The sequence below is a fragment of the Argiope bruennichi genome, chromosome 7, assembly GCF_947563725.1.
Source record: "Argiope bruennichi chromosome 7, qqArgBrue1.1, whole genome shotgun sequence".
Taxonomy (NCBI): domain Eukaryota; kingdom Metazoa; phylum Arthropoda; class Arachnida; order Araneae; family Araneidae; genus Argiope; species Argiope bruennichi.
In genome coordinates, this window is record NC_079157.1 from 46,000,346 (window position 1) to 46,288,703 (window position 288,358).

General features: G+C 30.2%; 4 protein-coding genes across 5 annotated transcripts; 2 read left to right on the forward strand and 2 right to left on the reverse strand.

Moving 5' to 3' along the window:
• The first annotated feature begins 15,809 nt into the window (after nt 1–15,809).
• Nucleotides 15,810–175,642, forward strand: LOC129975925 (soluble guanylate cyclase 88E-like). The gene is made up of 13 exons (XM_056089215.1): nt 15,810–15,920; nt 29,490–30,585; nt 144,861–145,139; nt 149,666–150,004; nt 153,133–153,250; nt 155,476–155,560; nt 161,042–161,171; nt 163,357–163,503; nt 165,459–165,605; nt 167,980–168,136; nt 170,658–170,767; nt 172,105–172,194; nt 173,388–175,642. The coding sequence occupies exons 2-13, from the start codon at nt 30,418–30,420 to the stop codon at nt 173,967–173,969; spliced, it is 2,352 nt and encodes a 783-aa protein (XP_055945190.1). The 5' UTR covers nt 15,810–15,920; nt 29,490–30,417; the 3' UTR covers nt 173,970–175,642.
• A 4,040-nt stretch (nt 175,643–179,682) lies between these two features.
• LOC129976192 (monocarboxylate transporter 9-like) lies at nt 179,683–232,154 on the reverse strand. The gene is made up of 7 exons (XM_056089640.1): nt 231,828–232,154; nt 207,635–207,778; nt 199,597–199,866; nt 192,067–192,371; nt 188,881–189,220; nt 186,782–187,069; nt 179,683–185,144 (listed from the first exon to the last, which is right to left on the reverse strand). The coding sequence occupies exons 1-7, from the start codon at nt 232,021–232,023 to the stop codon at nt 184,993–184,995; spliced, it is 1,695 nt and encodes a 564-aa protein (XP_055945615.1). The 5' UTR covers nt 232,024–232,154; the 3' UTR covers nt 179,683–184,992.
• Nucleotides 232,155–243,977: 11,823 nt separating this feature from the next.
• Nucleotides 243,978–253,366, reverse strand: LOC129975710 (uncharacterized). Of its 2 annotated transcripts, none has more exons than XM_056088868.1 (2): nt 253,039–253,366; nt 243,978–244,388 (listed from the first exon to the last, which is right to left on the reverse strand). In XM_056088868.1, the coding sequence occupies exons 1-2, from the start codon at nt 253,048–253,050 to the stop codon at nt 244,038–244,040; spliced, it is 363 nt and encodes a 120-aa protein (XP_055944843.1). In that variant the 5' UTR covers nt 253,051–253,366; the 3' UTR covers nt 243,978–244,037. The 2 variants fall into 2 exon arrangements, with proteins under 2 accessions (XP_055944843.1, XP_055944844.1); XM_056088869.1 differs by lacking the exon at nt 253,039–253,366 and adding an exon at nt 252,449–252,587.
• Nucleotides 253,367–253,380: 14 nt separating this feature from the next.
• LOC129975709 (NFX1-type zinc finger-containing protein 1-like) lies at nt 253,381–274,690 on the forward strand. The gene is made up of 3 exons (XM_056088867.1): nt 253,381–253,514; nt 256,000–256,053; nt 268,738–274,690. Exons 2-3 carry the CDS (start codon nt 256,028–256,030, stop codon nt 274,520–274,522), a joined length of 5,811 nt encoding a protein of 1,936 aa, XP_055944842.1. The 5' UTR covers nt 253,381–253,514; nt 256,000–256,027; the 3' UTR covers nt 274,523–274,690.
• The last annotated feature ends 13,668 nt before the right edge of the window (nt 274,691–288,358 follow it).

Sequence of the window (288,358 nt, forward strand, 5' to 3'; positions counted from 1 at the left end):
TCAGTAAAAATGCTAAATTCACATCAAAGTTTAATATTTCGTAAATATTGTACGCCAATATATGCAAAGCGTTCTCTGGATGCCATCTTTATTGCAAGAAAGTTTCTTGGAGTCCTCTCCTTGTGGTTTAAATGAATATTGATGATGAAAATGATGATATCCTTCAGAGAAACTTGAACCAAATTCTATGCTAGTCAATTTATATGTATTAAAACACATTGCTTATTTCTGAATTTAAGTTTAAACCAGTGGAATTGTCTCCTTGAAACTTTCTGGCAAGTTCTGAAATCTGGGCCTTATCCTCCTTCCTCACATAAAATTATTATCTTGTATAAAACCGCTAATGCCTTGAGTGGCATTAACAGACGATGGTAACGAAATATTGATTTTTTAGTGTGAATCTATCATTTTCACTGAATATATCGAGCGAATGCAATTTCGAGAGGCTTTTTTTCCCGACTAATTGAAACCAAAATTACAGTTGCAGTCACAAGATCACATTCCGAATTTTATTTCTTAACTCATTACATGTATGAGTCATTGTTATTACATGCACGCTAACGTACAGGACGACAAATTGTCAATTTTTTGACAGATTTGGTTCGAAATTCGATAAAAGTCTATATTTCAGATGCTAAACCTGTATACCAAGTATCTATCTAGATCTTTCTCTATTTTTTTAGCTATCGAATTCACCTTTCTTCGAACAGTTAGCCATAGAACCTGAAAATAGATTTCATTCAAAATGTAATAGAAATTTACAAATTTGATCTTAAGTCCATATACCAAATATCATCCGTCTAGCTCAAAGCGTTTTAAATTCATCGTATTCACAAATATATGGACATAATAACAAAAATGCGTTTTCTGAACTCGGATATGCCTGAAATATAGAGATTCTTTAACATCAAAAGTTCACATTTTTTGACAATTACAATATTTTTTCTATACTTCTTGCATACGAGAAAGTAAAAAACCATATACATTGTACAGAATAACGAATCTGCCGGCAATCGACCTTGAGAATACGACCGTGCATCACTAGTTGCAACTAATTATCAATCAATGTAAAACAGAACACTATCAATCAATCAATGTGACACCGAGGAAATCAACTAATCAATCTGTCTAAACTTACATTACAATACAAGATTTGAATTAGAGATAAGCAAGGACTTTTAATAAATGAGCATTCAGCCTGAAAAAATGATAAATTGGATATTTAATCCGAAGATATTGTAATAATGACCGGTAGCTAGTGGAATAAATGAGGACTGCCAAAGATATATAATTATGAGGCAAAAATTGGGATTAAAAAAATTCAAATTAATCCAATGCAACCAGTTTGTTTGATCAAAGATTCAGTGGTCGTAAAAATCTTATTAATACCTGTTGTGGTTTCCCGCATTGAGGTTGATGAAATGCATCAGAATGAGTACAAGGTATTTATTTATAAGTATATGTATTCATTCATTGCAAGTTACTGATTGTATCTCATTAGCTTGCCCTCTATGAACTCTTTTGATATAATAATACAGGGTGTTCATTAATTATTGTCGGGGTTTCCGTACCTCATAACTTTCGTATAAAAAATATTACGCAAAAACCGATTACGTATTCGTAAATTACAACTCAAAGAATTTTATTAATGATATTAAAGTGTACAGCTTGCACAATTTGCACTTTGTAGGCATTCAGCTGAAGGCGATTATGTATTCGTAAATTCGCTGAACAAATTTTGACTCGAATTGAGGATGATGAAAATTACCTTCGGAAATGGTTCTTCAGTGACGAATCCACTTTTCATGTGTCAGAAAAAGTGAATAAACATAACTGTAGAATATGGGGCTCGGAGAACCCGCGCGATTATCAAAAGTCAAAATTTGTTCAGCGAATTTACGAATACATAATCGCCTTCAGCTGAATGCCTACAAAGTGCAAATTGTGCAAGCTGTACACTTTAATATCATTAATAAAATTCTTTGAGTTGTAATTTACGAATACGTAATCGGTTTTTGCGTAATATTTTTTATTCGAAAGTTATGAGGTACGAAAACCCCGACAATAATTAATGAACACCCTATATTATTCGCGGTTTCAAAACGAGTCCAAACTGAAGAACCTTTCTCTTTTAAAGATATATAAATTTTGATTTATGTTATGCACAAATATATTTTTGTCAAGCTAAGGTGGTTAGATTTTTTCAATTCATATTTGGAACGTTTGCCATAAGGAGAAATAGAAACTGTAGAATTGAAATAAAACTACTGTTTCTCGAAATATATAAGGCAAAACTAATGTAAAATTAAGGTGTACGTACACAATAGAAGATTTTTTTTAAAAATTTTAACTTAAAAACTCCAGTTTTTTCACAGTAAGCCATTAATATATGTTTAAACTCATTTCAGTGAGAAAAAAAACTATATTACACTAATTATTAATTAATTAAATAATATTTAATGAGCTAATTAGCATTTTTTTGAAACATGATATCTTAAATTCTAATTTGTACAGACACACAATTCTAGTTGGAAATGATGCCTAATATTAGTCTTTATGTTGTCTGTCACAATCAAGTTATATATATATATATATATATATATATATATATATTAACAATTTTTTCATCAACGATAAATAGAAAAAGCGAGATTTTTTCTGTATTTTTAACTTTTAAATAGCTATTAAAAATTTATTTCCATAAATATAACTTTGATTGAGGCACAAAACATCCGCTATTTCATACAGATTATTTTGATATATAAATAATTGTGTTTGGTTCATTTCTTATTGAGTTATGATTGTTTGAATGAAGCAACAGAGTGGACAAATATCATTCTTCATAAAATGAGTTTTAAAAAAACCGTAACTAGAGTTTTTAATGAAAGCACCTCAAGAAAAATAATTATAACTCGAGAAATATTTCGAATAATGCCAACATTTTGGTATCGTTTGAAAGCTAAAGGATCAAAGAATATTATTAAGCAATAAAAAAAATATTCGATATTTTGAACGATTTTCGAAGTTTCAAGTGTGTACATACACCTTAAACAGAAAAAGTAAATTGAAATGAAGAAATATTTTTTTAAAATCATTATCGGAGATTCCAACTTTTGGTTCGAAACATTTTAACATGATGATGTGTCATGTTTGATTTTTCTGATTTAATGTTATTTTGTGAAAATTCCAATTGTAGTACGATAAAGAACACAAAAAATATAGTCGTGTGTATAAATGCGGAATAATAAGATAATAATAACAGTTCGATATAAATGCTGAATAATCCATATATGTGAGTATGTATAAGCAAAGTAAAACTGAAAAATAGTGATGTAAAATATATTGTTACGAATCTGCGATGCGGCTTTCCAGCATAGTTGGTTCCATGGCAGGTCCCAAAGCTTGGCGACAAACTTGGCGATCATTTGGCGACTTGGCGAAGAATTTGGCGATTTTGCCGCCAAAATAGATTATACCCGAAACATCGAGAATTTTCCCGATCCGTCCAGTAGGAACGGAGATACGCCTCGAACGTTCCTGATTGGTTGAGAGGCTCCTAGTCCCGCCTCCTGAGACCTATAAAAGGAAGCACCTGCAGCTGCCGGCCAGTGGTGAATTGGAGTCGCGAACCAGTGGAATCGAAGAGTAGTCGGAAGCGAAGGAGTAATAGTCGTCGTGAACCGACGGTGAATTAAGTCGTGGACCGGTGGAGTCGAACAGTAGTCGGAAGCGACGGTGAAGAACTCGTCTTCCAGAGACTAGCGAAGCAGCGACGGAGTAGAGCTGCTGTGTATACTGTTGTATGCTGCTATGTATACTGTTGTATGCTGCTATGTATACTGTTGTATGCTGCACATCTCGGCTGAAGATAATCATCTTCTGTGCTGTATATAGTTGTCGTCTTTGTGCTGTCCTGTGTGTCTTCGTGTAAATAAACGTCGTTGTTTATTTTCTACTGCCGCCTGGTGATTGAGTGTTCTTCACACCATATAACTCCCACTATCCAAACGAACCCCGGAAACTTCGTAACAATATTTGTAACTAGTCAGCTCAGACGATTAGCTGGTTCACCGTGAATTTTGATCATATTGATTTTCGATAAATCGCTTAGATATAAATTTATGTCCATGATTTTTTCAAATTGCCTGATATTAATGCAGAATTAAATTGATGTCATACATCAGCTTTATTTATTGTATATACAAACCTTTCTAATGGAGACAGTCCAATAATATCATAACGCTAATAAAAATTTAAATATCGGGTTCATTTATTTTCTAATTTATTTTTCATGATACTGTAAACTGATACTGGTATTTGTCTTGTGAACTACAAAATATTAAACAGAAACGTTTTGTTTTAGATTTTAGGAATGGAAAAAATCAACTGATTAAAGATTTCATAAAATGAAGTAAACAGCTTGAACTGCTGGGCAATAGTGTAATCTATTGTTAGAAATTAGAGAAAAAAATATTTTTAAAGCACTACAAATAATCAGAAAAAAAAACTGCACGATTGTTAAATTAGTAGCATTAAAAAGATAATTTTTTAAAATTTTGAAATGACATACAATTTATTTTCACCAATAATATTTTCTGAAATTATCGCGAAAAACATCCAAATTTCGCTTATTTTTTAATTAATTAAAGTTTTAATTAAAACTCAAAAACAATTAGAGGTGCACATTCCTACCCTTCCAAGTATATATGTGCGAAGTTCAATTGCCAGCTCAAACAGTCTGGCTTGCAGAGCGCCAACGCGCGCGCATACGCACACACTTGCATCATTATTATTATTAAATAATTTAAAATCATCCTTAATTCATAACTTTTGTTACTGTTTAAAAATATTTTTAATAAAATTAATTAAAAATAGAGAACAAAATACGGTAATAAAATTTATATCGCTTAAGATAGTCCATGCGAATTGTACTTGGAAAAATATATACCACCAATTTTGTTGGTTTAAATTCCAGAGCAGGCTATCCAAAATAGGTCTTTAAGTTAACATTCGGATATGTTATCGGAAAAGTGGAAAGGGAGGAGAAGAGTTGAAATACCAGTTTTTCAACTTAAAATTAAAACTTAAACGAACTTAAATTAAATTCGAGAAGAAAAATTAAGGTTAGCAAGCTGTGGCTATTAAGAAGACATACAAAAGAAGCTCTCGATATCGACAAGATATCGAATATCATGATGTCATATTGATTCAAAAAGTGCAAATTTTAAAAAATAAATTTGTTTTTTATTTGAGAACTTTTTTTAGAATTCCACTCGACTGCTTATTAGAGGAAATATCATAAAAATTTCCGCATAAATATTTTCCTAATTTTTTCAAAAAAAAAAAAAAAAAAAAAAATCGACTTTTTTTTTTTTTTTTGAAAATAGCTTATAAGTACTTTCTATCTATCAATTAGAATCCGTGAACTAAGCTAAAAGTGTTTTACTACGAATTCAGATAGTATCACAATACTCTATTTTCTTTTAAAAAGTGGCGAAATTAAAATCATGAAAAATCTTATTTTGTAATGGCTGTTCCACCCCCCCCCCAAAAAAAAACACAACAACAACTGAAAAATAATGTTGGCTAACGTAACAGTCATTGGGAAATGAATTCACACTTTATAATTAAAACAAAATATTTCAAAATCCATTTTTAATACTTTTTTCCCCCTCAAAACAACCATTAAGATACTATCTGAAGATGAAGGACAACTCTTTCACTTCAGGAATTCTTCCTATTCGCGAATTAGGACAGATAAAAGAAAAGTGTTTACAAACATTTTTCGACGAAGCTAAATTTTCCAAAAATGAAACAGATAGCGATCTAAAATTTTTACTGGTCATTTGTTTCCGTCTATGTAATACGTATTTAAATTTAAAAAATTAATTCTTAAAAAGAAATTTAAAAAATATTTTTCTCAATTAACTTTAAAAAAAAATTTTACTCATAATCTAATTAAGACGCTCAAGAGACTCATTTCATATATCTTTTAACACTTATTAATTTTTAATTCCAAATCTTTTTTGAGTAACAGCTTTTATTAATTACGTAAAACACCATATCCGTTGACGTATCGATACAAACCCAAAGGCTTGTTTTGATTAATCAACTAAAACCGATAAAATGTGTGCGTGCTTTTACTCTCTATAAAACAGACCATTTAATCTAGACTTATCGAATTTGCAGCAGATATACTTTAGAACATAATAATAAACAGTATTTATATTTTTGAAAATTCTATTTTAATTTTTACATTCTTGCATATGAAGTACAGAGAAAGCATTGCAATCTTCCAAAAATTCCAACTCAAGAATTTGATAAATCTGAAAAGATTTAGAAGTTCCCGAGTTCGAAAAACATGCATTCGATATTATGTCTGTCTGTCCATTTGTCTATCTATGACCAAACGGATGAAATTAGGTATATGGTTTCTGCACCAAATTTTTAGATTTTTACCAATTTTCGAACGAAATCTGTTCTGAAAAAATCCGTCCTGCTGCTTGAATATTAATTAAAGCGATAAATACAAACTGAAAGAAGCTGGATGGATAAAATTTGTTACTCAGATTTATCCTCAAAAGTGAAGATACCTGTTAAATTTGGAACCAAATCCATCAAGTCGTACTTTCTTCTGATCTGTATTTTCACAAGTATGTAAATGTGATCCCAGAAAACTCAATGACATAACCCTTTCACTACTGATGCGGCCCAACCGGCCGAGCAAATTCTATACTAGCGAGGCGGTTTCTTTTTCAAATGAGAGGTGCGGTATATAAAATGAGCTGTCATCAGGATGACCTAACTTTACATCCTGTAACCATCGTTCGAAACAGAAACTGGCAAGCCACTACAGAATTTGCATTGCCGGTTGGGCCGGAGAAGTAATGAAGCGGTTAAATATACCAAATTTTGTATACGATTTTACACTAATATTGCAGTTCTTAATGTCAATAGGTTAAAAAAACGAGTCTAAAATAGAAATTTGATTTTAGGCTACTATTAACCTTTCTTAGACCGGGATTAATCGCCAAGAATAACATGACAAGTTTTAGTAAAGATGCTAAATTTTCACCTAAGATCAAGATTTGTATTTATTGTTCATCAATGCTATACAAAGAATTCGAAGTCTCACCCAAGGTCCAGTTTGTATGAGGGATGAGGCGATTAATGCTTTTATTTGATAATATGCGGGATAAGGCGAATAACGCTTTTATTTGATAATATGCGAGAAAGTGTTGGACAGAACATTCTCGCTGGTTATTAATTAAAAAGTAAGTGAAATTTTGGAATTTTTCCTCAGAAACCTTCGAAAATAACAATAAATTACAATTATTTTTAAATCACCTTAAAATTAAAAAATCTATTCAATGGTAACAACTCATTATTACCTCCTAAAATAACGAGGCATTTTTTATTCAATAATACCAATTTATCAAAACCGTCGAAAATAACAATGCATAGCAATAATTTCAATTCAATTTACAATTTAAAAAATATATATTCAATGATACCAATTTATTATAACCTTCGAAATAACAAAGTATTTCAATGATTTTAAGTTATCTTGCAATTGGAAAAAATATGTTTATTGATACCAATTTATTATTTCCTCCGAAAATAACAATGCATTGCAATAATTTTTAAGTTAACGCAAAATGATTACAAAATTTCTATTCAATGATACCAATTTTATTCAGGTGTAACTAAACTCTTTCAGAATTTTGGAAATCTTAAAAGTTTTTTAGCATAATTTTTCAATAATATATTTCGATATTAAAGTAAAACTCAAATCACTTTCATTGTAACTTTTAATATTTCACCTCGGCCTTTCCCCACCTACGAAGATCAAGATATTTTCCGTGTTATACACAGGTTTATAATAATATTTTTGCATGTTTTTTTTAAATATAATTGTAATTGCAATTGTGATTTGACTTCAGAAGTAAGGGTTGGTGAAAAATTTCTTAACGCTGCTGTTTCTCTGTTTCTCGCTATATAATCCGATGTCATTAAATTAATGCTATTAATATGGAGGGGTGAAGGTCTCAATTTATATTTATTATAACCCGTTCAATAAATGTTTACATAATTTAAAATTTGGTTTGTTTGTTTTTACTTGATCTATACAAAAACCTTAATACTGTTCGTTTCAGTATTCTGAGACGACCACTTTTCGACGATTCTATGTCGTTAAGGGGAGAGACGCGGAAAGATGAGCGCATTTCCGGAATTCTTAGTCATTCTTTGACCTTGATTGCCGTCCCATTACATACTTTTTCGTCCAATTTTTTTTCACGTGTATTTGAGTATCGTGTCGTTTTTGCCCTTATTATTTTAATTCAGTCTGTGAGTAATCCGAGTTTATTTTATTGTTAAACGTAAACATCTCCTCCTTTCATCTTTCCTCTCACCCCTATTGTGATAAATTAAACCCATCCTAACGCATGCGCAAAAGCGCGAAAGTTTTAGAATCCGTGGGCAAACAATATGCTTGTATTTTGACAATATTTGTATTTAAATAATATTTATTTTGTATTTTGAGTATTATTCCAGTGTATCTTGTTGTTTTTGTATTACACTTAGGGATTGCAATACCGGTATACTGGAATACCGAATACCGGTATTTGAAGCCATTTGTACAATTTTGTAATACCGGTATTCACAAGTTTAAATACCGGTTTTTCGGTATTTACTAGAAATTTTTTAAATTGTCTCCACTCCATGTTCAGGGATCGCGAACATGGCAAAATAGTATAGGTTTTTTTATGTCTCCCTAACGGGCGAAATTAATTAGCTAATGAATGGCCTAATTAATTGCTTAAATCTAAATTAGTGAAACATGGATTATAACTGAAAGATATTGTATCCATAACGACTGATAACAGTTATGAAAAAAAGTTGAAAAGTTGATTGGTGCAAATCAGCAATTGTGCTATGCACATGGAATTCAATTAGGAGTAATAGATGTATTATACCAAAAAATAAAGAACAGAAGAATCCAAATACTGTGAATATAGAAACTTCGGATTCCAACTTTGAAGAGAGTAAGAGTGATATTGACAATGAAGATAATGACATAGTAATTGTTGAAGATATTGCTAATGAGGATGAAATATTAACACATCAGTATCACATCATCCTATAATTTATAAAGTTCGAGAAATCGTTAAGATATTTAAACGTTCCCCTATAAAAAATGACCTATTAATAAAATATATACTAACTGAAAATAAAACAGAATATATGTTAATATTAAATTCTAAAACACGTTGGAACAGTTTACTCCTTATGATGGAACTATTTTTGAAACTGAGAAATCCAATCTAAAAAGCAATAATCGACTTCAACCTGTAAATGAATTTTTCAGATAGGGAATTCGACTTAATATCCGGAACTGTATCAGCTCTACTTCCAACTGGCTGTTGAGGCATTATGTCGGAGAGATTTTAATTTATTAACAGCTAATGCAACAATACATTTCATGTTGCAGTCACCGAAAGAACAGCACACATCACTATCTGAAGAATTATATATTACATTGAAAAATCGCACAGAAGAAAGACATACCGAAATAGAAAATGTCTTATGGTATTTACAAAATTATAATTATTTTAAAAATGAAAAGGAAAAGGAAAAAAAAAATAACCAATTCAAATCTGATTAAGTTTAGATAAATTTTCTTAAAATTTTTTACCCATAAACCTATCCATATTCAGAAGAATTCGGTTCAGTTATCGAAGATTATGATGACACTAATGTCAATAGTGAAAAGCAATTGTTTCTTGAACAAAAATTAGAATTAGCGATAAATAAAAAAATTTCAGCGAATCAAAATACAATACAGAAATCAGCTATATCCAAAACCATCCACGAGAAATCGATTTATTTGAAGATGAGGGATTTAGAGGTATATACTTGGAAAAAGTATTTATAATTTATAAGTTACAAATTGTTTTTTGTGATATTTACACTCTAATAAAACTGGCAAATAAAACAAAGAAACCTGTGTTTTCTTTCTTTTTCTAAAATTTCTAATGCCGGTATTAAAACCGGTATCCCGGTATTAAGATGTAAAAAATACCGAATACCAGTATTGAAATTTTGGTCCGATATTGCAATCCCTAATTACCCTATTATATCTGGCAACCAATTTCATTTTTAAAATCATTATAATTATGTAAATACCGTAAGACATTATTATCTGTACTGTTTATCTGTAATGTTACTTATTATCTGTAATGTTTACGTCTCATAAAACCGCGAGTCTTCATTGTTGAATGTAAATATCTCCTCCTTTCATCTTTCCTCTCACCCATATTGTGACGAATTAAACCCATCCTAACGCATGCGCAAAAGCTCGTAGGGTTTTAGAATCCGTTGTGAAACAATACAAAATATGGTTTAATACAAAAAGACTTGTTGAAAGTTTACATGGGGCGCCTTCGAATCATTCTAATCTTCTCAAGGGTATCATCCACAACCGCAAGTTCCGGGTATATCTACAATATTCTATGCAAAAAAAAAAAAAAAAAAAAAAAAAAAAAATGAAGATTAAGTGAAGATTTTTTTATCTTCCACATTGAAGGAATAATTATATAATGCTAAATAAGAATTAAATACAGTACACTCCCGATTATCCGCGGAATTGTGTGGCGCGGCCGCCGCGGATAACAAAAATCGCGGATAATCCGAAAAAAGCTAAAAACGGGTATAGCAAAAGAGAAAACAGTCATTCCAACTTTGAAAAATCGTTTTATGTACAATAAAACGTAAAATAAACAGCAGGAACTGTTTAACTAACGCTAATATTTTAGTATATCACTCAAAACTATACCTAAAATGCATTTTGTTAATGAAAACAGAAAAGTGCTTTGTATTTACGAGAGGCGTCAAGGATACACAGAAAAATTAATACATATGTACTGTTTTAATACTGTAATGTATTATGTAATTACAAAAGCATAACTGTAAAACTGCACTTTTTTGAAAAAATCAGTCAAAAAAAAAAAAAAAAAAAAAACTTTGTGCAGCAGGCGCGGATAACCCGCCCGCGGATAATCGGGAGTCTACTGTACCTAAAAAACCAAGCTTCGGTCGGCAGATTTTTTTTTTTTTTTTTGTGAAATCGGGTTTATTGTAGAAAATATTTAGATACGAATCACATACTGATTACATATGAATATTTTTCAATCATACCTACATATTTTTGCGAAATTTCCGGGGGTTCGTTTGGATAGTGGATGTTATATGGCGTGAAGAAAGCTCAATCAGCAGGCGGCAGTAGAAAAGAAAACAACGACGTTTATTTACACGAAGACACACAGGACAGCACAAAGCCGACAACTATATACAGCACAGAAAACGATTATCTTCAGCCGAGACGTGCAGCATACAACAGTATACACAGCAGCTCTACTCCGTCGCTGCTCCACTAGTCCCTGGAAGACGCTTCTGACTACTCTTCGACTCCACTGGTCCACGACTCAATTCACCGTGACGACTCTGGTTCACTATACTCTGCTCTGCCCTGTCGCTTCCGACTTCTCCTCAATTCACCGCTGCCCGGCAGCTGCGGGTGCTTCCTTTTATAGGTCTCAGGAGGCGGGGCTAGAAGCTTCTCAGCCAATCAGGAACGTTCGAGGCGTAACTCCGTTCCTTCTGGACGGATCGGGAAAATTCTCTATGTTTCGGGTATAATCTATTTTGGCGCCAAAGTCACCAAATTCGTCGCCAAGTCGCCAAGTTTGTCGCCAAGCTCTGGGATCTCCTATCCCCTATGCTGGGAAGCCGCATCAAGGATTCGTAACAATTTGAACTGGTAGTTAAAATAAGAAAAATTATGAATGGGCTTAGTTTATCATGTTATTCGAAGTAATCTGCTACATTACAGATTCATTTTACAGTTTATCTATCATTACTTATATTATACTCAGTTTTACCAGGGTGAAATCGGGTTCGAGATGGCATTGTGTTAATGTGAGCAGATAGAGAAGTGCTCTAACAGTTAGTTATAATTTTTTTTTTGTGCAAAATCTCATCTTTTCAGGAAAGACACCTACATAGATAAACTTAAAAACCAAAACCTTATCTAAATATAAAATTTATTCGAAATCGTTAGAGCCATTTCCGAGATACACGAAATAAATTTATATATATACATGAATTGCTCGCTTAAATTTATAAGCTAGTTAATAATTAATATGACAATTAATAATTAATAATAATAGCTCATAATTTTATTGAAGGAATAATTACAAAATTTTCCAAATTATACATATTTTAATGAATTCTTTTAAAAGAACCATAGGCATGAAATTTTTCTTACTATTGCATCACAAAAGCAGTTTCTTTGGATCAGAAACTGACTTGTTTTTAATTCGTACGGTAATTAGCAGCGAAATTACAGCTGTTCAAATGTCATTTCCGGTTATTTGAGGACGCCGGAAGTGGCATCATCCGCTGTGTTTATTGAAAACTCATTTTTCGCTACTTTTTAACGAGAGAAAGCCAATAAATCTCGAGACAAAGAAAAAGATCCCACTGAAATTTTAAGCTGGCAGTGGTTGCATTTTGGCGAGCACTTTTAAAAGAAATTTGACTTCATTTTATGATGTAATTTCGTTTAAAATGATGAAATACTAATAATAAGAAGAAAAAGAAATGCATGGTTCCATGAATATTGGATTTTATTTTGCTTTTTTTGCATACGAATACAAAAAGAAAGTATTGTAATCGTTTAAAAACTCGACCTCAAGATTTTATTGAATCTCCACATTTTAAGTTTCCCAGAATTCCCTCTCCCTTTCCCTGAAAAAAACCCCCATTCTTATGTTGGTTTGTCTGCGTGTGAAATAAATCAAAAATGTAAAAAACTGGAGTAAATGAAATGTGTTATATGGTATTTGAAACAAAATTATACACATTAAGCAAATTTGAACGAAATACGTCTGTATGTCCACCTGTGAGCATGCAAATATATTAATACAAAAAGGCAGAATGTTGAATCCATGAATTTTGTAGGTTTTTGGTCAGTAAATAAATCTCTTAATTCGAATCCACTGGTTTTATTATTGTAGAATACAGTTTTAAACGATTCAAAAGGCATTTCGCAGAATATTGTTTTGATGCAGAAATATGGGGTAGTTAATTCATGATCACGTGATATACGTCAAATGTGCCACACCAATTTAAAACTGGATTCCATTATGCGGAATAAGATGTATTTAGGTAACATGCGCCGTCACTTTTATCACCTACTGTGACCGTAACGTGAATTTAAATTACTACACATTAATAGCTTATTAAAAATAAAAGCATAGGGCATAAAACCGCATACTTACTGAAAACACAGTTTTTGCGGAATATTTTAATCTCTTCATTCGCTTTTGGATTTTTTCAGGATTATTTATTGCGGAGCTAGGGTAGCGTTTAGCGCAAGGAACGGGTTAATTAATTTAGAATAAAGCGCAATTTTTCATGATATTTGTAAATTATAACTATTATTAATTCGGAATAGGCATGAAATAGATAATTTTTGATTAATAAAGGCAATATAAACTATTAATTGTGCTGTTTCCTCTAAAAGTTATTACATTATTTGGAAACGAAAAATATAATCTGTGATATTTCGGATTACGCAAAATTATAATCCGAAAAATATAATTAAATAAATATAATCTGTAAAAATGTAATAAAAACAAATTCCATTTTGTTTCTGTTTCCTATAGAAAAAAAATTAAATTAGTTAATTTTTAACTAATTTAATAATATTAAGGATGTTAATTTACCAAATAATAATTATTTAGTTAGGAGATAACTAATTTAATAATTAGTTAATTAAAGGCTTTTTTTTCCTTTTAGTTTGCGTGGTATTGCGCTTGTCAGGATTTTTTTAATAAATGGAATCTAAAATCTCTACAACATGGAAAAGGCAGATATTAAGTAGGATTTTTACTTTGCTAATATTGAAAAAAGTTTCTAGAATTGTTTTTTGAGGTTTCCTATTACTTAAAAATTGATCCAAAATTGAACTATTTACTTTCAACAGTCGATAGAGATTAAAATTCACTGTTGAAAATACTTGCTTTAATATTCCATGCTGTATATATATTTTTTACTTGTCATTCACAATAGTTAACTATATTACGTATCCAAATCAACAATAACTAATAGAAACAAAGAATTTCTGTGGATTTAAAAAAATCATTTGGGATAATCTAATATTTTATAGAAGTTACAAGATTTTAAGATTCATTTGTTCAACTAAACAGTCCGGTTTTAACTAAAAATAAAGTTGCAGACGATACTGAAACTGCTGACCGAATTCCACCAAGTGCTAGTTTTTATATCTATTTTAACGTTTATATTTATTTCTTTTTATTTCATCGTTTGAAATTCTGAATATAGCAAATAATGCGTCATATAGTGGAATTAGTTTAATTTTAGAATTTAATGCGTATCTTGAAGGAAGGAAAAGGTAATGACGTCACAACACATTGTAAGACAGCGAGCAATTAGATGTTAGAAGACCTGCACAACTTTTCTATCTGTATTGCAGATATGACGTCAGGGAAATTGACTCTATTTTGTTCAACATAAACAAACAATGTCCTTTTTTTTTAACAAAACAAGTCATCTGAGTATTGATAGATTACCTTGAAATCATATTACTTTATTTCTTGTGACTTCATAATTAAATCTATAAAAAAATAAGCACAAAAATAAAACAAGAATAATGCGTGAAATAAGAATAGAACATAATTTTAAGTAAATACATCGAAATAATACGAATGCGATTTTTCTAAAAAAATTCAAAATCAATCTACCACTTCGAAATTGTCGAGATCCAAATCTCGCATCACTTCCTCACAAGTTTGCTTAAACAAAACGTTCTAATCAAATTCGTCGACATTGTCAATAAGGAAAGCTGGACTAAAGCCAGACGTTCGTCCGATTGATAGACATCGTAGTTATTTTAATTACAGGCGGGATGTCAACGCTATTATTTTGGCTCGGTGCAAGCTACATACGGGTAAGGGTAGCGATAAAGTAAACGGATATTCGCTATCAGCAGACAGCAGCACTGGATGTTCGCGCTTCAATTCAAGCATTCCGCTACTGCGAACAGGGCTTGTGTCTTTCCTAGCGTGGAACAAATTTTTTTCAAAATTGAAGATCCAAAGTTACGGTGGCATTAATCCATTTTAAGTGCATTCATTGTCTGGAATTTCATTATTCTTTTCAAGAATTTAAGCTACAGTTTCGAAGCTAACATTTTCGTCTGCAAATTGAACAAATCAAGTGAATTGAAGAATCATATCAAGAATTCTGAAACGAATAGTATCGTTTGTTCCTTTTTTTGTTAAATTAAAAAAAATGAGTGGAATTTAGAAATATTTATTATCTTAAAATTTTATTTACTGAAAATTCAAAAGAATTCTGAAAGAATAAAATGAAACAAAAATTAGATGGAGTGTAAACTGATAAAATGTTGCAATAGTATTAGAAGTTATATTCAAGAATTGATGCAAGGTTTCTATTTTTTCCATTGCGTTTTCTTTTTTTATATGTTATTTTTAAAAAATGTATTTATTTTTGTAGAAATTCTGATTATATACATAATTTAAGCTATCCTGACTGAAAATTACTCCAATGAATTTTATTATATATGATATAAAAAAATTTAAATTATTATTCCGTCATTAGATTTTATGTAATTTTCAGTTTAATTTTCGCTTTTATTGGAAGAGAAAGAAATCGAGTGAACTGAGTTAATAAATATTTTCAAGAACAAATCTGAAAATTTATAAACTTGTGAATTCGACATATTTGCACACAATAAAATTATTTTGGAAAAAGAATATTTGAGACTCATTTGAACTGAATGTACAATTTTGAAATCATCTGACAGATGTTTTGTAAGTAGAATTTAATTTTTTAGTAGATATTTCAATATTTATATTATATTTTAATTAAACTGAATTATATTCTTTTTTATGTTATATTCCTTGTTAATAACCTCGGCTATAATAAATTTACTTCGTTGTTTGAAATTCATATTATATATTTTTCCAACATTAAAATGTTATACAATTAATTAAATAATGATATTATAAGCTATTATAGCAAATAATGAAAAATTTATTTCTCTTGATTTTATTTAATTTCTACTTTCAATTTTCAGATGTTTTTAACTAAATATTTTTTAACTGAAAGCATTGTTTTCTCAACTTATATTCGTGATTTAAATGGTATTGAAATATTTAGTTCATATATTCATTCATTTTTCCAAAATTTCTTAAGTATTTATGTAAAGCAAATGAATAATCTTTAAGCAATTTTCGGAACACTATTTAAGATAGAAAATGATATTTTTTAAGGATAAAATATCATTTAAATATTTTTAATTATCCTTTAGGTGAATCTAGATACTTGACAAAATATTTTCTTCACAAAATAATGACATCTAAAACAGTGTGTGTAATCAGTTGGAACTATTACTGCAGATGTTTCTGTTTCATAATAAAGATTATTCTTAACAGGGTTTTTTTTTTTTTACTTAAAAATTAATTCTTTGAAACACGCTTTTCACACTAAATGTCAATATTTAAAATTATATTAGAGAAATTAATTACCTTTTAATTAACCCAGATAAATTGCCAGCATGCTTATAACTGAACAATAATGACGTGGATGGAATTATTATAGCAGCACCAGGAAGTTTCAGACGATTCCGACGTAATTATACGGATATAAAACTTGATCACCAGGAAATGTTTATAAATAAGAATTTTTGAATTTATAAAATGTATTTTTTGCACGCAATAAAAATCTAAACTTTTCAATAGATTTTCTTTAATTTTGCTCTCGAAGATTAAGGATAAGGAAAGTTTATTATAATTTTTTATTCATTAAATTATGTTTCTTCATATAGAATTCTTTATTCTTAAATATTGCCATTCCTATTAAATGAAAACATTATACTATATGCTTTAAATCATTTTGTTTATTTGCCTAAAATGATGCTGCAGATAATATAGTTTTAATATTTAATACAACAGTATTTTTATATTACATTTTTTCAAAACCTATTAAATGATCCAAAAAGACGTAGACGATTTTAAAATACGATAATTCGTAAATATTCCGTAGTTATACAATTGAGTCTTTGAGCTACTCTACTTTTTTATATTTCTGTTTTATTTTTAAAAATATTTTTGTCAATTATATTATATTTTTTATTACCTTTGAAAGATAATTTGTAACTATTTTTTGTTGTTTAAGAACAAGAATACAATAAGAAAAAAAAAACTTTTGCCAGATACCTGGGACAAAATTTTTGAAAGAACATTGAAGAAACGTTTGAAACCAAACAATTAGCAATTTATATGGGAAATAATTACAGAAAAAAAATTAGTTATTGGCGATTTTTAAAAATCGTCTGCTTTAATTGATGTTTTTATTTTAGTTAAAAAAATGTTTCAAACGATAAAATAATTTTATGTGTTATAATATCTTATACTAAAGTCGTTTTCAAGTTAAAAATATTAAACGTGTGATAATTTAATGAATGTCGGTACATAAATCAGTAATGCATGTAATATCATTCCACATAGAAGGCAATCTGTATCTTGATCAATAAAGTCCCTGTTGTTTCATAGTAGTAGAATTTAAAAACACTTGGATATGCGCACTCATTTATAAACGCATTGCCAATTTTGCATTTTTTTAAAAAAAATTTCTATGAATTTATAATTTTAAAGTAGGTCACATATTAAATTTTCGAGTTTTTGTTTTCTGCTTTTTAATTATTCCGGCATATTATTCGGAAACTCCGTCATGTTCGAAAAGAAACTCCTTCAAAACTCCTTCTATCTATAGTGCAGACAGTTAGACCAAAAGCTGTCAATTTTGTATATACTCCTTGCGCAGTAGACGCTTACTAAGAAAAAAGTTGTTTAAAATTTGAATTGATTAATTAATTTTAAATTTTTCAGAATACAATTTTTTTTATTTTTCACGCGACATTGAGTGCATCATTTTTATACATTTTATTGATGCTATATAAATAAACATAAATTTTAAATATAGAAAGAAGATAGGTGCATCTAGCTTAAAATAATTATCTATGTTTCAAACTAGATGTTGGAATCTTCTTTAAATTTTCTTTTCTTCTCATAGTATACTAAAATATCAAAATTCATTAAAATTTATAGAAAGAATTTTTCTGATGATTAAAATACATTGCTTTTATATATTTTCAAATATGATATAAAAAATATCAGCAATCTTCCTGCTCCGAAATTCTTTTCTTCCTATACCCGAAGATACTTTAGAGCCAAACTGATGCAAGAAATCAAATTTTATTTAGAATATTTCAATGAATAATAATTTTCTATCTTTCAAACTTCACTTTTTAATAGATATTTTAAAAGATTTCAAAAAAAAATCCATAAATTCATCTAATGTAATTTTTATATGGTATATTCATAAATATATATCCATTCATGAATTTTTTTTTTTATCAAAATGCAACTTTTACCTGAGAGAATTCCTTAATAATTGCCATTATCCTTACATTTTTCTAATAAATTGTTTGTTATAAGTTAGAATTTAAGTATTAAAGTTGCCTTTATTATTTGATTTGAAAATTAAACCTTTTTCCAAAATTGTTTTTTTTTATTTACTGGACATATAAAATAAGAAAAATTTTGCTTGATCTAAGTATTATGAATTTGTATGTACAGTGGCTCAAAAAATTGTGAGTACACCTTACTTTTACTTGATAAATCCAACTTTTAATATAAATAACAGATTACCGGGAAGTGCAAATATGCTTTTATTTTTACACATAACAAATGGTTTAATTTGGAGTAAAAATAAAGAAAAATCAACGAAAAACTTCTAAATAGAAAAGTTTCAGAAGCATTTTAAATAAACATACGCAGAATTTTGCCTCAAAAAAATTGAGAATACACCAATGAAATTTTTGCAATATCACGCATAGAAACAAAGTGTCACTATTAAGTTGCATGTTTTTTGGCTCTTATAATGGCCTCTAAACGTCATGGTACCGATTCAACCCATTTTTGGTGGTATCTGAAGATATTTTACCCCATCCTCCTTGCGACATTTATTTTAAATGGGTTTTGTTTCTCATTTTGTCTTTTTGAACCACTTTTTCGAATATGCCCCACGAATATTCAATGGCATTTATGTCGGGGTACTGTGGTGGTGTGTTTTGTTTACAATGAAACTGCTTTCATTGTAAACTGCTGTTTACAATGAAAAAGACACCATATTTTGACGTTACGTGCATTCTGTTTGAGGTCTTTGTCCTGCTGGAAAATGGGATTTCCATCTAAACCCAAATTTTTAACACTTTCCTTGAGATTGCTGCGACCATATGGTTCATCCAACTTGCAGCAGAATCTTTTCAAATCGTAGGTAGAAGTCAAGTGCTGAAACTGTGCGAAGTGCCATTAGACAAGCTGTATATAAAAGTCGATTGTTAGAGAGAAACCGTTCATCAGCTGCAAATTCAGAAAAACATTTGAAGTTTGCAATAACTCATCAATTTAAGACCAATAACCTTTGGAAGAAAGCTATATTTAGTAACGAAAGAAACCTCAACATTTTTGGCAGTGACAGCCGTCGTACTATATGGAGAAAGCCTAATACTGCTTTGGATCCAAAAAAATTTACGTTCTAGAGTTAAACATGATGGTGACTTCGTCATGATTTGAGGTTGCATGACTTCATCCGGGGTAGGAAATTTAATTTTTATAGATGGTATAATAAACGACATGGTTTATTTGGATATACTTCGCAGCAATCTAAAAGAAAGGGCTACAGATTTGGGTTTAGATAGAAATTTCATTTTCCAGTAGGACAACGTTCCTAAACAGAATGAACATAACGTCAAAATATGGTGTCTTTTTCATTGTAAACAGCAGTTAAACACATCACTACAGTACCCCGACATGAATGCCATTGAATATTCGTGGGGCATATTCGAAAAAGTGGTTCAAAAACACAAAATGCGAAACAAAACCCATTTAAAATAAATGTCGCAAGGAGGATGGGGTAAAATATCTTCAGATACCACCAAAAATTAATCGAATCGGTACCATAATATTTAGAGGCTATTATAAGAGCCAAAATACATACGACTAATAATGACACTTTGTTTCTATGTTACAAACATAGTTAGATATTACAAACATTTCATTGGTGTATTCTCAATTTTTTGAGGCAAAATTCTGCGTATGTTTATTTAAAATGCTTCTGAAAATTTTCAATTGAGAAATTTTTCGTCGATTTTTCTTTATTTTTACTCTAAATTAAACCATTTGTTATGTGTATAAATAAAAACATGTTTGCACTTCCCGGTAATGTGTTATTTACATTGAAAGTCGCATTTATCAAGTAAAAGTAAGGTGTACTCTCAATATTTTGAGCCACTATATATGAAATTTCGTATGATTTGGATATAGAGTTTATTTTAAAGCGTCGCCAGTAACGGAAAATTTTAATTAGCCTTACGAAGAAAAAAATATTTTTTTTTAGTAAATGCATTTATTGTTCATAAACATTACATTTATTGATCACAAACAAAATACAAATATTCTGACGAAACTATTAATCTCTGTATTAAGAATTACCGATTCTTGTTAAAAGCAGTTATTAGGATACATATCGTATGAAACTATCACTTATAGTAAAGTGTGAGAAAATATCACTTGAAATTCAAAGAAATGTAAGAAGGATAAAACACAATTTTTCTTTAAAAAAATCCTTCTTAACAAAGTGAAAAAAGTTAAAAAAAACAAATTTTATTATTAAAGGAAATAAATGCCCGTTTGTCACAAGTTTCAAAAATTACGACAACGTCTTAAACTCTATTGTGTTTTATTAAATTCGTAAAAAAACTATAACACGTTGTAATGTATGACTTTGCCAAATTTCAAGTAATATAAATCTTCCTTTCAATTACTTTTTACAAGAATTTTCAGTTACAGTGTGGCCAATATTTATTTAAATTATTTCTACCCAAAATCAGTTCTTTTTTTAAATTCTGAAAAAATTATTTTCATTTCCGTTGTTCTATTTTTTCTAAATATTTTAGAATTTACAATAAATTTAAACGCTGGAATTTTTGTTATCGATTTTCCACATAATTGTTATATGTAAGAAAAATTAGCTTCAATTTATTTTAAACTAGCCACTTTTCACGACCAATTGGTTCGCCAGGAATAGTGATAATGTTTAAATTCAATAAAATGTTTAATACGCTGCTTATTCATGAATTTTCAATAAAATATATTAAAAACAGCTATAAACATAAACCATGTTGCTTAAGAGGTTTCAAATTTTCGAATTAAATCTTTCTAAAAGCAAAGAGTAACATTTCGGGGGAAAAATCTTACTTTTTTATTTCAGAGTTTCTTGAGTAAAAAGTTAGAGCTTAGTATTTTAACTAAATTTGATTTTTAAAATTATTACAAATACTGCTTATTTTTGAGAAAAGATATAAAATGTTTCGTTTCAGGAATTTAATCTTGCACCAAACGATTTCTTTTATGAAAAATCAAGGTAAATGTATCAATGGATTATAATAAAAAATGTTTCAACGGTAATTTTGAGCTGAAGCTTTTATTTAAGTCAATTAATTAAAAACAGTAAGTAATTTAATTAAGATTTTCCCATTAAATACGTATAAAATCAAAAGTCTCTTTATAAAAATTCTACTTTGGAAGCTCCAAGAAATGTGTTTCATAAATCTCAAAAAATTTCATTCAAGTTTTAGAGATCAAAAAATAATTGACTCTATTTTATTTTGAAAAGAAATTTGTAAATCAGAGCTATTTAAATTAAAAAAAGAAAATATTTAAAGAATTCCAAATATCCTTTGTATTCTTTTTCTTCCATACATAGAAAATATTATTGAAATTAATTTTTAGAAAAAATTTTATTTAGAAATTCTATGAATAAATTAATTAAATACTGCTTAGAGAATATTTTTTTGAAGAAATTATTCATACGCTTTTAAAATACGCAGATTTATTTGAATTTCACTTCTTTTCTTTATATTCTCTGAAGTAAGAATTTATTGTAGATTAATATTATGAATTAATTTACATCTAAATAGTAAAGCCATTCATTTCTTAAGTTATCAGTATAGTCTAGGCAATGAGGGCAAAATATTGCTATTTAATAAAATTGTGTAGAAATTATAATGAAATTGTGGATACATTTTTAAATATCCTTCTATATTATCTTGACTTCCAACTCATTAATTGCAGTTTTCATGATATGACGTTTAATTCACGCAAGTTATTTTTAATAACCAATGGTTATATGAGAATATTGATTAAATTATCTTATTTTAAATATAAATACGTTGATGGCACTTATTTATTATTAAATTTCATTGCGATAAAAAAATTATTGTTGAATGATGTGCTTTGAATATTGATTAAAAGCATAGACTAAGAAAAAGGAATCCACAGCTTTTTGAACTCCGATTCAAGTAAAGAAAAATTTTAATAATTAAGAAATAAATTTCTTTTTTAGTAAAATTAAACATTGAATGTTTTGTCAATATGTCAAATATATATGGAAATGAGGAAGAAAATGAAAACTCATAAGATATCATGATGAGCCCATAACTCATGATAATACATAAGCAATGCCGAAAAATATTTTTAAATTACAAAAAAAAAAAAAATGATTAAAGCAAAGCGCTTTTTAATTTTATTCCTGAGAACTGATTAACATTTGTTGCACATGGATTTTATTTTCCAAATTGTTCTTAAACTGTTTATTAAGATAAATCGTATTGAATACGGTGTGGACACGATTTGTTATTACATGGACTATTTTTCCGACAAAATTCTACAAGTTTTTAACAAAATTGGCGAATAATTTTCATTTTTGAAATCAAAATGAAAGCACTTTATTGTACCATTTTAGAAACTAATACTCTGAAAAAAATATCCAAACAAAAGGAAAATCATAAAAAAATCTTGATAAATGAGATGAAAGATAACAAAATAATGTGATTTGTGTTGCAAAGCAATGTGAGATATTTAGCTGCATGCAGTTACTCAGTTAATGCACGTGCTTTCCTTTAGAGAAATTTTTTTTGAAATATTTAAAATTTTTATTATATATATATATATATATATATATATATATATATATATATATATATATATATATATATATATATATATATATATATATATATATATATATATATATATATATATATATATATATATATATATATATATATATATATATATCTTTGGCGACCAGCCAGTTCGCCAGAATTGATATTCGTTAAAATTTTCTGTTAAATATTTTATGTAACGTCCTTTAATCGGTTTTTCATCAAAATACTTTAAGCTTCAAATTTTGATAGTCATATAATTCACTTACTTTTACAAAGTCCTTAAGCCATAATGTACTATGTATCTCTCTAATTTTCTGTCAGTTCCCGTAAAATTTCAACTTTAAATTAAAGTGGAATTGGTTAAATTGCGATTATTTTTAAAAAAAACGTTTTTTATGAAACCAAGCATTTTTTTAAAAAATTATGAGTATTGAAAACAGAGTTGTGCAGCATTTAAATCTTATGTACACTTCAGAATATCTTCCATATTTTATGTAACCAGATTTATTATGACGTTAATTATAATATTTTGTTTTGTTTTGGTCTATAAATATACTTCAAAAAATTATGAAGTCTAAATTTTATACCCTCCTTTGTCCTAAGGAATTATATTCTGCGAAATATTCTTGACACTTAACTTTTTAACAAATAAATGAACGTTTTTATCTTCTGATGAAATGAAACGTTTGAACGTTTTTATCTTGATATCAAATCTGATTTTTGAAGTTTTGAATAGAATAATTTAGAATAAACAGCATTTTCATAATGTTATGCCAAACAGTCTTGAGAAACTCTGGACGCATGCTAATTGGGGTATCATCTTTCAGACGGTCAATGAAGTGTTCTAAAATCACACGTTTTTATTGAATAGTGATATTCAAATATTCATAAATCAGTCAGTTTTAGAGATTGATTTAGTTGATTGAAGTGCAACTCTTTTTATTTAAAATATTAGCGTCTCGAGAATATTTTGTTAAATATGATTCACAGAGTAGAGGATCTTGATAAAAGCTAAACATTCATAATTTATTAGAGAATTTATAGACTCAATATAATTATTTACTTCATTTAGACCCTTTTTAATATATTTATTTGAATTATTAAAGGTTTACAAATTAGCCCTTGGGCCTTGAATTGAAAGGATATTAAACCATGTTTACCTTAAATAAAGCTGATTTATTGAATTAATAATATAGATATTGTAAAAAATTATAGAAAAAATTTGCATTTACTTTTTATAAAATGTCATATTTCATATTTATTTCATTTCATACAGACTGGTGCTGAAAATTACATTTTTATATGCTTAATTTGCAATAACTGTTGATTTATTTTTTAATTTGAGCTTTTGTCAATATGGTGGCAACACGTTGATAAAAACCAATTTTTGTCATTGAAGCTCGTGCAAGTTAAATTTTATTTTTATTTTGAGCAAACTAAATTGTTGAAAAATGTGATCAAATATTTTTTTAAAAAATTCATTAAAGAAAGAAATTTAATTTGTTGGCTAAAATATTAGTATCATTACAAAATGATTTTTTGATCCTCAATATGATATAAAAATCAATTATGTGCTGTAATATTTTCGCAAGTTATAGTGGAAAAACTTCGAAGTGTTTTAAAATTTTTAATCAATTAAAATTCTAATTAAAAATTCGAAAAAATCGCTCTGAGCTGCCCGACCTCCCGTTGTATTCCCGACCTCCAAGTTGTACATGTGCCGAATTTGGTAGCTGTAGGTCAAACGGTCTGGCCTGTAGAGAGCCAACATAAACATATCGAACTTTATTATAAGTATATATATATATTTATTACATATATATATATTCTGAAAGGATGTTTACTGCTAAGAAAAATAACAAAAAAGTCAATTTTCCAGAAAACGCATTTAAAGATGTTATACAATAATAATAACAACAAAAATATGCTATCATTTTAGAATGATGTTTTTCAGCTCAAATGCTCTTTTTTTTAATTTTAAACTCTTTTTTTTCTTTTAGTTTCTAACATTAATTTCGTATTCTATTGTAGTAAATCCACTCTTTGTGAATTCTCATGTACTTTTTAAGCATCAGTGGATCGATCACAATTTCTAAGTACTTCAGAATAAATTGGTTATACATCCTTACATCATTAATTAAATAATAACGCTGCAATATGTGCCTGTTTCTATTTTTCTTCCAACTGAACAAAAGCTTCTTTGAGCGAAATAATCCATTAGAGGATGTTCAAATTTTCGTTATTGTTCTGTAAGACCATGCAATCGTTCCTGAGAAAATTTTTATTACAGAGTGCTGAGCAAGTTGATTTTATTTGCTTTTATAGTTAAATCAGAAAGGTGCTATGAAATTTTTTGAAAATTGTTTTTTATTATATTACACTACTTACGCTAGATGTATTACCCTGGTTTATGGAATTTGATTGCAACAGTAACAAAGAAAAATTACATGCATAGTAAATTGCATGTTTTCTAGACTTATCGAAGATTTTTACAGATAATAATTTTGCAACTTATCTATAAATTTATTGTGAATTTTGACTTTTCCTTTAACTATTCGCTATAGGATTGTTGCTTTCTTGCAAATATCTTTCAGTATCATAAATGTTTTAGAGATAATTTCCTTAATATGCTCTTCATTGCATTTCTCAGTCCAACCGTGATTTTTCAAAAATTGTAAATGCTCAAAGGTTTTTGTATTTTCTAACAGCTATTTGTAGCTTGTCGACATAGGTTTACCTATTAGCTTCACATATTTATTGTATTCCTCATTGCTTTTTAATCTAAAATGTTCTATTAATGGAAATAACTAGGATACATCCATTTAATGACACGTGGTTTTTCTATTTCTACTCTAACATAAATTTTAAAATTTCCCAGAAAAAAAAACAATAACAAATAAATAAAGGAAATGCAAACTATTTTTTTAAATAATATATTGCTTGAAAATAAGAAAACGGTTTTTCGAACTTGCTGTTTGCAATTTTATAGTTCTTTACGCACCTACTTCTGGTTTCAAAAGCTTTCATTTCCGGTTCTATATGCATACTAAAACTTTATTTCTAACAACCTTAGAAATAAAATTAAAGCATTTTTGGATTCCAAAATGTAAGACTTGCATAGGGGACAAATGAAAAAAAGAAAATTCAAACATTTTCAGCCAGTAATTTAAAGTAAATACATAGCTTAACTGAAATTTGCTGAATTGTTTTTAATTATAATTTAATAGCAATATTTTTTAATACAAATATCTTCAATTTAGGTTGTTATTTTTCTATTTTTCACTTGAGAATATCAAAATTAAACAATTTATATTTTCGTTAAAAACAACATTTTCTTTAATCTGTGAATCCGAAACTGAAAATCAAACAACTTTCAAACTATGTGAGGAAGTGTTATTATCTTTAACCAATAGAATCAAAATTAAAAATTGAGAATTTTTTCAAAACACGTCAGATAAACGATATTGTTTTTAAACTTGTAAAATCGAAAAGTGAATGGCTTTCAATATGCATCAGATAAGCGATATCTTCTTTTATTTGAAAAAAAAAAAAATGTGAAATTTTTTAAAAAGGTGCCAGAAATTTTAAGACCAAATCTTTATATCTTGGTTCAATGCTTTAATTGCTACAGATGATTCAATTCTCAAATTCTTTTCAAATTTTTTTTCTAGTTGTATTAGATCTTCAGTTCCAGTTTTTTTCTATGTTTTCATGATTATGGTCATTCAGATTAACTCAGATCTCAAGCCACGGTGGAATGATTTCTTAATAATAAGAAATTTTTCTGAAATTATAAACTTAATAACATATAAAAATGATAATGTAATTTCTTTTAAAATAGTTTAATAAAATTCCTTCAGACCATTATACTATATGCGTCTACAAAAATAATGTATCGCATTTTGAACAAAGACTCGACTTTACATTAATAATTGTAACAATATTAAAAAGGTTTCACTACATAAAAGGTTACTCTTATTTTAAATATTAATTATAAATGAACACAACACATTATGTTATCTCCGAATATGAATATAAATAATATTGATAGCCAATCCCGCTTTTTAGACTTGGTCGTTGTTTAAGGTTGATGAGCTAAGAAGTAGATTAAAATATAACAATAGTAGGAGTAGAGAGATTAAAAAAAATTCTGTTGTTGTTTCTAATGGCACTTGTCATAGACAACCCCATCAGTGATTTTAAGCCAAGAGTCCGTCTCTTGTTTTTTCAGTAGCGCCATGTAGGGCCAAGAGTGCGACTTAGCTACACACACGTCACCTTTTTACGAAGCGACTTCATTCATGCATTTCATTGACTCATCCAGAGATCGTAATTTAGACATGAAGCAGAGAACGATCATCCCTGATACAGGACCCCAGTGGTACTACTCTCGACATGAAGGATTTTGTGATACGTGCGCCAGCCACCACACACACGGAGAGTCTTCGGCTGGCAGGGTTCTAATTCGCAACCCAAGGGACGCGAATCCAAAGCCCTACCAACCAGGCTATCCTGGTCGCAAAAATTTCTATCAGCCTAATTTCCAAGTAAATAAATTTGAATTTCTATGAATTATAAAATATTAGGATGATATTTACACTTTATCAAGTAGTCATACCCCTATTTGCTTTATTTTGTATACTCTGTTACCATATTTATAAACACCAAATATTTGTTTACATGAAATAACATGCAAATTCGGATGCAGCGCAATCCTGAATTATAATCTCTACTAATAACAAAGATGAATGTGTGTGTATGTCCCCGTGTATTTGTGCTCAAAGGTCGGACCGTTTGATCTGAGTTACCAAATTTGGCAAAAGTGAGATCTTTGGGAGTGAGAATGTGCACAACAGAGATATTTTTTAAAAATTTAAATATTAAGCTGAATTTTGGCATCTGTACGCGATAACTTTCAAAAACATTTTTGCATATAAATAAATATTGCGCAAATTAAAGTTCCAATTTTTTTTCTTGCAAAATGTTTCTTTTTTTAATATCAAATTAATAGTCTTGAAAACTTTTCTTAAAATTATTTTCCCCGATTTTCAATAATAGATGATATTTTGACCCTGAAATCCAAACCATTTTCCTTTTCCATCAAATATACAATCATTTAAACGTTTCAAGTTAAGGAAGAAAGACTCCGTTTACTATCTGCATAATTTACAAGACGAACAAAAAAGTGAAGCTGCAATATTGAGAAAGATGATATATGAACCCGGAAATTTACATTTTTAACAGCGCTATGATATTATGGGAATATATAAATCTATAAATTCATGAATACTATAAACTTATGTAAGACAATTAAAATAACAGGACTGACTTTAATATTTGACAATTTGGTGGCATTTTGTTAATATTTGGCAAATCAAGGATAGGAAGTTATATCTTAATGATTTATCTGAAATTAAATGCAACCAATATTTCTGGCGTATCTGTTTCCCGCCATTTGAATATTGTTTATATTTAATTTATTAATAATTAATATTATTAAATTATTAATTTTTAATTTATTAATGATTTAGTAGTAAATTAAAACTAATTAATAAAAATAGTTAATGAAAATAAAAAATAGTCTAAAATAGTAGCTCATAACATGTTAATTAAATTAAAAATGTGTATAGGGGCCTTAATAACGTGGATAAAGTAGGGCAACAAAATGTCTAAATCAGCCACTATTTAAATAAGAAAATTAAGTAATGCGATATAAACTGATAAAACAAAAATTTAAAAATGTAATTAATTATCTAGTTAGATACCAGCAGTGCAATCATGCATAGTGATAAAATCACAAATTACGTCAGGAATAAGAAATCTATAATTCTTCGAGTGAAATTTTTGCTTGCGGAGAATGAAATCGTGCGGACTTGTGGAAGACGTTCGAGTGTTCCCACGGTATATCAACCCACCGCCGTGAGTTTCTAGGAAACAGAACCACAGAGAAAATTGTCTCCGTCTAGCAGAAATCGTAGGTTTATTTCCGATATATTTTTCAAAACTTTTTTTGATCAACAGGCTTCTTTTACTACAGCCCAGGCATTTGTTCAGACCACTGTAGTGATAAGGCGACAGCGGAAACACACGGCGGAATTTCCTGTTACGACTTCGCGAAGAAAAAAAAAATCATAATTGAAAAATAAGAAATAAAAAAATATCCCTTTCTCTCAAATGTTTTTATTTTCTCCCCGCTTCTCTCTTGATGTTCTTTATTTTGTATTTTTTTTCTCCCTGTATTTTTATTTTCGAACTCAATGGATCATCTTCTGCTGCTACTGTTAATATTTTCATACTTGTGTTGTAGGCAGACGACGTCACAGAGTGCTCGCTCCTGTCATTGGCCAGCGGGTCGATGACGTCATGGTGAAGGATGCTACCCAATCGGACGAAGACACTTCTGCGTCTCGGCTCATCCTCTCCTGTTGCACTCCGCTCGATAGCAGACGATTTCTTGCGGTGGCGGGAATTAGAAGAATTGGTTTCTCTTTCTTTGGTGAAGTGAACTGGAAAGAGTGATTCGGCTTTTGCAAGAAATTCGGCGATGTGAAATTTGTTTTGAAATTTAATTTATAAATTTTATTGCCTTCGTTTCGAAAGACAAAATATTAATTTATACTGCAAAAGAATCTTGAAATTGAAATTGTGTTTCACCATTGATCATTTATTTACTTTTAGAATTGGAAAACGAAAGTCAAAAACGATTTCTGAGACTAACCCTTATTTTGGATAAGATTTTTATCAACTCGAATTCTTATAAGGAATATTATTTATTTTATATGCTGTGCGTTTTAGAAAAATATCATAGTATTTTAACAGTATTTCTCCAAAACGGCATTGATGCAATATTAATTAGAGCCATATAGATGAAAACTGGCTTTAAAACTAAAAATATTTATAATAGAAGCATATGATTTGAAGGTAATCGTTTTTCATGTTCTCCTGAAATCAACTAAGTTTTAAATTTTACCAGGATCGATTTAGTTACATCATCAGAGATTCTACGCATCAAGCAAAGGGTTCTCGAATCATCAGCAAACGATTATTTCTCTCCTCCAAACGACATTCCCTGCAGGGCTATCCTTGGAGTGCAAGTCAAGAAACTCATTAACCCATTAAGGACGATGGGTCTCTGAAGAATTCAATATTTGCGCCGGACCACAACAATAAAAGGGGAGAAGAGACAACAGCGCGGTGTGTTGACGCAAAGGGAGCGGTCACCTGTTTGTGGAACGATGTACGGTCTGATCTTAGAGAACCTGAGTCAATACGTGATTAAAATGTGGGGGGAGGACAAGTGGGAGGAGATACGGAAAACAGCTAACGTCCAGCAGTGTACCTTCACCCGACAGCAAGTCTACGAGGACGCCCTCATTCCCAGATTGACAGCTAGTGCTTGCGAGGTAAATACTCATTGTTCCATCATTTTTTTATTTACATCATTTTAAATACATATAAAAATATTTAAAAAATAATATGAAATGTTAACTTATAATTATTATCAGTGAAAATTAACAACCATGTGTCAAATCATATCAGATAAGTAATTAACGCATGCATTGTTATGACTGAAACTGTTTTGTATAAAAAAAATTATATAAAATGTGCATTTTTTTAAAAATTGGAATTATTATTTTGATATTATTTTTCAGTTATTCAATTAAGCTATTGTATGCATGCTTTGTTGTGGAAGTAGTAATTTGAAAATATATATTTTTTAAAATGGTTTTTGGGTTTCTCCAAAAGGCTCAAAGACTTAGATACGATAAGACTTCAAACGATATATTAATAAGTAATATGCTATATATTATATTTTTTATACAAAAAACATAATTGGATTGATAAAAATTTGTAAAATATTTACCTTAATTTTATATAATTTACCCATCATTAATAATGCAAATAATTTTTTTAGGGGATGATAAAATATAGTTTCTGTTATTTCTAAATAAATTGATAATATCAGCTTAATTAACTCTTTAAGTTTGAAGTTTATTTCTTATTATCATTTCATTTCACTTAGTTTGAAATAATTTTAATTAATTAGTTTTTATTGAACGAAGAATATATAAATCGTATGTTGTTGTTTTTTTGAAAAAAAAAAATTGAAAAATTATTATTATTATTATTTGCCTTTCCCACATGCCGATTTCATTCATTTACTGAAAGTATTTTCAAATTATTTATAATTAAATTTAATCAAATTCTACCAAAAATATTGTATATCTTTAAATACACCTATCAATCAATTTTTTAAAAAATCAACCAAACGCATTTTTGCAAAAGATGTTAATAATATTTTTTACATTCTCCCGAGTATAATTTTCTTTTGATTTATTTAAGATATGATATTCATTTAAGAAATCGGAATTAAATTTTTTCCGCATACCTTAGTATGGAATCATTTTTTTTGTCTGTAAAATGGATTATACCATTTAATAAATCACAAATTTTTCATCATATTTGAACATAAAAACATTTTTCCACAATTTTTCATTTCCGTTTTCATGAAAATGTTTTTCCATTGATATTTTAGATAAAATTTGGATTGCGACTAGTTTAAAAAAACTTAATAATATTATTTTTGCAATATATATATAATAATAATATCATTTTTGCAAGGATAAATTTAAAAAAATTTAACATCGTATTTCAAAAACAAGAAAAATAATATTAATAAAATAATATTTTTTTTGTCAAATAAAAAAATGTATAATTTTATATAAAAAAATATTTTTTGAAAATATATTAGTAATAAAATAATAATTACTTTTTATTTTATTAAAAACATTTTTATAAAAAATATTATTAATACAGTAATAAAATAAAAAAGTTATTAAAATAAGAATAAATAATAATAATTAATAAAATAAAAATCTACACAAATAATATAAATTCTTAAGAAATTGAAAAAAAGGGAATTAATTCATTTTAATTATATTTTTAGCCACTGAATTAGCATTCAAAAATATTCAGAAAGTTTTATTGGGGAGCCACAAATTCAGCAAATTAGAATCCAAAATTTCTTTAAAATAAATATTTTATTAGTAATATCAGATTATTTTGAAGAAAAAAAATCATTGGTTTTCAGAGCCTAAATTAAATAATTTATTCTAAGAATATAATTATGTAACATTAAGAAGTTACTTAATATGCAATATAATTCTATTTTATTTAGTAATGATTTAACAAAATTTAACTATTTCAATGTCAACGGTTATTTTGATTTCACGTAACTATTTTTATGGGACCGCATTCATTTATTTTATATAAGATATAATGTATGATTTTATGCCTGATTTATGTAAGATTGTCATCTTTATATCAGTAATGCTGATTTGATATCTCTAACACGTCTTATTAAATGCAAATAACTCATTTTATAATAAATAATACTCGAGTGCTTGATTTAACTTTCAAATAAGGCGGAAAATGATTAGTTTCCATTTAAATCTGTCCTATGAAACAGATCGATTGCTACTGCAATGCATTTCTGATCTGGTGGAAATAGGTAGTTATTAAAGGGATATTATTTCTTTTTTTATTTTCATATGTTACTGGCGGGAATGGCATGGTGTTATTATCTTCATAATGAAACGAGTTCTAAAGCTGAAATGAATGCAAGCTAACACGGAACAAATAAATCATCTCACATTTAACGTTGTGTCACATTGTTCGAATCGTGTTAAACAGACATGATAAATTTAGTGACACCGAATACAATTTTTTAACACTTTTTTTAGACAAAGAAAATAAAATCTTTTATTCTTGAATCGTTATCGGCCAAATTTATGGTGAATAAATATGTGTGTAAAAATAGGAACTTTAGTAGAGGGTTCAATTTGTAGAAATATGGATCAATAAACTAAGAGACTTGAGTGTTAAGAGGAAAAAATTGTATATATTTCGAATGTAAAACTAATTCTATGTACTGGCTGATTTCGACAGTGTAGAGTCATAAATGTAAAATTGTTTGGAAGCCCCTTCCCTATCAAATATTAATTATTAATTTAGTACTGCGATGTGCATCGCGTATGTTTTTAAAAATTTCATGTATGAAATGTAAGCATGTATGAAAAACAGTATCATGAGTTTTATAAAATTGATTTTTTTAGTATCATAATAAATTTTAAAAAGCTGCACAAATAAATTTTTAGTTCGTGCTAATAAATAACAATCCTGAAAGTTTTTGAAAATATAGATTTTTCGAAGTAAATGGGATGGAAATATAACTTAAGTTTTAACTTAAGTCAATAGCAGCTTGACTAATTGAGACTGCGAGAATAGTTATTCATCGAATCATAAGGTACAATTTAATAGTGCATAATACTAATGCATCTTAAGAAATTCATTTATTTGATTGATTCTTAAATTATAGTAATTTTATATGTTACTAGCCGCCTTTGGGGACCAGTTGCTTTATCTGGAATAATTGGTGCTGTAAATTTCAATTGTTTCTTCAACAAAGTAATTTTAAATTTTAAGTTGTAATAGATATGAAACTTACATTTTTTTCAAAAGCCTTATATCGCTCTGTTTATTGCGCTTGGCATGCTGGCGTCCTTGCATAGGGGTAGCGTATCTTTCCCGTGCTCTGGGCGTCCCGGGTTCGAATCCCGGTTCGGGCATGGTTGTTCTTCATCTGTGTTTTATCAGTGATGTGTGTGAATGTCCCCCCCCCCTCTATGTAAAAAGGGGTTGTGTAAAATGTGTAAGTTTCGTCTTCATATGAGCTAGAAGTCAGACTTCTGCCCTCGGGTGCTCAGGGGTCTTTGCCCTCAGAAGCTACTGCACCCCCTTTCCGTGGTAACGCGTATACGACATCATCATTATTGCGCGTTGCATTTCTTCGACTTTCTGTCCACATCTTTTGACACCTAAATATATAGCAGGAAAAAGCAACAGTAATTTAAAATGGAAGCACTTTAAAAATTTTTTTACCATTCCTAGATTCTAGTCTTAAATCTTGATTTTAAACACCACGTCAAAAACCTAGCATGTGTGGAACTCGTTTGCTCTCTCAGATTGACATTTTAGGTTGTTAAACACAGCATGTGGAACGAGTTATTCTTTAGAAAAATTTCACCTTCTATTTTGATTCAACTCAAAAATGTGAATTTATTTGAAGTAATATATTTTTAAATTATAATGAGTGTAAATTAAAAAGAATACTTACAACAAAATAAAAGTCGATATAAAATTCCAATTTCAGAGTTAATGTATTAACTGAGCAATTTTTTAAAAATCTTAATTTTAACAACGGCCCACATTTGAATGTTTTAATGATTGAGTTTGAATTTCAGTATAACATCAAAAGCATTTTTAAGGTTGTGTATTAAATTTAAATTAAAGATTTTATTAAAAAAATAAAAAAAACACAAAAATGAAATTGTTTTTTAAATTTTAAAATGCTGTTAAAATTATTTTTCTACTGTAATATTTTTGAATCACGAAAAAGCGATAAAATTTTGCTTAATTTTTTAATTAATTAAAAATGAAATCGCACCGAAGTGCACATTTCCACTTTCTAAGATATATATAGTAGCAATATATACTTGGATGATATATATATATATATATATATATATATATATATATATATACACAAAGTTATCAAAAATATAAATATATATACAAAGTTATCAAATTTGATAGTTGTAGGCCAAACAATCTGGTCTGTAGAGCGGCACGCGCGTGTGTGCACGCTTGTATGCTTTTATTTTTACTATTAGTAGAAATAAAGATTTAAAAGGAATCTACGTTGAAAGAAAAATCATGGAACTTGCATTACTTCATCGGTTTCTTTCTTTATCTCAGAGCCATAAATTACGTCATTCACCAGATGGCCGATTACATACTAACAGCTTGTCATGATTATAGAGTTTAAAAAATAACTGATGAACATAAGGTAAGCTTTTATAAATTTCCTTTTAGACTGACATCTTGAAGATTTTCTTTTTCTTAGTAAACGTTGTTACTTCGCATGTTTCATTTTCGTAAGGATTATATTTTTTAAAATCATTTTTTTCCATTCATTTTCTAATATACTAGAGTCTTAAAAGTTTGTAAAGTTACTGGTTTCTGATGAAACTAATATACTTTAATAATTAAAGAGTTTTTAATTATCAAATATTGTATTAATTTTTCTAAAAAAAGGGCTTTATGAAGATTGTGTAATCTAAAATTAATTTGAAAAATATTAAATTTCAGATTCTATAATATTTGTGACTGTGAATTATAAAAGATTATAATGATTAAAGAGTGAAATATAATAAAATGGAATCACAATTTTAAATATTCTTGTATTATTGTAGTCAAAAGTAAAAAATGATACTTTCGATCATAAATCAAAATGTTGGAATAATATATAAAAAATAAGACCCACTGAAATCATAAGAAAAAATACTTAAAATATATTATTAATATGATAAAAATTTCAATTTCCTTTGAATATTTATAAAAAAAATATCAGATTTTTTTTGATGTCCATATTTTTGATAAAGAAAATTATTTGAAATAAGTAATTAAAATATTATAAAAAATAAATATTAAAAGAATATTCCCAGAATGCGAATAGTATAATTAATAATTATTAATGGAAATTCGAAAATTTATTACTTTAGCAGAATATTAAATACATACATTATGTACAAATTAGATTCTTTCTTTTTAGAAAACTAGAATATTAATAGAACTCAATTTTCTTCACAGTCAAATTTTATAGAATAAAATTGTACAAAAAAAAAAAGAATGTAAAAGAAAATATGCCAATTTGTTATAATGCTTTGCATTCTATTAGCGCCAGAGATTCTCGGAACATACTTAGATGTGTACGCCATTTTTTAAAAAACCATAATGCATAATATCACAAGGAATAAAAACTAAAATGGTGAAAGTTATCGACGAATATAATAATTAAAAAAACCACTATTAACAATTCTTTGAAAGGGACATATATTTTTTAATTAAATTCGTGGGGATCGAAACAAAAATCGTAATAATTAAAATATATTACGAATGGGATTACGATTCCAATTTATTTAAAGATTTTGTATCTGCACTTCATATTTTACGATTTTTGTTTGATCTCCAGAATATGCGCGAAGTGTACGATAATTTCGTTAACACCATATATGTATGTGTAAAAGAAGTGGAAACTCATGAAAACCCAGTATGTATCGAAAAGAAATGAGATAATACCTAATTTAATGAAAAAAAATTTGCTAATTCAAAGTTTTAAAAATGGATACTACCTATGCTTGGTGATTTTATTGAGATAATCATGCTAAAAAAAAAAGGGAACTTGAATGCGATACAATTTAAAATTGAGTACAACAATAGAAAAAAATACAAACTTTAATACATTTACAAAGAAAATATTTTTATGAGAAAGCGGAAATGGGTAGTTTTTTAAAAAAATCGAAATTAAGGGGAGCAAATTTCATACCACCATATTCCAACATAAATTTTGATAAATAAGCAGTTAGTTTATGAATTTGGATACCAAAAATTTCCTTCTGTAACCGTTTTAAAAATGTCCCACGCCATAACGTCAAGTCTCTGTCTCAAGTCTATCAATGATCCGAGAACCAAAATGAAAGCGTTAAATATTGAGCAGTCAGTCCTATGTCGAAACAGTAAATGCGTGGAAGCCCATTTTAGGATGGGCTGTTTTATAATATTTTCAACTATGTTGCCGATGAGATATAGTATCATGAGCAATTTTGAGACGGAAGAATGATTTTATTTATTGGACTGCGCTTTTCCTCGTATTTAGTTTATAAAATATTATAAAATTAAATAGGGTGGTTTATTGAATTCTCTGAAATTGTCGTAGATTCAATGGAATCGCTTTGTTTTTTTATACTTAAAGAAATTGTTCTTATTATAACAAGGAGTGATATCTCCATCATCACCTAAAATTTGTGACCTTGGGAGTGGTCATGAAAAGTGCTCAAGTTTTTATTTTCAGAGTTTCGCAAATGAGCGCTTTATGCTTTATAATATACTGAAGAAAACCGAGCATGCTTTTATTTTTATAAACCGAATGAAAACAAAATTTGACCCGGAACCACAATTTTAGTGCCAAATTACATATCAAAAGCATTAATCGAAGTTGTTGCATTTTAAATTATCACATTAAGAAGCAAGCGAATGCATAAAAATTTGTCAATTTTTGAAACGATATTGTTCAAAATTTTATCTTTCTAACCTTCTAAATTTTGTCCATAGCATGTTCACTTTGTCCGTACAGTGAGATGAACTTTCCATGAATGGATTTCTTTTAAAATTCGATAGCTGAATTCTTATTAAACCGTGTGAGAAAATTCTAACTTTAGTGCACCATTTTGTAAAATTAGTACACTAAAATTGTGTACCAATTCAATAAATTTAGTTTAAAATCTTTATACTAAATTTTATCTTTCTACCCAAAATGTTGTGGAGTTTTCGAGCTCACTGACAAAAAGACATTATTCCAAAAACATGTTTCTACTCTCAGAAAGATCTAAAAACTGGAAATTTGAAGAAATTTCTTGTTTGAAATTTTGTTGATCGTAATTGAAAAAGTAAAAAAAAAAAAAAAAAAAAAAAAAAAAAAAAAAATCGAATGTTGGAAGACATTTTTAAAAAAAGTATGAAGCATTAGCAAACTAATATCTAGAAGAAGGAGAAAAAAGAAAAAGGAGAAAAAAAAAGTTTCAACCTGAAATGAACTTGAGTAAAACTCTACTTTTTTCAAAATACATAAAATCAATCAGTTACGTAATTACTGCAAGCTCCGTTGCTTCTCAAGAATAATAAAATGGAAAAAGCAATTTACGGATGGCGATTTTGTAAATGATTGCTATATTAAAATGTCTAAAAAGTTTTTTCGCGGCTTTTAAATAAAAAGGAAATAATTGCTAAAATAAAGATATTCAATTGCCCGTATATGATTACCAGACAGACTATTCGCTTGGCCACAGATGTAACTAGCTAACAGCTTGAGGATATAAATTCTGTAAAAGGAATTTCTTTCTTAAATTCTATAAAATATATTTGCGAGATATTTTATTACAGATTTTCAACAAACCAAATACTCATTGTAACAAGAAATATACAGCTAAAGTTTTTAATATCATAAGTATTATTAGTATATATATAATAAAGCTTGTTACTATTTTTCAGTTAACTAAGTATTATTTAAGCAAATATAATTTAAAACCAATGTATTCTCCAATATTTTCTAGCACACTCTCTAGCAATTGTGCTTTTGTATTAACAACATGCTATTATGTGAGCAATAATTGCGAAAGAGTTTACTAGAGTGTGATCTTCGGAGGGTTTCTTTTTGTGATTAATTGATGAGACATGCTTAATACACGAGTACCAGAAAAACGAATGGGCATTTTGAATGCATTTTTTCGACAAATTGAAGGTAAACTTTGACACAGAACTGTAAATGTAGCCACAAAATTACATATCAAATTGCATATATTTTAAGTCATTGCATTTTTTGAGTTACTACGTTTTTATGTTTGTGAGCATTCAAACCGACAGACAGACAATTCCTTAAGGATTTTGGTTGCAATGTTGATACATATCTACATTCTAGATGTTAAATCTATATACAAAATCTTATACATCTGGATCTCTTCATTTTTAGTTTTCGTGTAAACTTATATTCGAATACCTTGATAAGACGTACTTCCTCTAAACGGATTTCATTTGTTAGAAATCTACAAATTTGGTCTAAAGACCACTTACGTGCTAAATTTCACTTTTCTAACTCAAGACATTTTTCAATTTTCGTGTTCACACACAGAAATAAATCCAAAAATGTGTTTCTCAGTCTGCGGGAAAATCTCGATTTTGAATTTTTTTAATGGTTGTAATACTTCCTCGTTATATATATACTTCGTGCGCGATGGTTTCTTAAGAAAAGTTTTTCCGGTTTTATAGAAGATCAAGTGGAATCAGAATCAACATTTATATATAGTATTAATCTATAATATGTTTATTTAAAGTAATGATCACCTGTATACGATGTTTTGATTTTTTTTTTCTTCAGTTTGTTCTGATGGTTGTGGCGGTCTCATAGCAAAATGTCGCTGCATTATAAAGGACAGATTATTACTTTAAATCTGGATTTCACTCAAAATCCCACACAGTATGTGGACTTGACACATATTAAATCTTGAAGTAAATGAATACATAATAACTCAGATGTATAAATGCTTAATTTCATATAGTGTATTTTATAATAATAACAACGATGCAAAACCTTTTTACAACGAAAAATTACAATTTTATTTGATTAAAAATTAAGATTTGCTGTTTCTTTTCTCTGTAATTTTCAAGAATATTATAGAAGAAAATAATTTTTATATCATTTTAAAATTAAAGCATTACTTTTTAATATTATCAGTTAAAAAACTGATAACTGATTTATTTCTTAAATTTCGACAATTTTTTTTTTAAATTTGGGAATAATTTTTACTAACAGTTATCACTGTTAGAATGAAATTCAAACAATCGTAATTGTTTCATCAAATATTTAATCGCTTGGCTTTCTTCAATTGTTGGTAGCTAAATAAGAAAGATTCTATTTGTTTCCTGTTCTAATTATATGAAGAATAAGAAAGTGAAGTTACGTTATCACAGAATACAATGTACAATTCGAAGATTTATTGTGTTTTTTTTATATCAGTTAACATTTTAAATGTAATTATTGATTATGCTAAGAATATTAATGTATACAATGAACAGAACATGTGTAAGGCTACTGAAACATTATCATTTAAATTTTTGTCACAACTTCGCGAGGAGAATCATGAATATCAAACTATGTTTAGGTATTTAATAGATAGAGAGCTTTAATATTACATGAGAATACGCAAAATCAATATTCCCGGAGTACTAGCTGGTCGCCAAAGGCGGCTAGTAAATAAATAAAACAAACTTCTATAGCAAAAAGCAAATAATTTGCATCGATATCAAATTCTTTTTTTTAAATACGGTGTTTGTTCTTTTGATTTAATACTAGAAATCTCCTTAATTTTTATTTAACTCTATTAAATCAAGTTACAAAAATGTATAGTTTAAGATGTCATCTTGCTCTAATTGGTTAATAAATATGGTTATTCGAGAGCTATGTTAAACAGCTTTATTTCAAAACTGATTGTTAAATACTAGTTTTATTTAACTTCCGATTTGATAAGTCATAAATTAATTGAAGACCTGCTTCATAATTCATAATGCTTAAATTAATTACGAATCTAAATTAATCATTTCTGTTTAAACTCGTTCATTAATGGTGTTTATTCTTGCCTCTTTGAAGTAATGAATTCGTATTCACATAGCATCCTCTAAATGTATTTTCTTGAAAATAAATTGATTAGTTTATTACAACATTTTAACTATATAAAAGCAAATGCTAATACAAAACTAGATTAAAATATTGAATTAAACTTCAGCATATAATATACAATTAATTGCACATCTAGATGTTTAATTTGCATAAAAGCTATCTGTTGGTAGATTAATACTTAAATCATTATTCTGCTTCTTGTATGATATTTCGAATTGTATGATAACTTAATAGTAAGGTACACTGATAACAATTCATGCATAATCTTTAGCCTAATGATAAAGTATACCAAAGGCTGAGAAACATATATCGGAAAAAGACAATTATGGATTTTAACCTCTCACAGGCAAAGCCTTTCTCCGTTTTTAATCAACATTATTTGAAAAACTCAAGAAAAAATATGAGCTTTAACAAAGAATAATTAACTAAACCGGCTGCTTGTGTTTTTCTCCATAGGAAATGAAACACAAATGCATACCAGTTTCTTCTAAAACTTTTTCAGGAAATATAGCCAACCTTCATCCGTATGACAGAGCTAAAATATTCTTTTAGTTTAGGATTTACCCAGATCGTTTTGATCGACAGAAGGCTTCATATTTCTATTTATGAATTTGATTAGATATTCTACGTTATACATGATTAAAATTATAATTTAAATATGGTATTATACGAAAACATGCTTTTTCAAAAAAAAAATAATAATTATCTATATATTTTGTTTTAATTTTCTCCGGTTTCTGCTAATAGTCGTAGTAATCTGATAGTAAAACGCCTCAGTTTTGCGAACGTTTGTTCTAATATAGGTTTTGCCCGAACTGTAGAAAATCTACGTGTTCCTGATTAACGCTAAATTTGAGAGAACGATTTTTGTATTTGAGAACTGAGATGCTTACACAGATTTTAACATTAATTTTATCTTCACAGGAAATCTTGACTACTCAGATTAGTGACAAAGTTTGGTTAATAGTGCTTGAAAATAATGAGAGACAGGTTCGCTCTTGAATCTATAATAGAATAAGTCAGGGTCATGTAATGTTGGGTTGAGTTAAAAATATCCTGGACCTTTTTATTTATATCATTATTGGATGCATAAATCTCAGTTTCTCTTTTGTCCGAAACAACCAAGAGTGTTTTTTTTATGTTAAAAATGGCCGATTTATCGATATATGAATAAAATTGGGCATTGCAATTTTTTTTATTAGTGGGTCACTATTTGGTCCAATTCGCTTTATATATTTAATTTTGAATTGAATGTTCGTGAAACGTTTTAATTCATATAATTCTAGATCCAGATAATGTTATAATATCTTTACATTAAAAGTGTTCTATAATTTATGGTTTTTGTTTGTTTGTTTCTATTGCCAATGTGCATGAGATTTTCTACAACAATTTCCGTTAGCTAATCTGTGGCAACAAATCGTTATTGATAGGATGACAGCCTATCTAGACTAATTTATCATCTAGAGAGTAAATATTAGTTTCTATCGATCTCAGGAATATAAAGGAAATTTTAACAGATTTTGTTCTATATTCAAAAGTCTTTGCTCATATAGAACATCAATTATAGTAATATAAACTTAATTCTACTTAAACATATTAAATTCTTCTCTATAATGAGTGCCTCTAATCCCACATGGTTCAGAGGATTTAGTTGTCCTTTAGTCAAGAGAAAGTGCGGCATTTTGTTTTGATATCTCCATGAAGGGGGAACACTGATAACACTCAAGGTCGAAGCCCTGTTCCGACGGCCTGTTGCCTTTACAGATATGGTCGTAAATCTGCTATTTGACCCATTGTAGCACCACCCCCGCATGTAGATGTCGATCGGGAGCTTCCCGCAAATTGTCGGTAAAATAAACAGACATAAAAAGAAAAAAAACCGGAAAATGAAATGAGAGAGGAAAGAGAGCAAAATGTGCCTGTCTCAAGGCGAGCACGGGCCGTCGGAACAGTTCTTTAGTTCTTACATATACTATTAATTGCTCTTTTCGACTGCTTTAAACGGGAAGTGATCCATATTTGTGTTTTGTTCTAAACAGTCAGAATGGATACAGATAATAATTGGTTAAAAAATGCATCTGTTTCCCACTACTGGAATAATATTAGTTAAGAGAAGTATTAGTAGACCAATAACTTTCTTCCTAGGATTCATGTTTCTCAGTTATGTCTCAACTATGTAAATAATTACATATTTATAAATACATAAGGATCATATGAGGATCTTTTAACCGCTCATAATGCTGCGTTACTTAATTTCTTCCGTGTTATTAACTTGGAATTCAAAACTTGTAATAAATATATATACCTTGTAACAAATGTATGTATGATTCTTTAAAAAAATAGATCGTTTGAATTTCAAATTTCGTCAGAATTATCAAATACATAGGGAATAGGTATCTAGGTGTGAGTTTTTAAAACTATTATTAATGAAAAACTTTAGGAGATTTTGATTTTTTCCGAGGCAACTCTCAAACTGTTATTGCACATAATCTACTTTTGTAATATTTTAAAACTTAGAAAATGTTTATTTAATTATCAGGTACATTGTTTCGATTTAAAAAAAATAATATTCTTAAAATATTTTTAACATAATTTTCAACAACAGATTTTATTATCACTATGAAATTCAAATCGTTTTCCTTTGCTTCATACGAAAGACAGATCCTGTTGACTATCTGCGCAATTTAAATGAGGGATCAGAAAGTGAAATAGCATTTCCGCAAAATACAATATGCAATTTGAAATGGATTCCTCCAGGCAATTAAGTTTTTAACAGCGCATAATGCCACAGGAATCAACTCAATTAGGTAAATGCCATCTTTGCTGAAAGAATTCTGAAAACCGAAAGATTTTTGGGAAGAAAAAAAAAGCATGCATAATTTAAATCGAACTGGAGCCATAAACCAGCTGGTTGCCACAAGAGACTAATGAAAAATAAAAACGATTTAAATGTCATAGATGATGTAACAAAAAATTCAATTTTCGATTTCTGCAAATATTGGATTGACTCATTAAAAAGAAAGTTTAATATAAGGAACAGACGATTTTATTTTTTTCCCTGTTGTCAAATATTTCTTTTACATAAATAATACGGAGATTATTTTTTTTTTTGTTTTGTTTATTTGCGATTTTTTTCTTTTTTGTTTTCTTATTTTAAATCCGTCAATTAGAACTCTAGATCAGTTTTGCTTTTTAACAATTTTTTTCTTTGTAATTGTTTCTGTTGTATTATTCATTTAAAAGATATAACATATATAAATTAGCATTTCAAATCAGTTTATTCTGTTTCTCATTATATTCCAATTTATTTAGATTTCGCTATGATAAAAATTATAATCATAATATTAATTAAAAATCATTATATTCAAACTATGAAAATTTTTATAATAGAAATCTTATTAGTTACTGTATAGACTAAATGATACACAGAGTTTGAACATGCTACTGAAAATGAATTCCATCAATCAAACAAATAAATGTCTTATTTGCGTAATTCCTTAAGAAGGTTGGATTTGTGTTAAGTTTTATCGCATAGTCGTCAAGAATGAAATATATAATTTAGATTTCTTTCTATTGACAGACCCGAAATGAGACACGGAATTATAGTTTTGTTGTAGAGATCATATCTTGGGAAATATTTCCTTTCACTTATTTCGTATTTTAGCTATCACTTTCTTATACGCAAAGACAAACATACCGACAACATACCTTTCAATCTTTTGACGGATTCAATACAAAATCAGACACGGGTCTTTATTTCTTTTGAGAAAATGATATACCGAGTTTCAACCATTCATTTTTAATGGATATCACACACTTGAATCTTGTTCACATAAACAAGAATCTTGTTGCATAAATAAGAATTACAATTCGCGGATGGATTTTGTAAAAATTATGCGCATAGATTACATACTAAATGCAATCATACAATTGTTTCTGCATCTTTGTCGTCGTGTTCAAAGACAGATAACCCGACACAGAAAAAGACAGTGCCGTTCAGATTCAAAGAGCTCGCTAATGGATAAATTTATCAGAATCTTGAGATCGAATATTTAGACAACACTTTTTCTTTCTAAAGCAACGATTACGAGAAAATAAAAAAGAATACTGAAATCCTCGAGACAAAAGTGATTTAAATTGCTTTATGCCACTTTTTGTGAATGTTCTTTGCCGAAATGATTTATTCGAGGAAAAAACGAGATTAATAAATCCCATTGAGCATTTGAGAAAACTACAAAAAAAAGTAAGATTAAAATCGGAATAACAAATAAATAAATAATAGCCAGTGACATTTTATATTTTTTTATGTTCTTTTCCATAATGATCATGATTCACTTATTCTAAAACAATTCAAGCATAACAAGCAAAGAACAAAACGGCATTCATGCGTCCTACACAAAACACGCAAAAAAAAAAAAAAAAAAAAAAAATGGATTGAATAAAATATGTTTTAACTGTAAGATAAGCATCATGGTATTTGAATTTTCTTTACTCTTACACTTATATTTAATTTATTTCTACGAAAATTTTATTTAGTTGTTTCATCTTATGCTTCTTTTATGAAAGATTAAACTCTTTAAAACGTGACAGGAATTGCCAAACGATACATGAACAATTTTCTTTCTTTTCATATTGAAAATCTGCTTTCAACAGACTAATTTTTTAATTTTTTTTCTGTATATCCTGAAAAAACAAAAATGACACTTCAGAATAAATTATTTAAAAAACTTGAAATTCGAGTCGTTAAACTTTCCCACGATCATTGCTCTCACAGTTTTTTTTTTCCTTTTCTGATAAAAATTAATCAATGCTATAATTTTATCATGTATTGCCATTATTATTTTTTTTGCATTCAAGATATGTTACAAAATCAATTACTTAACCGTTTTTACATCCCAATTCATGCATTGTTTTTATATATTTTGTTTGGATCTTCTTGATTAATGTAATTTCCAATAAAAAGGACAATGTTTTCTTTTGAGTAATTAAGGTTAATGAACTTTTTTCTAATACTTTTATCATACACCAACATGATATTATTTCAGTAGAATGTTGGATTTTCATGTCTATAAAGATGTGTGGGTAGTAAATATTGAACTTAATTATCTTCAAATAATCGGCGCGTTCGAATATATGTAAAGCGGATACTTGGAAACAAGGTGATAACAGTTTTTTTATTTTAAATTGGTTTAATTTTATATTTTATTTTCATTATAATAAAAATAACAATAATAATAAGTATTAGCCTAAAATAATAGAGAAAAATGCTAACATTGCAATTGTCACTTTCGAAAACCAGCTTCGATTAAATGAGTTCGGTTATATTCATATATACCTCATAAAACAATTAGAAAATCATGTAGAACTAACTATTCATCGTTTTTTATATTGATTGTCAGATGATAATTAGCAGAAAAAAATTCTAAAAAGCGATGTTCACTAGTCAATTATAAGTTAATTTATATAATTTTAACAAGATAATTCATTTCATAGAGTGAAATAATTTGAATGCCTTAAAATTTGAGTTACCATATGAACATTTCGATTATTATTCCAACCAATATCAATTTAATCTTACTTTAATATACATTAAAGTCATTGTTGCTTGTTTCTTCCTAAAAGCTATGTCGAGTTTGTGGCGAATTGGTATGAGCGAGGATAGAACCTGGGACTTTGTGGTTCGCAGCCCAGTAACATGACCACGATACAAAAGCAATTGCTCGGGTAGCGTAGCTGTTAACTGGCTTATAAGCTTTCACCACAGACTCTCCCTCCAGTGAGACGAACGATATGGCTGTTGAGTGATGATGTATTAGCTGTTGATTCTAACGCGCCTGTACCCATTTGAGTAGCGCCAAGTGTTATGGCGAGCGTGTGTGGGTGATTGGTTGCTGTTGCTGCGTCAAGTGAGTCTGACGACTTTGTGTTGCTGCGTCAAGTGAATCTGACGACTTGGTATGAGCGGATTGGTATGAGCGACGATAGAACGTGGGATCTTGTGGTTCGCAGTCCAGTAACATGACCACGATACAAAAGCAATTGCTCGGGCAGCGTAGGTGTTAATTGGCTTATAAGCTTTCACCACAAGTTCACCGGACTTTTGAACATTTATTGTTTAACAGAAGAGAAAAAATATTGGCAACTTTTCCAAGTGCAAAAAATAATTAAATATTTAATTAATTAGAAGTTAACCGAATTTTTTTCTATTTTTCGCAGTAACTTTTAGCAATCTCATTAGAAATATTTTTATATCTGAATCCGATATATCTTATGTGATCTGCATATCTGAATATATCTGATCTGAAATATCTTATATCTGATTGAAAGAGTTATTTTTTCAATAATATCTATTTTATTTCCATATAATTTTTCTTAAATTTTTGTTAGGTTTTGAAAATTTAATAAATAGTTAAATAGATGCAAACAATCTTGAAATAAAAAAAAAAATTTGATGTTCCATTGCTAGACAACGATGAGACTTTGGACGACTCAGACTTATTTTTTTTAATAATTCTGTTTTATTTCTAAAAATATCTTTAGCAACATATTTTATTGGTTTCTAAGGAATTCTGGGTTTATAAAAGATTAAAGAATTATTACCGTTAAAATCTTCACTCGTTTTACTTAATTTTTCTATGAAGTATTAGTGTATAACTTTGTTAAAAATAAAGAACATTGAGTAGCGAAAAATTATGCATTAATTATGCAAAAATTATGCAGTTTTTGCCCATTTTCAATTTCGCACGTATAGTTTGAGAAACAAAAGATAGATCATTGTCAACTTTTCGATACACAAAATTAAAATTTTTATTAATTAAAAATTAGTAAGATTTTATTATTTTTCCGCGATATCTTCCGAAAACATACCAAAAAAATAATTGTGCTTCCTAATAAAATTTAAAAAGTTGCCTTTATTGAAGTTATACGAATTTCAATTCCGTACAATTAGTTTATCTCATTTTAAACACGGATTTACTGCAATGAATTGAATATACTTAATAAAAAAAGGCAGTTGACATAAAAATTCTTTAATAATAGTAAATAAAAAATTTTGCAACTAGTATTATTTATTAATTAAAATATTATGAAATTTTTCATTAATTTTATCTTAATTCATCTTCTTTATCTTTCTTCAATTTTAATATTCTTAATTTCAAATTCAAAAAAAAGTTATTGTTAAAAATGCTATTTTTCAAAACCAAAAATGTTATTTTTAATAAAGCTTCAAATGTTTCATCTAATTAACTTTTATATTAAAAAAATATTCTCAAATAAGTAATCTACAAAATAATTTTAATATATTGGCAACCGTTTTTTCTTAAAATATCTGTAAAAATATAGCTTGCAACTCATTTTCAGAAATAAAGTATATAATTTATAAACTTATTTTCTTTACATTATTTTTCTTTTTTTTCCGTCCTTTAATTTAAATTTTATTAAAAACATTAAGCCTTATTCATATATTTTTATTACTAGTTTCAGGCAAAAGTGTTGAAACAGGAGGAAAAAAAAAAAAAGCTTGTGTTGAAGAAACTTCACTGCATTTTTTAAAGCGCTATGAAACTGTTTATGTTTCTTCTCGATATTTTATGCCGTAAAAAAACTTTCGCACTTTATTTATTTTTTAATATTTACTCTACGTTGAATATTTTCCCCCTTTTCCTCAACTTCTTAGGTTTTTATGACTTTCAGTCAACTGCTTTTTACATAATTTAAATACGCCATCTCTTTTGCGTTAAAAAAAAGTTCTCAGACGGTGTCATTTTAAATTTTTTAGCATTTCACTTCCGAAATTTCTGAAGCAAAAACATTTTGACTTTTATTTTACTTCCAGTTTCCAAGGTTTTGCTAACGTTTTATATTTTTTATATTTTTGGATAAAAAGATAAAAGTACTAAAATATTAATTTTCAATTTTAATCATTGAGAAATAGGTACTATTATAACAATAGGATTAAAAGCAGAATCATAGATAGAATGAATTCAGCTCACGTGACGTCACAGTTCCGGTATCCGTCCCTGGCTATCCGGCTTCGGGTTAAGTAGTCCGGCACGTAAAGTTGCAAACGTGACTGTGCAAGCCGGATAACATCTAATTGCACTATTATGTGGAATAATATGTTTATTCCATCTGCAAAATGGGCAATAAATTCCACAATTAATTTGATGCTATGTATTTAAATATATCATTGACCATAAACTGTATCTTTTTATATCTGTTATGAACAAATCTCGATTAAATACAAAAGTTTTCATGTTTATTTCTGCGAATTTTTTTCATTGTTTCATTTTTATTCATTTATATAAATAACAGAGGATATGTGCGTTTGTACGTCTTTTGGTGTTCTACAGTTCAGACTGCTGAATCTGGAACTACTACTTTTGGCAGAAATATACTTTGGAGGATGAGAATATGCGTCTCTCAGCGCATTTTTACTGAAAGTGTAATTACAAATTTATTTTTAAAAAAACTATTTTTACTGGAAGTTAGATTTTGGTGTTTTTCTGTGATAACTTTGCATTTTTTTATTTCTGTTATAATATGTAAAAACAATACTACACCCATTTTAAAAATATTACAAAACACTTTATAATTCGAGACAATTGTTCGCTGACTCCAATTTAGTTATCGCATTTTTATGAATTTAGACTTTTTTTTAAAAAAATATTTTAATTGTTGCATTGAAATGCAAAGCATTTTTATCGTTCACCAAATATTTAGTCGCGTAATTTTCTTCCATTGTTGAAAACTAAGAAAGAAAGATAATATTATCTGCAAATTTCATGAAAGAAAGTGAAGTAGTAATACCACGAATGATAGCTTCCAATTACTTGGATAGTTGGCTTTTTTATGGTCTGTGATGTCACTGGATTCGACACCATGCTCATGCATACAATAATTAGAATAGATGTAGTTGAAATAATGCGACTTAAAAGCTTATAGCAATTTGATGTTTTATAAAATAGATTATTGAAAAAATGCTTTGTTGGTGAGTCATGATTATCAAATTATGGGAAAGAGATATAACTGAAATTTCACGTGACCAGTATTTCCGATAGAAACAGACGGTTTGTCAAAGATTAATACCACAAAACCAATGGCTACCAAAGTTTCAAATGTGATCATGTCTTATTACGAGTGCCAAGTTCTTCGCTTTCAGTCTGGACGAAAATTTAATATAATATACTTTTCAAGCAGTTTTCTAATATATACTTTTCGAGCAACAAACTCAAATTTCTCTTCGTAAGAATATTTTTCAGTAAATATACATTATTAAGTTCTAAATTTCGAGCAGCAATAAAATGTACATTAAAACAATATTTCATTTTAACTTTGTGAATCATAGTTTCAGAACTTTGTTTACAGTAATAATTTCGTTCCTTTCTTATAAAACAGAGTAGCAAAACTATAAAAAAAGGCATTATAAACAAGAGTAACACAAAAGCTTTTATCAAAAAATTAAATGCTTTTAAAATTTTAATCTATTTGTAATTATTTCCATCTGTACCTCATATTTTTGGCTCTTATTTTCATCTGCGGAATTTTTAAGAGTAAATTTCCCAATTTTTATTTCAAGATTCTTATTTTCACGAAATATAGTAAATAAATAGTAATAAAAGTGATAATAGTAATAAATAGTAATAATAGTAATAAAATTATTCCTGAAATTCCAAATTTTTTGTTTATTTTTTCGTATTTGTAATATATGAAAAAAAAAAGCATTCACAAAAAATAAAAAAATTCGAATTTAAGATTATCAAGAATCTTCACATTTCTGATCTCCCTCGGTTCTAAAAACGCAATTTTCTAATTAATTTTTTTACTGTCTGTCCGTCCGATTGTTTATCTGTCTGTGCACACGATAACTCAAAATCGTTTTGGTGTAGGCTGATGAAATTTTATATGGTTTCTACTTTAAATTTGTAAATTTCTTTCAAGTTTTCAACGAAATCCCTTCAGAGGAAGTCTGATTGTCCAGCTTTTCGAATATAAATTAACATGATAACAACAAAACGAAAAGAGGAATATAGATGAAAATTGGTATGCATATTTAACATCTAAAGTTTAAATATCTATTAAATTTGGTGCCAGATCCGTCAAGGGATTGATCGCCTATTGGTCTGTGCTTTCACAAGCATGTAAATGCTGAAATTCAAAAATACAGTGATTTAAATATATCAAATTTGGTCACCGATTTTATAAACTCATAATTATAGTTCTATGTGAAATTTTGATTTTAATCGGTCAGAAAAAAAGGCATCCTAAATATTCATTCAGATTTCAAACAGCATTCCAGCAATTAATCGCCCGAAAAATCGCCAGAGTTCGCCACTTTATTTGGATCTTCCATACTTAATTTTCACAAATGTCATATTATTAATAATATAATACATAAGCATATTTATTCAAAAGGATGTGCGAAAGTTTCCGGAAGGCCACTCCCGTTGGTTTTCTCAATAAAATAGAAACCTGTTGAAATGTAACGCAATGCCATCCTGAATCAATCTACAAATCCTTGCCAGCGTGAAAAATGAAGCAAATGCTTTTACTTTCATTTTGTCCGTTTAAAATGAATTGTCTTGCGTCATCGCGACGAAGTGACATTTCCCGTTTGTTCTAATCTTCATCCACGTTACATAATGACTCGTATCAGGTTTAGCCTAGATCTGGTCGTATTCGAGTTTAAATATGATTTTTCCTTTTTTTTGCTGAAAATTATTTTAAATTTGCGAGTTACAATTTTTTAATACCATTTTTCAGATTTACAAAATAAGTAATATTAATATGATTTTCCGATTGCATTTATTTTGAAAATCATTTGAATTCCTACATTCAGTTAATTCATTGCGATAACACGTGGCATATCTAGCTTATTTATTATCTTGTACTTTGTTGCTTTAGAATGCCATTTTATTTATAAAACGCAAAATACTTTAAAAATTAAATAAGTATATCATTTTTACGAGTATCATGTATGCGTAAAATGAAGAAATGCGGTTTATTAAATAGATTAACTACGATGAACAAAAAAGGATTTAATAGTAATAAAAGTTTTAATTTATATCAAAATTTATTTATTGATATGTTATATTGTTCTCAGAAAGTTATTTAAAGACTTGAAGATGTCAAAAATGAAAGCTTCTTAACATAAGGAAATATTCTGAAATAATTTTTTAGAATCAATTATTATTCAATAAACAGCCATATAATAACAAAATAAATTCTTTTTTATTTACAGTTTTCTCGTCAGATCGATACAAATTATAAATATTCATTAAATTATAAAACCAAAATAACTCGAAAGAGAAATAAAAAAAAAAGTATTTCTAACAGGCAGACGATAAATTTTCCATAAACGCAATACAATTAATTCTCTGCCTTAATAAAAAAAAAGTGAATATGTGTTTTTCTGTTCTATAAAATAGATCATTTGAGTTAAAATTATCAAATTTGGAATATATATTTTGGATAGCAGGAATGTGGACTTCTGAACAATGTTTTATTTTTTGAAACTTTAACTATAATTTTATTAATTAAAAATTCAGCCATTTCTGTTTTTTTTTATCACAATATCAGAAACTCCTATTACATAAATCTAATTTTTGCACCATTTTAAAATTAAAAAAAATATATAATTTTAATAATATCGATTTATATATTGCGTAATTTTTTTGGAATTTTGATAATTTTTAAAAACAACTTTTTTTGAACAATAGAAAATATAATGAAATGTAGATCAAAACCGTTTTTATTCTTTTTTCAAATACTTAATCACCTGATTTTCCAACATTGCGAAAAGCTGTGAAACAGCCTGCTTATTATCTAGGCCATTTACAAGAGGAATCAGAAAGGGGATTTACATTATTTCAAAAGTCGTGCAATTTAAGATAGATTTTAAAGGCACTATGATGGCCCTATTCATTAGAGAGATTCATGTATATAATAAACAGAACTTGTGTAAGGCCCTTAAAATAACGCTGTTTTAATATTAATCAAAATTTGATGCTTAATTATTTTACTGAATTACTTTAATCCATTCATTGAATAAAATTCAAAATTATTTTATTGAAAAAATCAAGAGCATCAAGTTAAATATTAAAAATTTAACTGAAATTTGTCATAACCAATATTCCCGTAGAACTAACTAGAGTCCAAAAGTAGCCAGTTGTAATAAAATTATATAAATATTTAAAAAAAATTATCTACTTCTACTTTCTTATATAGGAAGCACGTGTATTGAAATTGTTGCAATATTACTTCATAGCTTTTTTTTTCTGAATTTCAAAGTTTTAAATCCCCTTGAACCCGAAAAAAATATTTGTAATAACTGACTGTCTATGGGTATATGAGTTCGATAACTTTAAAACATGACGAGCTAGATTGTTGAAATTTGCATGCGCGCTTTTTATGAAAATTGTTGATCTATGTCAAATTTTGGATCAAATTGATCAAAGCAAAGCAATAATCTTTATTTATTTATTTTTTTGAAAAAATTTATACAATTCTCCAATATGAGAATAAACTTTACTGAGCTCATATACAGAGTTTTTGATACATGCACTCGTCTACATTCAATAAAAATATTATATAAATTTTTAATTATTATATTTACTTACTTTTGCAATACCATTCGTTTTCATGAAAAATATCACATATACTTTTAGTTATTTCGCCTAACCATGATCGTTAAACATAATCGTGACGCCAGCTGTTTCTGCGCTCGGCACGTTTTTCGAAACTGTCTTCCGACGCATCATTTATTCGGGACTGTTAACTTAATGAAAATAAAGTTGTTTTCCTATTTTTGTCCATAACTAATCATATTTTGTTGGTCGTTGTCGTCTTTCTTGCGATTTAATACCAATTTAGAATATTAGATCGTGGAAAAAGGATTTTCACTCATAAGTTAACTAGAACTATAATAAATACTTAAGTCATTTTCGTTTCGCGACTGAGAATTTTTAATGTTTTACCATGACAATCGTGTAATGGTTTTTTGCTTGTCAATTTATGCATTTCGTTTCCAACTGTTTGGCCATCTTTATATCAAAATGCGCGCATATTATAAAGTGTATACTACGGAATAAATGGGGAAGTGAAAATCCTACATTCTAACTAACATCCAAAGGGCAAAAAACATCTTCATTTTACCATTGGATAAAACAGCGACTGAATAATTTGATGGACGATTAAAAATGCATTGATTTTGCCGCAATAAAAATATGGTTAAAGATGTTATATTAAATAACTTGTTAAAAATTTAATTATCTGGAAATGAAATTAAGATAATTAAAAAGGTAGTTTTTTAGGATAATGTAAAAAAAACTTTTTTTGTGAATTAATATATATATATATATATATAATTTTTTTAAAGGCAGTTTCGTGGCCGAAGACAGAGAGGACACTTTCGAATTTAAACTCCGTTTTATTCCATCCCGTGAGGTATGATTTATGTACAAGTACAAGAGACGAGCACAGCAACATGCAACGACTCAAGAGCGAAAATGAGGAAAAGCTCAAACAAGGAGAAATTTTTTCCCCTGTGTTTATATACTGTGAGATTCTGATAGGGATTTCTTTACACGTGTCGATTTCGGTAGGGTAATCTAGGTATCTTTTAGAAGAATTTGTTTAAGTTAGCAATTTTTTTATCCTTTCACTCAGAACGTGGGAACCGCTGACTAAAGCATTTTTACAGAGCTTTTTGTTGTATTAATTAAATAGAAAAAGTGGAAAGGGATCAGGAAATAAGAGAATATTTTTAAATGTTAATATGGGCTAAATTAAAACAAAATTTTGGAAATTAATTAGAATTGAAATTAGATTTTAAAATATCATTAGATATGTGTGTGTGTAATGATAACGATATTTCTTAATTATTAATTTCCTATTATATTAAATTTGCCCACCATGTTACTTTATTCTAAAATTTTCTCTTATTTCTTGATCCAAATTCCACTTTTTTATTTAAATATTTAAAAACTCGTGCTCTAAAGATTTGATGACGCTTTAGTTTCTCACGCTCCGAGCAAATAGATAAAAATCATCTAATACTCATGGATTCCCTAAAATTCTCTTTATAAGGGAAGATAATTTTATTTATTAATACTAAATCGCCATTATCAAAGAAATCCTTAAAAGAATTTCTGAGAAGAAACACTAAAGAAAAAATTGCTAACACTTCTTTCCTGTGTCGCGGTTATAAAAACACGTTTCATTTATGTATGAATTGTCATCTTAATCGGGCACACATCTGCAAAACTGTATGTGTGTGGTTGTATGTGTAAACATATTTTAACAGTGAGTGACCGAAAAGACGGAAGGAACCTTTGGAATTTTAACTTCGATTTATTCCACCATGGGTATCATTATTTGTAACAAGAGCGAAGCGAAGATCAAATTGACGTTCGTTTACATCGCGATCTAAGAGCAAAAGGGCTGACATTTTCCAATTCAGTAATTTTACTATACGATTCTGATAAGGATTTCTTTTCCACGTGCAGTCTTAGGAATCTTTAAAATAATGTTGTTGTTGTTTTTATCCTTTCTCTTGTAGCTTGAGAAGATGCTAAAGTCACTAGTTTTTTAAAGTGCCCCTTAAAAACAATTAAATAAAAAATGGGAATTGGATCATGAAATATGAGAAATTTCAGAATGAAGCTGACATGGGCTAAATTAAGATAAAAAAAGTAGGAAATTAATTATTATTTAAAATGGAATATATATATATATACATATACACGTGTGTATATGTGTATGCGTGTTTAGAGAGAAAGAGATGACAATTTAGTAGGGCTATGTCTTTAACATTATTAATTTCCGCTCACTAAAGATTCGCACTCTTAAAAAAGGTGTTGATAAAGTGATCAAATGCCTGAAATCATTCGAAATTTCTGTTTTTCTATTTTTTTTCTCGTAAATTATCCTCAACCCTGTAATATTTAATGTCCAAGACTTGAGTTAAAAGAATGCAACTGCTTTGTGCATGTTGTTTTCGGCGCTTCGATCCAACTCCAGTGCGCAACAACTTGCAGAAGTCACCCGAAGTGATGCGGACGTCCATTGCCCTTCCCCAAATGTCTTGAATGTCCCCTTTTTCCTATCAATCGCGGGAATCGGAAGAAGCGGAAGTGTGTTAGACTGCTCTTTATTTTTCCATCAAAACGTGGTGAATGCCTCCAAACAGGGGACGAGCGCAAGGCCTCACAGAGCGGCCGCTTCCGGTTTGCGTCGCTGCGATCCAATTATCGAATCCTCTAATTGCGGGCGCATCTCACATCCTCTCTCCTCTGGCCGACCCATTTGTCCAATTTCCCGAACGCAACCTTAACCCTTTTCGGAAACCGGAAGGCCCTGCCTCAGAACAGCACAGCTGAGATTTGGACTCCCTTTCTTAATGCACAATGAGTTGTGTTTTTTTCACAAGCCCGTTAACGCTAAGTGCTCGGCTTGACGAATCACGCAGTCAAATTGGACGGAAGGTTCAAGAGGAAAATTATTGCGCAATGAAAAACGAACACGTGTTTTTGAATTATTATCCTTTTGGTCTTGGCAAAATCTCGTATAATAGATGTAAATATTACGAAAAAAAAATACTTACGGGAATGGTTTCCACGAAATTTTCTTGCATAGTCTTCAATAAAGATTTTACCTCCCCCCCCCCCTGCAAAAAATTGCGGCCTTTGGGGAAAGCCGCGAATGCCTTGCATGGGGTTGGCGAATAACACAGGATGTTCATTAATTATTGTCGGGGTTTCGGTACCTTACAACTTTCGAATAAAAAATATTACGCAAAAACGGATTACGTATTCGTAAATTACAACTCAAAAAATTTTATTAATGATATTAAAGTGTAAAGCAAATGTGGTAAGATCGCTCTGTTGCCAAGTAAAATTCTTTGAGTTGTAATTTACGAATACATAATCGCCTTCAGCTGAATGCCTACAAAGTGCAAATTGTGCACGCTTTACACTTTAATATCATTAATAAAATTCTTTGAGTTGTAATTTACGAATACGTAATCGGTTTTTGCGTAATATTTTTTATTCGAAAGTTATGAGGTACGGAAACCCCGACAATAATTAATGAACATCCTGTATTTACGAAATACAGATCTGACCAGGATCTAGCATTTTTACTGGATTTATGTGCGAATATATATTTTGGTCACCTTTTTGCTGACTGATTGATACTGAAATTTGACACATACCTACAGTTGTAATCTGAAGGTAATGTACCACATTTCATAAATTTAAGTCACTGCGTTTACATGCAAGCAGAAATAGACTGGTAGGTGGTCAACCCTTTGATTCAAAGTTTAATAAGAATATATATTTTGGATGCTAAACCTGAGTACAAAATTTTAGTTCTTTCTCTAGCTCATTCTGTTTTTAAAAAATGTTAATTAGAATTTCAATTAATTAAAAAATAAGCCAAAGTTTGATACTTTTTCGCGGTAACTTCCGAAAATATCCCCACACAAAAATAATTTATATATTTTTTTAAAAGTCAAAAAATTGTCTTTTCATTGATGCCAATTCATTTGCTGTAAAATTCTTTAGTATGTATTTAATCAACTATTTTTTGCATATTTTTAAGTATATTTTGTAACATTATTTCGTTGTTGTGAATGAAATCGAAATCGTTTTCATATTTCATCAAATATTTGGTCTCGTTATTTTCTTCTGTTGTTGGAAGAACATGATCCTATTTAAGGATCTTCTTTTTAAAGTCTCCTATTTAAAAAAGGATCCAATTTAATCCTACAAACTACATAGTAGTTTACAGGACAAATAAAGCAGTGAATTTACGTTACAGCTAACTTTAGAGATGAACCGGATATAAAAACGGTATGATGTCATGGAACTGACTTCCATTATAGAAGTTCATACGTTCAATAAACATGATTTGTTGTTGTTGTTGTTTCTAATGGCACTTGCCATAGACAAGCCCACTGACTTTAGAAGTCAGTGATTTTAAGCCAAGAGTGCGTCTCTTGTTTTTCAGTAGCGCCATCTAGACCCAAGAGTATGACTGAGCTACACACACGTAACAACCTTTTTTACTGGGCGGATTTCATTCATGCATTTTATTCATTCATCCACAGATCGTAATTTAAACCTGAATGCGAGAAACATCACTCCTGATACATTACCGCCAGTGATAATACTCTCGACATGGAGGACTTTGTGACCACAACAGATTTATACGTGCGCAAGTCACCGCATACACGGAGACTCTTCGGCTGGCGTGATTCGAACTCGCAACCTAAGGGACGCGAATCCAACGACCTACCAATAAGATCATTAAAAAAGCACGGCTTCAATGCCTGAGAATTTGATGAAATCATGGATATGAAGGTCTATCTAAGCAATTTAACTGAAATTAAATATAATTAATACTTTCAGTGAACCAGCTGGTCACCAACCAATATCTATTAGTACTAAAAATCGATGTATATGTGGTGGAATTCTACATGGCAAAACATTTGATTTACAGCTGCCAAATTTGATACATATATACCTCAAAAAGTAGAAATGTATAGTTTGCAGCGATTTTTTTTAAAATTTAATAAATTCCAAATTAAGCTGAATTTTGGCAATTTCTGCGATAACTGAAAGCACAAATATTTTTACACAAAAATGATATACCTTTACAAAGTTTAAAAAAAATATTTTTAATGATACCGGTTTGATAGTATTACGAATTTTGCTTCATTTTAATTATTTTTTTAAAAAATTTAATCTAATTTTGGACAATATTTTCCCGGAAATTCAAACCGTTTCATTGTTTCATCAAATATGTAATCTCAAGATTTTCTTCCATTGTTGAAAGCTAAGGAAGAAAGAGTCTCTTGATATTTGTATAGTAACAAAACAAATAAAAAAGTGGAATTACAACATCGCGAAATTTAATAGATAGTTGAACCAGATATTTACGTTTTTAACAGCGGTATAATATTATAGGACTATCCCCATTAGAAAGGTTCATATACAAAATAAACAGAATTAAAGTGAGATAATTATGGTAATCTTTTTCTCCTAGCTTTCAGCTATGGAGGGCAATTTCGCGATTAAACATTTGATGAAACAATGAAAATGGCTTGAATTTTTACTTCAGCAATGAAGTATTTCGTTATAAAAAGTGGTTAAAATATTTCAAAAATTATCTAAAAAAATTATAAAAATATTGTACGTTAAAAAATGCAATATCATTGAAATGATAATTGTTTGAATTGGAAGATGTTGTAAATATAGTTTTTCTTTGTAATTTTTAGAAATTATCACGAAAACGCCTTAAAGTTCAACTTAATTTTTAATTAATGAAATTTTAAAACATATCACTTTAGATGTGCTTTCTCACCTTTTTAGGTGTATATATGCCAAGTTTGATAGATCTAGGTAAATGACCTGATCTATAGAACAAACACACATTAATACGCATACGCACAGAGAGAGAGTTTTGTTTCCTTATTAATTAATCTACTTAATTAATCTTAGATTTTGAAAAGTTATTAATGACCCATCTGTTGTCATGAAAAGTACATTTACCAAATTTTATGAAGATCCTGCAAAAATTGTAGTTTTATACAAAATAAACATTCATCTGCACTTGCACAGATATTCGTACTGACGTCATAGAATTCGAGTTACACGAGTAAGTGACACGCCTTCTAAAAAAAGGCCACAGTCATATGATATTGCCGTTTGTTTGACCACACATGTTCAACAACGTGGCTCTTGCGCTAGAAAAATCCAAACGAATTTAATAGCATGTAATTTCTTGGAAAACGTGCATTGGTATAAATACGTGAGCTATTATTACATAAGCTGTGAGAGATACCACAATGAAACTAAAGGAACTAAATCTAAAACTGCAAGGAAAGAGCAACCCTCCTATGCCTTGCTTAAAGAAATAGTTTGTTTTGAAAAAATATTGCATCTTTTTGTTGAAGACATGGAGCGCGGTAAATTATTTCATTTTAAAAATCTGAATCAATATCGCGATGAGACACGAATTACTTCAGCATAATTTTAAAAAAACATGAAGAATCGATTCGCTGAGAGATTCGAGCAATTCAAAACAAACAAAAATACTCTCGCGTTCATAGTAAATTCTCTCAACACAAATGCAAATGAGATCAACATTGAGCCAATTGGAATTGATGCTGGACCGCTTCAAATGCAATTGCTGGATTTGAAAACCAAAGACTTGTGGAGTGGAAAGTTCACAGAACTCAAGAGCAAGTTGGAGGTTCAGAAATGCATGCATATAGCGTAGAACTAACTAGAGTGGACAGCTCCAGAAGAAATTTCGCGAGTTGAGGCCCTCATATTCGACACATGGGATAGTCTACCAGAATGCTACAGTGAGGTGAAGAAATTGGCATATAGAGATCTGACGATCTTCGGATTGACATATTCGTGTGAGCACGCTTTTTCTTGCATGAATATAATAAAAAGTAAATTTAGAAGTACACTAACAAATAAAAATCTAGAGTTGTGTTTGAAACTTAAAACAACAAGCTATAATCCAGATAGATATGCAAAATAAACATTCATCTGCACTTGCACAGATATTCGTACTGACGTCATAGAATTCGAGTTACACGAGTAAGTGACACGCCTTCTTAAAAAAGGCCACATTCATATGATATTTCCGTTTGTTTGATCACACATGTTCAACAACGTGGCTCTTGCGCTAGAAAAATCCAAAAAAAATTTAATAGCATGTAATTTCTTGGAAAACGTGCGTTGATATAAATACGTGAGCTATATTACATAAGATATATTAGATAATACGTATTATATAAGATGAATTACGAATAGCAAAAACCAACTATAATGATGGATTTTGCCTGGGAAAGAATGATTAAAGATCTGTTATAAAGAATTTACTAATGGTGGTCAGTGAAAAAAACTTTAGGGTCAATTATTCTGCATATCTATTATAAGTGATATCATTCCGTGAAAAAGATGAAAAAAGTCGTCTGGAAAGCAGTCGTGATATGATGATTGCTGGTTTTGGCTTATTGGTTTTGTTTTCGTCTCTATTTTGTTGTAGTTATTTTTTGCTCAAGTTGATCCAAGTCTCTCTTGTCATCTTACAAAGTATTTCACGAAACTGCCAGTTAAAAGGATGAAAAACGGCAGCTTTTATTCATTGTGACCTTTTCGTGTACGGCATATAAGGAAAAAAAGTATTTCAGTCATCAAAAAGTCTTACTTGGATATCTTCAAATCCGAAAAACCATTTAAGAATAATGTCTATCAGTTTTTTTTTCTTTTGTGTCAGCCTGCTTACTTCACTGGAATATTCCAAGAACAAGGCCGGAATATTCCGCTATTACTTCACTGGAATATTCCAAGAACTAGGCCGGAGTATTCCACTATTACTTCACTGGAATATTCCAAGAACTAGGCCGGAGTATTCCACTATTACTTCACTGGAATATTCCAAGAACTAGGCCAGAGTATTCCACTATTACTTCACTGGAATATTCCAAGAACTAGGCCAGAGTATTCCACTATTACTTCACTGGAATATTCCAAGAACTAGGCCGGAGTATCCCACTATTACTTCACTGGAATATTCCAAGAACAAGGCCGGAGTATTCCGCTATTACTTCACTGGAATATTCCAAGAACTAGGCCAGAGTATTCCGCTATTACTTCACTGGAATATTCCAAGAACTAGGCCGGAGTATTCCACTATTACTTCACTGGAATATTCCAAGAACAAGGCCGGAGTATTCCGCTATTACTTCACTGGAATATTCCAAGAACTTGGCCAGAGTATTCCGCTATTACTTCACTGGAATATTCCAAGAACTAGGCCAGAGTATTCCACTATTACTTCACTGGAATATTCCAAGAACTAGTCCGGAGTATTCCACTATTACTTCACTGGAATATTCCAAGAACTAGGCCGGAGTATTCCTCTATTACTTCACTGGAATATTCCAAGAACTAGGCCGGAGTATTCCTCTATTACTTCACTGGAATATTCCAAGAACTAGGCCGGAGTATTCCACTATTACTTTACTGGAATATTCCAAGAACTAGGCCGGAGTATTCCTCTATTACTTCACTGGAATATTCCAAGAACTAGGCCGGAGTATTCCACTATTACTTCACTGGAATATTCCAAGAACTAGGCCAGAGTATTCCGCTATTACTTCACTGGAATATTCCAAGAACTAGGCCGGAGTATTCCACTATTACTTCACTGGAATATTCCAAGAACTAGGCCGGAGTATTCCACTATTACTTCCCTGGAATATTCCAAGAACTAGGCCAGAGTATTCCACTATTACTTCACTGGAATATTCCAAGAACTAGGCCAGAGTATTCCACTATTACTTCACTGGAATATTCCAAGAACTAGGCCGGAGTATCCCACTATTACTTCACTGGAATATTCCAAGAACAAGGCCGGAGTATTCCGCTATTACTTCACTGGAATATTCCAAGAACTAGGCCAGAGTATTCCGCTATTACTTCACTGGAATATTCCAAGAACTAGGCCGGAGTATTCCACTATTACTTCACTGGAATATTCCAAGAACAAGGCCGGAGTATTCCGCTATTACTTCACTGGAATATTCCAAGAACTTGGCCAGAGTATTCCGCTATTACTTCACTGGAATATTCCAAGAACTAGGCCAGAGTATTCCACTATTACTTCACTGGAATATTCCAAGAACTAGTCCGGAGTATTCCACTATTACTTCACTGGAATATTCCAAGAACTAGGCCGGAGTATTCCTCTATTACTTCACTGGAATATTCCAAGAACTAGGCCGGAGTATTCCTCTATTACTTCACTGGAATATTCCAAGAACTAGGCCGGAGTATTCCACTATTACTTTACTGGAATATTCCAAGAACTAGGCCGGAGTATTCCTCTATTACTTCACTGGAATATTCCAAGAACTAGGCCGGAGTATTCCACTATTACTTCACTGGAATATTCCAAGAACTAGGCCAGAGTATTCCGCTATTACTTCACTGGAATATTCCAAGAACTAGGCCGGAGTATTCCACTATTACTTCACTGGAATATTCCAAGAACTAGGCCGGAGTATTCCACTATTACTTCACTGGAATATTCCAAGAACTAGGCCGGAGTATTCCTCTATTACTTCACTGGAATATTCCAAGAACTAGGCCGGAGTATTCCACTATTACTTTACTGGAATATTCCAAGAACTAGGCCGGAGTATTCCTCTATTACTTCACTGGAATATTCCAAGAACTAGGCCGGAGTATTCCACTATTACTTCACTAGAATACTAGAACTATTTGATGCGTCTTTCTTATGCCAAAATATCGATTACTATCAAAATTTTTGGAAGTCCTTCTACGGGATGCTTAGCTATTTTACCGTTCCTAAATATGACAACTAAAAAAATTTAAATATATGAAAGCTGGCATATGGTTTTATTGATGCATTTATAGATTTGAATCAAATCCGTGAACGATTTGACTATTTGTCGACTTATTCATTTATGTACATGTAAGCACAATAATTCAAAAATTCTATAAGTTTGATTTATTTCTTGACACTAAAATAGTAGAACTGTACAAAATGTAGGTCCCATAGAAGGACCAACTATAATTTTCTGCCTTAATTTATTAAAATATTATACCATAGATCTGTTTTTTTAGATAATCTTAAAATTAAAAAAAAATGCCTTTTCAATTATATCAATTCAATGATCGTGCGAATTTTTTCCTGTAGTTTAGCAATGTTTAAAATATATAGACATAACCTATTGTCAACAATAGGTTTCATTGTGACGATGGATTTTAGTTTAGTTATGCCAAACTCACGGTTTAAAGCAATACTAGAATTATTTTGAGAGGCTCTTCATATTTTTGAAAAATGGGTAGATGAAAAGGGTGACACCTGATCTGGTACCAAACTCTCCAAATTTCCGCAATCATACTATTTGACCTCGGTTGATTTAACATGTATCAGGCCCACTTAAAATCGGGACTCGAACTTCGTTCTCACGACTCTCTCGATCCCGTTATCATCAGGCCATCACGGCCCTTTGTTGCAATGAAATTAAAATTGTTTCATGAAATATTTGATCATATGAGGTTCCTTTCTTGTATTTTTGAAACTCAGAGATTAAAGATTTTACTTATTGCATCTGCAATTTTTATGAGCAAATATAAATTGAGATTACATAATCGCAGAAGATAACGTGTAGTTTATTGCAAGATGATGTCAGAGAGATTCGACTCCTTTAGGGAGGTTCATGCATCCAATAAAAAGAACAGGTGTAAGAGCATGGCTTTGATGTCTCTCACATTTTGGATCATAACACTAATTTCTAGAAGGAATCACGAGCCTCAAGTAAGCGCAAGAAAATTAATTATAATTAAACCATCTTTCTCGACGAACTAACTAGAGGCCTATGGTGGCTAGTATAACATATGAATACAAATTCTTAAAATAAACTTCCTCAGGAATAGCGTTATTCATGTTATTATGTATATTTAAAAGTTTTCTAATCAATTTCAGATGAAAGCATAATCAACACGCATTTTTAGAACTATAAATGGTTGAGCTATGACAATACTGAGAAATATGCAAAAATATAGGTAAATGAAAACGGTAAAACTTATGGGTCGATCTTGATATACGAGGTAGATCTTCATTCATAAACTCTCGAAACAGAAAAAAATTGACCCTAATAAATGCGCCTTGCGCTTTACTTTTTCGTCATCTCCGAGCTTCCCACTCATGTGTTGTTGTTTTTTTCACTCTTGTAATTAATCCAGAGCCGTCAACACTTCCGATGTTTCTATTTTTTTCCAGCGCAGGATCTCGAGGAATGCGATTACAGATTAATTAATTTCGTACCAAACGGATCATTCCGGACATGACCTGGACATGCCGGCGTCTAATCGTTACCGTTTCATACTATTTTTGTCGACATAAACGTCCTAGCATACCAGTCATATCATACTAAACATTTATTTTCAATTAATATTATATTATTTTCACTTTCTCGCATCGAAGAATAAAGAAAATATTGTAAACATGAAAAAAAAAAAAAAAAAAAAAAAATTCAAACTCGAGTTATTGACGAATCCCCACGTTTCAGAACCCCCCCCCCCTCGAGTCTGAAAAGCAGAGCTTTGAAATTATATCTGTCTTTCTGTTCGTGAAAATGATAACTCGAAGATGCCTTGAGTTAAATGGATGAAATTCGATATGCAGATTTTAGATCTAATCTGTAGATTTCTATCTAATTTTAAACGAAATCCATTCAGAAAAGTCTAATTGGCTTTTCGTGTGTTACTATTGAACTCGATAACCTCAAAATGTAAACGGCTAGCTGTATAAAATTCCGTTTATAGGTTTATCATCTAAAATGTACATTCTTATTAAATTTTGTACTGGATCTCTTCAAAGGTTGATCGTATGTCAGTCTACATATTAGCAAGCGTGTAAGCGCATTAACTCGTAAATGCAATGATTTGAATGAATGAAATTTGGTATGTGATCTTGTGGTTACAATGGTACTTCCATGTCAAATTTTGGTTAAAATCGGTGGAAAAAAAGGCGTCCAAAATACATATTCACGATAGATTCAGTAAAAAGCTAAATTTTTTATGTAATGTTTCACTAAGTGCGATATTTCAAAATGTAGATTTTTGCAAGGATTCTTAATTACATAACAAGTTCTATGCGAATCAGTAAAGTAATATTCAATATTTTTCATGAATTTTACAAGAAATATTTTTTTATTTTTATTTTAACAGTTTGGATGTACAAATAATTTCCATAATTTTTTTTTAAATAAATGAAGATTTTGTAACGCTTTTCATGAAATAACGTTAAATGGCCTTATGAAATACAAAAAAATGGATGTTGAGTTTACCAATGAAAAAGAAATTTGCCGGAAATTTTGTTCCGGTGAATAATTTTCAATATTAAAAACAGAAAAGGTAGTTAAAAATTTTAATTAAAGAAATTTTTCAAACACATTTTTAGCAGGTTATTAAACTAGCTAATACCTAATATTTCTAATTACTTCGGTTTTAGTTTATAATTTAAAATTTATTAACGTAATAGTACGTTAATCGTGAAATTAATTTTAATCTAATTCGCTAAAAGATGGCATCATTCGTGGGCAATCCAAATTTAATTAAAATAATATTTACTGATATTTAACTTTGAAAATTATTAAAATAATGCTTTGTCATCTATAACACATTTCACATCGATTCATATAAAAAATGCTTTACAAGATTCCTTCTTTGCAAATATGAAATAAATCAAATTAAATAACAGTCTATACTAAAAGGAATATAAAACTTATTTTAAGTGTGAATTATTTTGCAATGCTATTTATAATTATTGCATATGCAAAAAAATTAAATAAACTCTATGTGTTTTCTAAATGAAAAAATATTAAGAATTGATAAATATTAAAAAAATATTTTAATGTTTTTTTTTCAAAGTGAAAGAAAAATTATATGTAAATATAAATTTTTTAAAATTATTTCTTAAGCATTTTATCTTCAATACTCATAATATAACTGCATCAAAAACACTGAAAATTCTTGCAAATGGCACAGAGTTTATTCTTTCTCCATTAAGCTTATTGTTGAAAATTCTTTACAATAACTCTTCTCACTCACCATTCTTTTTGAAACATTGAATTCATATTTTGTTGACTATTATTTCCATTTAAATTTCATGCAAGATAGTTGTTTTCGTAAACATAATCTATTTTCAAAAACAGAATGAAACAGTTTCCTTCAAAAATTACAAATGTTTTCTGAAATTACTCTTTCTAAAAACCTAAATTTCCTCTTCTTTGAAAAGAAAAGAAAATGTTTTCCGCATCAATACAATACTTAAGAAGTTTTTGTACAATCGATTCTTTTATTCCGGAATGGAAAATTATTTTAAGTAAACAAAATAAGGTAAAAAGTACAAAATAAGTATTTCTAACTTATTTTCAACATTTTTTTCCTTTTAAAAAAATAAGGTAAATATTGAGATTTCCTTAATAAGCTAAATATTCAAATCTTTTCTTTTAATGTTTGTTTATTAAATATACAAGACTGATGAGATTTTTTTGAAATAAATAAATATATTTTGCTTTAAACGATTTTTTTTATTTGAAACAAATAGACAACACAAACAAGAGAATTAATAATCAAAAAATAATTGAAAAAAAATAAAAACCGTGTTGAGCACAAATATAATTTTCAAAATATTACGAATTGAAAAGAAATAGTTGAGTTACACTTAAAAAGAAAAAATATTTAATTATATATATATTTAAATATTATATATTTAAAACTGAAAGAATAAATATTTTCTCAGTAAATGTATGGTAAAATACTAAAAAATAAAAATAAAATTCAACACTTTTTGTCAGACTTTTAAATTTTATAAAAGACCTCTTTTTTAATAATATTTTAACAAATGAAGTACAAAGTTAAAATTAACACCCGAAATTATAAATGAGCAATTTGTGTAAAGGTATGAGTCACTAAATCTAATAAATGATTGTAAATAGTATTTTAATTCTTATTTAGGCTACGAATTAATTGTCGAATGTAACAGATATAAAATTATCAAGCAAAAGTATGAGATAATATCGAATCTGCTCCTGATGCTGAAAACCGGTTGTTAAATCAACTTTAATCTTGACGCAAGTGCCAGAACCGATTATTCGCTTTTAATCTGACGAGAAAAGAATCATCTTCTGGCTGCAATAGATACGAAAGTATCAAATTAAAATATTAAGTAGAACCGAGTATTAATATCAACTTATAACTGATAGCTTAACCTAGTCCAATTTAAATGAAGCATTATTTATACTTCTAAAATATTCATATTGTTATTTTGCTTTTGATTTATAGTTGATCGTTTAAAATTAAACCGGTTGAATAAAAAATCAAGAATTGGATCAAATTATTCTGAAGACCTTTCTCAAAATTATTTTTTTACTTTTTCAATTCCTACCATTAGGTCATACTCTCCCTATATATATTTATATATCTTGTTCAAATTTTCAATCGTTAATAAAATACTTTTTATTCATCCACTCAAGTTCAAATACATTTTTTAAAACTTGGAGTGGATGATACTTGATGTTAATACAGTTTTTTCAAATATTAATTCATTAATTAAATTTAATTAATTATTTTTAGTTTTATGTGGGAGAAAAAAAATTTCTCTTATATAAGATATTTAACAGGAGATAAATTTAAGAATAAATACCGTCAGTGGCAAAGTCTGTAGATCGGTGGAAAAAAAATTCTTTTTCAGATTCTATTTTCATTTTGGGTTCTAGTCTGAGTCAAGGAGACATTATTATTATAAATACTCACTGGACTGCTCGAAACTCACTGGAAAGGTTTCTTGCAATCATGAAGCATTACAAGAGATGGTTAGAATGAGAAATTATAGACCACCGTCAGCTTCATAAATTAGAAACGAAAACAAATAGAAAGCAAATAAATAATAACAAACAAAAATAACAGTCCAACACCATATATAGAAAGAAGGACAATTGCAATGAAATTCTCTTTTGTCACTTTATATTGTGATTCTGTCATATGTATATACATATTTATATTAATTGTAATTGATTCTGTCATATGTATATACATATTTGTATTAATTGTAATTATTTAATAAAAAGTAACTAAAATAAAGATTTTCTTTGTTGACCTAAGTAGGAATTACCTTAAAATTTTTTTTATATATATTACTTGTTTTAAATTATTTTAAAACCGCAAAATTTTTACAGAAAAAAATTAACTTACCACTGAATTCTGTTTAGTTTGACTGATTAGTAATTCTATAGATCATTGATAACTATTTTTCTCTAAACACCATAATCTTCTTGGCTTAATGTAGCCTAGTTCCTTGAAATGGTAACGGCGGAGAGATGATTTATAGTTCGCCTTTACAAAGGATTCAGTGATAAATTATGGGGAATAACATTTTAAAAGCATATAACTATATGATAATACATCAGTGTCTCATGAAGATATCCATGATAAACTTTCTTACCAAGCTACTCTTTGTAATAACTCATACCTTTTGGATATTTTTTTTAAATATATTTTTCTAAATCACTTAAAAAAAAGAAAGAAGATGTAATTTTTTTAAAAAGTATTCTTTAATATGGTTTCATGCTATTTTACCAAGATAATCTTTGTAATAACCAGTATCACCTTGAACATATGTCTTTAAATATCTTTTTCTAAATATCCCAAACAGAAAGATTATTTTCTTTATATATTTTCTTTTATGTAGGTAATAACGCCATTTAGGGAAAGATATTATGGAAATAAAATTTACTTTTTTGTAGTACATTTATCTACCATTTCAAAGCTCTACTAAACCACTGAAGACAAATCTTGTTCTTCTGAACCTCTATCAAATAGTATAGATGTTACCTTTAAAGTATGAAATCCGTTATTTTATAGAATACCTAGTTATTCCATGAAATAACTGATCGTGTCCGTTAAAGCGTAAAACTCTCTTGTATTTCATGGTTTAACTAGTTATTTCATAGAATAACGATCTGCAGCCCGTTGAAGTGTAAAATAATCTATATCATATATCTCGCACTACAAATACATTGACCTTCCACCCCTACTGCATTTATGTTTTTGTTTGTTTGTTTTAGAAATAATGTTCTTTGTAATTCCAAGTGTCATTTTAGTAATCCTTGTTGTAACAAATGATTTTATGGTACGTTTCCATAAATACCATTTATAAGCTGCATGAATGAGATAAATTGCTTCTTTTTCATTTTAATTGTCTATCATTAGTTTAATTTCATTTTAGATAAATTGTTTATTTTACACTTTAACTGTATCTCATTAGTTAATTTATCGAATACCTAGTTGTTTCATAGAATAACTAGTTAAAGTGTCAAATTAATAACATATTACACACTTTAACGGACACGATCAGTTATTTCATGGAATAACTAGGTATTCTATGAAATAACTGCATTATATACTTTAACGGTAACATAGACAACAAATGGAGCTTGCGGCGCTCTTTTGAAATGTCCATACCAATCTTACATTGATTCGACTATAACGAATAAAATGTGCAATAAGATAAATACAAGGCAAATCTCTCATATAAACTTGTCTTTATATGTATTAGGGGAGACTGGAGGAGGAGACGGAATCACGCCACTTTACAGAATTTTTTTTTAATTGCATAAATAATAAAAATTTCTATAAGGGATTACTTATAGTTCCTTACATATTGATAAATATCTTAACAAAAGTGGAGCGTTTTGAAAAAGGAATTTTCAAAAAATTTGGCATAGTGGCGTAATTTCGCAGATACGATGGCAATTTCACTGCATTCTCAAGGCCACAATATCATTCTTTTGTAAACCATTAACAATGAACTTATAATAAAATTGTAAGTAATAACTATCAATTAAACAACTTTATTTTCTTGCACAATAGTTTTAATAAATGTAACAAGAAACTATGTATTTATGAAATCTTTAAATATGACACATTTATTTCAAAAATACATTATTTTCTATATTTATCAGTGAAATTAAATTTCCTATCCTAGGTCGCATTTATAATTCTTTGCAGAGGTCAAACACATTACAAACTACATGGTACCATTTGGCCCAAACAGTGCAGCAATTCCGCAATTGTGTCCCATATTCTCCACAAACTATACAAATCGCTGTCTTTTGAAAAAGCTGTTAAATGTAGCATTATCTATCGTAAGTCATTTTCGTATAAATCGTCGCCATCCGTAGAAGATATTTTAAGTGTTAACCGACGGCTAAACTCTAAGTGTGGTCCCTGAATTTTAAACCATAAGGCCATACTTTTATTGACTTTCCATCCACCATTTGCTTTATATCTGCGCTATTTTTTTTCTTTCCATTTCATATAATTAGCAGGGTTTGTTTTTCCTTTTATGGTACATTCTAAAAGGTATTTGATGTAACTTGATTTATTGGTTATTCTTTATTATAAACATTTAACCCTTTCATTACTGATACGGCCCAACTGACCGTTTATACTGGTGGCAGGGTTTCGTTTTCAAATGAAGGGTGCAGAATGTGAAATGAGATATCACCATGGATAACCTCGCTTTACATCCTGAAACAATCGGTTGAAGCAAAAACTGGCCAGCCAATCTAGAATAATCCAGTAAAAGTATAGAATTGTCTGGTTGGGCCGGATCAGCAGAAAGGATTTTATAGCAGCATTATCCGGTAAAACAATCCCCCCGAGAGGCACCTCAAAAATGGGGTGGGGAAGCTTCCTGCATAGTGGTTAGTTCTCACCACCCTGATTATTACAGAAATGGTGTGGGGTTAGCTATACCCTACCAATAACCAAATGTTATCGGTAAAAAAGAGGAATCTTGTAATTTGACAAGACATCAATTAACAATTTGGCAAAAAATTTGAAAAGAAATTACAATTGCAATCATATGATATGATATGATATCATAACGAATTTCATTGATTTAAATCATTGGGTTCAGGAATTTGTTTGTTTGCCGGCATGTGAAATTACGGACCAACTGACAGTCAATCCTTTGAGTTATTTGATTCAAAAGTTGGTAAAACTCTATATTTTAGATGCTAAGCACATAAACTAAATTTCATCAACGTAGCGTTTTAAGTTTTGTGGTTATCGCTTCCATTTGTACTTAGTTGTGCTGATATATTTCCTCTGAATGGATTTGGTTCAAAATTTGATAGAAATGTACAAATTTGGAACAGAGGCCAACATCAAGCTTTATTCATTTAACTCAAATCACGTTCATAATTAGACATAATACCAAAAATGAGTTTTTTTTTCCTTCTTTTTTTTAAACTCAAGGAGGTCTAAATCGAGAATATTTAACAAAATCTCGAGTACGAATTCTTTGATCATTGTAGCGCTTTCAATTTGTATTGTTCGTCTACGAGAAAGTAAAAATATTCAACGAGTCATAAAAAAAATTTCAATGCTTATATAATATCTATGCAACCTATTACCACTCAGACACGAATACTTCAATTGTTAGCCTCTGTGAGCATTAAATGACAGACATTAATGAAATTATTCACAACGGGAGTTGAAACATAGTTTCGAAGGTTGCTACTTTGTTTGAAATTGTTTCACAAATAGTTTTTTTAGATGTGTCAAAGATTGTATATTCTCATCAAGAAGAGAAGGTCATGTTACATTGAATTTGATTTAATCATTTCTGATGGCTTGATTTACATAAATAAGTGCTTAGAATAAATTTTTCTATCACTGTTTTCCTCGTATTTGTTATTCATTTAAGTTCCATTAATTTTTTATTTCGGTTTTTTTTTTTACTTAGCATGAAGCACTTTGTTTGTCTGAAGGGAAAAAAAAGATTAAAACTACTTTATATAATGCATACATCGATTTTTTTTAAAAATAATTATTGCGAAAAAAACATAAAACAGTTTTTTTTGTATAGTTATTAGTAATTAAATTTCCACCAAACACATCCCGAAATAAGAAATTAGATTATCCTGAATAGCTATGCTTTTAAGGTATCCTACTAGGTTCAGAAGGGATTTAAAAAAAAAAAAACGAATATTTTAATGTTTATATTCTGTTTTTTTATTAATATAAAGATAAAATGAAGAATAAATTTGAAATTATTTAAATATAAAGGTAGTTGTTGAAGAAAAAACATATTTTGATGCAAAAGGTAGCATTTATTTACAAAAACTAAAATTGTTCAAAAGAAAAAAAAAATGCTTCAGTTTTTTTCCTTTTTCTTTATGACATGACATACAAGGGGTGTTCAAATGAAAAAGTGCGAAACGACACTGTGAGTATAAATGAAGAATTTATTCAAAGCATACACCATAAGCCTGAGAACATCGATCCTATTGATTAAAGACCTGAAGGATTCCTTGTTCCTAGAATTCCGCCGTCTGAGTTGAAGCGCTTCACTTTCAGATGTTTTTTCAGAGGACCAAAGATATGAAAATTGAAAGGTGACATGTCCGGGCTGTAGGACGGATAGTAGAGTTGCTCCCACTTGAACTTGGCAAGTTCCGCGTGTGTGATCCTGGAAACGTGTGGGAGCGCGTTATCATGGAGCAGAACCACATCCTCCGTAAGTAGCCCTGGTCTTTTGTCCTTGATGGACCTGCGTAGTCTTTGGAATGTCTCATAGTACACATCGGAGTTCGAAATTTGCAATGTGAGTGCCATCCTGTCTTCACATGCACTGACACGTCAATTGGACGGCGCTCTTTATAAAAGCCTCTGCTCTCTCCTGCTCATGCGGGCCCCGCGCATGCTCCGATCTAATCGCATCCCCGACACTCAAATCGCATCCCTAGATGTCTCGCTACGCTCTCCCACAATAGGTAAATAAGTTAACAGTTACGTTGTTAGGACGTTTCGTACCTTTTCATTTGGACACCCCTGGTATATTTTAGAACGTAACTAACTGTTATCTTAAAATTATTCACTTAACATACGAGAATTACTGGGAGAACCTCTCCATCAGTATATTTTTAACTTTTTAAAAGCTATTGGATTTTATCATTTTATATAGATGTTCTTCGATTATAAACTTGTTTTACCAAACTAATCTGTCATGTTTTGATTGTTGCTGTTTTACTGACCTGATTTAATGTACTTTTAAACTTCTCACGTGATATCATCTCAAACCATATTATTGGCGCAGTATAGCCTACCTTCGGCTCTTGCGCCATTAAACCTGAATTAACCAACCAACCAACTTTAGATATTATTATATATTATAGAAAATATTATATAATATCTAGATATATATTAGATATTATATTCAAAAATATTTTGTGTACAATATATGAAATTATGGAATTTTTTCAACAATATTTACATTAAACAATCATAAATCCATGTCTAGAGCCTGCAACATCAAATCCATAGTTTATTACATTCAGCATAACATAATGGGCACGAATTATAAATTTCATTGGGATACCTTGATTATTTTTTGTGATATGGCGATACTCGTACAGTAAAATTATGGAAAATCTCGTTCTTCAGAAAATGCATTTAAATTTTTAAATGCTTATAAATAAGCATCACTTATATGTCAATAGTTTTTTTATAATTTGGCTTTTAATTGGTATAGATACAAAATAAAGGCATTACTGGGGGAAAAAAACGCATCTAATTTTTTTAAAAAAAAGCGAATTTTTATCCAAATTCATGTTTTTAACCTAGTCGGATACCTTAATGGCACTTTGATGTTGTGGAACGATTCCATTAGAGATATTCGTATGTGCGATGAACAAGATCGATGCTAGGTTTTTAAATAACAAGCTCTTTGTCCATTATGATGTGACTCTAAAATTTATTTTATTAAAGGAACAATGAATTGTTCATAAGAAATTCAGGTGAAATTAAATATCATCAATAGTCCTGTCTAACAAATGCTTGTCAAATACTAGTTGTAATACAAGCGAATTTTCGAATCGAATCAAAAATATTATTATTTTTCACTTCCATCTTCGTAGAAAATATTTTTCTACAATTACAAATATGCTTATCATATAAGAAATAAAGACATTATCTGCTATTTAATAATAAACAAAGACATTTAGTCAAATATATTTATTATTTCGGTAACTCAAGGGAAATATTTTAATGACTATATGAATTATTTTGTTTGATAAGATTGATCATGCAATATCAATTTCAAGAAAAACTGCTCATTTTTTTAGTTTAAATTCCATTTTTAAACCTTTAAATATTCCTCAAATACGCAAATGTTTCCAGATAATTATTGACTGCTGCTATCTTGGCCATTTTATCATTTGATTTTATTATTTCCGGATTATAATTTATTTTACAAGCAAACGATTTTATGTCAATCATTTATTTCTGATTTCCGAGTTTATGTAAATACGTTATTCTTTCCTGAAATAGTAGCCTGATTCGGGAAATAAAAGAAGTAATGGGATAGATTTCATATATAATATTGCCATTTGTAGGAAATAGCAAGGATTTCAGTAATAAACATCGATAGTTTGAAATTTTTTCAGAGATTCAACAGATATATAAAGAGATTTTATACATTATATTCTTATTTATTGATCATTCTTTTGTTCGTAATGATGTGTATAATTTCGTTTTTCATTTTAATGCATAATCAAGCTATATTTTTAACATAATCATTTCGACTTTATTTCTAATTTAAAATACTCCTTGAAATAAAGATCAAAAGAAACGTCCCCAGGATAGTAAACTATCCTGTTCAATTTGTTCATTTCTTTTTTTAAAAAAAATATTCATTACATTTCGTTCAATCTTTTTCATATTCTTTTATATTTCGAATTTTATTTATTTTTGTCTTCTGAATTTTTTATTTTACATTATATAAGATTATTGTGATTCTATTCTTATTCTAGTTTGTTAAATTCTATTTGATTTTTTTAATGTTTTATTTTATTCCTTTCATGATTCTGAAGAACTATGTCTCAGATATTTGTATTATTCTTCTGAGGTAATTATTCCATATTGTTCATTGATTATGATTCTGTTTTTACAATAACAAATTCAACAAATACGTTTCTGAAATTCAAAATATTTCCGAATCATCAAATAAGAATTTTTAAATAAACGTACTAAAAACGCTTACAGATAAAATAGAGCTGTTCTTACAAGTTAAAATATACTTTAACATCAATTTTTTAAACTTTTATTTAATCTTTTGCACTTACTAATATTTATATTTTTCCTTGATTTTTAAGAAATATAACTCATATTTTTGGTTTAGTTTATTTTTCTGAGCTTTTGATTCTGCATTATTTGAGCTTATTCTTATTCTATTCTTGTTCGAATTGATCAAAACAGTTTATGAAACTCAAGCGATTTCTAGGCAACTGGTATATGTTAATTTTTCAAATAATTGTTTAAGCACACTTACGAACTTCCCAGACCATATAGAATACATTTTAACGTCATTTCTTTTAATTTTATTTAATCTTTTGAACTTTATTGTATTTATATTCTTACTTTTGAAGAATCGAATTGCATTTTTAATTTTTTATTCTTCAGAATCGTTAATTCAATATTACTTAAGCTAATTCTGATTCTAAATTTTTAAAGCAACAAATAAATTACTAAAAGTAAACTTATGTCTAAGTCAAAAGACAAAAAATATTTGCTTTCAAGTAAATAAATATATTAAGCATGCTTAGGCAGAATTTTCCAGATCAACTAGAATATATTTCAACTTAACGTTGTTTACCCATGGAGCATAATTCCTTGGAGACCCCAACAAGCTACTGCCTAATATTAATCAATGGATTATCGTGGCCTGCTTGCCATATTAGGAGTGATCCCGACTAGAAATCAATTCTCAAAAACAATCAGTCACTGCATTTGTTCAGGAAGTTCAATGCCGGACTAAGTCATTGCAAGTACAGCTCTTCCTTACAGGGTGTTAATCTATGGACATATATATTTTTTAATCATTTTTATATTTTAAGTTATAAAAAATAAATGAATTTTTTGGAAGATCTATTTTGGCTGAATCATTTTGGCCATTTTGGATACATTTTTTTATTAACTATAAATCTTAATAATAAAAATCTCTTACAAAAAGATAAAACTTTACATTTTTTTCTTTTTACTCTTTTATAAAAAATGAGACAAAATCTATTTTGCTTTTATGAAAAGTTAAGAACTTCTCATAAAAAAAGAATAACAGATTTCGGGTAAATGGACAGGGCAGCTTTTAAATTCTATATTATGACTTCTTTTAAATTCTTTTTGTTCTCTATTCTTTCTTTTTTTAAAAAATGTATTCAACTTTAATGTGATGTTGTTATGAGAACAAATTTTTATTGCTTTTCAAAATTTTGAATAATAAAAATCGAATATTTAAAAAAAATTTAGTGATTGTGTTTATTCTATTGTGCGTTTAGCCAGCAAACATTGAAAATATTAAATAAATTTTTTTGCGTGCTCTTGATCGCGGTTATGATTAAAAATGAGTTTAATAACAGTATAGAGTTTTGTTTAGAATTTTCAACCTGAGGCGGTCTGAGACACAATTTAATGAAAGATATTTTCGAACTCATGGCGATTTAAAATGCGAAGATTCATAAAAATCTCAAGATCAATTTTTTTTTCACGACGGAAGTGCTTTTTGTTGTTCATAGAGGAATTGAAAATCAATATGTTTGTAGATTGTTTGTTTTATTTAGTTAATATCAATTTTTTTTATTTTTCATCATTATTTAATGATAGTATATTATTTTAATTGATCAAAAATAAAATTAATGTAATTCTAGCCGCCTTCGTTAATGAGATGTTCACCCTTATATTAATATCTTTAATTTAGCAACATTTGAACTTTGATGAACCTCAAATGAACTTTATTACCTCAAATGAAAGTTACTATTTTGAAGTATACTTGTACTATTATCATGGTTTCATTTCGATTTCCGAAAGTGACGAAATTTATCTAGTTGTTGAGATTGATTACGATGTCAAGGTTATATTTTCCGTTACCTCTAGAAAAGAGGGAGAAGAGGAAGGGAATCTACCATTGCTGATGCGTCTAAATATCATAAATTTCGAAATGAAATATAAATTGCCTTAAAAAGTATCTTAAAAGGGGCTACAGAACTATCTAAGGTATTTATTATTATTATTATTTGAGAGTGCATAAGTAAATAGTGTTTTCGAGATTTTTAGTGATAATGAAATGGGCTCCTTATATAAATAAACTAATGAAATGTATAATATTTCTATATCATGTGTTAATTTTGGCATCACTGCACATCCTATAGATATTGTCAGTGACCTGATCATTTATTTATCCTGTATTCTGAATTATTCTGCGTAAACGTTGGTTATAAAGGTTGTTGAGAGAGCTAATCTGAATATATAATCTACAAATAAAAAGGAAAATTAAAGAACTAGTCCTCCTTCCCCAACCATTGGTCTGATTTCGTCAACTTTTACATCATATAGATATGTCATTAAGGATCCTCTCTCTCCCACCACTCTTTATTTTCAAACGAAATTTCGAAAATATTACATCACTGTATATTCTCTGTGAGGAAGAAAATAAAACAGAGTCTCCCCTGCTCCGAACCCCAATCACTGGTTCGATTTTGCAAATTTTTATTTCATTTGAAAACTTATGATGTCTGAATACATCATACTCGTTGTCTTCTTCTTCATCACCCTATGAGAAACATTGTAAAATAAAAGCCTTGGCATAATCCCAACTTCAATTACTTCACCTATTTTGGCAATTTTATTTGCCAATTAATTTTGAAATTTAAAATGCACAGCTAATCATTCAAAATACTCATTTCTTATTGCACAAGTACAATTTAGAATAGCAGTTTCATTTGATGCAATAAGATGTAATTCATGAAAGTTGGTCGACATTTCTAAATGAATGCTATTAATACGGTGAACGAACCACAGGTCGACAGCTAATTAAGTTTAAATTTAGTCTTCTGCGAATAATCAACAATCCATGAAAAGGAAGTTAGCTTCATACTTTTATCAGTTCGAAAATTCCGGTTAGAACTTTAATTAGTCAGTATCACATTACAGCGGATAACCATGACATAAAACCATGACACATATTTAAGTACATTTTTTATTCCTAAGAAAAAAAAATTTAGAAAACTGAAATACATACTCTTAGGTGAAAGGTGTTTAATGCTTCTGGTGGCAACTTAATGATCTTGAATGTATAAAAATGATATTAAATAGTGTAATTATAGCTCTTGATGTGTAAATGATAGCTGGTTGAAACGTTTGATTTTTACGATTTCGATTATGATTTTATTTTATCAAAAATAAGTCGGCAAGTTTCATAAGATGAAAATAACTATTTTTCTGCTTTGATTGCTATTTTTATTAGCTTTTCTTGTAGGTGATGCAATGATTTTGTAGGTGATGAAATATATTCAGATTTATTGTAAAAACTCCAGATTTGGAATAACTGAGATATTTCCAAACCTTCATATTTATTTAAAATACATTATTTTTTATTCGCATAATGCTATAAAATGTTATTGTTATTTATGGCACTTGCCATGAACAAGCTCGCCCCGTTCGAAGACAGCCGATTTAAGCCTAAGGGGGAGCGCCTCTTTTGTTTTTATCGTAGATCCAACTAGGGCCAAGAATACGACTTGACTACACACACGTCATAACCCTTTTTACGGGGCGGGCTTCATTCTCGTATTTCATTCACAGATCGTAATTTAGACTGAATCAGAGAATGATCACCGCTGATCCAGTATCCCCAGCAGTATTACTCTCGACATGGAGAACTTTGTGACCACGACATATTTATACGCGCGTCAGTCACCAGCACGCGGGGAATCTGCGTCCGGTGGGGTTCGTACTCGCAACCTAAGGGACGCGAATCCAACGCTCTACCAACCAGGCTATCTCTGCCTATACTATAAAATAATACCATAATTAACATTTAAATAAAGCAACTTATTTGGAAATTATATCAATTATAAACCATAAGATTTATTTTCATAATGTTAATATAGTTAAACATTTATCATTATATATTTAATAGGACCATTACTAGTTTGAGGGAAAATACCAAATATGAATACTATCTATTTCAGTGATTCCCATGATAAGATATTGGAATAAATCTTCACTGATCGTGTTCCTGGTCATCCAAATCAAAATCCAAAATCATCCGTGTTTAGAAGTGTATACTTATATATGGGTTCACATGTGAATGCTCCTGTAATAACAAGTGAATAAAATTAAATTAGATTACGGTTACTATTTCAATTATATTTACGGTTAATATTTCGTAACTACGTATGCTAATGTCATGAAAGATGTGCTGTGTCTTACCTACAATTACATCGCGGTGAATTGCAGTATACAATGTTTGCGTTAGATGAGACACTCACACTGTTTATTTATTTGTGCTTGTGTGTGTGTGTGTGTGTGTGTGTATTAACAAGTGACTGGAATAAATTAAATTGAATTCCTACTGGTGCGGGATATGCTACAAAGAAGGTGAAAATCATTGCCGAGTTCGTAAATGAGCCATCCAACTCAAAGAGTAAGAGAAAATGATGAGGAGTTGAAAGCTTGAAGATAAAAAAGATGATTCAAATTAGACAAACTGTCGCCTCATCGTAATGAAAAAATTTTAATCTAATATTTTTGATAGCTGTAAAACTGTAAAAGTTAATCCCGAAAAGGTGATTTTCCACCTCATTTTTAATTAAACTTGTGACACCTGATAGGAAAGCTCTCATCAGCCTCTCTTTCTGTGCCACTCTTATTTTATCCTCATTCCTTTAACTCTTATAAAATTGGAGCAGAAAATGATGGTAGTGGAGAGGTGGTCTTCATTTTTCCATACAAATAGAATTTCAGAACGAAAAATTTGTTTTATAGTCTCAAAATTGTGAGAAAAACAAACATTTTTGCAGCTTTGCTTTTGACATATCTGAAATAAGTAAATCCTATTTAGTAAAGCCAGAAGAATGGGGATCAAATGACGACTTCAATGTCAGGACATATTTACAGTACACAGTGATGACTAAAATGTCACATATTTGTGATTCCTACATAAAAAGATTCCATTTGTGATTCTTTGTGCTACAATTAAAAGTTTTGTTCAGTTAAGTTTCAAAGAAAATACCGTAATAAAAGTTTTCATTAAAAAAATGCGAAATGAAAAATGTGCAAATTACTACCATCTTTGGCAAACAGCTGGATGGGTTTACTTTCAATTAAATTCCTATGCGTAACTTAATGCCTAAAAAACAATTTTTAAAAATCAAATTGTGACAGATGTTAAAGTAGTGTTATTTTAAGACTTACATCTGGTTTGTTCATTGCTTAAAATTATGAACCCCCGCATAAAATTACAAATCTTAAACCTAATGACCCAATGTATGACCGAAAGTATGATCGATTATTAAGTACCGACTTATTAAGTATAAGTTACGAAATATAGATTTTTTTTTTTTTTGCATGAATTTAGCATTTTTACTGAATCTATCGTGCAAATGCAAATTTTTGACAGATTTTTTTTTCTTGACTAATTAAAACCAAAATTTTATTCGGAGCTATAGTTGCAGCCACAAAATAGCATATCGAATTTCTTTCTCTTAAGACATTGCTTTTATGCATCATTGTGTTTACGCGCTTGTAAAAATATTAACCGACTTGAAAGAAACGCCAGCCTTTTGACAGTTTTGATTCAGTTATTTTTTAAAATCGACAATTCATATGCTAAAGTTGTATTTCAAATTTTATTTGTGTATCTCTTTATGCTTTCATGTCATTCAGTTTTTGAATCGAAAAAGAGATAGATTTCTTCTGAACGGATTTTGTTCAAAATGTGATAGAAATCTAGAAATTTGGCTAATTCATGAACCAAATACCCCCTCCTCCCTGCTCTAAGCATTTTGAGTTACCATGCTCACTGACGGACAGACGGACAAAATGCCAAACATGTACTTTTCGAACTGGGAGAAGCCTGTAACCTGTAAATTAATCAAAATCTCGAGTTCGAATTTTTAAATGAATCATAATACTTTCTCTATACTTCGATAAGAAAAAGTAAAAATATGCTTTCTAGATATTAATTTTATTTCCGTACATTTTTTCCCCATCATTTCATTAAATATATAAAAAAAATATTTCTAAGAATATAGTTAAATATTGGAATTAAACTCACGCGCAGTATAACATTATTAAATGCATTCATTTTCTGCTCCTTATCGTTATTACACTATTAAAAATACATTTTAAAAATGAAACAGAGATAGACAATTCAATTATTTTCATTATCATTCTGCGATGTTTCGAATTAGAGATTCGAATCTCTTTTAATGTCCATCCGCCAAATTTTACAAACTCATTTAATAATGCGAAGAAATAAAATGCTATAACCTTATCAACTTTCCCTATGTTTAGACAACGTTGCGAGCGTCTGCGCTCAAGCATACAAATGAGCGCTAATTGAAGCGCTAAGGTGAATGCCGAACAGGCATCTGGTTTTGAATTCCTCGCGTTATCTAATAGATCACACATTTCATCTCTTGTCATGTTGACTCTTTTCTTTATTCCGATGACCCTGAAGTTTCGGCGTTCGCTGGAGGTCTGGTGTTGAAAGGCACAGCTGGATCGTCTGAAACTCGAACCTCAGACGACGCAGCCGATGAAGCGGGCTCCTCTTCTCTTTCTCTCGCACTTGTTGCTTCAGCTGATTAGCGGAATGGCCACATTTTTCTCTTATCTGAAAGCAGAAACGGGAAGAATGGACGTATAATTCGACGTCCTGTTTCGGGAGGAGGGAGTGGTGGCCTTGGGGAATCCGAACTTGGTTGATGAGTCCTTTTCATGAATTAAAGTCTCGGCAGTAGAGTAATTATTTAAAATCCTGTATTGGAAATATCATTCAGGTGATCCTCCAATGAAAACATTGAGTCCATTTGACTTTTGCTCTAAAATGTGTCAGTTTTGGAAGTATTTAGGAACTCAGAAACTAAACAAGAACAATTTACTTACTAAAATATTTTCATTCATTTGATAAAATCGAATAATTATCCATTAGTGCTTAAAATAAATGCATGTTTGTGCGTGTGGTCGTGTCTGTATATGTGTGTGTGAGCATTAGCCTCTACAAGTCAGATTGTTTGACCTATATATATATATATATATATATATATATATATATATATCTTGGTGGATGAAAATGTGCACCTCGGAGCGATTTGCTTTCGAAATTTTAATGAAATAAAAATTAAGTTACATTTTGGCATTTCTCGCGATAACTAATGGTAATACTATTGCACAAAAATAAATATTACACCATTTTTAAAATTGTCTCTTTGTAGATGCAAATTTAATAATTGTGCAGATTTTTTTTTTGAATTTTGGAAGTTTTTTAAATACATAAATTTTTGGGAAATTTTTTAAATACACTAATTTACTTAATTTCTAACAACAGAATACATTCATGTTCATTATTTTGTTAGAATATTTAATCTCGTGATTTTCTATCATTGCTGAAAGCTAAAAAAAAAAAAAAAAAAAAAAAAAAGGAAGGAAGAAAGATTTTGTTTAATATCTGAGCAGTTTAAAAGAAAATTTAGGTGAACAAGACAATTACGTTTTTAATAGCTAGCTATATGATGTCACGGGACTAGTCTCTTTATATTCACACAATGGACAGGATATGAATGAAATGGTTATAACAGCACAGCTTTAATGCCTAACACTTTAATGGAATAATTGGCATGATTTATATCTAAATGATTTACTTAAAATTAAATATAACCCATTCTTTGACGAAACAGTAGTCGCCAAAGGCGATTAGTTAATAGGAATGTGATTGCATTTTTATAGCAGTGTTTCTCAATCTACGGTGCACTTACCCTCAGCGATGAATAAATTGGTCTCAGTGTATACGTGGAAAATACTTGTAATGGTGGAAATTAAGAGGCATTTGGTTTGGTTTAGTTTAGTTATATTAACTGCCCGTTTAAAGCAATATTAGGGCTATTTTGGGACGGACCTCGTAATTTTGAACCTCGGTCAGATGACGAGAACGACACCTGAACAGGCACCCCCTTTCCACATCACACCAACGTGAGGACGTTTGGCCCTGACGGATTTATCGTGCAACAGACCCCCTTACACGGCGGTTCTTCGGTGGAATGGGGTCTCGAACCTGAAACCCTACGATTCATAAGCCGAGACCTTACCACCAGACCACCACGGCCTCATTTAGGGACATATTTAAATGTTAATAAATACATGATGGGAGGGGTTGGGGTGTGAGATATGTGGGTAATAGGTCAAGGGATAGGCAAGTAAAAAAATATTTAAGACTGAGAAAAGTTTTTTTACAAGATAGGTTGCTTGGCCGAGAGCTATCATATTGGGCATAAGGCGAATTTTTTCATATTAGGCATGGGGAGGGCGGGAATATAAATTTTCCTCTAATTTTGACAATTTTAGTTAAAAAAAATGGCATAATTTTTAGCAGTATATTTCATTATTAATTTCAATGTTTCTTTCGTCTTTGAAGCAAAGGAAAATACGATTCTGTTTTATTATTCGCGCAGTTTACATGCGGGGGGAGTTTTCATGCAGTTTACATGCATGAGAAAGGGAAGGTTCAAAACCGCTAAAGGCAGATTGCATTTAAGAAATAGATTGACCAGACGATTAGATCTTTAATGACACTATGAAACCAAGACAATCGATTCCATTAGGAATTTTTAGGCACAAAATAAAAAGAACAGCAGTAATACTATTAAAATAACAAGGCCTTCATCATCATCGTCAATTGACGCTTAAAATTACTTGGTAGTGAATAATGTATATCATATTATGCATAAGAAATTTAATTGAAATTTAATACGCAATATTCACTGCGAAACAGATGGTCGCCGGCGATGGCTAACTATAATATAATTTTTAAAAAATTCTATTAATACATAGTGTATTATTCAGATTCCTCAAAATGGAGGAAAAATTTGTGAAAAAAATCATATGTTAACATTTTTGTTTAATGTCTTTACTATAAAAATTAATTTATTAAGAAACAATTCTGATGGTGATTTTTCAGATGCAGAACGTTTTCTTTCTGTTCAATTTGTCTCCTACGCTGAGTCAACTTAACTCATGGGGTTTGTGAAACAACCTTCTAAATTGTAAGTGGCAGATTTTACACAAATGGTACTTGATTTTCAACTAGTGCAAGGCTTGTAGATAACGAAAGTAGAAGGAGCAACTCAAATGATAAGATGTAGGCTGCGATATCTCCCTCTTTCTACAGAATAAAAACAATGTTTATTTTTTGTGTATTACAAGGGCAGGTTTTTAATTTTCGATTAGTGGATTATCTTTCCCTATTTTGTATAAATTAATTATTCTTTTGGCTAATATCTTGGCTCTTCATCATATATTATTTCGTGATCTTATATGAAACGACTCGTTAATTTACCTGTTTAACAACGAAACAGTTTTATTCACTGTTAAGTAATAAGTTTTTGGTCATTTAAAGAACAGAGTGGGTATTTTCAAATTAGGCAACTATTTGGGAGCCTCAAGACCCTCAGATATTTTTATATTTTTTTAATATTTTCAAAGATTTCTAATCTGTGTCTTCATTTGATATACAAAGGTCGTATAGTTGAATATATTCAAATAAAAATTAAATATTCATTAAATTTTAGAGTAGTATTCTTAAGATTTTCCCCATACTTTCAAAGTCACTGGTAGATCGATGATTATTTATTTATTATTTTTTGTATTTCTTTTGCTGTTGGCCAACTGACTGTCATGCCAACAATCCTGGTAAGCTTTCTTTACAAATAGTGATAACGCATTAAATGAAATTAATATTTTTTTATAATTAAAAACATTAAATTTACAATTATTTTATTTTATTTTTTATACGTAATATAATGAAGAACCAACTCTCTGGAAAAGATGCTCAATTAAATATTTTGATATTTCAGTTTGTCCCAATATATGTTACTAAATACGTGTTGAAATATTGTGGCTGAATTTCGTTGATGCAACGTTGAATTTCCTCCTTCAATGCACGCGTGCTTGTGGGCTTGTTGGCATAGTCCTTTGACTTCAATTAATTCCATAAAAAGAAATCCAATGGTGTTAAATCAGCCGATCTAAGGAGCCAATTCATAAAGTTTCAAACTTGGCCCCCAGACTTTCATTATTTTTGAAATATGGTTCAACAATGAAAACACGTCGTTCTATCGTGTAACGCTCCATTTTTACTAACCCTAAACTATCAACTGTCAAATGGTTTTTTTTTTATTAGGGTTGCCAACACTTTACTGCACGAATGATGGCAAATTCAAACCTTGTATTAATTTGGGACAACCTTTATAATAATGGCATATTTTTCGCGAAATGTGTATATGTATTCAACTGAATTATTGCTCTGAAATATTACAAATTTGAGCGAATTAAAAAAACACAATGATATATGAGCACATTGAACTAAGAAAAATATGCATCGTCTAAAGTGAAATTCAAGTTACCTTATAATTGATTAATTAAGGTATTGATCTTTCTCATCATATGCTGATAAGTGTAATGGCGAATTTTCGTTATAATCAGCGTGTTTCCTTCCTGAAGCTGATTAGATTCGTGGGTTCTTTTCGGTTATTTTAACTTCCCGTTTCTAAAGCAACACTAGGGCTATTGCAGAACGGACATGGTAACTTTCTACCGCGGTCAGATAACGAGGGCAATATGTGAGCTAACACCTCCCCCTTCCTAACTTCCACACCACACCATACCAGGGGGAGGATGGTGTGGTAACGGATTTAATGGGGTTTTTTGAACTGACGGATTTAATGTGCGCTAAACTCGCTTATACACTAATTCTTCTGCGGAATCGAGTATCGAACCTAAAACCCTCCGGTTCCGTAATCAGCACCTTACCAACAGGCCACTGCGCCACTTTAAGTTTATGGGAGGAACCACAGAGGATTGTCTTCTTGCTCAACATCTTGAATGAAATAGCAGTTACAGGAAAAAAAAGGTTTTCTCTCTGCATATCTTGTTCTTTTTTTATTCCGATTCCAAGCAGTTTCTTTATCCCAGGAAAAGGAATACGCTTCTTTGGAGTTATGACAATATTTCTTACAGGGAAAAGTAGTTTCTTTTTACTTAGCTTTTTCAGCGCTATGTGTCTTTCTAAACAAACAACATGCTAGACAAATATTGAGATTAGTGAACAAAAAGTAATCTTTATAAACTTTGCAAAATGCGTTCAGATTTCTTGTAGTTGGTCTCAACAAATACAGTTGATACTGGATTTGTTGTCTGATATTTGGATACTGGATTTGTTGTCTGATATTTGGATACTGGATTTGTTGTCTGATACTGGATTTGTTGATATACTGGATTCGGTGGTTGTCTGTACCGAAGAAGAAGATTTCTTGTAGTTTCTTGAAACTGCTAAGCAGTAAATAAACTGTAAATGAATTTCGAGAAGTGAATCATAAAAATGATTTTCAATCAAGGGATAAACAAATCACTATTTTTAAAGTGCAATCGATAGCATCTATCCACAATGGAAAATTATCCAATTATAATTCAAAAATTATCAAATTATAATTCAAATTATCATTTTAATTTATAATGATAATCAACTCTTGTATATTATAAGAAAACCTGCATTATAAAAGGCGTTATGTCAAACTTGCTTTAAATTTATTAGTAATTATTATTTATTTATATGTTTCGTATTATTTTATTCTAAAATTTATATAATATAATAATAATTGTATTGGAATTTCAAACTTTTATTCCATTTTCAAATTATAAACCGATGAAATGTTGAATGTACTATTTTAAATGCGAAGAAACAATTCCCCTCAAAGAAATTGAGATTTCCTAGAATATTATAAAAATAAAGCGCAAAATACTTTTGAATTTCAGTTTTTATATTAATTTTATCGTTTGCATTCACTTAGTATATCGAAGAGTTTAAGAAAGTAAATGAAAAATAAATTTTAGATAAAAGCAAACTATTTTATGATATCGTTTTAGAAATTTCCAAATCAAAATCCACTTTCACTTAGGAAAAATTTTGAAATTAAAGAATGTTGTATTTTCAAATAGATGGGGGTATAAAAGAAGGCATAAGAGTTTTATTGTAATAAACTGATTCAAAACTAAATGCTCCAAATTCATTTTAGGAATTTGTGAGAAATTACTATTTTAGCAGCAACAAATACTTTCCTGAGAGGTTTTCGTAGGAAATTTTTTGAAGAGAAGTTAAAATGTTTTCGACTGAACAATTTCTTTTCCTCCTTTCATAAAAGAAAACTATTCCTTTTATGTTATGCTTTTTACGAAAAAAAAAAAAAAAACAGTTTACCAGGAAATTTCCATGTAAGCCATCTTTTCACTTAGATTTTTCAAGAAAATATCTTTTCAGGGACAATATATCCTTACGATTTCATTTCCAAAGAACTTCGATATCCTAATCTTTCTTTCATGCGCTATTTTTTTAAGTTGACGAAAAAAAGTTTATCTTTTTTATTAATAAGCACACACTTTTTTCACTAGAATACGCATATACCCATATATATAACAAAATATACATCTTATCTAATAAAAATAAGTTAAGTGATTTTCTAAGAAAATATATTTCTAAGGAAAACGAAAAAAAAAAAAAAAAAAAAAAACGTATTTTCCCAGGAAAGGGCAAAAAAGGGTTGCTTTCCAAGAACCACCGAAACCCTCTCTTCGAACGATACTACCTATCTCATCTCCCCACTCCCACGCGTCAGGTTGGAGCCTCCTCGGAAGAGACGCAACAGCTGAGAGAGATGAGTCCCGGATCGAGTTCCGATTCTCTTGACTCGTGAGATGACCTTCGTTCGCGCCTCGGCTATGAACAAGACGGCGGCACTTTCTCACCATCCCGAGGAATGCGTCACACGAACTGCGCCGACAATGCCGAGACGTGCCGAGCTCTGTATAAAAAAGAATCGGGGAAGTGATATGAGGTGGCAGCAGAAAGCATGGCTCGGCGCCGAGGGGCAAGAGTGGGATTGGATTCTAAAATGTGTTATTAACCCTATTGATAGTTTATGCGACCTCTTGCTAATGTAATTTTCATCAAACGTGCTTTTTGAAATCGTATCTAAAGCTTAGGAAGTATACTTTGGACTAAAATCGCCAATTTTTTAATTGTGCAGACTACGTTTATTACATCTATGATTAAAGCAGCTATATCTCAGTAACTTCACTTTTTTCGCATAATATGGTTTTAACAAGTAACTAAAGACAAGAATCTCCTCATGCGGCCAGTCAAAATGACAACAATATTATTTTTCTTTTTTGTCTTTTGTAAACAGCAATGGATTTTATTTTGGAAACACAAAACATTCTGGAAATTATGTAGTTTAGTTTAGTTTAGTTATATTAACGTCCCGTTGTAAAGCAACTCTAGGGCTATTTTGGGACGGACCTCGTAATTTTGAACCGCGGTCAGATAACGAGGACGACATCTGAGCTGACACCCCTCTCTCCACGCCAAACTACACCAGCGGGAGGACGTTTGGCATGACGGATTTTAACGTGCAACAGACCCCCTTACACGACGGTTCTTCTGTGGAAACATGTCTCGAACCTGAAACCCTATGGTTCATAAGCCGAGACCTTACCACCAGGCCACCGCGACCTTGAAAATTATGTAGTTACCAAAAATATTAAAAATGTTAAATGTTACAATATTATATGTTGGAAAGATGTTATAAAAAAACCCTAAACAATGTTTTAATGAGTATTTACTTCGTTTAGATATTGCGGAATTATACTAATGTTAATAACTGTTAGAATTTAACAAACAAAAATAAAGAATACAACATTTTAAAATATTATTTTAAGAATATGTCTTTATTCTTTTTGCATTATTCAAATTAAAAGCAGTTTCAGAGATATGGAGTCAATGACTCCGTAAATAACAACAAAAACTTTGAAAATGAATAATTCGGTTATACGCACTTGCTCATACTTTAGCTAACATACTGCTGAAAGAACAACTTGAAGGAGATGATTGTATTCAAGGTCAAAATAACATGTGATAATCAGAGCTAATGGACGGCGTGGAGTCATTTTGACTCCCGTTTCCAGTTGCCGGTTAATAATCAAATTGATTATCAATCCATTAATCATTGGCATTTTGTGACAGCAATGCACTTACATCTAAAGTTGAAGAATTGGTTTGCAATGAGCGCCAACTTTTTGGATGAAACAAAAACCATCTTATTTTTTATTTCCAACCGAAACGAAATATTTTGATATGTTAATAAATTATAAATTAACTAAGTCATTCTAAAATGTTAAATTTTGTAGTGGGACGAGACTCTTTATAACTTCATCATAATGTAGAGGAAAATAATGGACGAATTTCAGGAACAGTTATTTAATTATTTTCTAAGTTCCACATTTCACAAGATAAAAGAAATACGAACACGAAAATTCACAATACTCACTTAGAACACAATCTAATAATGGCCCCCAAGAAGGATCATGGGAAATATACCTTCATGTTAATAAGGTAAGTTCCACATTTCACAAAACAAAACAAACACTAACACGAAAATATATGACACTCACTCCGAATACAATCTAATCATGACCCTCCAAGAAGGATCATGTGAAATAAGCCTTGATATTAACAAGGTAATGTCATCTGTTGTATCAAAAGAGAAGATAGTAGAGTTATGTAACCGTTACAGTTTACCTATTAAGCTAAATATCTTTACATTACTATAAAATAATTGGCACTTCAATAGATCAAGTCATTGAAGGAATTATTAGAGATTAAAATTCATGCTCTGCTCACTGCAGCATGTAAAAAAATTCTGTATCCATTCACATGTATATTTAGCGATTAAGGTGTGAATTTTACTTCGGTTTATCAGTAAGTAATCGACGTAATTTTGCACACAGTAATAAAAAAAAATGGAATGCTTGACCACGTGGAACGGATATGAAAGTGTTACCAATTTATGATTTTTTGGCGTATTAGGTATTTATATTGAAGCATTGTCCAGATTCGGATAGAGCAGATATCTAATGACGGATAGCGCAAATACAAAATGATGGATAGAACAGATGTAATGCAAAGAAACATAGATATTTCTTAACTATAAGGAATTTTATTTTACTTCTGTTTTGTAAATTATTGTTGTTTATATTTATATTTTTAATAATTTTTATCAATCATTTGTTACCTTACAATTCCATATTATTTGATGTGTTTTTGTCTTATTGTTTTCTTGCGCTCGATTTTATATTTTAGCTATTCATTCGAATCTGATGATTGATCTAAACCTATGCTTAGTGCAGCATATCCATATACAGTTTTATATGAATAAATTCCACCAATCACGGAGTTTTAAAATTGTAAACATTTAGTTGCAAAAATTTTATTTATTTATATGCATTAATCTGTTTCTGAACATGACGTTGTAATGTCATGCTAATATCATGTATCTTTTCTTAATTTCGTTTTAAATATTTTTTTTTAGAATTTTTCTGTTCCTTGCTTAATGCTTTCGTTTTTTTTGGTGTTGTTGTTACTTTTTTTTTTCTTGTTACAATAACGAGGTACACTACTAACAAAAATAAGAGAATAACTATTTGAAAAATAAAAGTATCTTCTGAAATATGGTTTTTTTCCCCTTCTAACTTGAAAAGATGAAAATTCTTATCAAACTAAACAAACTAGAGATTCACCTTCTTCATCCATAGACCTAGCAAAAGTTGTAGATAATCCGTTTGTTTACACTTTTAAAGTATTGTTCCTGGAAACGCAGGCTAAGCTGAAGTTAGAATAAAGAGAAATATGTCAAAATGCATTTACCTTCATCCATCTTCTTCGGTTTACGCTGCTGGAATTGCCTTTTTTCTCAGCCGGTGTGTGTTCCTTGAGTGAATTGAACATGTATTAAGCTTCATATGTGATAAGATAAGCTGGTAGAGAACTTGGATTTTAATTTTAAAAGATACTGACTTACCTCTAGCATTTCACTAATTTTAATTTTAACCTAAGCATAAATTCATATTTTATAAATATCCATCTTTTTATTTACAATTTGATACAAATATTGTGTGGGGGGTATAATAGTGGGGTCAAAAGCACTTGTAGAAATGGGATGGGGTATCTGTAATTAATCAGATTTAAAAAATTACTTACAGTTCTCAAATATTGCATTTATAAACTTATTTATATAAATTGAAAATACCGCTGAAAGAGTTTCAGTGTCGTGTTTCTACACCAACTATAAATGTTTATTAAAAGAACTTTTTGCTGAAAATATTGAATGTTCAATAAGTTATGGAGGCAGTGTTTTAGAGACAAATGATTGAGAACCTGTAGTTGCCCTGAAATTAACCACTACTTAAAACAGAAAAGAGGCAGTTGACTCTCCATGGCCGCATGATCATAACATTGATCTCATAATCAACGGATCGTAAGTTCGAATCCCGCTAGAGACAATGCGATTCACAGTCAGTGTAAATTTTTGTTTAATTGATTTTCTGTTTCTCTTTATTTCATGCCCTAGAAGATTCTGGACATTTCTTTAGTTTACCAGACAAGTGTTCTGGACTTTTCTTACTGTCTCCAGAAAAGTATTCTGGAACTTTCCCTGCTAGTATAAAAGCAGAAGATGAGTTGAGTTAATAAATTGGTTTAGCTCTACTTCTTGTGTGTGTCATTGAATTCTATACTAAAGTACCTACGTGACAATATAAATGATTAAATATAGAAATGAAATGGCGGGAATGATATCTCCAACCTTTTGTCGCATGTACTCTGATGGAGGTGTTACCCCAGAGAATGCCTTGCATGGTACTGGCGTGCAATAGCTACGAAATATTAATCTTTGGCATGAATTTAGCATTTTTACTGAATCTATCCTTGGCGAGTTTTTTTGTCTATTATAATCTGTGTATTTTCTGTAGGCGATTCAAGGTCACATTTTCTAGTGCGTTATTGGTACCAGACAACCAATAACGAAGTAGAAAATGTGACCTTGAATCGTCTACAGAAAATACACAGACTATGATTTCTGGCACGCGGTTAATAATATCCGAGAATCGAACTTGGGTTTTAAGAGCTTTTTCAAAACCAATCTAAATTAATGTCTGACACAAAACTACACTTGTAGTCAGAAAATCCCATAGCAAGTTTGATATATTTAAGTCATTTTGTTTTTGAGTTATCGTGTTTATATGTTTCTGAAAGTACAGACCGACAAACAGTCAGCCTCTTGCTGTATTTGGTTCAAAGTTTGATATGTATCTACACTATAGATATTAAATCTATGTACCGAATTTTATTCATCAAGTTCTCTTCGTTTTGTACTTATCTGTTATTCTCGCTTAAAAATTGCTCTGAAACTGCTCTTGCCGATGAAAAAAAAAATGTATTTCTTCCTCTTCTCTATGCATTATACCTTATTGGAATATTCTCTCTTCACTTTTCTCGAATGCATCTCTAACATGACACATTTTATATTACGCTTCTTAGAACAATTTAAAGAATCTAGCGTATACTTGGACCTGTTCGCTTTGACCTATGGTGTACAAAACTAGATCTATAATTTGGACTGTTTGATTTTGTGATTTAAATAATTGCTTAAAATTATTCAACAAGTACAAATAATATAATCTCTTTTTAACCTTCGTCTTCGACTTTATACATTAACAATACTATTATATATATACAATTTTTTTTAATTGAATTACAATAATTATCAAATAATTTTGTATACAAGACACTAAATTAAAAATTAAGATTATTTCCTTGGAAGCTTATCGATAACAACAATAATATTATTTTTACTAATCCATCTGTCTTTTAAAATTAATTTTACCTGTTGTTCGCCGATATACAGCGATACGCTGATTTATTATGTTCAGGCGACTAGACAGAACGAGAAATTATCTCTTCTTGCGGCGCAACAAAACAACTAATTTAATATTCAGCAAGCAATCCAGTCTGTAATCAATCTGCATAATATTTATAACTTTTTCTCCTAGTAGATCAGTATAGAACCTTTATTTATTTGAGAAGTTAATTATTTATCAGTCTCTTTCATCTCGCGATTAAACCAAAAATGTGTTTGGTGGCTCCTACAGCACTGTAATGCCGCCACCCAAAATCGAGTGAGAAATGGTTTAAACTGAATTCGGAAAAGATAAAAAATTGAGGTAGAACCAAACAGAAGTAAGGAGGGTGGGAGAAGGCAAGACAGGTGGCCAATCAGGATCAAAATACTAGATAAGATTGTTGTAGCCAATAAGAGGCAGGGAAAAGATGATGGGTTGTCTTTGCTTGAGTTATTATACGGTTAGGTATGGAAAAAAAAAAAAAAAACTCAAGTATTTCATTTGAATTCAAGTATTTCACTTGAAAAATTGTCGGTATGTTGTAGAATTTTAGAAATTTCCCGTAAAAATAACTCAGTACCTTTAGAACGGAAATCTGTTCTTTAATTTTTGAAGAGGTGAAGTTGAGAGAATTCTTATTTGTGTAGAGGGTTTGATTGGGTATTTTTATGTAGTAAGTGCAGAAATACTTACTTTGGTGACTAAAGATAATTTGTTTTAGTTACGTAGGAATAAATTAGAAGGTTAAGTTCATTATTTTTAAGTAAGCTGGACAACTTTTCTACGTTGCCATCAGCTCCTTTCACTATTTTTCTTATATTTAAATTTTCATTTCGCACCCGTTAACTCATTTTTTCTCAGCCAGTGAGAACGATTGTTGTCTATGATTGATTTAAGTGGGAGGTATTATGGAGACTTACCTTAAAAGATTCAAATCATCCCAAAGCTCTATAAAAGGGTATGGACAATGGATTGTGTTGAAAATAATCCTGAAAAATGTTGCCTTTCATCAGCAATTTGTTGAAATGAATCTAAATAATCAAAAACATTTTACAACAGGCTGCCTGTTTATTTCATCGAATCTGTTGTATTTTTAAGCGATCGCCTTTACATAAGCGCAAACTGGCAGGCTTATCCACAGTCAGTCTTTTAGTAGATTTCATCCAAAATTAGGCACACATTGTTATTTTGATGACAAAACTGTGTATTAACTTTACCCATCTAGCTGATTAAGTTTTTGTTATCACGTTCTTTTGTAGAACTCAGATAAATTAACAAACATCATCCGGAATTTATTAGAAATGTACAATTTTTATGGAAAGAGGAGGTACCGAATTTTACTTTCTAATTATTTACGTTCTTAAGGTATAGTGTTCACTGATTAATAGAAAAAGGACAGGCAGACATACCCTCTCCTCCCCCCAAGAAAATGCCTTTCAAATTTAAGGAATCCTGAGACATGACAATTCGAGAATATTTCAGGAACGATTTTTTTTCCCTCGCAATTACAATATTTTCTCTAAATGCGTTTTTATTTAGAAAATAAGAAATGTAAAATCTCGAAATTTAAAAATGAGCTTGAAAAAAAAAGCGAAGAAATATGCCTTAATTAAGGGAAAAACTTGTATATTTTAATCTGAAGAATAGAATATTTGAACAGCCTAGTCAAATAACCAAGAAAAATTTATTCTAGTCTTAAAAAAACCATAGAAGATTTTTAATGATTTGCCTGTTTTGAAAATTATTAACAAGATGTCTTTTAATAACAATAAAAATATATCTTTGCGAGTTTTTCTAGCATATTTAAACAAGAGTTTGACACTAAATAAAAATATTCAAAAAACTGATTTGTTTCTTGTGTGATGAAATTGTTTTAGAGAATCATATTTACAAAGAAAATCGATAGTTTAAATGAAAAGTTTCTAAAATGCAAATTTTTTGCTTTAAGCATTAAATGAAAAAAAAAAAATCAATTGTAATGTCTTCAGACATTTTTATATAATTTCTCATACTCTTAGAAGCTTGTGTTTTATTTTTATTTTATTTTTTGGCCAAAATATAGGAGAATTTAATTTTAGATTCTTCTCGATTAACTTTAGTTTTACTTTTTAAAAAAATCACAAATCTATTTATAAATCCTTTTATAATTAATTTAGGTGAAAAATTCCCTATTTAGTATTTTCATTAGTTAAATGTTTAAGTAGATCTGAAAAAATAATTAAGCACTAAACAGGACCCACCCTTTCTCAGAAAATAATGATAAATATCCGCCCGGATAATCAAAACACTACCAAAGGTAAGCACGGAGAAAATCTAATCTTCCTACAACTCTTTTCTTCCCATTTTATTTTTGCTGCATAAATACTAGATGCGATCGGAAGATAAATTACTAGAGTGAGAGCCATAAACATTACGATTTCTTTCCAAAATTGGCTTAGCACTCTAGTACCTAGCATATCATCTTTATGATGAAATATAAATGCAGGCAAAAGGGAAGATTATGGCCATTTGCTGCATACTTTAAGTAGAAATAAACCAGTGGGAGTATTTTCCCTTTATTTTCTCTATGCTTTTAGGCTGTCTCCTACAAAATTCTACATCTTCTGAACAAATCATATGTTTAAAAGAGGTGGAAGTCGCATCACCCCCAAGAACACGACAGGTCTCCTTCCACATGCAGTGACCCAGAAAACAATGCAGCATTTTGTGATTTGAAATATGAAGAAGAGCACTGCGTGATAATTTTGGGCACCTTCCAAATTTGATGACGACTGGATCCTAATTTGAATATATATATAAAATTTTAATCATAAAATTGCATATCAAATATCATTTATCTTGAGCCTTTACATATGTAGGAATAAACAAACTGACAGATGCTCACTCTCTTGACAGATTTGTTCCTGAATTTACTACACATCTATATCTCTGTTGTTGAAATGATGTACCAAATTTTTTCCCTCTAGCTCTTTGTATTTCTGAGTTATGGAGCTGACATGCACCTGGACATTGCTGAATATAATAATAAATAATGCAATGAATAAAAATATGAAATGGAGATGAAAATATTGCCAACAGCCTCCTCTGGAGACCAGCCAGTACGCCAATCTTAAAGTTCTTTAAAATTTTCAATTAAATATTTTATGTAACTTGTCTTTTAATAGCTCCTTCATCAAAATATTTTAAGCCTCAAATTTTGATAATCATTTAATTCAGTCATATTATAAATGCCGTAAGCCATAATGTACTATATATCTCTCTAATTTTCTGTGAATCCCAGAAAATTTCAACTTTAGTTTAAATTGAAAATGATTAAACTGGAATTAATACAAAAAACGTTTTTTACTGAAACTAAGCATTTAGAAAAAAAATATGAGTACTGAGAGCAGAGTCGTTCAGCATTTAAATCTTATGAATATTACAGAACAAATTTTATAGTTTATATAATATCTCAAGAATTATTCAACAAAAATTTTTCAAAAAAAATTTCTCATAAAATTCAGTTTTTAGTTTTACTTTCTAAAAGATTGAATTGATGCGAATTGCAATATTTTATTTATTTATTTTCAGTTTCTTATTATACTTCAAAAAATTATAAAGTCTAAATTTTAGACAGTCTTTTGGTTCTAAGGAATCATATTCTACGAAATATTCTTGATATTTCAACTTTTAAATAAATAAATAAAATTACTATCTTCTACTGTCAAATCTGAATGATTTATGAGGTTTTGTATAGAATAGGTTAGAACAATCAGCATTTTCATAATCTCAGGCTAATCAGTCTTGAGAAACCCTGGGCATTAATTGGGGTATCAACTTTGAAACGATCGATGAAGTGTTCTAAAAGCGTCCGTTTTTATTGAGTAGTGATATTCAAATTTTCATAAATCTGTCAGTTTTAGTGACTGATTTAGTTGATTGGAGTGCAATTCTTTTTATTTAAAATATTAGTGTTTCCAGAATATTTTGTTAAATACGATTCACAGAGCAGAGGATCCAGATAAAAGACATTCGTAAACATGCGTAATTTTTTATAATATTTATTGACTCAAGTTAGTAAAATATAATTATTTACTTCATTTAGACCATTTTAACATATGTATTTCAATTATTAATGGACTGCAAATTAGCCGTTGCTCCCTGAATTGAAAGGATATATATTAAGTCATGTGTGCGTTAAATAAAGCTGATTTATTGAATTAAGAATGTAGATATTGTAAAAGATCATAGATGCATTCATTTTTTTAGGAAATATTATATTTCTAATTTATTTCATTTCATGCAGATGCGTGCTGAAAATGGCACTTTTCTAGGTTTCCATAATATTTCACATAGTTTTTAATTATAACTTATGTCAATGTTATGTCATGTATCAATGTATGGTCACTCGCTGATAAAAGCAAATTTTTTCCCATGCACGCATTAAAAAAAAGAAATCTAATTTGTATGTTAAAATACTTGTATCATTAAAAAGATAATTTTTTAATCTTTAACTTGATGTAAAAATTGTTTTTGTGAGATAATATTTTCAGAAATTATCGCGAGAAAACGGAGAAATTTCGATTTATTTTTAATTAATTAAAATTCAATAAAAAAATTTTAAAAAAATTGCACTGAAGTGCACATTTTTGACCTCTAAAGTATACATGTGCTAAATTTGATAGCTGTAGGTCGAACGGTCTGGCCTGTAAAAAAATTATGAAGTTTAAATTTTGCGTGGTTCTTTGGTCCTAAGGAGTCACAACGCTCTTGACATTTCAACTTTTAAATAAATAAATAAACATTTCTATCTTCTGCGATCGAATCTGACCGATCTATGAAGCGTTTTTATATCAATTGGAACAATCAACATTTTCATAATCATAAGCCAATCACTGTCGAGAAACCGTGCCTGAAAATTGGCGCATTTTCTTTGAAACGTTCAATAAAGTGGTCTAAAATCACCAGTTTTTATAGAAGAGTGATATTCAAATTTCATAAATTAGTCTGTTTTAGTGATTAATTTTAGTTGATTGTTCAACATTTTTTATTTAAAATATTTTTATCTCAAGAGTATTTTGTTAAATATGATTCAAAGGGCAGGAGAACTATGAAAATATTTAAAATTCGTAATTCATTGGAGCATTTATTGACTCATGTTACATAAAATATAATTTTTTAGTTCATTTAAACCAATTTGTTAGCAGATTTATAATCCAAATTAACTGATGAGCGCTTATCTTATAAGTGATTATCTTATATATATTAAACCATGTTTGGCTTAAATTAAGCAGTTTTATAGAATTAATAATATAGATACTCTAAAAGATCATAGAAAAGTTTTCCGCCATTTACTTTTTAGAAAATATCATTCACTTCAAACTTCAATTCACTTCAAACAGACACGTGCTATAAATTAAATTTTTTATATATTTAATTTGCAATAATAGTTGATTTATTTTTTAATTTGAACTTCTATTAATGTGATAGCAACATGTTGATAAAAGCTAATTTTTTCCGATTGATGTGCTCGTGCAGATTAAATTTTATTTTATTTTGTGCGAGAAATGTTGTTGAAAAATATGGTAAAAGTATTTTTTTCAAAATTCGTTAAAAATTTAAATTTAATTTATAGGTTAAAGCATTTGTATCATTAAAAAGTTTTTTGTTTGGACTTCCATTTGATGTAAAAATCAATTTTGTACCATAAAATTTTCGGAAGTTATAGTGGGAAGACGCCAAAATTTCGCTTAATTTTTAATTAATTAGAATTCTAATTAAAAATTAAAAAAAATCCCCCCGGAGAGCACATCCTCGGCTTCCAAGGCATATACGTGCCAAATTTGGTAGGTGTAGGTAGAACAGTCTGGCCTGTAGAGCGCCAACATACACACATTGAGCTTTATTATAAGTATAGATATGGATAGATTTGTTAATTTTCGACATAACTGCCATTCGTGTTGAGGCATTTGTCTGTGCGCTCTCTAGGTCTCATGGCCTATTTGAGTACATCGCAATGGTCCTCCTGACCGTCGAGGAACCTCTTTATAAGCCCAAACAAATGAAAAACTGAGGGTTCCCTATTCCGGCTGTTTTCTGGAAACTGCCGAGAACAGTTTTTCCCCCTTCGTGCCAAACTGCGAAGATTTCGGTTTGAAAAATTTGGAACACAAAGCCTACGGCTCGAACATGTAATCCTTATGTCTGGACCCATGAAGAGGTTCATTAACGGTTAGATGCTTACATCTGACGGCGACTTCAAACAGGCTTGGATTTTCAAATTAATCCAGTGCAGGAACAAATGCCTCAAAATAAATGACACTCATGTCGAAAAGTATCAAATTGGCAACATTTTTATCTCCATTTAGTAATGTCGTTCATTACATTTTTTAAAATTATGTACCTTATTTATTAGCCTTATGTACAAAGAATAATGCTTAGTTTAAATTAGCTATATTTACGTCCCGTATCGAAGCAGCGTTATTTTGGGATGATCCTGGTAATACTGAACTTATGTCATATAAAGACAAAATACCTGAACCTTCTCCAATTTAACAGCAGGACGATGTTTGAACACGACGAATTTAATTTGCATCCAACCCATTTAGACTACCATTCTTTGATGAAACTGAGTTGAAAACTAGAACTCTCCAGTCTTTATGCATTACCGAAATTTTACTACCGCTCCACTGTCATCTGCAAGAGTGCTACATTATTATAAAGAACAATGCACCACTATTGGTCTAGTGTTAAGATTTCTGCTTTGTAATGGGATGATCAATATACTCGGGACCGATACCAGCGAAGAATCGTTATATATACAGAACACAGACACAGGAGTAAGAGGCAGCATTATGTATATATAGTCTTGGTGCGATGTAGAACTCTATCCATATGCCCTTTCTTCATTGTGATAGTAGTTTAGAGATTAGGTACCTGGCTCAAGTGATGGGTTCAACATCATACCACAATTCAAATAAAAATCATCTCCTAATAGCCTTAATGAAGTTTCTATAAATTACTTAATATAATTAAACATAACTAACTATGTAAATGTCAAATGCTATAACTCATCAAAACTTTTCTTAGAATTGTATCCTCACTGAAGTCTTTAAAACTCGTATAGTGCATTCAAAATATTTAAGTTATTCTCTCTTTGATGCAGCATCGCATAAAGAAGCGAAAATTTATTTAATTTCAATCTGCTAACTATTTTGTTTTTTTGTTTTCAAATAACATGATACCCTCCGCTTATGCAATGAGCTGTTCTGGTGATTGAATTAAGATTTCCCTCGGACACCTGAGGTTTTGAAGTTTGCATGTAAATTTTGTATGGAATCACAGCATGCGAAAATAATTTAATTTCGGCTCATAAATTTGAAAAGTAATAATACGATACACATATGACACATTAACATGACGGTTAAAAGTAAGTACACGGTACTATTACTATAAAAATCGCTTTTTTTTTACATTCAAAATCAAGATTAACAAAGCTTTAAAAGTGCTAGACATTTTACTGCTCTCCGCATCCATATTTTAAATCTGCAAGAGCAATAAATTACATAGGTATCAGAGAAGAAATGAGGTAAAAATATGTTGACATTATTACCAAAATTGCGTTTCGCACTTGCGAAGAACATTTAAAGTCGTCTTCTCACTATTCTGCTTTCATATCTCTTATCAGATTTTATTTTGATAGAGATTTGATGCAACAGAAAGTGAACAAATGGGCGAAAAATGTGTAAAATCATGAAATATGGTTACATTCAAGCATTCATTCTTTTCTAACCATTTCAAATGGAACGGCACTGGTACATTCTTGTATTTTAGAAAGATTATCTAAAACCTGTTAATTAGGTGGTGTGGATTCAATGACCTTAAAGGAAATTAGTTCTACAATATAAAATTAATATCTATTATTAATTAAATATAGTTATTAATTAGTAATTAATTTTAATGAATTCATTTAATTTTTTTTTAATAAAATGAACCTGTTATACTTAATAATTAATTATGATATATTATAATTTATTAATAGAAAATCATTCTAACTAATTCATTTAATTACTTTGTTTATGGTTAAATATCGTCACTAAGCAAAAGAAGAATTGACAGATTACGTGACGTTAATATTGAGTAGTGTTGACTATATCTACACAATAATATCCTTTTCTTATTGCTTTCAAAATTCTTTAAAAAATTTTATTCGTATTTTTTTAAAGGCGTAGTTTTATCATAGAATAACTGCTTCCCAATTTTGTGAATCTTAGTTTATATAAATTGTTGCATACGATTCCAAAAATTATTTCGGAGGGTCTTTCACAAAGTGAAACTGAATTTGTTCATTTCAATTAAAACAATTAAAATTAGGTGGAATGAAAAAAAGATATTTTATAAATAGTACTCGCCAGATTTGGCGACCGGCCGGTCATCCAAGAATATTGATTAATTAAATGCTGAAGTGCAATGTTTTGAGGAAATAGAGAGTTTGGAGGATCGTCCACGAAAAGCTGACTATTTCTGCATGTGGAACGAGTTCCATGTTGTAAGAAATATCATGGAAGAATTGGCAGCCGAGACATCAACGTGCATAGCAGTTTTCGTGAAGTGGGAGAATAGCAAGTTCTTTAATCGTCGTTTGGACGTATTCTTCACTGTTCTTGAGTCTGTGTCTATATAAAATACAGGTATTTCACCGGTTGTAAACAAATAGATTTAGATGAAAGACTAAACCCTGCTACATGAGCATTGATACTAATGGACCGGATCCACAATGGTTGCTGAAACTCGTGCTGACGGATGAAATCCACTTTTCATTATATGATGATGTCAATATGCAAAACAGTCGCATCTCATTTCTTGGCGACGTCAATATGCAAAAGAATTGCATCTTAACTACATGCACACTGGCAGTAATGGAACTTAATCCAAAATGGTTGTTGAAACTCTTATTGACGGATGAAACCCACTTTTCATTATAAGTTGATGTCAATATGCAAAACAGTCGCATCTCATTTCTTGGCGACGTCAATATGCAAAAGAATTGCATCTTAACTACATGCACACTGGCAGTAATGGAACTTAATCCAAAATGGTTGTTGAAACTCTTATTGACGGATGAAACCCACTTTTCATTATAAGTTGATGTCAATATGCAAAACAGTCGCATCTTGGCGACTTCAATATGCAAAAAAGTTTTATCTTGGCGACTTGAAATTGTCTTGAACACCTGATCAGACCAAAGCGCTGGAAAGATCGCATGGTTGAGGCAGCCAAGGTCTGCAAAGGTCGTCCGTTGTGCTCATGAAGATCTGATCAGAAAAATGTATTCTCCTCATATAATTGTTGGTTTAATTTCGCTTTTTTTTTCTTTTTTCAACAGAATTTATAGAGATTGATAAAAATCTGCACAATTACTACAGTCACACTTTTGCGTGACCATGTGCAAACGTTGCAGGAAATACATGCGTCACATATCGTCACCTTCATGCAGGTTGATGTTCCACTTCACTTTGTAAGTTGCATGATTTGAGTAAAACATCTTAGTATGATGTAAGAGCGTCCTCTTTCGGGCGTTTTTGGAATATTTTTTTTTGTATATGGAAAAAAAAATCTAGTATCCTTCTGATAACAATCGCGCAAATCGAAATATTTTCTGAGCATTACTTCTTTTATTATGAATTTCTGAAGTTTGCATGGAGGATTTATGGGGTTCTATGCATAAGGGATTTGATGGAAACTAAACGCAACCAGTATAATCCTCTAATCAGCTAGTCACTAAAGGCGGCTAATACTCTACAAAAAAAATAAATCATTTTCAATTTTAGGTGCAATATCATTTTTTTTTTGCAGGATTTTTAAGAAAGTAGTGAAATAACAATATTAATATTCTGTGAATCATGTGAATCTTTATTAACTTGTAAATCTATACTTATAATAAAGCTCAATGTGTGTGTGCGCTTGTGTGTGAGTGTTGGCGCTGTACAGGCCAGACCGTTGACCTACAGCTACAGGTATACAAATTTGGTATGTGTATACCTTGGAGGGAGGGATTGTGCACCTTGGAGCTATTTTTTTTGAATTTTTGATTAGGTTTTTAATTAATTAAAAATTGAAATTTTGTTGTTTTTCGCTATAACTTTCGAAAATATTACAGCATAAAATTCTTTTTTGCATTAAACTAAAAAAAATTATCTTTTTAATGATACCAATGTTTTAATCTATAAATTAAGTTTAAATTTTAAACGAACTTTTAAAAAAGATTTTAATTATATTTTTAAAAAATATTTTAACTATATTTTTTAACAACATTTTTCGCACAAAATAAAAATAAAATTTAATCTGCACGAGCACTTCAAAAGGAAAAAATTAGCTTTTATCAACATGTTGCTATCACATTAACAGAAGTTCAAATTAAAAAATAAAACAACTATTATTCAAAATAAATATATAAAAGTTTAATTTACAGCACGTGCCTGTATAAAGTGAAATAAATAAGAAATATAATATTTTCTAAAAAATAAGTGCAAGCAAAGTTTTCTATGATCTTTTACAATATCTGTATTATTAATTCAATAAAACAGTTTAATTTAAGACAAATATGGTTTAATATTTATAGGATAATTATTTTAATCTGCTCCCCATCAGCTAATTTGGGGCACATTGCTAATAAAATGATCTAAATGAACTAAATAATTATATTTTATGTAACTTGAGTCAATAAATGCTCCAATGAATTCCGAATTTTAATTACATAGGTCATCTGCCATTGCCATTTGACATAGAATTACATAGGTCCTCTGCCATTTGAATCATATATTTTTTTTTAAATTTGATATGCTAATAGTTAAATAAAAATTTAACTCCAATCAACTTAATCGATCACAAAAATTGACTAATTTAGGAAATTTGAAAGTCAATTAAAAAAAAAACTAGCAATTTTTGACCATTTTAATGACTGTCTCAAAGTAGATACGCCAATCTTCTACCATGGTTTCTCGACAGTGATTGGCCTATGATTATGAAAATGTTGATTGTTCTAAAATTAATATATAAAAATTTCATGAATCTGTCAGATTTGATCGCAGTATATAGAAAAGTTTATTTATTTATTTAAAAGTTGAAATGCCAAAAGTATTTTGCAGAATATGATTCCTTAGATTAAAGGACTGTGTAAAATTTAAATTACATAATGTTTTAATAAGTACATTTATTGACTGAAATAAAACAAAATATTTTTATTTACATCATTTAAATATTTTGAAAGTAAAACTAAAAAATGAACTTTAAGATGAATCAGAAAATTTTTTGTTGAGAACTCTTTAAGATATTATATAAATTGCGAAACTTATTCTGCATTGTACATTCAACTTTAATGCCGCAAGACTCTGCTTTCAATTTTCATATTTAAAAAAAAACATGTTTGGTTTCAGTAAAAAGAGTTTTTATATTAATTGCATTTTAACAATTCCACTCTAATTTAAAGGTGAAATTTTATGGGCGCTGAAAGAAAATTAAAGAGTGAGAAAAGTAGTACAATGAATAGAAATGTTTGTCTGAATTATATAACTATCAAAATCTAAAACTTAAAAATATTTGCAGAAAAGCTATTAAGAGATGAAGTTACATAAAATATTTGATTGAAAATGTTAGCGATCATTAATACTGGCGAACCGGCTGGTCACCAAAAGCGGCCAGTTATTAATAAAGCTTTATAAAAAATGTCATGAAAAAATAAATGTTAGTTTTGTTATATTTATATAGCTAAAAATAGCAAAAAAATGAACGCTTGAAAAAATATTGTGAAGTTGAAATTCGTATAACTTCAACTTAAGGTATGTGATTACCTTGTACTGAGAAAGCATTTTTGGAACAAACAATTACGAATCAAAAGCAAAAAGTAATCTTTGACCAAAAATTGGAAGAAAATGATATTTTATTTAAGCAAGGGACTCTAAAGCGGAATAAAACAAATAACTTTTTATTTTAGCTGTTTATTAAATGATTTGTTGAAATATACTAAGAAATATACTATCTACTCCTTAAACTGAGAAATAAGTTGTGTTTCTCTTCAGTCTTTAAATATTGAAGTTCAATTGAAATGTAAAAGTTTGTTTAACATTATTATTTTAAACATTTTTAAAACTAAGGTAAAATCGTTTTCATTGAATGGATTCCTTATTCTGTAGCTCAGGAAATACAGAGAATATTGAAAAATTAGTATTCAAATTTCAAAAAAAAGTAAGCATTGTATTTTAATTTATGAATTTTTTTCTTGAAAATATTTTATTAAAATTTAAAATTTTAGAAAATAGCATTTTAACGGAACAAACAGCATTTAAACGTATGTTATGCAAATATAAAAATCAATGCTGTTTTCTTAAAAAAGAATATAAAATAATTTCATGTATAAAATTGCTCTGAGCTGAAGAATAGTGAATAATATACAAAAGATATTTTTGTCAAAAATCAGCTTTTGTGCATTGCCATCTGCTGTAAATAATTGTTACAATCATGCATATACTAACAGAAAAAAATGTATCTAATTTTATATTAAATTTGTTTTTTTCTGATAAAATAAAATTCTTTGAACGGCATTTCAAAAGAAATAAACACTGGTAAAATGTTCGTGGCAAATATAACATAATTTTAGTCTTTATATTTAATCTCAAAGTTTGTAAAAAAATTGTTTAAATATTCAAAAAAAGGAAGAGAACAGTAAAAACTAATTGCTGTCATTAACATTACTTACTAAATAAAATACACATTTAGTGAATGGATTGTAATGGGTGTTATGGTGCATGCATACATAATTTCTGAATTTTTTTAATACTTGTTTTAACTAAACCCTTTCGAAAGAACTCGAAGGTGATTATTAAATTACTCGAAACAAATTTCGAAATTAAAATTCTTCCTCAGACGCAATTACCTGTTAATTAATGATGCAGTTACTAATATTAACGATAACTTTTATGATTTAAAGACAAATTTATCCTATCTTAATGAAATGGTTTCAGTAATTATTTTGTTGTGCAACATAGATAAAGGAAATTAAAATGCTTTTAAAAATTTACATTTCCTTTTTTATGTTTTGTACGTGAATAAATTAAAGCATATCTTAGAAAGGACTTGAATAACAAGTTTAAACTAATTTGGGATAAAAATATTTAGAAACCAAACCACTAAAAAAAATTTAAGGACTAGGTAAAAAAAAAAAAATATTATGTAGATTTACGAATTGATAATATGTAAAAGTAAGTGTAAATCAAAGAATTTTAAAGTAAGAGAAAATAGGGGAAAAAAATCAACGAAATTTCTAAAAAAAGAAAAGGAAATGAAGAAAATTTTAAAATGAATATGAAATTAAAGAATGTCTGGGGGAAAAAGCTTAGAAAAACGATAAAAATATGGAAAAAAATCCATATAATTAAAGATAAAGTTAAAAAACGATAAAAATATGGAAAAAAATCCATATAATTAAAGATGAGCTTAAAAAACGATAAAAATATGGAAAAAAATCCATATAATTAAAGATACAAAAAAAATTATAAATTAAAAAAAAACATTCAAAATTTTAAAATGTTTTAAAATATAAAGGAAATTAATTCTAAGATACGTTAATGAAATTCCAAAATGAAGAAAAAGATAAAGCAAATTATATAATAAATTTAAAAACTTCCAATTTGAATAAAAACGGAACCAAACTCTAAATTAATGTTTTTTTAAATTCCAAAATAAATAAAAACAAGGAAATTCTAAAATAAGCAAAACACATAAATTAAAGAAAATAAAGCATATTTTTCTTACAATCATCTGTATTTCGAAGAATGAATTCTTGTGAGTAAAACTATTTTCTTTCCACTTGCATTGGTTTTACAGTCTCTTTACAATCTGTTTATCCAATTTTATATCATTGGTAACATCTGCACATAGCTGGTTACTTTATTTAGCTTCTTTCCTGCCTTGCCGCTCGTAATGTTTTGTGCTTTTATAATTCGTAGAATAGAGAGATATCTCAAAAATTCATTTAAATCTCTAGACCAAAGTGATAATGATATGATGATAATGTTTTAAGCAAGATTAATCGATAATTATTTTATTCTTAAAAGCTATCATTTAGCTGTCGCCACATAACATCTACACAAAAACTATATTTATTATAGCTACCAAGCCTTGTAGCGCGTGCGCTTGTGTAATCAAAACAATAAAAATTACAAAATGTACATAATAATAGTTTAATAAATTAATTAAAATGAGAGAAAAGATTTATGAAAATAAAACTGGCATAACTGAAAAGATAATTTTAAAAATTTCAAAGAAGTATGCAAATTGTTTTTGTGCAATAATATGATCCATTGTCAAAAAGCGTTAATATTTTGATTATTTTTTTAGAAATTCAAAAGCAATTAAAATTTAAGATATCTTTCTTAGTGGTATATTTATTAGTGACATTTGAATTTAAGTAGACAGCATATTTAAAAAATTCGACGTTTCAAATACAGGGTGGCCATAATTAAACTGACAGTGCTCTGTAGCGCGATCTATTTGCGAGAATGACGTCACATTTTGTAGGAAGATTAAACAAGACGGGGGACGAAGGATTCCGAGAAAAAAAATTAGTTCCAAAAGTCACCGCTAGGAGAATATGTGGCGCTGTGTAATAGAAAATAGAGTGTTACCAAATGCAAATCAATACGGAAATAAAATTACCTTTTATTTTGCACATTTGCTGATTTAGTTCAAGTGCAGTATGGCAACACTTTTAAAAAAGCGAAAAATTTACATAAACACCGATAAAGTTTCTTTATCTGCAATTTCACTTACTGGGTAACAGAGAACGCTGAGCAGAAGAAGAAGTCTTTTATTCAATGGCTATGGGGTTACCTTAAGTCCAAGGAGTTGTCCAGGACCTGGCTAAGTTGGAGGATAACATATCACGGACTGTACGGGAGATTCCTGCAGACATGTCACTTTCTGCTGTTGAGAATACTGTGCACAGAATGCAATATGTGGTCCACAAACAGCCACACTGAATATGATTTCAATCCTTCGTCCCCCGTTTTGTTTAATCTTCCTACAAAATGTGACGTCATTCTCGCAAATAGATCGCGCTACAGAGCACTGTCAGTTTAATTATGGCTACCCTGTATATTTCGATCTTAAATGATAATCAGCGGGAATGATCTGTAAAAAAGATATCTCTTACACCTCGGACCTTGAGTAATGTAGAAAATGCCCTACATGGTATATCTTGCTTTTATTTTAATAAATTCATTAAAATGTATATTTTTAAATTTTTATTATTTTGATTTCATACAAGTGCATGCGCTGCGACGATATTAAAATATATTTTTCGTGGGCATGTTATGGTGGCAACAGTTAAAAGGTAATTGTTAAAAAAAAATTCTGATTGAATAAAACATTATCATAGTACAATACTTTGGACTGGAGGTTTAAATGAATTTTTGATATATTTCTTTCTTAACGAGTTAGGAAATATGGATTTTCGACGGAAATCTGGTATTTTTACTGCATCTGGCATGAAATCTTTGGCGATTCATCCATGGCATGTTAATGGCATGGTTAATATGCAAACACTTGAAAACTGAATTTTTATTTTGGATTGACTTTTTTCAATCGTTTGAAACCAAAACTTGACGTATTGCTAATATTTTAATCACGAGATAACATATCCATTTCATTTACTTAACCCTTTAAGGGGCCATTTTTTTCTAGTCATATTATGTTAAAATATTTTTAGGCTTGAAATTAGAATAAGAAAAGGGATTCATTTAGCTTATTCGATAAATTCAATTTTATTAATTAATTAATTTGGTTAATTAATAATTAAGTAACAAACCAAGATACATCATTTTGTGTGAGATAAAGAACTGAAGCATCTAAGTTTCTGTCTTTCTACAAAAAATTGTCAGAACTTATGCGAACCTACATAATTTCATACACAGATTGATAAATTTGGTGGGAAGCACACTTCCCACGGCCCTAGAAAGGGTTAACTGCAATTTTGTGCAAATTGCAATGTGCAGTTGTGCTGTGCAACAACTGAAAGAAAAACTGCAATTTTGTGTTATTGCGTTTACATGCATGCAAAAGTACAGACTGACAGACAGTCAACCGTTTCACATATTTTGTTCAAAATTTGATATGTATCTACATTTTAGATGATAAAACTGTGTAACACATTTTATCCATCTAGCTCTCTTTGTTTTGTAGTTATCGTATTTATTTATATTCTGACAGCCGGGCAGGCAGACTTCCTCTGAATGGATTTCAAAATTTGGCAGAAATGTACGATTTTATGTTATATACCGAATTTAATCCGTTTAAGACAAAGAATTTTAAAGTTAGTGAGTTCACACACAGACAAACAGACATAATTTTTTCTTTTTTTTTAAATTTAGGGATGTTTGAAACATGCAGATTCATCAAATTCGCGATTTCCAACTTTTGACTATTACAGTATTTCTCCTTCGTAAATGAGAAAGAAAAAATAAACTGAATGTAATTATTGAACTTGTATTCGCTATGAGATTTATTACTACAATAATTCAAAATTCTTTTTTCTGAGCCGCTGCAATTGTATTTATGAACTTGAAGATTTTACCATCTTAATATATTTCCGATTTGCTTTTGAAAAACAAACGATTTTACGATACAAATATTTTTTTGCTGTGTAATAAATGCTCACTTTTTTTTTTCATATGTTAAATTTTCTTTTGCATGTAACATTTTTTTTTTTTTACAAAATGTTCTCTTTATTTAATTGATATTTGTTCGATGTTACGTGATATTTAGCCTCAACAATTTCCAACTTCATTAACCAATTGTATTTAAGTTGACTTGATTCTAAAATTAACTTCACAGTAATTATATATTCAGTATCATCTTAATAAGATCTTATAAGATTTTGTTAAAAAAATTGTTAGCAAAATTTACTGCATAATAATTATTAATTTAAATGATATTTGTCTTATTACAGATTACAAAGGACAACTTTCTGCATACAAATATTGTTATTATCAACCATTCTTACATGTTTTAATTTCATTTACAGAATCATTGCTCTTGTAATACGAGACCAACTTTTTTTCATTGCCCAATAAATGAAACGAAAGAATGCGATAAAAGAAATCAGTCAACTTCGATTGCAAAAGTGATTTAATGATCCTTAAAGTGAGTTTTGTAAATGACTTTCCTTGCAAAACATTTAACAGTAAAATAAATGGAGTTTACGGTAATCTATCCTTGATTTAATTATATCCTCCGTCCCGTATTTCTACATTCCTAATCGTATTTAATGACCACAGAGCTCATGTTCGTGCTCTAATGTCCTGAAAGAAATGTCTCGAAAACTAATGTCTTTTCGGCAATTTTTCCCCATCTCCTTTTAAAATAGCTGCATTAGTTTCATGTTGTCCTCGAATCTAAAGAAAGTAATCTAACGAGGATTTCCTAACGAAGAGTTTAATTTTATTTCTAAAGAAAAATCTTCAACTTTTTTGATGCTGTTATTGGAACGCTTTCCTTCTAATAGGATAACGGACTCGAAAAAGGCGGTTGGAGATGTCATTGGAAAAGATTTAGAGTTATTTATACGCTAGGTTGTGGAACTTTGATCTTGACATGCATTTGTGAAGGTTGCGATCTTGAGGATGGTGAGTTGAAGGTTACGCATTAAGGAGAGTTTGGGTGCGAGATTAATCTGTAATCTTTTTCGAGAATTTTATAATCCTATAATAATATTAATTATCCTAGAATAATTTATCTAATAAGGTCGTTTACTATCCTACTATAGATGCAGTTTTCTTTTTTACTTTCAAGTATATGAAGCAAAAGTATTGTAATCTTCAAGAATTTTGAACTCGAGATTTTGAGGGATACTCTCGTTTCAGATCTCTCTAAGTTCGGGGGGAAAAAAAGGGGGGGGGGTTAATAATTATGTTTGCCCTTGAACACAATAACTCAACAAATTTTGAACTAAATGGAAGAAATTTTAATATATGATACATACAAAGAATTAATAACCTGTTTCTTGGTCTAGGGGTAGCGCGTCTTCCCCTGTTATCTGGGCGTCCGGGGTTCAAACCCTGGTTCGAGCATGGTTGTTCTCTACCTTGTGTTCTATCTGTGAGGTGTGTGAAAGAGCCCCCCCCCCCCCCACCACCACTATAAAAAGGGGTTGTGCAAGCGAGTGTGTGAGTGTCGTCTTCGTGGTTGTATGACTTTTGCGTACAGTACATTTTCTCGCCAAATACTCTTGCCAACACATAACATATATTTTAGCAAACCTAATCACTCCCTACCCCCTTTTATTCAAAGAGCTACGCATGATTTATTGGCCTTTTATGACCCATACGCAAATGTCCGTACTCATCTGTCCCACTACCCATCTTCATATGAGCTAAGGTCAGACTTCTGCCTTCGGGTGCTCCGGGGTCGCTACTCTTAGAAGCTTCTGAATCTCTCTTTCCCCGATCTCTTGGTTTGAACTGGAGTTCAATTCAAGGGGGATAAGTAGCAACAACGAATTAATGTTTAAAAAAAAATCTCAATGAAATGCGTCTATAGGAAGTTTGTCCGTCTGTCTGTCTGGAAGCAGTAATCAGAGGATATATATATGATAACTATGAGAGAGATATAAATAAAATTTATTATACAAGTTCAGCATTCAAAGTGTAAATCTATGTCGAATTTAGAAACAATCCATCAACGGATAATTGAGCATTTACATGTATGTAAAATTAATAACTTAAAAAACACAATGACTTACTTAAATATAATTTGGTATGTGAATTAGAGACTAACATTTTAGTTTTGCATTATATTTTTGGTTTTAATCATTTAAAAAAAAAGCGTCCAAAATATATACTGGGTTTTGTTCAATGCATGGCGAAATACAAAATGATTTATGTACTCTATTGTAAAAATAAAAATCTGACCATTCGTAGAGATTACGACCTTGGCCCAGATCACTATTTTTATACTAGGAAGAGATATAATACTTTTAATAGGAAGTATTCGAAAAAGATTCGAAGATTTCTCTTCCTCTGATTACTTTCTAGTATATGTGTAATATATATATTCTCTGATTACTTTCTAGTATATGTGTAATATATATATCCTCTGATTACTTTTTAGTATATGTGTAATATATATATCCTCTGATTACTTTCTAGTATATACATGAAAGTAAAAAGAGTTGTTTTCATCAAACAACTTTAACCAATATTTTCGTTTTGGACTTCATTGTGATTAATAAAGCATTTTTTGGAATTAATGGCTATCTATCTATACGTGAAGAAAATAAATAAAAAAAGAGAATGATCTTGACTGTTAAATTTAATATTTTAATATTAAATTTCTAGATTTCTATCAAAATTTGAACGAAATCCGTTGATCTATTTTGTATTATTTTGAGTGCATAATAATAAAAAAATATGCTTTATATCTACTCAATTACTTATGAAATCAATCATTCTGATTCTAAGTAAAAGGTTTTGAAGAGATGTTCTATTTTGCACCTAAGAATATAATGATTTATTACATAGAATCATGATAATATTTTAGTGAAAATTTTATTTCATTACTCACAGTCTATCACTTTTTGGAACCAGTTTGAGTATTCTCTACGAAATTTCCTTGTATGCTTTCCAAATAAAATCTTATCCCCCCCCACATAAAATTTTGAGCAATATTATTGGTTTACATTATTTATGAAATATAGATCTATAGCGGTAATTTAACATTTTTGTTAAATCTATCGCGTAAATATATATTTTGGAATCTTTTTCCCCAACCTATTTAAATTAATATTTTCCACAGAACTACAATTGCAGTCCCAAGATCATATACCGAATTTCATCGATTTAAATCATCGCGTTTATGATTTAGTCGAGTGCGAAAGTACAACCCGACAGAGGGTTAACGCTTTGACATATTCAGATCAAAATTTGGTAAGAATCTACATTTTAGAAGTTAAACATATTTACCAAATTTCATTTATCTAGATTTTTATATTGTGTAGTTATCGAGTTCTCTTGTAGTCCAACAGTCGGACAGACAGACTTTCTCTTGTTGGATTTTGATCAAAATTTCAAAAAAAAAAATCCACAACCTATTTCTAAAGTTTATATATCAAATTTCATATATCTAGGTCAAAACGTTTTCGAGGCAGACTTAATTTCAAAATTTTGTTTTTTGAAGTCCTGAAAGACTAAAACGTAAAAATTTGTCAAAATTCCGAGTTCGAATTTTTTGACGGTTACAATTCTTTCTCTATATTCCATATACGAGAAAATAAAACGCTTCTGACATATCACAGCAAAAGCAGATGAGCACAGAATTCGCAGAAACAAACTCTATGAGTTCCGAACAATATCCCGGAGAACAAGAGGTGATTGTATTCGGCGTCCCTGTCATTACTGGAATCGGAAGGATCTAATTTGGGAAAGTTCCGAGGACTGCTATCTAATAGCTTGTGAAAGTTCCTCTTCGTAAACAAGCGCTTCGTTTCGAAATCGACGGCTCTTTTGAGGTCCCTGAGGATTGTTACAACGAAGGCAGGTTACGGTTAGTTTTAAAGTAATGTTAAAAGATTTGAGCCTTGAAATTTTTGGCATAAAGATTATTAATATGGTATAAAAGAATTTTTTAGGCAGTGTATAATGTTGCACCTATATTGAAATTCGCTAAATATCAATTGAAAATTGTACACCTTTCAAAGTTAATAATTAGATTATAAAGTGTTAACCAACAAAAAATCTTTTTGAATCTGAAGTCTTAACTAATAATCAAAATGGAACCAAATTTTATATGTCAATTGCGGAAGGCATGCAAAAAAAAAAAAAAAAAAAAAAAAAATGCATTAAGAATCATCGGTACCTTACATTTCCGTACGGGTCATAAACGTCCAATAAATCATTCGTAGCTCATTGAAAAAAAAGGGATATGGAGTGATTAGTCTAGGTTTGCTAAAAAGATATTAGCTGTTGGCAAGAATACTTGGCGAAAAAATATATTGGTATTGTAATTAAATTTTGGGACTTAAACATAAGGAAAAAGCTACTGTCTGTTTGTCTGTGTGTGCGTACTGTCACTGTGCGTAATGTCACTGTACAAACCAGACCCTTTGACATATACCTATCAAATTTGGCAAAAAAATAGTTTGGAGTGTAAAAAAGGGCTTTTCAGAGACATTTTTAAAATTTCAATTGGAATTTTAATTGATCAAAAATTATGCGAAATTTTAGCGTTTCTTTCTGATAACTTTCTAAAATTTTGCGGTAGAAGAATAGTTTTTGCAGTATTATAAATTTTTAAAAAAAAATTATCCTTTTAATGATGCCAACTTTTTTACCATATATTTTTTCTTTCTAAATTTAATAATTTTTTTGAAATATTTTAAACGGATTTTGAAACAATATATGAAAAAAACCACCTCGAAATCTTTTTCAGTGTTATTATTAATGTTTCATCCTGGCATTTTTTTCTATCGTTGTGACCAGGATACGAAGATTATATTTATTTTTCTATGTCGAGTAGGTTTCAATATTAGGTAGGCTTAAAATAAATTATTTGACGTTTTTTGTATTTACAAATAAGGTTTAACTTCAAAGTCGAGCAATGTTGGAAAATTTTTTGAAGTCCCTCCATTTTAAAATACTGCTACTTTTTCCTGTGATATAATTGTAACAATAAATATTATGTGTATAAATTACAGATGGAAAAACTGCATAAATTCTTCAAAAAAATGCCGCTGCAATGTTTTATACACCATGATAAGATCAGCACACTGAAAATGTGGTCCTATTATAAAGTTATAAATGAATATTTTTTGTGAGTTTCATATACTATATTATTTATTTCTGTAATCTTTTTATCCCTAGAATATTAAGATCCATTTTTCGTGGGTCATTATTGATTTCCGTGTTTTCTTTAAGGCCTGCGCCGCAATCTCTCTTATTGGTAACTTTTGTTCGGTTTTTTTTCTTCTTTTTTTTTTTTTTTTGAGACGGGGAGGGGGCGTCAATGTGTTTTTATCATATGAAAACATGATGTTGTTTCGGTTAGAGGGTTTTGAGGCTCGAAATCGCGTAGGCAATGAATAAAGCATAAATGGCAATTTTATCAATCATCTATCAATCGCACATATTTTTTTACTTGCTTTTACCAGTATTGCATTATTATTATTATGTATGCTTCTTTGAAAGCAGATGCGTTTTTAAAAAGTTGACCTGCTTTTACCAGTATTGCTTTATTATTACGCATGCTTCTTTGACTGCAGATGCGTTTTTAAAAGGTTGACGTGGAACTATGACATCACACCTGTTATTTCATCTCAAAATCTGTCAAGCTCCAAAATTTTGTTTGCCAGCTAGAAAAATTGAAAATGAAAGTTTGAAAAAATTATCATTTTATATATAGAGAGAGAGTGGGGGGGGGATAGAGACCGATAGAAGAAATCTCGTGTTTGTTTCAAACCGGTTTAAACTGGTTAATGACTTAAATGAATTAAGACAAATAATGACTTAAAAATAGTAATGTTCTCACATGATAACTTGAAATTTGCAATCGTAGATTTCATTTCATTGTTTTCTTCGGGATTTATCTCTCCATGTCTTCAACATTATATATATGGAATTTGGTTTCAAACCATTCATTAACTTCCGTTGCAAATGGTATTTCCAAACAAGAAAAACATACTGCAGTTTTACCCTCTCGTTCTATTATTTTCTCGTATACAAAATATATAAACAGAATATGTCGCAATTATTAAAAGATTCGATGTCAAGATCTTGATGATTCTCCGCATTTTATCCCGCCCAGGTTTCAGAAAATCTAGTTTTAGAATACTTTTGAGCACGAACAACATAAAAAAATGAGACATGTTACGCACCCGAAATCTATCAAAACCCGCTTTTTTATTAAATTTCATACGAAATCCTCAAACGGAAAGCTTGTTTGTATCAGAGAAGTAATAAAAGGGAAGAAAAATATTTATCAGAAATTCATACTCTTGATTTCATTAAATCATCACATTTCAGACATCCGTGACTTCAGGGAGTTGGGTAGTTAATTTTCTCTTATACATAGTACAGAGAAAGTATACTAATAATCAAAAATTCGAACTCGAGATTTTAACGAAACTCCACGTTTTAAACCTCCTTGAGCTCGAAAAGCATATTTTTGGAAAATTTCTGTCCGTCTGTCTGTAACAAAGATGGCTCAAAAATGTTTTGTTCTATACAAATTAAATTTGATAGACGGCCTGTGCACCAAATTTGTAGATTTCTATATAATTTTGTTTCAAATCCGGAGGGGAAGTCTGTCTGTCTGACTCTTCGAATATAATTTAACACGATAACTACAAAACGAAGAGAGCTAGAAAGATAAAACTCGGAACTCATATTTAACACTATAGTATAGATACCTATCGAATTTTGTATTAAATTCAACAAGATGTGGGGGTGGTAGTATGTCGGTCTTTACTTTTAGAAACATGCAAAAGCAATAACTCAAAAAGGAAATTATGTAAACAAATCAAATTTGATGTAGGATTTTGTGACTCTAAGTGTAGTTTTGTGTCAAAGTTTTGTATCAATCGGATGGGAAATGCGTGTCTAAAATTCGATTTTCGTATACTATTAACCACATGACAGGGATTAATCGCAAAAAAAAATCTCTTCAAGGATGACACGATAGATTCTATAAAAGTGCTAAATGCATACTAATAATTAAAAATAATAATATTTCATAATTATTTTACGCCAATACCACGCAAACCGTTCTCTGAGTTAACACCTCTATTAGACACCATGCGAGAAAGTTTTAGAGAGACCACTCCCACTGGTGTGAAATAAAATTGTGTAAATGTTTATTTAAAATGGAACAAAAGAGACGAAAGAAATTTATTATTTGTCTTTGCAACAGAACCACAGATGTGTATCAAATTTTTGACGAAATCCGTCAAAGGAAGAAAGTCAGTCTGCCAGTCTGTTCAAGGGTATGTTAACACATTTACTCAAAAACTCAGCAGACTAAATGGATCAGACTTTGCACTTGGCTTTATCGCGAAAAATGTAGATATGCATCAGATTTCATACTAAATCCTCTCACGGATTGGCCTGTCTGTTGGCCTACTTATTTTTGTGAGCGTAAACGCGTCAACTGTAACCGCAATGAGACGGATAAACAAAATTTAGATGTGGTCATGACACCAAAATTGTAGACAGACACCTGAGACCGGAACTCCTCTCTTCACATCCATGCCATGTCATCATGGGAACGTTTAAACGGTATGGGTAATTTGACATGCACCAGACCGTATACCCATCACTGGAACCGGGTCTCGAGACAGTCATTGTCGCTGACCGATATCATTATTTTGTCACCAGATGACAAACTTTATACTAGCGTAACTATCAAACCGTCATTTAACTATTCCTTCAGGTGATTGTAACTTTTATGCGTTCTCATTATTGCTTCCCTATTAAGTCAATGTTAGAATTATGAGCAGAGAAAAAATATCTTGATTGCTCTTACAAATGATTTTTTAATTATATCTGTATGCTATTGTGACTCTTAAATGACTATTCAATCAGCGTGAGGGGTCACACAAAAACTCTCTTTTAAAGGTGCTATCCTAAAGAACGTCTTGTATGGCATTGTCGTTCTTTGGAGTGAATTTAGCATTTTTATTGCATGCATTGTGTCCTCCTGATGAGTTTTTTGGCGATTAATCCCAGGCATGCCTGGATTAATCGCCAAATAGTATCCAAAAAGTAATTAGTAGTATCCAGTGTTTTAGACGCGTGCTTCCTAACCGATTGAAACAAAACTTTGACACAAAACAACACAAAATGTCATACTATTTTTGATATATTTAAATCATTGCGCTTTTTTGAGATATCGAGTTTAAATGTTTCTGAAAGTACAGACCGACAGATGGTCAACCCCTTATGGGATCTGACGCAAAAGATAAGTGTCTGGACTATAGCCTATAGATGTACCGAAGCTTTCTTCATTTTGTAGTTATCATGTTCATTTATATTCAAACAGTCGGCCAGACAGCCTCCCTCTCAGCGGATTTAACTCAAAATTTGATAGAAATCTGCAAATTCGCTATAAAGACCGTATACCAAATTTCATCCTTCTAGCTCAAAGCATTTTTGAATTACCTTTGTCACAGACAGACAAACGGACATTTCTGTTCTACCAAAAAAGGGTTTTTCGTACTCGTCTAAAGCGTGCGGATTTAACAAAATCTCGAGTTCTAATTTTTTTACTATTACTATAATTTCTCTATACTAAGTATACGAGAAAATAATAATTCACGAAAACTATTTCATTCAATATTAAATCATAAGTGAAGAAATAATATCTTATGGTTTTGATATAATCAGGGACAATCAAATCACAGTTTTCTCTAAGTTGTATTTCTTAAATGAGTTAACTTCTGAGCTGTTTTTTGGAACATTCTTGAAAATAAGAATCGAAGAATTTCTTTTTGATGAAATAAACTCCTATTGCCGCATGCACAAAAGCGCTGAAGATTTTAGAATCCATTAGCAAACAATATGTATAAATGAATTAAACAATCTTCAGACACTCTTTTTTGTATGTCATCTAATATATGACACGTATGTGCATTTTAGTTTTAAAGACTTTTAAGATATTGTGTCCATAGACAGAAAGATAAAATTACAAATATTTCAATATTTTGTCTTTGTATATTTTGGAGATAATAAATATTTACCTCTGTATAAATGAGTAATATAAATAATCAGTATTTTTATACCTATGGTATAAATGATTATTACCGAAAATTAGAAAGTATTAAATTGTTGTATAAATATATTTAAACACTAGCCAATGGTTTCCAGAAATTTAACTACACCATTAAAGAATTCGACGACTCTGAGAATAAATATTCGAAAAGAGTCTTCAAAATATTTATATGTATCCCATGTCTTCATAAAGAGTTTATTGGAACATAAAATCTATTTATTTACCACAAAGTAAACAACAGCACGCCGGATCATGATGTAATTGCTTTGTCTATTATTTTTCTCCTGAGATTTAACTTTTACGACGTATGGAAGAAACCTGAAGTTTTATATGAACTGTTGGTGTTAAAGTTTTATACGATCGCTATCGAATGTGTGAAAAGCTTAATTATCTGCCTCATCAACAAACAAACAGCCGCCATCAAAATACATTTTATTTTTTCTTCTCTTAAACTCATTCGTATAAGAGTGTGTTTGTGTGTTTCTGATATTTAGTAAATAAATAATAAAAGTATTTTAATGTGCTGCTGCTATTTTCATAAATGTAATTTATATCAACATCAAAAACACATTGCAGGTACAAGAGCGCTTTTGTCAATTATAATTTCATTGGGTTTAATTTAATTATATTAATTTTTAATTTTGAAATTACGTGAAAGCTACTTCTAGACGAACTTTTCGGTTTTCAGCATTTAAATATGACATGGTGAACACCCCATATCCCTAACTTCCATGACACACCAGTGGGAAGATGTATGTTCCATATTCACAAGCTTAATCATATAATTACCTAGGGAATCAAGTGACCAAGAGAAATCGATCACACTGGATAATGACTACGCACATAGACAAAAATTCAAGCTTTTTTTTTTGTGATCAAATTTATATTTTCATCTATTATGTATTTATGGAATTTAATAAATATAAGCATACCTTTTTTTTATATGGCTCTACAGCCCTTCCCATTTTAAAGAAGAAAAATTCAACTTCCAGTCGTCTCGTATAAAAAACATAAGTTAACAGCTTTCGCTTCTTCGAGTGCGTCCCAAGAGAGTGAGGTGTGTTAGGTTTTCGTTTCCAAATGCCCTGAAGGAATTTCTATAATGTTTTCAACAAAACATGTTATTTACTTTTAAGAAAAGGATTTTCAAAAAAGCATATGCAGAATTATTTTTCACTCTCCTTTGTCAAAGCTTCTGAAGATAATCCTGTCATGTTTCTATTTCAAATACATTTGAATTATGAAAAATTAACCAAAGATTTTTGCAATATAAGATAAAAAAAAATATTTAAAATCTATATTGCTACAAGATGTTTGCTTTAAACGGGCAAAAATTTCGAGGGGGAGGGGATTTTTATTTTTATTATTTTATTTGTTCATATTTGTAGATTGACAATAAACTACAAAAAAAGCTATAGCATTTCATGAATCTATTTTACATACATTGGAGTGATATTAATCATTTGAAAATGGATAATACAAATTTAAATTTTCACTCTTTTATTTATTTTCTTTAATAATTATAAAGTTGCGATTCTGTAATGTATTTTTCATATACTTCCTTCCTAGAACAAGGATTATCTCTAACAAATCAAGCAGTTCATTTGATACATTTTAAATTTTGTTACCTGAGAATAAGGAATAATAAACATGTATACCATCATAGAACCATAGTCCGATTAAAACCCAATAATCCTAAAATGATTTGTTTATAATCAAAAAATAAAAATGCTTTAAATATATCTTATTCATTTTAATTCAAAAATGAGAATTTTATAATAAAATATAAATATAATAAAGGTTATAGTGATTTTTATACATATTTGTATGCATATATTCGTCCTGAAGAATTGAATCAAATTCAACCAAATGTTGCACATTTATTATATAAGATGTAAAAAAAAGAGTACTGTCAACTTTTCAAAGTAAAAAAAGAAATTAATAAATATTCAATTAATTAGAAATTAACAACATTTTTTTTTCTTTTTCACATTTTAATTATTTTACCACTTTTACAAAAAAATTATCTTTCATTTTAATACTTTTTTTCGTAACACTTTCGTTGTTTTTAATATAATGATTTAATAATGCTTAAAATTAAATTTAAATCACTCACTCAAATAAAATTTTCTTTCAGCTGTATTTATTGAACAAAATTCAATAACTTATGAAGAAAAGTAATTATCGTTGGCTTTTAAAAATCAGCTGGCACAACAGCTGTTTTAATTTTAGCTAAAAGCAGACGATAAATATGTTTTTATTGCAATATTTTGTTACAGAAAATATTTTTTATATTAAAATGATTATTCATGAAAAGCTTTCAGTCTCGAGCAATGTAGAAATATTAAGTAGCATATTCAATATAAATATTCTTCGCATAGTAGCGAACAGTGATTAATAACCAATAACACAAATATGATTAATTATTCATGAAGATGAATGCGATAAGAGAGCATGTTACATTGAAATCTATTACGATATGTCTACGTCATTTACGATATGGTATCGTCATTAATTTTAAAAGTAAAATAAGCTCAGCTGCAAGCATATCCATTATTTATTTTTAACTAGCCAATGTGCCCACGGCCTCGTCTGCGTTTATTTGTTTCTCTCTCTCTCTCCTCTCTCTCTCTATATATATGTGTGTGTGTGTGTGTCTGTGTGTATGTATGTGTGTGATGTTTAACTCGTGTTGATGTTTTAAAATTTAATTTACTACTAATTAATTTCCAAAGTTTTATTTTTAAATGTAATTTAATTTTACTTAATTTCCAAAGTTTTATCTTCTTTTAAAATTTAATTTAATCCTAATTAATTTCCAAGGTTTTATCTTAATTCTGCCCATATTAACTTCATTCTAAAATATTCTCTTATTTCCTGATCCCATTCCACTTTTTCTATTAAATTAATTCAACAGAAACTTTTCAAAAAATGTTTAAATCGGCAGTTCACACGCTCCGAGTGAAGGAATAAAAAAAACTATTAGCTAAGCGAATTCTTTTTAAAAGATCCCTATGATTTATCGTGCATGGGTCGACACTTGTAGAGAAATAAATATATATATATATATATATATATATATATATATATATATATATATATATAGTTCTTTTTTGTCTTGTAGACTATACAGGTATTAAATAGAAATCTTAGCTTTAGCTTTCTCTTCTTTAGCTTTCAGTGATGGAAGAAAATCATGAGATTAAATATTTTATGAAACAATAAAAATTATTTGAATTTCAAACCAATCAGATAATTTGTTGGAAATTAGGTAAAATAAATTATTTAAAAAATTGTTAAAATTCAAAAAAAAGTGTGCACATCCTTTAAAAGACAATTTTTTAAATATTAAAATGGTATAAAATTAATTTAATACAATAATATCTTCGAGAATTTCTCTTAATTTTTTAATTAATTAAAATTCTAATTAAACATTTAAAAAAATCGCTGCATCCTCAAATATATTTATATACTAAGTTTGGTAGCTCGAAGTCAAACAGTCTGACCTGTAGAGTGCCCCCTCTCACATTTTCTTCTTTATTATTAGCAGATGTAAGAAAAAAACAAAATAAACACAATTTGATATCATACAGCTTGTGAATTCTTATTTACAAGTCTTAAGATTCCTTAGATCCTAATTTAATATTTAGAGAAATAATAAGTAAATAATTAGAGAAGTTGTTGTATAGAAATAAAATTTATGCCGCTGAAAAACTTTTTTTAAAAATTTCAGAATTTAAGCATTTATGTCTAATCCGAAAAAAATCGTTTGGTCTTGATTCTGTAAATGGCAAGTTTATAAATGCTGAACGATCGAGTTGAAATAGGATTTCGCTCCGTTAAATCAACTATTTTAATATTTTCAAATCTTAATTATCAGTTAATTCATTATTATAATTAAGTTTCAATATTATACAAATGATGCAGTTCTGTAATTTAAAAAAAATGATTTCAAAATTAAATTCGAAGAAATAATTCTGAATTGAAAAATTGAAAAATGTAAAACAATCAAAATAAAAAAAAATCCTTTTTAGTTTATTAATAGAAACGCATTTTTGTAAAATGTTTTAATTAAATTTATTTGTCTGTTTGGTTGAAAGTCGCTCCTAATTTGATTAGAACTTCAAATAAATTTTGTGATAAAAATTTTGTTAAACAGTGTTGCCAATAATACAAGAATATATATAAAGAAGAAATAAGGTTTATTTTGAACTAATTTATTCATTTTAATAATGCCAATTAGAGAGCTCATGTTTTACAAACGATATATTTTCTTCCGCAATAATTGCTATTTGAAAACATTTTTACAAAACTGAAGTCTTAAAAATACCATTTTTGAAGAATTTGGTAGAATTTTCCATTTCTGGAAATGAAATTTTCTCTTCTAAGGATTATAAAATCGTTTACATTTTTATGATCATTGTAATTAGGAGAGAAACAATTTCAATTTGAATATCGCTTCATTTTTGAGTAAGAATGAGGGTTTAATGAGAGATAATAATTTTCTTTAATGATAATAATTTAAATGTAAATGAGATATTAAATCTTTTAATGTCTGTTTTTGATAGATGAATTTATTCCTTAATGAGTTTCTAGAATGAAAAACTTAATTTTTTTTAAAGTTTTAATGATAACTGAATGAATTTTTTGCTAATATTTTATATGTATTTCGACGATTTTAAAACTATAAAATTGCTTTAATTTGTAATCTGAAGATTTTTTTATCGCATTTATGGTGTAATTTGCAATATGATGGCGTTTTTGATTAAAATAATGACATATTATTGAAATAATGCTTAAAATTTTGTCATAATAATAGGCATTTTAATGAATTTTGGAAGAACAAGATCTATAATTTCTGACATGGTAATTCATTTTTATTGCTCGCATTGAATTTTAGTAGTTTTTTGGCTTCTGTACCCGCAGTTCTACCAGCGTTTATTTATTTTCTTTATTTCTTAAGAGATAAAATATATAGTACTTTACATCGTACAATTTTTGAAGTTTTATATTGAATGCCTTTTGATGTTATAGAACCCTTAACCCTAATTTGAATTATAATTCATTGTTATTAAAGATAGGAATGGTTAAAAAGGTATTGTTATAAATTCTGTTTATATTAACTTTGAAAATTTCATTAAAAATTGGAGAAAATAGTTGTGCAGAAATGAAAAGTTTGTCATTGAAAATATTAGATCAAACACCGAATTTTTTTCTTCTTAGCTCAAAGAATTTTTGAGATATATTGTTTACGGATACACAAACAGACATAATTCCAAAAATGAATTTTACTAATTCAAACCTGGCTGAAAAGAGGAGATTCATCAAGATATCAAGGTGGAATTTTTGATAATTGCAATACTTTCTACTTTTTTTTTGTATATCTATACTTATAATAAAGCTCAATGTGTGTGTGTGTGTGTGTTGGCGCTCTACAGGCCAGACCGTTTGACATACAGCTACCAAATTTGGTACATGTATACCTTGGAGGTTGGGAATGTGCACCTGGGGTTTCTTTTTTCGAATTTTTAATTAGAATTTTAATTATTAATTAAAAACTAACTTTCCCGCCAAAAAAATCTTCCATTTTCCCCACCGCCAACTTTTCCGCCAAAAAAATCTTCCATTATCCCCAGCGCCAAACGAGAAAGGCTTCAGTTTTTTTTCTCCCAACAGTAATGAGGCTAGGGTTAAAAATTTTCGGTGGATTATTTCAATCGGTTCTGTTTATTTTCTTAATGTTTGATGCATTTAAAATTAAACATTGTTAATGAATCAATCTTTCAGATTCATTCTGAAGTACTTTTGAATTAAAATAAAACATAATAAAGCAAATTAAAAATTTCTAATCTGCATAGCGTTACCCCAACTGACGTAGAAAAAATCACGTATTTGCGTTACGTAACCGGCGAAGAAAATTCACGCATGCGCATTCTGTTCTGATTGTTGCCATGACAACGTTATCAATGGATGATTTAAATTATTTTTGGGTTAGTTGCATGCTTTTGTAAGTAAATTGTATTTATGTTAGTTATATATTTTTTGTATATGCTTATAGTTTTAGGTATATCGTTTTTTAAGTAGTTTTTTTAAAACCTGTTTTCAACCGTTTATTTTAAACGATTCGTTTTATTTTCTTAGTGTTTGATGCATTTAAATTTAAACATTGTTAATTAATTGATCTGCTCATAATGAATCTAAGAAAATTTTGTTGACCAACTCTTGAGATATTACATAAATTAAAAAAGATATTCTTTAGTGCCCATAAAGTTTAAACGCTGAGTGACTCTATTTTCAGTAATCAGATTATAAAAAAATGCTTTGTTTCAGTAAAAAATATTATTATATTAATTGAAGATAAATTCTTTCCACTTTAATTTAAAGCATAAATTCTACCGTTTTCAACCGTTTATTTTAAACGATTCGTTTTATTTTCTTAGTGTTTGATGCATTTAAATTTAAACATTGTTAATTAATCGATCTGCTCATAATGAATCTAAGAAAATTTTGTTGACCAACTCTTGAGATATTACATAAATTAAAAAAGATATTCTTTAGTGCCCATAAAGTTTAAACGCTGAGTGACTCTATTTTCAGTAATCAGATTATAAAAAAATGCTTTGTTTCAGTAAAAAATATTATTATATTAATTGAAGATTAATTCTTTCCACTTTAATTTAAAGCATAAATTCTACGGGTGCTAACAGAAAATGAGAGAGATACATATTACGTTATGACTGAAGGCCTTTATAATATTATGAATGAATTATATGATAATCAAAATTTGAAGTTTTAAAATATTTTGATGAAGAAGCTATTAAAGTAGAAATTGCATAAAATATTTAATTATTAAAATTTTAACGAACATTAAGATTGGCGAACTGGCTGGTCGCCAAAGGCGGCTAGTTTCAAATAAAAGAAAGAAAAAAAACTGTCCTTTACCACCGACTTATAGAATTTTTAAAGTGAAAAAAAAATTCTTTTATATCTATTTAAGTAAATTCCATAAAATTTTTAGTGACATCGCCGTTATTTTATATAAAGCAATTCAGACTACCTAGATTTCTAAAAAGAGTATAATAGCCTGTGTGAAATTAAACAAATCTTCACCGACATATTGTCATTATTTTCAAACGAAAGCAATAGTTTTCTTTTTTTAATGTGGTGCATATGTTTCATGTCAAGTCTTCCTAAACAGAACAATAAGAACTCCCCCTTTTTTTTTAAGTAAATGCTTATGATACTAGGTAAAGGTCTTGGCAATCTCGCAACACGTTTTACACATGCTATTTTTATCTTTTTCGAATCATTGCGTTGAAATAATCTGAGACAACATTTATTGAATTCGCGGCGTTGTTTTCTGCTGCATAGTAAAAGGATCTTTTAAAATGATGAAGACAGAAATTCAGAATCCAAATAATATTTTCGAAAGACAAAGTTTGTTTTTAAAAAATAATTTTGTAGTTTTGTTCATTTGCACTCGGAAAAATAATTTAATGTATGAGGAAGTCCGTCTGTCCGGCAGTTGGAATATAATTTAACACGATAATTGCGAAACAAAGACAGTTAGATAGATAAAATTTGGTGCACAGATTTAATATCTACAATGTAGATACCCGTTAAATTTTGAGCCAACTTCAACAACAGGTTTACTGTGTGTCGGTCTATACTTTCAGAAACATGTAAACGCGATAATTCAAAAACACATTGACTTGAATATGTTTCAATCGGTCTGGAAAAACGTATCTGAAACAAAAATTCGATTTTCGAACATTATTAACCATATGCCAAGGAGTAATTGCAAATAACTCGTCAAGGATGACACGATAGATTCAATGAAAATGCTTTATTCACACCAAGTGTTAATATTTCGTAAATGTTGTACGCCAGTACCATGCAAGGCGTTCTCTGACACTTTATTAGAGAGTATGCGAGAAAGTTTTGAGGTGATCACTCTCGCTGGATTTCTCTGGGCCTTTTAAATATTCATCTTATTGAATGATGCATTCTATAATGCTATTTTAATTGAATATAAATATATATTTTGGTAATGAAGCAATAAAAATGAAATTCCGTTTATTAAAGTCCACCATCTCCTTAAAGATATATGTTGTTTTCTTCATTGATCTTCTCGACCTCTTCTTTCTCTCTAAACCAGATGAATGGGCTTCTAATCCAAAATGAGCCAAAAATGGTCTCATTTGGATCATTCGTAATAAATGGTGGCAATGGCGAGTGCATTTAAGCGTCACTCATTTCCCACTTGCTTTGAGTAATTCTAGTTCTCTCATTACCACCCCCAACCCTAACAGGAAAGAAAAATGGAATGGATGTGGGGGGGGGGGGACAAAACTCCTCCGAATAATGCATGAACGAATCCCGTCATTTCTCTTGCAGTCTGGACGCGCAACAGGGTTACCATGGCGACAGATATCATTAAGCCTCTTTGGGCGGGATCGGAAAGGGAGTGAGGAGTTATTTTTTTGTCCGCTCTTTGTGGCACGACCCCCCACCAAATAATCAGGAAGTTGTCAGACTCGGAGCATTACGTGAACGAAATATAAGGGTTGTTAAAGTAATATCCATGCCGTTCGCCCAGGTGGGGGGTATTGACGTTTGAAGAAGTTTGCTTTTCGAAATAGGATGCGGTTCTTCCAGGATCTCAGGAATAGAAGGCGGCATCTCTCTTTTCTGAAGGTGGAAAGATGATCGGTGTTGTGGCTGGGTATAAAATTGCGTGGGATTTCAGTTTTTCTCAATAGAATATAGGAAATCGAAACATTTTTTTTTATCGTCCTTATTATATTTATTTTACCCGACATATTGATTCTATGGTTTCTAAAGCCTATTCTAGGCCTGGAATTCACAAAGGCAAAACTAGGAAATCTTGAAATGAAATTACACTATTTTATACCATGCTTTGTTAAATCTTGTCTAGAATATTGTGGCAGTATTTGAAATACTAATTATCATCATAAAATTCAAATTATTGAGCGAATTCAAGCCAAAGTCTTACGGCATTTACTTCGCAAGAAAAATGCATTTTACATTCAAGATATATTTTCTTGTCTTGGTGATACTTGCCTAGTTCGTGTTCCAAACGAAATATTTTTTGTGTTCTTATTTTTTTATCAGGGTATCAATGGTACATCGATTGTATTGATACACTGAACTCTATAGAATTTGCTGTGCCTATCAGATCTTTAGGAAATGGAATACTTTTTCCAGCATATATTCTAAATTTAATTATATTATCATAAAACTTGTAACACCATTTTTGGGAATTTGACATTTATCATATGATTTCTAATGTTTTTAAAGCGAGTTATTTTGCTCAGAACTTTTATGTGCATGGTCTTACTTTTTTTTAAATTGATTTAACTACATCGACTTTTTTTTTACTACTCATTATTTTTTTTATGCTTGACTACACATTATTTTTCTGTGAGTATATTGAGATGTTAATGCATGTGCATGTTTCTGTGTTGCTCTTGTGCTTCTGTGTTTTACTTTTTGACCCTTGCTTTTTTAATGGTCTTTTAATATGATGTTCTAAATTGAAAATGAATATGTGTGATTTTGTTTAACGAGTCACTTGGTCCCTTTTGGTAATTTTATAATTTTAATTCTAATCCTTTAGATATTCGCATTTTTGCTTTTTCGTATACATAGTATAGAGTGTGGTGAATTGCATATAAGCCAGTAACAGCGCTTCTACCCCGAACAGCTGTTTTGGTAAAATCGGATCGTTACTGGACTGCTAACCAAAACGTCCCAGGTTCTATCCTAGCGCGTCCCATACCTCTAAATTGGTAACCTCGGACGCTGAACCCTCAACCTTCATACAGCTATTGTGGCGCCATCTACCCACAACTAAAGTCGCCAGACTCACTTGGCGCAGCAAAGTCGTCAGACTCACGTGATGCAGCAACCCATAGTCGCTAGACACACTTGGCGCATCAGCACCCACAAAACGCTCGCCCTAAAGCTTGGCGCTATTCAAAATAGGGTATAGGTCCATTAAAACAACAGCCACAAATAACTCAATACATCACCACTCAACATCCGTATCGTTCGACTCACTGGAGGGAGAGTACTGTGGTGAATTGCATATAAGCCAGTAACAGCGCTTCTACCCGAACAGCTGTTTTGGTAAAATCGGATGGTTACTGGGTTGCTAACCAAAAGGTCCCAGGTTCTATCCTCACGCGTCTCATACCTCTTCAAGAGAAAGTATATTGTAATTGTCAAAAAATTTGAACTCGAGATTTTGATGAATCTCCACGTTTTAGCCCTCCTGATTTCGAAAAACATATTTTTGGAAAATGTCTATCCGCCCGTCTCTCTGTCAGTCTGTCTGACAAAGATAATTCAAAGACGCTTTGAGCTTGGCGGTTGAAATTTGTTTTACGATGTTCACACCAAGAATTTCTATATATTGTAAGTATAATCTGTTCAGAGGAAGTTCATTTGTTCGGCTGTTCGAATATAAGTTAACACGAAAAGTACAAAACGATGAGAGCTAGATGAGCTAGATAGATAAGATTTGGTAACAGATTTAACATCTACAATGTAAAAACCTATCAAATTTTGAGCCAAATCCACTAAGGGTTGATTATCAGTCCGTCTGTACTTTCAGAAGCATGTAAACGCATGTGATAATTAAAAAACATGTGAAGCATGTGATAATTAAAAAACGCAATAATTATATCAAATTTGTTATAATAATTTGTGACTACAAGTGCAGTTTTGTGCGAAAACTTTGTTTCAGTAGCGTTGGAAAGAATACGTCTAAAATTGAAATCTTATTTTTGGGTACTTTTGACCATATGCCAGGGATTAGTCGCCAAATAACTCGCCAGTGATGATACGATAAATTCAGACAAAATGCTAAATTCATGCCAAAAATATTTCGTAACTATTTCGCCACAAGTTAATATTTTGATGCCATATAATCCGTACTCTGGCATGACAAATTTATTAGTGAGTATGGTTACAAATATATTATGAATTTTTGGGGGGACCTCTTTCCCTGGTTTACACTTAATATGGATTTGAACTTTGTAATTTTGCATTGTCTGTGGCTTGTGTTCTCTACGTGTTCTTGACTCATGCACTCTGTAAAATGGAATTTTCGAATATAAATTCTTTCAAGAAAAGGCACGACTTTCTTTCTTTGTAAAACTACCAGAGCCACATTTAATGAGGTAACTCGAGAAGTTTACAGAACAAAAGGATATGAAATTAAACATAGTTAATGATTTATCAGTGGAAGTCGCAGAGCAAAAGTTTTTGTTGTTGTTTCTAATGGTACTTTCCATGGACAAGCTCGCTAACGAGGGCAGTTAATTTAAGCCAAGGGAGCGTCTCTTGTTTCAGTAGCGCCAATTAGGGCCAAGAGTACGTTTTAGCTACTCACGCATCACATTCGCTTGCACAACTTTTTACAGAGGGGCACATTCACACATCTCACAGATAGAACAGATGAAGAACAACCATGCCCGAACCGGGACTCGAACCCAGAATGCCCAGATCATGAGGAAGACATACCACCCCTAGGCCAGGACGCCGGCTCAAAAGTTTTTAAAATACATCTTAGGCCGTTACGTAGCGTAAAATGATTAGAACAATTCTCAGTCGCGACAAGTTCCACAACAGAAGGGTTCCATGTCCGAAATTTGAAATTCGTTCACACCACTGCTTCATAATGTAAGCAATTAGTGCATGTTAAATCTGTCCGGATCAAATGTCCAATACGTACTAGCTGAGGTGTTAACCTTACCACGATTTAAAATTACAAGATCAACCGCTAAGTAAGCCTGGTATTGCTACAAAACGGGACATAAATATAATATTAAATTAAACTAAAATGGAGAAATGCATAAATATTTTCCACCGGAGACCGATATTCGATCGATATTTACTCAATCCCTAGAAATAGCACCAACAATTGCAAATCTTTAATTATACCCCTTAAAAAGGTATTTGAGCGAATGATATTTATCTATAATAGTAAATGGACCTCGTAAATCCTCTTAAATCGTATCAGAGATTTCCATAGTAAAAATAATGCTACCACTTCCAAAAACTGGAAAAAAGCAAGGACATCAGATGAATCACCATGTATTCATGGACGGACATATTCTCGCATGGGCACAAGATTAAGTTAAAAATTTTCAAAAGCTTCTTTTCATCAATTGTTAATTCGTAGATAAAGCTTGCAATGATTTTTAACTGTCCCAATCATCCACTTGACTTGGACTGGCGTGGAGGAACCTGATAGATCAGATTATGAGAAATGATGTCATGATTGATGTTCTGTCGTGCTGAGAGTGATCACACCGGGGTGGTCTTCGGCAGGGAGATTTCATTATTTTTTTTCAATGATGGATGACTTCCAAGGACTATGGAACTGTTGCAGGAGATTATTGTAATCAGGATTTCTTTTAGGATAGAATATATATAATGATTGTAATTCATTCGCTCACATAATCGCATATTTTGAAGATATTTGTATCATTAATTTATATGAGTCATTTTTATCATTAATTTATATGAGTTCATTTTTATCATTAATTTATATTTATATAATTTATATTGTTATGGGCAACTGCCATCCCATTTTCTCTCTTTGTTTTCTTTTTATAACAGAAAATGTTTTTAAGAGTTGATATTAAAATAAATGAAGAGAAAAACCGGTTTTATGGCAGTGTGTATTGTTGATCAAAACCTCTCAAAATAATCGAGTGAAAAAATTAGTTTATGTTTTCTAGTTGTTTCAAAATGTTATCTCTCTAGAAAATAAAGTATATCAATGTATCTTCAGTACACGAGGTATATTGAACATATATTATTATTCTCCAATCTTTACTTTCTCGAATACAAAGTGCTTACTGAGGTAAGATAATCATTTAAAAATGACCTCGAGATTTTAAACTATCTCCACTTTTTAGACTCCCCCCCCCCCGGAGTCCTAAAAACATATTTTGGGAATTTCGTCTGTCTGTCTACGAACACAATAACTCAAAAAGGATTCCAGCTGGAAATTAGGTGAAATTATATATGCGGTCTTAAACTCAAGTTTGGGGCCGCGGTGGCCTGGTGGTAAGGTCTCGGCTTCGGAACCGGGGGGTTTCAGGTTCGTGTCCCGATTTCACCGAAGAACCGTCGTGTAAGGGGGTCTGTTGCACGTTAAATCCGTCATGACCAGACGTCTTCCCGCTGGTGTGGTGTGGAGAGGGGGGTGCCAGCTCAGGTGTTGTTCTCGTCATCTGACCGTGGTTCAAAATCATGATGTCCGTCCCAAAATAGCCCTAGTGTTGCTTCAAACGGGACGTTAATATAACCAAACAAATTAAACTCGAGTTTGAGGATTTTAATCAAATTTTCGACATAATACGTTCATAAAAAATTTATCCGTCTACCTGGCTAAATGCACAGGCAAATGTGAGAACGATTTTTTTTTTTTTTAATGATGTTGTTTTGGTTTAGAGATTTTGAAGCCTCAAATTGCGTTGGTAGAAAATAAAGGGCCCTACGAAGCACAAAGGAGTAAACGGGAATCAACGCGAAACAGCGAGGAAAAATACCTGGCCTCGAGAAAATAACGAACGCGGGCCAAAAACAAATTCTGGCCTTCAGAAAAAATTTTAGAACTCGATTGATTTTGAGATGGTCAAAAAACATCTCTTTTCTAAACGTTGGTGATTGCGAAATATGAGTCATGTGAGAACATGATGGTTTTCTGTCGTATTGGTACCACGTGAATTAAAAAAAATAATGTGACGAAATTTGCAATAGCATTTTTTTTTTTTGATGCGGAGAATCATCAACATTTTCAGCTCAAATATGTTGGCGATTACAGTACTTTACATTTTTTCCCTATACGTAAAAGTAACAAAACGCACAAACATAGAATATACAAAATAAATTAATCGTACAGAATTGTTTTAGATCAAAAACTTTACTATTCTTTTATTTTAAAAAATATTCTATTTCAAGAGAATATATTTTATTCACTTTGATTTTTGCAATTTCGTTACTTTCACAAGAATTTTAATACCAGAACGGAATATATCTGGTGCTTGGCTGACTCTTTCGAAGTAAAGTTTATAAAAATAAAAATAAGTGTACTGGTACATTCTCACCAAAACGCTCAGCCTTTTAACAGCCGTTTCGCTTTCAGCTATAACTTAATTTTTCATTAAAAAATCAACTTTGTTAAGAAACAGCTTTTAGTAGAAACTAGTTTTCGCAGTTGCATATATTTTACTTACAAACCGCAAGCTCAGCATTTGCATTTAATTAATAACTCTGCATTCCCTTAAATACAATGAATCAAGCTCCCTTTCTATTAAATTAAAATGAATACTACATTTCATTAAATGAAATGAACTGCGTCATTTCCCAAGCATTAAATGAATCCACATTCTGTAACGCAACCGTCTTCAGGGCCTTCTGCATGTACTTAATATTCAAATTAAGGAAAAATTATGTCCCTGCTCTTATGTCTTTCAAATTTGCATATTATTTAACAGAATATTGCTGACTTTTAAGTAGCATTCTCTTTTTGTAATTATATTTCCATTTTGAATCGTGTCTTTCATAATCAAATAGATTTTATTCATTAGATTTTTTTTTTTAATTTCCTCAAGTGCGAAGCATATGATGGAAAAATATTGTAATCGTCAAAATATTCGACATCGAGCTATAATTGAATTTTCATTTTTTAAGGTTTCTTTGAATCGAAAGAAAAAAAACTATACGTTAGATTTTTTTCTTTATGTGAGAATATATAATTAAAAATGCTTTTATTAGCGAATGAAATTCGATATTTAATTGCAGAAAAATTATGGTATGTCGTAATATTTTGAAAGAAATCGCTTTTCATCAAATCTGTCTGTCGGTCCGTCTGAGTTCATGTGAGTATGGCAACTGCAACGAAGCATTTAAAACCTAGGGCATGGTTTCAATAGTAGAATTTTTAAAAAAAATTTAAAAATTAAATTTAAAAAATTGAAATCTGCTATCGCAAATTTCAAGTTATCACGAGAGAACATTATTTTTTTTAAAGCTACGTTGTATCAATCCGACAGAAAAACATCATTTCTCACATGACTCATATTTCACAATCCCCAACAATAAAAAAAGCGATGGTTTTTGACCATCTTAAAACCAGTAGAGTTCTAAATTTTTTTACTCGTTGCCAGAATTTTTTTTCGTGAAAAATCAGTTTAAATCGGGTTGAAAAAATCACGTGACTATCAGATTACGCATGCGCCGATAATTATGCGTACACACACACACACATATATATAATTTTCGATACTCTCCTCGCTGTTTCGGGTTCATTCCCATTTTTTTTCTCTGTGCTTCTTCGGGTTATAACTTCTTATGACCCTGCCCTTTATTGGCCAGACATGAGAATTTGGTACATTTGCGCCCAATTGTAAGTTTTTGTTGGTGATAAGACGCCAAATGTGACAACCTTATTTTTTTTATCATTTACTAACAAGCCTAAAAGCGAGAAATTGATTAAAGCACCAATTTTTTACCCGTGCATTTTGTGGCACCAAAAACTTCAAATCAAAACAACGTCACGTTCTTACATGATAAAAAATGTATCAAATTATATACCAAACCGTCCAGCCTGTTAATTGGTATTTGATACATCTATTCGTGCGTGTGCAATCATGGTAATTTAAAAAAATAAAAATGGATGAATTTTTATGATTATTCATTTTTACACCACTATTTTAAATTTCGATCTCATTTTGTTTATTTTTTTGGTGTGTGTGTTTGAAATGATATCTCCGAAACACACACACACATACACACACACACACAAAATGAGATCTGATATGTTGTTTTGATATCAAAATCAGGGCTTCTCTCTTTTTATAAATTCTATACATAAGTGCAATGACTATATATTTTAAATATTTAATTTTATTAAATACGTAAAATTCAAGCATTATCAATACGATAAATTATTTGGAATATCTACTGCTGTTCAGACATTAGCCACAACGTTATCTATTGCTGGCTCAATACAGTTACACGACTTCGGTAGAATGAATAGGAGAGGTTCCTTGGGCTATCAAATGATACAAAATAAAGTTTAATAGTTTATGAGACCAATTTCTTTCTTGAAGAAAATTGCAATTTTTTTCTCGTATACGAAACATGCAAAGAGTAAGAACCTATTATAATCGCCGAAAAAAAATTGATATCTAGATTTTTTGTTGAACTTTTGAGTTTTGTAGTTCATAAAAGGCATATTTGAAATTATGTTGGTTTGATTATTTTTCTTCTCTTTTTTCGTTATAATTCGAAATAACATTTTGGCATTTTTTTTCGCTACAATTTAAAAGAACGCAATGATTTTGAAAGGTTAAACTAAGCATATGATTTTTATCAGCAGGATTTTAAGTATGTAACACATTTTCGTCAAATAATCAAAAGATTGACTTTCCATCGGTGTGTCGGAATTAAGTGTGTGAACACTATAATTAAAAAACTCAACAAGTTTGTATATATGAAATAGCAGTTTTCTTCATTAAAATTGTAAAAGTAAAATAAATTGTATTTAAAATAAGAAAGGAAGGCGCAAAAACTACATGTTCGATTTCATTCACTTTTTTCACTGTGCAAAATGTGACACTTTGTGTTAGTATTCGAAGAACTGGAGACGGACATCTCCTTTTGGCTGGTTTGTTTTTAACTCTAACTTCTATTAAACTCTGACTTCTATTCTTCTCTTTAAAAAATATAGCATAATTTTTTTTCCGAATAGACATTTTCTTATTCGAAAAAAATCCCTTCCTTCCTAGATACAGGTCGGAATAATGAATCACGTGATGTAAAAATTTTTTCGAATACATGGCTGCGTGCAAATACAGGTTTAGAATAAATGAGTGAACAGAATCTAAAAATTTATATTTTCAAAACTATTTTACATAATATAAATAGTGATACTTAAAAAATAAAGAAAAGCATACCAAATTTTGTTTTTAACATAGTTCAACAAGTGAAAAATATATAGATACATATTTATTTTCACACGTGAGAATTGTATGAGTTTTATTTTTCAACAGTTCGTAGCCTGCATAAATGAAGCTTCCATAATGCTGAATTGGACGTACTGATAACACTGATTTATCTTTCGTCCCATGGCCACTTAGATCTCCGCATCTGACTTAACGTTTTGTATGTTTATTTGGTTGCAACAAAACCTTGTTCGAACGTTTGGAATGAACTTGACTACAAATGAGATGTTCCTCGTGTTACAAAAGATTCACACATTTTTTTATTCAATATTTATAATTGAAAAAAATTCTTTGTTTTTCATGCATCATTTATTATACTGTGCGTAACAGTTTCGAAAATACAAATATTTAATATCCATTCATTCATTTATGCTACCCCTATATTAAACATAACTCATTATCAATACTTTTAAATAACGAAATTTAATAGTACAAACTAAGATCATTCCCATTTTAATAAAAGAATTAAGTTCTAATAAACTTTGTTTAAACATCCTAAAAAAAGAAGAAAGAAAGAAAGAAATCGATACATTCCAATTACATCACAAGAATGCAGATTCGCGTCTTTAAAAAAAAAGACTCATATTATCCTAATTACGAATTTTTATCCCCTACGCCAAATTTTAACAGAATGCAAAGAAGTGGGAGGGGGGAATGGTTTGATAAAAATTACGTCCAGGAATTCCAAGATCAAGAATTCTTTATTGATTGCATAGTTTTATATCACTTTCACTTGCTGTTTTTCTCTGCCTTCTTACGCGGGAGAATTATATTAGCTTGGGAAGAATTTTCTTGTTACAAATTAAATAGGGAATTTCTTTCATTTTGAGGATAATTGAATGCATTTTATTTTCTTTAAAGATATGTAACTAAAAAAAAAGAAAAAAGGAAAAATTTTTGAAATAATTTTTCCCCTCCGATATTTAAAACTTTTATCATAATTGTATTTTACTTTTTAACATTTTTTGCACTGCCGAAATAAAATATATAAAGGCAAAACTAAGCCTTTGAATGATTTTCAGTAAGAAGAAATTAAATTCATCTCTTAGAATTATAATTTTTCTCTCCAAAAAAAATTTTTTTTAATTTTTTTCAAGGAGATTTTTGAAATCTGAATGAACATTAAGAAACGTTATATGATAACGGGAAATCAACTAGAATGTTAATTATATCCTTTTGGCAACATATTCCAATCCGGTTAAAATAAAAAATAAAAAACAAAGGATGGTTTTTAACCAAGATCGGTAAAAAAAAAATGGAAGAAATTTTTCCGAAGTCTTGTCATGAGAACCATTGCAATAGGTAGCCTTCCTAGAGGAATCTACCTAACATTTCATCAGTAGCTCAACAAAACTTGGAAAAAACTCTTAATAATATCTCCTTTTTACACCACTAATAACAAATTAATTATCAGTTTATTTTTTCAGTTGAAAAAAAAATTAAAAATTGAATCTGAAATATAAATTAAAAAATGTACGGACGCAATTACTGCATTAAGAAAAAAAAAAAGTACGTCAATTTTGAAATAAAAAAAACCAAGTGATATTTTTAAAAACATATATTTTACAGTTTATGTTGCTGATTTATGGCAATGCAATTAATACTTTCATGAAAATAGATATAACTAAAAATATCTTTTGTTTAAAAAAAAAAAAGGCTGTTGTCTTCTTCTTTGTAGAATTAAAAATATATTACAAAATTCCAGTTTTGCAAATATGAAACAAGTAATGTTAAATAAAATCGTAAAAATCCACATTATTTAGCTCAAACCCATGAACAAAAATCAATCAATAAATAAAAAATTGTGGTTGTCCCAGGTATGATCAAGAAATTTATTAACGAGGGGCATGCATACTTAATACATAAAACAATAAAATGCATCAAAATGCTCAAACCAAATGACGATATTACAAATGCTTAATGGCGATAAAAACAAAACACTTAAAATTTTAGCACGTCTTGAATTAATTGCTGTATTTCTTCTTGTTCAGACAATTTCAAACCACGCAGCTGATTCATTAATTACGATTTGCTAATTGAATCATCACCCCCTTCCCCCTTTAATTACCCAACAAGTGGTCATTGATCATCAGCAATAATGGCTTTGTTCTCGCCAACCCCTCTTGCGAAACCCGAGAATTATATCCGCAGGTCGTGAGTGGTAATTTCTCCAGCTCATTAAGCACTCACAAAAGTCCACTAATGAATCCTTCAGATCTTGCCGCGATAGTGAAGCGTTGCTGCAAGATCTAATGCTCCAGATCTTGCATCAAGTGAATTCCCGCAATCGTCTATTTTGAAGGGCGCTGGGCGATAATTATAAACTGAGTCAAAGAGTCAAGTTCCTTTTTTGGAATCTAAATATACTCCGTGGAAATCGAAGGCAAGTTAAATCTGTTGTGTGCATTGAACTTATATTAGATGAGCAAAAACGCCAGCAATTACAGCCAACGCCCAGCGTTATTGCTATTTATGTTATTATCTCGTACGTAAGCAATGGGGAGATGGGTCGCAGTAAATAGAAATCCAGGAAGATCTATTTCGATGGCTGGAAGCATGGACGAGTACTAATTTTCAAGACGACCAAGGCTATTTGCAGAATAATTTCGGAACCGAATGGCTTCCGAATTTTAAATGTTGCTGTTTTGGTTTCTTACATAAGCAAATACATAACCTATTATACACGAAGCGAGACATTTTGTTTGGGTTAATTAATATCCGATGCTTACCTCATACATAGTAAAATTCTTCTATTTTATTTTTGCACTATATATAGTGCAACTTCTTTCGTTTTACTTATTATACGATTTTTATATAAATGTAATATTTTGCATTAGTGCTTGCACTCATCATTATACGATTTTTATATAAATGCAATAGTTTGCATTAGTGCTGGCGCTCATAATTACACGGTTTTTATATAAATGCAATATTTTGCATTAGTGCTTGCGCTTATAATTATACGATTTCTATATAAATCCAATATTCATCATTAGTGCTGGCGCTCATAATTACACGGTTTTTATATAAATGCAATATTTTGCATTAGTGCTTGCGCTTATAATTATACGACTTCTATATAAATCCAATATTTATCATTAGTGCTGGCGCTCATAATTAGACGATTTTTTATAAATACAATAGTTTGCATTAGCATTGGCACTCATAATTATAAGATTTTTATATGAATGCAATATTTTGCATTAGTGCTGGCGCTCATAATTACACGATTTTTATCTAAATGCAATATTTTGCATTAGTGCTTGCGCTCATAATTATACGATTTTTATATAGATGCAATAGTTTGCATTAGCTCTGACGCTTATAATTATCCGATTTTTATATAAATGCAATAGTTTGCATTAGCTCTGACGCTTATAATTATCCGATTTTTATATAAATGCAATATTTAGCATTAGTGCTTGCGCTCATAATTACATGATTTTTATATAAATGCAATATTTTACATTAACGCTGGCGCTCATAATTATACGATTTTTATATAAATGCAACAGCTTGCATTAGCACTGGTACTCATAATTATCCGATTTTTATATGAATGCAATATTTTGCATTAGCGCTTGCGCTCATAATTACACGATTTTTATCTAAATGCAATATTTTGCATTAGTACTTGCGCTTATAATTATACGATTTTTATATAGATGCAATAGTTTGCATTAGCTCTGACGCTTATAATTATCCGATTTTTATATAAATGCAATAGTTTGCATTAGCTCTGACGCTTATAATTATCCGATTTTTATATAAATGCAATATTTAGCATTAGTGCTTGCGCTCATAATTACACGATTTTTATATAAATGCAATATTTTTCAATAGTGCTTGCGCTCATAATTACACGATTTTTATATAAATGCAATATTTAGCATTAGTGCTTGCGCTCATAATTACACGATTTTTATATAAATGCAATATTTTACATTAAGGTTGACACACATAATTATACGATTTTTATATAAATGCAAGATTTTGCGTTAATGCTGGCGCTCATGTGCATTGCATAATGCATTGCTTCTAGTTTATCTTATATTTCACAAATTGTGCATACTTTAAATCTTTATTTCAGAAGATCCAAAATAAAAAATATGTTTATTTGCTTTTCGCATGTAACTAGAATTTAAATATATTTTGTACAAATTGCCCCCTGACTAGTTTCATCAGAAATATTGATTATACTTTATTTCAGATAATTTAAATATACATTCATATCCTTGATACCCACATATTGTCTGACATTATTTTTCTGTTTATTGTGTAAATGAATCTATCTAAAGCAGACAAGTCCACAATATCATAGCGCTATTGAAGTAATAAATGTCTGGTTCATCTATCTTCTAAATTTCATATTATTCCGTGAGTTACTTTTTTATTTGTCATACTAAAATTACTTCATTTAAACTACACAGATATTAAGCAAAATCCTTCTTCTTTAGTTTTCAACAATGAAAAAAAATCACGCTTTTAAATATTCGATGAAGCCATGAAAACAGTTTCAATTTCAGGATTACAAATAACCTATTCTTGGAAATTATGCAAAAGTAGCTTTCAAAAATTACAGAATTTAGGGGAAAATGCACGATTAATTGGCTATCATTAAAAAGAGAATTATTAAAATTTCAAAACGATGTAAAAATGGTGCTTTTGTGTAATAATATTTTCTGCTGTTCCCGCGGAAATGCGCCAACATTCAGCTTAATTTTTAATTAAAACTTCAAAACATTACTCTGAAGTACTCATTTTTATCTTTCAAGATGCATATATATGTACCAAATTTGATACATCTCGTCAAACGATCTGGCCTATACAGCATCAACACAAACACACATATTCATCTTTATTATTAGTAAAGGTAGAGATTCAACTGATGCACCCATTCCTGTGTTTCATATATAGCAGAATTTCATATAATTTCATATATTACTCTTCATATAATACATATTATTTCTCAGCGTAATATCTTACACCGAACAAGCATTTTGTTTTTCTTTTATATAATTGTGTGGTTCAATATATCAAACTATAACAAAAAAACATTACGCAATGTAATTTTTCTCTTTTTTATTTATATGTTTTACTAGCTGATGTATCCAACGTTATTTAGGCCTCCGCTTCTAATATTTTTCATGTAAAAATGAGTATGTATCAAAATACGAAAAATTCACTTACAGTTTGGAACGTTCTTTAAAAATTAAAATTAAAATATCGATTGTACAAAATGATTTTTAAAAATATTTGAAGTTTCATTTGTGTATAAGTTAGTAATACCTTATAAAAATGGCCTAAATTTAATGAAATATTACAAGTGTCAACCTGAAGGCAAAGAAATAAAAAATGTTTTTTTAAATATTTGTAATAATTTCATTCAATAAGAATGACGCGGATAAGAATAAGAGTTTTCTCTTAAAAATACTTTGAAAGAAAAGTTTTTAATTAATAAAAAATTTCTGCCTAATTAATTGTCTCTAAACAATGATTCTCGTACTTCATAGTTTTTGTAAGCAATATTTAAAGATTTTTTTTTTTTTGCACATATTTTTTATGAATAAGCACCGAATTTCCGTCATATGATTTTCACTTCTATTGCTTGATATATATTATTTTCTTTTTTTGTGTTTCTATATTTGACCGAAACACCATCTTAATTCTTCTTTTTTTTAACTTTATTTTCTCGGATACGAAGTGTAGAGAAAATATTGTAATCGTTGAAAAATTCGAACTAGAGATTTTGAAGCATCTCCACGTTTTAGCCATCCCTGATTTCGAAAAACACCTTTTTGGAAAATGTCCGTTCATTTGTCTGTGACAAAAATAACTCAAAAACTGGATACTGATTTAATTAGTTAATTTCTCTTTAACAATATTCCTGTGTTTTAAGAAAACACGAAACACAAAAATTTTATATTTGTTGCCTTGTAGTTATCATTCTGAGAAATGTAAATTTTATGTTCATTTAATCCATGAAATATTTAGTCAGAATTCCTCTATCGAAAAGTGGTTGATATATCGATGTAAACTTTGTTTATTTTTCATGTAATTTAATACAAAGTACGAATTTCATGAAGAATTATAAAGAAAAAAAGAAAATCTTTCCGTATTAAAAAGAATTCCTAAATATCGCTTACATCGTTCATACATTTTTTTAGCAATACTCCTATTTAAACTCTTTCTACAATCATTCATATTATTGTTATTAATTCCGTCTAGCATGCTTTCCCTGACGTATTCTGCATACATTTTCAGTGTTTCCGAAACCAGTTTATTCCAAACACCAACTAGAAAGAAAAAGAAGCAGTTAATGCCGAGTTCAGTAATCGCTCAAATCCGTATGTACTTCGAGCGACGTATCATTTCATCGTAGGTTCAATGGCAGAATTCTGCCTTCTGAAATTGAAATTAATTCAAGGCCAAATACAAATGATATGCACGTGACATGAAACAAAAATGGGGTGATTTTTTAGAATTAATTCTAGTTCTGATGGTGTCTGTCATATCTATTACTGCAACTGCAGTAACTAGATTTTTCGGATTGCCTGTCGGGAACGCAGATATTAAATCGGAATGTTAATTGAGGATATTTTTATTAGAGGGATTAAATTTTCTGAACATAATTCCGAAATATTTTATACTTGAAAATGCAAAAGATATTTAAAAATTCCACAGGCGCGGTAAATAACTTATTAAAAATAAAATAAAAATTCGGAAAAAAATAAAATTCTAGCTATTTAAAAGAAATCAATTTACTGATGCAGATTTGAAAAATCTGAAACTAGAGAGGTTCAACTTGGGAAACAAGTATTTTTTTTTTATTTTTTTGATTAGACAATTTTAATAAGTTTTAATTTAAATAAGGTTTCTTTTTATTTCTTCCCACCTGGTAGCCAAGGGCGGGTTATCGACAAGACAGGCATTTAATGTCACTGGACTAAGGAAGGCCCGCTGCCAAAATGATTATAAGGGCCACTATTTACCAAATAAATAAATATTCTAAAAATATAAATTCGTGTTATGAAATTTTAGTACCACGGTGTGTATTTATATTAAATTATTAAAATCATTATGAATTTAAGTACAATTAGTTACTTATTTATAATATATTGGAATATTTATTATTCTTTTTACCGGTTATTTTATAATTCTCTTGACAAGTTCTGCAAAATAATAATTTTTTTATTTGTGTTGCTTGAAGTTAATTATTTCTTCATATTTTATCACAATTAAATGATTTTATGCGTAATTAAGGAAATCATTGACTTATAATTAATTTCCCCAAATTATCTTGCATTAATCATTTTTCCCATGTGATATAATATAAAAAAATAACAAATAAATAAATACATACTTTTCTGGAAAGTATACTAAAATAAAAATTTTGACTAAAATTAATCAGTGACGTATTTATTAAATTAAAAGTATTTTTAAATGTACAACTAAAGTGGTCTTATTGAAAGAACGCTTATTGCTTAAAAGTACAAATAGCCTGATACCACCATTGTTCTGAATACTAGATATGCGTCTGAAATGTTTCCTGTATGGCGATTGACTCTCGATTTTTAGAGGGGTTTATAAAAGTTTTAGGTCTAGCTTCTTCTGCTTTCATGAAGAAATATATCTCATATGGGACAAAGTACACCTTGGCCAGTGATGATCATTAGGACTAAATTCTAATGCTTGAATGGCCATGATGACAACCACCTTAAATGGCGGGTGGACAACCACAGCATGTCACGTGGAATGGTTGTTCTGTTTTGGAATTACCTCCTATTAGAGAGAAAGCTCCATAATATGACCTATAGAAGAGGAAATTTCATAATTAGACATGGAAGCTCTCTTCCTTCATATGAGAGAGATTATACCGTGGCTAATGATGGCCATTAGGACTCTACTCTAATGCTTGTATGACAGCGACGATAGTCATTCCATACATCAGGTGAGCAGACATGCCACGTGGAATGGTTGATCTACTTTGGAGTTTTCTTCTATTGTGGAGAGAATTCACAATAGGACCTATGGTAAAGTAAATTCCACAATAGAATTTATATAACACGGAATTACACAAGAGAATTTATGGGACAGGTAATTACATAGTAGGACATATGGAGCAAGGAATTCCACAGTTCATCTTGGACCCCCACCACCCATGAGAGAGGTTTTACCGTAGTTAGTAATGACCACGAGGACTCAACTCGAATGCTTACATGACCGCGACGACAGCCATTCCATACAGCTGGTGGAACCGCGCGAAATGATTGACTTATTGTGGAATTTTTTCCGTATGGTACAGGGAATTCAACAACAGGACATATGAGACAGGGAACATCACAATTCCTCTTGGAATCCCCCCATGAAAGGGGTTTTACAGTGGTTAGTAATGATCATTAGAACTCAACTGTAGTGCTTGAATGACTGCGACGACACCATTCCATACAGCAGGTGGAACCACGCGGAATGATTGGCCTATTGTGGAATTCCTTTCTAATGTAAAGAGAATTCACAATAGGACCAATGGGGCAGGGAATTCCACAAGAGCTGTGGTACAAGGAATTACACTATTTATTTTGGAATACCTCACACTCATGAGAGAGGTTTTATAACGGCCAGTGATGACCATAGGACTCAACTCTAGGACTTGAATGACCGCGACTACAGCCATTCCGCATGTTAAGTTGATAGTTACCTCCTCCCATGTTTCAGCAGGTTTTGGGTAATTCTATTATGATGTAGTTTAAAGGACATTTCTAAAAATCTTTATAATATTTTTTGAAAATGAATAAACTACAAAAAAAAAATCACTTTTCTCTCATTGTAGATTACAAAAATGCATAACTCGTTCGAATTTAGCAACTTTTTCCTAATCTCAGTTCTTTTATGTCTTTTTTTAATGTCATTAATTTAATCAAAATGGTTCTTTCAAAATAATTATATGCTTCACATTAATGGCACGCAAATCATTGAATTCCCATTTGTTTGAATTCCCAGTTTTTCATGTCTGCTGTTCCTCTTTTCAGATCCTCGGTGTGTCTGAGCGTGAGTTCCTAGAAGGAATGGGCGTCTACTTTGTGTCTTTTGTGGGTCACTACGGCTACGACCGCGTCCTCTCCGTATTGGGAAGGCACATGCGAGATTTCCTGAATGGTCTCGACAACCTGCACGAGTACCTGAAATTCAGCTATCCGCGCATGAAGGCACCCTCTTTCTTCTGCGAAAGGGAGACACCTTCGGGTCTTACCCTACACTACAGAAGCGCCAGAAGAGGATTTCTCTGGTACACCATTGGGCAGATCAAGGTGAGTGGCCATTTTTACTTTCTCTTATAGGACAATGGCATAAAGTACAGATATCGCTGAATAATCACATCTTGGGAATCTGATTAACCCCAGGTTTCCGGCCTAGATGAGCAAGAATGAGTGTGAGCACTCGTCCCGAAAATTTCTCCAATAAATGCATTCGTCTATTATTAACCGCATGCCATTGACGAACAATTGAAACAATATAGTGGCGATAAGGCGCATTGTCTTCCAATCATTGGCGATAAATCCTGAATTGTGGTTATTACATAAACACCAATGCACCGAATGTGAATTTTGGACGTCTGTTTTTGATAGATTAAAACGTAAATTTAACTCAAAACTACAATTGCCGTCACAAAATTACGTATTAAATTTTATATGTTTAAGTCAATGTATTATTGAGTTATCGCGTTTAGAAAGTACAAAACTACAGAGTTTACCATCTTGACCGATTCAGTTTTAAATTCAATAGGTATCCACACTTCAGATCTTTGAACTAACTTTGCTCACTAAGCTTTCTTCGTTTTCTAGTTATCATGTGAATTTATATTCGGACAGGCAGACGTACTTTGAATGGAGATTTTTCAGATTTTATAGAAATCTACAAATTTGGAATAAAGACCATATTCCATGGTTCATTGTCTTGTTGAAATGGTTTTTGATTTACCATGTTCATAGACAGACCGATGATCAGATATATTGAAAAAATATATCTGTCGAATCTATCAAAATATTCGAGCTCGAGGTTTCGTAGAATCTCCCAGTTTCATATTTCCTCGAGTTCGAAAAACACATTTTAGAGAATCATATCTGATTTAAAACACGATAGCTCAAGACCGATTGACCTAGGCAAATTAAATTTGGTTTTTAATACCAAATTTATTGGTCCTATCAAATTTTGAGCTCAATCTATTGAGAGGAAGTCTGTCTTTCTGATTAGAAGGTTGAAAGGGCATGGAGTGATGTTCTATCCGATTATAAATGAATACTATAGGTACAAAACAAAAAGAACTAAACAGATAAAAATTAGTATACAAGTTAAGTATCTAAATACTTTTTTTCTTTAGTTTTGAACTAAAACCATCAAAAGGTTGATCATTTATCGGTTAGTATTCTGGCATACCTGTAGGCGCATTAAATCGAAAATGTAACAACTTATATAAGTGAAATTTGGTTCACACTTAGTACCTAAAGTATAGACATGTGTCAAATTTGGAACTAATTCCATTAAAGGTTGGCCATATGATGGTCAGTACTCTCACAAGCATATAAACACGATGGCTTGAATAAATAAAATTTGCTCTGTGGCTTTTTGACAATAATTTTAGCTTTGTGTTAAATTTTTGTTTGCGGGTAATGCCACTTTTGAAAATAATATATCACGAGGAGTTAAAAAAAATGTCGGCGCTTTAGTTTTGCTAAACTTCCGATAGCGACAGGTCATATTCTACCCTGAGGTTCACTTATATTGTCAACACCACTGATTATCTGCCAATAGTGAACATTTTGACAAGTTAATCATGCAGCTAAGAGACGAGATTAACTGGCGATTGAAAGCGGCGAAATCGGTCCAATTGTTGAAGTTGAGGGGTGTATCAAAGTTTTAATTTAGGATATGTCTTTAAAATGGAAAGCGGGGCGAGCCAAGGGACCATTAATGATGAATCTAAACGTCATGAACTTTTAACTCAAATAAAAATTGACGAATTATTGGGGTTGAGGAAATTAGCCCCCTCCCCCACCCCCGAAGAAAGTGCACATTGAGGTAGTGATTTTGGAACTGTTTTTGAAATTGGGGTGAGGACAGGCAGTTATTGGTTGACATATCTAAATATCTTGAGTTTTGAAATGAAATGAATATTAATAAAATTGATACATTGAGGAACTTTGGCTTGGTTATCCGCATAGAAAAGTGTGATGATGTATTACTTTTGAAATTTATCTCAAAATATTAATTGGGGGGTGGCAGATAACAGACGACCATTGATGATACATCTACAGATTATAAACTTTCACATAAATTGAAAGTTAGGCAAAATCGGATTCACTGACCGGGGTAGGAGATTGATTTTTCGGTTTCTTAGTTATTTTAAATATGTAAATAATTTGTAATTTCTAAATTTGTTAGAAGTTAAATAAATAAATAATTACAATTTCTAATTACAATTTATTTATGAACTCAAAAATTATCCATCATAATCTGAAAAGTAAAATAAATCCAATTTAAATTTAGTTGTACAAAGCTTATGTAATAAATATTTACTTAACTTATGTAATAAATTATCAATAACAAAATACTCATCATTTTTGACACAGTTGCACTTAATTTTGATTGATGTTTAACGGTTTCAATCAAAATTATTGAACAATCTCCTCAGCTTTAAAAATGTCAAGTTTCTTTTGATAAATCGTTACTCTCCTTGAGTAGCAATTTTATAAAAGGAAGAGACAGCACCGAAAGGACAATGGTTTTTACCTAAATGTATTAAAAGAAAAAAAAAAGGAGCCGACTCTCTGGAATAAGAGTTTATGATTGTCTATCAAATCAATCAAGATTTATAAAGATGATAAATCGTTTTGAGATATCAAAAGTACCGGAAGAGGATTCTTATTTGTGAAGGTCAGCTGTCTCGTTCGCCGAATTCTTCATTGTAAACGGGGAAAAGCTTGGAATCTTACGAATCGATATTGAAGCTTTAGGATTATTTCTGATAAAATGTTCCCTTCACATATATCTCAAAAAATACATTGCCGTTTTTAAAAAGTGATTTTAGAACAAGTGGCTTTTGTATAATCTTAATAAAATAAACTTCAATTTATTTATTTATTTAAATTATTGGTATTTTAGAGCATTCTACTATTTACTTCGTCGAAAAATAAACGCATAAAAAAGTACAGGGTGTTCATTAATTATTGTCGGGGTTTCCGTACCTCATAACTTTCGAATACAAAAACCGATTACGTATTTGTAAATTACAACTCAAAGAATTTTATTAATGATATTAAAGTGTAAAGCTTGCACAATTTGAACTTTGCAGGCATTCAGTTGAAGACGATTATGTATTCGTAAATTACAACTCAAAGAATTATGAATACGTAAATTACAACTCAAGGAATTATGAATACGTAAATTACAACTCAAGGAATTATGAATACGTAAATTACAACTCAAAGAATTATGAATACGTAAATTACAACTCAAAGAATTAGATATTCGTAAATTACAACTCAAAGAATTATGAATACGTAAATTACAACTCAAAGAATCGCCTTCAGCTGAATACCTACAAAATGCAAATTGTGCAAGCTTTACACTTTAATATAATTAATAAAATTCTTTGAGTTGTAATTTACGAATACGTAATCGGTTTTGCGTAATATTTTTTATTCGAAAGTTATGAGGTACGGAAACCTCGACAATAATTAATGAACACCCTGTATATTTTACAAATGTTTGACAAGTATTATGAAAGAAATGGGAATATTTATTTTAAAATTTGTATTTTTATTTCATTTTTTTTTATTTAATTCTTTGAGTTTCGCATTCTTACTTAATTTAAAAATTTTTAACAGTGCCATGCTTTATTATCTATATATCTAGCATTAAACTAATATAAAGTAAAATAGTTAAGTTCTTAAATTATTTTTTAAAAATCAGAAGAATAAAAAAGTCTTAAATAATATATTGAAATTTTAATAATTTTACATGCTTTATTTAATTTGACGTGTTTCAATGTTTTTAACAATAAAATTTAGTAATTGATTTTTTGCACAAATTTTATGTCAAGATAAAATGTATCTTATAAATAAATGTACATAAATTTATAAGCAAATAAGTAATGGCATCTCTATAATGAATTATAAAAAAAATTCCTCATACATTATTAAAACAGTCTAAATGCTGTTTTAAATTATTTAATTTTAAATTAATAATATTTTCGATATGAGTAATTTACTTGTAAGTTAAATTCGGTAAATTCTGAAAAGTTTAATCAAAATTTCAAAAAATTAGGAGCTTTTGTTAACAGTATATGCATGTGATTGGCGTGCTAAACCCGCGACATTAAATCAAACTTTGTCATAACTCTTTTAGGGAGTGCAGAAAAAAAATATTATAAAATTCGATAATAATTATTGGAAATGAAATTTAAAAAAAGATATATTCTATCAATGCGTAGTAAAATGTGATTTTGACTCTTCGAAATACTTTAAAATATGCATTTAATAGAAACATATTTCGCTTTAACTGATGTAAAATTTAAAAATTCAGAGGATAATTCTCTTAATTTATTAAAAATTCGACAGGGGACTCATTTAAAACGTTGTTGAAAGTTAAGGCTCTAAACGCATTTCACTTGTTATAAATTCACTACGTTAAAATAAATAATAAATGTCATATAAATTTTTACCTGTGAGAAATAATCTATTACGGATATAAAAAAAAACTTGCATAGAAAAAATCGTAATCATTTTATAATCGCCTTCTATTTCCACTTCTTCAACTTTCCGTTCTATTTTTCCAGGAGGTTGGTCACCATTTCTACAACACAGACGTCGACGTGCACGTCTTGCAGCAGACGAGTTCGGTCGGGGTGTACCACGTCATCCTGCAGTTGTCATTCGATAACCGAGCTTTCCGTCTGGAAGAGAAGCGAAAGACTCTGCGGATCGACCGCACCATGCTGCCTATTAAGGCCTTCCTTTTCCTGGAGATCTTCCCTTTCTGTCTTGTGTTCGATTCCCACCTTCACATCAAGACGATAGGCAAGAGCCTGCGCGCCATCATGCCAGACATCACCGGTCGGAGATTACCAGAGGTGTTCGACCTCACCAGGCCACTCATCGAGTGCACGTGGGAAGCTGTAAGTACTTTTTGAAGAAGTTTTCGAATATGCAATGATCCTTTCGGATATGGGTATATTTACAACAATAATGAAAATCCAACCATGAGTGAAAGCGATAATATATAAAACAAACACCTTTCGACGATCTGTTGGTTCGCCGAACTATGTTGTTTATGTTTAATTTCAATTCAATATCATATGCATAACTTGAGGTCCTTGACTTCCTCAACAAAGTATTTCTAAGCATTAAATTGTGTTAAAATTTAAAGTTTTGTTTATTGTGTGCATAAAGATAGTCATCAAGTGTCACCAAGCAATGTGTCGTAGTGTCATCAAGCAGTGTCCGGGTAATTTATTTGCGGTAATGCAATTTTTTTTTCTGATTCTTCATATAAACTAAACTGATAAATACAAAAAATTTTCCTTTTAATTTTTAACAATATATAAAAAAATAAGTACCAGTGCACTAAACGTCACGCATTTCTTTCAATTGAAACTAAATTTTGCCCGGAAACTTTTGTGTTTCGAATTGAGGTAATTGTAAAAAATAAAGGCAAAACTTGTCTAGACTGTATTTTTTATAAAAATATTATATCAACCGCAGAATTTTTCTCTTCGATTTTGATTATACAAAGAAGGTGGTAATCTTGTCCTAATCATTAACGATACTTTAATCTCGTTCTTTCTTTCGTATTTTTCTTATTTTCTTCTTATGTAATTCATATAATTAGAATACTTGCAATTGTTAATATTATAAAAAAGCATAAAATATAATTCCCTCTTCCCTCTAGATATGCTAGAATATGAATGGCCAAACCACTAATGTTAATGATAAAAAGGTTGAAAAGTAAAGAAAATATACGTCATAACCAGAAGCGGATTTTTATAATTCGCATTCCTAGACAGTGCTCATTATCAGTTTTTTGACACAAATATAATTTAAAGAATGAGAATATGAATATCAATGCGATTTTTATTTTTCACATTTTAGTTAATAAATAATTATATAATGTTTTGGGGTGTTAACATAATAACTCTAATAAAATTATTGCATCTTGAGACTTAAAATATTAAAACTTATTTTACACCATATTAAAATTCGAAAATTGTTTTTTTAATTATATCAATCTAATTACTATACAACTTTTTTGATAAATTAAAAAAAATTAAAAATGTTTTTGGCATAGATTTTAACAATAACTTTCATTATTAAAACGAAATTTAAACTGTTTTCATTATTTCATCAAATATTTCGCACATGGTTTTCTTAAATTGTTGAAAACTATGGAAGAAATGTGGTATTTAATATCCATGTTGTTTACATATGGAATAAGAAAATGAAATGACACGAAAATTAATTCTCATTCAGCCTATACAGTTATATTTTAAATGGCAGAGCGATGTCCTAGGACTCAATCGCATGAAAGAGGTTCAAGTATACAATAAACAAAACTTCTGTAATATTATTAAAATAACGCGTCTTTAATATTCATTACTTTATTCTTAACCCCTTAAACAATTTGGCCATATGCCTTTAATGGTAAGATTTACCGCATTTTTATACTTTTAGATCACAATGAAGTCATTTATAAATGTTATAATTCAGCACAAAAATTACTTGAAATACTCAAATATCTGAAATACTCTATGGGTTTTCATTCGAATTAAAATGACAAAAAAAAAAAAAAAAAAAAAAAAAACAGAGGTTAGATAACAAAAGAAATCAGTAAAATATTTAAAAATGCTTTAATGAAGGAATCATGAACATATAATAATTCGTAAGAAATTAAATCGAAATTAATCACAATCAATATTTCTGACGAAATAGCTGAGCGGCCGTGTAATCTATAATTTTAATTTAAATAAAAGCTACCGCAGTTGTGTATGAGTGCTCATAAAAAAACATTTCAATCAAACTTAATATAATAATAATAATTATTTTTACTACAAGAGAAAAAATATCACCAACTTTTCAAAATGTAAAGATTACTTAAACATTCAGTTAATTAAAAATTAACCGAAATGTTGCCATTTTTCTGTAGTAACTTTAGAGCAAATTATTTTAAAAGCAACACTTTTTAAATTTTTACCATTTCACTTAAATCAATTTCTTATTTCTACTCAATATTTCTTCCAGTTGTTATTAATTTGAAAAAAATTAAAGATTTTGAAATTTTTTTTTTTAAATTTCTGTTTTGCTTAAACATATTCATTTTCGCCAACTTTTCATTTATTTCAAAATATTTGTTTAATAATGTATATTACTTTTTCCCACGAAAATTTGGGTTGAAATTAATTCGAAAAAATTTACACAATAATAAAATAAAAATATTTGCTTTTTCAACGATATCAAATTCATTTTTCTGCATTCTTTTTTTCAATTGCTATTAATTCTCTTAAAAATTAGCGCAGACGATTTTGAAATAAGAAAATTTGTTACTCTTTTATTAGCATTAAGAATATTTTTTAAAAAATTATTTACTTATTATCATTAAGAATATTTATTAAAAAATTTATTTATTTATTATCATAAAGAATATTTATTAAATTTTTTATTATTTATTTATTATTATTAAGAATATTTAATAAATTTTTTATTTATTTATTATTATTAAGAATATTTATTAATTTTTTTATTATTTATTTTTTATTATTAAGAATATTTAATAATTTTTTTATTTATTTATTATCATTAAGAATATTTATTAAATGTTTTTATTTATTTATTATTAATTAGAATATTTAATAAATTTTTTTTATTTATTTATTATCATTAAGAATATTTCTTTTAACATTAAGAATCTGAATTATTATACAAGTATTTTTTAAATTTATCTTTTATTAAAATAAATGTCTTGGGAAAAAATATTTTATATATTATAATATTTTATAAAAAAAAAATGGTTTTTACATGAAAAATATTTTACATAAAAAGATTTTAATCTCGGGCACCAAAAGATATATCAGCTAGTAATAAATAAAAAGTTGGCATGTTTCATTCATGTGCTAGTTCAAAATGCCTATCTGCTTGTTTCTGCCTTCTGAGATTTTAAAAATGACTCACAATAGTTAGTTCAAAGCTTTCCGTTTTTCAGCAGTATTGCTTGTACTTGCTTTTGATGTTATAATTTTCTTTTTTGTTTTAGATTCTAGTCCATTCGAACAACATATTCGAGCTGAGTTCTGTGATGCCCATCCTCGGCCATGACACCTCGAACGGTAACCACCAGCTTCTGGGGGTGGACGAAGAGGACGATGACGTCAGTGAGTACGTTCGCTCATTAGTGGAATTCTCTGTACCTCGTTACATCCGATCCATCAGCGGAGCTACGCGCTTCGAATAACATCCTTATGAAAAAAAAAAAATTCCTCACTCTTTTTTTTTTTTTTTTCTTTCGCATTTCACCATCAAAAATTTGTGCAGGATTGAATTAGTATATAAAAAAATTATTGCCTTTGAGGCAAGAATAATTTACAATTTTTAATCAGAATTAATATAATTGTATTCTGCTGTGTCTTCAATTATAAATTGTTATTTACTACTTTCACATACAAAAAGTATGCAAAGACAAAGTATTGCAATCGTCGAAATATACGAACTCTAAATTTTGACGAATCTCCACGTCTCAGATTTTCTTATGTTCGAAAAACATATTTTTGGAATTATGTCTGTTTATCTGTAAACATGATGACTCAGAAATGCTTTGAACTAGGCAGATGAAATTTGGTGTATAGGCTTTGAACCAAATTTGTAAATTTTTAGAAAACTGTGAAGGCCTGCCTATTAATCTTAGTATAAATTAACACAAAATTTACAAAACGAAATGCTAAATATGTAAAATTTGGTACATAGATTTAACATCTGAAATACAAATATCTGAGAAATTTAGAAACAACACGTTTAAATCAGAAACACATGGATATATAAAATTTTATATGTTATTTTTTATTACAATTGTAATTTTGTGTCAAATGTTGGTTGCAATCAGTCGTTAAAAAGATATTCAAAATACACAGATCGTTGTTGACGCTTTTGTTTTGAACACATTTAAGCGATTAATCGCCAAAAAGTCTTCGAAATCGCATTCAATGGGCTCTTCTGTCGCTATTATTCATCAATGGTATAAGGTTAATAATGTATAAGTACATTTATTAGAGTGTGCAAAACGGTTTCACACGGTGTATTTTTGCAAATTATGTTAGAGAAGTTGGGCGATTTTTTCCAGAGGATATATTGAACAATGAAATTAAATTTGGAGATTTATACAAGGTTTGGCACTTGGGAGAACCTCTAGGAGTTAACCTATAGTTGTAATAATCTCGAAATTGTAACAATATGATTTTATACTTCGAAAGTATTAGTGCTCTTACACTTCGGGTCATACGAAAAGAAGAGCAGTATGATGAACTTTCAGAACATGCGTACCATATGTACTCACAATTCGCAAAACACGTATTAAAATGGAAACAGAAGCTGCATAATTTTGTCACTTACTTTCTGTATATTTCAATATAAGAAAGTAACAGTGAATTTTTCCCTAGATTTGAGACATTTATTTATTTATTCTGTAGTGAATAGCTTATAAGCCAATTAACAGCTGCGCTACACGAGCAATTGCTTTTGTATTGTGGTCATGTTACTCGGTTGCGAACCACAAGGTCCCAGGTTCTATCCTCGCTCATCGCAAATTGGCCACATTGGTGGCCTCCGACGATGAACGTTCAACCTTTGTACAGCTGTTGTGGCGCCATCTACCCACAGCAAACCAAAGTCGTCAGACTCACTTGACGCAGCAACACAAAAAGGCCACAGCAACCCAAAGTCGTCAGACTCACTTGACGCAGCAACAGCAACCACTCACCTACACACGCTCGTCATAACGCTTGGCGCTGCTCAAATGGGTACAGGCGCATTATAATCAACAGCTAATTCATCACCACTCAACAGCCGTATCGTTCGACTCCCTGGAGGGAGAGTCTGTAGTGAATAGCTTATAAGCCAGGTAACAGCTACGCTACACGAGCAATTGCTTTTGTATCGTGCTCATGTTACTCGGCTGCGAACCACAAGGTCCCAGGTTCTATCCTCGCTCAATTCAATCTGCTACAATACCCCAGAGATATATCACATTTTTCCAACTTTCACTATCCAAAAATAATTAATGTGGAATTAAAAAAAATTATTTGATATTAAGACAACTTTATCACGACATAAAATTGTATTACTATTGTTACAAATATAATTTTCAGAACAGATATTTTAATTTCACTGTCTATTAGCATTCCTGTTTTGTTATATAAAATATATTCTATCTTAGAAGAATTTAACCATCAATACCTTTTATAACTATCATTTTATGAATATTTCTTTACGCCGATTTTTTTACAAATTTAATTGGGCATCTTTATATAGAACTTTAAAAAATATATATATATATGCTATGCGTCAACTGAAATAGCAAAACTCATACACTTTCCATTTTTTACAGGCATGGAAGACAGATTGCTGCATTTAAAAGGTCAAATGCTTTACATGGAGGAGTGGAAGAGTATGGCTTACCTAGGAACGCCATTGTAAGTTCCGAATTTTGTGCTAAATATATTTTTAGAGTTTAAAACTTCCTGGAATAAACTCCTTAAAATTTATTTATTGAAAAAGAACCGTAGAGAAGTTGTCGTATAAGTAAGCAAGTTCTTGCTTCACTTCCCTTAAGATTAAAAAATAGTGTGTGGTCCAATGACTCCCATTCCGATGACGGCTTGTACCTCTTAACTACGGTATTCGTATGGGTTTACTGTATTGAATCTCAAGACTCGATCAAATGCCATGACGATTGGTCATTCAGATTATAATGGACACTGCGCCATTGCTGGGACAGTTCATTTATGGATACCCAAATTTCAGCTGAATAATTTCCTGAATTTATTTTCTTCATTCACGCAATGCTCAATGAAATGGTTTTAATTCCACTCAATCTAACATATTTAATTAAGAGCCAAGAATTCAGGATAAAAAAGAAAATGCCATGAAGTCACCTTGGGCGGGACCTCCGAGAACGTAGAGAGCAATAAAAGTTTTTTAGGCCTTTAACTGTGACCGTTTCCGCCATTACCGGTTTTAACTAAGCAATGGACTGTCTTTAGCTTTGGTCAGTTGATGTCCATCGTCCCTAGCATCCGTTCGTTTGTAATTGTGAAGATTTTTGAGCATTTTTTGCATTAAAATTCTATGAGATCGCCTCTGGATTACTAAAACGAAGTACCATATCACACTTGATTATCATGTGAGTAATTAAGACTATTTATTTTTCTTTAATAGCAGTTTTTTCCGAGTTATAAGTTTTAATGCGAAGTATACATTAAGCCTGAAATCATTTCATGTCTCTTCGCATTAGACTTTCTTTATTCATTGCAGAGTGTAAACAAAAGTGGTTTAACGATTCATATAATTCAATTTGTGTAATACTAATGGCAGAATTATTTTGTTTGCTTATAAAATATTTTTTTTTGACTTCACAGAAAACCAATTGTTTTGTTTTTTGCGTTCAATTTTTTTAAAACTATTTTTTGCAGAAAATATTTTACTTTTTAAAATAATTGTAAACAAGTCGATAGCTTCTAAAGTTCAGAAAAAATAGCATTACATAAAAAAAGGATGGCAAAAAATAAAGAATTCCAAATTTTAAACCATATATAAATAAAAAAGTAAACAGCTGGAAAAAGTCAAAAAGCAAAACACGTACTAGTACAATACCAATACAAAACGTATTATGTTCTGACTTCGCTCTAGAACTAAACATGTGCGAGGTTGCTATCTCGGACTGCCGGACAACAAATGAATTTTCATATGAATCTTCATCACGAACAGATGCATCAAGCTGTGAAATGCACGATCAACTTTTATTCCATTTCAACGTTCTTATGCAATTTTTAAAAGGTTTCCTCATACTCAGATGAACTAGACCTGCTTTCAAATGGGCGCCGAGTTATTTTTCTTTTAAAATTTTGGCAATACTTATTTGCTTGCCATGTTTTAAATTCAGACTGTTCTAGTTAGAAAACGAGTGTGCTATTTTACCCATGTCCCTTCGGATGCTATTTTGTTGAGCATAAGGGTATAGAATTAAAGTCATGGGAATTTTATTTTGTTACATTTACTCTGATCATACTGAGAGACGGAGGTTGTATTAGAAGGGAAATATGTATATAAAAAAACTCAAATCTTTACATTTCGATTTAAAATACTAATTATACATATTTAAATACATTAGAAAGAAATTAAAATACTAGAACTCTTTTCTCTTAACGTCACGTCCAGTGGCTACCAGTCCATTTGAAGTGTAAAACTGCAACATCCTTTTAAATTATTTTAAACACTTGCTTCCTCGTTTTTAAGCTTGCTTGTTTTTCTATAGTAAGAATTCGATGAACTTATGATAATGGGAAATAATAATAATACAGAAAAGCGGTAGAAAATGAACCAATGATTAGGAGATAATTAAAACAAATTTGCATAGAGATCGGCCTCACAAAACATGAAAATTATTTTAATGCGAAATAGCTAAAGACAAAAACGAAGTATTTCTTCCATTGAACTTATCGGTGGGCAAGCATGTGACCAATTATATGATGGCTTTTTTTTCTTTGTTTTTCCGCTAAGCAAGGCTCCCATTTGCTGTCTCGATTTTTTTTTTCTTCTGTAGGTTCTGGTTTTACTGGTTCTGGTTCTTGTTTCCAATAAACATTTATCTACTTTAATGACATACTGTTATTTTTTAAAGAAATTATTTATCTAATAAACATATGACGTCAATTCATTGAAATTCAAAATTGCTGGTTTTAAAAGCAACATTTTAATTGCATTATTTTGTAGATCATTTTTTGTTGTACTTTTTCGCTTTTAAACTGACGAAATACAACGAGTGTGGCGGAGCTTTTAAATAATGCTGATTTAGGACATATCAAAAGAGTACATACAGAATTTAAAACTGTATTTCTCTTCGAGTTGTGTTCTTTAGCCATGCCATGCCTCAACATACTAAACCAACCACTGGTGTGCTGCATCAGTCTTTGTAAGATCACGAAAACATTTCTTCAACCAATATCTTACATAGTTTTGAACTTTTTCAGACTTTCAAGAACTTGTTCCTCTTCTCCAGACTTTTTCAGAATTTCTAAAAATTTATTTCTTTGGTTTCGTTTATAACCAAGAGAAAAGATAGCGATAAAATGGAATCAAGTATATCTGTTAAGTTTTAACAATCATATAATACTTGGCTACCTTTAGGGGGCAATGTGTCTGCTATGCAATAAAACAGTGGAACTCATTCATATTTTGTCCAAGTTTCAGAACGTTTTGTTTGGGTAATTTCATAAAGAACGAAAAAAATTTTCCGCGAAGTTCTTTGCTCATTGTCTGTGAAGTGAAATGACAATGAATGACATCTTTTATAAATAAAATTACCTCTCAAATAATTTTCATCTCGTTTTCATCCACAATTTGTATTATAAGATTATCGAAGCTTCTGGAGCAGACCTGTTTTTCCATTTTTATATTTGCCTTACCGCTTCTTCTTTGCACCATTTCCATAAAATTCAGTCGATATCTGGAAGTTTTCATGAGTTTTCTTAATGAAATTCTGAATGTACTTCTGTATTTGTTAAACCTATTAATACATGGCACATTCCTTTTTATGACATTTAGAAAAAGGAAAGGAGATGTTTATATTTAATAATAAGATATTTATATTTAATAATAAGATGAACTCGGATTATATGCCGATATGGGAGACGTGAAAACTGCGAACAATTCTTAATACTGCCGGAAAAAAAGATACTAATTCACGATAAAATACTTTAGAGCACTTTTAATTTATTATAAGGAGCCTGAATATTTAATTTTGCTGAATAAATGGAGGATTTTTGTTCTTAAAATTTGGTAAATCACATTACTTTTAAATAATAATTTTTTATAATAACCCTTTGTAAGACGGTGGGAAGTATGCTTCCCACCAAATTTATCAATCTTTGTATGAATTTATGTAGGTTGGCATAAGTTCTGACAATTTTTTTTAGAAAGACAGAAACTTCGATGCTTCAGTTCTTTATCTCACACAAAATGATGTGTCTTGATTTGTTACTTAATTATTAATTAACAAAATTAATTAATTAATCAAATTGAATTTATCTAATAAGCTAAATGAATCCCTTTTCTTATTCTAATTTTAAGCTTAAAAATATTTTAACATAATATGACTAGAAAAAAATGGCCCTCTAAAGGGTTAAAACAATTAATTTTTGATAATATTTTGAGATTTACATTAGCTGATAATATCATTTATATAATTATTTATTATAAATATATTATTTATCATTTATTATAATTTTTAATGATAATTTTTATTTATTATAAGGGGCCTAAACATTAAATTATGATGAATAAATAAAATATTTTCGTTCTTAAAATTTAGTAAATTATTTTTTTTAATAAAAATAATAATAATTTTTTTATGTTAAAACAATTGTTTTTATTTCTTTTGAATTTTTTGATAGTATTTTGACATTAACAAAAACAGATAATATCAGTCACATTTAATGATACTATATATAAAATAAGTTCTGTGCCACTTTGAAAGCATTTTTCCACTTGAACTCATCATATAAGCAAGGCCATATAATTTTTTGTATATCAATACCAAACAAATCAGCTATATAAGTAATCTTGAGTTAAAATGAAATAATACATTCAAAAACGACACGACACTAACATACTGATGGAATAAACCGAGCGAAAAAGTATCTATTGGAACTAAAATCAAGGACAAAAATGACATAGAATTCCGAAACTATACTTATCCTTCCGCGTCTCACCCCTTAGCTAGGTAGAATCGTCAGATAGTGGTAATCTCGAGATATTGAATCGAATAATGTATTTTTAACTGGATATGTTCAAAGAAATTCCAGTAATTGTACAGCTAATTTCTTAAAAAAACTAACAATTGCGTTCTTAGTCCAAAGCAATGCTACTTCGCGACCTTGAAACAGTACATGTACGTAGTTTAATAAAATAACTAATAATAAGCAATTTATTAGTTATAGTTTTTGGTAAAAAAAATATTAAGAAAGATAATGATATGAAAAGTTCCAAGTCTAAACTATCAGCTCTATTCAAACAATCCAGTTTCATCCACTTTCTTCAAAGAAATGTCTGGATAAGGGCTAATGATCTGTCCAAGGTGAAGTTAGTTACAACAGTCGGCTAACTATCCAATTATATATAATTATATTAAAGTATAAGCCAACCTACGGCCATTAGATAGCTGTGGTGGAATCATTTTATTTCTTAACGAAATACGAGCTTGTTTGCTTTCTTTTGGCACTCAGACGCGGACTTACTCCTCATTCGATAGGTAAGTACAGTGCCATTTTGATTAAGTTTAAAACTAAAGGTAACTCCTTTTAGTTTTAAAACTAAAAGGAAAGACAGTGTTTCGGAATAGGGATAACGCGTCTTCTCGTGAAAAGGGCGTTCCGAATTCGAGTCCCGGTTCTGGTGGGGTTGTTCTCTAAACTACATATGTGACACCGGCGTCCTGGTAAAAGAGTACCACGTTTTCCCCGTGATCTTGGCGTCCCGGTTCAGGCATGGTTGTTCTTTTTCTGTGTTCTATCTGTGAGGTGCGTGAATGTGCCCCCCTCCCCCGTAAAAAGAAGTTGTGCAAGCGAATGTGATGCATGAAGTAGCTAAGTCGTATTCTTGGCCCTAGTTGTCGCTACTGTAAAAACAAGAGACGCTCACTGGGCTAAAATCGCTGACAGATAACTGTCAGCTTGCTTTTAAAGTGTCATAAGTCACAACACTCTAAAAGGAATTAATCCACTTGATATCACAACAGCTGGTAAGTGCATTTTTCCATGTTATCTAAAATTAATTTATTTAACCAGGTAAAATGGTAGGATCGTTCCCTTTCCTCGTACTCTCATTTTCATTTCTGGTCAATTACAGTACAGTTTGGAAGCATGATTTCTTTATATCTCTTTTTTTTTTCTTTACAGCATGCGCAGTTTAGATGCTATGTTGCACACCGGTTTGTACATCAATGATCTGAGCATGCACGATTTCAGTCGAGACATGGTGTTGGCAGGGCAGCAACAGTCAGCAGAACTGAAATTGGCATTGGATCAGGTAGGTAGAATATGTGCTGAATTTTGCTGATTAAACTCAAATAGTAGCTTCTGTTTGAGGAACTCAAACGCCTTATGAAAGCTTATATTGAGCAGTAGTCTTTTCCCACTAACCAGTGGTGTGATGTTATTCTGACTCGGTTACGTATTTATTACTCTCGGGTAACTAATAATCAGATGCTTTTTAAGCAGTCATTGCCAACTTGCAGCCCCTGTGGCTATGTCTTTACGATCCGACATATTTTGGAAGCATGATTTCTTTAGATCTTTTTCTTTTCTTTACAGCATGCGCAGTTTAGATGCTATGCTGCATCTAAACTGCGCATGTATTTATCTGTAGACTCATTGCATCTTAAACATTTTAATTCAGTTGTTAGTGGTGTTCCACTTAAATTGTACAGAAACTACATTTTAATCTTTTCCTTTTTTTGAAAAGACAATGGTTTCATCGAGGACATTTAGCCCGTTGACAAGTATTTTAATCGTTTCAATGATTTTATAATTACAAGCAACATTTAATTTAAAATCTGACTTTCAAATTATTTTGTATATATAAAGTTCATTTTGTAGTTCGAGCAGCTGGGCAGACCAACATTCTCTGAACGGATTTTTTTGCTCAGAAACTGATAGAAATCTACAAAATTGGCTTTCTGTATACTAAATTTCATCTGCTTAGCTCAAAAGATTTTGAGTTATCTTTGTCAGAGATAGACAGACGGACATTTTTCAAAATATGTTCTTCGAACTCATGGAGGTCTAAAACGTGGAGATTCGTCAAAAACGCGCGTTCGAATTTTTTGATGATTTCTATACTTTCTTTATACTTCGTATAAGTGAAAGTAAAAAATAATTATTTATTATTTTATATGATTTTTATAATCGTATTTAGAAAATTTGAGCAACATGTTAAAATAGCTAAACGGAATAAATTATTATTACTTTTTATGGAATTTGTTTCCTTATCCCACTAGTCAATTTTATAGCTGATCCTGCCTTCAGTCAAGCCCGCCCTAGGAGTGGCAGTATTAGAATTCCCGACCAAATCTCCTAGTGGGTAATTATAGTAATAAAATGGGGTTGAAGGCATAAGAAAAATATCACTTGAAAGAACTAGAAACTGAACTCCTCGAGAATATAAATTTATCGCATTCTTAATTTTTCCTCTTCGTTAAACATTTATTATATGAACTGTCGGGCATTCGTTTGCTTTCAGCATCTTTCTTCAATAATATTTCCTTATTTTTTTTAATAAAACTGTTTTTTTTAAATTTACATTGATTCCTTTTGGGTTCTTAATCATTGTCCAATCACATGACATATATGTCAAATATTACTATGTGAAACTAATTTATTTTGCAATGCTTGGCATGCACTTAGAAATTTATTAGAACTATTAAAAAACATATATTTTTATTTTAACATAAATACTGCAATAAATTGAATGTCTCCGAATTTCAAACTGAATTGTTCAAAATGGGTCCTAAAAGGGCTCTCAAATTTTGGTAATATGGACGCCAAGTCATAAAAATCAAATGACAATAATTTAATTAAATCAACTTATAGTTTATTAATAATTTATTTGTTATAAATGTTTTAATGAAAAATTACTAATTTATTGTTTACACGTTTTATTCAAGAATTCCCAGAGTTTGTGAATATTTCTCATAAATTTTTGTACAAATTATTCATTTCAAAAGCTTCAAGAATTACATATTTATTCAAGTTTAAAAATTACACGTTTTTTTTTCATTTCAAAAATTTCCAGAGTTTTTGAATATTCCTCATAAACTTTTGTACAAATTCTTCATTTCAAAAGCTTCAAGAATTAAACTTTATTCATTTTATTGATTTCAAGAATTTCCAGGATTTTTGAATATTCCTCATAAAGTTTTGTACAAATTATTCATTTCAAAGGCTTGAAGAATTTTTTTAATATACTTATTTATTTCTTATATGAATTGTTATTTCCAGAATTTTTCCAAATATTTTAAATATTACGAATAATTTTTTATACGTATTATTCTTTTCAAGAATTTTCGAATTTTCTGAATATTTCAAAATTTTTTACACAGATTTTTCATTTCAAGAATTCATAGATATTCTGAATATTCTTAATCATTTTTGTAGATCCTTAATTATTTTACTGGAGATAGCAAAGCATGTTTGTCATTAATCATTCATTTCAGGAACTTCAAAAAAGCCGCCAGTTAGAGGAATCAATGAGGAAATTGGACATAGAGATGAAGCGCACAGATGAGCTTCTCTATCAGATGATCCCCAAACAGGTAGCTGACAGACTGAGGAGAGGAGAGGCCGCAGTGGACACTTGTCAGGTGAGCTTACTGTTGTGATTAGCACCAACTAATGCTGCCGTAACGTCATGTTAACTATCATATAACTAATAATGAGGTGTCTGTCGATTGTAGTGTGTCGGTGACGTGGCGAGCCAACCATGGCCAATAGGCTTAATGCAATCTACTCAGAGTTTTTTCCCCGGCCTACAATATAGTTCAAAATGAATTAATAGTAATTTAAAATAGTAATATAATCAATGCATTCTGGTAATAGATTAAAAAAAATTTAAAAATAAAACAAAACGTCATTAATCACATAATAATGAAAAATTTCTGAAATAAACCTTTTGATTCCTTATTGAGTTTAAAAATATATTCTATTGCTCCATCATTTTTGATACAGTTACGCACAGCCCTGATTTTATGTACAGGGTGATTCTAAAATCCTGAACAAGGAAAATTAATAATTGCTAAAAGAATAATTAAGAGGCATAGTTTTCACAGAAAAAAAATGGGAAAAAACCCCCCGGATATATTTGGTCATAAAAGATCTTTTTTTTTTTTTTTTTGTACACTAGCTTATAATTTAAGCCATCGTGAATCATCATCAAGAACCATTTCCGAAAATAGACATTCACAATCACTTCACGTCCTGCCAATATAGCGATAGAATTCCATACCATTCTATTTTTTTCCCATCTGTTTAGCTTAATTATTCACAAGCATTTAATTCAATTTCATTCCATCCTCCTTGGTGAGCACCTTGTTAGACTACATGGCATCCCGCTCATCTTCCAAGCTCTCTATAATCCCCCCCCCCTCTTCAACCAGTGAAAATCCGTTCCAAATGATACAATGGACTGAAAAAAAAATCAGTACCGATTGGATGTCCAATTTTCCAATTCACAAACTACCAATTTAGGCAATTTTTTGAAATTGAGGTTCAATTTTGAAGAGCCACCACACCAGTGATATGACTTAAAATCATCGTGAATGCCTGGTTTTATGATATTGTACTCCAACCTTCAAAAAACGAAGACGAGTGGAGCCCTTGATGACCGTCTTTGTAACAAATTCGAAGAGAAACAGGTTGAGTTCTAATGGCCATTGCCAGCTACGATACAAACCCTCACGTTGGAGATACATCCCATCATGGAAGTGGACATAACTTCTCACGATCCTAATTTTCATTATCGAGAAGCGAGAACCAACCACCCATCCGGAAACTTCTTATCCCCATAGTTGAGATGCCCCCAGATGGGATTAGTTTAACGGTGAAATAATGCATGAACAACAGATGAATTGCTAATTGCTATGAATAGTTGTGTTTTGTAATCTGCTGTATGAGCCCCTAAAGAAAAGATAAGATAATGGCATGTAAAGATCGTTACTCGATACGTCGTTTCAACCTAATAAAGAACATAATTAAATCTATTGTAGAATTATTTGATAGTTTAAACTGTAAATTATACTAATAGCTATTGCTAGTGAAAAAAAATCCTAGTTTTATTTCAATCCTTTCTGTGAAAAAAAGACCTTCTTACCTTCATTCAAGCGTTTCCTATTTATATTGCATCGCAGAAAGGCCTTCCTTTAGAAAATGAATTACAATGATAATGGTTTATTCCGTCAATATATTCCTATCATATGACTTATCCAACCATTATATAGTTTAGACATAATAATTCCTCGACAAATTTTTTGCGACAAATCATTATTAAAATCAAACGTATAATCCAGAATAATTCTGCTCCTGATTATCCTGATTGTACAAGAAAAATTTTGGAATACTTTAATGATTATGATAATGAGTCAATCACTGCATAATTTTCATATCTAATATTAAAAGGATATATCAAATTTCTAATTAATATCAACACTGATTTAGTAAAAAAAAAAAATGCTTGCAACCAGGAAATTGTTAACGCTTGCCCAATTCTAAATTCATTATTGTGCAGCAGTATTTCAAAGACTATTCTTCTGTTTGATTGCAGTACTTCGAGTGCGTGACGGTTCTGTTCAGCGACGTCGTCACCTTCACCGAAATCTGCAGTCGCATCGCTCCCATGGAAGTGGTCTCCATGTTGAACTGCATGTACAGCCTCTTCGACCAGCTGACAGAAAAGCACGATGTCTATAAGGTAAGTTGAACAACATTACTCATAGTAGAAATTGGATATTTTAAATCGCTTTGAGTTAGCATGGAAAAATCGTCAGCGATACTGTTTTTTTTTCTTTATTAAAATATTTTTATAATTTTATTTAGAATATAAGAATAATTTTATTTAGGAATACAAAAAGCATACACTTCGATTTATACTTTATCGTGTATGACTTAAGAAAATTTTGGTCATTTCACAGAAGTCGCTCTCGGTATTTAGGCATACCTGATTTCGAAAAATTCATTTTTGGAATTATGTCTTTCTATCTCCACCTCAAAAACGTTATGATCTGATGAGACTGTATACAAAATTTCACCTAACATCAAAATTGTAAAAATAGCGCCTGTGGATTGTGGAAGATTGTTATGAGCGAGGATAGAACCTGGGGCCTTGTGGTTCGCAGCCGAGTAACATGACCACGATACAAAAGCAATTGCTCGTGTAGCGTAGCTGTTAACTGGCTTATAAGCTTTCACCACAGTATATTTGAGTTCGATTGCCACAAAAGGTAGATAGATAGATTAACATTGGCATAAGACTTTTTTTACTTTCTCGCGTACGCAATATAGAAAATGTAATATAATCATGAAAAAAATTTGAATTCGAAATTTTGACGAATCAACACATTTTAGACCACCTAATATTTTTTTTATGGAAAAACATATTTTTGCAAAATGTCTATATCTCTGTCTGTAACAAAGATAGCTCAAAAAAACTTTGAAACAGGCGGTTGAAATTTGGTATACGGTCTTTGCCCAAATTTTCAGATTTCTATCGAATTTTGAATAAAATCTGTGCAGATAAAGTCCGTCAATCTAGCTGTTCGAATATAAATTAATGTAATAATTACAAAACGAAGAGAACTAGATAAATAAGATTCAGATTTAACCTCTGTAATGGAGACGCCTGTCAAAGTTTGCGACATTACCCACAACTGGTTGACCGTCTGTCTGTCTGTATTTTAAGAAACATGTTATCTCGATAATTCAAAAACGAAATGGTGCAGTGCACGAATGGTGAATCCCAAGTGCAGTTTTGTTCCAAATTTTTGTTTCAGTCGGTTGGGAAAAACATGTCTAAAGCGCGAATTCCATTTTCGGATACTATTAACTGCATGTGTGGGATTAATCGCCAAAATTCTCGCCAAAGATCATACGATAGATTCAGTAAAAATGTTAAATTCAGACCATTGGTTAATATTTCCTAACAATTGTACGCCAATGCTATGCAAGGCTTTCTCTAGTATGACTAGTTTATTTAAGAGTATGCGAGAAAGTTTTGGGGAGACTGCTGTTAATAAATTAATCCTTAAAATAATGTAACTTTCTGCATGTCTGCTTATTTGTGTATACATACAAGCGATAACCATGTTAAATATAAGGATATATAAATAAAAGGGTGGAATTTTTCCAGATTTTTAACTTTAATATATTCTTACTAATAATCTTAATGCCAGAAGTGCATTTAAGTATCTAATTTTGAGTTAAATTTTGCTGAATAATGACAGTATATGCATTTATCCAATCATATGTATGTGAACCCCATAACACAATGATTTAAGTGGATTTTAATTTGGTTTAAATTTTACACCCAACAAGTCAAAAGGAAGATAGCCAAAATGCATACTCATTTCTCTTTATTATACTAAAAGAAAAACGCGCTATATTATGGAAATATACAAAAAAAAATTAGAGGTTGGTTATACAGTAAAATTATACTGACGAGGAAGAAAATTCGAGTTCTGAAGGATAGAATATACCTAGAGCAAAGTGATCATCCCATAATCGTCTGAGAATAATAACAATATCCTCAGTTGCCCAAATCTAAAGTTTCTATCGAAACAGTGACAGAAAAGAGAACAAACTCCTTTTCCAAATAATATCGATATTTTTTAAATTTTTATTCCATTTTAGATGCTTTTTTGATTCCAATTAGTACACTACTTTCTGCCCTTTTACAAAAATCTTCCATTTTACCAATCCCCGAGTGGATCCATGGAGTGAAGAAGTGGAATTCAGGGAGTGAAAAATCCGTGGCATGAAGATTAGAAAACTTCTACGGGAACAAAAACATAATACTATCATTAACTAAGAAAGAATTTAAATATCTTCATTATCCACAAAAAACATTCATTGGAGATGCTTCCAGCATACGTTGCATGTTAACCTCCCAGTTTCTTCTTTTTACAACTTAGATTCGCTCTTACCTCAAGAAGGCGTTGTTTATCTTGTCGTTTCGGTTTCCTCCCTGTAATTATAATAACAATAACACTCCGGTATGTTACTGCCAAAATACTTCTCCTTATTACATTCACGTGCGAAGCATACATGATTCAAGACTTCCTTTTTGACAGGTGGAGACGATCGGTGATGCGTACATGGTGGTGTCAGGTGCTCCCGAAGAAGAGGAGCACCAGGCTGACAAGGTGTGTCACATGGCCCTGGACATGGTGGATGTGATAGGAGGACTCAAGGACCCATCTACGGGAGAAAGCCTCAAGATCAGAGTGGGTAAGTGGGGACTGGATTTGAGTAGTTTTATTTCAATGCTGGTTTGATTCTTAAATATATGGCACGATTTCAAAGGGATGAAGAAAGAGACAGAAATAAGCAAATTTTGTTATGGAATTTGTAGTCAGGAACAAAAGGACAACAGGTGGGTAAGTATAAAAAAGCAACTTTGGCTTCTCGGTACATCGACATGCTAGGTCCTACGAAATAGTAACATGGATACTATAGTCAGTTTACAAAATGACCATCACCGAAAGGACCATCAAAAGATACCCACCATCGTTCTACCCTCCCCAAGAGAACTACAATACTAAATTAATTGCATCGCTTCATTTCATATTTAGGTTTGGCCCTCCCGGTGTTTAAGAAAACCATATCAGAATTAACCTTGTTCTGCCTTGGTAAACTGAAAGACCGTCATTACAAAAAGCATGGTGGCGGGAACGAAGGTTAAATCCTAATGACCATCACCAGAAATATTACAACTCCTCTCATTGTAGGCACTATGTTCCCATAACTCAACCCTGCTAAGAATCGAGAGCCAATCAACATAATGGAAGATTCTCATACCCATATCTGAGGTAACCCCATGGGACCTCCACCCTGTCAAAGGATATGAAATCGTATAAGGCTCAATCAAAAAAACTAACTAAGTATTGATTTTATATGCATTGTGATCGGTAAAATTCTTTTAATTCCTTTAAATTCAAAATGGCTTTTCGTACAGCCAGGGAAGTAATGTGTACGTTTAGAAAGAGACTGTGCTGAATTTATTGAAACAAGTTTACAGCGCCCCTTGCGACTGAATAAGAAAGTTACGAAAAATAAAAGAGATCGACCTAAAAATTTAATTAGAAAAATGTACACTATATCATAATAAAAGCACAGGAAGAAGTTTCGTGGAGTTGTCTGTAAGATTTGCGGAAATATTTTCGATTTAAAATTATGTACTCTACCGATCACCCTATATATTGATTTCACACTCTGTTCTATCAACAATTGAGACTTTACTCATTAATCTTTATAGAATTCTCTACAAATTCTGTACATCTTTCTCTTAATGGATCCCCAAAAGCAATCCTTGCGTATTATGAGAAGACTAAGAAATGATCTCACTGTGCGCTTGCAGATGGACTATTCGCAAATGCAGGTGTTTCTACTGAAATCTCCCAGTCCACATCACACCGCAAGTTTCCAACGGCTCAGAACCCTTGACACTCAGACCCGTCGTCGGGAAAAGCCGATGGACACGCAGGAATGCTTGGAGATTCGGTAGTTTGTTTGAGGGGTCTTTCGGACACCTGCTCCAATTCTGTTCTCAGACACTTACCTAAAATTATCTCAGTGAGTTTTGTGGCAATGTATACTGCTCTAAATTTGCAATGGGAACGAAGATTTAAGACAGTATTCTCAAATGCCTTGTCACTCCATTACAAAATGTGTACATTTCATTCTTCTTTGTGCAGTTTTGAATCACAAATTTTGAAAACGAGGTTATGAAACATAAGGCACAACCCACATATTAAAAATTCTTTTAAGGATATTCCACTGTCTAGTCCGGAACATCCTAGCTTGTCAATAATTTGTCATTACATTTTTAATCTTAAATAACCACCTTCCATAACCATCTGTTTTCCCACCATAGGAATAGTATTAATTTAACATTGTAAGCAAATTTTAACGAACTGCATCTAATTACATCAAATGAAAAGACTATTTAAAATTATGCTTACGACATAAATATGGAGGATTCTGATTAGTTGGTAATGTACTAAAAGTAACAAAATCATTTGATGAATAAAATTGGTAAAATCGATCAGATTATTGACGCTGGGGACTCAATCAAAGTTTTATTTAGAGATATCTCTCGAAAATGACATTTTATGATACATCTAGGATCATGAGTTTGTAAATGAAACAAAAATTGAATCTTGAAATGTCGAATCGGTGCAAAGGTTGGAACTAACTCAAGTTGGACTAAAACAATCAGGTAATCCTAAGGTAATGTACAATAAAGTAGTGTTTGTTTTTTTCTTCTTCTTCTCGAAAATGGGTTATAGATGAAAACAGTAAAGTCCTAAAGACAAATTTAGGGGTTATGAATTTTCATATGAAATAAAAATTGGCGAAATCGAAACAATAATTCTGGTAGGGGACGGATCTTTGGTTTTGCCTATTATTTTAAATATACATATATATTCTTTGTAAACAAAAAAGAAAACGATTATCCGATTTTACGTCTAATGTGTGAAACATATACTAATCATCTTTCGTGTTGCAAGTTAAATATATAATTTTACATACATGTTTATGGGAAGATAGCCTGCGTTTATATGATATATTTTTAAATCTGAATGGAACCCGATTAATTGGAGCTAACGTCTTTCTCTCGAGTCCCTTCAATTTCCTTAATATATAATTTCAAAGTAAAACCTATAATTCTAAGTCAAAATTAAAAACTGTATACAAATTTATAAAACTTATACGCTGTCATTAAATTGACTTCTATTTTAACTTTCAGGTATTCATTCGGGTGCAGTAGTGGCTGGAGTTGTAGGCCTCAAAATGCCGAGATATTGCCTATTCGGCGACACTGTAAACACAGCCTCTAGAATGGAAAGCACAAGTGAAGTGAGTGTTTAATTTCATAATAATTATTTAAGTTTATTTTTTATTTCAAAAATTCATAACCAGGTATAATTAAACCAAAGAATCTTAGTCATGATATATATTATAAAAATAAAATTCTTAAGCATTTATAAAAAATTAAATTATGTTTAAATGCAATTAAAATTCTAATCGATATAAAATATTTTTATCAGCAATTCTACCAGTGTGATTGAATTATGATTCCATGGGTTCCTAAAAAAATTATTTTTTACTTCATATACACTAACAAAAACAAGTTAATTTTTAAAAAAATTTATTAGTTTTGAATATTATTAAATATAATAAGTAATTTTACGGCATGTAATGAGATACCTAAAATTCCTGACTATATCAGGAATTAGAACATGACAACCACGAATAAATGAATTCAGAAAGGACATAAATTGTTTTTGAAGCAGAACACAAAAGGAAATAACCCACAATAAATGAAAAACAAAACACGAAGTTGCTTTTGATTTCTTTTATTTTCAATAGAAGAACTACAAGTTCAATCTTGAAATAATAAACTGTATTTTAGTTCCTTTTTTAACACAAAAAAGAGCGGTCATTTCCACGAAATTTTGGATGATAGCCATCTGAAAGAAATCTGTTATGTTCATGTGTATATAAACACAATAACAAAGAAAACGTAAAATCTAAATGTAAAATATTTGTTACAGTTTCATCATAGAAATTGTAAATGTGTATCTAATTTTGCACTAAATCCATCAGAATTGGGAATCTATCTGTCAATATATTCGCACGTATGCAAACGCTGTAACTTAAAAAGGCGACAACTAAGCTAAATGGAATTTAATAAATGAGTTCATAACCAAAACTGTAGATCTGTGCCAGATTTTGATTTTAATAGGTCAAAAAAATATACTAAATGTATATATATATATATATATATATATATATATATATATATATATATATATATATTTCGTTATGCAATGAAGCACAAAACGCATCATAATGTGTCAATATACGCTAAATTGTTTGAATTGAGGAGAGATACAACCACCTAAATTGTCGCGTCTTCTTCCTTATTTTGCGTGATATATTTAGAATATACAGCCTCATAAGAAGGATAGTAAAAGTTGTTCTGTTTTGTCTAAGCATGCGAGAGTTAGAAGAGAGAAAAGTATGGCTGTGTTATTTGTGACTGAAGATTTTCCATAAAATTTCGGTTATCATAATCATAAATAATCTATCCTATAATTGAGAGTGAATTGTGTTATGATTTTATTTTATTTTTTTATATTTAATTCCAGACAAGCATTTTTAATTATTTCTGCCATCTTTTGTATTTTTAGGCTCTAAAAATTCACATTAGCGAAGAAACTGCCCAAAGATTATCACCGGACCAATGGGATATATCAGAACGGGGCACTATTACCGTAAAGGTGAGTTCTTTTAAAGAAGAATGAGCGCTTATGAGTGTATTTCACAACTGTGTTCTGATTGAAAAGTAATAGTTTTTTTTTTTACCGAATCTGTTGAATTTCCTTTTAATTATTATCTTTGTTTTCATTAATACAACATAAATCGCAGACGATTTTGGAAAGTTTGAGCATTTTTATATATTTTCTTACGCTTTTTTAATTGCATTTAAAGTAGCAGACGATTTTGTAAAGTTTGAGCATTTTTTTATAATAATTGCTTTTTTAATTGCATTTAAAGTAGCAGACGATTTTGATGAAATTGCAAAATCTTCGTGTTTATAAAAATGTAGCTGTCGAAAAAGATATGAATTGGAAAAAAAAAGCCGGATTAAATAAAGAATCTATATTTAATCGATTGAATACAAATCCACACAATTGTTATGCATCTGAATAAATAATAATTTGCTTATTAGAAAATAGATTATAAAATAATATAAAATTTATTATTAATAGCGAATGGATATATTCACAATTAGTGCGAAATTAAATTTCAACAGACTAAAATTATATTATAAAAAGAATCCATACAATAATTTTTAATAATTATAATAATCCACGTTTGTAGTCGTTTTTTTTTCTTTCGTTAAGAGGTTGATGATGAATAAGTAAACTGATTTTTTTTATATTCCTAATATATATAATTGATTTAGCAAATTATGTTCTTGTTAACGGAACGGAAATTTTTAAAAAATGTATGGATTTTCATGTGCAGTTTTTATCGATTAAACAGTTGTTCCATCTTGAAAATAAAATTTAATTCTGATAATTCTATGCCAATATGTGTCAATGTATGTGTAAAAAAAATTTAAGCGCTTGAAATAATTTAACTAATAATTTGAAAGTGACTGAATTGAACACCATTTAGATATTTTTTAATTGAGTAATTAAAACCATAAATTAACTCTACTGTTAAATTCCAATATTCGTTTCGTTTTTGGAATGTTTTACCGTCTGGATACAGTTAAAAATACATGGAATTTCTGAGACATGAAGGAATTCAATGTAATTTTTGTATCAAATTATAACATCTGTGAGTGATTAAACTTAAGTACATAGTTCTAAAAATACGTTAATTCGGTGCATAAGTGTAACACCGGTAAATGTGCTTAAAAATCATTTCTATATTTTATTTATTTTTCATTTCCTTTTTTCAGGGCAAAGGTCATATGAAAACTTATTGGCTAAATGGCTACAAAGGCACACCACGTAAAAAGGCTTCACTGGACATAGTTCCAACCATTCCAGAGATCCCTCACCACTTCGGCGACTCCCATCAGTACTATTCCCCCGTAACTCTCGGGGCTAGCCGAGCCAGGGCTCAGTCCCTCGCCCCATCTCTCCTCTACGATTCTTCCAACAGGACCCCATCACCTATTAGTCCGACCCTCAGCACGATCAAAGACGATGTCCAGATGGGTAACAACGAAAACAGACACAGTCGAGTGAGGTTTGCCAGTAGCGCCTCGTGGTTCTCTCCCCAAAACACGATTTCTGTACAACCCTCCACAGCCTGGGAAGAGAGCAGTCAGAGCTCCAACCTCCACTGCACGTGCTGCCAGCATCAGCCTTGTCAGATGCGGGCACCTGTAAAACCATTCAAGATTGTCAAGACCAAACGTTCCTTAAAGAATGCAGTGAGGAGGATTTTGGTGATGCCAAAGACTACAGACGAAAGGTCCACTAGGCAACCTGCCCAGCCCTCTGCCGTAAAAAACTACGCCTGCACCATCCTGTAGAGCAGAATTTGTAAATGAATCTTTAAAAAGAACCCAGCTGTAAAAAGAGCATCCCCAAAGCAGTCTCTGTTTCAACCAACCGAGGATAGATTTTATAAATAAAGTTGCTGAAGCTGGCATGGCCATCTTACAATTCGATGCTGTTTTAGGAGGATTGCAGGTCCGGAAGGTTCATCCTGGAGATGTAACTTTGTGAAAATGGTACAAAAAAAAAAAAAGAATACAGCGGTGCTCGTATTATTTTCTCAGGAAGGACGTTTCCCCTATGTAACCGAGCTGCATTTACTGATGAAACGAATGTATGTGTGGTTTAGATGATGAATGGATGCATAAATGACATTTATCACTTAAAAAAACTTGCTCGTATGTGCATATTTAACTCTGGTCATACCAAAGAAATTAGGCAATTTGTGGATTTTTAGGTAGATAATTGTTGTTTGTTTATTGCACAAAATTACTGTTGCACCAAGAAATGGAACTGCCTTGAATCTCATCATTATTGTGGGACCAAAAAAGTTCAGTTAGCCTTAAGGGAAAATCTTTTCGATGCTAATAACTTGTAGTCATTCCTTTTTGTTCCGCTTAAGACACTTTTAACAAACAGTTTAGAAACAAAATGCATCCTAATTGCATTTTTCTAAATGTCATCTTTGTATAAGTGTTTGATTTTCAATTTTTTTTTTGTCGTAATATAATGGAAGGATGATTTGAATGAATTCGAAGTACAACTTTGAACTATTAATTTTACGTTTTGAGGTTATTTAAGAAGTTGAAAAAAAAACATGTGCTGATTTTTAAATGACGAGAAAAACTGCAAATGCTTTTGATAGTCCTTAACTTAAGAAATAAAATCATGGCATTTGTATTAAGAAAAAAATGAAGCTGTAAAGTTCAGAATTATGATATATATTTGTCTTCTAATATGTATGTGTAAAGTCTGTTGTAAATGCACAAATTATTTAAAATAAGCAAGTCTATTTTGGAGACCGTTTGCACTTTTAGAAAAATAGAACATTCGACTATTTTTTCTACTGAATCGAAGAGATAAAGCAGAAAATCAACAGTATAAGTCATCTCGATGAAGAAATCGATTCTCTGATAGAGGCAACGAAGAATGTTTTGATTTATTCGAAGTTTCCAAAATCTCTTTTACTGCAGAATTCGAATTCAAGAAAAATCAGTACTTGTATATTATCGCAGCCGTGCGCCAAAACATGAATAAATTTCAAATTGTCTGACACATTCTGCAGAAAAAAGTCGCCAAACTTGGCTAACATAGTTGCAGTAGTATATAAGTACCAGAAAATCATTATAGAAAGCACTCTTTCTGTATACACGGAAACAAACTTACTACATGCTTTCTATACAATGTGTAATATTTCTTCGACTACATAGTCAGCATGGAGTAAAGTGGTAACAATTCACTTGCCAAAGAAATTTCCCAAGTGAGAAATCGTCTGTTCGAATGGAGTTCAGAATGGAACATTTTCAATAATCTGAAAACGGGATGCCATGACGCAGGCATTAACATAGTCGTTGTACAACACGTGTAAGACGACAATTTTCAAACAAGTTATCGACCGATAACTCTTTGATTATTTGAATAAATGTTTAACAATGACGAGATGATATATTCGATGTTTCTGTTAAATTAATAAAGATATTGTGATGTACTTTGTAATGATGGCTTTTTTTCCCTTGTCTTATTAGATGACATCATAATTCAGCCGAAATTCGACTGTAACAATTCGAACATTAAATCGAACTCTAACATTCATGAGGAAAAATTCAATAGAAATTTCAACAAACAGAAATATATGTCGTAAATCATATCGTAGTTTATCATAATTTTTTTGTTAACGACGACTATACATAATTAACTTTTTAAGATCACAGAAGACTTAAAAAAATTATTTTAAATCAGTAGAAGTGGTCTACCCGAAATTTTCTCGCATTTACTCCAATCTCTCGCTCTACATAACATTGCAGACCTTCTGTAAAGCTGCGAATAGCTAGAATGGGGTACTTTTTCGTTAGCCGGCCGGAAATGTCGCCAATTGTGAACCAAACGAGAATTTGGCGGAATTCTATATTATTTGACGATTTTTCGCTTGCGCCCGGCTAACGGATTCTAAACCAAACGCGAATTTGGCGTAAAAAATTTGGCTGAATTCTACATTATTTGGTGATTTTTCGCTTGCGTCCGGCTGACGGATTGTGAACCAAACGCGAATTTGGCGAATTCTACATTATTTGGTGATTTTTCGCTTGCGCACGGCTAACGAAAATGTACCTAAAATGCATTAGCGATCAATAATTTTGAAATATAAATCTTTGTTTTGAATATGGTATTTTTATTGAATATATTATGTAAATATGTTTTTTAAGCTCTTTATTCCACCCGATGGAAACCAAAATTTGATACTGAACTACATTTATAGTCACAAGATAACATATCGAATTTGAGTGAATCAAACCCTTACCCTATTCACATGTTATTTCCGGAGGTTAAGAACCCTGAATTCAAGCACTCCGTTACATTCCCCTCAAATAGACGTATATAACTTATAGCATTTATATGAAAGTACAGACCTGCAGACGGCCACCCTTAGACAGATTTGGTACAAAATTTGAGATCTGTAAAATAGATAAATCTTTATATCAAATTTTATCTTTATAACTTTTTATATTTTGTAGTTATTAAGTTCACTTGTATTCATAGCCAGATTTTCTGTGAATGGATTTCATTCAAAATTTAATAGAACTCTATAAATTTAGTCCTAAACGTCCAAATTTAATAAATCTAGCTCAGTGAGTTTTTGAATTATCATTTTCACAGACAGACAGACATAATGCCAAAATGTGCGTTCCGAATTTAAGGATGTCTGAAAGATGAAGATATGTCAATATCTCGAGTATGAATTTTTTTTTACTATTACAATACTTTCTCAATACCTCGTATACAAGAAAGTAAAAATACACAAATAACAACTTTTTAAAATTGTTTATATGTGCTTATTGAAATTTTATTCTTTTCTTGTTGCGGCTTTATTTATAATCCTGCATTTTGCGTTTAATAAATTGAATTTCACATTTAGGGATCCTACTTGTAGGAAACGCAAAACTTAACTGAATTTATTGTAGAAGTCTTGTTCCAAATTAAGTAAAGATTGTTTGAACAAAAGACTGACCTAGAAGTTTTTTTTAAGTAAATTTCCTAGAATTTCTATTGCAGTGAATTTTTTTCCCTTATAATTTAATTTTTTTTTTTTTTTTTTTTTTTTACTTTTTGGTAAATAAACTTTGGAAAATTTCTAATGAGGTAAAATGTTTTTCTTTATTTTCCCTTCTTATGAGAGAAATCAATGTCTAGGTATTTTACAGACAGTTTTTGGTCGAAATTTTATTCGATATACAAAAACTATTTTGCTACAGAATATCTAATATTCTTCAGAAATTTCGTTGCATAGAGATTTTCTATTTATAGAGGTTCGACTCTATTAATTGTAAATTATAACCTCTAAGATTATCTTAAAAACATAATTTAAATTTAATCAACACGAGCTGTTTTATGCATTTTAGAGTAGGTTTAGTAATTTCTTCTTAATCATTAAAACGTCTATGTTCTAAAGCAATCAAATTATTAACAACTCACATGAAATAACTTACTTTTATAAATGTTTATTCTTAAAGTAAATAACTTTTTAATTAAAAATAATTAGAATTTTTGTGAGAAAACCACGAAAAACTGGTAAATACATTCATAAATAAATTATCAGAAAAAATTGATAGTTTCATATAAATAAAAGTGTAAAAGAAAATTCACTATCTTATATTACGGAAATATTATTTTATTACTAATATTTAAGGAAAAATGTGATCTTCATAACCATCTAGCAGTGCAGCTGCTCCATTAAAACAAAGCAAGAATCTTGCTGTAAAATTTCTATTATTTTGCATGGCAGACAAAAGTTTATCCTACCGATCTAAAACCATAATGTCTGCAAAATAATAAAATTAAATTAAAGTGCACTTCTTTTTTCTTCAAAAAGTAAATTACGTGTCAAGAAAAGAAAAAAAAAAAAAAAAAAAAAAAAACGTTTTGAAAAGTATTTAGCTGATGTCAAGAAACAATGAACTATCTAAAAAGAATTAACAAATTCATATTGAAGAACATTCGTGCTGCCATCTAGTTAATTTACAATAAAACAATAAAAAATAATTCTACTTTTTATATAAACCATTTAATTTTAGAATAACTTTTCAATTACACATAAAAAAGTTCCACCGATTTTTCAATGACTTAATTAGTATCCACTTTTTATATGTATTTTATAAAAATCAATTAAAAGTTCAATTAAAGAAAAGAAAAGTGAAAGAAAAATAAAAGAAAATTAATTTCTATTTTCGATTAATACTGATTTACGCACAAAAATAATTAAGTACATTCCATCATATCTAGAGAAAATACTTTTTGAAAAACATAAGATAGATTGAGAAACAAAATTTTTTCATGATTGAAACAATAATTAAATCTTATAATTAAAACAATACTAGAAACAATTGCTTAACCTTAATGCATGCTTTATTAGAAATACATCATTTGTCATTACTTAGTAGACTATTATCAAAAATAATCCTGCAATAAAAGAATAACATATATTTGTAGTAAATATATAATTATAATATGTTTGCAGCATAGTAATGTAAGAAATATTCCCCCAAATGCCAAGTAATTCATATGAAAGGATTATATGTTCTCTTTCAAATATATTCTAAAAATATTTTTATTTTTTTTAAATCGCAGATAATGAGTATTGAAATAGTTGATAAATGCATTAATTACAGATTCTAAAATTGAAAGAAAGAACAATATTTGGAGGTTAAGGAAATAATCAGCATTATTTCTTTACAATCAGAAATAAATGTTTGTAATTTTAAATATTTTCTTTATTAATAATAAAGATGAATACATGTGCATCCATATGGCGTGTGTGTGTGTGTTGGCGCTCTACAGATCCGACCATTTTACCTAGAGTTACCAAATTTGGCACATATATACTTTAAAAGGTGGGATGTGCAACTTGGAACGATAGTTTTAAATATCTAATTAAAATGTTAGTTAATTAAAAATTAATTTGAAATTGAATTTCGTGATTTTTCCTTGATAACTTACAAAAATATTATTGCTCAAAAATTGTTATTACACCGTTTCAAAATTAAAAAAAAAGCAAACACACACACGCACGCACAATATTTTTTATATCAATTTAGAATTAGAAAAGATTTCATTCCTTGACTATGAAAAGATTTCAAATTAATTGTTTTCTTTATAATGATTGAATGTGAAAATAGAATAGGGAAAATTCCAGATCCGCGGAATAGGATCCAAATACTTAACAATACTATTATGGTATCTTCACGATACTGAATATTAACGCCTTCAGAATATCGAACGTCATTGTGAAGATATTGTCTATTACCTTGTGCAGATAGGGAAATTGTTTCAACCATTCAAAAAGAAACTGCCAGTTTTCAATCGTTAAAGAATGAAGAAACATTTTAAACATCAAGAAAAATATTAACATTTATTCAAAAATGATTACAAAGCTTTAAGATCGATATACGACAAGCAAATCACATAAGGACAGTTTATACATAAAATGACAATGCATACAAAGTATAAGCACCATTTTTTTCAAATTAAAATTAAAATTTATAATAAGTCACATGCAAGCAACATACTATATAATTCTAATTATTAAAACCATAAATCTCCATGTCACTGTAAGAAAAAGAAAAAGATATTCATTTTTTTAATCTTCTTTAATAAATATGAAAAGACAAAGAAACAACTGGCTTTAACTGCAGTATTCATGTAGAGATATTTGAATACAGTATGTAAACATATAAAATAAAAAAAAAACATTGATTTTATAGTAATCAAATTAATATTATCAAATAATAAATCAATTAATAATTAAATTATTAATTCATCTTAATATGATTAATAAATAATTAAATAAACTTTCAATTAAAATAATTGAAATCACTATGGCACCACTTCCGAGATGAGAGGATAAATTGATTCTGCCTAATTCTACACCTTCTGGTGTTGTCCTCGTCATCTGACCGCGTTTCAAAATCACGAGGTTCGTCACAAAATAGTCCTAGTGTTGCTTTCAAGCGTGACATTAATATAGCTAAACTAAACTCATATCTTGATTTGTTTGAAGCATCATCTCTTATTCAACAAGTAAAAATTGAAGACTTCTGAACCAAAATAAACTCTGGAATTCAACACTTCAAATGTCGTCAGTGGAATTGTTTTTTGAAATTTGAATTAAAATCAGAACTGAAATTTGAATGTGACGTTGATTTGTGCAACGTTGGTTTATATTTAGAGTAAACACAAGAATGATCGTTCATGCGCATATCAATATATACTTATTTTTATCGGTTGATTACGTACGCGGAAATTGTGCGAGATATTTTTTTCAAGTGAAGTATAGTTTAGTTATATTAACGTCCCATTTTTAAAACAACACTAGGGCCATTTTGGGACGGACCTCGTCATTTTGAACCGCGGTCAGATGACGAGGACAACACCTGAACTGGCACCCACTCTCCACATTACACCAGCGTGAAGACATTTAGCCCTCGATGGATTTAGCGCACATCAGGCCTGCGTACACGACGTTTCTGCCGTGGAATCGGGTCTGAAACCTGAAACCCTCTGGTTCTGAAGCTGAGACCTTACTACTAGGCCACCGCGGCCTTTTTTCTTTTTTTCAAGCAAAAGTGAATTCTAATTTTTTATTTTACAGGCCAATTTTAATTTTATAATATGTATTTCAAGCTCCAACCGGAAGGGGGGGAGCACCACAGAAATAAGGATGAGAAGCTTCCGATATTGAGGTTGGTTCTCGCCGCCCTGGTGGATACAGAAAAGGTGGGGATTGGCTATCTCCCATCGATGACAGGATGTACTTCCCATAGGAAGGATTGTGCCTTAGCCGGTGGTGGCCCTTAGTACTCAACCACAGTTCCCGCCAGTATTGCTGTCGTGGCGGTCCGGTCATTCAGATTTATCCGTGTTCCTCAGGGCTGATCGGAGTAGTCAACTTACGATTATAGTATGTCTTTTAGAAATGCCATGTCAAAATTTAGATTTATTACACATTCAACATTAACTCTGAGAACATAAGAAGCAATTAAGGCTACAAACTTAATTTTTGTTTGTATTTACCCAATCGTATTACATGCCCATAAACGCCAAAAGTGATTTATTGAATCCATGAAAGGTCATTTTGGTCTTTCACACTAACTTCATCCAAAAAGATATACGTTTTATGATAATAGTATTTTAGGGACAGAAATGGCAACAAATCCTTTTAAAAAGATTAAGGAATAATAAGGATGAGAGCTTGGCTTACTGTTCGTTTCAGTATCCCAAAACCATCCCTTTCGATTATTCTACCTAGCTAAGGGGTGAAAACAAGGAAGGATGAGCGCATTTCCAGAATTCTTCGTCATTCTTTGACCTTGATTTCTGAATTGAACCCTGATTTTTATTCAGTGTTTTTCCTACGTGTAAGTGAGTGTCGTTTCTGACAGTACTATTTTTAATTTTAACTCAAGATTGTGTACTTATTGCTTATATGGCAAGTTCAAGCGCCAAAAAAAAAAAAAAAAAAACTTATAGGAATGGAAAAGAATATTTCATATAAAATTATTAAATGCAACCAATATTATCTGCAGTTGTTCATTTCAACATGTTAGTTAAAAAAAAAAATTCAATACACAAGTTAAAAAAAAAAAAAGAGAAGTGTTTTAACATGTGACTGACATTATTTACCATTGTTACTTTCAAAATACTATCTAAAAATCAAAAGAAATACAAAGGAATTCTTTTAACGTAAAAATTATTATTATTTTATTAAAAATGCGTGAATTATCAAATTTTAAGGATAGAAATTTTCCGTTTATCCATCATAGTTTGATGTTTAAATCCCTTACATTAAAAAATTGTTCCAAAATATTTTATTGTGAATTTCAATCTTCTTTTTTTTATAATACTACAAGTTATCCGCAATATTTTTCGCTTTCTAAGTCCACGAATAATCCGAGTTTATTTTATTCTTAAATGTAAACATCTTCTCTTTTCATCTTTCCTCTCACCCCTATGTTGACTAAATAAACACATCTTGACGCATGCGAAAAAACTCGGCGAGTTTTCGAATCCTTGAATTTACAATAACTTGGTCCATCCTTCAAAAACATTGGAGGCATATCTATCAAATCAGCAAAAGAAGGTTTAAGTTCCACGCATTCTGCCAGAAGAAAACAAGACTAGTTTTTTAAATGTAAGCAATTTGTTGTCGTAATGCAACAGTATTTCTTATTGGTATAGTATTGGAAATGTAAATCAGTATTATATGATCACCCAAATCTAAATATAATGACTCTCTTCCATAGAAATACCGTTACAAATCCCAAAGCCATATTTATACCCATGAAACATGGCTTTGGTGGGATGATCAATCCATTTCGAGCTGCCAGCAATCAGGATAAACCATAACTACATAATTTCATAGTCATTATTAAAAAGAGATAACAGAATTGTGTATCCGGTTCTTTTTAATAGAAAGCGTACGCTTCAACAGCATGGAAATGAAAGAATTACCAGCAGCATGAAACATTCATGATAAAAGAATCAGGATAGGTAATCATCTAAACTGCTTCACATCACATGATTATCATTTAATCAGATAATTGTAACATTTCTTGATGAGAAAATTTAGAAATATGAAAGAATTCCAAACTAGAATTTATTGAGGCTTTTAATTCGAAACCATTATTTATTCTACATATCTTAATCTGAAAATTTGCTCGTCTTTAGTCGACAGACATTAATAATGAGCATAATAAAATTTACCTAAATAAGTATATCTCATTAAATAATTTTTAATTTGTTGGAAAAAATACACTATCGATAACTGCAACATTTCTTACAATAATTGGAAATTTTCGAAATACGTAAGTTCAAAGAAGATTTGGTTAATTTTTTTAAAAATCCGAAACCATATTTATTTTTTAGATCTGACCTGCAAATTTGCGTATCTGGGGGCAACTGATATTGATAAAGAGGATGATTACATCATCCAAATATTAAAATTTTATTCAATAATGTTTGTAATTTTTGGTAAAAAGAAAGTCACTATTTTCCAATGCTCCTAAAATTTTAATAATAAAAATAGTTTTTGTTCTATTTCTGAATTCATAAAATATGCCATCCTCATCAAGATTAAATAAGAATGGAAGACAAGACTCACTGAAGAAGAATTGTCGCAGTAAAGTATTCATTTAAGTATTAAACTAATGTTCAAATAAAAAAACTACATCAATTAACTTCAGACAGCATTTACACTAGTTATTTTTCTCGTAGAGCTTTAAATATTCGAATATAAGTGGCAATAGACTGTACATGTCTCCGTGGCATTCTAATTTAGTAGAATTTATGCAAATTTCGTCAAATGACATTTGCAAAAGTTTTGTAATCTGTGATATTTGTCAGATATTACAAAGGTATCCTCATTAATGGATCACATTTCAGAACATAGGAAAGAATAACAAAAAAAAATAATGATTTAGGAAAAATTAAGCGTCCCAAAACCATGTGTGTCAAAGTATATGTTTAAGTTATGATAAATTTAAATAGGAACAAAACGCACTGCAGACCATCCCGTAACCACTGAACAGCGCATCATCAACAATTTTAGATATGACCAATCGTAGTATATGTTGCCGCCAAGTGTAAACTCTTCAGGATCGACAATCCCTAGGAGATATCAGTCCCCTCCCATTGACTCTAGGGATACAATATGTTTAAAATAATGTTCTGTCCTTTGTCATCATTCTTCGAATTCACACTGTATTGACGAGTTGATTTGGCAAATTGACATACTAATAGAAGTATAATAATTTCCCACCCAAATACAAAAATGATAGGGATATTTAGGGATTCTTTATATGTTATTCCATTTTTAGATATCCGTCGTTAATTGAAAATTAAAACTGAATTTTTCTGTACAATAAATTGTGCCGATAATTTGTAGATAAAATTTAAACTCTTCAATTTTTTAACGGTAATACAAAATATCGCAACAATGTGCACGATTTTATAGCATTTGAAAAAAAGCGTGAAATCTACTGCAATGTATTTCACAACCCCAAGGATGCCAACAATGCCAATCAAGTATCAGACATGCTTGTTTGGCGTACTTTTATATGTAGCCCCAAGTAAAGATGTGTGAATTAATAAGGCAAAAAATTAATACATAACTCAGCAAGAAGATTGCTAGAAAAGCGATATTCGCTTTCCATATTGCGACAACTAAAGGGGCACATTATTGTAGATTTCATACGAAAACGCAAATTGTACAAGAAGTACACATAAGAATGTTTCCATCTGTAAGACAAAATGTCTTGCAATGTTTAAGATATGAACCATAGTTTTTCATAAGCATTCATAACAATTACACATAGAATATCAGACATTTTGGATTGGATTATGTTATACAGAATAGAATTTAACAGTTTAAATTTATGAAGCATTTTTGGTTGCCCATTAAAATTTAAATATAATTCAAATTAATAAATATTACAAAATGAAGTGAATTAAAATTATTTATACATTGATGCTGATATTACTGGTGCACATAACAGATCTATTCACACTCAATAGTTGAAAATACAGGAGTGAAAAATTGATCAATCATAATTGTAGCATATCCACAACTTAATCACTTGCAGTAATATCTCTGATTGGTTATTTCTTCTCTCTTGCCTTTTTTTACATGATGTTGGGAACAAACTTTTAAATATCCAGAATTCAAATAGTATTGCTGATACTAGATATTTCGTACGCAGCAAAAAAAAGTCATGAAAAGGAATCTGTGTTCGAATAAAAAAAGCTTTTGGAAAGACTTTGAGAGCGAGAGAGATTTCTTTTTGTTTGTTCTCAGCTCTCTTCTGTATTGGCTGCCTCTTTCTCCTTCTTTGTCTTCCTGAGGAACACAGGTTCTAGCAGCCACAGGCAACCAGTTATAATGGACAGCAAGCCTATGATGTAAAAAAGTCCGTCGTAAGACCCGATTCGATCCCTGAAGTAACCTAATGGAAGAGATAAGATACGTATCGTTATTGAAATAAAATAAACTTTAAACATTTTATGACAAAATCTACAGAATAAGGATCATTAATTCAATATTTTGTTGGTTTAGTCACCCAAAATTATAACGCGTTCGAATTATACATATTCGGATTTTCGAAAAGATCATGGAATACATTTAACTTTCTGTTAGCAGCAATAAAAAGGATGTCTGTACAGACTTGAGGCGATATTGAGATGTGCTAGGATAGAACCTGGGACCTTGTTGTTAACAGTCCAGTAACTTAACCATTTTACCAAAACAGCTGCTCTGGTAGAAGAGCTGTTATTGGCTTATATGCTATTCACCACAGTCTCATCACCAAGATTGCGAAATGTTTGCCAAATCTCAAAATATTTTCTGATTGAAATTGTAACTCTTTAGATCGTAATTTAAATTTTATAGGAGTAATGATATAATAATGATTAATAATAGAATTTAGAATTAACTGAAATGTTATTAAACCCCTTACCTCGAATTGCTGGACTTCTGGTTTAAACAAGCATTCGTAAAGATAATAGAGTGCATTTAACTCCCCGTTAGTAGCAATCAATGGTTAGATTTAAGATTAAGGAACTATTTCATCGTCAAGCTAGTGAGATGTTCACTAACTGAAATTTCATAGATCATCATATTTAGAAAATTCTCCCCACACTCCTAAAAAATTGTATCGTATTGTATCGTCTGTTTCTATAAAATATTGCGACTAAGGAAGATTAAAGTTCAGAGAGTGCCAAGCGACGGTTTCTGGTCTTGTAAACAGGGCTGCATAGTAGAGTGTTTTTCTAATATATTCCAAACATTTTCTGTAGGTTTCAGAACTTGATTTTGAGGTGAACGTTTGCAGATGTTAGACCTCTGAGCCATATCAAACCCTTGTTAAATAGCTTCTGTATTTTGGATGGAGACATCACCATCCAAGAAAGACTGTTAAATGCGGAGAAAGTACAAAATTATATTTAATTTGACAAGAATATTTCTGGAATCCATGACTGGCACTTACCTCTCAAAATAGCAGTGGAAAGTTTCGAACCAATGGAATGTATTCCATACAATGATATTCCCATTTCAATCTTGAACAATGCTACCGAGGCAAGAAGGATTCGCGATTTAATGCCTGCTCTCTGTTTGCCACCTCGCAAAACATTCTACAGTTGGATTCGTCCAACGATATTTCTTCCAATCATCATGTGCCGGACCATATCATTATCTACTCTAGTGGTTCCCGAATGCCCCTTCGGTGATTTGTGAGGTCTTGACAAAACTTGAGAAACATTTAATTTCATGGTTCACCACATTTGGCGAATTCGCATTTTGAAACTTGAGAAATATTTAACTCCAATTATGTAATATTTTAATTAACATTTCCTGAATCACCATATCTGGCAAATTATAGCTTTAAAAAATTATATTGTAATAGTGAGTATCTATTAGACATAGTAACTAACGAATAGTTAATACTAGCTTTATCTGACAGAAATCATGTAAATAATTAGTACTTTACATACATCTTTTCTTCTAAAAGTAATTTGCTATTTGCAAATTACCACATATCCTGATTCATCAAAAACTTGCATAAAACACTATCATGTGACTTACCAATGAGTGGCGGTATGCCAAAAGTCACCACTCCGGATATTAGTCCGACGCATCCCACTCCTATAGCCTGATTGTTCTCATCGACGTACTTGTACACCAGGACGGGGAAGTAGACGAAGATAATACCTGCCGTGATGCCATAGAGGACGAGGACTATCATGTAAGCGACGAAACTCATGGCGAAGGGCAGGAGAGCGACAAAGAAACCTTGGAAGACGAAAGTCAGCATCATGAAGACAGGGAAGGAAAGAACGTTTTTGTCCGTCACCCATCCGAAGCACAGGCGACCTGGCACAAAAGCATAAATTTAATTAGTACTAATGCCAGATATATAATCCTTATTTAGACTTAAAATTAATGTACGTTTTTCAAAATTGAATTATTCTGGGGCGATTTTTCGCCAAATGTAATCACGATAATTTATATTGCAACTCTAAAAGCTATTTGTCACTATTTCTGGTAACCATACAATGCCGGATTTTTGGTGAGTTATTTGGATGATTGGCGCGATTTTGATGTGCTTGGCCAGAAACCGTACATTAATCTCAAGTTTTACCGAACTTTTATTCGAAATGGTTTCTTTTGCGATTCAGTTATCAGGCTTTCTTTCATATTCGTTTAGATGGAACTTTTTTATATTAATTTTTCGTTAATTTCCTGATTATTAGAGTTATGAAATTTTTTACTAGTTTCCGATGAGATTTTGAGAGTTTAATTAAAAAATTTGATTCCATGTGAATGGGACCATCTTGTAGTGAATATGAAAAAATTAATTTCCATGATATTTATAATGTGGAATTATTAAAAATATTAAGATTTAAATATCGGAAATCATCAAAATAAAAAAAAAGGTTTTAACACTTGGTTTATTTTTTAATTAATCTTAAAAAAATAGATTTTTATCAAAAATATAAAAATAAAATTCAAAAATTATCAACAGAAAATAATATTATAAAGAAACTAGGTCCCAAAGAATTCCATAAGAAAGGAAATTTCTAAACGTTCAGATTCCAAACTACTGGTTCTTTGGACTCAAGAAACTGCATCATATATTTAATGTTGCAATTTAACGTTTTTTTTTGTTTTTTTTTTGCCTATTTATAATCCAAATAGATGTTTCTATTCTCTAGCTAGAAACGTTCCAGTTTCCGATTCAGCTCACATACATATCAAAAATAAATCGTTTGGAACTTTTTATTATGAGTAAAATTAATTTTCTCTTCACTTTCATATATTTTTCATATACTTTGGCAAAATTTCATATTTCATATACTTTGTTCGTAAATCAATTGCTATTATTATTTGTTTGTGAATCAATTGCTATTATTATTATTACTTATGTTAATTAAATTATAAAGGTTTTCGTCTATCCCAAAAATTTATTTATGTCCATAGACAGAAAAACACTAAATAATATTATAAATGTGATTGAAACTTAAATTTACACAAAATAATACAATAGTATCAGAGCTCATGCGATTTTGTCTTCCATACTTTTCGATTTAAAAAAAACAACACTATTTTCTTCTTTTTAGTACCCTATTTAAAGCATTTCTTTTAAATAAAAAAAACAACAAATCTAATATTATTTCTTCCGGCATTTACTCCGAGGTTGTTACTTATGGCACTTGCCACGGACATGCCCGCTGTTCGAAGACAGCCGATTTAAGCCTAGGGGGGAGAGCTTCGTGTTTTTATCGTAGAGCCAACTAGGGCCAAGAGTACGACTTTACACACACGTCACAACCCTTTTTACGGGGCGGACTTCATTCTCACATTTCATTCACTCGTCCACAGATCGTAATTTAGACCTGAATCACAGAACGATCACCCCTGATCCAGTACTCCAGTGGTATTACTCTCGACATGGAGGACTTTGTTACCACAACAGATTTATACACACGTCAGTCACCATGGACGTGGGGAATCTTCGGCCGGCGGGGTTCGAACTCGCAACCTAAGGGAAGCGAATCCAACGCTCTACCAACCAGGCCATCCCGGCCTTTATTCAGGCCACTTGCCGATATAACAAAAATATCTTCTCAAACAAAAGAATTAATCTAGTAAGCAGAGAACAAAAGAACTCCAGATTACTGTACCAACTAGATCCCCCAGGGTTATAGCGTGAATGAGAAACTTCTCGTTCTCTAAAGCCAACCCTTTATCTCTGCTGAAATCCACGACGACGGTCAGAATGGGGATGAAGAGCCAGAAGTAGGTGGCGACGTTCATGCTGATGAGAAGGTACACAGGATTCTTGTAAAGCAGAGCGATGTTCTTCATGATCTGCCAGAGGCTTTCGTTAGCCTCGGATTTCTTGGACGACGTCTTCTCGCCATTGGCGGCTGGCAGCTCTTCTGTCGCCTCGGAATGCTCATTGCCATAGATATGGTAGACAGATGACTTTGATTTTCCGTTTGTTCCATTCTTCAAGTTTTCCTGTAAAGAAATATGCTGATTGATTATATGAATTTAATAGCATTAATAAGGTAACGTATTTTCTAGAAAATGGAACCCAAAAGGAGAGTAAGAAGGATGTTTTCTGTATAAAATATTGTTTTGTTTCCCATGGTCTAACCATAATGATCCAGTTACATGATGATTCTGATTCGATGTTGCTCCCTTGAACCTGAAGTAGTGCGGAATTTTCAGCTAAATGCTGAAAAGTGCTCATACGTCAAAGATCAACAAGTGGACGGATAATAGTATACTTATCATGAGGAATGGTGCCACTGGTGTGATTCTGATACCATAGGTACCTTAATCGATTTAATTCTTGTTCTCAAAACAAACTCTGGTTAAGAACATCAGCCTCATAGGCGCCAGACATGCCTGCATGACCAATTAAAGTGCAAATGCAATAGTGAACTGTGATTGATGCCAAGTTAAAGTGATACCAACATTATATACAAAAAAAATTGCTTATTCAAACATGGCTGTGTTACTAGATATGAGAGATTTGTTCCATTGATCATGTAAGAAATGGAGTTCCAAGAAATTCAGTCCAGAAGCCAAGATTTGGAAACTTTATGACGATGCCTCAGAAGAAAATGATGTAACTGCATTTAAACAAATGTAAATTTATTGCCAAGGTGGATCAAGATATCTTCGGTTAAACAAAAGTTGTATTGCTAGATAGATACGAGAGACATGCTATTTTATAAAACAATGCCATTAGAAAAATCGTTTCAAATGTTAAGCAGACTTCCTGTTCAATTTAATTTATCTAAATATCATAAACAGAAAATAAAGATAGGTAATTTTCTCAATAATGCTTAATTTTGTGGTGATCCTGCTTTCATCAAGCGGGTTTAAGCCGCGTGCTCGTGTCAGCGGATTAATCATGCGATTGTAAGGCGAATGTCAATTGTAATTTTTTTCCTGTTCATTATATATATATATTTATACCAGGCTTTTGCCGGATTTACACTCGGCCAGTTATAAGACGGCCAATAAGCAGCGCATGCGCAGAAAGGGACTGATTTATGTTTACCACAATTTCATAAGATATATTCCGGCATTCATTCTTGGCTATAAATTGCCGTTTTGGCATCCCTGAAACCCGCCAAATTCTACAAACGCATGCGCAGTAAGAAAAAAAATACAATACATCGGCATGTTGTTGTCCCGTCGGGACAATTACTTGCCATGAGCCGAACAGTATATTTAAGCCTTTCTACGCATGCGCTGTCTACTGGCCGTCTTATAACTGGCCGAGTTTAAACCCGGCATTACGCTGTCAGTACGCAGAAGACGGTATTACGTAGAAGACGATAATGTGGCTACATTTGAATTAATGTAAATTTATTGTCAATTTAGGATAAGATATCTTCGGTTAAAGAAAGCTGTATTGATAGATTTGAGAGACATTATAAAAAAGCGACACTAGAAAAATCGTTTTAAATACTAAGCAAGCTTTCTGTTCGATTTCTTTTATCTAATGTCACGAACAGAAAATACGCTGCAGTACCTAGTATTATTTTCTCAATAATGGTTAATTTTGTGGTGATCCTGCTTTCATCAAGATGTCGTCACGGTTTAAGCTGTGTGCTCGTTCCACTGGATTAATTATACAATGCAAGAGCCAACTGTAATTTTTTGTGTTGAAGAAATTGAAATATACTTTTAAAAGCGAGTTCGCAAATTGTACAGACTAAATCTATGGCAAAGGATACCGACGTATTCTGATTGGTTTATGCCTTGGCATCTTTTTGGCGATGTTTTGCCAAAAAGATGCCATACTGAAATATATTTTTATAAAAATAAATAAAATATGTGAATTTTTGACCTATATTTTTTACGGTTTACATGTATTATTAATCTGGAACACATATAAAGCAGAAAAGATCAAATTCTGAAACCTAAATTCAGGAGATATAAAAATTACAATTTATTAAAAATATTTTTGTGTGTGTTTCTTCTTAATATTATTTTGATATAACTAAAAAAATTAGCTACGAAATCACATATTCCGTTAAAGCTTACATATTTATACGTTTTGGGCATTAAGTAATCATCTCCCCATATGTTGGTGATGGGAAAGTAACAAACGTTCAGCAACAAGTTTCAATGACTGCATATATTATCTAATAAAGGCACGAAAATCATAAAAAAATAAGAATTATTTCATTGCTGCATCATATGTTGAGTAATTACTTTCAAATAGTTTTTATACTTCTGTGCATAAACAACATTAGTTACTTGTATTATTAGTAATATTTATTATAATTATTAATTAGTATTAGTAGTATTACTAGTAATATTTAGAGAAAACAATTATATTAATAAGAATTATATCGTGTTGCTATTCACTCGTATTTTTCATAAAACTAATGAAAGGTACAAGGTTTGAGCCAAATAAGCGAAAACTACACTATTACGAGTGCAAAACATTGCCAAAAAGATGCCAAGGCTTAAACCAATCAGAGCACGTCGGTATCCTTTGCCATAGACTTAGTCTGTACAATTTGCGAACTCGCTTTTTAAAAATACAGTTGGATCGTCCATTGCAAGATTAATTCTCTGGCACAATCACGCAGCTTAAACCGTGATGTCATCTTGATGAAAGCAGGATCACCATAATTTTATAACCATTATAAAATTAAGAACAACTTCAGCGCAACAAATAAATAAGATGAGATTTTACGTTTTCAAAATATTTAAGCTCACAGAATCTTCTTTATTACCAATCTTTATGACTCATGTACTTTTGTATAAATGCAATTCATTGCCGTTGAATCGTAAAATCGTGCAGAAATATTCCTCAATAAAACATTTATACTCACTGTTATAGAAGGTAGAGTCTGTCTCTTATTATGAAAACTGATGTTTCTTGAGCTATAAGACGTGCAGACGACATTGGTCTTCTCTTTAGCTTCAGCGACGGCGTCCAACTTCAGTTTTCTTAAAGTAAGACTTCGGATATCGGGATAGAACCTTTTTTGAGATCCGTTGGCAATACTGAGAACATCAAACTCCTGAATGGAACAGTTGCTCAGAGATCGAGAGTACCTCCTTCGGCGTTTGCAAGCAGCTTCGGCGTCTTTGATGTCTTTTGGTACATCGACTTCATTGCCTTTCAGCAAAGCACCTGGAAAAATATTCACATGAGTCTGGCGATGACTATTTTTTAAAAAAATATCAAACAAATTAATCTCAAAAATCAAAGCTGTTTATGTATACTTTATAAAATCCATTTCAGCCAGATTTCTTATTGCAATAAGAATGCACCAATATAACTGCAGTTTTCATCCTGCAACCTAGTATTGCTAAAATCAAGAAAAACAATCTAATAATTTGTTTTTAACATGTTTTCATAATCTTTTAATTATGGACAAATTGCTGCCATTTATCTCAAAAATCAAACATCTTAAGAATATATAAAAGTTATATAAGCCGATTTTTTTCATAATATTATCTAGTTTATTGTATCTGAAATATTCCAAATGATTGCAACATCCATCTTGCGATCCAGTAGCCCCAGGCTCAAGGAAAATAGTCCAGAATTTTGCTGAGTTAAGTCTTTGAAAATATTACCAATAACCTAAATATTATCTATTTTATTCCAAATAATTGCAATATCCATCTCGCAATCTAGTAACCCCAGGTTCTATAAAAGAGTCCCGAATTTTGCTAAGTCTATTGAGAATATTACAATCTAAATATTATCTAAATCAAATGATTGCAATATCCATCTTGCAATCAAATAGCCCTAGGCGCAAGGAAAATAACCCAGAATTTTTTTGAGTTAAATCTTTGAAAATATTCTGTTAGAGTAAATAGCAAAATCATACACGCTTACATCAAAACTGAAATCTGCGGACTGTATAAAAACCATTCCGGCAAATATTTTTGAAAAATATCCTAGTTAAATTTAGACAGTACTGAATAAGTATTTTAGACACCTTTCTTCTGATTGATTAAAACGACGATTTGACACAGAACAGCATCTATAGTCATAAAATCACATGTGTAAAATTTCGCACATTAAGTGATTGCATTTTTTGAGTTATCTCATCTACGTGCTTGTGTAAGTACATGCCGCCAGAAAGTCATCTCTTTGATGGATTTGGTTTCAAATTTTATATATATCTACATTTTAGATGTTAAATCTATGTACGAAATTTTAACATCTAATCCTCTTTGTTTTATATTTACTGTGTGAACGTATATTCGGACAGGCCTGACAAACAGACTTCGTCTGAATATATTTCGTTCAAAATTAGATAAAAATCTATAAATTTGTTGCAAAGACCATATAATAATTGTCATCTGTCTAGTTCAAAGCATTTTTGAATTATCTGTTCGCAGACAGATGTATTGTAGTTGCATAAATGTATTTTCCGAACTCAGGTAGGTGTCAAACATGAAAATTCGTTAAAATCTCCAATTTAATTTTTTTTAACGATTTCAGTGCACAATAGAACAACAGATAGACATAATTAAAAAAATGATTCTCGGACAAGGAGGTCTGAGATGTAAAGATTCGTCAAAATCTCAAGTTCAATTTTTTTTCGGGGGGGGGGGGAGTGAATTTTATGGATTCTTTTTCTATATATCTAATTCGAGAAAGTGAAAGTTGTTGACTAAATGATTACCAATAAAGTGGTCGTGATATTTCCTGAGTTTTGACAATATTTAGAAAAAAATGTTCGTATAATTTTTTATTAATATATTTCATTGTTGCTTTGAAATTCGAATGTTCATTTCATCGAATGATTAATCACGTGTTTTGTTTAGTTTAGTTATATTAAAGTCCCATTTTGAAGCAACACTAGGGCTATTTTGGGACGGACCTCGTCATTTTGAACCACGGTCAGATGACGAAGACGACACCTGAGTTGGCACCCCCCTCACCACGCCACTCCACACCAGCGGGAGGACGTTTGGCCAGGACATTTAACGTACACCAGACCCGCTTACACAACGGTTCTTCGGTGGAATCGGCTCGCGAACCTGAAACCCTCCGGTTCCGAAGCCGAGACCTTATCACCAGGCCACCGGGTCCCGATTAATCACGTGACTTGCTTTTATTGTTATAAACAAAGAGGAAAAGCTTCTGTATCATATCTGTATAAATTATGATGAATAAGAAAGTGAAATAACAGTACCGCGAAAGTTAGAAAAAGGATTTAAAAAAAAGGCAGTTAACTTTTTATTTGCATTATGACGTCATGGGACTTGATTCCATTAGGTTCATGTAAATGATGAAAGAATATATATAAGGAGATTTACATAACCCATTTTAATGTTTATCACAGTTTAATGCTAAAAAAATTTTCTTTGATGGAATCTATAGCATCCAGCAACTCATAACTGGAATTAAATGCTACTACTATATTCGGCGAACTAGCAAAAAAATGAAGCAACAATATATAACAAAAAGAAATTTTCTAAGTATTCATGAAAAATAAAATTGCATTATGAAAGTGAATAAAAATCTAATTTACTCAAAGTATTTTTATCGGCACTTCAATCTTTTATTTTGCTGATAAAAAGATTGCCGATATTTTAAAATATTCTGTAATTTTTTTATGATGAAAAAAAAAATCAGTTTACGCTTTTTAGCACTGTACTAAGAGTTATCTTATAATCTTATATCTTATCTTATATATTATAAGAATTATAATCAAATTTCAAATACAGCCTGTTATTATCAGATTACATTTTGGGTATAAGATTAGAGATATAATAGATATAAGTGCGACCTTCTTTATCCTATAGTCCAGACTTTCTGATTTGAAATGAAATTTCCTAAGTTAATTACACATTCATTTATTCATAATGAAATCTTAAATCAATGTACAAACACGATCGGCTTCCAAAAATGGCCTAGAATATTTAAAGAAGGTTATCTTACATTCAGTATAAAATATGACAGAAATAAAATTCTGAAGGACATATTTATTCAGCTGAAATCACTTGTAGCCAAAAATGGAGGAAGAATCTTGAATATAAATATTTTATTTTGTCTTTTACATTTTCTTTCAACTAAGCTTTTTTTCTATTTTGAAAATGAAGTTATTTGGATATTCTTTTATGTAAGCTGATTAGAGACACCAATTATTTCTTGATTCAATATGAAATGTCAATAAAATAATGAGCTTTCAGATGGTAAATGTGAAGAAATATCGTAAGCTCAAATTTGAAATTCACTAAGCATCATAGGTACTCCTTATAATGTTAAAAACATTTATTTTGTTATTTTTGAAATAATGTATACATAATATAAAATGAAATCTCCTGAAAGCGTCTGTATGTTTGAATTCGAAAAACTCGAGAAATATTTAACTAATATTGGAAATATTTGTACCATTTTGTATGGCATTTATTGGGGAAGGTTTTAGTATATTGAAGTTCATAGATAACTTTATGTGTCACTTTCTAAAGTTACATCCAAACAAAATCTTTTTATCATGGCACCAGGAAGAAAAACATCCAATTTAGTTTACATAGAAATATTATAAAGCAAGCTGAATTTTATTTTCATATCAGATTATACAGAGTTGATAAACAAGTGTGGAACAGTGGGTACAAGGAGTTATTTGTATATTTTTAAATTTTAAAACAGATTTTCTATTGTATATTTTTAGTAAATCTGGAACAGCTTTGATATGCAGTCATCCTCGCTAAAAAAAAGTTTATCGCCAAATTTTAGCGAAATGGCCAAATAAGGCGCGAATGGCAGCAACAGCTTAACGGTAGCAAAAGCGCCACCGAAAAAACTGCCAACCTCACAAGACGCCAAATGATTGTATATCAAAGTTTAGCTAAAAATTGTTTTGCAGTTATTTTTGATGATTTCTAAATATATTTTTATGTTTGTTTCAAGTTGCGTGACATACCCATGTCATATCGGGTGGTGGCTAGACTTAAGTTTAAAGCTAATTTTTCATCTTGGATGTTTTGCCACGGGTAACGCTGTGCGGGTACTGCTAGTAACTTATATCCGTGTCTATATTTCCTTTGATAGTATAATTCCAGTTTTTACTCTAGGTCACAAAATCAGTTTTTTAATCTTCAGCTAGTTCTTAAATTTATTCTGTCTTTGTATTATTATTATTATTCATTTCAATTTACTCGATTTTTTAGTATTATTAGAGTAAGGCAAAAATTGCAATGATGTTTACTGATTTTATAGTATACCAGCTGACATACCCAATGCTACTCGAGACAAAATTATTTTCACATTTTTATTTTCTCGTATCCAAAACATACAAAGATAAAATATTTTTGTCGTCAAAAACTTCGACCTCAAACTTTTGATGAATTTCTACAATTCAAATTTCCCTGAGATCGAATAACACATTTTTGGAATTATATATGTCTATCTGCCCCTCTGTGAAAACGATAACTCAAAACCGCTTTCAGCTAGATGGATGAAATTTGGTATGAACGAAATCCATTTTTTCAACGAAATCCATTCTCAGAACGTTTATCTTTCTGACAGTCCGAATACAAATGAGTACAATATATATACAAAGCATAAAGAGCTGGATGAATAGAATTTAGTACAGACATTTTGTATTTAAAATGTAAATTTGTATCAAATTTTGTTAGTCTGTACTTGATATGCTTGCAAACGCGATAACTCGAAAACCCAATAATTTAAATTAATGAAATTTGGTGTGTAAAATAACATAGAAAAAACTTTTCTTCATGAAATTATAGACATTCGTTAAATTAATTATTCAAAAGCCATAGTCTTTCAAAATTATTCATAAAATATTCCTCTTTGAAGATAAGAATTCTCAATTTATTCTATTAACATTTACCTAACATACTATTACACCAAAACTAAATTCTCCTTCCAAAAATTTAAACAATCCGACTAAAAAAAGAATGTCGTTCATTTCTTATACTAAAATATATTTAATATAGAAATTTATTACTTTCAAACTTCTAAATTTATTTGATTCGTTCATAATATTCATCTAATTTTACATCTAATTAAATAAAATACCCTATTTCTGACTTTTATTGTCAGCTTAATCAATATAAGAAAGTAAAGGACGAATGAATCATTTAAGCGAATTCAAAAGATTTTTTTCTTATAATTAGTGACGATTTGTCATAAGTAGTACGGATTTAAGTATAAAAAATTATCTAATTCAATGTACGGACCACACATGTATAATGACACGAAAGTATTAATGACTTTTCTTTTTTATTGGATATTAGCATGTCTTTCGTGTCATTATCCATATTATTTCCTAATACATCTAATTTTCAAATTTTAATTAGAAATAATTCATTGTGCAATTCTTTTTCTTTCGAGAATTACTGCAAAATGTAGAAAGCTGAGAAGGAAAGCGCATGTTCTCACGAAATTGAAAACACGCCACGAACAGATTCTAGAGATCCTAAGGCCTTATAATCGTTTTAAAGATCGTAAAATAAAGCTTCTTCCATTCTGTGTTTGACACTAATCTTCTCATTTAAAATCCAATACCCGTATTTTTACGCCTGATTCGAAAACTCGAACAGATCTTCGGTTCGAAAAATAAATTCGCTCTTATATTCTTAACAGAAGAACACACCCCTCCCTCTGCTTCTTTTTTTTATCGTCTTTTAAGTAAATTTTAAGAGGTGATAGTCTAAATTAAAAAAAGATTATTTCTTACGATCAAATTAGAGTAAAGATTAAAATATATTGGGGTCAAAAAAATTTCGATTTTCTGATATTTCAACTTTTGTAGGCAAAAGTTCTTAATACCCAGAGCCGTATTTAATTAAAGCTATCAAATTTGGTACATGTATATTATAAAGGATGAAAATATGCATCTCGAAGTAATTTTTTTAAATTTTAATTCATTAAAAATTATATGAGATTTTTATATATTTCCGCGATTTATTGCACAAAAATAATTCTTACATTATCTTAAAATCCCTTTCCCAAAATTTTCATTTTAATTATCCATTTTAATTTCCGTAGAATTTTTTTCTGAATTTAAACCTTTTTTAAAAAAAATAGCTGTTTTCATGATTTGTAAAGTTTTTTTTTTTCAACTGTTTCTCTAAAGTTCAAAATATTTTCATTGTTTCATAAAAAAATATCATTTTCTTCGATTGTTGAGAGCCACGGAAAGAAGTTCTGTTTATTATATGCTCAGTTTGTGAAAAGAGTAAGAAAGTGCAGTTAGGGTATTAACCCTCCAGCTGCGTACCCCGCGATTTCCGTGGGTTGACAATCAGTCCATTTTCTATTGCATCCCATAGTTTTAGCAGTTTAGATTATTTATTTTTGCGATTACAGATTTTTATATTATATTATTATCGTGTAACATATAGTATCAGTTCACTTTCTTAGAAAAATATTTGAACTTATTTGCAAACATCGTATCTAAATAGTGATTTGAAAGAATTACGCAGACAGAGGGTTAAGAAAAATACTGAGATACTACACAATCACCAATGGCCCGGTAGTAAGATCTCGGCTTCGGAACCTCAGGGTTTCAGGCTCGAAACTCAATTCTACCGAAGGAACCATTGTGTAAGCAGGTCTGGTGCACTTTAAATCCGTCTGTCCAAGCGCCCTTCTTCGCTGGTGGGGTGTGGAGGGATGTGCCAGCTCAGGTGTCGTTCTCGTCATCTGGCCACAGTTCGTTATTACGAGGTTCATCCCGCAGGTTCGCCCTAGTGATGCTTTAAAAAAGGGATGTTAATATGACTAAACTAAACTACTCAGGTAATGGCACTAGGATGTCGTGGGACTCAGCTCGGTTAGGAAGGTTCACATACATAACAAACCGAACAGATATAAAGCTCTTAAAAAATGTGGCTTTAAAAATGTTAAACATTTTCTGCTTAAAAATATCTTGTTAGGGTAATCATGCACATCAAGCAATTCAATAAAAATTAAACTTAACCTATATTCCCGGCGGACTAGCCGGTTGTCAAAAGTGGTAAGCGTTTAATATAAACTAGAAGTGTTAGATCATGATACATTTGGGCAGGCAATGAATAAAAGAATTCCTATTCGTTATCAAAAAAAAAGGGGGGGGGGAAGAATACTCCTAAATTTCTTGTTTAACCAACCCAAAAGATTTTGCCTTTTCTTCAACACTGATGCCAAAACATCATGTCATATTTTGCGTTATATCGAGAACACTGACAGCACTAGAGCATATGTAATAATACCCTACTGATCGCATAACAAAATACACGGAAAAAGATATGTCCAAATTTCATGTTTTTCCATACCAAACGATTTTCTGTTTTCTTTATCACTGATGCCACATACCTCATGCTAAATTTTGCATGGCATCAGTGACAGCACTCCAGTCATCTCGATGAACAGAAACACTCCTGCTTACGTTGCCTGGCGTATGCCTCGGGGTACTCGATCCACGGTGGTGACTTCAGAATCAGGGAAGGGGGCATGACGTTCAGGAACACTCCTCCCAGGATCAAAAAGCAGCCGAAGAGGCCGTAGTTGTCCAGAATGCATTCGATCATCAGGGGAAAGCCAAAGCTTCCGACGCATGCGCCGGAGAGGACGATGCCGGATGCCGTTGCACGATACTTCTCGAAGTACTGGTTGACCACGACCTGGAATAAAGTGTTGCCCAGAGAGAATCCAAGACCTGGAATTAAAAATATATATATGTTTTATTTTCATGAGATGATTTGCGTCTTATTTTGTGGTCCTAATCTCACATGTAGCTAATCTAACACCCATATAGTAGAGATGTAGCGCTAGAGACACTCCACTCGCGCTTCCAGACATCTCGAAATCCATTCGACATACATTGTAACACCAGGTCTATCGTAAATTTATAATATTGGATAAGAAAAGTGTTAATACGATTATAAAATGGAAAATTGCCGGATTAATCTTTCTAGAGTCACTGGAAAGCATTAGAAAACGTTATCTAATAGCAAGTCCATCATACAAAAGAAAAGCAAAAATGCATCCAGCATCACATGTTGTTAATCCAGCGACGCCCATACAATAAAGATGTGGCGCTAAAGACACTCCATTCGCGTCTCTAGACTTCTCAATATCTATCCAATATATATCGTAACGCTGATCGAATGGTAAATTTACAATATTGGATAAAAAAAGTGTTAATATGATCATATTATAATGAAAAATGACCAGTTAAATCTTTTTAAATTCAGTGAAATGCATTGGAAACCGTTATATATATAAAGCGTTATATATTATAAAGCAGATTTATCATACATGAAAAAGCAAAAGTGAAGTGAAAATGAAACGAATAACTAGATACTTCAGACAAGATTGACAAGCAGGCAATAGGAAGTCACAATGAACAGTCAACAGAAAGCGCTAGTAAGAGAACTAATAAGATATATTTAATATTATGTTATAAATCTAAAACTAAATGACATAATATGCGATTGCATTTGCTAGTAGTGCACGATGAGAAATGTCTCCCGAATTAATATTGTTACGAAATTTCCGAGTTCGTTTGGATAGTGGAAATTATATGGTGTGGAGAACGCTCAATCAGCAGGCGGCAGTAGAAAATAAAACAACGGCGTTTATTTACACGAAGACACACAACAAGACTGTACTGCAGACAGTAGCCCACAGCTTAGCTCAGCACTAGCTTGACTCCGTCGCTGCTCTGCTAATCTCTGGAAGACTCATTCTTCACCGTCGATTCCCACTACTTCCCCGGCAGCTGCAGACTGCCTCCTTTTATAGGTCTCAGGAGGCGGGGCTAGAAGCCTCTCAACCAATCAGGAACGTTCGAGGCGTATCTCGGTTCCTAATGGACGAATCGGAAAAATTCTCGATGTTTCGGGTATAATCTATTTTGGCGCCAAAGTAGCCAAATTCGTCGCCAAGTTGCCAAATGGTCGCCAAGTTTGTCGCCAAGCTCTGGGACCTCCGACGCGACACCCGGACTCCGTCCAATACAGATGACTATAAAACAGTCTTTCTGATGATGGAACCAACTATGCTGGGAAGCAGCATCACAGATTCGTAACAATATCGTCGTCTGGCGTCATCAGTGGTTTAGTAAAGATAATTGACGTCCAGGATATGGTATCATTTTTTTTCGCCCTCTCGTTGTATTTGATTTTAAAATTGATATAAAAGGACGAATGTTTGGTTTCCATGGAAACCGGGATACCTTGGAAATATACTACTTTGCCATCCATGTCGCCATGTCACTGGTATCCTCTGTCTTGAATCTTTTATGACAGAGGAAACATCAATATTTACAGCGAACCATCTGGTCTCCAAAAGCGGCAAGTTACAAATATGACTGAATATCCAGTTTTCTTCGAATATTTTTCAAAAGAACATAACACTTAGAGGATTTTTTAAACCCATGTTTTAGGTAAAAAAAGAAGAAATTACTTTTTATTAATTAATTTGGTTATTTTTTTAATCAATTAACAAAGTTCTCGCGAAAATTTACATTGAGGCAGCTAGTAAAGAAATAAGGAGGGAGAAGAAAAAGGATTTAAATTAAGAATTAAAATAATATTGAAAATATTTAATTTCATATTTTTAATCTAATACTAATTATTAATTGATACATCAAATTAGCAATAAGGATACAATATTCCGTGCGAAGAAAGTAGAAAAAACAACTTTCTAACTTTCTCTTGAAGTATTATAAAAAAAAAAAGAGAAAGAGAGAGAGAAAGTTCTTCTAAAATCAATATTTTTGCGAAACACTTCATAATAGCACCATTTTCTTTCCAATATATATTCTGAGAGAGGAAAACGAAATGCAAGCTGAACAATCATAATTTCGTGTCTAAGATCCAAGCAAACGTGCATATGATACCTGTAAAAGATGCGTTAATTGTCGTGCATATGACTCATAGCACTATAATGCAACGTTTTATTGCTATTTTACAGGGTTCCTATGTCAAAAGAATGTTCGCTATGTTTTGATAAAAGATGTAACTGTAGAGAGAAGTAAAGTCTTGCATACATTTATTTAATTCGATGTTTTTAATATTTATATAGATGGAAATTTGCCACCGATTTTTTCCCTTTCTGTTCCACTATAATTTTAAAATTAAATATATCCCATACCAATACTATATTTTAAAACTTTACAGAATTTAGTTATCAGTTTTATTTATACCCGAAAGATGCCATCTGGTAATGAACTGGGGAAGTAGATTTTAAGATTATGCTAGATGGTTTCAGCTATCAGTTCTTTCTCTATAATATCAATAACATAATTTTGGCTAGCCAATCAACTTTGCTTGATTGCATGTCAACAAAACAAAAGAAAATACTATTTTAAACTTTATCTACACAATAAAAAAGAGATCATTCTGATTGGTTATCAATATTTTCAACGTGGTGACATTAACTGGCAAATAAGATTACTGAAATTGGTTCAGTTGTTGACGTTGGAGGTTTATAAAAGTTTCATTTTACAAGATTTCATTTTACAGTACTCGGGATTTTAAAGCCCATCTAAGCAATCATCTTAACACAAAATATTCAATTAATTTTAAATTTATTGTTTAATAATGATTGCAAGTTGGTCAAAATAGATATTCAGAAGATTTTTCAAGTAGCACAGTTTCATGTGTTCTAATGATAAAATTATCTTTTTAAAAACTGAAACAGACACTATCAGTTATTAATGCTCGACCTTCAACAGGTTCGTTTGCCTTTCAATGAAAAACAATATATCTAGAGTGTCCTTTATATAGATCATAAATATGTAAAGCTAATAAGAAACCTGAGAATATAAAGTCTATTTAAATAATCATATCCTTTTTAGCTCAAAGTATTCTATGGATTTTCCACTTATGTTTTACATCGTGGCATAAATTTTTATTTGTCTTTTATATGCAAGCGTCTGATTTGGCATAAGTGATAATGGTAAGAATATTTCCCATGTTGTTTCTAATTCGTGTGCGAGAAGAGATTGCCTTGAAAATTCGTGCATTTGAGATTAAATGCATTCCGCGATCTTTAACATAATACTCGTACTTTAAACATATCTATAAATTGCATGAGGATTTATCCAAAACGCTCTACAGTGTAAATGATTGGACATAAAATCCAGCATGTAATTACTTCTTGTATTGTAGGTGTTAGCTAAAAAGAGTTTTTTTTTTTTTTTTTGGAGTTTTTATTAAATTTCGAATAACAAAAAAGTTAATCAAAATTTTAATAAAATGACATTTTTAAGCTGTAAACTGCTTGATGATTTTGATGATAAATACAAAAATTGTTTAAAACTCTACAAAGCAGACCATTTTATAAACAAAGGCTTTACAGAATAACTTGAATAACTTCGTGGCACATTATTACCCAGAAAACACTTTTGTTTCACTTTAAAATTCAGAACATTGGTTTTTTAGTAATGGAATTTTATTTCTCCGTGCAATATTTCTTTAATTTTAATATTTTTTCAAAAATTATTTTATAATGACTAATGCAACAGATATTTACTGTTAATTCGCTACTAAAATACTTAGTGGCTGTTAAATTGTAAAGTCGTCTTTCACATTTCTAATTCAAAAGAAAATAAATAAATAAAAGAGAAAATTTGCATTTCAGAAATATTTAAATTTTAAGACTTTCTGAAGATATGGAAGTATCTTGTACTTTATATTATTTGACATAATTTTATGAATGTAAAAGTTTTGATTTAGGAGAGACAGTGAACTATTATGTAAAAATACAGACAATAAAATGAAGAATGCTTTTAAAATAATATTGTCCTGTTATAGTTCTCCGAACTACGTGTTTGAATATTTTTTACTTCCTTAACTTTAAAAAAAAATTCAAGAACAGATTTCCTATGACAAGGAAAAGTAATTGAACATGTATTTGAATTATCAAATTGTAACAATTTTGCATTGTTTGAAATATTTTTTTACAAATTTAAAACTAAATATAGTGAATGCAAAAAATTAATTAAAAATTGATTTAAAACTCATTTGTTTAATCAGATTTTCTTCCTTGATATGCATCGAAAAGTAGAAAAAGTTAACTCAATAAATAATTTATTGTTGTTAGCTAATAATTAATTACTGTTGCATCTTTTTAAAAAAGGTAAAAAATGGTATGGATGAAAATATGAATCATTATAGGATTGAAAACTTTTTAAAATTGAAAATACCATCTTTTTTTAATTTCCATCTAATCATTTTATTCCCATTATTTTTGTTATTTTGACTATTTCGAATGAGTTTTTATTCCAAAAGTATTGTATGGAATACAATTACACATATTATTGAAAACAAAATATATCATAAAGAAATAATAATTACAGGATGTCCTAAAAGTCTTGGTCACATTACAAAATTATATTGAAAAATAATTAGGAAATGCTACATTTTTTTTCAATGCCCATATATTACTTACATGGCTTCTAAAGTTTTTTATTATTTTTTTTTCTCAGAATATATTAGATGACAATAGATATAGCCAAATAAGAATTATAGAGAAAAAGCCAATCAGTAATCATATCAGGAGATTTTTCACTTTTAAATCCCTTGAATTTTTCATGAGAGGTTTGCGTTAAGATAATGTATATCAGATGACTTGTCACTAATTTGCAGAATTTAAAACAGCGTATAAGAATTGCCATTCAATTCATAACTTCTCAAATGTTTACAAATACATGTTATGAAATTAATTATTGTTTGAATTCCAAAGGATCGCATATCGAGAATTATTAATGTTAGAAGAAGTATCACAAGTTAACAAAAGCGTTTTGTTTCTTTAACTTTTAATTATGTAAGTTTTTTTTAATAAAATTTGTTTTTGTTTTTAATAACTGAGTGTTCCGATTGAAAAATTAGAATTAAATAGAGTAATATTCGAAGAGTGTCATTTAAAAATATTTCTGATGTTTAGTTGTAGTGAAGTACAAAAGGCAAAATGAAATATTAATACTCAAAAACTCTTCCATCATTTTTTTACTACAAATGTGCGTTTTCAGCTTAATAAATATGTTCTTAGGAATTTTATTTCAGTTGCGTTTGATAAGATGACCGTTCTTGAAATATATTATATTTTTGAAAGCTTATCAAAATGAAACGTCTCTTACCTCGATTTACAGATATGTGTCTGAATTCGAGATAAAATTTTTGAAAAATACTACAAAATACACATATTTTCGAATTTTTGCATACTCAAGTCTTCGAAAAGAGAAGAAAGATGAACGTATGAGAGACATTCAATTTTGTAACTAATGATTGAATGTACGCAGAATATTATATAATTTCAATTGCAAACGTAAAATTTTAATTTAAGAATGCTGATTTTGTTACTAATTTCTGCTGTTCTTGAAAGCACTATATCGGCATATGATTAAAACAATTAAATTCAATATTACATATAAGATCCCAATGTAACATTTTTTAAATCTCCCGTATCAATAACTACTATACAGGGTGATAAGTAAAATCTATTTAGGCCTTTAAATTCAAAACGATGTCTCGTATAGTCAGAGAAGTAAAATGCATCTATAGTAAAGTAGCTATGCTGAATTTATTGACACAGAATACAGTGCTCAATAATGCTACCAAAACAAGGAAGTTACAATTCAAAAAATAAAGAACCTCTGCCAAAAGTCCAGCTAGAAAAATTTATGCTCTCCTATAATAAAAACACACGAAAAAGTTGTAAAGCATTATCCGTAAAATTGGCGAAGATATTTGTGATTAAAATTATAAACATTCGATGATTTGAAAAAGAAATCATTCTAAATTTGAAAAATGTATTCTCGGATATTATCATATAGTTTTTCCGCGTTAAGTAATTACGAAGTGAAATTTCGAAGAAGTAAACAAAAGCAACGAAGAAAGTAAGAAGAAAATAACAAGAAGCAACGAAGAAAGTAAACAAAAATAATAAAAAGAAATATAAAAAATGCATTCGGGTGGGGGGGGGGGATTTCAGATTACATTTTACCATTTTAGGATGAACTCTTTTTCCGAGTCACGGAAAGTTTACATTTTTAATCTTAAATACCTTCGCTAATGTTGCATAATGCATATTTTTAATTCGATTTATATTGTATTGGTTTATCTTTTTTATTTCTTAAGTTATTCTTTGTAACTTCCTTAATTTCGCCATTAGAGGCACTGTAACCTGTCTCAATAAATTCAGCATAATCACCTAAAACGTTAGGTACATGTTACTTTCCGGGCTATATGAGATGCCATTTTAAATTTGAAGGACTTAAAAAGATTTTACGGACCACCCTGTACATTCACCAAGGATGCCCTTTATATCTTGATGATACTTAAAAACGCAGTGGCACAAGAACATGAAAATGATAGCTTCGATTAACAAACAGCAGATGGCATAAATTCAATTTTTTTAATAATTAAAATTAAAACCAGCTACCTTCGTTTGGCTGCCCATCATTTTTATAGCTTAATTTTGTCGATTCAATCAACTTTGACTAACTGTATCTTAAGCCCTCAAAAGAAAATAATATTTTAAATGATACTTGTAAAATAAATATACAGAATTCTTTTTGATTAACTATACACACAAAGTATCGATATTAACTGACACATGAAATTGGAGAAATGGGTCCATTTGTTGAAATTCATCAACGTGATATCAACGTTTTCATTTAGTGATATTTATAAAATGGAGAAAGGAGCGATGCATTCAACAATTAATTACATATCTGACAGTTATAAGTTTTCAAATGAAATAAAAATAGACGAAATCGATACAGTGGTAAGGGCTGGGGGGAATCTATCATGAGTTTCCCCACCTCCATATACAAGAAAATAGTGTTTTTAATATTTATTTCGGTAATAAAATGAGTGATGAAGTATTTAGATGTCACGAGTTTTCACATGAAATAAAAATAGCGACTAAGGAAATCTGTCACATGTTTTATTCCTTATACAGAAAGTATAAGGGAAAAGGAATTTTTCTCCTACAGGAATGCTAAGTAGTGCTTTTACAATTGATTTTATAAGAATAGTTAATTAATGCTTAACTATCCGTGTAGAACCAATATCCCCCCCCATAGGAATGGTTAAGTGGTACTTTTAAGTATTTTCTCGGAAAGGATGGAGGCTGGGATCAAAATGGAAATTGATGACATAATTATGTCATGAATATCTCATACGAAATTAAAACTCGCAGATCAGTAGTTAGAGCATGAGAACTGTTTTTTGGCTATTTTACTCATTTCAATTTTCTCGCGGAAAAAAATTGGAGAAACTGATTCAGCTTTTAGATAGTTATTCCTTTCCACCTTTCTTGGATAAAACTGTATCTGATGATCTAAAGGTTAATTTAGGCAAGAAAATTTAAATCAGCGATTCAATTGCAAATTAATACGATTGATTTTTAAAAGCACTTACACTGAAGTCGAATTTTTTATGTTTTTATTTAGGAGATGTGTAGCATCTTACCGTGAATTGCACCCCAGAAGACCGAAATCCATGCAACTGTTGGCGCAAAACAGCAAAGCACAGAGCCTAAACAAGCGATGAAGCCGCCAAGAAAGGTGATGGGCCGAATGCCGTATCTCTGACCGAGAACTCCGACCAAAGGACCTGAAAAAAAGCATTGTTTCTTTAAGAATATTGTTATGTACTACAAAATGAATGTGAAAGTTCATTCTAATGATCCAATCATCTACTAAAATAAACCAGTGGTAGTGGTCCCTCAATAACGCACAGTAGATACGAAATATTCACCTTTGAAGTGAATTTAGCATTTTTACTGAATCTACCAGACCATTCTTGACGAATTTTTTTAGCGATTAATCCCTGGCTTGCAGTTGAGAGTATCCGTAAACAGAATTTTAATTTTAGATGCTTTTTTTCTATCCAACTAGAACACGAATTTAACCCAAAACTCCACTTTTCGTCACAAAATACAATGCCAAATTTGGTAGTTGTACCAGTTGTTTGGAACGAATTTCCTTATCTTAATTTTTTTTAAACTTCAAATTGTAGAAATATTTTTTTATTATTTTAATAATTTATATAAAAGGATAATTTATATAATTACACAAATATGTATACAGAATGTATCCAGATAGTATTAACACATCTCACTAGTAAAATGCAATTTCTTTTAAACTAAACAGCTATCTACGGATTTTAAGGATGCCAAACAATATATTTAAATAGCGGGAAAACTTTGTGATCAAACAATATTATTTATTAAATACAAAAAGACAAATGTTCAGGAGTAAGTAATATATTCATAAATACAAAAATTTAGGACATGGAGTTGCAGTCTACAGTTAATGAGGGATTGAACCAACAACTTCTACAGAAAGTATCTCTGAATTTTTAAAATATTGTTACGAAATTTCCGGTGTTCGTTTGGATAGTGGGGGTTATATGGTGTGAAGAACACTCAATCAGCAGGCGGCAGTAGAAAATAAAACAACGACGTTTATTTACACGAAGACACACAGGACAGCACAAAGACGACAACTATATACAGCACAGAAGACGATTATCTTCAGCCGAGAAGTGCAGCATACAACAGCACACACAGCAGCATATAACAGCATACACAGCAGCATACAACAGTATACACAGCAGCTCTACTCCGTCGCTGCTCCGCTAGTCCCTGGAAGACGAGTTCTTCACCGTCGCTTCCGACTACTCTTCGACTCCACTGGTCCACGACTACTCTTCTCTGTCACTTCCGACTACTCTTCGACTCCACTGGTCCACGACTCAATTCACCGTCCGGTTCACCACACGACTCACTCGGCAGCTGCAGCTCCTTTTATAGGTCTTAGGAGGCGGGGCTAGAAGCCTTTCAGCCAATCAGGAAAGTTCGAGGCGTAACTCCGTTCCTACTGGACGGATCGGGAAAATTCTCGATGTTTCGGGTATAATCTATTTTGGCGCCAAAGTCGCCAAATTCGTCGCCAAGTCACCAAATGGTCGCTAAGTTTGTCGTCACGCTCTGGGGTCCCCTATGGAACCCACTATGCTGGGAAGCCGCATCACAGGTTCGTAACAATATTAATCCAATCTTTTTCGTCACATAAATTTTATGTAATTTTATTCTCTTATAAGAACAGAAGAGAAGAAGAAGAAGAAGAAGAAGAAAAGATTAATGAGGAAAAAATTACCGCAATTATAATAAATCCTCACCAATAGAGAGCAAAGTAGGAAAGAAGGTGTTTATAAAAGATTAGTAAGGAATCTGAACTGTTTGTCCTGTGCATTAGCAGATTTATTTTCATTTGTGCGTAGGTTCATATACAGAACAGTATGTAGAAACCCTGCCATCATCTATCAGACTTCTTGGCTTAGTTTTACAAATTCCCGTTATTTGTTGAGGCAAATCTCTACATCTACATATCATTAAATGAGCAATATTTGTATATTTATTTATTTCGTGCATCTTGGAAACGCCTCTAATGTTTTGGATTAAATTTTATGTTTAGATAAGGTTTTGCTTTTTAAGTTTATCTATATAGGTGTCTTTCCAGAAAAAACACGATTTTACACACACACACACACACACACAAAAAAAAAAATTATGACTAATTATTAGAGCCTTTTTCTATCTGCAATGTCGTGCAGCGCCATCTCGGACCCGATTTCACCATGGTAAAACTGAAGTGTAAATTCAAAAATATAAGTAACGATAGATAAACTGCAAAAAGAATACTGTAATGTAGCAGATTGTTTCGAATAACATGTTAAACTAAGCCCATTCGTACATATGTAGGCAAGCTTGAAAAATATTCATATGTAATTCTTATCTTAATATTTTCTCTTAAAAAAAAACCGCAATTTTTTTATAAACCCTGAGGAGCTATGTTTGGTTTTTCTTGTACTATTTTTAAGATGCATTGGGATACCAGCCATTTCTAATATTAAATATATTTTTACTATAGCTATTATCTGATATATTATAACTTTAAAGTTTTTTTTTAAAAAAATGTGTTATAAGAACTATATATTTTACACACGAATCTTTATGAACAAGAAGGATACTACGATCAATTTCAAACAAAATATTCATACATGTAGCATCGCTAACACGCGATTGCATCAGCGGTGAAAAGAATGATGAATTATATATATATATATATATATATATATATATATATATATATATATATATATATATATATATATATATATATATATATATATATATATACTAGCCGCCTTTGGCGACCAGCCGGTTCGCCCATCTTAATGTTCGTTAAAATTTTAATAATTAAATATTTTATGCAATTCCTACTTTAATAGCTTCTTCATCAAAATATTTTAAAACTTCAAATTTTGATATATAATTCACTCATAATATTATAAACGCCTTCAGTCACAACGTAAAATGTATCTCTCTAATTTTCTGTTAGTTCCCGTAGAATTTATACTATAAATTAGAGTGGAAAGGATTAATCTGCAATTAATATAATAATATTTTTTACTGAAACAAAGTATTTTTTTGTAATATGATTACTGAAAAGAGTCACTGAGCGTTTAAACTTTATGGGCACTAAAGAATATCTTTCCTAATTTATGTAATATTTCAAGAATTTGTCAACAAAATATTCTCAGATTCATCATGACCAGAACGATTAATTAACAATGTTTAATTTTAAATGCATCAAACATTAAGAAAATAAAACGAATCGTTTAAAATAATCGGTTGAAAACAGGTTAAAAAAAAACTACTTAAAAAACGATGTGCTTAAAACTATAAGCGTATACAAAAAATATATGACTAACATAAATACAATTTAATTACAAAAACATGCAACGAACCTAAAAATAATTTAAATCGAGTCCGCTTCCGTTGAAATGTAAACAATCATAATACAATGCGCATGCGTAAATTTTCAACGCCAGTTACGGAACGCAAATGCGTGAGTTTATATATATATATATATATATATATATATATATATATATATATATATATATATATATATATATATATATATATATTGTATGTATTAGCATTATATATTGGAAATATTTGTGTATTAGCTCACTATTATTATGCATCAGCATCACAACGATACCACCACCTGATTTAGAGCATTCACTCCCGTCTAACGGAGTGTATAATTTCTCTAAAAAATGAAAAATCAGTTTGTTTTTAACTCTTTCAAATATGGTGATTTGTTCCCTTAATCCTTTATATGAAATCCTTTAATGCATTGTGTTCTAATTTTTAAATCAATTAACCCCTTCAGCGGCCATGGGTTAGTATGCTTACCACCAAATTCATCAACCTTTGTATGAAGTTACCTAGGTTTGCTTAAGTTCTGACAATTTTTTCAATAAGACAAAATCCTAGATGTTTCAGCTTCTTATCTCACACAAAATTATGTGTTTTGATTTGTTCATTAGTGATTAATCAAATAAATTAATAAATCAAATTAAAATTATCGAATAAGATAAACGAATCATTTCTCTCAAACCAATCTCAATTATAAAAATATTTTAATATATCATGATTTGAAAAAAAGAAATGTCTTTTTAATGATTTAATAAAGAAAGTATATTTTTAAAAGCATCATGATTTGTTTGGTGAACCACATATTAAAAGCCTTCTGTATACTTCAGATATTAACCAGAAGAACAATTTTCGGCACATCAACCAGATACAATAGAAGATGTATAAACTGAAATACGAAAAAACATACGAAAGTTACTGCATAAGTCTGTTAAATTTGCCTACTGTCTTTATACTTAGACAAAACGATAACAAAAAAAAATCCGTATTAAACAATATTTGAGAATAATATTTTAATAAATTTGAAAAAAATTATTAATTAATATAAAACAATTTAAAAATATCTTTTGTAATTATAGATAATTATTCATATTATTTTCTTTTATTTATTTAAAACCTTATTATAAAATTTGTTTTAAAGGTATAAAAATCACATTAATCAGCGGAAGTGGTCTTCTTTCTCACATAAACTCTAATAAAAGTGTTACCTCAGAAAACACCTTCCATGGTATTCGCGTACGACAGTTATGACATCTTATCACGATAGTTACACTGCGTAAAAAAAGTAGAAGGACGGTGTCTTTTTGCCAATTAATATCGCTTATTTTCTCCTAACTACCAGATATTTATGCAGATTTAGTTTAATGACCCTTGTTTTCATTTTAGGCAAAAATTAAACATCTACCACTAATATTATTAAGAAAATTAGTATATATAATTTCCGATGCGTAAAAAAAAAAAGTAGAAGGACACTTGCTAATATATTTAATTTAGTGAGTTGTTCTTTATTTAAATAGTGGTTTTGTACTTTGTTTATCCTTTTCTGTCAAAAAAATCTAATTTGTTTAAAAGTTACGTTGTTTCTCCGTTCTCAGAAATGCCTAAAGGAATATCTTTGAACGATTTGCAAAAAGGGCAAATTTCCGCATCTCTAAATGATGGTAAAGGTGTCAGAGAGATTGCTCGATTGTTGCAGGTGAGCCCCAATACAGTTTCAAACTTTATCAAAAATCCTTATAAAAATGGAAATAAAAAGAAGACTGGTAGACCGAAGAAGTTAACACCACGTGATGAAAGAAAACTTGCTCGTGTGCTGCAGAAGAACAAAGGAAGTGTTTCAAAGGCAAGAAATCAAGCAGGACTTAATCATGCGACGAAACAAACAGTTTACAACTATATTAAAAGATCTAAAAAATTCATTTTCAAAAAACAGAAACATCATCCTAAGTGGAAACAAGCTCACATTGATAACCGTTTAGCGTGGGCTAAGGAGCACATGTCCTGGACTACAGAATGGACTTCTGTGATATTGTCCGATGAAAAGAAAATTTAACTTAGACGGTCCAGACGGATATCAGCACTACTGGCATTGTCTGGGGACTGAAGGCGAATACTATTCAACACGACAAATGGGAGGAGGGAGTTTAATGGTTTGGTTGGCTGTTGGATACGGAGGAAGGGCAAATCTGGTTTTCTTAAATGGTAGGCAAAAACATACAGACTACATTCAAGTGCTGAATTCCGAGCTTCTTCCTTATGCCTCTGACATGGGGGGCTGAAGAGTGGAAGTTTCAGCAAGACGGAGCTTCCATTCACACCGCGGCTGGAGTCAAAAATGGATTCCTAACAAATAATGTGGATGTTTCACCATGGCCAGCCAAAAGTCCTGACCTTAATATAGTGGAAAACATCTGGGCAATGCTAGTTCGTCGAGTTTATGCTGATGGAAGGCAATTTGATTCGCAAACTCAGCTTCGAGAAGCATTGAATGACTCGTGGGACAATTTTTGTTAAACTGAAATTCAAACTCTATACAATTCACTTCCAAACAGAATATTTGAAGTTATAAAGGCCAATGGGAAGACCATTCCTTATTAAAATAATTATTTTTTCATTCATTATAATGCTGTCATTCTACTTTTTTTACAAAGTTTCAAAAAAAGGAAATTATTTTTGTTGCCATTAATATTTTATGTTTGAACATCATAATTCTGATGTTAAAATTGTGTTTTTGAAATATTTGTTAAATGTTTCTAGTAAAATATTTTAGTAAAAATAAAATATTTTTCGGTTATTGTTACAAAATCAAGTGTCCTTCTACTTTTTTTACGCAGTGTATTAATCTTTGGCGTGAATTTAGCATTATTACTGAATCTACCGTAAAATCCTTGACGAAGGTTTTTTTTTTTTTTTTTTTTTTTTTTTTTGCGATTAATTCCTGGCAAGCGGGAGGTTAATAGTACTTGAAAAGGTAATTTCTGCAAAAGTAATTTCAAAACCGATTGAAATAACAATGTGACACAAAGTTACCCTTATAGTCGCAAAATCCCATATCAAATTTGATTTATTTAAGTTATTGTGAATTTGAGCTATCGCGTTACATGTTTCTGAAAGTACAGATTGACAGACGGTCAACCCCTTGTGAATTTAGCTCAAAATTCGTTAAGTGTCTACAGTATAGATGTTAATTTGTGTACTGAAATGTATCGATCTAGTTCTCTTCGTTTTGTTGTTATCTTGTTATATTCGAAAAGCCGGATAGAAAGACTTTCTCTGATCGGATTTTAGTCGAAATTTGACCGAAATCTAGAAAGTTGAAGTGTAAAGACCGTATACCAAATTTCATTCGTATAGCTCAAAGCATTTTTGTGTATCTCTATCACAGACAGACAGACGAACGAACATAAAAATGAAAACTGATAAATTTGACATGATTCAAAACGTTCATATTATGTATTAGAATATACTAGGAAGCATGATAGTACTAAATTAATATGTAAAATTAATAAAAAAATTGTTTTATCTAAGTCTTAATTATTATTAGATTAAAAATTGCTTAGGAGTGTAAAAGTAATCTTTCCATCAGATATAACACAAATTTTTAATCCAACAAGGGAATTATTTTTATATAAATTCTTAACCTTCAAAGAGTTTAGAAGTCCATCCTCTAAAGCAGAGGTTCCCAAACATTTTTTTCTCGTGGACCACTTTCAAAGTTTTACTATTTTCGGTAGACCCCTACTGCTACATTTCTACTGTATTCCCAAAACTCCTAAAAAATATCACCCTAAATTGGAGGTGTTAAGAAGAAAAGAAAAGTAGCACATTTTCTTGTGTCCTATTTATTAAAATAATACTTGTGGTTATGCAAAATTATAAACATTTATTATTACAAACAATCAACAGTTGACAAAAAATCAACAATGAACTCTGAAATGTAAATCAACAATAAAAAAAGTCTCGACATGTGGTGTACACTTGTACTATTATCTATTGTTCTATTCAATTCTGTGTTTGAACTGAGTCTCGAATATTTTTGAGTACCTACCTAGTTGAATGATGCTACCTGTCTACGTTGATAGGTAAATCCAAGCCAAAATGTTTGTTCTTTATTATGAAAACAAGAAAATTTTTCGTGGACCCCCACTTACAACTTGTAAACCCCTGTTTTCTTTTCACGTCTACGTGGACCCCCGTGTGGTCGCCTATGGACCCCTGGGGGTCCACCTGGACCACTTTGGGAACCTATGCTCTAAAGTTATATCCAATATTGAAGATACATAACATTCAAAATTTGGGATAGACCTTGCTATTTTGAATTAATTCAGCCTAATTACCAAGTGCTGTTTCTGCAGTCAACTGCAAACAACTTTATATCAAAAATAAAATGAAATTCTTCAAGCAGAACTTTTTCTTTCTTAATTGCTTACATGTGGCTATTATAACGCGAAAATACAAGAAGATCTATAGATGAAATTTTGTATAATAATTTGTCTCCAATAATATAGACCAATATAATCTTCTAGAAGTCTAACCTCCAGTTTGTTCGAATGAGTGCAAATGCGGATTTCAAAAATCTCGACTCGAAATATTTTATTATGCGAATTTTACACCAAAATTTTCAATAAGTTTCAAATTTTCGACACATTTCAGGAATAATAAATTGTTATAATTTTTTCGCATATGTGCGAACAATGAATAAAAGTAGCAAACAGATGACCAAATGAAATTTGGTATACAATTTTTAAATTAAATTGTAAATCCATTTTATATTTTGGGCAGTATAAAATAATGAAAAAAATTCCAAAGAGCACACGGAATTATCTTCATAAAGCAAAATAGAGAAACATAAAATGTTCCATATTATAAAAATATACTATAATGTTAAAAGGGGCGCACACCCCTGCAGTTTTCGGTACAATATTTGCATCAAATAATAATTGTTGAATGCATTGTTAAAACATCACCATTATATAAGTCAGAGCAAAACCCTTTAATTGTTGGAAACAATGGAAACCCAACCCTCAAATAACTGTAATGGAATATAACAAAATTCCAGAAACCAATTCATTATTTCAATTACGCCTGTTGTTGAAAGCAGAATATTGTTAATTTTTCAAAACACAACAAAATTCAGAATGTAATTTTACATTGAGAGAAACGCAACATAGCCTTCTCATTGCGATTTATTACTTTATTTGTATTTGAAAAACTGAAACTGTATTGAAAAAAAATGGATGTCAAAAATATGGAAAACACTGTGCTGCTCCTCTGGGTCTGGTTCATTATCAGAATATTTTATTTCTCTTTTTTCGATCTCATAATCAATTTGACACTTTTACTCATAATAGAAATCACCAGCGACAAAGAAGAATTCCAACCAGATCATCAACAGCAGATTACAGAAAAAGACAAAATAGAAGCTTCAAAATTAAACAGCGAGGAAGAAGATATTATTTCAATAGATTGCAGATTGATCCCAATCGAAATTTTGATGTTCAGAGAAATTTTTAAATTTGAAGAATCAACAATTGGAAAATGGAAATAAAAATTGCAGCAACTCTGCGAAAAAAAATCATAAAAGCAAAGAAAAAGACGAAAAAAAAAATCTTTTCGAATTTGAAAATTCCAAAAAGACATTAAAAATCTTCCAATAGAGATCTTTCAGTTCAGCAAAATTTATGAAAATTGAAATTCAGAAACGTCAATAACAAAAATATCATGAAAATATCATAAAATAACCATCCAAAAAAAAACATTAAAGAAAAAAAAAAAAAAAAAAACAGTACCAAGCCCAGAGCCAGACGGGCAGCTAAAAAAAAAAAAAAAAAAAAACTGCTAAATTTTTTTTGAGAAGCTATGTTATTTTAAAATAATTTAAAAATATTTTTGTATATATTGTAAAGATCTATGTTTTGTATTATTTATCTATGTATGTTTTTTTTTTTGTATATATTGTAAATATCCGTGTTTTTGTAATTTTTGTAGAATGTTGTACATTTTGTAAATAATTTGTAAATATTTTTCATGTATAAATGTATATAATTTTATAAGGTTTTTTAAAAAAATGTATTTCATTTTTATAATATTGTAAAAAAGGAAAAAAAATGATACTGTTTAAAAAATTAAAAATATTAAATTTATTGTTAAAAATTATAAAAACTAAAAATATAAATAGAAATATTTATTAAAAGTAAAAATATATAAAAATGAACAAAATTCAAATAAGAAAAAAAATAATAATAAAAGTAAAAATATTGAAATTATTTACGTTTTTGAACGTATGTTTGTATACTGTTGGTGTATAATAAATATACACGAAAAAATATGAGAGTGTCATTCATTTTGAGTTGTTGTGTTGAAATTATTTTATTATCTTACTAGTCGCCTTTGGCGACCAGCCGGTTCGCCAATCTTAATGTTCGTTAAAATTTTAATAATTAAATATTTTATGCAATTTCTACTTTAATAGCTTCTTCATCAAAATATTTTAAAACTTCAAATTTTGATTATCATATAATTCATTCATAATATTATAAAGGCCTTCAGTCATAACGTAATATGTATCTCTCTCATTTTCTGTTAGCACCCGTAGAATTTATGCTTTAAATTAAAGTGGAAAGAATTTATCTTCAATTAATATAATAATATTTTTTAATGAAACAAAGCATTTTTTTATAATCTGATTACTGAAAATAGAGTCACTCAGCGTTTAAACTTTAAGGGCACTAAAGAATATCTTTTTTAATTTATGTAATATCTCAAGAGTTAGTCAACAAAATTTTCTTAGATTCATTATGAGCAGATCGATTAATTAACTATGTTTAAATTTAAATGCATCAAACACTAAGAAAATAAACGTTTGAAAACAGGTTTTAAAAAAACTACTTAAAAAACGATGTACTTAAAACTATAAGCATATACAAAAAATATATAACTAACATAAATACAATTTACTTACAAAAGCATGCAACTAACCCAAAAATAATTTAAATCATCCATTGATAACGGTTGTCATGGCAACAATCAGAACAGAATGCGCATGCGTGAATTTTCTTTGCCGGTTTCGTAACGCAAATACGTGATTTTTTCTACGCCAGTTGGGGTAACGCTATGCGGATTAGAAATTTTTAATTTCCTTTATTCTGTTTTATTTTAATTCAAAAGTACTTCAGAATGAATCTGAAAGATCGATTCATTAACAATGTTTAATTTTAAATGCATAAAACATTAAGAAAATAAACAGAATCGTTTAAAATAATCCGCCGAAAACTGTTAACCCTAGCCTCATTACTGTTGGGAGAAAAAGAAAACTGAAGCCTTACTCATTTGGCGGTGGGGAAAATGGAAGATTTTTTTGGCAGAAAAGTTGGCGATGGAGAAAATGGAAGATTTTTTTGGCGGGAAAGTTAGTTTTTAATTAATAATTAAAATTCTAATTAAAAATTCGAAAAAAGGAACCCCAGGTGCACATTCCCAACCTCCAAGGTATACATGTACCAAATTTGGTAGCTGTATGTCAAACGGTCTGGCCTGTAGAGCGCCAACACACACACACACACACACACACACACACACACACATTGAGCTTTATTATAAGTACTAGCCGCCTTTGGCGACCAGCCGGTTCGCCAATCTTAATGTTCATTTAAATTTTAATAATTAAATAGGTTGAACCGGAGTTTAACCCCCTTCTTCGCCCAGTTGCGATAACGCGCCAAAGCTGACAATCTTTATTATGCACTATAATTGAATATCTGCTCCTTTGCTTTTGAACATTTTGCAAGACCGTTGTTGGCGATTTTTAAAAATTGCGCAACGCAGGGGGTTGAACTCCGGTCGTACCATTAAATATTTTACGCAATTCCAACTTTAATAGATTCTTCATCAAAATATTTTAAAACTTCAAATTTTGATAGTCATATAATTCACTCATAATATAATAAAGGCGTTCAGTCATAACGTAATATGTATCTCTCTAATTTTCTGTTACTCCTCGTAGAATTTATGTTTTAAATTAAAGTGTAAATGATTAATCTGCAATTAATATAATAATATTTTTTACTGAAACAAAGCATTTTTTTAATAATATGATTACTGATAACAGAGTCACTGAGCGTTTAAACTTTATGGGCACTAAAGAATATCTTTCTTAATTTATGTAATATCACAAGAATTTGTCAACAAAATTTTCTCGGATTCATCATGAACAGATCGATTCATTAACAATGTTTCATTTTAAATGCATCAAACACTAAGAAAATAAAATGAGTCATTTAAAATAATCGGCCGAAAACAGGTTTAAAAAAACTACTTAAAAAACAATGTACTTAAAACTATAAGCATATACAAAAAATATATAACTAACATAAATACAATTTAATTACAAAAGCATGCAACTAACCTAAAAATAATTTAAATCATTGAAAACAGGTTAAAAAAAACTACTTAAAAAATGATGTACTTAAAACTATAAGCATATACAAAAAATATAGAACTAACATAAATACCATTTAATTACAAAAGCATGCAACTAACCTAAAAATAATTTAAATCACTGAAAACAGGTTTAAAAAAAACTACTTAAAAAACGATGTACTTAAAACTATAAGCATATACAAAAAATATATAACTAACATAAATACGATTTACTTGCAAAAGCATGCAACTAACCTAAAAATAATTTAAATCATCCGTGATGGTGGTTGTCATGACGACAATCAGAGCAATGCGCATGCGTGATTTTTGTTCGCCAGTTGGATAACGCAAATGCGTGAATTTGTCTACGCCAGTTGGGGTAACGCTATGCAGATTATACATTTTTAATTTTCTTTATTCTGTGTTATTTTAATTCAAAAGTACTTCCGAATGAATCTGAAACATGGATTAATTAACAATGTTTAATTTTAAATGCATAAAACATTAAGAAAATAAACAGAATCGTTTGAAATAATCCGCCGAAAAATGTTAACCCTAACCTCATTACTGTTGGGAGAAAAAAAAGCTGAAGTCTTACTCATTTGGCGGTGGGGAAAATGGAAGATTTTTTTTGGCGGGAAAGTTGGCGGTGGGGAAAATGGAAATTTTTTTTGGCGGGAAATTTGGCGGTGGGGAAAATGGAAGATTTTTTTGGCGGGAAAGTTAGTTTTTAATTAATAATTAAAATTCTAATTAAAATTTCAAAAAAAGGGACCCTAGGTGCACATTCCCGACCTCTAAGGTATACATGTACCAAATTTGGTAGCTGTATGTCAAATGACCTGGCCTGTAGAGCGCCAACACACACACACACACACATTGAGCTTTATTATAAGTATAGATAGATAATCTTTCCTCTCAATAAATTTGTTTCATTTGTCGATGAAAAACATTTAAAAGACTCTGTCACAAAATTAACCCAAAAGCGCTTTCATATGGGTGTTAATACCAACTTTGTGAATTTCTGTCAAATTTTGAACGAAATCTATTCAGAGGAAGTCTGCCTGCTTGGCTTTTTGAATATAAGCTAGCATGATAATTGCTAAACAAAGCTAGATGGGTAAAATTTGGTAAGCAAATTTAACATCAAAAATGTAGATTAATATCAAATTTCGAATCAAATCTCGTCAAGGGTTGACCGTCTGTCAATCGGAAATTTCACAAACATTCAAGCCCAATAAATCCAAAAATCACTTAAACATATGAAATTGGTATGAAATTTTGTGATTGCAATTGCAGTTCTGTGTCAGATTTTGGTTTCAACCAGTTGGAAAAAACTCGTGTAAAACACAAATTCGATTAACCGTATGCTAGAGATTCATCACCTATAAACGCGTCAAGAATCACACTATAGATTCGGTAAAAACGAAGCCAAATGTCAATATTTCGTTATCGTAAAGCCATATAGCAATGCAAGGCGTTCTCTGTCTTACTCAAGATCTCTGTCTTTTTGTGGAGGGAGGGGAGGATAGCATTTTTATTTAAGGTTAATTTAGTTATATTAACATCCCATTTTAAAGCAACACTAGGGCTATTTTGGGACGAACCTCGTAATTTTAAACCGCGGTCAGATGACGAGGATGACACCTGAGCTGAGTCGAAGAAGTTTTGGGGTAGCCATTTCAGCAGATTTTATACTATTACTAGCTTTTACCCATGACTTCGTAAGCGTGGAAATTTTGATGAATATGTGTGAGAACTGATTGTGTGATCACAGTGTAAAATGCTATCAAACCATGTCATTATGAAGCTGTTGAAAACAGAGTCTGATATTATATAATCAAGAAACTTGTCACTCATTGAAAGATCTACGGAAAAATTTCAAAATTTATTTTTATTCCAGTACTGTTTTGTATATAACATTAAATAATTTATTATTTTCCGTCAGCACATGCAAGTGTGGGGCACTTGAAACACGTGAATAACCAACATATAATTGACCGTGTGAGAAGCATGGAGAGCTCAAATGAATGGCTGCCACTTTTAAGGTTTGGCATTGGGATTTGGTGATCGTCATTGTAAAAGCCAATTTTAAGGGAAACTGCAACATCTTGAAACGAAATGGCAAGTTGTTTGGAATAATAGGTACGCTCGAAATTAAAACGCTGCCTCCTTTAGCAGCTCCTGTAATAATGGTGGCTTTTATAATATTACTAATTTTGATACGAAGCATGGTGCCGTTGCACTGTCTGGGTGCATCAACATTTCGCATCAGCAGAGCTGTAACGCCAACTTTAAGTTCCAGCTTATGGGAAGGTACACCTGTTTACTCTAGGTAGTTGAGGAATTCAACGGGGTAGGCAGTACTGTCGTCATTAACCATAGCAGTGTCTATGGATGCGTATAATTTTGAATTTCCGATGATCGTGTCTAATTTTTTTTTTGTTTGTTTGTTTATTTTATTCACCGACTTGTTCTTTGGTGACAGCACTGCTTTCTCACACAACCACTCTTCATTATTTATATTAACCTCAAAATCGGAAAAAAAACTTGCATGATAAGGTCATCTTTGTAGCCACTGAATGGGAAAATTCTTCGGAAAATAGAATTTTCCCATCTGCGTCCGTTTCTAGATGACCCTCGCCAATTTGCAGAAGCTTATTTGCAAAGGCACCCGATTCATGGTCGTTGTACAATTAAACGCGCATGTTGCACGTAAGATGGAGCTTTTTACTCCTAGACCACAGAGGCGACGCCTTCAGACATGCTTTTATTTCATCCACCGGTGTGCTCCTCTCAATAACTGGCAGTGTCTGTCTAAAATCGCCTGCGAGCAAAACGACAACTTCGCCTATCACCGCCTGATGCCGCGGATATCCTGCAAGTATCGGTAGTCGTAGTTTAGCTACTTCACAACTTCGCCTAATAATTCCCCTCTTCGCTGCGGTGGGAGTAGGCCAAAATCAGCGAGACAATTTTCCAGATATGGAAATAATTTTATTCTCAATCAGTACCAAAATTTCATGAATGATTAGGTCATTTGAGTGCTATCCAGCTTATGCACGATATCTTCGGAAAAAGCGTCCTTGTATTTATTCCACAGCTGCAGGGGGTTTGATAGTTTACAAGTGCTCATTAAAATTGTAAACACGTCTTCTAGCTACTTTCATAGCCCGAGCTTTATTACTCCTCTTCGAAAGATTAGTTTTGTGTTTTCTGCGTATTTCGAAAAAAAAATAAGAAAAAATTAAAACTAACCTAAAAAACGATACAATTAAAACTATAAGCACATACAAAAAATATATAACTAACATAAATACAATTTAATTACAAAAACACTCAACTAACCTTAAAACAATTTATTTACATAATATATCTGAAATAAAACAAAACAGCAAATTAAGTCCGTGTTTCTTTAAAATCAAGTTTATTTTATTTATCGATCGAGATTGAGATAGCTACAACAGTATAATACACATAATTTTTTTAACTTTTAATTAAAATGAAAACACAGTTGTCAACAATCAGAACACACTGCGCATGCGTGAAATTTCAACGCCAGTTGGGGTAACGCAAATGCGTGAATTTTCTACGCCAGTTGGGGAAATGCAATGCAGATTAGAAATTTTCAATTTCCTTTATTCATATTTTATATTAATTTAAAAGTACTTCAGAATGAATCCAAAAGATCGATTCATTAACAATGTTTAATTTCAAATGCATCAAACACTAAGAAAATAAATATAATTTCTTGAAATATTCTGTCAAAAACATGTTAAGACTAACCTCATTAGCGTGGGGGGAAAAAACTGAAGCTTTATTCATTTTTGGCGGGATTTGGCCTCAGATTTTTGGCGAGAAAGTTAGATTTTAACTTTAAAAAATTAACCACCCAATTAACCGGAATAAATAGCAGCCTGTGTCCTATTCCAGACTATAATCTACCTCTGTGCTAAATTTCATCCAATTCCGTTCAGCCTGATTCTGACGTGATTGACTAACAAACATCCATCCATCCATCCAAACTTTCACATTTATAATAGTAGTATAGATAATAACGATATATTCATCTTCATATATATGTAGGGAAAAAAAAGATATTGAATCTTTGAGTCATGTTTATATATGCCAATATTTGACAAACGATACTATATATAGAATGAATTATAGTCGAAATTTTATCGATTTATTTTACTCAAAGATGTTATAAAAAGGAAGTTTTATTTCCGTGAGTAGTAATGGCTTGCTTTATAACAACTGTAGTTTATGATATTGATGTAACAGTATTACATCATCTCTGTTCAAATCAGCTAGGGATACAATTTGTGCAGAAAATTAATTTTTAATTCTTAATGATTTTATAGTACCAAAAATTAAATATTTATGAGATATCTATCTAATATATAATTACCGAATTGTTTCTGATGGAATATATTAGCTATCGTTTGGCTTAAAATATCATTTGTCTTAAAATATTTGTTTAAAATATTTTTCCAATTATCGTTTGACATCATAGTTTTCTTTAATTACGGAATGTCGTTTGCAAATAAATGATTGACAGAAGGCTATGTTTTAGGAAGAGGAATAATTCAATTTTACTAAACAAGAATGCTGTAAAACACATAGAATCAGTATATTTAACGGTAGAATAGATAGAATTTTTTATAATAAAGGAAAAATTCTGCCTACTATTTTCTGAAAAATTAATCCTGAATATGTATCTAAAAAAATTTTTTAGTAAAACACTTTTTAAATCACTTTTAGTAATTAATTAAAGAACGAATATTTTTACTTTGATTCTTTTAATTTTATAACTATAACACATATTAAAGAATTTTGGAATCAATCATTTAGCTGATTCTTTATCTGGTAAGACTATTAGTGTGAAACGATAATTTCATTTTATAAATCACTTAACTATTAATTAAATTTTGGGAATATTAAAATAATGCATTGTCATTGAGAATACTCAGGTGTTAAAATTCCGGCGCATCAGTAAAATAATGAAAAGTCTATTTTGGAATCTTTTTTTTTTAAATATGAATTAATTTTTAAAAAAAGGTGAATTTCGGTAAACATTTCTAAGGTAACCTTCTCCATTTTAAAATGAAATTCACTGACTTAAAAGACATTAAATGGTATCATTTCAGATGTAAATAAAATAATAGTGATTTGAATCGGAAATAAAATAATAGTGATTTGAATCGGAAATAAAATAATAGTGATTTGAATCGGAAAAGAAAATCAAAAGAAAGTAATTTTCATCATGTTAACCGTGAAGCTGGATATAATTTTAGATGCAAGATTCTATAAGCGACTCTCTCCTGAAAAGTTGAAAAAAATCTGTATCATTCAAACACTGATACATTTATATATCTGGAAAAAAAATAAAGGTTGTATAAGGACGAGGCTCTTTATAACTTCATTATGAGGTAGACGAAAATAATAGACAAGCTTCAGGAATAGTTATTTAATTATTTTCTAAGTTCCACATTTCACAAGACAAAAGAAATACGAACACGAAGATGCACAATACTCACTTAGAACACAATCTAATTATGACCCCCAAGAAGGGTCATGGGAAATATACCTTGATGTTAATAAGGTAACGCCATCTGTTGTGTCAAAACAGAAGGTAATAGAGTTATGTAACCGCTACAAGGTGTGCTTATTCTTTAAAGGAGAAGAACAATTTTGAAAAATTATTGCTTCAGTAGTAGATACTTACTTTTAAGGTTTTTGTTAGTTTTGTATGCAATATGTTTACTTTAATCGTAACCCAAGAAATTATTTTAAACCATTAATGATAGATACATACATACATTTTGAAAGTTGCTTTAAATGTCGCATAGGATTATATTTTGCGTTATTTCAATTAATAAACGTAATATTGAAAAAATTACGAAACCTGCATTTTCATATAATCTCCTATTTCATTAGTCATAAGTAGTAAAATATTCTTAACATATTAGCATTTTAAACTAAAAAAAAAAAAAAAAAAAAAATCTCCACACATTTTCATTAAAGCAGATCGAGTTTTGAAGCTTTGAATATCACCATTTTAGATTATTAGAAAGCGTTTCAATTACCATTTCAAGCTGAAGATCATAATTCGATACAGCTGATGGTTGGTATAAATATTTAAACTGGTAATTTCATTAATTCCATCAGTTTTGGTTTTCGATCAGTTATAACTTATAGTAGCATGCAATTAAAAAATTATAGACATTATAGTTTCTTCAGAAATGTACACACTCAAACCACAAATATTATTAAGCCACAATTGAGTAACATCCATTATACATTTTGTACATTGAAAATTGAAATCTTATAACTTTAAACTAGCAATACTTGTTTATATATATATATATATATATATATATATATATATATATATATATATATATATATATATTTTTCTCATAGTAATTTTTCTCATAGTAGTCATTACTATGAGAAAAAAATAAAAAAAAATAATTAAATATAATTTAATAAACGGGTGGAGATATATTGATGACCTACTTTTGATTGACTTCGACAATATTAATATTATTACTAATTGCTATCCAAAAGATTTAATTCTAAAAGATACAAATATAAATCAACTTGAGGCTACCTTTCTAGATTTAAAAATCGAAATTGCTAATGATAAAACAATAGTTGGTATATACGATAAAAGGGATGATTTCAACTTTAAAATAACAAAACTATGTAACTACCATTTCAATCTAAACTCTAAAATTTTCAAAAATCTTATTTTCTCACAAGTTAATAGGATCAAAAGGGTTTGCAATAATAAAAATTACAATTAGATTGGTTACTTATATATATATATATATATATATATATATATATATATATATATATATACAAAAGTATTAGAATCAAGTTAATAGGAAAAACAAAAACCAAATAAAAATTAAACCAAAAAAATTATTAAAAAATATTAAAAAAGAATCCGGCCTGAAGACTTTTTCAAGGGTCACCCTCAGGCAGGGATTCATATAAAGGGATTTTTTCTGTGAGGACATACAGACATTAAGTCTAATAATGATTCCTCGTGACCCGAAAATCCCCCGAAATTATGCTCAAGAGATACCATTTTAACAGAAAGGAAATACAAAATAACAAATTAGAAAAAAAAACCACAAAGTAAAAATACAATAAAAACAATAACAATAAAAACAAAAACAGCATTAAAATTAAAATTAAAAACGAAAAGGCCAAGACATACCATCCAACAGTGAACGAAACTTTAAACAATCGATTGTGATTTCCTGTTTTTGAAAGTTAACGGTAAATTATGTAAACAGAGGTAGGCACCCAGCGCCATCTATTGAGTGATCCAATATGCAAGTAAATTTCTATTTTTATTTAAGCCAAAAGATTAATCCCAAACCATACCTTGTTTAATTAAAAAATTGACATTACAGTAATTTCTAGGAAAATCATTTTTAATTAAATTTTTAAGGAGGATATTTGATGCTTCAATATAAGAATTTTTATTATTGCAAACCCTTTTGATCCTGTTAACTTGTGAGAAAATAAGATTTTTGAAAATTTTAGAGTTTAGATTGGAATGGTAGTTACATAGTTTTGTTATTTTAAAGTTGAAATCATCCCTTTTATCGTATATACCAACTATTGTTTTATCATTAGCAATTTCGATTTTTAAATCTAGAAAGGTAGCCTCAAGTAACTACCATTCCAATCTAAACTCTAAAATTTTCAAAAATCTTATTTTCTCACAAGTTAACAGGATCAAAAGGGTTTGCAATAATAAAAATTCTTATATTGAAGCATCAAATATCCTCCTTAAAAATTTAATTAAAAATGATTTTCCTAGAAATTACTGTAATGTCAATTTTTTAATTAAACAAGGTATGGTTTGGGATTAATCTTTTGGCTTAAATAAAAATAGAAATTTACTTGCATATTGGATCACTCAATAGATGGCGCTGGGTGCCTACCTCTGTTTACATAATTTACCGTTAACTTTCAAAAACAGGAAATCACAATCGATTGTTTAAAGTTTCGTTCACTGTTGGATGGTATGTCTTGGCCTTTTCGTTTTTAATTTTAATTTTAATGCTGTTTTTGTTTTTATTGTTATTGTTTTTATTGTATTTTTACTTTGTGGTTTTTTTTCTAATTTGTTATTTTGTATTTCCTTTCTGTTAAAATGGTATCTCTTGAGCATAATTTCGGGGGATTTTCGGGTCACGAGGAATCATTATTAGACTTAATGTCTGTATGTCCTCACAGAAAAAATCCCTTTATATGAATCCCTGCCTGAGGGTGACCCTTGAAAAAGTCTTCAGGCCGGATTCTTTTTTAATATTTTTTAATAATTTTTTTGGTTTAATTTTTATTTGGTTTTTGTTTTTCCTATTAACTTGATTCTAATACTTTTGTATCAATTCATCTGTGTTTTAGAAGTAGCTGCAATTGCGCTCTCTAAATACTATGAAGTTCCTTTTTGGTTTTAGTTTAAATAGGTAATAAATTTTAGTTGCGATTTCGAAACTGTTTTGTTTCGTTTTCATTTTAGTTTCGTTTTCAAACTTTTTCTTACTTTAGATTGGTTATATATATATATATATATAATTTTATATTTAGATAAGGTTTTTCTTTTTAAGGTTATCTATATAGGCATATTTCCTGAAAAAAAAACATAATGTTACACAAACACACAAAAAAAAAAACATTTGATTAAATATCGACATGCGACTATACCTGACCTCATAAGCGTATCACAGATGGAGTAGTGATTTGTGTGTGTCACGTGTCAGATTCCCATGTATTTTTCTCATGTTCGATACAATTAGATTTTAATTAAAACTTTAAACTAGCAATAGGGATAGGATTTTATTTATGATTTTACAACAACAACAACAACAAAAAAGAGCTGCTTAGCAAAGTTTGGTCCCCTAAGTACTATAAATATATCAGTGCATTTTTTTCAACGCTGCATTTTCAGATCATTAAAATAGGATATAAAATGCACACAAATTATTCTTTATGCCATTCGATAAGGCATGAACTTTCAGCTATATATATATAAAAAAAAGAGTAATAAGTGAAAACTCTCCCAACATTGGTTTATACACTTCAAAATAACTTTTACTTATAATAATAGTGTGTGTGTATGTGTATGTGTGTGTGTGCATGCGTGCGTGCGTGTGTTGGCGCTCTACAGTCTAGATCGTTTCACCTAGAGCAACAAAACACCTCGCATATATAATTTGGATGGTGAGAATGTGCACATCAAAGTGACTATTTTTAATTCTAATTAAAAAGTAAACGATATTTTGGCGTTTTCTATAACATCCAAACATAATATTTCATAAATTATTTTTATATCATCGTTAAATTAAAATAATTAGCTTTTCAATAATACCAATATTTTAACCTATAAATTAAGTTGCAATTTTTAAGAATAACCATATTTCAAAACAACTTATTTCAAACAAAATAAAAAAAATTATATGAACTTGCACGAGAACGTTATGCTTACATGAGAAATACTACCTTTTATCAAAGTGTTAACACGCTCAAATTAAAAGATAAAGTTAACTTTTATTGCAAACTAAAACTGGAAAAGTGATATTTTCTATAAAGTTACGTTCAAGAAAAAAGTTTCTGTGAACTTTTAATTTATCTATAACATCAATTCAATAATTCTGAAATATTTAAGGCACACATGATTTATATATTATATATACAGGATATCCACTCTAATCGGGTCTCAACAATTAATTACTAAATAGTAAGTATTAAGCATATACAGCTAATAGGAAGAAGGGTCTAAGTAAAGTAAAGAATACTATTTTGTTTGAGTCGATAAACGTTCTGAAGAATTACAAATTTTATATTTTTATGCAAACCCTAGGCCCTATGACTCATATTTTGCAAAATATTTTTCAGACAACAGCATTTTAAATAAAGAGGAAAGTTCACTGTATTACGATAAAACTGAGTTAGTTATGAAAATTAGAATATTACTATCTTGGAAAAACTCGCTACTATAGAACATTCCATTGATCATCTGAAAAATGATTCAGAGAAGAAAGAAAAAAGATTCATTCAGCTCCGAGAGTTTTTTCCTCAAAGGTCATTAGCCAAAAATTATGAAACTATCAATTGTTAATTTTAATAAAATAGCGATAGTCAAAACTACATATTGGATAAAATTTGGCCGAAGAAGATAGAAGACATTTTTATTATTTAAAAGTTGCAGTGTCAAATATATTTCATCGAATATTATTCCTTAGGACCAAGGGACTATCTAAAATTTAGAATTCAAAATTTTTTGCAATATATTTATTGACCGAAACAAAATAAAATATTATTATTTAAGTCGTTTAAATTCTTTTAAAAGGAAAAATGGTTTAAATGAAGTAATGAAAACTGAATTTTACGATGAATCAGAGAAATTTTTATTGAATAATTTTTTAGATATTGCATAAATTACGGAAAAACATTTTGTAGTATACATAAGATTTCAACACAGAACGATTTTGTTTCCTGTGTTCATATTTTTTATTAAAAAAGCTTGATTTCAGCACACAAAAAAATCGTATTAATTGAAGTTTAATCATTTTCGCTTTAATTTGAAGTTCAAAACTTATAAAAGCTGACAAAATGTTTGGATGCATAGAACAATGAATAAAATGGCGTACCGTCGTATTATATAGCTATCAAAATTTGAAATTTAAAAATATTTTGATGAAGAAGCTATTTAGAAATAAAAGTAAGTAAAATACTTGATGGAAAATTTTAGGCAGAAACAGCTGGTCATGAAACACTCAGCGGAACAGCTGGTCATGAAACACTCAGCGGAACAGCTGGTCATGAAAAGCAGTTCGTAATAAAAATAAATAAATAATAAAGAAGAGCGATTAAACCGATTTTCTCGTCAAAAGAGCAGAGATTTTTAAACATTTAATTTGCAAAACATTGGCAAAAGATTAATTTAATTGCAAAAATGTGTAATTATCAACTAACCTAATATTTTTATGATTAATTAAATTAAAATTAAAATTCTTAATTTATTAGTGTTAATTCGATTTTTAAAAGCTAAATTAATTAAAATTTTCAAGACTTGCCACAATACTAATTAAGGACATACATTTTTTGTTTCATTAAAAATCTGAAATTAATTTGTTATTTTTTCTTTCAGCTGCAGATATATTTCAAAAGTTAATGTAATCAATATAATACAGTTTTTAATTATAAATTTATTGAGATGATTTTTAAATGTTATTTTTTCATATTTATCTAATTGTCCTAATTTCTATTTTAGAGATATCAAAGATATATTTATTTTAAATACAAGATTTCTGAACTAAAGAAGATTTTGTATATTTCTACGATATTTTAAATCAAAGTACCGTGGACAATACCTTTAAAAAAATGTTATCTCATTCTTATGTTTCAATGCAAAACACACAAAACCTAGAATATTTTTGTGATGTAAAAGAAAATTCAATGCGCTGTTTTACATACATACACACACACACACACACACACACACACACACACACACACACACACACACACACACACACACACACACACACACACACACACACACACACACACACACACACACACACACACACACACATATATATATATATATATATATATATATATATATATATATATATAAATTCAGTAAATGATTTACAATAATCAAGTTCGAAGAAAAAGAAAAATGTGTTAATGTGTTCAAGTTATATTACTTATCAAAAGCCGTCAGCACTCAACTAAATATGCTGCAGGAATATTCATTATTAAGTATCAGAAATAGAAGAAAAATTACATTTAATTTCTAGAATAGAGTAAATAGATAGAATATTTAAAATAAAAATAATGTAGGAAAAAGCACAGCATTTTAATAATGTTTAGAACTTTCCTGTGAGATCCCCTTTTTTTATGGTATATATTTATTTCTCCGATAAAACGTATTGGCTGTATCAATATTTATAATACAAGCTGGTAAACAATATAATATAGTTACCATTATATAACATAATTTTTGGAATATTATTTTTCAAAAAACATTTGTAAAACGGTACAAAAAATATAAACAATGCAGGGGAAATAATCACAAAATCTCATATTTAACCTTCAGCTTTTTTCCTAATTTTTAAATAATCATAATCATTAATTATTCAATTCTAATTTATTTCATAAAAAATATTGTTTTCGCAAATAATTCTATAAAAATGTAGATAATAATTTTATCAATTACTAAGATTTTATAAATCTTAAATAATTTATTAAATTGAAATAACAAAATCTTATTTATTTTAATAAATTAATCTTAAACAATTTTTTGATAAAGAAATATAAATCAATTTTATTAATCAGCATCATTTATTTTCCAAATTTATTGAAAAAAAAAGAATGGTGATACAAAAAAATTTTATTAAGCAAACTCCTTACCTGAAAGATATCGGATGGCATTTCGTACAGTAAATGGAACAGAAGCTTCCTTCCTAGTCACTCCATATTCATCTATAATAGCAACATACAGAATTCCGATCATTCTCGACATACCGGATAATATCATATTTATAATACATGCAGCAAATGCTATCACCCACGCATATCCCTTATCAGGTTCTTCTAGCGTAGCCATGTCTTCGTCCACCAACTTCACTTCTCTTATGCAATGTTTCTTCTAAACGAAGCTATATTAACCTTAAAAATCGCCGTCTGAAACTTGAAGCCTTCTTATAGATTCAGCTGCATTCGTGTTAGGCTTACGTGACGTTGGAATAAAGAAAGTTACCACTGGAAACCGACGGATTTCAAATTACCTTCACCTATATACACGATGTTTAAAGTTAAAATGACGAATAATTGATGCCATATTTAAGCTTAGTTTTAAAAAAAAATAGTTTTTATTTTATCGTTTTCTCTTTTCGTATTATCGTTTGCATTTATTTTCGCTATTTTTTTCATTCGTTAAATTGTTCCATAATGTATTCGGAAGCGAGCATAGATATTGCATTCGTTCTAATTGTTACAAATCTTTTTGGTTATTGAAACGAACTTCTGTTCTTTTCCCAGATCATAAATTTGATAATTATGTTGTAATTGCTATGTAAGAACAATCACGCTGTTAGATTTATGAAGGAACTGTTTGAAATAATGATTAAATTTTTGGTGTTCGAAGAATGCCGAAAGAGCAGTTCGTAAACGTTTGCAGATAAAGCAAAAATTATTAAGTGTATCCATCTTCGAATGTCATGAAAATGAAAATGAAAAAAAAACTCTTCGTTTTATTTTTAAAAATTAAAAAGTGCTGAAAATGCCAAAGCATGAAAATGTCGTTTTTCAACGATTTTTTTTGTGTGAGTACTTTTTATAACATTCGGAAATAATTAATTAATAGTCAAAAACCGACTGTCGTGTACTATGCATAATATATTATTCATATCTTTTAAAAATTAATTTTGATGATTTAATAATTTATAAAAAAATCTGTTTATTAAATTTTTGCTTTTAAATAAAAAACATTTTGATAAAGGTATTTTACCAATAAATTAGTTTTTCCAATGAATATTCTTTAAATTTGTTTATAAGTTTAAAATTTATTTTTATCCGATATTCCTACACATCCAGTTAAGGGTACAGGAATTTTAAAATGAGCAAAAACTTATTTAAAAATGGAATTTTAATTTTTATATTCTTTTCTAATTTATGTTTATATATGAATAAAACAACTTGAAAATGGATTTATCAAATAAAAGGAATAGTTAATAATTCTTAGAAGAAAATGTAAACTTTCAAAGCGTTTTTTAAAATAACGCTGTAATTTTCAGGTTTATATATGTTTAAATTTTCATCCAAACTTTTTAAATTTTTGAAGAAATAGTATGAAATTTATATCAAAAATTTCTATTATTCATATAATTAAATATGAATATCTATCTGGGATTTTAATTAATTTAAAATTTGAAAACCAATTTGAACATAAAAAAATAAAAACTCTATTAATTATGAAATTTTGATAATAAAGAAAAAATACTTCTTAAAAACTAACTTTTTAAATGAAGTAATCTGTGTTTATCCAGAAGCTATATTTAAGTAAAAATATTAAAAAATAATAATATGTTTAAAAAATAAAAATCATGCAGTATTTTTTAATTAGACTTTTTCGGTGATCAGCAAGATATGATCCAAGTATTAATAAGGGTAATGTTATTGTGCTAGTCACCTTTGATAAACAACAACTTATCACAATAGAAGGAAGGATTATATTCACTTGTACGAAAAAATATTGAGCATTCTGAATGGTTAATTCCACTATAAAATTAACTGGCGAATAAAATTTGCAAAATTAGTCAGGTTATTAAAGCTGGAGGTACGGCCAAATTTTTTTTTCTGGTATATATCGAAAATAGAGGGCTGTTAAGGTGGGTTGGGTGGAGGGAGCAGATGAATACAAATGAGGGGATCTCGGGATTAAGAATTTTAATCTGACTAAATATTGGATGTTAATATTGTTAATATTAATATTAAAATATTCTGGTATGACTGAAGGGATATGCCAAATTTTTACCTACTGTTAATGTATAGTGAAATAAATTATGATATTTATTAGAAAATGGTGGATAGTAGAGAGTAGGCAACCATCAATGAATTATTAAGTTATGTTTCATAAGCTTTCATATTATTAAAAATTGGCGAAATCGCCCCTTTGATTGGATCAGAGGAAGGTTTCCTTCATTTCCCAATTATTTTAAATATAGTTACAAATCTGTAATTTTGCTACCCGGCATGAATAGTGTCATCATGGGAAAAAAGTTGTAAGATCTGTCCTGTGCATGCTGAGCGGGTGCTGCGTCAATGACCTCAGAGCTTGGCGACAAACTTGGCGAGCGTTTGGCGGCTTGGCGATGACTTTGGCGACAAAATGGACCATACTGGAAAGTTCGAGAAGTTTCACGATCTATCCAGTAGGAACCAAGATACACTCTGGTACGCTCTGATTGGTCTGAAGATTCTAGCCCCGCCTCCCGGAACTATAAAAGACGAACATTACATGCTCGATTGGCTTATGTCAGTCTGTGTTAAGCACCTGTATGAAGAAATTCCAAATATAATATGAAAGAAGTTTTGTCCAGATAGCCGAACGTGACGCCGAGTGGTTTGTGCAAGTATCCATGGACCTTAACCTCTAGCTTACGGGCGGTACAATTATTGTACCAGATTTTTTTATACCTTTCTTTACAGGTTGGTACAACTGCTGTACCGAAAAGAATTTGAATTTCGTTCCCCACTTAAACTTTCCAGCTGAACCCCAGTTGCCTTCCTTTTTGTATAAAACCTCTTAGGGTGAGGAGATTTCGTCCAGAAATCGTTAGAGTCATTGTTGGCGCTATAACAACTGTTGGACGAAATCATTCTTTATAAAATATTATAATATACATAATGCTTTTAGCATTTCGTGTTTTTAATTAAAAACTGAATGTCAATTAAACCAGACTGATTTTTAAAAAATGCTGATAAAATTCTTTATTTTACAATCGTCCACATTTACTTAATTGTTTCTTAAATTTGGAGAAAAAATTGCGGAAATCAGAGAAAAATTACAGGGAAATGAAACTGAATCATTGAAAAGAAAGAAGTTTGAATTTTAAGATGGTGCAAATACATTTCTTGTAGAATAATTTGCTCCGAAATTATTGTAGAAAAACGATAAAATTTCGGTGTATTTTAATTAATTGAATATTTAATTAACTTCCATATTTTGAAAATTAACAGTATTCTAGCTTTCTTTCTTTTTTCTTTTTTTTTTTCAAATAATATGTATACAAGATGTGATTTATTTCGATCCATTTCTTTAGATCTATAGCATATATACACAGTCGCAGTGACCTGTATTTATATTAAAATTATATTTTTAATTCTCTCAAGATATTGGCAATTTTTTTTTACTAAGTTTTTGAAGATAGCCAATTTTCAAGTTTCGTTTGACGAATAGAGAACACATAAACGCCATTTTTAAAATTAAAAATGCACTTTTTAAAAATTTTCATTTGTGAATGACTTAAAGGAAATTAATTCATCAGTTTTGCATTTTATCTATATATTACAAAATTTTTTTTAAATTTAACATAATTCTAACAAAAGAATTAAGAAGTAAATAATAATTGAAAAATGATTTTAATAGCAAATACTAACATACTTTATGTGAATTCCTATGAAAATTTTTTTTTCGCTTACTGAGAATTTCGCATTGAGAAGGGGGGGGGGGGTTCTGCTAGTCAAACGAGGTTTCATCGTATTTTGTTTTAAAGGTTTTCTTTAAAAAAAAACATTAAATATATTTATACTATCATATACAGTGCACCACCGAGTATCCGATTCGCGATTATTCGGCTTTCATACTGTACGAAAGTTCTTTATCGTAAGTTTTCTTTTATCGTAATTAAATGAGGTAGGCAAGGTATCTATTAAGGATTTTTTCAAAACCTAAAAACTACGTTTTGACTCTTATCTCAGGATCACCTTTTCAGATTTGTGTAATCATTTATCGACGAAAAATAAAACCAGTTTGAGCCAATTTTCTTAAGAATTAGACCTATGATTTACGTTAATGTTTTGTTTATGTTTCCAGCATTTAAGTTGGGTATTACAGAATTTATGTTAAAATGTGAACAGTTTATATTATTTTAACTTATTTATTTCTTTAATAAATTCTTGAAACGTGAAGTGTAATTTATAAACATATTGTTACGAATCTGTGATGCTGCTTCCCAGCATAGTTGGTTCCATCATCGGAAAGACTGTTTTACAGTCATCTGTATTGGACGGAGTCCGGTGTCGCGTCGGAGGTTCCAGAGCTTGGCGACGAACTTCGCGATTTTGGCGCCAAAATAGATTATACCCGAAACATCGAGAATTTTCCCGAACCGTCAGTAGGAACCGAGATACTTCTCGAACGTTCCTGATTGGTTGAGAGGCTTCTAGCCCCGCCTCCTGAGACCTATAAAAGGAGGCGGCCGCAGCTGCTAGGGCAGAGTAGTCGGAATCGACGCTGAAGAACTGGTCTTCCAGAGATAAGCGGAGCAGCGACGGAGTGAAGCTAGTGCTGAACTAAGCTGTGCGCTACTGTAGAGTCTTGTTGTATGCTGTTGAATGCTGCACGTCTCGGCTGAAGATAATCGTCTTCTGTGCTGTATATAGTTGTCGTCTTTGTGCTGTCCTGTGTGTCTTCGTGTAAATAAACGTCGTTGTTTTATTTTCTACTGCCGCCTGCTGATTGAGCGTTCTCCAAACCATATAACTCCCACAATCCAAACGAAAAACCGGAAGTTTCGTAACAATATATAAACTTTCAATTCAGAACCCTCGACACATTTCCGGTAACTGCTTCTAAGATTCACCGGGCCGCGACTGCTTTCATATTGAGATAAATGGAGAGCTTGAGCTTAGTGAGATATAAAAATAAAATAAAAAAGTGAGAAATACGTATTATAACAGTGAGTTATGGGTAAAAACTATATCTTCTGGTATTGGTGGGCGAATAAAAGAATTTATTGAACTTATCCGGCCAGTCCTTCCGCCACATTAGGTTGGATACTCGGGAATGTACTGTGTATATATTAAATATTTCATAACTTTGACAAACTCCACTCTGAATTAAAAGTAAAATGGAATGTCACAGTGCAGCATAAAATGTTAAATATTAGATGACGGATGCAGTTAAATTTGTCAAGTGACAAACAAAATCCATTTTGAATCAAAAATCGTCGTACAAATCCGAAGTTCCGTGCTGCAATTAATTTGGAGAATAATAGAACTGTCCATCTCAACAATGAGTGTGTGTTTTATTGTGGTTTTATCTGTTTGCCTACTTTATATCAATATTTGTGTGAAACACTTGAGAAAATCCATTGTATTTATATTAAACAGAATTTTTTTTATGTTGTCTTTATAAATAAATTTCTCTTTTGCCGATATTCTATTTTCATTCAAGTACCACTCAAAAATTGTTAAGCCCCTTTAAATTATATAATCACTTAATTATTATTATTATTATACACTTTTCTTATACTATTTTTTCGGAATTTTGCTCCTTTAGCATGTTTTATTTCATTGTTGTTGTTTTTTTCTTTTTAATCTTAAATAAGCAGCAACTTGCAGAATTTTTCTAAATTATTTACATGCTTTTTTTAAACTTGACCTATTTCTCATTATTAAAGATGGAATTTTAAAATTGATTTTTTTTCCACTTCATTCCTGAAAAATAAAAATTCTGCAGAATTATGGATTCCTAATGACAATTCAATATTTCAATAATTTCAACTCATTAATTATCAATTAATTAGTTAATTTAATTTTGATACTGTGGCGGATTTGAATTGAGCGAGGATAGAACTTGGAACCTTGTGGTTCGCAGCCCAGTAACATGACCACGATACAAAAACAATTGCTCGTGTAGCGTAGCTGTTAACTGGCTTATAAACTTTCACTACAGACTCTCCCTCCAGAGAATCAAAGGTGAGACGAACGATATGGCTATTGAGTGGTGATGTATTAGCTGTTGAGTCTAATGAGTCTATACCCATTTGAGTAGCGCGAAGCGTTATGGCGAGTGTGTGTGTGAGAGTGGTTGCTGTTGCGCCAAGTGAGTCTGACGACTTTGGGTTGCTGCGTCAAGTGAGTCTGACGACTTTATGTTGCTACGTCAAGTGAATCTGACGACTTTGGTTGCGGGTAGATGGCGACAGAACAGCTGTACGAAGGGTGAAGGTTCATCGTCCAAGGTCACCAATGTGGAGGATTGATATGAGTGAGGAGAGAACCTGGGACCTTGTGGTTCGCAGCCCAGTAACATGACCACGATACAAAAGCAATTGCCCGTGTAGCGTAGCTGTTAACTGGCTTATAAGCTTTCACTACAATACCATGAAAAAGACGTCATTTGGTAATGAATTGTATGAAATCTGATTACAAAATATAATAATGATAAATTATGAAATGAATTAAAGAATGAAAATATAGAAATAATGAGATTTTTTTTTAATATGCTATCTTTAGAACGCCAGGAGGGGTCTACAAGAAAATTTCTCGTATACTTTCCGATAATGGTCTTATCCCCCGCCATCTACATAAAATTGGATACCTTGGAAAAGGCCGCGAATACCTTACATGGCATTGGTGAATGACAATTACGAAATTTAGATATTTGGCTTAATCTAACATTTTTACTGCATATACCGCAAAAATGTGCATTTTAGACGCCTTTTTTGCCAGTCATTTGACACTGAAATTTGATTTAAAAAATTTTAACCATCAGATAGCTATCGAATTTTGTTGATTTAAATCAATGCAATATTATTGAGTTATTGCGTTTAAATGACACGGAATTACAGCTAGACCAGACGGGCGATGATGTAACGAATTTGGTTCAAAACTCTATAAAAAATATAATTAAACATTATTATATAAAAATTCTAAAAATACCTATATTTTAGATGCTAAACTTATGTGCCAAATTTTATCTCTCTAGCTCATTGCATTTTGTAGTTATCGAACTCAATTATACTCAAACAGCCAGCCAGCCAGACTTCTGGATGGATTTCGTTTAAAACATTGATAGATATCTACAAAATTGATGTAAAGAACAGGAACCAAATATCATCTGTCTAGATCAAAGCTTTTTTGAGTAATCTGTGTTACAGACAGACAGAATACCAAAGAATACATTTTTCACTTCTGGACGAACCCTTTTTTAAAGCCGAGGAAAGCTGATAATTTTAAACCCAAATATATTCGCCAATTCCATATGTTTCCGCTGTGTTTTTATTGTGGCATAGGTACATTTTTCGAATTGGAATTTAGCACCCATCTTTACTTTTTCATTTGAAATATACTTTGCTTATTATTGTGTAATTTATTGTCTTTGGTGTTATGATATTCTTATCTCCAAAACCTCAATTTCTTGGGATTTTCAGATCATGGGGGGTCAATACTTGAACGAAAGACAGACTCCTCACAGAAAAAAAAAATCCATGGTTTGAATTCCTATCTGAGGGCGACACTTGATAAAGTCTCCAGGACGAATTCATCGTGTCTTTCATTTTTGTTCCATTTTTGCATCAAAATTTATTTCTAATTTGGTTAAGTTCATTTATGTAGCAACATAAGCGCTCTCCAAATACAATGTATCTTTTATTCGTTTTGATTCAGAAAATATTTACTTTTAATTTAATTTCATAATGATTTCCTTTTGGGGGGGGGTGATAGTTTCTTTGCCGGAATTAAGCTGCATTCACGCTTTTCCATTAATTGCAAAGTTTAAAAATAATGTTAGAATTTTTTTTTTTTTTTTGGATTAGAACAAGGATTCTGGGTAGTTGAGGTTAAGAAGATTTTTTTCTTTCAGGTACTTAGCAAATAAAACTATACAAGGGTCTATAAAAGAATTTCTCATAGCTCATGACCCGTCGCGCGCTTTACCAAGCGGCATAGGGTAGCGGTGGTAAGGTCTCGGCTTCGGAACCCGAGGGTTTCACGTTCAAGGCCCCATTTCCCCGAAGAACCGTCGTGTAAGCGAGTCTGGTGCACGTTAAATCCGTCGGGGCCAAACTTCCCTCCGCTAGTTTGGTGTGGAAGTTTGGAGAGAGGAGTGCCTTCCTCGTCATCTGACTCGATTCAAAATTACAATATCCGTTCCAAAATAGACCTAGTGTTGCTTTAAAATGGACGTTAATATAACTAAACTAAAACCAATGTACACTATAGATAACTTTTGCTTGATACATTCTCGGATAAAAAGTTACGTGTACAACTGTTTGTTCAAAAAATTATAAAAATAACAACAACAAAAAAATATCGTCTGCTGTAACAAAAAAGTAAAACTTGTCCACTAGATGACGAAGAACAAATAAAAAATAAAAAAATCAAATTTGGAAATGTTTTGTAAAAACAAAAATCTTATTTATTTAATGCAGCATAAAGAATGTGATTTGAATTATAAAGGACAAACCAGCACGGAATTCAATAATAGAGTAAATAACCTAGGTCTTCTGTTAAAAACTTTATAAAAAATGAGTCTTTTGACTATGAACTATTGCACTTTCAATGTCATAATTTTTATAATATCAGTATTTATATTTTGGAAGATAATATTGTTGACTTCAACAGAATATTAGATTTAGAATACATTTATATTTGTAGTTTAAAAACTTTGTTTCCATATGGACTCAGTAGTAAGTTAAATGGTGAAGGTTACGGATATTTATATAACATTTGCATTTATAACAAATTTGACATTTTTACTGACTATTTGGATAAAAAAAATTATAGTAAGAGATTTAAGAGAGGTAAAAGTAGCGGCTGCAATTATGATATTATATTTGAGGAATTTCAGAATTTGTAACCTGGATTATAATAGTGAGAACATTCTTAAAATTAAAAAAATATCTTTTTGGCCTTAAATAAAAATAAAATTAAATGGTTTATTAAAAACTAGCCACCTTTGGCGACTCGCTAAAATGTTCAATAAATATATTAAGAAACTTAGTCTCAAAATAGGTTTCTCAGCAAAATATTTTGAGCTTCAAATTTTGATAGCCATATAATTCACTTATATTTTTATATAAGCCTTAAGCCGTTCTGATCTTCGTATTACACATTTCTCTCTAATTTTTTATCAGCGCTCGTAACATTCAGTTTTAAAATAATGTGGAAATGATAAAACTGCAATTAATATAAAAACATTTTTGACTGAAATCAAGCATAACTTAAAAAAATATATTGAAACTAAAAACAGATTCGTTCGACATTGAAATCTTATGTACATTACAGAATAATTTTCATAATTTATATTTCAAAGAATTATTCAATAAAAATTTCACGGATTCATCGTCAAATTCAGTTTTTAGTTTGATTTTCAAAAGGGTTCAAATGGTATCAGTAATAACATATAATTTTTTTATGATCTATAAATATACTTCAAAAAATTATGAAATTTAAATTTTAGATAGTCGTTTAGGACTAAGGAATCATATTCTATAAAATATTCTCGACATTCCCACTTTTAAATAAATAAATAAACGTTTCTATCTTTTGCGATCGAATCTGGCCGATTTATTAAGTTTTGAATATTACAATTTTAGAACAATCAACATTTTCAAAATCTAGACCAATCACTTTTTGAGAAACCCTGGAAGATGATTGGCTTCTTTGAGACGGTCGGTGAAATAATCTAAAATCGCCCGTTTGTATCGAGTATTGATATTCAAATGTTCATAAATCATTCAGCTTTAGCAATTGATTTAGTTGAGTAGAGTGCAATTCTTTTTATTTAAGATAAATTTGGAAATTTAGAATTTTAAAACTGTTTCAGTAACTTTTTAATTCTAGACCTAATTAAATTCAAGCACAATTTAGAAAAAAACAAACAAACGATTTAATATTTATAAATAAAAATAATTGAAATAGAGTTCTGTGTAGTGAGATTTTTGAATGTTAGTTTCGAGAACTTGAAATTACCTAAAACTGTGTACAACAGTAAAGAATTTTTTCCTTTAAAGGACAATGCACTTGTTTCAATAGCATTTAGTTATTCAGCAACTTTAAGGAAACGAATTTGTAATTATAATTATTACTATAACAAAAATTCTGTAAATTATGTCTATAAAAGAACTGCGGGGTTTTAAAAACTCATTTCAAGTTAACAGTATGAGTTTAATCAGATCAGTTGGTTTAAAAAAAATCAATAGCTTATCAAATTTTATTCACACCAGTGACAGTCTGTTTTTTCAACATTATGTAACGTCGTGGGTCATTGGCCTTGAAGTAAAGTTACCCAAATCAACTGTACATAAAGTGGTTCACAAAAGACTCCGCCTAACAGCGTACAAGGTACAACTTGTACACGAAATCAAACCAAGGGAGAAAAACAAGAGATTAGAGTTTGCTGTTATTACGCTAGACACGATAGATACTAATAACGATTTTTTTGAAAAAGGCGATTTTTACTGATGAGGCCACCTTTTATGTAAGCGGTACTGTGAACTGACACAATTGTAGAATTTCGGGTTCACAGCTGACTCATGAGTTCGTGGACATCAACGTGACTAATCGAAATTAAATGTTTGGTACGGCCTTATGTATAACTTCATCGCTATGTAGTGGAGAAGGGACTTATCCAAGTTATAGATCCCTTCATTTTTGTAGAAAATTCCATAAATGATGATGTCTACTATGAAATGTTAGAGGAGTATGCTTTCACCCGTTTGGTTAATACTGAGGCGTGTCCTATCTACTTTCAGCAATATGGAGCACCGCTTCAGTTCAGTTTGCATGTAAGGGAAGCATTGAATACTCGATTCAGCAACAAGTGGTTTGGAAGGGCAGGCCCTATTGACCTCCAAGAAGCCCGGATTTTTTAATTCATTGGATTTTTGAATGTGGAATGTCAGTAATCTTGTTTACGCTGAAAAAAACCAGGATGTTAATCATCTCAGGCAAAGAATAATCACTTGTGGGGCAGACATCACTCCCAGATATGCTAACCAAGATATGGGAAGAAGTTGAATACCGTTTGGATGTATGCCGTCCCATAAATGGGGCACATATTAAAATCTATTATATGGTAAAAATCTTGATAAATTAACCTTTAAGTCCATATGTATAACAATAACCTAATTTTATGACTGAATTAAAAAATTTTGCGTCAGAAATCAGGAGTTCTTTTATGAACACCTTATATAGAGAATTGGAACAACAATCTCTGTTTGGGCCTGAAGGATGCATTGATGGAGACAATGCTTTCTCTTTGAAGACCTATAACCTTCATCCATCGGCCAATTATGAAAAAGCTTTCAATTATAGGCTGAGTCGGGCAAGACGGTGGCTGTTTAGTTTAGTTATATTAACGTCACGTTGTAAAGCAAAACGAGGGCTATTTTAGGACGGACCTCGTCATTTTGAACCGCGGTCAGACAATGAGTACGACACCTGAACTGGCACCCCCATATCCACACCAGCGGGAGGACGTTTAGCATGACGGATTTAACGTGCAACAGACCCCCTTACACAACGGTTCTTCTGTGGAATCGGGTCTCGAACCTGAAACCCTACAGTTCACAAGCCGAGATCTTACCACCAGGCCACCGCGGCCAAGACGGTGGCTGAAAATGCTTTTAGCATTTTAGTCAGTCGTTTTAGAATTTTGACTATAAAGACTGAATGTCAGTTGTAAACAACTGATAAAATCATTAACGCTGCTTGTGCTTTGCACAACTGGCTGTAGTATTTCAACACATTTTTATTTTTCTCATGGGTCTATGGTCGAAGAAAATAAGGAAAGTGGTGAGATTATTCCTGGTTGATGGAGATCAGAGATAAATGAATTATAAAATATCCAGGATGTTTTTGATCGTAATCATAAAGCAACTAAATTTGTAAAACTTTATAGGAATAACCTCAAAATATATTTTAATAATGAATTTGCTGTTGCATGGCAGCACACAAAAATTCATTAATGTATCATGCTTAGTTAAATGAAATTCTTGCAAATTTGTCGTGGGTTTTTGTTATTAGAATTAAACAGACAAAAATCACATATACATAAAACAATTTTTTTATTTCTTTTAAAATTTTATTTTTGCATTTTGGTGGTTCTCATCAAATTTGACAAACTGTCTTCCCACTCTGGTGTTCCACGACTGGTTTAAGCTGCAAATTTTTCAATTTATATCTGTTGATAACCGTATGCAGCTCCATTATAGCTAGGCAAGTCAATTCTCGGTTAAGGTTTTTTAAGCTACGGGCAATGAATCTTCCAAATGCATCTAATTTTTCTTCGGAAAATCCTTTGCCAGCATCCAAACTGTCAGTTGCTGCTAACAGCTCAGCATTCTTTCTTTTCCTACCTCCCATTTCGCAATCGCCTCTGGGCATATGGGGTGTGGAGGCGCCTAAAATAGACTCGGTGTTAAGAACATCTTGACTCTCTGGCATCGTTTCCTGTGGCTCCTAAAAATATTAGAAGTATTAATTTCATTAAAAACAATTTACACCAACAAACTTTGTTTACTTTTCTAAACTTTTAACTTTTTTTTTATTTTTCACAATTTTCTTAAAATAATTATATAAAACCAAAAGGACAGAACCAAAAATTTCATTACTCAATTAAAAATTATTAAAAATCCATTAAAAAATTACAGGTTTATAAATAGAAAACAAGTTGTTAAATAAAAATATATAATCCAGTTTATTTGGCTTTGTTTACAGATACAAATAAATGAGGCAATAAGTACATCAAAAAGTGCATACTTACTAAATTATTTACTATTACTCTTTTTTCAGTAAAGATTTACAAAAAAATAATGCATCAAACCAAACCATTTCATGTTTGGCTTGTACATGTTTACTGCTGCCATTCTAGATGCCACTGACTTTTCCAGATGCTTCTGAGACTCTTCATTTTCAGTAAAGATTTACAAAAAAATAATGCATCAAACCAAACCATTTCATGTTTGGCTTGTACATGTTTACTGCTGCCATTCTAGATGCCACTGACTTTTCCAGATGCTTCTGAGACTCTTCATTTTCATTAAAGATTTACAAAAAAATAATGCATCAAACCAAACCATTTCATGTTTGGCTTGTACATGTTTACTGCTGCCATTCTAGATGCCACTGACTTTTCCAGATGCTTCTGAGACTCTTCATTTTCAGTCTGACAGCTTTCGGTGCCATTATAAAAAAACTTTATTTCAATCGCAAAAGCTTTAAGAACTTTATCTTTCATCGCTTTATTTTTATATTCAATGGAATCCAATTTCCACAAGTATTCATGTTCTCGTAGCAATGAAACAAACTGGCATGTCTCATTATTAGACCACTTCATTTTAGTATCAATAAAAAATATTTTAAAGACTTAATTATTCATTCTGCAACCACCCTTAAAAAAATTAGAAAAATTCCTTCTAACTGAGTATTGTATTTAAAGCACAGATAAAAGAAATCAAAGTGTCGAAATAATGATTTTCAAAAAATGCGATGACAGTATTAACATGATCAATTAACAACAGAAGCCATTATACATCTATATATATGATTTAGAATGTTGATATAAAATTCCATTAATGTACCGACATTGCAAACGCATTCATTAATAATTAAATAAAATTAAGAAAGTAATAATTTACAAAAGAAGCCATTATTTCATACTTTACAAATTATAAATATTGTAAATAAATTAATAGAGATATTGATTAGAATTATTATTATTTTTTCCTTTAAGCCCCGATACAGAAGATTCGATAAACACATGATTTCTATCATAATATATTAAAAATGTAATCATTGAATTTTTTCAATTTGATTAATTATTAACTAAACTGAAATTACTAACCAGATATTAGACACATTTGCTTTTTAAAATCAGATATTAAATATAGCTGATAATAAAATAGTAGATTTTCTTAAGCCGCGTTTGGATTAATCATTTTTTCAGTAACAATAATTAATGATTTACAATGAAATTCCATAGAAATTATCTATATTAGTTTTCTTAAAATGAGGAATATTTACACAAAGAAACACAGCAAAATGAATAAAAAAAGATCAACTTATCTAAATCTGGAAAACTATGGCAAATAAAATGAGAGAAAAAAAACATACAATTATGCATCAGAAAAAAGAAAGATTGAAAAATGTCGGAATTGTAACATTCCCCGTTTCCCAGTACTGATAAGACATTTACAGCCAGCTGTGTCGTCGCTGTTACTTACTAAACTCCTCGAGATAGCCAGATGGTGGATCTTTTCACCTGGGTGGTCCAGCATCTGTTCATTGGCGACTACAATGAAAGACCACATGTGGAATTCCTTGTCCAAGAGGTATTGATAGTACCTTCAAAGAGAAAGGGGTGTCCAAACATCTGGATGCTAGATGTTTCTCTCTGTGAAAGGCGCCGACCCACTGGCGCCGCTGAGAGAGCATATTGCTGAACCCCGATTGGCCGAAAGAGATCTCAAATGACCAATGTAAATTAAGAGGCGGAAGTTGTCGCCGAAATAAAGCACGGAGATTTCTTTTTTTTTTTTTTTTAGGAGAGAGAGAAGAAAGGAATTGCAGACGGACTGTTGGACTACGCCCACGAGTTCGGAGTCCAAGAAACAACTGAGTTTCAAGAAAGCCTTCGACTTTGACTGTTATATTTCCTACTACAAGTGTAAATAACTATTTGTTTAATCAAGATTAGAACAAGTTGTTCTTTGTATATATAGGGCTGTAAAATAAAGAATTGTCTGGAAATTCTGCTTCGTTATTTGATCAGTCTAGATCAGGACATTACAGAATTAATCGATAATAAGTAATCAATTTTTTCACGCCAAAAAAATGTCAAATTCTGCATGCGCATTGAGGAAAAAATACAATTCCACGGTCTCCCCAAAATTTTCTCACATATTCTTTAGTAAACCTGTCATGCCACTGAAAGCTTTACATGGCAATAACGTACAACAATTACGAAATATTCACTTTTGTGAACTGTGAATTTACATTTTTACTGAATCAGTCGTGTCACCCTTGGCGAGTTATTTGGCGATTAATCCCCGATATGGATTAATAGTATACAAAAGTTGAATTTGTTCTTTAAACTCTTTATTTCTTCCAATTGAAAGAAAAAATTGACACAAAACTGTACATGTAGTCACAAAACCCTATACAAATTTTATATGTTTAAGTCACAATGTTTTTGAATTATCGCGTTTACATGTTTCTGAAATTTTGATCTACAGACAATCAATTCATAGTTGGAATTGGTTCAAAATTTGACAGATTCTACACTGTAGATGGTAAATCTACGTACTGAATATTATCTATGTAGCTCTCTTCGTTTTGTAATTATCTTGCTGGTAAAAGCAATTAATATCGATATCCAAACTCAAACAATTAATGATACAGCATCCAGTTATCTCAAATGTTTGAAAGTAAGATGCCGAAATCTGTAAAGTTGAAAGCATCCAGTTGAAATTCAGATGCCGAATTCTGTAAATAAAATAGCGGCTAAGAATTTTTCGAAAATTTCTACTGAAAATGATAAACAAAATATTTAATATAGGCGAAAAATTCAAGAAAGAAAAATGGAAATGAATCTCAATTCAGTAAATTCAGAGAAAATTGTTCTAAAACAGAAATGCAATGCAGATTGTGTGGAAATTATAAAATGCATCAGAACCGATGATCAAATCCGAATTTTTTCTAGAGCGCCCGTGGCAGAAAGTAAGCATAAATTTGCTGAAACTAAAATGCAAATGGCATGTCTCAGTCGCAGATCAAGATTCTTTGAAGTGACTCTGCTTGAAAATCAGTGACCTCAAACGTCATCAATCACAGGAAACCAATATTTCTAGACATGGAATCCTAGAAATGGTTCGAAGTGGTTGCAAATCTCAATATTCAACAATTTCTCAGACAAGAGATTATAGACTGTAGCTATTGAAGACAGCGAGGACCGAACTCGTAACCATATGGTTCGTAGCCGAGTAACATGACCACTAGACAAAAGTGATCACTCCTGTCCAGTAGCTGTTATCTGGCTTATAAAACTTCATTATAATCAAATAGCTACACAGACTATTTTTGGAAAAGTATGGTTTTGCGTGTAACAATAAGTCCCAATTATTTTCAGAGTAATTGATTCATCGAGTCCATGTGTCGATTAGTTCCCCTTCGTAACCTGAGATGGCAGCGCATTCTCGTTGTCTTGAAAGTTATGCAGAAAAGATTTCTTGTTTGCTTGGCAATCAAGAAAAGTAAACGTTCACGTGAGTGTGAGCGATCAGTAGCTCGCGAGGAAAAGCAGAGCAAATTTATTTCAACGATCACGCTGAAAACTAGCGAGTTTCTTGTGAAATTAGCATTTATGAAGAAAATATTTTTTATTGTCTTGAAGAAATATTCGTAGCTGTGATATAGAATTGCTTATCGGAAATTGTATAATAAGGTGTGGCTCGATGTGAATAAATAGATGACTAGTCAAGAAAACTGTTTCCTGATTTTTCTTGAGTAGAATCTTCTATTTTTTTTCAAACAGGAGCACAGGGTATGAGTGCAGAAATATTTCGTTAAGGAAATGGTTCTTATATTCGACACCATGGTTAAAAAAATTTTAAATCATCGTATAAAATCAGTAGATGATAATTCTTATCTAATGATGCTGGCTTTGAGAACAACGGCTTTAAAAAATGAATTCAGTCCTACTGAATTCTTGATGGAACATAAGCTAAAGAACAACCTATCTATGAAAAAAAAAAATCTGATGCCTAAAATTCCCAAAGCAAAAATTATACGAAGAAAAGAGTTGAAATACGAAATACAAAGCATATCAAAAGAAACTCTATGACAGATATCACATAGTTAGAGGCATTCAAGAACTTGAATTTGGCACTTTGGAACACAGAACAAGGATCATATGAGAAGATAGAGGCAAAAACAAAAAACACTGCTCCTCGATCTTATTTAGTGGAATTTCTTACAGGTAACATTTGGTAAAACCGTTTCTATCTTCTAAACAGTTACATCATGACCAAGATGTTACATTGAGACCATTGCGAGATCTTCCAAAAGATTCATCACCTGTTTTACATCCAAATGAGATGCTAAGATCTCCAAGTCTATCCCAAGATCCATCTCCGATGCAGCCACTGCCGCTATTTCCAATAACTTGTGCATTAAAATCGCTTAACAGGTTTTATAAGACAAGGAATGGATGAAAAATGCTGCCTCCAAAAAACTTAATTTGTAACTGAAGGGAGAGATGTAGTATATGTAGCCTCCTTTGACAATCAGCTTGTCCACCGAGAATACTAACTTTCCTTGCTGTTAAGCTATTAATTGAGAATACATTTAGTAAAATTTCCCTTTTTATTTATTAAGACTAAAAAATATAATTTAAATAGAATCAGTCTATTACAAATTACCTCGGTTAAATTAATATATATATGTGTGTGTGTGTGCGCCACCGCTAATATATATTATTTATTTACTTCATAGAGTTTTTAGTTATTACATGGAATAATTGATCATGATTATTTCAATTGTTTCATAAAATAATTTCAACTTATTTCATGAAATAGCTTATCATATTGTATAAAATAATCGATTGCATGCTTTAACGATGCAAGTCATGGCAATTACCACTTGTCTGGTGATTTTTAAGCCTAATTTATAACAGTATTCAATTTTCATTTGATTTTATCTGCATTTCTTTCCTCTAATGAAATGGAGGATTTGGAGATAAGGTGAACTTTTTCTGAGTATTTCTAATAATTTTTTTACAGCTCCAAGTAAGGATAGGATTCAGTTAAATGCAGTTGCAAAAGCGTTCAAAGAAACTGTTTGAAACGTTTTGAAAATATTGCCTATCGAAAATAAGAAATAAGACCGATTTCTGTGTCACGCACGTTAATGTATTATATATAGAGAATGAGAGAGAAAGAGGGACTGTACATAAAGTTTGTTCTTTTGTGACAATATTACATATCAAGGTTACACACGTTGTGCTTTTATCTATCTTTGACCTTGCACTCGGTTTTATTTTATCTAAAAACTATAAAAATGAACAATAAATTTTAAGTAAAAACATTTATTTAAGAGTTAGGAAAATTTTATTTTGCTTGAAGCATATTTTTTTTATCAATAGTTTTCATTATTGATGGAAAAAAAAATATCACACTTACAGATTTGTAAAGTTAAACTCTTCAATTTTTTTTATTTATTAAATTTTGGCAACAACTCGTCCTATAAAATGCCTCATAAATGGTAAAAGTTATCGCTGAAAAATTCGCTTATTTCCTGTAAACAAGCTACAACTCATAGTGAGTCATTTTGCAATAAATTATCAATAAAATATTTAAAGATTTAAGTAAGAGAAATTTAACTTTATAGGTCTATAAAATTCTGAAAAAGGATGAAAAAGAATTTTAAATACATAAAATGTAAGCTCAAACAGTCTTTTTCTTTTTGTTATCACAGCTGTTTCTAAAAAAAAAAAAAAAAAAAAAAAAAATTAAACTGTTCTTTGACTAACTTACGATGGTACGGGCACTCCTTCCTAATCATTTAATAGGAATTTTATTTCACACTAATTACTTTTGACGCCCAGGTGGTTACTTGGAATTAATGACATCAAAAAATTCCAATATTTAAATATTTTTGTAATTTGCTCTTAATAGTTTTCTCAGCAAATATTTTGAAACTTCAAATGCTGAGAGATAGGCAACTCATATTATTTAAGAAGCCTTTTACCATTCTATTCATCATACAATGTATCTTTCTAATTTTCTATCATCTCACCTAAAATTTGAACTAAAATTATTAAACTTGCAATAATTTTCTTATTGAAACTAAACATGTTTCTCCTCAACTATAATCTGAGTAAATAAAATAGGCGCTTCAAGGACGTACGATTTTCCCACTCTCCATACTTTCCCCTACTTCGTCACCATGGTTTTAGCAAATTTTGCTTTTTCCCCCAGCCAGTACGTTTCAATTAGAAGTTGGAGCTAAAAAGGTGCATATTCTGACTAATATTTCAAAGCTTATATGTTACTGAAATATACTATCATCATGATGATTTCCTACGATGTTTAATAAGGCTTTTATAAATATTTTAACATAATTATTTTGTCACTAAAAATTAAAATGGCAATGCAAGCAAACGATTTTATACAATCTTAAAATGTTTGAGATAGTTTCTTGGATAAATACAAATTTAAGGAAAATTTTTCTTTGAATTCTTGTACAATTGTGTACTAAGCTAATTTGTGTCACATTTTCTTTAAAAAAAATTGCAAATTTTACTATTAGAAATCTGCATATTATTGGTACATATATTAATTAGTACCAGAAAAAACAAAGTTTAACTCGGCATTTTTTTTTTTTCTTTTTTTTTTTTAGGAATCTTAAAATTTTGTTTTTTTGGAGAAAATATTTGGATCTAAATCACATACTAATTACATATGAATATTTTTCAATCTTACCAACATAGGACCTGGTCATTTAAATAAAATTTAAAAAAATCACTTAGTTTAACATGTTATTCGAAGTGGTTAACATAATAATTGCATTTTGCTATTGGATGCGAGCAAATGTATTCATATTCGAATAAAGTCATATAGCGTCATATCACAAAATTTTGAGGTACCAGTAGATTATCATCCTATGGCAACAATGCAAGTACTAAAAAAAATTATGAGATGACGCTATAAGACCTTGTTAGCACGACAGCAGATAAAAAAAAAGGCTCTAATAATCTGCATATTACTGGTACATATATTAATTCATACCATGAAAGTTAGTTATAAAAAAATGCTGTGTGTGTAAAATCGAGTTTTTTCACCTACATAGATAAACTTAAAAAGCAAAACCTTATCTAAATATAAAACTTAATCAATTTGATCCAAATCGTTAGAGCCGTTTCCGAGATACACGAAATAAATTTATATAAGAATCCCTCTTTTAAAGATTGAAGATTTACAAAAATATCTAACCATTTAAACATGAAAAAATAAGTTCAATCGATACAAAAATAAGATCTTGAATTTTCAAAAAAGAAAAATTTTAGTTTAATATATATACACTTTTAATAACACACACGTTTAATAAATACATATATTTAATAAAATAAATGCATGCACATTCAGATATAGTTTTGATTAACAGAATAGATTTTTTTAAAAAATCATGTTTCATTAAAAAAAAAAATTTTTTTTAATTAATAAAAATCGAAATTATAAAAAAAATATTATCAATTAAAAGAAATTAAATGTACAGATGCATGAAGATAAAGTAAGTAGAAAATAGAAGAATAGTAAAAAATAGCAAGAGAGACTAAACAAAATTTAATATTTTTTTCATACCCTAAAACTATATAATATTTTAAAGTATCGAAACCCACTAATGATCAATACATCAAAAATTTCGTATAATATTGTTTTTCCAAATTGTGTACTACTTATGAGTAGAAGAAACGTTAGGAATTATTTTCATAGTACTTGCGTATAACATAATTTTATTCTTACCATAGCATCCCTAAACTGCAATATATAAAGATATCACTCTGACTGAATTTCGATTAGTGCCATCTGGTGATGAAAATCAACCTAAAAATTTATCGAACGACTAAAGTTAAGAATATCCCATATTTTCAAAAGCCATTCTCTTTGAATTTCCAAAACTTAATCTCGCTTTCAGTTATATGCTGATTTTAAATTACCTTCTCAATTTGATATTGTAAACGTTTTAATTAAAAGATTCATCGAAATTAGATGTATAGATAATGCATAATTAAATATATGCATTATCATAATGCATCGTCTAGGTTACAGTAGTTTATTCGTAATTACACTAACTAATCAATATATATATGTATATGCAAAATAATTAATATAATTATTAAAATTCGTAACATTTCAAATCTTTACTTTAAATAAAATTAATGAGATTTTCGTGTTAAATAATTAAATAGTTAATAATTTATTACGTAAAAAAAATAACTTATCCCGAACGGCAATGGGTATATCAGCGGGTATATTTATATATATAACAATTAAATTCGTTACAGCTTGGAGAATTCGAAATTGATAAAAAAAAAAAAAAAAAAAATACGTACCTCACTTTGCATTCTTTCACTTTTCCTTTTTCAGATACTTGAGGGTGTAAAATATAATAATTAATTATTATGCAATGATTTCTAAGAAGATATGTTTTCTTTATATACCAAATACAATTTTCGATACGCTGAAAGATTTCCAAATACACCAAAAAAAAATAATTGAGAACTGCCCTTTATTGCTTGCTATTTGTCGCAACAACCAAGGTCTCCTCTTTGAAACGCATGCGCAGAAAGGAAACGCTTAACGAAAGCAACCACTAATATTACAGGGAAACCGGAAGATTTTTGACAGATCATTCACTGCATCTACACAGAAATCAAAAGTTTCGGTTTCGTTTCAGGCAGGGTGATCGGTGATATTCCCTTTGTCAGTTCGGCTACATTTTGGAAAATTTACTGACTCCTTTAGTCATCTGTACGCTCCACATTTTATAATTGTGACAAATTATTTTTATCCTTTCAAAGAAAGAAGAGTAAGTAAGAAAATTACCTAAGCTTTGGTGTGTTTTTTTTATTTTATCTGTTTTAATAATAATATATTTTAAATAGAGGTGATGGTTTATTTTTTTAAAAATCAGCTGATTTTCAAATTTTGGTGTTGAATTAAAATTCAATTTATAGTAAACATGCTCAGAGGTTTTAAGTTACGAGTCAATTACATTATTTGAAGGGGAGTTTTTCTATCTTTTTATTTTATCTTGCCTCTGATATGTTATCTTATCTTGTCTGTTTTTCATGTTTAGTTTGGAAGCGGGTTATTTGGATTTTTTTTATTTTCTTGAAATTTCATGATAAATTATTATTGAGATTTCAAAGCTTAGATTATATATAAAATAAATCGAATTATCTGTTTAAAATCTTATTTCAGGAATTGAAGAATAGGGGAGAGTTGGGAGAAATGGGAGAACTGCATTTATGTCTAAATAAAAGATTAGAATCTATTTCTAGTTTCTCAATTTGATAAAGTAGCAATAGCTCTTTGCTTGATCATAATTTGTTATACCAGCTATAATATTATATATGTTTAAAATAGGAAACCAGATTTTTTATGCCTTAAAAGTAAATACAAATTCTTGTATTTTTTTTCAATACTTTTTTTAAGTCTTATTATTTATAAAATACTTTAAATTTATAATCAACTTAAAGATATAGTATTTACAAATTAGTAGACAAATTAAGCTTAAATGTAGCATGCTTGATGTGATATACATTTTAAAAGAAAATTCTGCAGTGGGAGGTATGGGTCCATTACATCTCTATACATTTTCTAAAATAGCTAAATATGTTAACGATTAAAGTTTTTAATTGTTGTGTTTGATTTTACTTTTGTTTAATAAAATTATTTGTGGGGTTTTTACAATGCAATAGTAAATTGATTATTTTAAATGTATTAAAATATAAGTTATAATACATTATTATGTTATATAAAACAGTAAAAAAATCTGATTTCCATTAATCAAAAAAAAAAAAACGTAAAATAAAATTCCATTCTTTTTCAAAATGTTACTTAAGAGCATCAGTGTATCTAAACATGTTTTGTTGTTCTTTATTTTTGTTAATGATTGTGTCATATAAAGTATGAATTCATGCTGTAGATCATTCTGTATAATTTCACACACACACACACACACAAAAAAAAAATTATTTTCTACCTACAATTATGTTTACCACTTAATTTCAGTTAAGAGAAATTCCACTATAAATATAATAAAGTAATAATCAATATAATAAATAATAACCAATGAAAACAATAAAGCTAATTATGAAAATTATTTATTTAAGCTTTTGTCACTCTAAATTAAAAATAATTACTAATTTTATATTTTTATATAAAAATGCATTGAATATGGAAGAAAAAGCATCCAGTAGCAAAAAAATGTATTAAATAATAACATATTGCAATCAATGGAAATTAATGTAAAAAAAAAAGGTTTTCAACATGTGGCAGTATCAATGAAGATTTCGTAATCAGCTCTTGTTTGGCATGTTCAAAATCATAATTCATTGAATGAAAATGTTAGAATACCATATTTATTAATTTTCATTTTCACAAACCATGTCCCATTCCTCCCTTATATGAATCCTATACTTCCCTCATATAAGTCAGGTGTGGAACAAAAATATTCCAATTTTTAACTATACAAATAAAAGCTAATTGTTAGTATTTTGCTGTTCTTGTATTTTTTTTTACATAATAAGTTAAAGAAATTCTATTAGACTTTTATAAACTGCAATCTTAATTCACTAAATTAATGAATTGAAAAAAATTGTGATTCTGTCATGCTCCTCCCAACTTATAAAGGGGAGGAAAGGTATTATATCTGAGTTGCAAATTTTATGTATGTTAATATGTTTATATCATTTTTAAGCCAAATACAATGTTGAGAGAAAGCAAATAATACTATGGCTTGGTTGCAGTTTACAATCTCTAAACCACTGCTGAAGAAAAAAAATTGTTCTGAATACCACATACGCTTGCTTTGCCACTCCCACTTCTTGCCATCTATAAAAAAAATCTTTATTCATGGTAATATGCTGCATATTACCATCAATAAGGATGATGATTTTTTTTTAATATAGTAGCAAGAAGAATATGGACAAATATGACTTAATCTAATTGGGAAAAAATATTTGAAGTGCTTGCAAAATGCATAATTTATTTTGTTTTTTTCTCTTGTTTTTAAAGAATGCATTAAATCATCGTTCATAGTCTGGTATTCAGTATTACTTGCCATAGTTTTTGATTATAGTAGAGTATTGAAGCTCCTAAAATGCATTCTTTATGCAAATAATTTTTGTTTGTCTTTCTTAAAATTTTAAAATGCATTAAAAACATTTTTTACAAAAAGTAGATATTGCAAAAAAAACTCATAATTTTTACTATAAAATTATTCTGTCACATGTGAATATTAATTAATAAAGAATTCTTAGGAAACTTTCTTTTTTGTATATTTATAGACTGCTCTAATGTACACCTTGCTAAAGTATGGATGAAGATAAAAATAGAACTCCGTAAGTATAAGTACTCATTATTGTTTTAAAAGAAACTGTGTATTTCTTTTCTTTGTAATTTTACATATCTCAGATTTCAGTAGAAATATCAGAATTTAAAAAAATACCAGGATCTTTGTTCTGTTATAGAATATATTTTATGATGATTAAATGTTATATACTACTTGAATTTGAATATCACAAATTAATTAGATTCAGTGACTTGATTAAAGAATTCTGTACAAGTGCTAAACTGTTATTTTTTAAAGACAATAAATTTCCAATTAAGGTAACCAAAATGTATTCTTTATTTGATGTTTGGTGAGTTTTTTATTATTTGGAACACTTTGCCCAAGATTAGTGAAAAATCTGGACAGTATTCTTTAGTTTTAATAGTTCAGTTATCTAATTTTTTTAAAGAGAACTTTAATGTATAAAATAAATTATGTTTTAATATTCTGAGTTGAGAGTTATAAATGCATACTCATTTTTCAGCTGCATTATCCCAAACGATTTTTAACTGGAATTTGAAATTGGATAAAATAGTGAGAGATAATGAGAAAAAGGGGGTTCAAAATATTTTTTTATTATGAATAAACTTACAAATTTCTGTACAGTTGAGTCTTCTTTCAAATCCTCTGTTAAAAAATGAGCGATATTATAGTAGATGCCCCCTTTTCATAATGAAAAGATTTTGAAATTATACCTATTGAAAAAGGAGATTTTTCAAAATTTCTTTTTCTTTACAAGTGTTATAATTCGATCTTGATAAGAATTAAAATCTGATACCTTAACTGAAATAGTTCAAAAGCCATAGATAAAGATGTAAAATTTGAAATAGATTGGAGCAAGTGATATGGAGGTTTGAGCTTTAAAGCTGAGAATTCAGAGTAACACTTTGAATTCTTCCAATCATTTTCAGTTTTTGATATTTTTTAATACTAAATTAAATTTCCTTGAGTATCTTATTTTATGTATGCTCAGGAGGCTAATAAATTTCATTAGATTCATTGCTGTGGATAAATTTTGAGAATTTCCAAGTCCTAACAGTCTGATGGCATATTTTAAATGAATATTGGAATGCTGTAATGTTATTTGTTCTATTGAAGCATCGATTATTAAAACATATTGACTATCATTGATGTAATTGGTGATACAAAGAAAAGTCCATGGGCTGTAAAAATACAATTATTTTTAGAAATTTATCAAGCCTTTGTCATATTCTGATGATTTCATTATTAAGTATCAATTTTTAATTTTTCTTGTGATTTGAATTTAGTTTGTTTTGCATACAATCTCATTGGTTTATATATGGCTTTTATGATTAACATTTTGCCTTCTTATTGTTTTTCTGCAATTCTGTATTAAATGCTTGCCAGTGGCAAACTGTAGATATACCCTCATGTTATTGACAAACATAATCAATGAACTTACCTGGCATCTTTCACATTTTTTTTGGGGGGGAGGGGTAATTGATTTCTAGATGCTATAAGCATAACATTTTTAGCATTTGTGTGTATGATGAATCATTAGTTTGTCATTAATGCACTATGTCATTGTTTTTTGTTTACATAGTTTGATAAACACTTTATAGTTATGTACTATATTATTTGATGTTATATATTAAATCTAGTGTAATTTATTTATTTTTTTATATTATACAGTTTTCAGATTATATATTATTTGGAATTTCAAGTAGTCTTTTATCTTGGAATTTCATGGATTTTTTTTATAACTTTTTTTAACTTTTCTTTTTTTTTGTACGTTTTGTTAGGATACTGGAAATAGATCATTTAACAATAAGTTAACTTTTACTGTAATTTCTTTTATAGATTCTAATCAAGATAGCAGTTCCTCTTAATTTTTCTTTTTGTCTTTACTATACGATTCCGTACAATATGTTTAAATATTAGGAAATTTAATTCACCAAAATTATTAGTTTAAGAATAAAATAGGAGACTAGTAAAGTGAACTTATACAACAGTAAAATATCAATATAAATACAATTTCATATAATATACGTGGTCAAAGTACTCTTATAATAAAATTAATATTGAAATGAATCGTTTAAAAATATAAGTGTTTGTGTATGTATAAGAATAAAAAAAAACACCTTTGTCTTACTTGGTTGTCAAATAGCTGTTTTAAAACATGATATCATCATGAAGAAAAAAGAAGGGAGAAATTAATTATGCGGAGATATCAGGATGTGGGATTTTAGTAAAAGGGGAAAATGAAAAAGTTTTTCCCCCTTTTGTAACTAAATTTTAATTTTTCTTGTAGATAATAAATCCTTAATTTTCAAATGTGAATAATAACAGTAGCTTTATTTGTCAATGTATTGGTTTACTTATTTCACAGTTTATATCTGAAAGTTTAGTTTCTACTTCATATGGATCTAAAAAAAACTGTACATTTTTTTAAGAGTTAAAGTTAAGTTGCAAAAAAACTGTGCAACTTTTCTATGATTTGGATAATTCAATTCCTCATACATTACAGTATTGTCAAGTTTGAATGGAAAATCTATGAATCTAACATCGGATTTTATTATATCATTATATTGTCTTTTGATACTCTTCTATTAAAGGATAGAATTGATTTTGAGTTAAAGGCGTAGAATAAAGTAAAATTCCAAATAACAAATATAGAGGAGGGAATTTTGTCACAGAGTAGGGTATTAAGTTATATTCATTGATTATTTGCTCTAAAAGTCTAGCCCAAGGAATTTTAGAAGAATTGACCATACTTTTTGATTTCATTGCTACTGACCGATTACTCGTTCACATGAGTTTGTGGTGATGTGAAGTAGTTTGCAGATGCTTAATACTGAAATTTCTGAGTAGATGCTTGAATTCAGATGAGATAAAAGCACATTTTTTTGTCAATAAATAATTTGGATGGTACTTGAATTTTTAAAACCTGTTTCAATGTACTAGTTTCAAAACTTTCATTTTTGGAATGTAAAGCCCAAATACATCTAGTTGCATAAACAGTTACTATATAAAAAAATTTTTTAGTTCAGTTTAATTGTTTAATTAATTTCAGTTAATTAATTTAATTATTTAATTATAATAATTAAATTCAGCAACAGTATCGAGAGAAAGACATTCAAATGGACGATCTGGGGAAGGGGGGGGGGGGTTAAAAGACCAAATTGTCTTTGCTGTGTGTTTTTTTTTTATTTAATTGACAAACATCACAATGTTTGACAAAAAGTGCGATATCTTGATTAACATAAAGTCAAAAATACTGAGGAATAATTAGATTTACCATTTTAGTGTGATTGGTCATGAGCATTTTGAAAAAATTTTCTACTAAGAGAAAAAAGATAACAATTGTTTTAAATAGCTTTATCTTTTTAAGTACATGTACATCATTAATATTTTTATATTTAATCTTGTCTAAATTTTGATCATATTTTATCACATCCAGCTCCAAAAAATGTGCAGAATCTAGAGATACTGAATAACATATGCCTTAATAACATATCACTCTCAACATTGGCTGTTAACTTCATAATCATATATTGTTAGTTTTAAATACCAATGAAATAATCTTTCCCTTATAATTTTTAACCTTTTTGTTAGCCAAACAATGGCAGCATAAACAGTATGTAATTTTTCCTATATAAATGCTATAATAAAATTAAAATTTATCAAGAGCATTTACTGTTGCTCAATATTTCAACTCATTTATACAATAATTTTTTATAAGAATAGATAGTCTCAATGATAAATAATTTTCCATGACTCTCAGGCTGTTCAAGAATTCCAATAGCTGCTTGAGATATATCATTGGTTTAGTTATTAATGTTTTTTTCAATATTTCAAAGGCTTTTTTCAGTCATTTGCCATGATCTTTTTTAAAGAAGGATATTTAAAAGTTAAGAGTAGTATTTGAGGTCTTAAATTTAGCAGAAGAATCAATAAACTTATTAACATTTACATAATCAGTGAAATCTTGAAGTTATTTTACATTCCTCGGAGGTCATAATTTTTTTCAATATTGTGGTTATCGAAAGAAATGCATTCCTCTTTGACTTCATACCCCCAAAAATTAATTTTGAGTATATGCACATTTAGAAAATTTTAACGTAAGGTTTTCTTTTTCACAAATTTGGAAGATCTGTTTTAATTAATCATAGTGTTTCTCTAATGAATTTAAAAAAATCACTATCTTATCAAAATAGTATCATGAAAAATTTATATTTCAAATTCTATGAATAACTCTGTTGAATAGTGCAGGTATATTTTTAAAGCCTAAGATAGTACTTACAAAACAAATAAACCTTCAGCACTTACAAAAGCCAATTTTGGTTTATCTTGTTCATATAAGAGTATATTCAAATAACTAATGCAAGGTCCAATGTTGAAAAAAAATGTAGTATTACTTAATTTGTTTACATAAGTATTGATTTCAGGCACAGACTCTGCATCAGATTTACGAAGAGAATTAATCTTACAATAATCAATGCAAAGAAAACTTTACTATTTTCATGTATTTTCTATGCTTAAGTTGCAGAAGAATTACTTATAAATTCTTTTATTAACCATGCAGCTAACAGATTTTTTAATCTACTTATCAATCTCAATTTCAAAAATAACGGAAATTCCATAAACTCTTTGAAAAACTAGTTTCAGATTTTTTTTTTTTTTTTTTTTAAACATTTGAGATTATTCTTACATTAGAGACAGCACAGGTTAGATCATTTGTTTACAATCAGAGGTTGAAAAATTTCCTCTGATATATTCACTACCTTATCCAGATTATCATCAGTGTTATTAGTATTTTCTATAATATGTTAAGTCGTTGGATTACTATTTGTATATAAGCTTATAATAATTCTTACTTTGAATGTTTTATTTTTATTATAATGTATAACTAATTTATATAAACTACAATCTGGAAGCCCTAAGATTAAATATGGTAAAGGATTTTCAATTATATATAATTTGATTTTTTTTTTATTATTTATTTGACAAATTTTCAAATACATGTCATAACTTTGAGTCAAATGGAATGTTTTATAAGCTTGTTTGACTTGATTTGGGTTTATATTTTCTATCTGTAAATTAAGTTTTTTTCATAATATCTGCAGATATAATAGTGTGGATCCTGTATTAAAAACAATATTAGATTATGGAATAAAGTATGATGGTTAAATACATTGTCCAAGTTAGCTAGACTTGGTAAAGTTAAGATTGTCTGATCATATTAATTTGTCTGCTATTGTTAATTTTAAGTTATGATGTGAGGACATTTCAGTGTTATAATATAAATTTTGGTTACTAAAAGGTGGAGTTTTAAACCTTAGTTAGTCACACAAAATCCATTGATAAATAGAAACATCCAAAGCATTTTTTTTAAAAATAGAATGAGCTTCCTACTATAATTTTTCTGTAGAAGTATTTTCAATAATGTAATTAGAATTGAAAGTAGATGTTGTTAATTTAAAATTTAAACTCAGATATCTTAGATTTAGAATGATATTTGGTATTTTGCATTTTCTGCAGTCCCAATTTAAAGATACTTGTAAATTGGCCAATTTTTTTGTGACTATTATATTCCCAAAACAGTATTATTTTCTCGTATCATAAAAGCAGATATATTTAAGTCACTATCAGGAAACTTCATGTGCATTCCTTTAGACAATTGCAGTTATATAATTTCTAAAAATAATCATGCAATGGGAAGTTCTTTTTAAAAGGAAGAAAAAAATCCAAGTAAAATAGTTTAATATAGTGCACATAGTTGCATTGGGGTTATTTAGAATGTGCTAAGTGTTCAAAAATCGATTACTCAAAAATAAATGCAGTATCGGCAATTTGATTCTTAAACATTTTTTTTTTTTTTTATTTATAAAAAAAACATACTGTTTTATTTATGGGAAGATATATTAGTGTTCAAACTACTTGAATAAATAATTCCTTCTTTTATAGGTTTCCTCATTTTATTGATTTTTATATTTTCAAATTGTAATTGTGGCTGCCATATTTTTCAATGATAATTTTATTTTTATATTATGCCTTGTTTTATTCTTCATAAAATATACAAATTTTTCTTACCATTTTTTTTTTTTTTTGTATGTAGTTTGTATATATAGTTGTATGTTTATATATATATAGTAGTTGTATTATATGTCTTTATTCATTGCCAAACTTTCTTCATAGTGTTTAATTCTATTTATTAAAATTTTATACTGTAAATTATAGCAAAATATATCAATTCAGCAGACATGAAAACTTTACATAATAGTATTTTAATTTGTTATATGCTGAGCAATTTGCTTTTTTTATTATTTGAATTTTGAATTATATCAAAATATTCTTCTTCCAATGCAATGTTTGTTGGATTGACTCAGTCAGATATTAACAGATTAAACTCTAAAGTCACTCTCATAACAAAAATGAATTTAGGAGTTTGATTTGATGCTAAACTGAGCAATGATGACTTAAGAAAAGAAAAGTGCTTGCTATTTAATGAAACAAAATTGCAAAATTTCTATAATTAGTATTAATTTATTTGATCAACAAAATCATATCTGTGATTAAAAAAAAATATTTATCTTATATATTTGGTGAGTAATAAATGTCTTAAATAATTTTGAATAATGTTTGAAAATATTTGTTGTATGATTTGTATTTTTAATTTTCTAATTAAAATTCTTTGGCAATATCTATTCTTCAATAATTTGTTGATATTGTATTTAATATATCGATAAGAAATGCTGCTGATGACTGAATAACCAAAGTTGGAGGGTATGCTTATAACTGAGCATGCTCAGTATCTCCTCTTTTAATTAAGAGTTTATTACAAATCCTATACCTAGCAGCCATCATACTTTGATTTTCTTAATGTTTTTCCAAGCAAATCTAATCAAAACGAATATATCATTTGTTTAATCACCTCATATAGAACAGATGTTATGTAAATATTCAAAATAGTTTTAATTGAATTACTTTCATTCATATTTACTTTGTTTCCTTGACTTTTCAGACTCGCTACAATTTTTTTCTAGAGTGTTCATCCAACCTTATTATGTACTTAATATAATTTTTTTTATTTGTCAAACTATAATATAGAATTATAGAAATATAATATTTCTTCTTTCAGTAAAGAACATATTTTTGTATAGATCCTTATACAAAATGGAAATAATATTTTCATTGCATTCTTTTTATATATTATATTAAGTTAATACTCCTTCTTAAAGTCAAACAACGCCAATTAAGTTTTTAAAATGATGAAATATATTATATGCTTGTAAATTTGTTTCTATTAAGGCTGTAATGCTATTTTTTTTAATAATTAAGTACAACATACGAATGGAAATTTTGAATTGCTATGGAAATAAAAAAACTGTTGCCCTGTAATATTAAGATTTGTCTGTAAATTAAGTTCAAGAAATTTTTCACTTCATATTCTATATTCAGTAATAATAATTTTTTTAAAAAACAGTAATTGGAATAGATTTTTTATAGAATGTTATTTGCATTAAAGTTTATTAAATTAAAAAAATTTATAAAATATGTTTTAAGTTATAACCAAGTTCTCACTTCTGGAAAGCTGAAGTTCTATAATTCTCTAGATTATTTAGTATAATTATAATATAGAAACAAACCAAATAATGCATAGAGTTATAAGTCATCTGTAGTATTTATGTAAGTATATTTGCATAATCTAATTTGTAAAAAGAGCTATAAAAACTCATTTATGATATTACTTACATAAAAAAAAATTAAACAACTATGTTTAACTGAAATCCAAATTGAAATAAATATATGTAAACTTGGAAAGAAAATTTTTTCACTCAATAAAATTATTATTTCAGTAATTGCAAGTATATGATTACTATACACTAATAACTTCAGCTAGGAAAAAAAAAAATCCTTCTATTAAAATTTGTTTGATTTTGTTTAGATTACATCTCAAAAAGCAGTTTGCTTGTGTAGGCTGTTCTAAATTTAGCCTTCAGTTTCTTTGTAGTGATTCAAATGGACTATCTTAATCCTTTTTATCATGATTTCGTATTTGGTAAGGATATATTTGTGCTTTATTTCATAAACATTAACATAAAGAATTCCACTTTGTCATTATTTTGTTGCTAAAATAATAAAAATTTTAGAAATGTATAAACGTGCATTATCATTTCAATAAGATAAGCATAAAGATTTAGGTGTGAAAAATTTTAACAAAGCTATTAAAATCTGTTCTCATGATAAGGAATATATGTATTCCTATCTATTTTATCCTATGTCCTCCTATCTATTTTATTATTGCAATGAAACAACCCGAAACTTTTCAAAAAGAAAAGAACAGCATTACTCCATTCCCAAACACTGCTAATATGAATCTATGAAACTGAGCAACTATGAAGAAAAAAGAAAAAAAATCAGCTTAAACACAATTATTTACATTTTACAGCCATATAAAGCTTGCAACAGATGTATTTTATTTTTTATCACTCTGAACTACTTAGTTCTAGTGTGAACTTATTGAAGTGTAGTCTGAAAATTGTGAAGCAATATTGTATCATGTATTATTTATTCTCTTTAGTTTTAATTTCATTTGATGAACCCTCAATGAAAGATTTTTTTAAAGAATTGCAGAAATTTTTTTCAATGGCATAACTTCAACGGAACAATAAAAGAAATTGAAACTTATCCCCCCCCCCCAAAGCCTAACATTAAAAGATCAAAAGTAGGCAAGAAGCATCTCTTAAGAAAAAATCACCATCACCGACACGTTCCTCTACTGGAAGAACATGTCTCATTGGTTCAAGTTCTTACCTTCCTGATCCGCTCCACGCCAGATCATAGGATCCAGCTTTCTCATCTTCATCTGAGCGCCAGATTGTATCCACTCCATTCCAAACCACTTCTTCAGCATCCAAACAAAACATCGAACGTCGTTAACAGCGCTTCGCGTTGTGGAAACCACTGAATTTTTCATTTGCGTTTACATTGCAGGAATGAAACGTAGAATAGGATACTCAAATTATGGGTAGAACAAAATCAACTCGGTGGTAGTCTCCTGAACTATCATATCCCAATTTCCATTTGGCCTACGGAACGTAGCAGTAATCCTTGGCGTGCCGTGGAGTTACCTTCTGAACGATGGAAAAGCCTTGTTTACCTCTCCCATAGAGTTGCATTAAAATTGTACTATCCTGTCGACTTATTATATTGCAACAATTTTGCAGAAGAATGGCCGAAAAGAAGATAAATTTGGAATTAACTGAAATTTATTTTTCCTCGACACCGGGTGTTTACATCGGGACACTAGAAAAATTCTTATAGGAATTTCTTTGATACGTGATGATTCAGAAAAAAGAATCTTTGCGGAATTTAGACCGTGAACGCTAAGGATTTTTATTTCTTCTCTTGTAATGTGAGAATACAGACTCAGCAATCTTTTAGAGCGCGTGTTAGAAATAAATTAAAAAGTGGAATTTGTATCAGAAAATAAGAAAAGAATTTAGAATAAAAGTATCATAGGTTATCTTAAGATAAAAATTAGAAAATTAATTAGGATTTAAAATAGATAGAGATATCATTACGTGTGTGTCTGCTTACGTTTTGAAATGTGACTCCTCTTTGTTCTGATCCTTTATACCAATGAATGAAGATTGAAAGTGCAATTAAACCTAAATAATTGTAATTTTAATGATTTAAATAAGCTCAAATAAAGAAACAAATAGTTGTTAGTGTGAGACCTTTAATACATTAGAAAAATACTAATCAAAAGTAATTTCTATTTATATCGTACTTGAAAAAAGTATATAATTCTCTGAATCCATCGAGAAAAAATACAAATAATAAGGAAAATGTTATATATATTATTTTGACCCTTAGGCATTATATGAAAAGTTGTAATGAATATTATATTATATTATAATGAATATTATATTATATTATAATGAATATTATATTATATTATAATGAATATTATATTATATTATCTGATATTGATAAAGGAAATAAATCCTTTATAAATATGTATAAAATCATTCAAAGGTCTTGGTAATTAAATTAATATTATAATATGCAGAATTATTTTAAACCTATCCGTCAAATTTATCTATCAAAATTTACATTTAATAACTTTAATAGTATATCTAGCACTCTGTAACAAAGCTAAAATGCATTGAATGAAATGGAAATAAGCATTTACTCAAAACTCAATGATGAATTAAAATTAATACAGTGTTAATGTGTCTTTGACATGTAAAATCACACCGTTTTAAAGGTTATAGCGATACAAATTTTGTTTAAATAACTTCATTAGTTTTAGTAATTTTTTAAAAATTAATTTGGACAGAATTTGTAACAATAAATTTTTATTATGATGAAATGCCAAACGATATCATTGCTTTTTCGATTCAATGAGTCACGTTTTTTTTTTTTTTTTTTTTTTTTTTTTACAATTGTTAAAGTCGCGATAAAAGAATATATATATATTCTTTTCTTTAATTTAAATTTAAAAAGTTTTTTAACAGTAAATTGAATAATTCTTTATTTGTTGAGTTTTCTTAAATTTTGAAGCAATATGATATATCTCACCCTGGCTTCAAAAGTGCTTTAAAAAATGCTTCAATTTGCAATTTTTATTTTCATTTTTCATCTAACTACAGAACTATTATTTTTTATTTTTTTAACTTCCAGAATTCGTTCCCGTTTTTTATGAAAACAAGGATTTGTTTGCTAAAGCATTTCCATTTATTTGCAAAATATTTAATCTTGATTCCTGTCATTTTTTTAAGTAAGATTTCATATAACCTAAAATGCAGCTTTTTATTAAATTTTCTTAACTTTTAACGTTAAAAAAAAGTGCCTTTACTAAACTTCAGAACTCAGAAGCGATAAGACAATTTTTTTTATAGTTTAATTATTTCTGAATGCTGCTGTCCTTTTCTATTTAAACAAAATAATGACCTAAAAACTCATTTAGAACGTGGCATTGTTCTATCGTCGATTTCACGGCAGTTTTGCCAGTTTTATATTGGTAATCATTCCTTAGTTAGTTCTTAGCTTGATAAGATTGCAAATAAAATTACTGAATATGGCGAGTTAGTACAGGAAGAAATTTGCATTTTCCATTCTAGCCATGTTGAATCGTCTTTGTTGTTGCATTTTTAAAAATCAGATGCAATATTTTTGGTCATGCTATGCTTCTACGCCACTACTGTTCGGCAACGGATTCTGAGACGACCCCATTTCGACAACTCCATCTCATTAAGGGGTGAGACGCGGAACGATAAGTGCATTTCCGGTATTCCCTTTGACCTTGGATTTTCCCTATTAGATACTATTAGTAAATGTAAACATCTCCTTTCACCCCTATTTTGAAGCATTAAACCCATCCTAAAGGATGCGCAAAAACGCGGAGGGTTATACAATCCGTTGCTGAACAGCATCGACTTTTTCAGAAATTATACATCCATCTAAATAGACTGGTAATTTATTAATTTTAAGAAATGTTGTAACAGATTTTTATTGTTAATCTTACAAAAGTTGACTTAATTTTTTGGTATAGATTGTTTTACCATTTTTATTTTTGCCAGAACCAAAAAAGATATTTGTTTTACAACAGAAGGCGTTGCGTTAATACAGAAATAAATATTAAAATTTAAAGAATCCAGATTTAAAATTACTTTTAAAAAATCTTTCAATTAAAAAAAATGTACATTGTTATAACAGAAAACATCCAATGTTTAGAAAATACGTAGGTTACTTTATTTCTAGTGCGAATGATAATGGTTTCGATAACAAATTTCCATAGTGATTATCGTTCATGATGAGATTTAATTTTGTTTTATTAATTTGGGAGGGGGGATTTTCATTTCTTTTTAGTCTTAAGAGTTTTCATTTATATTTTCCATGGTTTTATTAACGTCTATAAAATAAAGAGAAAAATAATATTAAAAAAATATATGGTAAGCACACGTTTCATTTTTTAACTTCCTTAATTTAATTTTTATTTTATAGGGATGTATTGACAGTTGAATTACATTATATAATGTACAGACAGTTGAAGTGTCAACAGTTTACCTCTAGTGTAACATTTCTGGAGCCAGTCCTGCCATACCTGTAACGTGTTGTAATTAGGGTTGCGTGTATTTGTTGTGACTCCCATTATTGCAACGTTTTAGAAAAAAAAATTTATTTGCATTTTAACTAAATAAATTAAACATTTGATTTTTACTACGAGCTTCATCAAGGCAGTGTGCGCGAGAGCGTTCCGAAGAGAAGGAAAGAATAGCTTTTTTAGAAGTTTCGTGCGTCAGTACCCGGATAATGATCGGCGCGGCAATTACGTCACACAGCCTCGATGGAGTTTGTAGTTTATAGGTATCTGATATGATTTATGATAGATATATATGATTTACGATAGATATATATGATTTATGATAGGCATTCACTACAAACGCATCATTTCTATGCATAGTTTTAAAATTATTTGCAAGATCTTTTTGATGTACAATTCAATTCGTTTTAAGTTTTACCACCATTCAAAGGACTCTTGAATATTATAATATTCATAATGAATTTTGAATCACAGTCTGGAGAGGCAAAGTGTAGTGTTAGAATACTTTCGGTAATTATACAGAAAATGAATTCTTTGTTTAAATGTGAGCATGTTTTCTTAGCTGTTAGCAGTAATTAAATTTCTTTTTAATCTCTTGTTTACTGTTATTATTTTCAGAAATGCTGTTTCCCGTCATTTGCCTGTTGCTGATGCTGAATTTAGACCAGGAGATTCAAATTGTAACAAGAAACGAGCGTATTTTACAAAAAGAAATCACGTTCTCTTAAATCATAAAGCAGGAGTGAAAACAAATATTCCGAATTGCAGCGCAGGTAGCAAACTTATCAGAAGGCAAAGTAAATCCGAATGTAGAAGTGCAAATGATAACCATTTACCAAGACGATATCCTCAAAATTCACAGTATTCTGTCCATTTGAAAGGTCTGTTAAATGATGACAATACTTTCTCAAGTAAGAATGTGAAAGTTCCTGACAATGAATATAGTTTTAAGAGCAATGAACACAATGGGGCAATACCGAAGCAAACAGTTACATGCATGTCTCTTAGCAGTCTACAGAACTTAATAGAAAAAAGTGCTGATGACATCTTACATGCTATCCTTAATAAAGAAAGCGGATTCATTCAGGTACTTGAAGAAAGTTTTAATAAAGACTGCATTGCTTGCGTTTTGTTAGCTTTGGGAAAAGCTGTTTCTTCTGACAAAAACAAAGATGTCTCTGTTATGTTGAATATGATATCAGGTAGTAATAGTTTGTTCTTAGTCAACGTACAACAGTACCTGGTGACTTTTCAAACTTATGCACCTGACGGTTTTCATTTGAATGCAGTGGTTGGTTTCATAAAATTCTTATTGAAGTTTCAGATTTGCCTGCCCTCTAATGCCTGCGATGTTTCAATTATGTTGTTGCCACTTTTAAAAGAAACATGTGAAAATCATTTACGGCAGAATAAAGAAATGTATTCTGTATGTGTAGAAATGCTTCAAGAACTAGAAGAAATAAATTCGTCTATTCTCAATAAATATACTTTAAATCAGATTAAAGAAACATCTCGCAACGAAAGGTTGCAATTGTTGGATCCCCCAGAAGATTATCGTTCGATCCCCGTTTTGCCAGATGAAGTCGACATGCAAATGCCTTATGTATTTCTACGTCCCAGTGTAATCAAGGGCCACTATCAAAATACCGAACATTATCTTGATGTCCAATACCGGTTGTTGAGAGAGGATTATGTTAGGCCTCTGAGGGAAGGTATAGCAGAGTATTTGACATTGAAAGATCGGAACAAATCTTTAAAACAAATAAAAGATATTAAAGTCTATCCCAATGTTCAAATAATAAAACAAGAATTTGTGAATGGCGAATTGCTTCATATGATTTATATCGACGACCAAAAATTCGCCAAAATAAAGTGGGAATTCAGCAAACGTCTATTATCCAAATCTTTGCTTTGTTTGTCATCTGATAATTTTCAAACTATGCTTTTTGCCACAGTTGCTAAAAGAGACCCGGAAGAATTGGTTAAAGGATTGTTATTTTTGCGTTTTGAAGATCTCACAGACGAAGTCCTTAATCTGGATCCATCAACAAATTTCGTTGTGATTGAAACTAGTGCCTTTTTTGAAGCTTACAGGTATAATCTAGATGCATTACTTGAACTGAAAGATGACACCTTGCCCATGAAGCGTTATATAGTGGACACACAGAAGACTGTACTTAAACCACAATATTTAGATGATAATGTAACTTACGACATGAGATCTGTATGTTTACCATTAAGCGAAAGTTGCTTGAAAATACCATTAAGAGAAAGACGCAACATTGTGGAAGAGGCTTATTATGGATATGGTGGTCACAGTGAAGATGATTATAAAAGTTCTAGTAGTGATGAAGATGATTATTATAAAAGATACATTAGTGATGAAAGTGATGATTATAGTGAAGAGGATGTAGTAGAAGACAGTTATGACGACCTATATCCACAAGGTATTTCGGAACATCTTAAAAATGTAACTGTTCTTAGTAGCAGTTTCTGGCCAACTTGTGAAGATTTAAACTTGGATCCTTCTCAGTATGCCGCTTTAAAAGCTGCTCTTACTAAAGAATTTACAATTATTCAAGGTCCACCAGGAACCGGTAAAACATATGTGGGTCTCAGAATAGCACAGTTGTTATTACATAATGTTGATAAATGGCAGTGTAGAAGAAATCCTTCTCCAATATTGGTGGTATGTTACACTAATCATGCTCTGGACCAGTTTCTGGAAGGGATACTAAATTTCACTAAGGAGATTGTTAGAGTTGGAGGAAGAGGGACAAATGAAGCTATTTCTCGTTTCCAGATAAATAATCTTAAAAGAAATATGAGACAAGATCTAGAATTTTTATTTGATAGATCAAGAGGTATAATGAGTGAATTAGACTTGTTGAAGGAATCTGTGGATGAAATCAAAGAATCTATTGAGAATTCGTTTATATCAATTTTGAGTGAAGAAGTCTTAAAAAACTGCATGACTTCTGCTCATTATCATTCCTTAAAAAGTAAAATGCGATCGTCAGGCAATATCCTTATTTACCAGTGGTTATTGGGAATTCAAGTTCAAGAAAGTAGGACCATGCGTTATGCTGCTTTTAGATGGAATTCGTTGAATACACATTCATTTCTGCCCGATGAGGAACAGAATTCTGCTGAAACTAATGCAGATTCTGAAGGGGAAGCTGATATAGAGCACATTGAAGCTCAAAGAGATATAAACCCTGATGAATTCGCTGGAGCCTCGTATGATATTCCTCTATACAAGGATAAGATGGAATCGATTATAATGCTAGAAGATGGCTGGCAATTCGTTGGAGGTAAACAAGGATTAAAAGACTATATCCATGCTTGTTTAACGTGTACCACCGCTATGTCTGTAAAGATGGCAAAACAAATTAAAGATGTCTGGACACTTACTTGCGAGCTAAAATGGAGCCTGTACAAGTTTTGGCTTGAAGGCTATATACGTAAAAAGAAAGAACGAATCACGGAATTGCACCAAGAGATAAGAGAAAAATATAGCGAACTTCAAGAAGTGCGAACTCAAGAAGATATACATGTTTGCAAACAAGCACTTGTTGTTGGAATGACCACTACTGGAGCTGCCAAATACAGACGTATAGTTCAGCATCTTAATCCAAGAATCGTGATTGTAGAGGAAGCTGCGGAAATATTAGAAAGTCACATTGTTACTTCTCTTGCACCTGATACTCAACATCTCATTTTGATTGGAGACCATCAGCAATTGAGACCGAGTCCAACGGTTCACTTATTAGCCACAAAATATGGAATGAATATTTCTTTATTTGAAAGAATGGTAGAGAATGGATTGGATTGTCACAGATTGGAAATTCAGCATAGAATGAGACCCGAGATAGCATCTTTACTTGTTCCTCATATATACGCCAAACTACAGAATCATGAAAGTGTCAAGACATTCGAAAATATAAAGGGCGTTTCTAAGAATGTATTTTTTGTAAATCATTCATATCACGAAAGGCAAGAAAATGATTCTAAAAGCAAAGTTAATGTCCATGAGGCAAATTTTATGTTAAAATTTTGTAAATATCTTATTAATCAAGGTTATAAACCTTCCCAAATTACTGTTTTAACAACATACTCCGGACAACTTTTTGAATTTAAAAGAAGCCCTCTAAAGAGCGCTCTCCAAGGAATAAAATTCACTGTAGTTGATAATTACCAAGGAGAAGAAAATGATATAATCTTGATTTCCTTTGTAAGAAGTAACGAAGAAGGGCAAATTGGGTTTCTTAAAATATCTAATCGTGTATGTGTAGCTCTGTCTAGGGCAAAAAAAGGGCTTTATTGCATTGGAAATTTCGATTTGTTGGCCGAGAAAAGCAATCTCTGGAAAAATATTATTGAAACGTTAAAGGACAATAACGCAATAGGACCATCACTTCTTCTGTTTTGCCAGAATCATCCAACCATCAGCAAAGCTGTAACTGATGTAACAGATTTCGATTTCGTACCTGAAGGTGGCTGTACTCAGCAATGTGAATTTCGTCTTTCATGTGGCCATTTGTGTTCTTTGAAATGTCATCCATATGATCCTCGGCACGAAGATATTCAGTGTCCAAAACCTTGTACCGAGAAGTGTATTGAAGGTCATTTATGTGCAATGAAATGTTATGAAGATTGCCCACCTTGTCCCGTTATTGTGTCTGATACGATTCCAATATGTGGGCATACTATTCAAGTGGCTTGTCACCTTAAAGGAGAAACTCCTTGCACGGATCCTTGTGAGAAATTATTGCCTTGTGGTCATAAATGCCATAGAAAATGTGGCGAATCATGTACCTTAAAATGTTTTGTCAAAATTCCGATTCAGTCTTCTGTATGTGGCCATGAAGTAAATATAGAATGCTCTAGATCAAAAGATACTGAAGTTATAATGGTAAGGTGCAAAGAACCTTGCAATGCAGAATTGCCTTGTGGTCATAAATGCTCTGGTACTTGTGGCTTCTGTTATCAGGGTCGATTGCACGCGAATTGCCTAGAACCTTGCAATCGTAGGTTGGTTTGTGGGCATGAATGTAAATTACTTTGCTACAGAAATTGTATACCGTGTGAGCAACCTTGTGAGAATTATTGCATGCATAAAAAATGTACTAAAAAGTGTGGTGAACCGTGTGAAAAATGTACGGAACCATGTGAATGGGCCTGTCCTCATAAAAAATGCACCCGCCTTTGTGGTGAACTTTGTGATCGTTCTGTGTGCAACGAACCTTGTCCGAAAGTATTGAAGTGTGAGCATCCGTGTATTGGTGTTTGTGGCGAGCTTTGTCCTGCAGAATGTCGTATATGTGATAGTGAAAAACTGGCTGAAGTGTGTTCTGCTGGCGAAATTGAAACTGATGTCAAGTTTGTGTGTTTGGAAGACTGTCGGCATATTTTTGAATTAAATTGGTTTAATATGTGGATCAGTCAAGAAAATGGAAGTAAAAATGAGATTCGATTTAAAAGTTGTCCTAAATGCAATACTGTTATTCGGAAACCCTTATATCTTGAAAAAAATGTCAATTCTTGGTTTAATAATATCGAACAGATTAAGAAATCTGTTTCTAGAAATAAAGATTATACTAATCTTTTGAAAGGTATTCTACGACAACGTATTGAAAAGAAACGATTTTCTTTCTGTAAAAATTCGTATTCATCGGATGCATTCTATGCATGCTGGATGAAATTGGAGGAATCCATAAAATCTGAAAAAGGGTTGGATATTCAAAATCTGAATTCTATGGAAAACATGATTAACATAATGGAAATTTCAGGTAGTTTGAGAATATATAAAAATCCAAGAGATCATCTGAAATTAACCGAGAAATTAAAAGAATACATAAATATGAATGTGAAATGGCTGGAGACCTTCATCATCAAAAGGCATTTAGGAGCTTCCGAACAGCAGTTAAAAGATCTATTATGGGAAGTTCATCGTCTGAAATTAATAAATAAACTCGATGAATTGATGTTGGAAATTAAATCAAAAGACATATATATGAATAAATTAATGGATCTTGTACTAACTAATTCCCCATTTCGTGAAGCAGAGTTAGCTAAATTTATTTCCGTACTACACAACTTGTTTGAATATTACCCCAGCAAATTGATAAGCATTTCAGAACTTGAAAAACAACCAGTTTTAGCGATTATGAGTTTCTCGGTTGGGCACTGGTTTTTGTGTGAAAAAGAACATGCTTATTCTGTGGTTAAATGCAGAGATCTATTTGCAGAAAGTAATTGCCATGAATGTGACAAGAAGATTGTTTATGTAAAGCCTTTACTTCCTAAACATTACCAACCTCAATACCGGCCAGCACAGCACAGAGGGCGTAGGCGTGGGCGTGGGCGTGGATCAAGAGCCAGAAGGCCTTACAGATTTTAACTTGTACCTATCCTTATTGTCAGCAACTAACTTTATATTTTAAAAGAAGCTTTGTAGATTTTCTTTGCGTTTTCAAGTTATTATAACTTAGCCTGTGATCTTTTGAATCTCATATAATTGGAGTGTGAAACATGTAAATTTTATCACGTAAATAAACTTTTAAAATTATTTTAATGTATCTGTTTAATTCAGAATTTTTAGAAATTTTTTCCCTTCATAATTAGGAAAATTGCAATTAATGTATCTTTAATATTTTCTATTTTTATTGGTAAAAAATGTAATCTTAGGATGAAAACAATATTGACTGGAAGCAGGAAAGTAATCCATAAATATACAGTAGACTCCTGATTATCCGCGCCTGCCGCACTTAAGTTTTTTTTTTTTTTTTTTTTCCCCCAAGCAAAGAGAAAATGCTTCCAAAGCAAGAAGCAAACCAAATGACTAATTTCTTCAAAAAGGTGTAGTTTTACAGTTATGCTTTTGTAATTACATAATACATTACAGTATTAAAACAGTACATATGTATTAATTTTTCTGTGTATCCTTGAAGCCTCTCGTAAGTACAAAGCACTTATCTGTTTTCATTAACAAAATGCATTTTAGGTGAGTTTTGAGTGATATACTGAAATATTAAGCGTTAGTTAAACATTTACTGCTGTTTATTTCACGTTTTATTGCACATAAAACGATTTTTTAAAGTTGGAATGACTTTTTTCTCTTTTGCTATACCCGTTTTTAGCTTTTTTCAGATTATCCGCGGCTACGGCACCACCCAATTCCGCGGATAATCGGGAGTGTACTGTAATTCAAATTTGGTTTGATTGACTAACAATTTTTATAATGTTTGTTTTCAGATACAAAAAATCTCTCATTTTAGCCTGTGCCTCATTTGGAAAAACAAAAAGCACGTTTTTTTTGTTTTTTTTTCCTTTGAAAGTGGTTTTATGGATCGAAATGAATCTTTTGTGAAGAAAAAACATTTATTATTAAATGTGATTTTATAAAGCAAAGTTTCTTAATGGTAGCTTGATATAGATTTTAAGTCCCTATCACTTTTTGCAAAACGTGAAAAGATGCATTTGCATTCAGTATCTTGTTGCGACCCACCAAAAATTGACTTGTTACTCACAGTTTATGAGCCTTGATGTAGAAAATTCAAAAGGAAAAAAATTAATTAATAGAAGAAAATGTTAATGACAAACAATAGTTTTTTACCCCTTCTTTTCTTGGCAATATTATTGAAAAACTACTTATGTGGCACAAAAGTTTAAGAAATCATAACATATTTAATAAAAAGACAAGAAATTGTGCCGAAGCATAACACATCTCTTCTTCATATTTTGTTCGCGATATTTTACATTTCAGCGACTCAGGTGAAGACGGTCGTTGACCGCTTATTTACACATATCAGCCGATTTGCCAATGCATAGGTTTGCGAGCGTGAGTTTGTTCTTTGGAACAAACGGACATTTGAATTTACATTTATAAATTACAAAATGAAATTATATATGTTCGATAAAGCATGCCAGTTTTTTTGGCTGTCTATAAAATAGTAAATTTTAATTTTTTTTCCCCTTCTATCAGTTTTAACTTCGTCGAAATCATCAAAAGATTCGACCACGGAATTTTGACACATCTTCAAAATTCCCCGAGCCCAAAAAACAAATTTTTGGACAGCAAAAATCCAAACACAAACAAATTTTGGAAAAACAAATTATGTCTGGCTGTGAATACTCAAAAATGTTTTAAGTTGCATAAAATTTCGTATGTGGTCTTTGAACCAAATTTGTAGATTTCATCAAATTTTGAAAGAAATCTATTCGTAAAAATACCGACTGTGCGGGTAGATTTGGAACTTTACTAAACACAAAGAGCTAGATGGATAAACTTTGGTACACAGATTTAACATCGGGAATGCAGAGGCGAATCAGATTTCAAACCAAATCCTTAAATAGTTTGACCGTCCATCGTTTTGTACTTTCTCGTGCAATTAAAACGGGATAGCTCGTAAATATTATATTTAAATAAATAAAATGTGCTTTTGTCACTAAAATTGCTTTTCAAGTGAAATTCAGGCTTCAATCGATCAAAAAGAAGCACAAAATGTCCATGAGTGGAATTCTTAAAATAAAAATCTGAGCACTCTTGGTGTACATGGCCTTGCTTATGATCCTCAAATTTTATGCTGTAGAGAAGAAGAATATTATGTTTATTAGAGCATATGAGAGAAAAATTCGGGGAGACAAGTCCAACTGATTTTTCATTTCTATATTATTGAAGAAAAACTTGCAGCACTATTCGTTCTTTATCTGACGAATCGCTGTAAGCTACGTTCATTTGATAAAACCGAATAGTAGAAACATAATATAAAAGTAAGTAATGATATATTACAATATTTCAGAGATGTAAGTGTTCGGAATTCTGGGAAAAACTAATAAGAGAAATATAGCTCTGAGAAATAATTTTTATTCCAAAATAATCAGGAAGAACTTTTAAAACCATTATACTTGCTAATATTAGACGTTACACTTTCCATCTCAGAAGGAATATTTTTAACTCGGTAAAATTACAAAAACTGGCATTTCTTTTGTATAGCATTTTGTATATAACAATAACAATATATATAATAATAATATTTTTTGAATAACATTTTATATAAAAGAAAAATTTTTGTGGTTATGAAAAAGTTTTGATAGAAGAAAATGTTTAAAATTAAATGTTTAAATTGATGTTTATGATTTTAGAAAATGTTTAAAGTTCAAGATTTGTAGTGTTATTAATATAACTAGGCATATATTATTATTTATTTTCCTGTTTGCTGCGAATTTACTTTTTTCCACAATCGAAAGTTGATGAAAATATTAAAACGAAAAAAAAACGGATTTAAAAATTATAACTTTATTAGAATTTTTAAAAATTTAGATATTACGAAAATTAATTAATTCCTTAAATTAAATTATTATTAACAAACCACCTGTGAAAGCTGGATGTTTTAACGGGAATATTGGTAATATTTTATTTCAAATAAATCTCTTACACATAACTTGTTCCACAATAAAGTATTTTTAAACATCAAGTTAGAAAGATAGATATAATGTTGCCTCTTTTTTCATAGCCTAACACCTATTTTGTTTATTGTGCACATGAACCTTTTTAATAGTCAAGTCCTACGGTATTATAATGCCGTTAAAATCCTAATTGTACGGATAAAAATTTCTTATTGCACGTTGTCCTTCACGTAACTCTAGCTTCACATCTTTACCCATCATGTATACTGAATAGTTGGCTTTCAACATTATTGGGATGTTATACGCTTCAATATTTGAGGAAATAGTAAAAACGGTTTGAATTTCATTGCAACAATGAACAGAATTGTAGAAAATTTAGCAAAAAGTTATCTTTGGAAAGTTTTGAAATTCATGAAAATATTGCACGACAATTAAAATGGTATCATTAAAAAGATAATTTTTGGTATTTTGAAGCAGTGTAAAAATCTGAGGGTCTGCTGGAAAACGCCGAAATCTCACGCGTGATTTTGACTTAAATAAAATTTTATGAAGCGCAATCTTACTTTGAAAAGAATATGCATATGCCATATTTAATAAGTCAAACTATAGCCTACCCAGCCCCGAAGCCACACATTTTTTTTCTAGTACACGAAGCATAGAAAGAGAAGGAATTGTCATCGTCAAAATATTCGATTATCAAAAAAAAAAATGAATTTGAAATTTTGACAGTCTTACATTTCAAATGTCCCTCCCTCAATTAAAAATAAAAAACAAAAAACATTTTTTTATCTTATTTTCTATGAATATGGTAACCCAAAAAGATGGATGAAATTTGGCGTGTAGTTCTTTACACAAAACATGTAGGAATCTGTTAAGTTTTGAACAGAATCCATTCGCGTGACGTCGGTAATATCTTGATGGATTAAATTCAGTGCACAGATTTAACATTTCAAATGTAGATAAATATCGAATTTTAAGCCAAATCCATCCTGAGATTGACTGTCTGTCAGTCTATGCTTTTGCACGATGTAAATATGATCATTTAAAAACACACTGACGATATGAATGAATTTGTGATTACAATTGCTCCATGTTAATTTTGTTTTCAATCAATCGAGGAAAAAAAGGCATCCAAAATACGCATTCGGTTTTCTTTATCCTACAACGATGATGAAAACTCTTATTTGTTAGTCTAAACTCTCATCACTTAAGGTATATGCCAACCTATGGAGACAAATTCCTCTACTAAACTATTTCAGTTCATTTTCAAGATCAGTGTTTGTTTGTTTGGTGTTTTTTGGCGCAAGAGCCATATTTGGCTATTCTGCGCCATTTCAGGATCAGTGAGATTGCAAATAATGAAGAATATTGGTCAGGAAATTCTGTGCCAATTGAGATTCTGTAAAATGTGTCAATTTGGGTAAAAAAAAAAAAAAATAGTGAAAATTGCAACAAAAAGCAAAAAATTCTATTGCACATATCCCAATTATTTTTATACACAATAATACTTACTCCTATGGTAAAGGGAGTAAAGTAGAATCTAAGAAAAATGTGCATTTTGAAAAAAGTTACAGCTAATCGAGTATTTTTGTATTGAAAATTTCATAAAATTCGTTGTTCAAAATTACATTAGGTAGCTCTAAAACAAAAACTACTCAGTTCAAAGTTAATTGCCTTTGGAACACTTAAGGTAACATATATGCAAAATTTCAAGTTAATATACGCATTAATAAATTTTAAGATAACGTGTTTTGCGCATGAAAATTTTTACAAAATCCAAGTTTTTCAAAAAATACTTTTAGTTTTCATTTATCTTGCACTAAAAAATCTTTGTAAGCATAGACAGTGTTCAAAAGCAGATGTAAGTGCCAATTCTATGGCACAAAAAAGACTCAAAACATATTCTAATACGCGTGTCTTGCTGATAAAACATATCATAAAATAAATTATAATTCAAAGAGGCGTGTATTTGATAAAAAGTTGGAAAACATTCAACTTCCAGTTTCTTTTTTAGCTACAGTAGTTTAAAAAGATCACTTATATCGGTTTCTATTTATCATAGAATTAAAACAAACACAGATTTGGAAACCCAAATAAATGGGGTTTTAAAATAAAACTATAAAAAAAATGTGACCTTAGACCAAACTGCCTTTTAAACGTAGACAGATACCTTAACCCTTTCTAGGGCCGTGAGAAGTATGCTTCCCACCAAATTTTTCAATCTTTGTATGAAATTATGTAGGTTGGCGTAAGTTCTGACACATTTTTTAGTAAGTCAGAAACTTAGATGCTTCAGTTCTTTATCTCAGACAAAATGATGTGTCTTGATTTGTTACTTAATTATTAATTAACCAAATTAATTAATTAATCAAATTAAATTTATCTAATAAGCTAAATGAATCCCTTTTCTTATTCTAATTTCAAGCCTAAAAATATTTTAACATAATATGACTAGAAAAAAATGGCCCTTTAAAGGGTTAAGCAAACTTGCTCAAATGTTCCCAATTTTCTTAATGTTCCCAAAATGTTGTAACAAAATATGAGAAAGATCACTTCTGGTAGCTAGAAAACAATATGACTTCTTCCCATTCATGTATAATAGTGACATAATAAAATATATATAACGCTAACGTACGTGGCACAGAAATCGAGCTTATTACTAATTGTCGAATGGCAACAGTCAAATATAAACAAAACATCATATGGATTTCAGCCTACTTCATTCATTGAATATTTTTACAGCTGTACTGAATCAAACGCTTCACTTAGCTAATCAATGGAGCTGGAAAATATTATTAGAAGTATTATGGATATAATTCGTCCTGTCACCAAAGAGGACATTCAGTCAGAGGAAAGAAGATATAAAAGAAATCAAGAAATAGGCTTCAAACAAAAAGTTCAATCAAGTGCAAAAATAGGCTCAACCACTGCAAGATAAGTAATCGTGATAAGAATTAAGATTAATGCACCGTTTCTCGCCAAGCATGTCAAAATCGTGCCAATCATCCGAAAACCCTCTAAGAGTCTGTAATCCTGGGGATATATCAGAAATGCTAACAAAAAACTTTTAAAGTCGCAATAAAAAGTTATCACGATTACATTTGGCTTGAAATCGCTTTGAAATGTTTCAATTTTGGCGCACGTACATAAATTACTTTTAGGCTAAAAAATTACCTTTTTAATTATCTCAATTTTATTTTCTTACAACTTTTCATTTAACTTTAATAATATTTTTAATTCAATTTGATACACTATCTGAAGCAATGGCTTTATTTGATTCAACTCTCCGTCAAAACATTCAAGCATGTACTTTTTTAAATCATTAATCCGTTGTAGGAATTTCACTTCCGCTTTTATTTAATATTACACTTCATTATTTGCAGTAAATTGTTTTAATCGAATTCGGGTGTTTCTAATCGTATCAAATTAGAAAGTGAATTTTTTTAAAGAAAAGCTACCCATATTAATAGTATAACAGCCTAAAGAGTCAAAAATCTAGGCGAACAAACTAGTTGCTTAAGACAGCTGGTAGTAATAATATATTCGCAACCACACACATTTAATCTCATTAAATAATAGTATTTATACCATTCATCATAAGCTTACTATTGCGCTTCTAAAACATTCGTTCCATTTCAGGATACCCGGAATTACTATTTTCTTTACACTAAGTCCAATTGAATTGTAGGTTGACAAATTACATAACAACGACTGTATTGCTTTTAGTAGTTGATTGCTATCCATAAACTGACCTATCCATTTGTACGTTTGTTACCAAATACAGAATGGAGGGGACGAGGTAGCTGTTGAAACCATTTTCCGCTTTGAAGTTAAATCTGAGAGGAGAAAACATTAAATGAATAAGTTTTTGATATTAAAAAGATCCATGAAATTGTGGAACGTTAGGATGACTTAATTAGATCAAGAGAGAATTTAAAAACGTGCAAATCTGGAAAAAAATATTTCAGTTTTGTTTAACACTTGTGCAAAAATTTGGAATTCATCTCTAGAATGTGTTAAAAAGAAGGAAAAAAAACTATTAAAAATTTCAGATCAATATATGTATTATTATTTTTTTTTTAATTTCGACTTTTTTTGGATAAACAGAATAAACCACAAAAAATACCTATAAGTGTTTATCTATCGATCGGAATTCACAGAGCAAAAAATAATAATAGTAATAAACATATGTTAGAAGCACGCAAGAATGAATACTCAATTTCAAATATTATTATAATGATGAATTTTCAGAAAAATGTATTCAAAACTGAATTGAAAGCTATTATTTTATCTTAATTATCAAATATAATCGCATTTATCGAAGGCAGTTACACTCGCGAATAGTACTATCAATACTAATGCTGCATACTAATTTTGATGTCGCATGTAATCTTTTTGATGACATTTCTTGACGGTACTTACACTCACGAATAGTACTATCAATACTAATGCTGCATACTAATTTTGATGTCGCATGGAATCTTTTAGATGACAGTTCTTGACGTTACTTACACTCGCGAATAGTACTATCAATACTAATGCTGCATACTAATTTTGATGCCGCATGGAATCTTTTAGATGACAGTTCTTGACGTTACTTACACTCACGAATAGTACTATCAATACTAATGCTGCATACTAATTTTGATGTCGCATGGAATCTTTTAGATGACAGTTCTTGACGTTACTTACACTCGCGAATAGTACTATCAATACTAATGCTGCATACTAATTTTGATGTCGCATGGAATCTTTTAGATGACAGTTCTTGACGTTACTTACACTCGCGAATAGTACTATCAATACTAATGCTGCATACTAATTTTGATGCCGCATGGAATCTTTTAGATGACAGTTCTTGACGTTACTTACACTCGCGAATAGTACTATCAATACTAATGCTGCATACTAATTTTGATGTCGCATGGAATCTTTTAGATGACAGTTCTTGACGTTACTTACACTCGCGAATAGTACTATCAATACTAATGCTGCATACTAATTTCGATGTCGCATGGAATCTTTTAGATGACAGTTTTCGACGGTATTTACACTCGTGAATAGTACTATCAATACTAATATTGATGTCGCATGTAAGTTTTTATATAACAAGTATCCAAAGAGAGCTATTAAATTCTACAATCAGGAAACTTTTTAGTCTACCTGCTATAAGAGAATTATCTACCACCATCTTAAATTTAAACGATAAAAAAAAAATAAGTGCATCCGATCTTTAAGGGTTCTAAATTATGAAGTAGAAAATTTTTTCAGAAACAATCATTGTGTTTATAGTAATTAAAAAGCTAGATAAAACAATTCATTATTTAGGAAATGAAGAATTGGATAATTCCAAAGACATTAACACTTTTAAAGCAATTACTTTAATTTTTGCAAATCCAAGCGATTGCCTTACAAAACAGTGAAATAAAAGAAGAATTATAATTTTTTTACTTTTTCATATACTCACTAGAAAGAAAATGTAGTAATCTTCAAAAAAAAAAAAAAAAAAAAAATCGAATTCTAGATTTTGACGATTCTCCACGTTATAGGCCTCCCTGAGTTGAAAAAACACATTTTGGGAAAATGTCTGTTTATCAGTCTTGTGACAGAAATAACTCAAAAAAACTCTTGAGCTAGACGGATGAAATTTGGTATACAATATTTACACCAAAGTTGTAGATTTTTATCAAACTTTGAGCAAAATCCATACTGAATAAGTCTGTCTGCCCGATTGATCGAATATAAGTTAACATGATAGCTACAAATGATGACAGCTAGTTGAATAAAATTTGGCACACGCATTTAACATGTATAGAATAGACACCTATCAAATTCTGTAAGCCAAATATAATGAGAGGTTGGTCTGTACTTTCAGAAACATACAAACGCGATAGCTCAAAAACGCAGTGAGTTAAATATATTAAATTTGATATGGGAGTTTGTAACTGCAAATGTAGTTTTGTGACAAATTTTTGTTTCAGTTGCTTGAGAAACGCGCATTTAAAATACAGATTCGTTTTTCAAATGTTATTAACCGTATGCCAGGGATTAATCGCCAAATAACTCGCCAATGTTCACACTTTAGATTTAGTAAAAATGCTATATTCATGCCAAAGGTTACAATTTTGTAACTATTGTATGCCAAGGCGTTCCCTGGTGTAGAACCTTTATTAGAGAGCATGCGAGAAAGTTTTAGGGACACTACTGCCGCTGGTTCTTTGTTTCAAAATAAAGTTATGAGTTTTATTTCGACATCTAGTACAAAAGCACACATTTTAAATGTGTGAAAAGCGACCGAGAAAGATTTCACGGCTTGAATAAAAGACCAGAATTTATAAATCTTTTTAAATGGCAGATGAGAATTCTTAAAAAGAACTAACCATCTATTTTAATAATTGCTTAAAAAATCATTCGGCGAAATTCGTGGACTTATCGGTATCAAAATTGTTCTACATGCTTCTATTCCACATCGCTTCGTTTCGAAAATGGAAAACAAAAAGAATCGAATGTGAACACGGTGTTGTTATAAATTCTCAAAGAATAATGTCGCCGTCGAGTCTTAATCCAAACGCTTCGAATTTTAATTTATCTATTGAGCGAAATATATTTTCTTGAGCAGCGAGGAGAGGAAACTGCATTTATTTCTGCCGTGAATATTTTTGTTCCAGATTGTTTTAGTATGCAGATAGGGCGTTATTAAACGTGGGAACTGAGTTCGTTGAATTTGGTTCCCGACGCTGTAAATGTACCGTCGCCTCCATAACAACAATAGTGCGTTAAAGTAAATTAGAGCTTACACATTAGACGGGAAAATAAACGCGAGGTCAATTTACCTTTGGCGGGCGCTGTGAAGACGTCGACTGCCATTGAACCAACGGTATTTTTTCCATCGCCATCCAAGTATAAGCGTCTTAAACAAATAAGTTTAAACACAGTGGTTTTTTTTAAAGGTGTAGAGTTACTTTTTTATATCGAGTATAACCATCCTACGTAAAGCACAGTTTTTTAATCCTTTATGAACATGAATGAGCTAAATATCGATAATGAAATTTTAATTGCTTTAATCCAAGAAAGGATTGTTTTATAGGTTTTTAAAGACAGAAACGCAGCAGTTATGAAATTTGTATAAAAATTTGTAATAATTTTGATTTGTTGGGAAAAAAAAAGAGAAACGATTTATGGAAAATCCATACTTTCTCATATATACCTATTAGAAAGAAGATGAAGTCGTAAAAATTCTAATTTTGAGAGTTTAGAAATAACAATAGTAACACTCTTTGGTTCCAGAGAATTTTTATTTACATTGCACTATTGTTTCTGGACTTAATTATCTATACTTTTTTATATCTGAGCTGTTTATTATTAACAAACGGGTTTTTTATTTGTAAAAATATAAATATTAGTGAAAAATTGTAACAATATTACGTTTTTCAAAAAAGTTTTGTTAGGATTTTAACTTATTTTTAAAAAAATTACAAGTATATAAAAAACATCCGAAGAAAAAGGTTTTTTCTTAGAATACTTGTTTAAAATAAGAAAGCGGCATATATTACGGTTAACTGTCATTAATAACATGGCGGTCAGAATATTTTTATATTTTAGACATATGCTAAGAAACTATGCCTTCGTTTGAAATAAAATATCTACCTCGATTGTTTCTCCTATTGTTTGCTTTCAGATGTTTTCCCTATAATTGATATTTTATCTTCAATCATGTATCCATCTCCATCCCTAACATAATTATGAAGAATAATACATATCTAATTTTTTATGTATTGACCAGCTGTGACGTCACCTCTTGTATTTAAGAATAAAAATAATGGGAATGTTAAAATCATCTCAGATCCAATGTCAGAATTTTCTGGATTTTACTACATCGAAAGAAGAATAGCTAGTGTCTAAGAGATTTGTGTTTATTTGTATTGGATTTATATAGATTGTGGTGAAAGCTTATAAGCCAGTTAACAGCTACGCTGCACGAGCAATTGCTTTTGTATCGTGGTCATGTTACTGGGCTGCGAACCACAAGGTCCCAGGTTCTATCCTCGTGCATAACAAACCGCCACAAGAAGACATTCAATGCTTTACGAACCCAGTATTAAGAACATGGCTTTCACAATGAAAAGTACGATGAGATCCAATTGTCACATGGCAAAGTTTTATCAGACGTCAGAAACATGCTATTAACATCTTCTGCATTTTCGGCTATGGTTAAGAACAAACTTTCCACCTGCCAAATAAGAGTTGAAAGATTGGACACCGAAAGTATTTAAAAAATCACTGAAACCAGTCACAATATTTAAACCATTTACACCAGAAAGCCAATTGCACTAATCATCTTGCGCTTGAAAAAAAGTTGCTCCTTTTTCAATGGTTGGAGAAATGCCTTGTTCTACATAGGTGAGCATTGTAGTGGGTTCTCATGCTTAAATAGATTCCTACGTCTGCATAATTCACAAATTGCATCATCAATTAATCAAGTCTTAGTATAGTAATGATGAATTACTTAAATCTTTTTGAATAATAATGATCAATCATTCAAGTCTTAAATCTCACTGCTTGCGGTTATTGAACAGCTGTGTTGCAAGCCGAATTTTCTTGCTCGCAAAGTTCCCTAGCATACTCTATAATACACTTGTCATACCAGAGAACGCCTTGGCGTACAATAGTTACTAAATATCAACATTTGGCGTGGATTTAGCATTTTTACTGAATCTATTGTGGCATTCTTGACGAGGTATTTGGCGATTAATCCCTGGCATGCGTTAATAGTACACGAAATCTGAATTTGTGCTTTAGACACGTTTTTCCATACCGATTGAAAAAAAGATTTGACACAGAACAGCATTTATAGATTTATAGTCAAAAAATCCTATACCAAATTTGATACATTTAAGTCATTGCGCTTTTGAACTATCGCGATTGCTTGTTTCTGAAAATATAGACTGATAGATGGTCACCTCCATGTAGTATTCGGCCCAAACATTGGCAAGTATATACACTATAAATGTTAGACTTGTGCAATGAATTTTATCTTTCTAGTTAATTTCGTTTTGTAGTATGCGTGTTAAAATATTGTTACAAACCTGCAATTCTGCTTCCCAGCATAGTTGGTTTCATCCTCAGAAAGACAGTTGTACAGTCATCTGTATTAGGCGGAGTCCGGGTGTCGCGTCGGAGGTCTTTGAGCTTGGCGACAAACTTAGAAGCCATTTGGCGACTTGGCGACGAATTTGGCGACTTTGGCGCCCAAATAGATTATACCCGAAACATTGAGAATTTTCCCGATCCGTCCATTAGGAACCGAGATACGCCTCGAACGTTCCTGATTGGTTGAGAGGCTTCTAGCCCCGCCTCTTGAGACCTATAAAAGGAGGCAGCCGCAGCTGCCAGAGTAGAGTAGTCGGAAGCGACAGCGAAGAGTAGTCGGGATCGACGGTGAAGAACTGGTCTTCCAGGGATTAGCAGAGCAGCGACGGAGTCAAGCTAGTGCTGAACTAAGCTGTGTGCTATTGTCTGCAGTAGAGTCTTGTTGTGTGCTGCTGTTTGCGCGTCTCGCGGCTGAAGATAATTGCCTTCTCTGTGCTGTCGTCTTTGTGCTGTCTTCGTGTAAATAAACTTCGTTGTTTTTTTTCTATTGCCGCCTGCTGATTGACCGTTCTCCACACCATATAACTCCCACTATCCAAACGAACCCCGGAAATTTCGTAACAATATATTCAAGTATATTCAATAGTCGGACAGACCGATTTCCCCTGAAGAGATTTTGCTCAAAATTTGACACAAATCTGCTAATTTGGTGTAAAGACCGTATATCAAATTTCAACCGTCTAGCTCACAGCGTTTTTTAGCTATCTTTGTCACAGGCATTAACACCACAGTACATCCCCGAGCGACTTTGTCACAGGCAGACGGACATTTTTCGAACCCAGGCATGTCTGAAACGTGGCGATTCTTAAAAATATTGTTTTCGAATTTTTCGATAATTAATATGCTTTCTCTATACTACGTATACGAGAAATGAAAACTGTAAACTAACTTTTATAGGAACGATTTTTGGATAATATGGTGAAATCAAAAATCTGAATGTAAGAAACTTACTTTTTTCACATATATTCTAAATTTATGTAAAATTATTTGGTTTAATGTAAATATGAAAAGAAGTAAATCTTGTAAGCCTTTTAAAATAACAAACATTACGAAAAAAATATAAACATGATCCGGTAATGAATGCTTGAGCGATAATGGACATTCAGTAAATAACGGCATCTTTTTAAAAAAAATTTTATTCATTGTGCTACTTGACATTAATTAAAGATTTATCATTTCTGAATCAATTCAGGCTCCGCATTGAGCTATTTTTCAAATGAATTAGTTAAAGAATTAAATTTGTCCGTAAAAAATATCGAAAATTTAAATACATATCCGAAAGAGAAAAAAATTTCCAGTTAGTTCTAAAAAATCTCATAGTAGAATCGAATAGTCAATAAAATATATTTATTGACTATTGTTATCATGCTAGAAAACGATCCCTTCAATGAAAATAAAATAAGTATTTTTATTATATCTGGAAAATCAAACAGCAGCTCGGCAGTGACTTTTTTAAAAATATAAAATCGCATTTTTTTTCGTAGAAAATGTTTAGATACGAACATACTGCTTACTTATGAACATTTTTCAATCTTACCTACATGTGAACTGGTCATTTAAATAAAAAAAAAATCATGAAATACACTTAGTTTAACTTGTCATTCGAAACAATCTTCAATACTTATATTTTTCTTTCATCTATCATTACTTATATTTTTGAACTTACATTCATCGCGTA

What these genes read in the sequence shown, in the direction of transcription:
- LOC129975925 (XM_056089215.1), top strand. Translation starts at nt 30,418, where the DNA reads ATGTACGGTCTGATCTTAGAGAACCTGAGTCAATACGTGATTAAAATG. An exon ending in TGACAGCTAGTGCTTGCGAG is followed by an intron (nt 30,586 to 144,860) that starts GTAAATACTCAT and finishes TCCTCTTTTCAG; the next exon opens with ATCCTCGGTGTGTCTGAGCG. An exon ending in ACACCATTGGGCAGATCAAG is followed by an intron (nt 145,140 to 149,665) that starts GTGAGTGGCCAT and finishes CTATTTTTCCAG; the next exon opens with GAGGTTGGTCACCATTTCTA.
- LOC129975709 (XM_056088867.1), top strand. Translation starts at nt 256,028, where the DNA reads ATGGATGAAGATAAAAATAGAACTCC. An exon ending in GAAGATAAAAATAGAACTCC is followed by an intron (nt 256,054 to 268,737) that starts GTAAGTATAAGT and finishes TATTATTTTCAG; the next exon opens with AAATGCTGTTTCCCGTCATT.
- LOC129976192 (XM_056089640.1), bottom strand. Translation starts at nt 232,023, where the DNA reads ATGGCTACGCTAGAAGAACCTGATAAGGGATATGCGTGGGTGATAGCA. An exon ending in CTTCTGGGGTGCAATTCACG is followed by an intron (nt 199,867 to 207,634) that starts GTAAGATGCTAC and finishes TTTTAATTCCAG; the next exon opens with GTCTTGGATTCTCTCTGGGC. An exon ending in TGGCATACCGCCACTCATTG is followed by an intron (nt 185,145 to 186,781) that starts GTAAGTCACATG and finishes CTCTTCCATTAG; the next exon opens with GTTACTTCAGGGATCGAATC.